The 251,963-nt window shown below is 41.5% G+C and overlaps 5 protein-coding genes and 1 long non-coding RNA gene across 11 annotated transcripts; 3 read left to right on the top strand and 3 right to left on the bottom strand.

The window, feature by feature from the left end:
• Positions 1-43,390: 43,390 nt before the first annotated feature.
• Positions 43,391-59,059, bottom strand: LOC128112215 (uncharacterized). Its single transcript, XR_008218912.1, has 2 exons — positions 58,819-59,059; positions 43,391-58,535 (listed from the first exon to the last, which is right to left on the bottom strand). It is a non-coding gene; the product is annotated as an uncharacterized LOC128112215 (long non-coding RNA).
• A 156-nt stretch (positions 59,060-59,215) lies between these two features.
• Cct8 (chaperonin containing TCP1 subunit 8) lies at positions 59,216-69,641 on the top strand. The gene is made up of 15 exons (XM_052741079.1): positions 59,216-59,348; positions 60,732-60,822; positions 61,413-61,492; positions 63,454-63,603; positions 64,318-64,498; positions 64,604-64,665; positions 65,703-65,840; positions 66,584-66,762; positions 67,310-67,376; positions 67,448-67,535; positions 67,618-67,733; positions 68,066-68,137; positions 68,218-68,382; positions 68,657-68,776; positions 69,304-69,641. The coding sequence occupies exons 1-15, from the start codon at positions 59,289-59,291 to the stop codon at positions 69,379-69,381; spliced, it is 1,647 nt and encodes a 548-aa protein (XP_052597039.1). The 5' UTR covers positions 59,216-59,288; the 3' UTR covers positions 69,382-69,641.
• A 413-nt stretch (positions 69,642-70,054) lies between these two features.
• Positions 70,055-100,311, bottom strand: Usp16 (ubiquitin specific peptidase 16). 4 transcript variants are annotated; one of them, XM_052741075.1, is made up of 18 exons: positions 100,192-100,311; positions 96,323-96,424; positions 92,604-92,779; positions 90,149-90,252; positions 88,709-88,812; positions 85,662-85,846; positions 85,063-85,158; positions 83,418-83,548; positions 83,077-83,164; positions 82,076-82,154; positions 80,276-80,367; positions 79,489-79,545; positions 77,973-78,146; positions 75,870-76,533; positions 74,558-74,652; positions 73,748-73,834; positions 70,534-70,690; positions 70,055-70,442 (listed from the first exon to the last, which is right to left on the bottom strand). In XM_052741075.1, the coding sequence occupies exons 2-18, from the start codon at positions 96,381-96,383 to the stop codon at positions 70,318-70,320; spliced, it is 2,475 nt and encodes an 824-aa protein (XP_052597035.1). In that variant the 5' UTR covers positions 96,384-96,424; positions 100,192-100,311; the 3' UTR covers positions 70,055-70,317. The 4 variants fall into 4 exon arrangements, with proteins under 4 accessions (XP_052597035.1, XP_052597038.1, XP_052597037.1 ...); XM_052741078.1 differs by lacking the exon at positions 100,192-100,311 and adding an exon at positions 100,010-100,084; XM_052741077.1 differs by lacking the exon at positions 100,192-100,311 and adding an exon at positions 99,215-99,343.
• Positions 100,312-100,419: 108 nt separating this feature from the next.
• On the top strand, positions 100,420-116,730 carry Rwdd2b (RWD domain containing 2B). 3 transcript variants are annotated; one of them, XM_052741080.1, is made up of 5 exons: positions 100,420-100,663; positions 113,379-113,605; positions 113,694-113,761; positions 113,884-114,246; positions 115,286-116,730. In XM_052741080.1, the coding sequence occupies exons 1-5, from the start codon at positions 100,543-100,545 to the stop codon at positions 115,518-115,520; spliced, it is 1,014 nt and encodes a 337-aa protein (XP_052597040.1). In that variant the 5' UTR covers positions 100,420-100,542; the 3' UTR covers positions 115,521-116,730. The 3 variants fall into 3 exon arrangements, with proteins under 3 accessions (XP_052597040.1, XP_052597041.1, XP_052597043.1); XM_052741081.1 differs by lacking the exon at positions 100,420-100,663 and adding an exon at positions 108,090-109,171; XM_052741083.1 differs by lacking the exon at positions 100,420-100,663 and adding an exon at positions 109,237-109,532.
• A 3,291-nt stretch (positions 116,731-120,021) lies between these two features.
• Ltn1 (listerin E3 ubiquitin protein ligase 1) lies at positions 120,022-176,196 on the top strand. The gene is made up of 30 exons (XM_052741074.1): positions 120,022-120,153; positions 125,828-126,031; positions 127,332-127,430; positions 127,864-128,094; positions 129,031-129,083; positions 129,809-129,989; positions 134,884-135,057; positions 136,190-136,380; positions 138,048-138,183; positions 139,901-140,710; positions 141,334-141,375; positions 144,054-144,243; positions 144,699-144,935; positions 146,124-146,277; positions 147,197-147,341; positions 148,323-148,509; positions 151,987-152,146; positions 153,338-153,442; positions 156,425-156,567; positions 158,106-158,241; positions 158,412-158,556; positions 159,748-159,961; positions 160,354-160,591; positions 160,944-161,018; positions 163,992-164,178; positions 168,267-168,438; positions 169,836-170,056; positions 170,674-170,868; positions 173,443-173,610; positions 174,406-176,196. Exons 1-30 carry the CDS (start codon positions 120,112-120,114, stop codon positions 174,466-174,468), a joined length of 5,298 nt encoding a protein of 1,765 aa, XP_052597034.1. The 5' UTR covers positions 120,022-120,111; the 3' UTR covers positions 174,469-176,196.
• Positions 176,197-182,478: 6,282 nt separating this feature from the next.
• N6amt1 (N-6 adenine-specific DNA methyltransferase 1) lies at positions 182,479-195,462 on the bottom strand. Its single transcript, XM_052741072.1, is given in 8 exon segments — positions 182,479-182,761; positions 184,183-184,285; positions 184,288-184,329; positions 187,764-187,793; positions 187,795-187,848; positions 192,466-192,556; positions 193,176-193,262; positions 195,078-195,462. Coding segments are annotated over 8 exon segments (648 nt in total). The 5' UTR covers positions 195,212-195,462; the 3' UTR covers positions 182,479-182,654.
• Between the last annotated feature and the right edge of the window lie 56,501 nt (positions 195,463-251,963).

Here is a 251,963-nt window from a genome sequence, read left to right as displayed (position 1 = left end):
GCAAAGGAAGAAAATTCAACAGTCTCCTAAGTGCCCCACCTGAGGATCAAGTCTAGAACATATGGGTCTTTGGAAACATTCTAGGCTTGACCTAAAGCATTGTTATATGGGAAGTTATTTTTAATAAAGATACTTTTGGCTGGGCATAGTGTGCATGCCTTTAATTTCAGTACTTAGGAGGCAGAAACAAGAGGATCCCTGTGAGCTCAAGGCTGGTCTGGTCTACAAGGTATGTTCCAGACCAGCCAGAACTGTATAGTGAGATTCTGTCTCAAAGGTGGGGGGCGGGCAGTAATCATAATAATTTCACATATGAGCTTACTTCTGAATTATGACTTAGGATATGCTTATAGTATAGACTATTATCATAATTTCATGATATAAATCTCTCAGTATAAAACAAGCATTCCTGAACTTGCTTGCTTGTTTGCTCAAGAGGCACAGTCAGGATTGGTAAGGTCATCTGCAGACCAGCCTCTCCTCCTGCCCCTCCCCACAGACAAAGTCCCCAGAGCCTCTTCCTGCTTCTTTCTGGTTTGGCACAGTAACACAGTGAAAATTCAAAACAAAAGCTTTAAGGTTCAAGAGCAAATGCAAGACATTGCCCAGTTAGCTTTGCCTTTATCTTTTTAAATAACATACAAAAATTGCATAGACTCTTTAAATTTTTGTGTGTGTGTGTGTGTGTGTGTGTGTGTGTGTGTGTGTGTGCGTGTGTGTGTGTGCCTGAGTGTATATATGTGCACCACATGTGTGGAGGAGCCTTTGTATGTCAGAAGAGGTATCGGATCTCCCGGAACTGGAACGACAGGCAGTTGTGAGCTGCCATGTAGGTGCTGGGAACCAAACCTGGGTCATCTGTACAAACATGGTCTTAACCATGGAGCACCACCCTCCAGATTGTACAGATTTTTGATGTAAGAATTTCTGATCATATCATGTCACCATCTTTCACTTTGAGGGAGAATAAGAACTGATTTCACTAATCCAAGTTGACTTGAGGTTTAAGTTAGTAGGGTGATCAACTTTAGATGGTTGTTTTCTGGAAGCTCAAGGTTAGAATGAGGGATGAGAACCACTGAACTACCCAGTGGTTTCTCCTTCACGAATCTTACTAGAAAATGATGTTTTTCTATCTACTAAATGTTCTGACTTGGGGGAATTAAGATGGAAGGTGAAAAGCTGTAGCCTATGAGTCCAATCCAGGCTTCTATCTGTGTAAATAAAGCTTCATTGGAACACAGCCCCAACCACCAACATTCACTCCCTATTTTTCTCACTTAAGACAGAGCCAACACACAATACATAAGAATCTAACATATAATACATAAGAATCTAACACACAATACATAAGAATCTAACATACAATATATAAGAATCTAACATATAATATGTAAGAATCTAACAACCTGGCTGTCTAGGTCCTGGTCTGGCTCTTCCCTTAGGGCTTCAGTTAAATCAATCAAATAATCTATGCTTCAGTTTCCCCAGGTACAAAGTGGGGGATAATTTATCATTATTAAGATTAGAGTTAAGCTGGGTAGTGGTGGTGCACACCTTTAATCCCAGTACTCGGGAGGCAGAGCCAGGCAGATCTCTGTGAGTTCAAGGCCAGTCTAGGCTACAAAACTACACAGAGAAGTTCTGTCTCGAAAAAAAACAAAAGATTAGAGTTAATATAAATATATACAATAATGCCAGAAATACAATAAAAATTATCCTAATTAGAAATTATTGTTTTAAGGAGACAAAAAAAAGTTGGAAAAATTCATAAGAAGGACATTTATACTATCATTTTTATGCTCAGGGAACACTGTAGAAGAGAGGTCAGAAAGACTGTAAGAGTAACAGAAACAAATGATACATCTATAACACACACACACACACACACACACACACACACACACACACACACACACACACACACACACACACAAAGCTTAGGAACCATCCAGAAAGAAGGGACAGAAAAATTTCAAGAGCAAGAGGTTTGGGATGATGGGAGCAAAACTGTCTTCTGAACATGATGAGACCAGTGCACTCATGAGCTCAAAGCAGCTGTGATGGCCTGACCAGGGCTTGTAAAGATCAAATCAGCCAACAGTCTAGTGTGGGGCTCCTTATTGAGGAGCTATCAACAACTGATGGCTTCTGGTAGAGGGAGACGTTCTCTTCAAGGGTGCGACCCTTGGCAGGTCAACCATGCTCCAGCTGATGACCCCCAAACCCAGTAACAAATGGACAGCACAAACTGAACTCAATATGTTATTTTAAAAGAAAGGAAGAAGCTTCACAAGGTGGTGCACACCTTTAATCTCAGCACTTGGGAGGCAGAGGCAGGCAGAGGCAGGCAGAGCTCTGTGAGTTTGAAGCCACCCTGGTCTACATAGTGAGTTTCAGGACAGTGGGCTTCATAGTGAGATGTGTGCTTGTGTGTGTGTGTGTGTGTGTGTGTGTGTGTGTGTGTGAGAGAGAGAGAGAGAGAGAGAGAGAGAGAGAGAGAGAGAGAGAGAGAGAGAGAGAGAATGAGCATGAAGTTGAAAGGGGACATGGGAGGTGTGGCGGATCTGGGAGAAATTAGAGGAAAGAATGGGGAGTAGTATGATCAAAATATATTGATATTGTATGGAATTCTCAAAGAACTAATAAAAGTATTTTTAAGAGAAGAAAAACTAACAATGATAAAAAGGGGGATAGAAGAGGCAAAAGGTTGTTACATACTATGTTCTGGGCATGACATAGCTGATGTAATCATGGTCTCATAGCCACTGAGGTTGCCTTCAATGAGCCTGCATAGAACTAGACCCATCAGTAGTCAATCATGTATGAAACAGTCAAGGGTTCACTGGAAGCCCGACCTTCCCTGATGAACTATTGACTGTGATGGGTTCTGGGGCAGGAGTGGCTATTTTGTCCACTGATGAATCCACTGGGCTCCAAATCCATGGTCACACAGATGGCCCTGATTAAACTTAATAGATCACAAACAAGAAAAAAATACATGAATGTAGGAAAAAGACTTGAAGTGGGGATAATAACAGGTCAGCGGAGAAGTAGAGGGGAATGGAGAGTAATCAGAATGTACTATATACATGTATGGAATCGTCTAAGAAAAATATACATTAAAGCCACTTTTAAAAAGCAAAGATTAAAGGACGTACACTCACTGACTAAGGCTAAACCAAGGAATAGTAGATAAATATTTAACACAGGAGCTATGAATATTTATGATCACTGGAACAAAAAAAACTAATAGTACACACACACACACACATACACTCACCAATGTGAGTGTAAATCAGACACTTCACAGCTCCATGCCCTAGTCTGCTTGACTAGGCCAGCAAATTTGCTATAGAGAGTCAGTGAATGATTACATTGAATGAATAAAAAAAATTTTCAGCATCCTTAGCCATCAGGGAAATGCAAATCAAAACTACTTTTGATATTCCATCTTACACCTGTCAGGATGGCTAAGATCAATAACACAGAGGACAGTTCATGCTGGCAAGGATGTGGAGCAAGGAGAACACTCCTCTATTACTGGTGGGAGTGAAAACTTGTACAGCCACCATGGTGATCGATATGGCAGTTCTTCAGAAATTTGGGAATCAATCTACTTCAAGATCCAGCTATACCATTCCATATATACCCAAAGAACATTCTTTCCATCCTACCACAAAGACACTTGCTCAACTATGTTCATCGAGACTTTATTCGTAATAACCAGAAACTGGAAACAACCTAGATGCCTCTCAACAGAAGAATGGATAAAGTAAATGTTATACATTTACACAATGAAGTATTACTCAGCTGTTTAAAAAAAAATGACACCATGAAATTTGCAGGCAAATAGATAGAACTAGAAAAAAAAATCATCCTGAGTGAGGTAACCCAGATCCAGAAAGATAAATATGGTATGTTGTTGTGGGATGTTCTGTATGGCAAATGTGTTGCTCTGATTGGTTAGTAAATAAAACACTGATTGGCCAGTAGTCAGGCAGGAGGAAGTATAGGCGGGACAAGGAGGAGAAGAATTCTGGGAAGTGGAAGGCTGAGTCAGAGACACTGCCAGCCACCGCCATGACAAACAGCATGTGAAGACGCCGGTAAGCCACAAGCCACGTGGCAAGGTATAGATTTATAGAAATGGATTAATTTAAGATATAAGAACAGTTAGCAAGAAGCCTGCCCCGGTCATACAGTTTGTAAGCAATATGTCTCTGTGTTTACTTGGTTCGGTCTGAGTGGCTGTGGGACTGGTGGGTGACAGAGATTTGTCCTGATTGTGGGCCAGGCAGGAAAACTCTAGCTACAGTATGTGTTCACTTATAAGTAGATATTAGCTATTAAGTGAATAATAACCAAGCTACAATCTGTAGACATAGAGAGGTTAGGTAAAGAGGAGGGGTCTAGGGGGACACACAGATCTCCCTGGAAGGGGGGAAATGGGTAGATTTTATAGGCCAACAGAGGGCAGGTAGGGATGGGAGCAGGGAGATCAAGTTGCCGGGAGGAGATGGGGTGGAGGGAGAGAGTGTGGAGAGAAATGGCTGGAATTGGGGGGCATTTAGGAGGTGTGGAAACCTAGTGCAGCAGAAACTTCCTGGAATCTATAAAGGTGACCTTAATGAACCCTCCTAGTAATGGGGGATACTGAGTGTCAACTGACCATTTTTGTAGCCAGGTGAGGCTTCCAGTGGTTGACTGGGGTTGCATTTAATTGAATTCTTAGCCAAGGAAATCCCCAAACAACTCAAGCTGTTGCTAAGACAATGAGCTGCTCTCCCCAAACTGACAGTGGGGCCCCACTTCTGAGGACAACATCCACTCACTGAACATGGAAGAGTTGAGCTGGTGCCTACATGGTAACCTTCATGCCTACCTTCTAGTCTCTTTGGTAAAGGAAGGCACTCTGCAGGCTACTGAAAGAGAAACATGGACACCAACCCAGCCACAAAATCTTTGACCACAATTTGTCCTGCCTGCAAGCTACATTAGGGCAATGGTGGCCCAGAACTTGTGGGAATAGCCAACCAGTGTCTGATTTGACCTCATGAGATGGAACCCACACCTGACATTGCTTGGGCAACCGAGAACCAGAGATTAGATAGCCCAGAGACCAAGGGTAAAACCAAACACTACTGGTTCAAACAACAACAAAAATAAAAAAAAAATCAGTAAAGTAATTCCTAATGATGATATTCTGCTATACTCATAGATCAGTGCCTTGTCCAGTCATCAGAGAGGCTTCCTCCAGCAGCAAATGGGAACAAACGCAGAGACCCACAGCCAGACGTTTTGTAAAGAGAGAGTCTAAATTGGAGGTCTCCATTAAATCCCTCCCCTCAGAGCTCACAGAATCCCACAGAAGAGGAGGCAGAAAGAATGTAAGAACCAGAGGGGATGGAGAACACAGGAGAACAAGGCCCTCTGAATCAACTAAGCAAGGTCACACATGACCTAAAAGAGACTGAAGCAGGAAGCACAGGGACTTCATGGGTCAACACCAGGTCCTCTGCATATATAGTGTAGCTATTATCTTAGTATTTTTATGGGCCTCTTGACTGTGAGAATAAGTGGGTCTCTGACTCATGTGCCTGCTCTTGGGACTTTTTTCCTCCTGTTGGGTTGCCATGTCCAACTTCACTATGATATCTTTTGCTTCGTCTTATTATATTTTATTTTGTTATATTTGGTTGTTATCTCTTAGAAGCCTGTTCTTCTCTAATGAGAGACAGAAAGGGAGTAGATCTGGAGAGGAGAGGAGGAGAGAGAGGGAACCAGGAGGAGTGGAGGGAGGAAAAACTATAATCAGGATATATTGTATGAGAAAAGAATCTATTTTCAAGAAAAGAGGAAAAAAAAGAGTCAGAGAATGACTTTGGGTAACTTTTGCAAGCCACACAACCTTGGCCATAATTTCTCATTCCCATCCTAGACTGAGTAGACACAGACAATAGACAAATTGGAAGGACTCTTATAAAATTTTATTTGGAAAAACAGTAAATAAATTTGCTCAACAGAATGCCAGGAAAACTGCATTTTAGACAATAAAATTAGTATTTCTTACAATTTTCAAATGTCACAATTTTTATTGTCTCCTTAGACTTTTTTCAGTATTTGAAAGTGAAAAAAAATTTTCTAAGTGCTAGGCCATACCAAAACAGATGGTGGAACAAGATTTCATCTGAGGCACTTGATCTAGGAAGAATTAGCCATTTGGCCTACATTAGCTAAATCAGGGTTTTCCTGACTGGAATAAAGTGATACTTTGTCGTCTTTGTCTTTTAAAAAATGGTTTATCTAAAAAAATTAAAAGGCTTTCTATTCTCCAAATTTTTCAGTTGTCATTGATTAAACCTGACATTTGTGTTCCTTTTCTGACAACAGCTTAGACATTGGGCTCTTGGAGAGAAAATGAAATTTCCTCTAATGTTCTTAGCTGATAAGAAAATTATATTTATCTTACATAACCCAATGTCCACATTTCCCAATAATATAACCTAGAAGGAATAGTATAACTAGGTCTTACATTTTATTCTCTTATTACAATATAGATAGATTTACTTTTCTAAATGCTATCCTAAGGATAGTCTAAATTTCTTATCATCTGTAAATATTCCCGTGTATACTCCCAAAAGGCAACAGCATCCTTTTTTTTAACATAACCAAAGAGTAATATTGCACCAAGCAACGATGTTGAAAGCAATAATCCCTAGAATCATTAATTTTATGGTTAATTTATTATCCAGACACTTCAAACATCTACTTTTCTTACACTTTATTTTCTCAATGCATGTTTAATTTTTAATCTAAAATCCAAATGTAAGGTTGCTATGTTTCTTACATTTTTAAACGTCTGCAATTATCCACCGCCTACTTCTTTTTACATTTTTTATCTGTTAAATTTAAAAAAAAACCTACAGTTTGTCACATACAGTCATGTCTTTTTTTTTTAGGTTTTTCGAGACAGGGTTTCTCTGTGCAGCTTTGTGCCTTTCCTGGATCTCGCTCTCTAGACCAGGCTGGCCTCGAACTCACAAAGATCCGCCTGCCTCTGCCTCCCAAGTGCTGGGATTAAAGGCGTGCGCCACCACCGCCCGGCCAGTCATGTCTTTTAATATGCTTCTTTCTACATCTTCATTATAAACTGACAAGCGGACACAGAAAGTTGGGCACATTCTCATATGGATGTATGCACTTATTTTATGTGTATGGGTATTTTGTTTGCATGTATATTTGTATACCAAGTATGCCCTGCTATGTGCCTGGTACCTGTGGAGACTAGAAGAGGTTGTCTGATACCCTGACACTGGAGTTACAGATAGTTGTGAGTTGCCATGTGGGTGTTAGGAATCAAGCCCAGGTCCTCCAGTGTTCTTAACCGCTGAGTCATCTCTCCAGGCCCCTGAATTTTTTTTTTTAAACTACTTTACAGGAAGTAAGCACTATTCCTGTCTCCAGTTTTGATCTAGATTCCAATTTTGATGATAATGTATATTAAACATAAGACTACACCTCCTCCACTGCTGGTGGGAATGCAATCTTGTACAGCCACTCTGTATGGTGGTATCTCAGAAAATTGGGAATCAACCTACCTCAAGACCCAGCAATACCATTCTTGGGCATATACCCAAAAGATGCTCAACCACACCATAAGGACATTTGCTCAGCTATGTTCATAGCAGCATTATTCATAATAGCCAGAACCTGGAAATAACCTAGATGCCCCTCAAACGAAGAATAGATAAAGAAAATGTGGTACATATACACAATGGAGTATTTCTCAGTGGTAAAAAAAAAAAAAAAAAAAAAAAAAAATGTCACCATGAAATTTGTAGGCAAATTGATGGAACTAGAAAAAATCATCTTGAGTGAGGTAGCCCAGACCCAGAAAGACAAACATGGTATGTCCTCACTCATAAGTAGATATTAGACGCAAAGCAAAGGAGAACCAGGCTGCAATCCACAACCCCAGAGAAGTTAGGTAAAGAGGAGGACCCTAAGGGGGACACACATGGACTGCCCTAGGAAGAGGAAAGGGTTAAGATCTCCTGGGTGAACTGGGAGAGGGGAGTAGAGGGAAAGGGATGGGGTGGGAACATAAGGGTTCAAGATGACCGAGTTGGGGAAGGGATGAAGAGGGAGAGCAATGGGAGAGATACCTTGACAGAGTGAACCATTACGGGGTTAGGGAGAAATCTGGAGCTAAGGAAATCACAAGGATGTCCCCAGCTAAGACTCAGCAATGGTGGAGAGGGTGCTTGAACTAGCCTTCCCCTGCACTCAGATCAGTGACTACCCTAATTGTCATCATAGAATCTACATCCAGTGACTGATGGAAGTTGATGCAGAGTCCCACAGCCAAGCACTTGGCCAAGCTCCTGGAGTTCAGTTTAAGAGAGGGAGGAAGGATTATAGGAGAAATAGTTTACCCAGGATTATGATGGGAAAAACCACAGAGATAGCTGACTCAAGCTAGTGGGAGCTCAGGGACACTAGACTGACAACTGGGGAACCTGCATGGGACCGCACTAGGCCCTTTGAATGTGGGTAAAAGTTGTGTGGCTTGATGTGTTTGTGGATCCCCTAGCAATGGGACCAGGATTTATCCCAGATACAGGAACTGGCTTTTTAGAGCCCATTCCCTATGGTGGGAGGGGCTTGGTCCTGTCCTAACTTGGTACGCCAGCCTGTGTTGACTTCCCATGGGAGACCTTACCCCCTATGAGGAGGGGATGGGGTGGGATGTGGGGTTGAGGGAAGCAAAAAAAGGGGAGGAGAGGGAACAGGAGTTGGTATGTAAAATGAAAAAATTTTTAAATAAAAAAAGTAAAACTACACATACTCTTTTAGAGCTCCTAGAAAATCAGGTCTATTATTTAAATACAAACAAGACAACACATTCAAAACACAATTCAACCAAACACACTGCATCCTTGAAATAAAACAAATGTACAAACCATGAACACAGGGCATTCAGAAATGCAGATTCACTGGATTCCCCCTGCCAACACTGCATCCTATATGAAGACTAGGTCCTTACGGGGCTTTCTCATGATGGTCTTTACAGTCCATCTTCGGCTGGTGCCTGTGACATCCTTGCCAGAGCAACACACTATGCGGACAGCACTGAGCACCTCCTGTCCATGAATGCTGTTCATGATCTTTTCTAACCACAGCTAAGCTAACCAATGAAAACAAGCCTCCTAGAACCGAGCCTTAATCAACTACATTCTCTGTGTCTTTGAGACAGTCCTCAAATGAGCCTCATTTTAAGGTCTTATTGTTACTGAGGTTTATTAATGAAAATCATTGAACTGTTCCTTAAAACCCCAAATTGACTGAATCTAGGAACTCCTGTTTCCAAAGTGAATCTAGATTTGTCAAGTTGACAATCAATGTGAATGGTACAATAGTCTGCTGCCTTTTGGGTGTGTGTCTTTTTATGGAAACCTTTCTATTTCAAGAAAAAATAAAAACACAATCCAAACCTTCCAAGTGAGTGATAGGAAGGAAAAAAAAAAAAGAAGGGTAGATCTGAATAGCCCATTTCTCAGTTTCTGAATTGTTGCTAACCAAGTTAACATGACCTTAACTACTAGAGGGCACAGTTGGGCTCAGAAACCTGGGAAATCCAGGAACCTTTTAGTTTTATAAGCAGATTTTATATACACTGATATGAAAATGATATAAACTGACTTTCTTTACCTTTGGGACAGCTTTCGTCTATACTGATTCCACTCCCAGATACAGTTTCCCCATGATGTGGCCACTACCTGCCTGCACATGCCTTCAGACTTATAAGCCCGAAGGGAAGAGAAGAACTCTTTTCCTGAGCCTTTATGCGGAGCTTGAATGCCATGGTCTTCACTGTAGTTAAGAGGGAGAGTACTTCATCAGATGAGACCTGTTGTGGCTTCACCTGTGAGGTTGAGTATGGAAAGAATTATTCTTTCCATTTCTGTTGAAGGAATTTATGTTAGGAAGGGAGGAGGGATAAAGGAAGAAGGGTGAAAGGGAACAGGAAGGAGGGAGAAGGAAGGATGGAAATGGATGAAGAAAGGGGAAATTCAAAAGCTCTAAGCTAATACCTTCATGGAAAGAATGTGTCGGTCTCATGAAATACTGTGGTTTCAAGGTAAGGGTGAGACTCTGTATACATGAGGCAAACATTAGCTGCCAGATATTCAGCTATCTGTTAATTCACATGGTATTTAATGTGCAGGGCTGCCCTTTAACATTCCTATTTTATAAAGGAACAGAGAGAAAGTTTCAGATATTTGCCCAGTGTTCCAGAACTCAGAAATTATACTCAATTTCTTGCCAAAAATAAATCTCTTCAACAACACACCAGGATCTTTTTCAAGGCTAAGACTGCCTTTGAAGGAGATGTTTTCCAATTGCTAGAGTTTCTTGAGACATTCTTTCTTTTTTTCTTTATTTTTATTAGTTCTTTGAGAATTTCATACAATGTATTTTGATGATATTCACCCCACTCCTCCCCTAGTTCCTCCCAGATCTACTTCCCACAACATCCTAACTTCATGTCCCTTTTAAAAAATAATGGCCAGAGTCCAGTTTGTACTCCCCATATGCTTCTGGATCTGGGGCCATTCACTGAGACATGGTTGACCTATCAGAGGCCACACCCTTAAAAAAAACAGACTCACCTTCCCCAGAAAACATCAACTGTTAACACCTTCTCAGCTCGTGGTGGAGACTCGTGAGTCCCTCTCCCCTCTATGCTAGAATATTGACTGTCTTGACCTGGTACAGCTCTTGTGAAAGCTACTATGAGTTCATGAGCACAGTGGTCCTCTCATGTCCCAAAAGCACTGCTGTGGTCACATCCTCTTGGACCTTTGGGGTAAGCAGCTATTTCTTTTTTTTTTTTTTTTTTTTTTTTTTTTTTTGGTTTTTCGAGACAGGGTTTCTCTGTGTAGCTTTGCGCCTTTCCTGGAACTCACTTGGTAGTCCAGGCTGGCCTCGAACTCACAGAGATCCTCCTGGCTCTGCCTCCCGAGTGCTGGGATTAAAGGCGTGCGCCACCACCGCCCGGCAAGCAGCTATTTTTTTTTTTTTTTTTTTTTTGGGGGGGTTTTCGAGACAGGGTTTCTCTGTGTAGCTTTGCGCCTGTCCTGGAACTCACTTGGTAGTCCAGGCTGGCCTCGAACTCACAGAGATCCGCCTGGCTCTGCCTCCCGAGTGCTGGGATTAAAGGCGTGCGCCACCACCGCCCGGCGTAAGCAGCTATTTCTTAATGAAGGAAGAATGCAAAGTCTGAAGGAATACAAAGGGGCTTGTTTATTTCAACAACCAAATACTATGGATACAAACTTGACAGCTTCCTCCAGTGAACTGAATCATGAGTCATTCCTTGTGTAAGAATTTTCTATGATGTCCCTGTAGACCAGTAGTTCTCAACCTTCATAATGCTGTGACCCTTTCATACAGGTCCTCACATTGTGCTGACCCCCAACCATAACATTATTTTTGTTGCTGCTTCACAACTATAATTTTGCTACTGTTATGAATTGTAATGTAATTATCTGATATATGACCCCAAAGGGTCATGACCCACAGGTTGAGAACCACTACTATAGATAAAACAAAATAGAATCTTAGTCAAATACCTTCTTCAGGAAACTGTAAACTAGAGAACAATAGGACAGTGGCTGAGCACTGAATTCCACACTTTGAGGGAGATTTCCAGCAGTGGCCTGGTCCTCATCAATTTTACTTTCTGTAAATGTACATGTACCACCAAACACTACCTTTGAAAGCAAACTACGACCCTGATAAGGACAGGTTACATAACATTTAAATTTTGAAAGGAAGGTAGGAAAATGTTCTAATCTTGTTGAAATTGGGATTTCCTTTCCTTTACCTCTCTACACAGAATCATCAGCTAAATCTCATTACTTCTTCTCTAGAAAGGCTGCAAACATAACACCACACCTGTGATTTTCTTCTAAACCCCACTTTTTTGAGCCTCTTCTGATTCACCTTTGTTGTATGGACAGAAATGGAGTAGTTGGAAGCAATGTTTGAGACTGAACTAAGGAGAAGTAGTGTGTGTTTGCTATCCACATGTTTTTACAATTATCTCAATTTAGAGTTCAGAGCATGTTATTGGGCTTTCCCATGTAGAAATGGCACCTAGAATTAGCCCCATCACTATTCCAAGAGAAAAGACTTAGGATACTAAGAGTCATGGTTGACACTGACTGTCAATTGAAAGAATCTAGGATCTCCATAAGACAAATCTCCAGGCACATATATGAGATTTTCTATATTAGTTTAATTGATGTGGGAAGATACACCCCAAATTTAGAAGGTACCATGAGCAGGAGGAAGTGGGCTGAGCACAGCAGCATTCATCATGGTCTCCTGACTAGGATGCCACGTAACCAGCCAGCATTCTGTTCCTACCACCATGACTTTGCTATCTCCTACCATGTCTTCCCTATGGTGGTGGAATGAGCCCCTTGAACTGTGAGCCAAAATAAAACTTGATCTCCTAAATTACTTCTTGTCAGATATTTGGTCACAGCACTGAAAGAAAGGAACTAATTCTAAGTGGATGTGTTTGTGGTAAGCATGCAGACGTGGTTCTGGGGCCTTTGGGACATTCACAGGAGGGATATGGATGAATTTGGGATCTTGGGATAGAAAGTTTTGATGGCCATTCATTCTGGTGGGAGTTTGGAAGAGAAAACACTAAGAGAAACAGAAATGGTAGAGGCCTGGATCATGAGGTTCAGAGAGGGAAAAGGTCTTGTCTTAGTATTCTGTTACTGTCAAGAGACACCATGACACAGCAACTCTTACAAAAGAAAGCATTTAATTGGGCCTGACTCACAGTTTCAATGGTTTAGTGCATCATCATGATGTCAGGAAGCATGATAGCAGGCAGACATGGTGCTAGAGAGAGAGCTAAGAGTTCTACATCCAGATCCATAGGCAGGAAGATGAAGGGAGATGCTGGGCCAGACTTCAGCATTTGAAACCCTAAAGCCCACCCCCCAGTGACACACTTTCTCCAACAAGGCCACACCTACTCCAAAAGGACACACCTCCTAATCTCTGTCAAGTAGCACCACTCCCTAATGACCAAGTATTCAAATACATGAGCCTGTGGAGGGCATTCCTATTCAGACCACCACAGGGTTCTATCAAGAACAGAGCTACATTCTGGCAAAGAATCTGGTTGTTGTTCTTGGATTGTTGGTTGTTTTTTGTTGTTGTTGTTGTTGGTGGTGGTTTTTTGGGTTTTTTTTAACTCTTTTTGGGTGCTGAAAACTGAACCTGGGTCCTCTGCAAGAGCAACAAGTTTTCTTAACCACTCTCCACCTCTCCAGCCCCTATGGTAATTTAAAAATATATATATCATACTCCATACAATTTTTTTTTCCCAGAAAATCACTGGGTAAACCAGGAAAGAACCAGCCTGAGACACAGGAAACAGAATGTTCCAATGCAAGTGACCCTTGGGATGACATAATAGTGTTCTCGTGAGGCAGGCGAAAAGAGCAGCCTCTCCAGGCCCCACAGAAGTAGGTGTGATGAGACCACAGGAACAGCTTCACTGGGAAGAGGAAGTGTTTGGACTCCTTGACTTCCATCATGCTAAGAACCTGTGACTTGATGTCTTCAGAAGTAAGCTCAAATGTAAAACCACATGGAGGGTGTGGTGGGGAATAAATGCTCTAGCTATTCACCACAGAGTGAAAAAGTCATTAACAGAAAATATAGGGGAGACCAGTTTCATGGGTGGCATCACACAGTGTTCTATTGGTCTTTCATCTCAGTTTGGTCTCTTACTCATTTGGCTATGTTGAGACTGTTACCTAGCATCTCTCGGCCTTGTCTTCTCTTTTGGAAGAGAGAGTTAAAAGCGATAGTTTACGACATTTCTTATAATTCTGGCTTTGTTAATTTTAGGAGACAAAGCTGGCTCTTAATTGAAAATGTGATTATTCACAGAATTCTTCCTTTTGCTTTGGTTCAATATAAAGAGTGAACCGATTTGTAATAAACCAAAAATATATTTTATAGCGGCCATCAAGAAAAGCACAGAATGGAGATAATCCCTTCTTTCCCTGCTGAAGCCAGCTACCAACACAACCTCCAGTTTCGCCGCCAAGCCCACTTAGTCATCAAATATCTGGTCCCCAAGCAATATCCATTCAGTCCCTGATTATACTGTGAAACCTGAGGATGTCCAAAAAAACTGACCAGGAAGTGATGATGCTTTGTCCATCAAAACACTTTTCAAATGAAGCCATCGCATCCTAAAATAGTGTATTAGAATCATCCATCAGGACATCTTCCTGAAGGCGGGGCATCAAGTACTGTGCAGATACAAAAATGACTAATAGCAGAAGCCTAACAAGGCACCTGTCAATCCGCCTTTTTTTAGCTCAGCTCCTTTCCATTCATACGGGTTATCTGACACAAACAGCATTTTGCTGACAGTCCTGTGTGTGCTTGAGCAATGACACCATTCAAACAAAAATGGGGTTTGGGATATTTCCATCCACTTCTTAAAAAGGACATTTTAAGAATTACAGTATTAACCACAAATGAATGGCTGCCCAGCCTTTCAACTGAAACACGGAAATAGCATGTTAAGCCCATCTGTGGAGGACCAGCTCCCCACCGCTGCTGCAGCTAAATGAGGCTGAGGATTTCCTAGAGGAGCCCAGGAATAGAAACTGACATTTTCCTGGAACAGAAAAATCCAGGCAAAGTCAGGAGATTATCTCCTTTAGGGGTTTAAGAGCCTCAGATCTTACAATTTATACGAATATTAGTTATGTTGAGTAGGAGGAAGACACCAGTGGCGAGGATGGGTTTTGTACATGCTTCTCTGTTGAAATGGCAGCATAGTATTCAAGATGAGCAAGACCACAGTTCAAAATCAAAGAGGCATTTTTGCAGGCTGCCAGATTAACCCAAACAATTTCCATTAAGCAAATCTGTCCTGTCCCCTACGGTCTCAGTTCCACGAAAAGGAAGGTTATTTATGTATCAGGAAATCATCCCTGTACATAATAGTGTGCGGCTTGAAAATGTCTCCTGGACTAACTATAGCCAACTCACAGCCCATATGGTGAAATCAGTTACACATTCAAAATGTTCAAAGTGCTTTCTGTAGAGCCTAATTAGCATGATTTTAGAATCTTCCTTCCAAATTTGGATTCTGAAATTCACAATGAGCAAGAATGGCATTCTCTTACAAGAAAAAGTAAACACAGACAAATTAGATTCCCTTTGTGATTTTTAAATGACGGTTTCAAGAAAATTTTATTACCCATTGATCTGAGGTTTTTAAAAATAACTCCTTTAAGGGTATATTAGAGCAAAATACAGTAACAATTCTTTAAATGAAGTCCTCCCCTTGTATCTACATGAGTGATGGGAAGAACTGAGACAATGGGTATAACAGTGTTGCCAGAGCCAGACTTCCTTCAGCATACTTCATCATCCCTTCCTTTAACATGACAAGACTCGCCTGTCACCTATACTTTTCACATATTTACACTTAAAAGTTTTCTCCCGCATTTTGATACTCAAGTCTTAGTGACATTTTCCTCACTCTGGTGCTGGAGAGATGGCTCTGAGGTTAAAACTTGCTGTTGTTGCAAAGGACCGAGGTTTGGGGTCAGCACATACATGGTAGCTCACACCTGCTTGTTACTCCAGTTCTGGGGAATCTGACACCCCTTCTGGCCTCCATGGACATTTGCACACATATGATGCACATACATACACTCAGGCAAACGCAAATATACATTAAATAAATAAATCATTTTTTATAAAAAGAATCATGTGGCTATTAAGTAGCAGAGTGATTATATCATGAGATTTATTCTAACATGCTATAGTAATATAAATAAAGAAAATAAACCACATAAAAATCATGAACTACAAATGACCACTTTTTTTTTGTACATGGAATACAGAAAAGCATTCAAATACGATGTTTGGAAAAATCCCCATGATTGAAGAGAGTAGTGGAATATCCATGAGCAAACTCTGCTGAGAGCCTTCAGGCACAGCCCAAGTCTAACTTTACTGTTACACCCAACTACTCATAATGCTTCTGGTTCCCACACTATTCAACCCTCATCTTCTAGTTAGCTGATATTTAGAGAATGCATAAGTACCAGACACTACTTTAAAGGCTTCCAATACTAATTCACTGAGTTCTTACAACAATTTTGCAAATAGGGGCCATCTTTCTGGGCAGTGACATATGATCTCCCTTCCAGGGGTCCCCCACTTGTGTGGTGCTCTGATGTGGTCATCTTAAAATCTGAGCAGGGGATCCCAATTTCCATTTTATTCCAATGTGAACCAAAGACCCTAAAAATGATGTAAATGATCCTCTCCAGATCGAAAACTTCAGCATTTTACAGCTGTGAATATGAAGGCAAAGAGAAGCTAAGCCACTGCCTGAAGGAGGACCATTATCAGATCCAGGAGGCACCCCCTGTTTTCTATAACTTTGACCACAGCACGTAGGGGAGACAATGGAAGCCATCAACGCTCAATTCCTTAGCAGTTCCATGGAATGTTTGCTTCCCTCCCAGTCCCTCCATCGGTGCTACTCAGAGGGGCAGAACTGTGGTGGATAAAGAAAAGGACACACATTCATCAACAAGTCAGTTTTGGAAGAAGAACTGCTTAGCTGATGAAAGGTGAGAGGGTTTGAAATGGTCGTGGCAGGGGCTTAGCTATTTGAATGACAAGCTCAACAGGATACCTTTGGGGCTATTTCAGACTCTGATCCCCAAATTAGAGCTTTTAGGAGTGGGATCTAGAGCCCTACATGGGAAAGACCAAGTTAGCTAGGAATGGAGAGGCCAAGGCCAAGCAGGTCACATCAAAGCACTCTACACTGTCTTTTATAGTCCTGCAAGCAGCCCAACCACCCTGTTGTCCAATGGGAAAACATAAATCAAAGACTTGCATCAGCTGAGGATCTAAAGAAAAGAGGGCTCTGAGTCAAGGGCCAAGTCCCCTGTGGAGAGCAGCATCCGGCCTCAGAGCAGAGTGTCTGATCCAGCCCTTTCTATCTCACATTCTACCCAAAGTAACTGTGGGTGTCTCACAGTGACTAAAATCTACAACTCAGAGGAATGGAATGTGAACATCTCCACTAATCCGGGTCCTGATCTACCCATCCAAACAGGAAAATTTTTAGGATCATCAGTACTATTGGTTATTTTGGTTTTCTGTCTTCACTGGTTTTGTTTGGCTTTGGTTTTGTTTTTTTTGTTTTTGTTTTTTAAGATGAAGTCTCTATATGTACCTCTGGCTGACCTAGAACTCAGAGATCCACCAGCCTCTGTCTCCCAAGTGCTAGCATTACAGGTGTGTGCCACCACACCCACCCACCCCCTACTGCCTTTTTCATAAACAAAGAAATCTCTCATTTTATTTATTATGTCATAACTTCCAAAGGCCAATGAATCCACCTCCTAGATATGGTCCAAGGAGAAACATAAAAATCCATTATTCTAACCAAACACACTCCATTGCCATACACCTTGCCCAGCACAGACCAGAACCAAATGAGAAATGCTAAACAGACCTAGAAACTAGAAGTAAAATAAGAACTATGTGAAAATGAGTAACATGCACGTCCTCTGTTTGAATTAAGTGAAGCCAGTAGAAACCCAACCCTACTTATGCTATTATGATTTTCCAAAGAGCCAACAAGGACCTCTTTGTATGTTAATATTTAATCCATTAATAATTTAAGCCAACCATAGCCTCCTTATGAGGTTTCCCAACGTATCACTCTGCTCACAGAATCCAAAGATGGGGTGAGAAAAGGGTCTTTCTTGACTTGAAATATATTCTGCTTTTGTCACTTACAAGACAATCTAACATAGAATCCCCTCAATAGCATCCTTGTTTTGTGCATAAACAAAAGTCCTAAAACACTAATCCCAAAAATGCAGTGTAGACAATGCCTGTATGAAGGTCCTAGTTGGCAGCAAAGCCACTTAGAAAAAGGTTGTCTTCTCTGGATTTGTGAATGCTGAAGTCCTCTGCAACAACACGAATTCAGAACGGATTTCAAACCAGGAAAGGCTCTTTGCATGTTCTTACCTGGCCCTTGGATGTGTTGAAGACCTCACTACATGCACTAGCATCACCTTGCTCTTTAAGGAAATTCTTGGTCAGAAAGACGTCGTTGAGAATAATTTGAATGTTCAGGAACTTCCACAAATTATTGTGTCTATATACTGCCTTACTGACAAGAACAATAGGTCCCAAAGCCAGGTTTATCCTAATGGTTTGTTTCATGACTGGTTAGTTACTTCCCTCATCGCTGTGACTAAAGCAACCTGAGGGCTGGGCAGAGTGGCACACTCCATTAATCCCAGCACTCAGGAAGCAGAAGCAGGTTGAGCTCTGTGAGTTGGAGGACACCTGGTGTTGTGGGAATTCCTTCAGCCAATGGCTTTGAGAGTACAAACCCTAGGGTGTGGCTTTCTGTCTGCAAATGTGACCCTTGAAGAGCAGAGGGAGTCATGTGCTCTCTCTGGTGGTGGTCAGAGATCGGTGGGCTGGTCCCATTCACCCCCAGGCAGAATGGAGGACCACGGTGGATGTTTACTTTGTTCTGTATCCGTGAGTGCATTTTCTCTCCATTTTATACCTTAATAAATCCTTGATACCCTTTAACAGACTCTCATGGCTTTGCTTACACCCTTGTCTACAGAGAGAGTTCCAGGCCAGTCAAGTCTACATACATAGTAGGACCCTGTTCCACCCCAGGAAGGCTTTGCTTTGGCTCACAGTTTAAGGGTGTGCTCATCATGGCCAAGAAGGTATAACAGGAAAAGTAGCTCTAGCTGTGGGAGCAAGAGAATGAGGCAGCAGGCCACACTGTGTCTACAGCCGGGAAGAAGAGACATGAGTGCTGGTACCGAACTGGCTTTCTGCTTTTCCCCCTTTTTATTCAGTCCACAACTCCAGCCTGTGGGATGGTGCTGCCTGCATTCAGGGTAAGCCTTTCCTCCTCAGCTAAACTTCTCTGGGATCATCCCTACAATCCTAGCCAGTTAGGAAACTGAGGCAATCACTAGTATAAGGGTTGACTAGACTACAAAGTGTATTCAAGGCTAGCCCGGACAACTTAATGAGACTCTGGCTCAAGATGAATAAAAATATAAAATAATGAAGGATATAGCTTACTGACAGGGGGTTTGCTTAGCCTGTCTGAAGTCTACCAGCATTGAAAAAAAATAGTAAGGTGGGGAGACCTAAGCCATCCTTGAACTTGAGTCTGGAAGAACCTAAGAAAAGCAAAGGGATTTTATTCAAGTGTCTCAGCAGTGAGTCGCCCTTTCTTATCTCTTTTACTTTCTGCCTGCCCGTGAGACAGGGCTGCCAGCACAAATGGAACTATACCACGGTGAAGGTCAGAGGAAAACAATACAGAAGGAGGCCCAGCAGTCAGAGAGAGGGGCGGGGGAGGGGACCACATTCAGTCAGAGTGTTCAGATTTAGCACATAGCAACAGAAACAGAGACAGAAGAGAATGCCTAGGGAAAACAATGAAGGAAGTCCAAACTCAGGTCTAAGAACATCCCAAGGCTAAAAAGACAAAATTATAAACTCCCAACTCACAGTGCATGAAATGAGTTAAAAGAAAAGAAGACAGTACTGTAACCCCAAAATAGTAGTGGAAAATATCTAATGGAATAAATACCTTAAAGCAAAAGAGGAAATATAACTAGGAACAAATTACAAAGGAAAATAATATTGGAGGGAAAATGACTGCAGGCCATAAATCCTAGATTCAAATCACCTGCCATACGCATCACGACAACGGTTCCGAAGCACAGAGGCGAAGAAGAAGAGGAAAAATAAAGGCGGCAGATGATGAGCAATTGACAGATGAGTGTGTGTGTGCGTGTGTGTGCGTGTGTGTGTGCGTGCGTGCGTGTGTGTGTGTGTGTGTGTGTGTGTATGTGTGTGTGTGTGTGTGTGTGTGTGTGTGTGTGTGTGTGTGTGTACAGAATATAGAGTGCCATAAGGTGACTTAGGAGATTATATTGAGACTCACAATGGTAGGGAGAGAGATACATGGAATTGCACATAGAGATGGATCCATGCATACCTTCATAACATTGTAAATGGATAATGATGCACCACCTAAGAATGTGTGTAAAATATTAATGAGCTAATGCTAATTTTCTCACAAAATCTCTGTAAGGATGAAACCAGTAGTAACCCCATGCACCAAGGAGGAAATTGAGGTATGAAGCAATTAATTAGCTGACCCATGAATATTTACATATTCCATCAGAAATGCTATTTTTTTATTTTATTTTATTTTACAATACAATTCAGTTCTACATATCAGCCACGGATTCCCTTGTTCTCCCCCCTCCCGCCCCTCTCCCCTTCCCCCCAGCCCACCCCCCATTCCCACCTCCTTCAGGGCAAAGTCTCCCCTGAGGACTGAGGTCAACCTGGTAGACTCAGTCCAGGCAGGTCCAGTCCCCTCCTCCCAGGCCAAGCCAAGCATCCCTGCATAAGCCCCAGGTTTCAAACAGCCAACTCATGCAATGAGCACAGGACCTGGTCCCACTGCCTGGATGCCTCCCAAACAGATCAAGCCAATCCACTGTCTCACCCATTCAGAGGGCCTGATCCAGTTGGGGGCCCCTCGGCCATTGGTTCATAGTTCATGTGTTTCCATTCATTTGGCTATTTGTCCCTGTGCTTTATCCAACCTTGGTCTCACAATTCTCACTCATATAAAACCTCCTCATTCTCACTAATTGGACTCCCGGAGCTCCACCCGGGGCCTAACTGTGGATCTCTGCATCCAGATCCCTCAGTAGTTGGATGGGGTTTCTAGCATGACAATTAGGGTGTTTGGCCATCCCATCACCAGAGTAGATCAGTTCTGGTTGTCTCTCGACCATTGCCAGCAGTCTGTTGTGTGGGTATCTTTGTGGATTTCTGTGGGCCTCTCTAGCACTTTGCTTCTTCCTATTCTCATGTGGTCTTCATTTACCATGGTCTCCTATTCCTTATTCTCCCTCTCTGTTGTTGATCCAGCTGGGATCTCCCGCTCCCCCAAGCTCTCTTTCCCTTGACCCTCGCCCTTCATTACCCCCACTCATGTCCAGACTGTTCATGTAGATCTCATCCATTTCTCTGTCATTGGGAGATCCCCGTCAGACTCAAAGTTTTTAAACAGTGTCCTTAGGGTATTCTTTATTCTCAAAATAGGGACTCTTATAAGACAAATATAGAACATGAAGAGATTGGAGGGAAACGGGGTACATTTGTGTGATTTGTGTGTGTGTGAGTGCTCATGTGTATGGAGGCCAAAGGTTGATGCCAAGTTCCTCAGTCATTGTTAATGTTTAAATGTTTTATATTTACTCATTTATTTTAGGTTGTACCTGTGTGTGCGTGTGTGTGCGTGTGTGCGTGTGTGTGTGTGTGCGTGTGTGCGTGTGTGTGTGTGTGCGTGTGTGCGTGTGTGCGTGCGTGTGTGCGTGTGTGCGTGTGTGTGTGTGTGTGTGTGTGCGTGTGTGTGTGTGCGTGTGTGTGTGTGTGTGTGTGATGTGCGTGTGTGTTTGCGCATAAGCCCTAATACACATGTGGAAGTCAGAGAACAGCTCTCAAGAGTCAGCTCTCTCCTTCTACCTTTGGGTTCCAGAGATTGAATTCACACCGTCAGCCTTGTCAGTAAGCACTTTTTATCTGCTGGCCCTTAAGAAATTTTTTATTATAATTTATTTAATGTGTGTCTTAGTTAGGGTTTCTAATTCTGTGAAGAGACACCATGACCATGGCAACTTTTATAAGGAAAACTGTAACTCGAATCCTAATTGGACTTACAAGAAAAACCTGGAGCCAGATATCAGTGTAAATGCTGAAAGATCAGAGGAAACAAAGGAACAAGCCACTAGAGAGACTTCTCACCACTACTGAATCCTCAGGACAAATAGAAGGCGAGATCCTATCTCCACGAATCCTCAGACGGCAAGCCTCTGAGTCCTCAGCCGAAAAGGATCTAGTTCCTGTCTCCTCATACCTTTTATGCCTTTCTCCGTCCAGCCATTTCATTTCCTTCCTAGTGCTGGGATTATTGGCATCTATGCTTCCCAAATACTGGTAGCAAAGGCATGAGATCTCAAGTGTGGGGATTAAAGGCATGTGACTCCCAAGTAATGGGATTAAAGGTGTGTGCCACCACTGCCTGGCTCTGTTTCTCTCCTAGACTGAATCAGTCTCATGTAGTCCAGGGTGGCTTTGAACTCACAGAGATCCAGACTGATCTCTGCCTCTCGAGTGCTAGGATTAAAGGTGTGTGTCATGACTGCCTGGCTTCTATGTTTAATCTAGTGGCTGGATCTGTCCTCTGATCTTCAGACAGGCTTTATTTGATACATAATATATCACCATAGAAAACATTTAATTGAGGGGGCTCACTAACAGATTCAGGGATTCAGTCCATCATCATCATGATGGGGAGCACAGCAGTGTGCAAGCAGATATGTTGCTGGACGAGTAGCTGAGAGTCCTACATCTTGCAGGCAATAGGAAGTTGACTGACACACTGGGAGGTATCCTGAGCATAGAAAACCTCAAAGCCCGCCCCCATAGTGACACACTTCCTCCAACAAGGCCATACTTACTCCTACTCCAACAAAACCACACCTCATAATGCCATTCCCTATGAGATTATGGGGACCAATTACATTCAAACTATCACAGTGTGTGTACATGTGTTTGTGTGGAAGTGTCCATGACATGGCATGTAGAAGTGAGAGGCCAACTTGTGGAAGTTAGTTCTCTCCTTCCAGCATGTGGGTCTCAGGGATTGAACTCAGGTTATCAGGCTTGGCAACAAGCACCATTGAGCCATCTCACAGCCCTACACACACACACACACACACACACACACACACACACACACACACACACTTTTTTTTTTTTGAGACAAGGTCTCTCGGTTAACTTGGAGGTCACCAATTCATCTAGGCTGATAGCCGGGATCCCTACGGATTTTTCTGTCTCCACAACAGTGGATTACAGCCACACACCACTGCACCAAGTTCTGAACATGGGTGCTAAGGATCTGAACTCAGGTCTGTGTGCTGGTGTGGTTTCTGCCCAGTGTGGTTTGAAACCATGTGTTGTGATGCCTTAAGCATTACTCTTTGTGTGTAGACTTGCTCTGGTTATCGTGGGGAGGGACTATCTGTCGTGACTCCATATGAATTTTAGGATTGATCTTTTTTAGCTTGGCGAAAAGTATCATTGGGATTTTGACAGAGATTACATCGAACCTGCAGATTGCTCTTAATATTAATTCTGATCATCTGTAAGCACAAGCGGTCTCTCCACCTTCGCGTGCTTCTTCAATTTTTCCCTCCATTATTTTAGTTTTCATTGGAGAGTCTTTTCCCTCTCCTTGGCTAAGTTTACTCCAGAGTCTTTTGTTTTGTTTGGGTCCAAGGTTACTATGAATGGAATTATTATGGGTTTTTTTTCTCTCTGCAAAACTACTGAATTTTTTTTTGTATGTTAATTTTGTGTCCTGATACTTTGCTGAAAGTTTTGACCAGATCTAGCAGTTTTCTGGTAAGGCCTTTAAGATTGCTAGGTACAGGATCCTGTCATCTGATTGTGCCTTCCTATTTTATCCATTTCTTATTTCTCTCACCTTATGGCTCTACCTACAAGCCCATGCACTAAGCTGAAGTGGAGCACGTGCACTCTCGTGCAGTTCCTGCCTTAGAGGAAAGGCTGTAGGTTTTCCCCCATTTAGTATATAATGTTGGCTGTGAGTTTGTCCTGTGTGGGCGTCATTATGGTGGAGTGCATTCCTTCTATGATACAAGCAGCTTCAATACTGTTTCTATTCCTGAGATTCCATCTTCCATTGCAGATCAATTTCCTTTATAAGTCAGACTTGCTACGTCTCAGATCCTGCTAACACTGTCCTCCTCTTAGCAGTCAGCTGGAGAAGGAAGCACACCCTGGCATCTTTCTTCCCCAGTAAATCAGACCTTGGATGAGGCTGGTCAAAGCATCCAGAAAGAGCAAAGCAGGATCTGGGGCTTCAAGGACTGGCAGCAGAGGAGAGAGGTTCTCCACAGGTGGCTGAGAGACACAGTGTAAAGCTGAGTCTGTTTCAAAAGGTCGAGCACTCCGTGGAGTCTGGGGTCCATGAGAGCTTGCGGTCTTAGACAAGCAGAGGCAGGGACTGGCCTGAGACAGTGTGTGTAAATCCGCGTGTGTGTGTGCGTGCGTGTATGCGTGTGTGTGTGTGTGTGTGTGTGTGTGTGTGTGTGTGTGTGTGTGTGTGCAGTCTCAGTTCTGAGTGTCAGGAGCTCAGTGGAGTGCTGTGGGATGGTCTGTAAGTCAAATGTGTTGCTGATTGGTCAATGAATAAATCACTGATTGGCAGTGGCCAGGCAGGAAGTATAGGCGGGACTAACAGAGAGGAGAATTGAGAGAACACGAAGCTGGGTGGGGGAGACACTGCCAGCCGCCATCAGGATAAGGAAGATGTAAAGTACCGGTAAGCCACAAGTCACGTGGCAAGGTATACATTAATAGAAATGGATTAATTTAAGCTGTAAGAACAGTTAGCAAGAAGCCTGCCACGGCCATACAGTTTGTAATCAATATAAGTCTCTGTGTTTACTTGATCGGGTTTGAGCAGCTTGGGACTGGCGGGTGAGAGAGATTTGCCCTGACCGTGGACCAGGCAGGAAAACTCTAGCAACAGTGGAGAGCAGCAGGAAGAATCGTATCTGCTGAAGGCTAATCATCATCATGACAAGGGAGTGAGTGGGGTATCAGAGAAGGCGGACATGAACTTGTAGGTGAATTTTCCAAGGAAGCACAACTTGTAGTGCTGGAGCTACAGAAAGCAGGGGTCAGGACCAGCCCAGGACTCGTCAGCAACTCGGTCTGCTGGAAGTTGTACAGAAGAACAGAACTCACACGGCCCTCAGTGGGGGCAGGAGCTTCCAAAACAGTTTCTTTTCTTCTCCTCAGGAAACACAACCTTCCCAGCATGAGACAGTCCTGCCTATGGCCACCAGGCCTTTGCACAGTGTCTTTCAAAGGGACCTGGAGTTTCCCCCAGGAGAGATGGTGACCTACTAACAACTCTTAAGGAATGTAAGGGAACATGGTATGTATGGGGGAGGTGGTACCTTAGTTCTCTGTGCCCCAGAGAATGGGCCATCGAATGTCCAAGGCATGAGAAGACTGCAGGAAGGATGCTTTTGGAGAAGATGCGCATGCAGAAAGAATCTCACTAGGTGGATGGGGATTAGCTGGAGGACTCATTGCAGGTCATAGCAATGGTACCTTAGGCATGATGCTTCCTGGAGTGCTGTAACAGGAGAGGCTGTGCACACATTCTGTACTCAGACAGGTCAACAAATACCCAGGCCTTTCCTGTGTGTAATTCCAAACACTTCTGGCTCAGGACAGTGTCAAGTTTCCATCCTGGACTTTTCTAATCCAGACAGGCTTTCTCTGTTTGAGAAGGGAAGGAAGTTCTCAGATTCAAAGTGAGTAGGTAAGGCTGTGCAGAGCAGCGTCACAGACAGCCAAGCTGGTCTTCACAAGAATTCTTTGTTCTGTCCACAGTGGAGTGGGAAACGGAACAACTGCGATGCTCATCACCAGGGAAGAAATCAATACATTTAGAATTATGGAATGCGGCTCTTCTCCAGAGACTGCCACAGTTTATATAAACCACAGCTCTTGCTTTGAGGAGATATGAGAGATAACTCTGATAGGAAAACAGAAATAACCTCAAGTTAAAAAGGGGAAAAAATAGAGACACGGGTAAGAACACATGCTATGCTTCTAGAGAATCTGAGTTTCAGTCCCAGCACCCATATCAGGTGGCTCACAATTGCTCTTAACTCCAGTTCTAGAGGCATCTGACACCTCTGCACTGGCATTCATGTATGTGTGCATGCACATTGCATGCGCGTTCACACACACACACACACACACACACACACACACACACACACAAACACACAAGCACACACTTTAAAAAAATAAAAATATTTATAAAGAAAAATATTAGGGTATAGGTGTATCTCAGTTAATACAGCCTTTGCCTAGCATGGGGTCATGGGGTTGAGCCTCAGCTCTGCACAAGCCCGGCATGGCAGTGCATACCTGTAGTTCCAGCTCTTGAAAGGTAGAGGTAAGAAAATCAGAAGGTCATCCTCGACTCGACTTGGGCAACATGAGATTCTTTCTAAGGGATTGTGTGGCAAGCTGCTGATGCCAAGACCATGGACCACTATTTTAGAAGCAGTGCTGGGGAGAAGAACAGGCCTGAATCTGGTTTGTAGGGAAGCATGGATCAAGAAGAAATAAAGAAGAAAACATCGGCAGCATCATAGCAGGAATCTGTGGAGATGGAAACTGTCAACCCAGGTCAAAAGCCCTGGGCAGGCTGCAAGGCTAGAGAATGGATGGTTCTTTTGTTGCTCTACTATAGACACCTAATTAATTCATAAACATCTGATGAATGTTCTTGAGAAACAGAAAATGTTCTATTCACCTTGATTTTGTCACAGGTATCTGTGACCTCTGGGTCAGAGTTAGTCACCAAGAAGGAAATCAAGAGACCACCCTACACAAGCAGAAGAATCTCCAAGTTGATTTATGTGAAGGGGAAAAAAAACTGGTCCAAGCAATAAAGAAAACACAAAATAGAAAGTCCATATAGCCTAATAAATGCCAGGACAATGACAGGCACTGGCCCTGCACCAGCTGAGGTCCTCTCTGCCCCCCTCAGATCTCTCATTAGTCAAAGGGAGGACAGATTCCAAGGTCATCCAGGAAGTACTGAACAGGACCTAAGTGCTCAGGTCTATTCTGTGGACCCCTTTCCAGTTTGCCAGGAGTGTTCTCAGAGGCACTGCAAATCCAGCCCAGCCTGGTCACATGCTTGAGCCTTCTCCTGTGGAACCTGATGCCAAACTGGAGGAAGGAAGGCAGCAGTGATTAGTGGGGAGGGATCTTGAGGTGGAGTCAGTTTGAGGTTTTGCTGTAAAAGCCTTATACTGCACCAAGCTCCACACTTGCCCTCATTTATCAAACTAATATTTTCGAGAGGAGTCTGGCCGGGGAACTTTGTTCAAGATGAGAGTTATACACTCAACACAATGTTTAGCTGTGAATAGCCTAAAGCACAACTCAAAGACTAAAGCATTCCAGGAGTTTTCTGTTGAGTAATAAGGAAAGCTGAGGTAGGAGAGCCGCAGGGTGGCTGAGTCAGTGGCTTGGTAATGTCATCACAGACCCAGGTTCAGTGAGAAAAGCTGTCTCAAAAAAAATGAGAGAAAGAGAGAGAGAGAGAGAGAGAGAGAGAGAGAGAGAGAGAGAGAGGGAGAGAGAGAGAGAAAGAGAGAGAGAGAGAGAGAGAGAGAGAGAGAGAGAGAGAGAGAGAGAGGAGAAGCAATTGAGGAAGACACCCAGCGTCAACCTCTGGCCTCCCTGCACACACACACACACACATACTAGATAAATAGATAAATAAATATCTGTCTTCATAGGTTTCTCTCGGTAATCTTTTCAGATGCCTTTATTAGATATCTTGTGAAGACAGTGAGAGAAACAAAAAAGCAAGAGCCTCTGCTTCCGAGACAAGTTCAGGAGAGACCCCGCCTCAAAGGAATAGGTGAAGAGTGATGTGGAAGACACCTGCACACTAGTGTTCATGCATGAACACAGGCACATGCACCCCACCACACATATATGCATGCACTCACACAGACACACACTAAAATAAAATTTTGAAAAGCTTTTTAAAAGGAAAGCAAAGAACAAAAGCAGGCATCAGGCTGAATGAGGCCTTAGAGCTGTGCTTTGCCAATCAAGAGCAACCATCCATTAGCTCACACAGGTCTGTGGGTTGAGAATCCAGGCAGAGCTCAGATGGTCTGGATCCATTTTCATGAGGCTGCTGTACTCTGAAGGTTTGGTCATGACTGGCCTTTCAAGCTACCGTCAAGCTGGCTTCTTCGTAACTGCCAGCAAGACGCCTCCCTTCCTATTATGTGGACTTCATCACAGGGTTACTCAAGTGTCCTCACAACATGGCAGCCTGTGTCCCCAAAATATGTGATCTGAGAGAAAGGGATGAATGGAAAATCTGTGATGTAGTCATACTCAGTCCGCTATAGCCTATGTTTTGAGAATGCAGTCATTTATCTTGAAAAGAAAAATTAGTCTCTCCGTTCGGAAGGGCTGACCATGAAACCTGCCTTAGTTAGGGTTTCTATTGCTGCAATGAAGGACATGATCATAAGCAAGTTGAAGAGGAAAGGGTTTGTTTGACTTACCCTTCCACAATGCTGTTCATCACTGAAGGAAGTCAGGACAGGAACTCAAATAGGGTAGGATCCTAGATGCAAGAGCTGATGCAGAGGCCATGGAAGGGAGCTGCTTATTGGCTTGCTTCCCATGGCTTGCTCAGCCTGCTTTCTTATAGAACCCAGGACCAGCAGGCCAGGGATGGCTCCACCCACCACAGGCTGGGCCCCATCGATCACTAATTGAGAAAATGCCTTACAGTTGGATCTCATGGAGGCATCTCCTCAGCTGAGGCTCCTTCTCTGATGACTCTAGCTTCTGTCATGTTGACACAAACCAGTCCGAGAAAGTACAATGTCACGTCAGTCATGATGCTGTGGCCAAATGTGGCTCCATTTCTAAAAGAAATTTAGTCGTTTTCCTGAGGCCTGTTTCCACCAGTTATCAACTTCCCTGATCTTTGGACTCAGTTCATCAACTGACATGAAATTGCTAAGAGTCTTTTTGCCACTAGGAAGCCACAGGTCTGCCATGCGTAGTTATACAGTTTATGCCATAATGAGATGCATCAAAAGGAGGCAAATGGTGACTGAAGTCAAGCCTACACCCACGTCCCACAGAGGGAAGAAATGATTCTGTCTTTCTTCTGCCCCGATGGACTGGCCTTGGGATGCTAATTGCTTGCATGATTTACATACACCTTTCTTGGCATAGTGTGCAGTTCCTGACTTTACCATCCATCCACCACATTTTCCATCTCTCAGTCACTTCCTCTGCCAGTGGGTCATACACACACACACACACACACACACACACACACACACACACACACACACATACACACACACACACACACACGGGGGGGGGGAGAAAGGGGAGAGGGAGGGGAGAGAACCTTTGAAGTAAAAAGTAATGGAAGGCATATTTATATATTTTTTAATCTACAGCAAGAAAGAAAATATGCCTTACCATTAGTTAGTAGACTGACACAGATAGTTTGTAAACATATATTAAAATAAGTACTTTGAAGTTTTTATTAGTACATCACACTGAAGAACTAAAACCATTGTTTTTTATGATCATTAAGTCACTGCTAAAAAGGATTACATTTGTTGTGTGTGTATTGTGTGGGGGCATGCACATGCCATAGCTCATGTGTTTTCAGGAGTCAGGTTTCTCCTTTTTCCTACAGGTCATGGGAATAGAACACAGGTCCTCAGGCATGGCAGCAAGTGCTTTTACCTGATTAGGCCATCTTGCCATCCCTGATAAAAATGTTTAAATGAGATCAGGTAGAGAACATAGAGAACAGAGGCTTTGGGTGAGCATAGATCAGATAATCTGATCATGCACTCAGTGTGACCCTGTGTCCTAGCTGGTTTTATGTCAGACTTAAAAACTTGACACAAGCTAAAATCATCTGATAGGAGGAAACCACAACTGAGAAAATGCCTCTGTGAGATTGGGCAAACCTGTAGAGCATTTTCTTAGTGATTGATGAGGGAGGGCCCAGTCCATTGTGGGTGGGGCCACCCTGGGGTGGTAGTTCCAGGTGCTGTAAGAAATCAAGCTGAGCAAGCCATGAGGAGCAAGCCTGTAAGCAGCACTCTTCTATGGCTTCTGCATCAGTTCCTGCCCTGTTTGAGTTCCTGTTCTGACTCCCTTTGACAATGAAGTGGAAGTATGAGCCAAATAAACGCTTTCTTCCCCTGCTTGCTTTTGAACATGATGTTTTATCACAGCAATAAAAACCCTAACTGAGACACCTGGCATCTAATTCCAAATCAACTGTTAAGCAGCAGGAACTCTCCCAAGCATCCCAAAATATGATCACCAATGAACATGAATCACCTCCTCTACTCACACCATGCAAAAGATATTTTGTATGACTTGGTCATAGATCCTGAACCAGAGGTATCCAGCTGAACTGCACTCAGCTTCCTAACCCACAGAAAATGGGAGACGAGAAAGATTTGCTGTTTAAAACTGCTAGACGTAAGGTCATCTGTAATGCAATGATGTGAAACTAACACATTCTTGTAGGTGATGTGCCAACTGTAGCTCCAAACTTGCCACACCAAACGACCTCACCCAGGTCAAACTACCTCCTTTTACAGAGGAGGAAGCAGACTCAGATTATTTCAGTGAGATCCCCTGAATTCAGAGCAGCTTGGAACTTGGAACCAGACTGTCTCCAAAGCAGCTCTTTTCCTTTCTCAATAGACGACCCCCTCCACTTGGGCAAATGATTCCAATCTCTTAGTTTCCACTTACATAACTTTTATAGTAAGGAATGCTGAAGAGGGAGGCAGAGGACTTAAAGATCACATGGTTTAACTGAGGAGCAGCTGAATCCAAAAGCTGTGAGACTTGTGCACCCTGCAGCGGGTGTGGTAGCTCATTGTGCATGCTGATGCTGCCATGTAGAGGATACAGGAGGGAGAGCTTGTCTACAAGGAAAGAAAGCCAGTATGGGGGTGCACACCTGTCACCCTAGCAGTCAGGAGGCTGAGGCAGGAGGATTCTCAGTTCAAAGCCAGACTGGGTTACACTGTGAGACGTTGTCTCAAGAATACTACTACTAGTAGGACTAGTAGTAGTAGGACTAGTAGTAGCAGTAGCAGTAGTAGTAAACTAATAGGACAGACTAGTGGAGGAAGAGATTAACATGCTCAAGAGCAACTGATGTTCACTGAGATCTTCCCAGCTGCAAGGAACATAATGAAAGAAATCAAACTTTCTTCTGCTCTTACTTAGTGTACAGTTCTGAGGACAGAGGGTTGCTACACATGGAACCACAGAAAAGGAAGTAACACTACGTCAAAAAGGAACAGCATGGTCAACAGTGTGGTCACTATCACTAGGTTTACCTGCTCTGAGACATTTTAGGTTATTTTGATTGGTTATCATCATCGGCTTTGTGTATGAGCTGCAGTGGCTCTTTCAATCCCTTTCACTGTGACTTCAAGTCTTCTAACATGTTTAAACTTCATCTCACACTCACAATGAGAAAGCCAGTTCACTGGACCTTAGGTCCGGGTTGTTGGAGGTGGGAATTCTGCCCAGAAGCAATGCCCAAATCCTCCCTGCTGCTTTGGCATCTTTAACCTTTAAAGGATGCTTGAGGTCATGAGGACAGTGTTCGAAACACAGCTGAGGGTGTAAAGTCCCATGAATGCCCAGGTAAGGCAGATATGCAGGAGTCTCTGTCTTCCAAACAAAGGAACCCAGCAACAGACGGCCTTTGCCAGGCAGCCCAAGTGACGCCTTCTAAACTTGGCTGTCACAGCTATCAGGCACTCCTCAACAGCTCTGCCATTTCATGGTGGGAGAATACAGATAAGCTATTTGCTTCCTCTGGAATTTCGTTTCTGTCTTTGGAAAGAGGCCAGAATGATAACATCTTTCTTGTGAGTTGCGAAGAGTAAAGATGACTTATTTTTAAAAGATGGTGCAAATTATAGACTGTGAAAATGGAACAACCTTTTCATTTCCTTATTGCATATTTCTTTTTGCTCTCTTTGAGAAATTTAAACCTAATATACGTTTTTTGAAATTCATTTCAAGTGCATACACACATGGAAATAATAGGAGAATTTTGGAAGTTGTCTAGATTAGAAACTGTATTAGTCCATTTTCTGTTGCTATAGCAAAAGATTTGAGTCTGGGCACTTCACAGATAAAGAGTCTTATTGGCTCACAGATTCAAAGATCCAAGATCATTGCAGCAGCTCAGGTCTCACAAAATCTTCCCGATGACATCTCACCATGGCAGACGGCATCATGTCAAGAACCTGTGCAAGTCAAAGACCTTACAGGATAACACAGGAAGCCAGAGGGACTCGGGGGGCCAGGCTTGGTTTTTCTTTAACAAGCTGTCCTTATGGAAACTAATTAGAGTCTCACAACATATACATTACATCCAAGGGAACACCCCTGTAACAAATCCACCTTGCACCCCACCTCTTCAAGAGTCCACCACTCCCAGCACTTGCCAACAAGATTCCAGCAAATGAAGCTGGAAGCCACACTCAAATCATGTGCAAAGTATAGCAAAAGTCAAAATGGGCAGAGTTGTTACCAGCAAAAGAACGAGAGGGGGCTGATTTGGAACCTGTCATAAAGGGAGATTTGACCTAGCTTACAGTGGGGCACAAGGAAAGCAAAACCCCTACTAAAAGCTTTATTCGGGGTCTAGAAAGATGGCTCAGTGGTTAAGAAACACTTGTTCTTACAAAGGACCCAGGTTCAACTCTCATCTCCCACACAGTGGCTCACAACCATCCATAACTTCAGTTCCAAGAAATCCGATGCCCTCTTCTGACCGCTGCAGGCACCAGGCACACACAGGGTGAACATACATACATTATGCAGGCAGGAAAAAAAAAATAGTATACAAATAAAGTAAAACCAATCTTTTAAATATTGTCTTTAAAAGGAGTTTTGTTCAGTTTCTTTCACTTCAAAGAAAAGGAGTGAGGTATTGATGCTATCAGTCAGCACTGTCGGACAGAACGATGAAGGCAGTGCTCAGTAAGGCGGATGCTGGGTTTGGTTTGGTTTTGGATAGGACCCTCACAGGGACCTGGACCTCACCGATTTGGCTAGGGTGGCTGGCCAACAAGCCTGGGAGATCCTTTGTCTACACCTCTCCAGCACTGGGATTACAAGCTGTGTAGCTTTTTCCTTTGGTTCTGGGGATCAAGCTTGAGTCGTCATGCCTCCGTAGGAAATACTTTACCAAGCCAGCTATCTCCCTAGCCCCAAGAACTAGCCACCATATTGAGTAGTGCAGGTCTAAGTAATATGCAGCCTAGATAGTTTCCTTACGGGTTCCTTAAACTGGGGAAATCGCTCCGTGAGAAAGAGCATTTGCTGCACAAGCATGAGAGACCGAGTTCGGATCCCCACAACTGCACAAAAACAAGCCAGGCGTGACCCTACATGCCTGCAGCCACAGAACTGGGGGAGGCAGAGACGAGAGGATCCCTGGGGCTTGCTGGCCACCAGTTTATCTCCAGGTTAGTGAGAAGACCCTGCCTTAAGGGAGTATGGGATAGAGGCCTAGAGGATACTTTGCATGCTCTTCTGGCCACTGTTTTTACATGTGGTGGGTGGGGTATGCACCTGCATCTACACACGTACACAAACAACCACAAACAAAAACGACACACATACTCTCACAAAAAAATAAAATAAAATAAAACGAATTCCCTAGATATGCAAACACAACAATTCACCAAGTCTACAGTTTGCTTTGATAGATGCTTCCATGATCTTGTCCTATGGTAACTGTTCAGTGCATGATATCTGAGCTAAAATCTGGGGTGGGGGGGGAAAGATCAAGGGTTTTCCTACTTCTACCAGCTCCAATATTATGGCATTAATGGCTAACCCCCTTCAACCCATTGTAAACATGCATAAATTACAGCTTTGCAGGTTTTAATTAAATTGGAATACTGCTCCTCTGCCTAATTTATGAGAAATCAATTACTGTAACTACATATCACCTTATTTGACCATAATGCTTACGGGAGAAATGATTGATTTCAAAAGAACTCAGAAAGAAGGCTATGACCTAAACAAACTCACAATAAATCTGTCTCCTGGCCCAAGGACTGCGTTGCCATCATACTCAGGTGCCAAGGGCAGTTCATGGTAACAATTGTGATGAAAATAAATTTTATTCTTATGCCATCTCTTTATGTTTTCTACATGACAATAACCTGTACAACTTACAAAGGCTTTTTCTCTTCCTTTCCTTTCCAAGCAACTTTCTGTTCCCACTTAGTACAGATACCCTATCAGAACTCAAAATCAAACCTTTCATTTAAGATGCAGTCAGAGAATGTCCAAGGCTGGATGGTGTGATGGCATTTCTAGGAAGTGTAAGGAAGGTGGATTGTTACAAGTTCAAGGCCAACCTGGGCTACAATAGGAGACCCAGCCTCAAACGAATGTAAGTCCAATGTGAAGAGTAAAGAGATGCTCAACGGTTAAGAGCACATACTGCTCTTGAAGAGGACCTGAATTCAGTTCCTAGAGCCCACATCTGGCAGCTCATAGCCACCTATAACTCCAGCTCCAGAGGATCCAGCGCCCTCAACTGGCCTCTGCAGGCACCTGCACTCATGTGCGCAAACACCCTCACACAGACATGCATAATTAAAAATAATAAGTCTAAAAAAGTTAAAATGCAGTGTATGAATATGGTGTGAATACACTCTCCAAATTCCTACCGCATACTTTGTGGAGTCAGTTCTCTCCTTCTACCTTTCCATGGGCTTCAGGGATCAAATTCAAGTTGCCAGGCTTCTTCAGGAAATACCTTTAGTCACTGGGCCATCTCAGTACTCACCCCTACTGCACGCTTGGAGCGTATTCTTATCTATCGGCCCAGCACCACTCTGCAACGTGTTCTCCTGGTAACTGAAATTCTTTTTTCCATAGCATATTACAGCATCCTTGTGATTCTTGTGGGTCAGGCAATACTCCTCTCCCAACCACAGCCATCAGGCTAGGACTGCACATCAAGATCCAGTCAGAATTCTTGGGGATTTTACTAATGTATTCATTCTGGAACAAAGGAGTCCTTACCCTTTTCTTGCAGTAGTGAGAGCAGGAAATTGCATCTGCCATGTTCCCCAATGCCGAGAAGAGGGCTTGTCCCAGAATCAACACCTAACAAATAAACAAACCAATGGATGCTGTTTTCTCTTCTTCTTTCTCATGGGAAACTGACAACAAATCTATGCTTTTGTCAATATATTTCTGAAGCACGGTACATATTTTCCACTCTACTTCTTAACAGAATCAGTTTTATAGATATCAGGTTCTCAAAGCCCGCCATAACTCCCAATCCAGCTCACTTCTCACTATAAACGTCTGCTTCCAAAAGTATTTTTCCATGTAACAAATAATAAGCTCCACTGTGGAGCCAGGGTTAAGTATCACTGTTGTAAAATCAACATATTTATTTCTCTTAGGAACAGCGACCGGTAGAATCACTTGGTTTTGTTTGTTTCTTCGTGGCAGTTATAATTATCCCCCTGAAAATCATCAGTTACTTCAAACTTTAGTCTTGCTGCTCCAAACACAGTTCTTGTTCCAGCAAAGTCAACATCACCTGAAGACTTACTCAGAAATGCAGGCTCACAAACCCCACTCCAGACCTGCAGGATCAGAAACTGCTTTTTCACAAGAACTCCAGATAACACCAGGGAATAGTTTCCAGCCCTTTCTGGAGTGACAGGCCGGACACGATACTTTGAACCATAAAACTGGTACTCACTGTGCACGGGATGGGGCCATAGTGAAAAATGACAAGGATGACAAGGATGGGTCAGGTGACATCAGCATGGATAGCAACTGACTTTTCCTTTTCTTTCTTGCTTTCTTTTTTTGTTTGTTTGTGTTTTTGTTTTTGTTTTTCAAGACAGGGTTTCTTTCTGTAGCCCTGGCTGTACTGGAACTTGCTCCAGGCTGGCCTCCAACAGAAATTCACCTGCCTTTGCCTCCCAAGTGCTAGGATCAAAGGCTCACAACCACCAACACCTGGCTAGGATTTACTTTCAAGTAGAAAGAACCCCTAAAAAGGCTCCTGCCTTTCTATAGACCCTTGGGCTGGGAAGAGAGGAGGCAGGGCCAGGAGTAGAAAATCAAAATGAGTAAAAGTGGGGTCACGTGCTTGGGAGACTAAGGACCCTTGTCCTTGAGTGCATCTTTCTTCAGAAACCTGTAATGCACTGGACAGCCTATTATAGGGAGAGAAGCCTGCGAGGCAGAGCCGTGTTACTGCCCACATTTACAGGAAGGGCTTTGGTCTCCTTGACTTCCTGATGCAAAGTTTTTGCCATCCAGCAACCCACCACTTTGCTCCACTGCCTACCAAAGCAAATCAACCAACATGCTGGGCAGTGGTGGTGCAAGCCTTTAAACCCAGCATTCGGGAGGCAGAGGCAGGCGAATCTCTGTGAGTTCGAGGACAGCCTGGTCTACAGAGTGAGTTCCAGAACAGCCAGGGCTAAAATACCCTGTCTCAAACAAACAAACAAGCAAACAAACAAACAAACAGAGCTCTCAAGGCATCAGTCCCTAGCAAGTGGCACCCTAAAATAAAAAAAAAAACACCTCAAGTCTTTGCCAAGTGTCTCCTGAGGAAACATAATGGCCTCTTTGAGAGCCACTGTCCCTACAGTATTAACTATGGCTTATATTGCCCCTAGGCTAAATCATGGTACATAAGCATATAAAATAAAAATATATATGCACTTAAATATTCAGAGACATGTAACAATTTGGTGTAAAATAGCATTTGAATAATTAATACTTTCCAAAGTCCTTGTGTACAGAGGTCATTCATAATTCTATAAGAAAAGTAATTTTAGGCACTGGTGAAATGGTTCAGCAGATAAGAACACTGACTGCACTTGTTAATCCCACCGGTCAAAAATAAGACCACTGTCACAGTCTTAAGCCAAATTTGAAGCAAGCTGTAATTAAATACTGACCAGGAGGATGGGTTCTTGCCAGGACCACTCCAGGGTTACCAGGAAATGACCACAAGTCACGTTTTGCAGCTTAAAAAGGACAAAACCACAGGGCCACTGTATTTTCACAGGTCCAATCAGGGGCAAGCATATATCCTGATGTATTTCCTGCCTGCATAGCTCCAACCTACATCTAATCAGGGGCAAGCATACATCCTGATGTACCACCCCCCATCTACATAGGACCAAGCACATCTCGTGCAGATGAGTAAAATAAACGCAGGACGAACAGGAACTTATTCTTACCTGCAAACGGAACTCTTAACCTGCAAGTATATTTATCCTGTTTTGGACTCACACTCTTCCAAAGGATAGGGTTTGATTCCCAGCACCCACATGGTAGCCCACAACTCTCTGTAACTTTAGTTTTAGGGGATCTAACACCCTCTGCTGGCCTCTTTTGGCACCAGGCATGCATGTGATGCACAGACAAACATGCAGATAAAACACCCATACACATAAAATAAAAAAGAACCTTAAAAAAAAACAAGAAAGAAAAAGGAAAGTAACCCAACATTCAAGTATTAATATGAGGCAAGTAAGAATCAGCTTACTTGATGTGATCAACAGTCACGGCTGGAACTCAAATTAGGTGCTTGCTTTTCCTCGATAAAGACAATTGTCTTGTTAAATGAGTAATGGGGATAGGGCCTCTAGTCTCATTGCATAGCCCTTGTTATCCTGCAGTCCTGGAACTTGCTTAATAGACTAGGCTGGCCTTGAACTCACAGATAGAAGCCCTGCCTCTGCCTCCCTAGTGCTGGGATTAAAGGCGTGTGCTAACATACTCAGCAGGGTCTCTAGACATAACAAATCTATTAACCAAGAAACAATAGCTGTAGGAAGACTTAAACAGATTGGTCGACAGGATCTATTATATGACTCACAGTCAGTGCAAATCCAGATGATGGCTTGAGTTTGTTTTGTTTTGAGACAGGGTTTCCCTGTGTAGCCTTGTCTGTCCTGGAACACACGCTGTGAACCAGGCTGGCTTTGAACTCACAGAGATCCGCCTGCCTCTGCCTCTGGTGTACTATGATTAAAGGCGTGCGCCACCACCGCTGGAAGATGGTCTGAGTTACACTATGAGCTAACGTTTCAAAAGAAGTCTTTTGATAGTCCCTGATCCTTAAAAGTATCAGAATATTTGTACTCAAATCAAAGAAATAAAAAAAATTTACAAAGTATTTAGGAACAGTCTTTCTCTTTCAAATCGCACCCTTTGATGGGAAAGTGCAATTGGAGTCCTGAAGCATCAAATGACCCACCGAAACGGAAGGACAACTCAGAGCTCCACGGGTTTGATTCTAGCTGACCACTCTCATCCAGGTCCGCACGGTCTTGGGTTCTTACGGAGTAGTGCACAAAAAGCCTGCAAAGCCTGTGACTTTCGCAAAGTCGCAACATCATCCCGAGGCGAGCTGGGGATTTCCACCGGCACAGTAATAGACCCTGGCGTCCGGGTGAGGGCCCAATCACCAGCAGCCAACTCGCTGACCTTTGGATGGTCCTCCAACATGGCCAAACTTGTTGCAGAACATAAAACTAAAACGCTAAATAAAGATCAAGGCCAAGTCAAAGTCGCGATGAGACCAATGACCTCACGCAAACCTTTTCATGGCAGTTCTTTTTTGCTCTGGGAAGAATCTGAAACCTCTTTGGACAGGGTCATTAAATGGTCTTTATAAACTAGGGTTTAAATCTGGAAACATTTCTAATAAAGGGAAAGGGCATCAAGGTTGAGTTAACAGCATGAGCGCCAATCTTGGATGTTCATGGGAGAAGCCACTCAGCCTCCCTCCACCCCGGGCAGAAAAGTGGTTTTTCCCTAAAAAAACAGGAAGGTCTTATTACAGGATTACCCAAGTCTTGCTTTTCTTGCCAGTTAGAACAACCACCACTTACTTGGGAGACACTATTAGTAAAGCTACAAACCTTAGATTTGGAAGTGTCCATATCCAGCCTGAGATCTCAGCTCAGCAATCTTCTAACTGGAGTGTGTTGATCAACACCTCTAAGCCTCCCCTACTTGCCTTCTCCTCTTTAAAACAGAGGGGATAATAAAAATACCTAAAAGGATACTGTAAACAACAAATGGAATTCGATGTGTGAACAGTTAATTAGACACGCGCTCCAGCACATAGGAAAGATCCGACAGATGGCAGGCTGTATGCACTTGCAAATGAGTTCTCAGGAGAATAAAGGGGGCACCTCAAGCTGTGAAAGAGGGGATCTGAGCCCCTGAAAAACTGACTGCCTAAGAAATGCTACTTCTATCCTAGGAAAAAGATTACAGATGTTGGTGACAGTCTCAGAAGAAACTCAGGTGGTTTCTTGTGTTTCCTACACTATCCAAACTGGTGGATACTTCGACATGAGGGGTGTCTGAATGCCCAGCATTTTTTTGTAGGGCCCTGCTTTCCCTTAGCGTGGTTAGGGATGAGGCAATTGAATGAAAGAAGGAAGTTAGAGAGAGAGAGATGTGTTGTCCAATACAGTGGGTGCTTTTCCCATGTGGTTATTGAACAATGGAATGTGATCATTTTAATTTGGAATGGGCTGTAAATGTAACTTACCCACCAAAAATAATATTCATTAATATTTTTGTATTGTCTGTGTGGAGATGATTTAAAAATAAGGTAAAATTAATAAAATATATATCATTAATGTTACCTGTTTCTTTTTGCTGTTTAATGTGACTATGAAGACATTTTAAATTACATATGCAGTTTACATTATATTTCCATTGGATAATACCCATACAGAAAGAAGGACAAATACAAGCAGATTTCAGCATGAAAACAAAGAGGGGGGAGACAGAGAGACAGAGTATGATAAAGGTTGAGTATGGTAGCCCATACCTTCAATCCCAGCTTTCAGGAGGCAGGGGGAAGTAGATTTCTGTGAATTCAAGGCCAGCCTGGTCTACATAGCAAGTACCAGGCCAGCCTGGGCTACACAGTGAGACCCTGTCTCAAGAATAAAAATAAATTAATGAAAAGAACAAGGTAAAACAGGAAATTGCAGGGAGGCGGTGAGTTGGAAAAGAATCAGTCCGTGAATGAGATCACAGTTTTGTTGGGAAGTTCACACTTGAGTACTGTATTTACATCATTTCCACCCTATCCTTCCATCCTTTCAGCTCACATCCTTCCCACTTCTGCTCAAATTCATGACTACTTCAAACTGTATAACCTACTAAGGGTTCTTAGCAAGAGAAGACTGCTTTTCCCTTACTAAGTAGCCATGGTTGTCTGTAACTCTTTCATCTAAGGGTGGAGCCTTTCAGATTTCCCTCATCCGCTCTGGATGTCAACTGCTGTTGTCTCCTTGTTTAGGTGACCTTATTGTTAAGATTTCATGGGTGTAGCTTCCCTACACTATCTTATAGTAGGTAGGCATCCTTGTCCTCTGGCTGCTACAACCCACCTCTTCTGCAGTGTTCCCTGAGCCTTAGGTGTTGGGATTGGATTGTCATGTGTTGTGATATACTGTATTGTGCTGCACTGGACTGTATTGCAATGGACTGTATTGTGCTATATTATATATGTATCCATTGCATTTTGACCAGTTGTGGATTTCTGTGATATAGACTACAGTCTTGAAATTGATTTTTCTGTTACTGAAAAATCTAATAAGAGACTGCCTTCACTGCTATACTTTTTGCATATTTCACTTTCCAACATTTAGTAAAGAGAAAAAAAAGAGAAGTTGAACCTCTCTACTTATTTGCTGGAGAATTTTTTTAATCTTATAAAACTTCCTGTTCTTTTGCTCAAGTATGAGGAGGTGCAAACATAGGGAAAGTGCGCCCTCTGCAGGTTACTTAGGATATTTTAGAGGAAAAACAGGCACAATTGTGTGAACATGTTGCAAATAATGGAGTTGGATTACTGTATTTATCTCTATATACTGATATATATGTGGTATATAGATATATCTATATGGATAGCTATACAGCTTTTACCACTGACTTAATAATGATGCAATGAAGACAAGGGAAGTTCAGTGGGTTGTGCCAACCCTTTCCTTTCTTCCCTCCTCCTTTCCTTCCCGCTCCCCTCCCTTCCTTTTTCCACAGGAAGACACAAAAGAGATGGTAGCACTTGTTTCTCTAGGTAGCCCTGGCTGTCCTGGAACTCATTCTGTAAACTAGGCTGGCCTCGAACTCAGAGACCCACCTGCCACTGTCTACCAAGTGCTGGGATTAAAGGCGTGTGCTGCTGCCACCACCTGAATTGCTCGCTTTTTCTTAAGCTGCTGTTAAACTTTTAAATCATGAATCGTTGACAGTGAAATTGTGTGCCTACTTGAGTTTCACTTCTGCTGGTGAAAACGGTCGTGGCTTCTGCCTTGGTGATAGATGTTAAGTGGGTGTTATGAGAGCATAAGTGAAATGTGTTTGCAGCTCTGCTCTCTCCTGAGTGCACAGACATTTCTCAAGTTCAGCACTAGAGAAATACTGCTGTATTTTTTTTCTGATGTAGAGTCCTTCTGTCAAGCGTTGAGAGGGCTGGGGATGAGCCAAAGTCAGTAGAATGCTTGCTTAAATGCATGAAGCCATGGGCGCAGTCCTCAGTATCACATAAAAGCAGGTGTACATGTGTTTAATGCCAGCACTTGGGAGGTAGGAGAACCAGAGGTTCAAGGTCATCCTCAGATACACAAAGATTTTGAGACCTTATCTCAAAAATTAAAAAAAAAGCAAGACAAAAAAAACTTCAAGTGGATGGGGATGTAGTCAGTTGGCAGAGTATTTGCCTCGAATGATCAAAGTTGTGGGATCTATCCTCAACACCATATAAGTCAGGTCTGTAATTCCAGTACTCAAAGGGTAGAAGCATGAGGATTAGAAATTCAAGGTGGCGCACACCTTTAATCCTAGCACTTGGGAGGCAGAGGCAGGTGGATCTCTGTGAGCTCAAGGCCACCCCGTTCTACAGAGCGAGATCCAGGACAGCCAGGGCTGCACAGAGAAACCATGTCTCAAAAAAACAAAAATGGAGGAGAAGGAGGAGGAGAATGTAATGGGAGGCAGAGTTTCTGTCCCAACAGCCTCTTTCCAAATACCTAGCAGCTGTTTCCCAAATTATCACACAGAGGCTTATATTAATTATAAATGTTTGGCCAATGGCTCAGACTTATTACTAACTAGCTCTTACATTTAAATTAACCAATTTCCATTCATCTATGTATTGCCACATGGCTGTGGCTTTACTGGTCCTCTGACATCTTGCTTCTTGGGTGGCTGGCTCATGTCTCCCTCAACTCCACCCTTCTTTATCCGAGATCTCAGTTTGATTGTTCCACCTAACCTTATCCTGCCTTGCCATAGGACAAACATCTTTATTATTAACCAATGATAGCAACACACATTCACAGTGTAAAGAAGGATCATCCCACAGCAGGAGGGAAAGTAGTAAGAGTAGTAGTTGTTGTTCAAGGTCATCTGCACTTACCTTGCAAGTTCAAGGCCAGCCTGAGCTACATAAGAACTTGTCTGATGAACAACATCAAAACCTTGTCACCTTTGGCAGGAAGTGGTGGGGGACACACTTGCAATCCAAGCATTTGGGAGTCTGAGTAAGAAGCATCTTCTATTTGAGGCCAGCCTTGACTACACAGTGAGACTTCACACACACACACACACACACACGGGGGGGGGGGGGGGGGGGGGGGGAGAGAGAGAGAGAGAGAGAGAGAGAGAGAGAGAGAGAGAGATCTAAATTTAAGTTTTTATCTCTAAACTTTACATATTGCAGGTTTCTTGTCCCCTCTCTCTTGGTGAGTGTTCCTCAAAACTTCAGATTTGTTGTTAAATATTTGCCATGTCTTAGTCACTATTCTAAAAAAAAAAAAAAAAAAAGAACTAGAGTGAGAAACAGAAAGAGAAAGGGGGAGGGAGGGACAGAGGGAGGAAGGAAGTGGAGACAGGAGAGAATTGTTGGAAGACATTGCTGGCTGGTAGAGGTCGCAGTCTACCATAGCCTGGCAGCCATCTCTAAGCTCAGCAAGATGGACACTCCTTCCCTCCCTCCCCAGCAAAGCTTCCTGCTCTCTACCTAGCCTTAACTGGAGGATGTCTCTAGGCCCAGGATGCCTGACTTATCTCAAGGGTGACACTTGACACAGTTCTCTGCAAAGGCTCTTCTCCTGATGGTAACTAGGCAAGTGCTCTAGTCATTTTGATAGGACCCTACTGCCACATACAAAGCCTTGTGATAGGAGCATGCCACTTAATGCAAATTAGGGTTTGTCCCCAGGCTCCCCAATCCTATATATTACTTATACTCTCAAATAAATGTGAGCTGATTCACCGAAGTCTGTGTCCTGAAGGGCTGTCCTCCTTCGTGCTCATGGGCTGCTACAAAGCCTTCTGTCACAGTTACTGCCTCTTGCCCTCTTGACCTGGTGACCAACAGGCCGAGAGGGAAAGAGGACCCCCCACACACAAGGAATAAAAAAGAAAGAAAACACTGTAATAAAGGAAAGATTTTATTCAAATTACCAATAAGATTGAATTCCAACTGGTAGGAATAAAAAGATCTGTTGTTTCTGTTTTAGAGGAGGGGGGATTTATTTTGGTTCATGATTTCAGGAGATATCAGTCCATCAGGATGGGAAAGGCATGGCTACAGGAGCAAGTCAGTCCATGGCAGAGTGTTTTTAAGAAATATGAAATTTTACTGGCAGTTCTGATGAGGTGGCCCAGGAGGCAAAAGCCTAGTGTGGTAATATGCATGTAATTCTAGCTTTCAGAACGTGGAGGCATAAGGATTAGAAACTCAAAGTCATCCTCAGCTACATCCTGATCTTCTAAATTCAACCCAGAGAACCCACATAAGGTGGAAGAGAACTGACTCCCGAATATTATCATCTGACCTCTACATGCACACTGTGCTGAATGCGTATGTGCACATGCATGTGTGCACACACACATACACACACATATAAATAAATAAATAAATAAATAAATAAATAAATAAATAAATAAATAAATAAATAAATATAAAGATAAAAATTTTTTGAAAAGAGGGAAAATTTGCTGGTTTACAATTGTCCTTCCACATCTATGAATTTCCCATTTGTGAGTCCAACCAATTACAGACAGAAACTATTTTTTAAGTTGCATCTGGAGAAAACATGTACAGACTTTCCTAAACAATCCATAGGACAACCATTCACATGACATTAGCAACTATCAGTAATAAAGATGATATAGAGGGTACAAGATGATTGGTGTTACAGCAAACACTGTACTGTCAACTATAAGGGCCTGAACATCCATAACTTTGGGTCTCTGTAGAGAGACCCCAGGGCCCATGCCTGCAGATTCTAAGGATGACATGTTAGGTGTTAGAATGAAAATAAAACAAGGTGATATGAGGGAGATTAATGACATTTTTTTTAGACAGTTTTCAAAGAAATTCTCTGTGGCTCTGAGGTGAGATTTGACCCAGCACCTGAATAACAGGAAAGAGTCATCTATGGTAAGGTCTGAGAGAAGGACAGTCTGGACAAAGGGAAGCCAGGGAAGAGCCCTATGGAGGGAATGAGTTTGAGAGTGGCACATTCCGAGGCTATGAGGTACACACAGCTGTGGTGGGGAGACTGGAGAGCATGGTACAGAAGAAGGCAGGCATGGCTCGTGCTGGGCCCTACAAACCCTCATACAGAGCTTTGGCTTTATTTTAAGTAAAATGGGAATGCGTTGAAAGCTTTTGTCAATGTGCTTTTGAAGATCAAACGAAGTAACTTTCACAAAGCTCTCAGCACAAAAGCACTTGGCATTTAGTGATGTTATACTGTAGGCACCATTACACGATGAAACCCTGAACTGTGTACCATGAAATTCAAAAGCAGTAATTCTTCTATAAAATTCAGGATCCAGTTATTACAAGATAAATGAAGTGAGAACAGAGGCTGGGGAGCAGATAGGCGTCAACTGCTCATTACCATATGGCCAAATTACTGTGAGCATGCTTTACTACGTATCTTACCGTCATTTTCATTTTCACCATCGCCATTATCATCACTGACACTGAAGGCCAGCTCTGTCCATCACTTCAGTGAAACAGTAATTTGCCTGTGGCAAAATGACTCTGAAGGAGCACTCATAATAGTATGTTCATCGAGAAATGAGATCATCTCGCTGGGCATGGTGACACATGCCCTTAATCCCAGTACTTTGGAGGCCAAAGTAGGTAGGTCTCCATGAGTTCAAGGCCAACCTGTTCTATACAGGGAGATCCAGGCCAGCTAAGTCTATATAGCATGTCCCTGTCTCAATAGAAAAGAAAAAAAAAAAAGATACCATGGCTTAATAGCTAAGAGTGATTGTTGCTTATTCAGAGAACCAGGGTTCATTCCTAGCACCTGAATATGGCAATTTACAACCACCTCTAACTACAGCTCCAGTGGATCTGACACCCTCTTCTGGCCTCTAAGAGTACCTAATTCACATGTGCACAAACACACACATATACACATAACTAATATCAATAAACATTTCTTAAAAAGAAAAAAGAAATGACACCATCATGCCCCTAAGAGCATTGTTGGTTGTAGACTATCCATTTTATAAGCTCAGTGAGGATCCTTCTACCCACTCACTGGGCTGCAGACATGGAAATGCCCATTTCAAGCTGGAAATCATGTGGCTGTGGCAAGGTGTTTTTTTTGTTTTGTTGTTTTGTTTTTTCTGGCCTCACTTTATCTACCACGCCTTCTCTCTCTGTAAGAAAACCATATAAAGCTGCCCTTTCCCCATGGATCACCTAGTTTACTAAATCATGGTTTATTTTTTTCCTCAGGATATCACATGCTATTTTAGAGTCAGTTTTCAAAAGGTCTTAAATGACTTGGCTCAAAATTGGTTTTATATTAAGGGAAGGAACCGGTGTCCCAGTGTTTCAATCAGCACCTTAACAAATAGGCTATGACCTCCCTCAATCGCCCAGGGTTGCCAGCAGTTGTTAGCTGAGAGACAGTACAGGTTCATGTCTTCCCAGGATCTTCTACATTTTTCCTACTCTGTTACCAAAAACAAGATTACAGTTGACAATTTGGGGAAGCAGCATGAGGAGGTTAGGTGAGTACACTGTAAAGCCAGCTGCCTCTTCCGAAAGAGCTTTTACAGGTGCAATTCAAGAAACTACCTGGGTGCTCGGATAGTCATAGACAATCACTCGAAGTGACTTAAATGCAATGGCTCCACTAACTGGTGCTGTGTGATATTTTGTTTGTGTCCTGAAAAATAAAGTTTGCCTGGAGATCAGAGGGCTGAGCTAGCCACTAGTCAACCACAGAAGCTGAGCAGTGGTGGCTCACACCTTTAATCTCAGCACTCAGGAGGCAGAGACAGGAAGTGATGAGGTGGGTCAGAGTCAGGATCTCACCCCTTTTCGGTTGGAGGATCTGGAGAGGTAAGAGGTCACTGGTGGCCGCTCCTCTGCTTCTCTGATCTTTCAGGTTATTACCCTAGTATCTGACTCCTGCTTTTTATTGCTAGGACTAATTAGGTTCACACTTCAGTTAAGTTCTTAGTTATGGCCTCAATTAGGTGCTCTAGCTCTGGGGTCTTCTGTACATATGACAAGTCCTTGTCTGAGTATCAATCACTACCTGTCATTTCTTGCTACTATCAATAAATCTGACTCTTCTTAGTTTATGCATGCTCATATCTGTTCTCATTTGTTCTGTGTGAGGAAGGACACTCAAGGCTTATGGAAATTAAAAGTATTTTACGACAATTCTTGATCCAAAAGGCTTTGGTGAAGGGCCAATGATTTATTCCATATTGCAGGTGTGAACGAAGTATATGGGCTTAGAGAAAGACATTTTCCTTATTCGCTTTTTTTTTCTTTTCTTTTCTGTTGGGATTTTTTGACAAAGTTGAGTGTCATCTTAAGTGATTGTGATTAGACCTTCTAAATATATATCGTTGTACCTCTCCTTTCTCACTTACATAAATATTCTTTTCTTCTCGCCAAGTTCACTTCTAATTGTTAGACTTCATTTTCCTATGTCATCATTGTGTAACAGTGTTAAAGAGATGACTATCTTTGGGAAGGTAATTTTGGTAGCCATTACCCTCCATCTGCACAGAAACTGCTAGTGTGACTTAATAGTCTCCTCCGTGATACAGCTGGACATGCGGTCAGAAGAGTGAGGATCTGTTAAGAAACAGGAAGTGGGCTGCCACATAGCAATGAGAAAATGTAATTGCTCTAGCAGACTGCTACATAAATAGACACATGGATCCTTTCTTAATTTTACTCCCTGAGACTAATGACTGACTCCACTGAAAACCCTAGTGGCGATCACTGCAATAAAAATAGCCAAAACATTAATAGGACAAGTGAGAATGACAATGGCTGATAAGCATTTGAACCATCAAGCATCCTCACCAATCCACTCACAAAAATAAGTACTGTCTCATGGGCTAAGTACCTACAAGAAACTATGGACCAGCTGGACATGGGACATAGGCCTACGATCCCAGCATTTGGGAAGTTGAGGCAGGAGAATCACATGTTAGAGATGAGTTTAAGCTACATACTATGACCCTGTCTTCAAAACCCAAGCGCTGGCTGTAGCTCAATGATGATAGAGAGCACTTATTCAGCATGTACAAAGGCCTGGGTTTGCTCTCTAGCAGTGAGGAAAGGACGGAGGGAGGAAGGAAATGAATCAAGAGCTAGCTTACCAACTAGTGAGTAGGGAAATTCTAGAGTGACTTTAATGACATCTATATGTAAAAATGTAAGACCCTCTCAAGTTTTATACTTTGGCATTATAGTACTCACAGTGTAGTTGTGTTTCTTAGTTCAAGCAACAAACTGTAAATTTTCGGCTGGTGAGATGGCTCATCAGGTAAAGGTACTTCCAGCCAAGCTTGATGGCCGGAGTTCAATCCCTGGGACCCATACGGTCAAAGTTAGAATCAACTCCCTCAAGTTCACACACACACACATACAGAGAGAGAGAGAGAGAGAGAGAGAGAGAGAGAGAGAGAGAGAGAGAGAGAGAGAGAATAAATAAATGGAATTAATTTTAAAAAAACCAAATAGTTAATTCGTCCTATATTAAAATTTTAAAGTTCTGAAATGAAGATTCTAATTTTTAAATCATCTGTAAACGTATATACTAGTAACTTTGAAAATATGAATATCTGTAGCTAGAGTTTTCCTGCCTGGCCCACAGTCAGGACAAATCTCTGACACCCACCAGTCCCACAGCTACTCAGACCCAACCAAGTAAACACAGAGACTTATATTGCTTACAAACTGTATGGCCGTGGCAGGATTCTTGCTAACTGTTCTTATATCTTAAATTAATCCATTTCTATAAATCTATACCTTGCCACATGGCTCATGGCTTACCGGCATCTTCATATGCTGCTAGTCATGGCGGCGGCTGGCAGTGTCTCTGACCCAGCCTTCCACTTCCCAGAATTTTTCTCCTCCTTGTCCCGCCTATACTTCCTCCTGCCTGACTACTGGCCAATCAGTGTTTTATTTACTAACCAATCAGAACAACACATTTGCCATGTAAAACATCCCACAGCACTTCCCCGTTTCTTTTTTTCAAAAAGAAAGGTTTTAACCTTAACCTAGTAAAATTACATATAATTTGGGAATTTGGGTGTAGCTTCTCTTACTACTTTCTGCTGGAGGGGGGTGCTGTATCTTATGAGGACATAAAGAAAATTTTAGGATTATGGAGTAGTCCATGAGGCTGTATTGTCTGAGCCAGTTGCCTTGAAACCATTCTGGATGTTGGATCATCTGGGCCATGGTGTCATCGGAGACCTTTCAGGGGGTCTTGGCTGGTCAAACCTGAAGTATCTTAATCTGAAACAAATACATAGCCTCTTGCTTTCTGTGGAAACAAAAGCAGAGCCTGCTTTCCAAAGCAACATATCCTTAGATCCAAATTTTGAAGTCAAGGTATCTTTAAAATATACATATTGGTTTAACTCAACATCTTTTACAATCAAATGTTGTGCTGCAGTTAAAAATCCCAAAGACAACACAATCCAGATTCTCTGTGTAATATTCATCTTTACGTGGCTTATTTTTTATATTAATTTTACTGTCTCGTTAACGACTTTATTTTTTAAAACTATGTATTTGTTTTTATAACTGTATATATCACCTTTTTTGTCTCTTTTAAGCCTACATATATTTTACACACATTGTAAACTATTACATCTGAATCTGTCTTATTGTGAATCTATTGCTTTAAACTGCAGAATTCTAAGACTGAAATGGCGTTGTGGCTGCTGCCTTCTCCCACTTCAGCTTCCCAACATGGCGGTGGTACATTTTCCGCCAGCTCTGGGAGCCATCAATTCTCAGAAATAGTGGGTCTATGCTTCTATCAAAGCAGCGTGTAGCCCAGAAACCTCTTTTTTGTTTTGTACTAGCAAAGGCTAAATCCACCATGCAGCTTAATGTGTCACTTGCAGAGGCCTCATTCCTGCCATACTGCAGGTCGAGCGCGCATGCCAGGAACCCGCCATAGTAGATAGTAGCTCAAACACGCAGGCTGCTGCTACTTGAATGAGACAACTAAGAACTGTTTTTAGCTCCGTTTTAGAATCTTTTTACACTCAGGTTTTAGGTGGAAACTCTTGCCCCACATTGGGCGCCATTTGTAGCTAGAGTTTTCCTGCCTGGCCCACAGTCAGGACAAATCTCTGACACCCACCAGTCCCACAGCTACTCAGACCCAACCAAGTAAACACAGAGACTTATATTGCTTACAAACTGTATGGCCGTGGCAGGATTCTTGCTAACTGTTCTTATATCTTAAATTAATCCATTTCTATAAATCTATACCTTGCCACGTGGCTCGTGGCTTACCAGCATCTTCATATGCTGCTAGTCATGGCGGCGGCTGGCAGTGTCTCTGACCCAGCCTTCCACTTCCCAGAATTCTTCTCCTCCTTGTCCCGCCTATACTTCCTCCTGCCTGACTACTGGCCAATCAGTGTTTTATTTACTAACCAATCAGAACAACACATTTGCCATATAAAACATCCCACAGCAAATATCCCATTGAAATCCACCAAAGATCTAATCTAGCTTATAACAAAATCAGTCAAGATGCTTGGTTTTTGTTATTTTTGAGAAAGGGTGTCTTAGTTACTTCTCTATTGCTGTGACAAAACAACATGACCAAGGCAACTTATAAAAGAATTTCCTTGCTCTTTCACTTTCAGAGGGTTACAGTCCATGATGGCGGGACAAAGCTCAGAGCAGGAATATGGCGGCAGGAATAGCTAAGAGCTCACATCTTGATCCACACATAGGAGACAGGAGAGAGAGCATATCAGGAATAGCATGAGCATTTTATAACCACAAAGCCCACCCCCAGTGACACACCTCCTCCAAGGCCAGACCTCCTAATCCTTCCCAAACCTATGGGCACCATTAGCATTCAAAACACCACATAGGATTTCACTCTGCCAGGTTGGTCTGGGACTTAGCATGCAGCCTAGGCTGGCCTTGAACTCATGACAGTCCTGCCATATCCTTCCAGTGCTAATATTATAGGCATGTATCACTGTGCCTGGCTAGATTGTTTTTAAACTGAGATAGCTGAGGCAAAAAAAGATGGAAAAGCAAGAAACTAAGAACAAATGTTCAGAAGAATACAAAGAAATGTTGCGTCAAAGCCCTAGAGATGGCAAAAGTGGGCTACCCTCAGCTCTAAAACAAAAAGGTAGTTTAAGGCTCATGGAGACCATAGCATTAAATACAATGGTTGAATGACGAAACACATTTTCCTATAGATTATGTAAGAAAGATGCCATGTAATAAAATGATCTACAATCACAAAACCAGGCATACAGAAAAGACAATGGTCCACTTTTCTTTTTTCAGTTGCGTGTGCTTGCTTGTGCGTGCGTGTGTGTGTGTGTGTGTGTGTGTGTGTGTGTGTGTGTGTGTGTGTCAACCTTTGGTACAATTCCTCAGGAGCTGTCCATCTCGTTTTTTGAGATAGGGTCTCTCACTGCCCTAGAACTTGACAATTAAGCAGCAAACCCCAGGGATTCACTGTCTTCATGTCCTCAACACTGAGGTCACATTCATATATACGTGGCCTGTTTGGGAGATGAATCTCAACCCTCAAGCTTCCTTGGACTGAGCAATCTCTCCAGACTCTTTACTGTTTCTCTTCATTTTGCATATTGTAAGATGTGATAGGCCAGGTGGTGGTGGCACACGCCTTTAATCCCAGCACTCGGGTGGAAGAGGCAGAGGCAGGTGGACCTCTGTGAGTTAGAGGCCAGCCTGGTCTACAGAGTTAGTTCTAGGACAGCTAAGGCTACACAGAGAAACCATATTTTGAAAAACAAAAACAAACAAAAAAGAAAAAAGATATGATAGAAAACAAGGCAATTTGTGGCCTGGAGAAACGGCTCAGCAGTTAAGAGCATATGTTGCTCTTGCAGAGAACCTGGGTTCACTTCACAAGCACCCATATGGCCACTGACAACTATTTGTAACTCCAGCTCCAGAGGACCAAATGTCCTCTTCTAGCCTCCATGAATGCTGCAAATACGTAGGGCATAGACAAAAATGCCAGCAAAATGCCCATACACATAAAAAAATTATTTTTAGAAGAACAATTTATCAAATTTAATTCTCCAAAGAACAAGACCTTTGATGCCTGGTTTGACCCAAAGGTAAAGTTACAAATTTATCACCAAATAAGATGTCAGCACACGGCATCCAGAAAATTTCATTTTTAACACAGACTTCTGCAAGTAGACTTCTGGTTTTTGTTTGTTTGTTTGTTTTTTCTTCCAGACTGGGTTTCTCTGTGTAACTGCGCCTTTCCTGGAACTCTCTCTGTAGCCCAGGCTGGCCTCAAACTCACAGAGATCTGCCTGCCTCTGCCTCCCAAGTGCTGGGATTAAAAGCGTTTGCCACCACTGCCCAGCTGCAAGTAGACTTCTAACAGGGAGTGGAGGAAGGATGCTTAAAAGATGTGTTACCAAGTTCAAATCCAGAGTATGGATATTCCATGCAACAAACTAGGGTAGAGAACATTGAGACATGAACAAAGGCGAACAAACAAGTACCTTTAGGAATGGCTGATAGGGTACCCTCCAAAATGTTCTAGATTCATCCCGGAACATAAAGGTAGAAAAAAGACAATACAGCCCACCAATAGTGACTGCACTGGGCTAGGAAAATGTAAGCCTGAGGACCAGAGCTCTGACCCTAGCACCCAGCACCCAGCTGGATCCACATCTGTAACCCTGCACGGACAGGGATAGAGACAAGAGGGTTCCTGAAGTCTGCTGACTGCCGGGTCAGCTTACAGCATACAAGTTCCAGGTTCAGGGAGAACCCTGCCTCAAAGGAATATGGGAGAGAGTGATAGTGTGCACACAGGCACAGGTACCCACCTACACATACACTTGATAACACACACGTTCATTCATGTAAACATGACTATACTAGGGGATGGAGAGATGACTCAGGGGTTAAGAACAACTGCTGCTCTTTCAGAGGACCCTGGTGGCAGCTCACAGCCATCTGTAACTCCAGTTACAGGGGATCTGACGCCCCCTTCTGGCCTCTGTGGGCACTGCACACTCACGATGCACAGACACACATGCAGGCAAACATTCATACACACAAAATAATACAATAATTTTTTAAATTTCTTTTTTAAAATAATGACCATATTTCATTTTGTGGAGTATTTTTTTCAACATAGGTCTCACCCACTGTGACTGAAAAAAGAAGTTCAGTAAAACACCAAAAGGGCATCTTTATTTGCTGATTTATTGAAAATCCTACAAGGTCAATGGCTTACAATATTTCCTGTGATGGCTTGCTGAATGGAATTACTGAAGACAAATTAAAGATAATGCTTGAAATTTCTTAGCAGAAAGGCTGATTGGGGTTATGTAGCTATGGTAACTGACTGAATTACTGTCCTCAACATTCCTATTTCCTTCTATCTATACTCTTTGATTCTCCCCTCTTATAGTAATTCAGGGTCTGATCAGCTGGCCTACTTTGACTAAGGAGACAGCAGCAAATTTGTCCAGGTGAGTTGCACATTTCCTCTTCTCCCTTGGAATCTTCAGTTTCCTTTAGAACAAGCCCCCAAAGCGTGCTCACGCATAAGACACTGTGAGGCAGAGCTGAACAGTCCCAGTAGAGACCTCCTCACTTGTCATCTCCAGCCAGACCACTGACCAGCTGACTGCAGATCCCTTCCCTACTCTGCAAGGCCCTGTTTTATCAACAAAACTGCCCAACCATGATGTCCTGAGACAGGCCCCAGGACAATGGAACCAGCTGACCATGGGCTGAAATTTCTTGAAACCATGAGCCAAAATAAGTATTTCCTCTCTTTATGCTGATCATCTCATGTGTTTTATCATAGAAATGGAAAGGTAACCAAAACATCTCTAATGATAGGTTCTCAATGGCTGCAGTAAAAACAAATTCAGCTTTGTTTTATCTAACATATTATTACCCTTGATCCTTGGCAATGTTTTAGCAGCCAGAATTCTTTAAGAGCTGGGAAACAAGTCCAGGTGGTGGTGGTGCACACCCTTGATCCCAGCACTTGAGAGGCAGAGGTAGGTGGATTTCTGAGTTTGAGACCAGCCTGGTCAACAGAGTGAATTCCAGTACAGCCAGGGTTACATAGAAAAACCCTGTCTCGAAAAACAAAACAAACAAACAAATGAAAAAAAAGGCAACGAAAGAGTTGGGAAACAACTGAGCAGCCAAAGAGGATAAGATGTCATGTAGTATGAAGCTCGAGAAATAGTGCTTCAGAAGAATGAACAAGACAGGAAAGCATCCCAAAGACTTGGCATGGCAAAATGTTCCTCAGTGTGGCCAAGACTCACCACTAAACTGCAAAGAAATGGTTCTGCTCTGAAGTGAGGGTGTCCTTACGTGGACCCACGAAGCCATGCTAATGTGAGTCTCAGGAGAATGCTGTATGATCCTACAAGAGCACAGGATAGAGGCCTGCGAAGAGATGCTCTTCAGCCATCTCTCTCACCTCTGCCACCAGGCAGTTTCTTGTCGCCTCAACGTTTTAATGAGGTGTGTGTCTTCTTGCCCCACTCTTTCCTTTGGTAACAGAATTTAAAGACATCTGGTTTCCATCTTAGAGGTAGCTTGGGAAGAGGTATCATGAGACTTGAATTTCAGGTCCCCTGGTCCCTTTCTTTCAGCATTATTCCTTTCGCTGTGGGAAATCTTGACCTCAAAGAGCCGGCACATTTGGTTAACTGCATCATAATCTGATTATCAAAGTGTCCTGGTGCTAGATGCACACTTGTAGTCCCGGCACTTGGGAGGCAGAGGCCAGACAATCAGGAGTTAAAGGTCATTTTCGGCCACACAGGGAGTTTGAAGTCAGGCTGGGTTACATGAAGCCCTGCGGTAGTTTGAATGAGAACGGCCCCCATAGGCTCATAGATTTGAACATTTGGTCTCCAGTTGGTAGAACTGCTTGAGCAGGATTAGGTGTGGTCCTGTTGGAGCTGTGCCATTGGGGGTGGACTCTGAGGTTTCAAAAGCCCACACCATTCCTGGTCTTTCTCTCTGCTCTTGCTTGTGGATCCAACATAAACTCTCTCTCTCTTTTTTTTTTTTAAGATTTATTTATTTATGTATATAAGAGCTCTACTTGGGTGTAGTGCCTGCATGAGAGTAGAGAGCCTCAGAGAGAAGAGGAGGGCGTCTGATCCCATTGTAGATGGTTGTGAGCCACCATGTGGTTGCTGGGAATTGAACTCAGGATTTCTGGAAGAGCAGCCATCTATGAGCCATCTCTCCAGCTCCCAACACAAACTCTCAGCTACTGCTCCAGTACTGCTCCATGCCTGCCTGTCTGTCTACCTGCCTGTTACCGTGTTCCCCATCACAATGGTCACGGACTCACCCTCTGAAATTTTAAGCCCCAATAAATTCTTCCTCCTATAAGCTGCCTGGGTCATGCTGTCTCTTCACAGCAATGGAAAAGTAACCAAGACAAACCCTGTCTCAAAAAGTAAAACAGGAATCAAGTGTTTTCTCTTTAACCAGGACAGTCCTTTAAGACTTGACTTTGGACTGGCCTTATGACCTGTGTGCTTGACAGAAACTAAGCCAATGAAATGGTGAGGCTAAAATCTCTTCCCTGGGGAGACAGAGAGCAACATCTACTCCTCCTCCCAAGGTCCCAGTGACAAATGGAGGCAAGATTCTACCCAAGTTCACTCTGAGGAACCAATGAGTTTATTAGGCTTCCTTACAGAGCCAAGGTGAGGGGTTACTTACAGGGGTGTGGACACTCCTCCCCCAACCAGCCCCCCTGGAAAGCCTTGCCCAGCAGGGAAGAAGGCACACAGACGGAGCCCTTGCTCTATTCTTCCCTTGCCTTGCCCAGGTCATGTGCAGCATTGCCAGCAGGTAGGGAGCAGCTGGGTACAAGAGAATCTCATGCCCTACTCTAGGCCTCTACTCTTGGGTGTATAAAGGGTCAACCATTCCTGCTGGGGACACAAGTGAACTCCCCAAGATAGCCGTTGCTTGGTCCAGAAGACAACCTCTCAGGACATGTTAATCTGTAGCTCACTGTCCTCCCAACCTCATCCCCAAGCCACAGAGACTGGCCAAGGATGGGGAGGATGGATTACAGGTATATTAAGAAATAAAAGTGAGCCGGGCACAGTGGTGCCCTCCTTTAATCCCATCACTCTGGAGGCAGAGGCAGGCAGATCTCTGTGAGTTCTGGGCCAGCCTGGTCTACAGAGTGAGTTCCAGGACAGGTTCCAAAGCTGCACAGAGAAACCCTGTCTCAAAAAACAAAACAAAACAAAACAAAAAATAGTATTTACTCTTAACCACTGAGCCATCTCTTCAGCCCTAGACCCTGTCTCTTAAATAAATAAAAATAATAATCGAAGCAAACAAAAAAGAGCAAGGAAAAAGTAAACAGTGAACCAGTGCTTATCGATCTTGAGTTGGCTTATACTTACCCAAGTCCATAGTTGTATCCTTCCTGAATGGGGCAGAGGGAGCCAAAAGCCCTGTATTCCAAGACTGTTAGTTTGTTCCTGAAGGCTGGAGGCTGGATTTTCAGTTGTTAATAGGGCAGTTCTTAACCTCCTTAAGGCTGCAACCCTTTAATACAGTTCCTCATGTCGTGGTGGTCCCCACCCCAAAACTATTTTCACGGCTACTTCTTAGCTGTCATTTTGCTACTGTCATGAATCTTACTGTAAATATCTAATATGCAATCCCCAAAGGGGTTGCGACCCTCAGGTTGAGAACCACTGTGTTAATGGCATGAGGCTCTTGGATTTTGATCGCAGAAACCTTGATTTCCTGGGTCTTTTATAAACTGGGCAAGTTTCCTGCTGTGTTCTGTCGTCTGTTTACCTGAGTGATAAGTAGATGAGAATAGAGACCACATCTTCCCTGTACTAGTTTGCTATAACAAAATACCACCCCGGGTAGCTCACAAATGACAGAATTTCATTCCTCAGTCTTGGGGGCTGAGAAACCCAAGATCCAAGTGTGGACAGGTACAGAATCACCTTCTGATTCTTAGGTGCCATCACACGACGGAAGGGCAACAAGTTCCCTTAAGTGTATTTTATAAAGGTGACAAAACCAAAGGGTTTTCTCTTATGAACCAATTACCTACCCAAAGGTTTCACCTTGGTGGTGGTTAGGATCTCAGCGTGTGAATTTTAGGATACTAACATTTCGATTTCCATTTGCTGCACAGTAGTCCACCTGGTAATTAGACATGAAGCTCTTATTCCATTCAATATCCAACTGTAAGTTCAGTTCATGCAGTGCTTACCTTCTGGTTGAGAAAGATTTTTGCTATTGCTTTGCTATTTCAACTATGTGACATGTGATGAAGACAGGCAGAAGCCATCAGAATGATAACCAGGAACATTTAGGGACTAGTCTAAGGCTTGTCGAGGAAAATGTTATGCTAACTTATGTGGCGTTAACTCAGCCAAAGGAGAGGGAAAGATTTGCTAAGTAAAGACATCAGGGACAACTGGCCTCTCGGGCTTTACACATTAGAACCACTGTAATATCACATATCCTGGAGGCCTCCACAGAGCCCTGCTGAAAGAATGAAACAAGGAATGAAGAAAACAGAGTGAGCTCTTTTGACTACCGTGGCTAGACGACACAGAGTAAAACCAAGCAGGAAAAGATACCAGTGTAACAAGCAGGGGCTAGGACCTGGGCTGGAGTCACACCTAACGGTTTGTGTTTGTTTTCCTGTCTGGATGACACATGTCCGACTTAAACCCAGCAGAAATTCTCCCCTTGGTATCTTGACTCTGTAATTATAAATACAGTTTCACCCAAATTACACAGAATTAACAAATCTTCATTTAAAAAGAAGCATTGGCAATTAAAATCTAATTCCTTGACAAAATAACATACAGTAGATTTAAATTGATTGTAAATCTTCCCATTTACTGTTTGTTACAATTAATGCAAGGTCAATTTTTATTATAAACTTTTAATGAAAATTCATCAGTTATCTTGAACCCAAGTTTGGTTTTTCATGATCTAGTCATTAAATTTTGCCAAGATTTAATTCCTCATCATCACTTTTAACGAATCAGGTGTCATTTTAAATCCCCTTTTGCTTTTGTGTCATAAATGCTCATAAATGATATTCTCTGATATATGAGTTTTAATTTTGTTAGCTAATCCATGAGAAAATCTTGGACTGTCCTCCCGTCCAGGTCTCATCTACTCTGCAGTCATAGGACCCCTATATATGCTTTAAAATAGAGAGCCCATCAATGATCTTTTGTTTATTGTATTTATCAATGGTTGTTAGCATTATAAATCAGATAAACTACTAACCATTAATTTAAAAATGTAACAGTGAACATTGCAGGCTAACATAATGTTATTGAAAATAACTTCTTTGAAGAGTGACAGTCACAATTTTTTCCAAATATTTTATATGTGGCTTAATGGAAGACAACTTGCCTTATGCTGTTCTCATTCATACTGTGAAATACTGAACAGCGAGTTGGCTTCAGAAGTCTCCACAAGAAGAGAGGAGACACCTCTGTATTAGTATGAAAATACTTTCAGCCTAATGGACCCTCAAAGAGTCTTGGAGAACCTCAGAGGTGTCTAAACCAAACTTTGAGAACCACCAATTTCTTGCAATGTCTTCCAATATAGATGGTTCACTTACCATGTCATGTTAGATGGCAAGAAATTATTATTTTCATGATTACATATTTTAAATGCTTATTAGAAAAAACTGCAATTGATAGTAATTGCATTTAGAAAAAGCTGCAATTATGTCAAAGGCACAATGAATCTGTCCCAATTTAAAGAAAACCTTAATTTCTACATGTCCAGAAGACTCACAAAAACGTTTCAAATTGTCTGCATTTTCTGTATTTTTCACCATAAGACTGTTTTACTTTTTCTGTGAAAACTATTTTTTTTTTTCTTCCGAGACAGGGTTTCTCTGTGTAGCGTTGGCTGTCCTGGAACTCACTCTGTAGACCAGGCAGGCCTTGAACTGAGATCCGGTTCTCTGACTCCCGGGTGCTGGGATTAAAGGCGCCACCACCGCCTTGGAAAAAAACAAACAAACAAAGCATACAAAGTGCTTAAATATGCACACTCCGCAATCAGCCAGCCAGGGTGGAAGTCCTCACTTTAATATTTGTTTGGCTTGGTGACCCAGAGCATATCACTAAAAAAGTGAACGTCAATTTCCCATCTATAAAAGGGAGATAATATTCATTTGTAAGTGTGACCAATAACGAAGATAACTACCCTTAAGCAAACCACATAGACGTGCCTACACATGGGCACCCACATGTTGCAATCCTTGTTACCCTTTTAATTATCACCTTCAAGCCTTCGGTGCTTCCTACGGTGCCCAACACATAATGGTAGTTTGCAGGGACGGAGGGCAGGTTCGCTTGGAGAGGAAAAGGACAAGGCAAGCCTGTCCTGCTGGATCTGCAGGATTCAGCGCAAACGAAGGTTAAGAAGTAGGATGTCCGCCTCAGACATTGCCACAAGCCAAACGTCCAGACCACAGTTTGCTTAGAACAAGGGGACTGTGGCGCACGCGCGGGGTGCGCGCGCTCGGCGCTCGGCCTCATCGTTCGACCTGATCGGGGATCTGCAGCTTGGGTCTGGCTGCCGGAGTCACTCTAGCGGTCGCCCCACTCTCGTTCTCGCGGTACTTCAGGAGAGCTGGTGCGTCAAGGGGCGGGGCGACCGGAGGTAGGGACGACGCAAGGCCGCGTTCCCAGCAGGCTGTGCGCGCACCTCGCTTCCCCCGAGCGCGTGAGCGGTGGACTGCGGGCTGGCCATGGCGCTCCACGTCCCCAAGGCCCCGGGCTTTGCCCAGATGCTCAAGGATGGAGCAAAAGTAGGTGACAGAGAGGATGCGGCCGCAGAGCGGGGCCTGCGCTTGCGGCGCCCGCGGAAGGGCTGCGGGCGCGAGGCCGCGCCGCGATCCGGGAAAGAGAAGGTTCTGGAAAGGGAGGTGTGCGCTGCGTGCCTGGCCGCTGGGTCCCGTGGGCACGCCTGTGACCTCCCCGATCGGGGTGGACCCCAAGTCGGGCCGGGACAAGGCGGCGGGTTCGCATCCCAGCCCTGCACGCCTGGAGCCGTGGCATGGCGCTCAGGGGCCCCGCCCTTAACGGGAGCTGGCGGTGCAGTTGATGGACCGCGAAGCCGGTTGGTGGGCGTACGGCCCCGGGGACAGGAGCCCGGCCCGGCCTCGCAGCCACTGGGCCTGCTCTTGATTGCTTCCTTCCCAGTGAGAGACATGACTCCCTCCATAGGTACCTGATCCCAACTTAGGTTTTATACCGAAAACCGACCTCTCCGAGTCATGTCTTCTTTATCTTTTCTGAATTCAGGAGACTGGGCCAAAAGATGTTAATATATTCGAATTCCGACTATTCCACATTGTAGCCCACAGGATAGATAAGTGAGGCCGCAGCCCAGATAAAATAGTGTTCCCTCTTGAACCTGATTTCAGAAGTGATTTTTTTTTTTTTTGATAAAGTATCACGCTGCCTGTGGAGTCATTTGCCGAGAGATATATAAGCTGCCAGATAATTTCGTCTTGTTTTCCATATTACTGAGACTTGTACAAATAGATAAGTGAATTGAATTTAAGGTCTTAGGGGAAATCGAGGACCCTTAACAGTTTTAGAGAGCATTTTGGTGGTAACTTGGGCACACGAAATGGATGTCAGAATGTAATGTAAGTTGGTGAGTTCTGGAAAATGATATTGGTGATTCCCTTTGCGGCATGGTGGGGTATCATAGCTTCCCATTTGGGTCTACCTCCCTCACTTAGATTGAGAAAATGGTACATGTAAAGCATTTGTCTCACTCAGAGACTGGTATTTTAACTGAGGTAACGTTATGTAAATTGGTACTGAGAGGACTTGAAGACAACCTGTAAGTCCCCAAAAAGAATTTCGAATTAAAAGCTAGTACTGATTGGCTTGGATTGTAGCTTCATGGTAGATTGATTTTTTGGGTTCAATCCCTGGGTAAGAGTGGGAGGGAAAAATAGTTCTTCAGTAGATGTTTCTAAACAATTTGTCAAGTAGCAAGTGTTAGTTACCTGGGCCTTGTACTAAGTTAGGGGGAAACTTGAGGCTGTTTGGACTCCAGATTCCATGTGCTAAATGCTTGTTTGATCCTGGGACTTTATTAGAAACATGATGAACAGAGATATCCTGTGTTTGAAAGTACTTCATGATCCGATTTAAGCAGATGTTTTCTTTTGCAGCATTTTTCAGGATTAGAAGAGGCTGTGTATAGAAATATACAAGCTTGCAAGGAGCTTGCTCAAACTACTCGTACAGCATATGGACCAAATGGTAATGGCCAAATTCAGGCTATAAAAGACATGGTGGTGTACTTGTGTTAGCTCCTGTCACATGTTTATCCTGAAGGTGTTAAATGCACAGGGTAGTTCTTGCAGGTTTTGTAGTTGATAGCACTGGTGTGCTTCTAACTGTCAATCAGAAATTCAGCTTTCTAGAAAAATCAAAAAATGATACTGTTATCCTATTACATGATAGGAGTATTATAGTACTTTCACTATTGACATAGCTGTTTATAATGGAAAAGGCTGAGCAGTTTCCAAAATTGAGAGTTTAAGGAAACTCTTACCTTTAACCACAAGTTGAATTAGATACAGACTAGAGGATTAAGCATGAGACCAAATGTGGTTCTAAGTATATTAATTTTGTATGTGTTAATTCCTATTTATTGAGCGCTTTCTACATGCTAAGCATGTGGATGTTTAGTCAGGGAAAGCCTGTGGGCTGTGTGGTAGTTCTGAAAATACAGATACTGTGTGCGTAGGGTTCATCAGTACAACTTCTGAGCCATGTTTTTCCTGGGTTACTTAGGAGAATATCTAAATAATGATGGATTTTTTTTTTCATTGCAACTGTGTTTTGAGGAATGAATAAAATGGTCATCAATCGCCTGGAGAAGCTCTTCGTGACAAATGATGCGGCGACTATTTTAAGAGAGCTAGAGGTAAGTTTTTCCAAAACCACCCCCAAAAAAACAGTTCTAACATAGATGAAGCCTTACTTCATTAGGTGATAGAGGGCTGCTGCTTCCTCGAGCTTATTGTGAGGATTTGTAAGTGACCAAAACAGTGCACCATTGTGGCTACTCAGAAAACTGTCCTTGTTGTTATTTTATGGAGGGCTTGTGGAGTATTGCTATGACTAAGTCTTCATTCTGTAGACTGATACTAATGCAAAGTTTCTCATGAAATATTGATGCTTTGTTTAAGAACCCGTTGGAATTTTGCTTTCTTTTGCAGCAGGTTTGATGTTGAAGAGTCTGTAGAACAGATACTTAAAGCAGGGAGGGATAAAAGAGATGTTTGACACCCGTTTCTCATCCTAGTAAACCTTGTAGTTTTATGAGTACATACTCAGACTTGGGAAATTTTCCAAAAGCATAGCTTTATTTAAAAGTATTAGATGAGAACTTAAATCTGTTTTAAAGAAAATGAGAAAAATTAACATTCCTTTAACATCTTAAAGAATGATACGCTAAGGAGAAGTTAACTTTACAGAATATTTGTGGAGGAATTTTTCGTGGTAATTGTTTAGGTTAGGCTATGTTAGCATTCTCAGGAATTAAAAAAGTATTGAGTAGAACTGGAGAGATGACTTGACGGTTAAGAGTGCATACTGCTCAGTTGCCAGCACCCACATCAGGCAGCTCACAACCACGTGTAACCACAGCTCTGAGGGATCTAATACACTTTCAGGCTCCAGGCACCTGCATTCACACAGAGCCACACACAGACACATAATTAAAAAATAAAAATAAACCTTCTTAGAGTTGGCGATACTCCTTGTTCTGTAAAGATCTAAAAGTGGACTAGGGATATAGCTCAGTGATACAGCACTTGCCTAGCAAGCACAAAGCCCCAGGTTCAGTTCCCATTATTACAAATTTAAATTGAAGCGTATCTAATATTAATTAACTCCTAAGAACGTGAGAATTTTGATGCTTTTTAAAATGTACTTTCAGACTTGGGGATGCATTTTAGTAGGGTGTCTGGCCAGGGTTTGATTCCCAACACTGTATAATCTGAGTGTGCTGGCACTGAGGATGTGGAGGCCTTTGATCCTAGCATTCAGGAGAGGCAGGTGGATCTCAGGGAGTTCCAGGACAGCCAGGGCTACACAGAGAAACTGTCTCAAAAAAAAAGGGGGGGTGGGGTGGGGGAGGCAAAGTCATCCTCAGGTACAGAATGAGCTGCATGTACTCTGTCGCCAAAAAAAAAAAAAAAGTTGTTTTATGTTTCTTTTGATTTTTAAACAAGAGCATGTTTAAAAATATGTGATGCTGAGATTCTTAATCTAAGTTGAGTGATGTCTGTCTTAGTTCTTCCAAAGACGTTTTTGAGACAGGGTTTCTCTGTGTAGTCCTGGCTGTCCTGGACCAGACTGGCCTCAAACTCAGAGATCTGCCTGCCTCTGCCTCCCGAGTGCTGAGATTAAAGGTGTTTGCCACCATGCCCAGCTAAGTATTTTTATTTAAACATTAGAAAGTCAACACATGGAGAGAATTGGCGGGACATTGTGTTAGACATAACATGGAGGAGGGATGGGAGTCAGAGATGATCCTAGAGTTTTATGCCAGGTGGATGAGAAGATGACAGTTGAAAAGTGTGTGCCATCACACCCAGCTTCTCTTCTAAAGACTGCTCAAAATTGCTGAGTTTAATAGGTGGAAATACTTTCTTTTCTAATTTAGGTATAAATGTGCTAGGCTTGTGGAACTGTATGTAATGGATGATTGTCAGCTGTGCTTTAAAATTGTTTTCATTTGGGCTGATAGGCAACAGTTGTAACTGATAGGGTGGCATTTACCTGCCCTCCAGGGAAGTTAGTCTATTAAGAAATGGAAATGAATGACTTTATGTTCCTCTAAGTATAAAATGTTTTCACTCGATAATCCCTTTATATCAGGTACAACATCCTGCTGCAAAAATGATTGTGATGGCCTCTCATATGCAAGAGCAAGAGGTTGGAGATGGCACCAACTTTGTTCTGGTATTTGCTGGAGCTCTTCTGGAACTAGCCGAAGAACTTCTAAGGATTGGTCTGTCAGTATCAGAGGCAAGTATTCACTTTATACTTTAATTAGAGTTGATTACTTGTGTGTTGCCACTTAAAATTTAAGGTTCAGGACTAGGGTAAAAGCACTCAAGGGCAAGCACAAGGACCTGAGTTCAAATCCCTAGAACCCATGTATTGCTCAGGGATGCCTGTAATCCCAGCATTGTGGGAGGGACGGAGACAGAAACATCACTGGAACTTGCTGATCGGCTGCTTAACTTCAGATTGAGAGTCTGTCTAAAGGGATTATGTCAGGGAGAGAGCAGGACACCTGAAATCTCCTTCCAGCCACCATGCTTGTATACATCTGGATATTTATATAGGCATACACTGTACACATACTTCACACTTTTCCCATGTGTGTACATTTACCATATACAAATGAATACTTTTAAAATAAACTTGAAATCCACTAGTAATAGCTAACATTGAGTAGCTTCCAGTGTGCTTAGACATGGCCATATGCTTCACATGTGTAATTTTTGTCCTCAGAAGAATCCTATTGCTAAGCCTTCTTAAACTCAGTTCTATTTCATATGAAGAAAGAGATAGAAAATCTTGCCCAAGGTCCTATAACCTGTAAGTGGTAGAATAAGGTTTGAAATTTGTGTTGTCATCTTGCCATTTTATGGTGACTTACTCTGGTAACCCAATGAATATGGGTATTATCAACATAAAATTATGTCTGTTAAACTATTTTTCTTCACGGTTTAGGTAATATCAGGCTATGAAATAGCTTGCAAAAAAGCCCATGAGATTCTTCCGGATTTGGTATGTTGTTCTGCAAAGAACCTTCGAGATGTTGATGAAGTGTCATCTCTGCTTCGAACCTCTGTAATGAGTAAGCAGTATGGCAATGAAGCATTTCTGGCCAAGCTTATTGCTCAGGCATGTGGTAAGTTATACCAGTAAACGAAAAAATCCAAAATACATTATCTTTAATTGTGACTGAGCTATCTTCTTTGTTGTCTAAAAAAAATACGTTTCATTTTCTTGACAGTGTCTATTTTTCCTGATTCTGGCAATTTCAATGTTGATAATATCAGAGTGTGTAAGATTCTGGTAAGTTTCAAAAATGCATTACCATTATCCAAATAGGTCTTAGAAGGGGGTTGTTGTTTTTGCAGTACTAGGGATTGAATCCAGAGCTTTGCACATGCCGGGGAAGCACTCTACAGTGGAGCTGCATTGCCAGTCCAAGATCCCATTTTGCCTATTCCCCTACTCCAAAATTGTTTTGCTCTTTTTTTTTTTTTTAATGTGCAAGTCTCTTGCCAGCCTTTTGTCTGTGTACATGCATGCAATTCCCATGGAGGCCAGAAGAGGGCATCAGATCCCTCTGGGACTGGAGTTACAGATGGTTTTGAGCTACCCTGTGGGTTTTAGTAATCAAATCTGGGTCCTTTGGAAGAGCAACCAGTGCTCTTAACCACTGAGCCATCTCTGTACCCCTAAGTTTTACCCTGTTACAGACTTTGTACTTACTTTACTATCTTTTTAAGGCAGAGGTTCTCAGTCTTCCTAATGCCACGACCCTTTAATACAGTTCCTCATGTTGTGGTGACCTCCAACCTTAAAATTATTTTGTTGCTACTTCATAGGTTTAATTTTGCTACTGTTATGAATCATAATGTAAATATCTGCTATGCGGGCTATCTGATATGTAGCTCCCAAAAGAGTTGTGACCCACAGGTTAAGAACCTCTGTTTTAAGGCATCCTTTTATATCATTTGGTGTTAATAAATTATGTTGCTACCTATTAGAATGTGTTATTTTCCTGTGAAGTCATCATTTCCCCCTGATTCTTAGGGATTGGAATACTGTCATAGGGGCTGGAGAGATGGTTCACCTTTGATAAAATCTTGTTTTTCTATTCTGTTTGTAGTAGCAATTCCACCTGGTACATTAGTGCCAAGTGCTTGGTGATTTTTCCCAATACCCTGAAGTGCCTTCCCTCCATAATAGTGGCTTATTCTGTAGTGCTTCCAACCTTGAGAAGAATTGTTTGTTTATGCCCACCATCTGATCCTGTTAGCCTTAGTGTGCTGCTTTAGTTTAAAACTTGACTCCAGTGACAGTTTCAGTGTTTGACTCCTTAGGGCTCTGGTATCTATTCATCTTCAGTATTGCATGGCATGGTTTTTAAGAAGGAAACCGAAGGTGATGTAACGTCTGTCAAAGATGCAAAAATAGCGGTGTACTCTTGTCCATTTGATGGCATGATAACAGAGACTAAGGTATGTGATTGAAAAGTACGTTTGGGTTGAGGTGGCATTAGCTCTGAAGCCAGTAATAATAAACTGAAAATTGTAGAATTAATTTTTTTCAGAGCATGAATATGTGCTTCAGCTACCAAATACTAAACTAGAAGCACTGTGTGGTGGCAGTATTTGTGTTCATACATAGAGTTCTTCATATTTAAACAGTGTTAATACTGAGCATCTTGTATGTTCTTGGTGAAACCACTTTTTATGAATGTTGACATTCTTTTATTAAAATGCTAATAATGTGAAAATTTTAAATTAGTCTTTAAAACTACATGTTTTGGATTCATAAGTAGCTGGATTTGTGCCAAACATTCTTGGCAGATTCAAGTTGTTGATTTTTGCAGGAATGAGGGGAGAAGAGTTGTGTAGTCAGTGTTTCAAGGAAAATTTGAGGATAAATTGTTTTGGTGATACTAATCAGTATTTGAAAAAAAGATACATATCTGCCTGCCATTTCTAAAGGAGCAGTGTTATCTTTAACTTTGCATCAGTGTGCCTGTCACAGCACAAATGCATTTGCTTTGTGATAAGGAAGTACAGGAACAAGCTAAGGATCTAAATTTAATACATGTTATGTATTTTGTTTTATAATAAAGCATTGGTTTTTACATTTTCTCCCAGGTCTTTAAATTGCCAGGTAAAACATTATCTTACAGTTTAGTAACACCAAAATCATGAAATGGTTTTAAAGAGAGAGCGTGATTGTTTTGCAGGGAACAGTGCTGATAAAGACTGCTGAAGAACTGATGAACTTTAGTAAGGGAGAAGAAAATCTTATGGATGCACAAGTGAAAGCTATTGCTGCCACTGGTGCAAATGTCATAGTGACAGGTGGCAAAGTGGCAGACATGGCTCTCCATTATGCTAACAAGTACAATATCATGTTGGTGAGGTAAGAGCTATATCTGTAAATGATACTAAAAATTCTTGGAGAAATGCTAAGCAAATTATATAAATTTTGAAGATAGGGGGAAATTAGGGTTACTAAGTAATGCTGTAAATGTTTACTTACTTCATCTGAGACAGGTTCTTACTGTGTAGCCCTGGCTAGCCTGGAACTCTGTAAATTCAGTTCCCCCTGCCTCTCTTCCCAATGCTGAGGTTAAAGATGTGCAGTTACACTGGCCCCAGCTTTCATATCCTTAGCTGCCATACACTTCAGATGTGGCATTGCTCGATGGTTTGTTACATTCACAAAGTTGGTAATCAGTATCTTGGCTTCCTAACTTGGTGCAGTACAGATATGTTCAGTTAGAATACAGTAAAGCAATATTTCTTACTGGTGTTTTTGTTGAGACAGCCCTGGCTGACCTTGAAGTCAAAGAGAGCTGCCTGTCTCCTGACTTACAGAATTAAAGGCGTGCAGTTTATTTTTGCTATTCTCTGCATTTTATGTTAATATGATTGAATTAAAATTCCTGTTTTTTTTCCTTTTGAAGGCTGAACTCAAAATGGGATCTCAGAAGACTCTGTAAAACAGTTGGTGCTACAGCTCTTCCTAGATTGGTATGTATTTTGGAAAACAAAAGATAAGTGAACACATTTGAATTTTTACTACAAGGATCATTTTCTTGTAGACTCCTCCTGTTCTTGAAGAAATGGGACATTGTGACAGTGTTTACCTCTCAGAAGTTGGAGACACACAGGTGGTTGTTTTTAAGCATGGTATGTAATAATGGTAAGGTATGATTTGTACAATTATGGGGTGTGTTTTCTTTTATCTAATCTACAAATTATTTATTGGCAGAAAAAGAAGATGGTGCCATTTCTACTATAGTTCTTCGAGGCTCTACAGATAATCTGATGGATGATATAGAAAGGGCAGTAGATGATGGAGTTAATACTTTCAAAGTTCTCACAAGGGTCAGTATTTGCAGTTTCAGAAATTTGTGATTTCTTGAAAACACAGTTGGCAGACTCAAACATGAGAACATCAAGATGTATAATTTAACACAGCGGTTGCTAATGAATATGTTACCTTCAAAAACTAATTGTCCAGTAGTGAAAGCAGCAGACAAAACTATTCCTGAGTGTGGACTGCCTCCCATCGCTTAAGCACTATCAGTGCTGTATTTAGGGGTTCCTAGTATTGTTTTGACAAGTCACTTGATTTCACTTAGTGTATACTTAAATTTTGAGTAGTGGACTATAAAAACTGAAGAAATACTCCATTTTAGTGTTTTACTTTTTTATAGGATAAGCGTCTTGTACCTGGAGGTGGAGCCACAGAAATTGAATTGGCCAAACAAATCACATCATATGGAGAGGTATAACTTTTTCTTCAAAAACTGTCTTTTTGTCTATTTCTTTTCTAATAAAATGCATTGATAAACACATTTTGTTTTAGACATGTCCTGGACTTGAACAGTATGCTATTAAGAAGTTTGCTGAAGCATTTGAAGCTATTCCACGGGCACTGGCAGAAAATTCTGGTGTGAAAGCCAATGAAGTTATCTCTAAACTTTATGCAGTGCACCAAGAAGGAAACAAAAATGTGGGATTGGATATTGAGGTATTTGTTAAAAGTTTAATTTTTGTGACTGTATAGTCTGAACATACAAGTAGCATGTGTAAAAAGGAATTGTTGCAAAATAGCTGTTTGGTTTTACAAGTAATTTATGAATTTTTAAGTTTATCTGATAGAGGAAATTTTAGTTTTATTGACAGCTTTGGGGTGAGGCTGTATAAAATACTTTATAGTGTTTTTTATAGTATTTTTTAAAGTTTTTCATGTTGAGTATAAACATTTTCACATGCAAGAAATTAACATAGCTTTGTGTTGACAGGCTGAAGTTCCGGCTGTAAAGGATATGTTAGAAGCCAATATTTTAGATACTTACTTAGGAAAATACTGGGCTATTAAATTGGCCACTAATGCTGCAGTCACTGTGCTTAGAGTGGATCAGGTGAGTGAAAAATGACAATTGAATCTTTAAAAAGTGGGGTTTTCACTCCTTTAATCTCAGCACTTGGAGGCAAAGGCAAGCAGCTCTGAGTTCCAAGCCAGCCTGCTCTACAGAGCAAGACCTTGTCTCAAAAATGAGTAGGTTTTCAGGTTAGGGAGACAGCTCGCTCAGATAGGAAAGCTTGCCCTGCAAGCATGAGGACCTAAGTAAGAAGGTCATAGTCAGGTGCAGTGAGTGGTGCATCTGTAACCTCACTGCTTGGCCTGCAATGTCAGAAGCAGGCAAATCCCAGAGAGACTCAGCACTGGCTAAACAGGACAGTCTAGCTAAAACTTTCAGGTTCAACAGAAGTTGTATGGAGAGTGACAAGAGGCAGTGGGACACGTGGAAATTTGCATGGGGCTTAATAGTAGGCTTTCATAGTAGATAAATAGAATGGGAATTCTAACAATGGCATTGTTGGCAGGAAATGGTCTTCACTGAAAACCTTGAGTTTATTGTACTTAACTTGGGTTTTTGTTGTTCAGATCATCATGGCAAAACCAGCTGGTGGGCCCAAACCTCCAAGTGGAAAGAAAGACTGGGATGATGACCAAAATGACTGAGCGACTTTTCTTGTAGGTGAAGAGTTTTATTTGTAGAGTGGAACTTCCCTGATCTTTTCTTAGTTTTCTTAAATTAAGTATTTGTGTTTGTACTCTGCTGGGTAGTAAAATAAATGTGTTACTGTTAACCTCTCTGGTCAATTGCTGCTTGTGTCAACCTTTTTAAACACAAACTGTAAGCAGGGAAAGTCACTTACATGACTGTTTTGTTTACCTGGTCTGCTTTTGAAAATAAATTGCTATAAGCACCATACCATGTATCTATGTTGTTGGGAGTTGCTTTCTACAGGGGAGTGATAGTTTAAATGGTTGTTAACTGGAGACCAAAAGAGGCTGAAAACATTTTTTTTTTTAAGAAATGACTAGATTTCCAAAGTTGTTCCCCCCAACCCACAGCTTCGAAAGCCTTTCCACCACATACTGGCTGACTTGACAAGATTTTGCTGGCATATGGAGATAGCACTTAGTCCACAGCACAGCTATGAGATTGCATCATGTCTACCCAGGTCAGCTGAACCATAGTACAGTTTGTGCACACTGGCACTAATCACAACTGCAAACATAACCTAATGTAATTTTTAAAGGCTAGATCTGATGGTGGACAATCCATAATCTCAACACTAGAAAAATGAGACATTAGGGTGTTGCCAGTAGGAATACAGTAATATATAACTTAAGTTTTGGGGATATCAGTTTATTGATGTGTCGAGAACTACCACCCAGTCAGATTAAGCACAGGACTTTAGTAATAAAAATCAGTATGACAATACAAAAACGGTTGTGAATTAAGTATTTTCCCATAGGTATTTAAATAAACATGATTTTTGTCATTTAGGTGAACATAATTTATAGTTAGTTAACTTTTTATTGTTATTTTTATGTTAAATAGCCAGTATAAAAGCCATAGGTGTATTTCCAGAGAAAGCACTTTTGTTATTACAGTATTCTCTCATAAAATAGGAGATATGCTTGTGAGTTGAGTACTTTAGATACAGGCACAGCTTGCACATGTGTGTCACTGATGTGAAACCACTGCCCTTTCGTTGATTCCATTTCACAATCTGTTAGGAAATACAAAAGGAAAGATTCTGGCTAGTTGTTTTTGGCTTTGGCGTAATCTGCAAAATATCTTAGTTGTCCAAGATAACTTACCTTGTGGAATGTCACCATGAAGAACAAGATTAGAGAGATGACTACTTGCAGTTCTTGCCTTGGCATAGGCAGTATAATGCCCTGACCTCATAGTACCACTGTGTTCAACAACTCCATATAAGGAATACAATACTCTTGTACTTTCTTCCACAACATTCTTTAAAAAAAAAAAAAAAAAAAATACAATCCAGTGTTATTCTTACCCCATTTATATAGATGCCCTTGGCAAGACACATTCACAGCATGTCTTTATCACACCTATCTGATCTCAGCCCACAGAGATACTCCCACCTTTATCAGAAAGTTACAGTTGTTGGTTCCATGGTGCAAAAACTAGGTCATGGGGCACATGATGTAATCATCATTAAATGGTACAGATAATAACTGAATTCCACAGTTAAAGGCCTCATGAGAATTCCTTGATACCCTTGGCCATCATCCTGGTTCTGCCACCAATGTAAACCTTGTAAAAGGCTAACATTTAGGTTATGCTATAAAAACTACTTGCATTTTAGTTTCCCACCCAGAGTGGAGGCTGCTTATTAAGACCATAGGCACCATAAGTTTTGATAAATGGAAAATCCCTCAGGCCAGGGCAATCTTTGTGTTCTTGTTGAAAGCGTCACTGTTCCAACAGTCCTACTCAGCATTCTGTACCTGTACCTCCTTTCTTTACCTTGCCAAGTCCTGCATTTCCCCAGAGAGGTACGTACGTACGTGCCCTGGTGACATGCATGGAGATTTCTGTGCCATTCCATTTCAGCCATAATGGACTGGATTTTGGACTAGTTAGTCCAAGGATCTTAACCAGCCCAGTCTCTATAGTGGTCTATTCCCCCAAACTCTCATTTCAACTACCTGTGCTCTTTAACCTTAGTTATCCTTTGGTCTCTGCTGTATAGTCTGAAGTAGCCTATGAGCGAGAACAGCAATGCCTAGTAACAAAAATGACAATTCACTGTACACCCACTCCGAAACCATACCAGAATGAGAAGGCATTCAGTACTTCAGTTTTTACACATCAAGAATTAATGTGCTTACATTAACACAGTGCAAGTACAGCAGCATGGCTTCTGTGATCTTTGAAATCCTTTTCTGAAAGATAAACTGTAGTGTCTTCCCTTCTACCTCTGCATCTCCACTCAAATGCTGTGTAATATCAGCTAGGCTCAATACAAATGACATATTCTAAATCATCTACACACTGATTTCCAATCTGTATCTTAAGCTTTGGCCTCTCTCTTGGGTGTAAGACATGTACATTGGAAATGTTTCCAAGACATAAGTGCTTGGTTATCAAAAGTACCTGAATTCAGTGTATCCAAAGCTGACCTCAATCCTTCCAACCTGTTCTCTGTTGTCTTAAGTTAGGGCTTCTATTGCTGTGAAGAGACACCATGACCATGGCAACTCTTAGAAAAACGTTTGAGGTGGTGGCTGACAGTTCAGAGGTTCAGTCCATTATTATCATGGCAGGGAGCATGTGAGCTGAGAGTATGGTAGTGTGTGCAGGTAGACAGTGCTGGAGAAGGTGCTGAGAATTCTTACATCTTGACTGAAGGCAACAGAGTGGTCTGTCCTACTGGGTGTGGCTTGAACATATGAGTCCTCAAAGACCACCTCCACAGTGACACTTCCTCCAACAAGACAATGCCTCCTCATAGTGCCACTCCACTTGGAGGCCATTTTCTTTCAAACCACCACAACCTGTGACCCCTTTTCACTCAAATTTTTGTGGCTCTTTTTTTTTTTTTTTTTTGGAGACAGGGTTTCTCTATGCAGCCCTGGCTGTCCTATAACTTACTCCATAGACCAGGCTGGCTCACAACTCAAGAGATCCACCTGCCTCTGCCTCCTGAGTGCATGTGCCACCCCTACCTGCCCCTATTTTTATGGCACTCCATGTGTCCAGTCACTCAAACCTAGATCCAGAAATCCTCAGCTCTATGCCACATTCAACATCCATTTAAAGGAATCTGCCTCCCTTTCTAACATCAAACAAGTCTCTAATTTTACTCCTAAAACACTTCACCTTCCCTCCCCTGCCTATCTTCATTCATGGCTTACTAACTGAATTGATTCAGTTCCCTCCTACCTCAAGCCTTTTAAGTCCTCAGATCCAGCTCCACACTAAAGCAAATAACCTAGGTTAACACTCAGATGGGACTGGGTCACCAAACTGCTTTACCATTCTTCTGTGGCTTCCAGTTGCATACCTAATAAGGCCAAGTTCCTTGGCATGAAAGTCCTCATTCTATCTTCTTTGGCTTTTGAATGCCTATGCTTTGTTCTGTGAGCTGTAAAATTTCTGAAGGTCTTTGTTAGGCACCACCCTATTTCATACTGTTACATTCTTGTACCTGCTTTTGTTTCTGTCTGAAAGTTTGATTCGTCATACATCATACATTTACTCCTTTAAGTATCGGCTTAGGCATGCTGTACTTTGGCCTTCTCTGAAATACCAACATGTTGGATCTTGCATACTCTATCAACATTTATATTAAACTGAGACTAGTAATATATCTGCCCACCGTGTGTGTGTGTGTGTGCGCGCGCGCGCGCGCGCTCGCCCTCAGCTATCAGGACAATGTCTGCCATAAAAATAAGCCAAAATAATTTTATGTGCATGGTGGCTTGAATGAGAACGGCCCCCATAGGCTCATGTGTATAAATATTTGTTCCACAGTTGGTGGAACTGTTTGGGAAGGATTAGAATATGTGGCCTTGTTGGAGGTTTGTCACTGAGGGGTGGCTCTGAGGTTTCAAAAGCCCACTTCATTCCCCCAATTAGCTCTCTCTGCCTCATAGTTGTCTCAAGATGTGAGCTCCTCTCTCAGCCATGCCTGCTTGCTGTCATGTTCCTGACCATGACAGTCCTAGACTCTAACCTGAAACTGTAAGCCCCAAATAAACGCTTCTATATGTTGATTTGGTCATGGTGCCTTACCATCAATAGAAAAGTCACTAAGACAATCTGAAATAATCTAATCTTCAAAATGATTCATCACAGATCTTGAAATTATAAAGGTATAATGATCAAAGTCCTATGCTATAAAATAAATCTAAGCAAACTCTCTTATCACTGAGCTACAGGATCCCCAGTCCTCCTTCAAAAACATTATCAGCTGCATACTTAATGTGACATACTGGAGGAATATTTGGTGGGTTATGATTTCTCTTCTAACAGTTTCCTTTAAAAACTATTTTTACCTACCTTACATTTAAGGGTACAAAAAGGAGCCAAATCTAAGATTTCCGGGAACTTTATGTGTTTGTTAACTTTGCGTAGGTTAAAACCAGCCTGAAAAAGGAGGATTACAGATTGAGTTCTTTTCTGGAAAAGCTATACAGATTAAGTAATTGTCCCCTCTAATGCCCAAAGAACTCCTAACACCCAGCCCTAGTCACCTTTCTAAGGAGACTATTTTTCCTCATTGGCTTGTTTCCAACTAGTTTAAGTTTTTCTTTAAGTACTACACACTATCAAAACTACTCTGATGAGATCTCTACCTCAAATGCCAGATAACTGGTTCAGAGATGCTGAGTTCCTAAAATTCAGCAATAAATAGCATACTATTTCCCTGTGAAACAGTTTTTAGCTCATGTTCTAACCATGCTAGTAAGACCCAACCAGTTAGTGAAGCCAATGCTTGACCAGTAAGAGGGAAAATGCCTATAAAATCCTGAAGGATTTGAAAGTCATAGTATTACACCAAATCTTCCAGAAAAGATCCAGTCACAAAACTTATAAAAATCCAATGTATGTCTTTTTATCAAGTCAGTAAAAATCACACAAAACAGAAAAACACTTAAGGAGTAAACCGGTGTTTTTCTTATCTTAAACTGAAGGTAAGGTACTATAAATCTTAATGAGGTCTAGAAATCTAGGACTGTTTGAATTTCTCCACTTTAACAAACCTATATATGTCTTCTAAATTTCCCACTTTTTTGAAGTTAGCATTAAGAAAAGGCAGAGACAAAAACAGAGAGATAAAGCAGGCATTACATATGTAAACGAGGGTACCTGCTGAAATCTCTTCAAATGGAGAGTGAGGACAGGAGGAGCAAGGGAGACCAGCATCTGCTTCTTTGCATTGGTGTAAACATGTTTCCTCTCACCTACAGAGAGGAGAAATGCTAGCACCAAAACACTCAGTTTGCTATAACATCATCTCAAACTCTAAAAGAGAATTAACAAACTTCCACAGAGAGCATGATAATATTTGTGTTTTTAGTAACAAGAGGCAAAATCAAGGATATTTTCTTGGTATAAACAGAAACTTGAAAACAGTAATTGACTCTGAATACACTACCATCAGAAGAATGTCATGTAGTAAGCAACACATTTAATAAGGGTTGGAAGTAAATGTTCCATATCATCAAATCATTTATAAATACCACTAAAAACGTTTTTTGAGGGGGTGGGAACACATGGTGGCACATGCCTGTAATCTCAGTACTTGGGAGGTAGAGGCAAGAGGATGGCAAGTTTGAGGACAGGCAGGGGTTACATAAGAAGACAGTGCCTCAAAAACCATTTTTTTCAAAAGGCTTAAAGTACAACTCACTAGTAAAATGCACAAGGCCCTAGGTTCAATTCCAGACACCAAAAAATTAAGATCTCTGGGGGAACTGGAACATCAGCAAGATGTCTGGAGGTACTTGGCATATCTCCCTCCATAAAAAATGTCTAAAACCAGAAACATTTTAATTCAGAAACTATCAAAAACAGAGTATGAGGCCTACAGATTTTGGCTTGCTTGCCATTGTCTGCTCTAAAAAAAAAATCTCTAAAAGCAACATTACTTATTCTTTGTATGTACATGTAAATAAATGACTAACATACTTAAAATACTTCAACTCTAGTGAAGATCTTTAACAATCTGTGACACCCTGCCCCCTTTCAATCCCACTTATTCAAACATGAAATGGGCAAGGCAAGAGGATATTATCAGTATCTCTGTTCCATATTGGAGAAAAATAAGAAAGCCACATAAGCACACTGAAAACTTCAAGTGTAAGGAGATGAGGGCCATCACAAGGGTTGACAAGGAAATGAGGATGCAGACAATCAGTCACTGTCAGGATGTTAAGACAGCATTCCAGTGGGAAGTTTACCCAGAGACAGAGAAACAAGCTGTTACACTTTACTGCTGCTAGGTCCCAGTGTACTAGCCATGCCAATAATGTTTTTCCTTCTGTTAAAATGTTTACATGCAAGAGGACACTAGTAACTCTGCAAATTCCATTGTGACTGTAATTCACAAGTACTCTACCTACCTACAAAATATGCACTTTTTATCAATTTTTTACAGCAAGAAAAAAAATCTAAATACCTTTTATATTTGCCTTTGGTCCATTACCCTGCCGTCTTGTGCATACTTCACAAAGCAGTTTATTTGCATCTTGAAGTTTCTCATTACGGGTGAACTGATACAAACAATGTTGGATTGAACACTCATCAGTACTGAAAGCTTCCCGGTTCGCAAGGGTACAGAAAGCAGTTTCTGGATCCTCATTCATGACCTCATACACCTTTGCCGCAGGAGAATGATTGTCATTCAGAATCTCTATATTGATTTCATCAGGATGAATAGCAGCATTCAAATTAAGGTTTTTTAAACCATTGGTAATGTCAAGTTCTCCATTGGTCCCTTCCTCCAGGAAGGCATTATTTAAATCCCTAGTACATTCGGTAGCGGATGTCACAATCTCCAGATCACTCTCACCATTGACATTTCTCACACCGAGTGCCTCTAGACATTGACTGTCAGTTGTACTTTCTATCATTTTCTCTTGGCCATTCAAATCTTTCTCATGAACATAAAATTCTGTATGTATAACCTCCTCTTGAGAAACATGGTTGGATTCAATATCTACTTCCACTTCTCCTGGAAGTGACATTTCAGCTTCATGTTCATTGTCTTCAGTATGGTCAGTGGTACAGATATCATTTAAGTGAAGAACCTTCTCTTGAATTTTCTGTTGCCTTCGTTGGTTCTGTGTAAAAAGTATATATATTATATTTATATATATTAAAGAGGGAGGAGAGAGGGAAGGAAGGAAAGTGTACATACCACATCAGGTTTTATTGCTTTTCAAACAAATCATTTCATAAGGAGTGTTCACTCTCAAATTCTGATTTTAAAAATTCCTTTACTATCAGAGTTCAAATAAACTATAACAAAAAGTTCTTTAAATGAAATCAAGAATAATCACTATTCACCAAACATTGGACTACCATGGAAATAACAAGAGATGAGTGAGTCAGACAACGCTCTCTGACTTAGAACTGAGCAGCCAAGTATTAGACAGAGTGGTGGTTTTGACTACATTCTGGTGGTGGTCTGAATGAAGATGGCCTTCACAGGTCCATGTTTCAATATTTGATCCCCTCTTGGAGGAACTGTTTGGAAAGGAAGGATCAGGAGGTGTGTCCTTGTTGGAGGAGGTGTGTTTCTGAGGGCAGGAATTGAGTTCAAAAGCCAACACCATTTCCAGTGCTCTTTCTCTGATTCATGGTTGTAAGATCAAGATGTGAGCTCTGGGCTAGGCCATGGTGGTGAATACCTTTAATCCCAGCACTCAGGAGGCAGAGGCAGGCAGATCTTCTGTGAGTTCAAGATCAGCCCCGTCTACAGAGTGAGTTCCATGACAGCCAGAGCTACACAGAGAAACACAGTCTCAAAAAACAAAAATCAAAACGAAAGATGTGAGCTGAACAATTCCTTTCTCTGTCATCTGGACTCTAACCCTCTGAAACTGTAAGCCAAATTCAACACTTTCTTTTAAGTTGCCTTGTTCGTGGCATATTATCACAGCAACAGAAATGAAACTAAGACAACTCTGCAGGAAGATGTATCTATGAGTTGTAATTACTAATCCAGGTCTCATTAAAAAGACAACAAACTGACAACTTGTTTCGCATACAAGATAGATGAAAATTCTTGAAGGAAAAAAATGGCTAAAATTACCAAAGAAGCAAAGAAGCCACATGCACAAGGCCAGTTAAAAAATTTTTCCCTACTGAATTCGCCTTTCTGTCTGCATAGGGGGACAGGTAGGGAAGAAAGGGGCAAATAAGAACAAAGCAAGATTGGGACTAGAGAAATGGCTTAGTGGTTAACAGCACTGGCTGCTCTTCTGAAAAGCTAGGTTCGATTCCTAGCGTTTTCGGGGCAGCTCACAACCTTCTAGAACTCCAGTCCCAGGGAATCTGATGCCCTCTTCTAGCCTGTATGGGTACCAGGTATACATGTGGTGCACAGACAGACATGTAAACAAAACACCTATTCACATAAGTAAAATTTCAAGAAAACAAAAAACATAGTGCTAGCTGCCACCATTGTACATGCTAACTAAATTTTTTAATTAAAAAGAACAAATCAGTAAATATACAAAAATTTTAAAAAAACATAATTTTCCTTGTAGTTACCCACTTTGGCTTGCTTTTTGGCTTGCTTCTTTGCTTTTTTCTGTATGTGCTTGCTTGTTCCTGAAGGAATATCACTTCTTGTTTTCATATAGCTGTCATCTTTTTCTTCCTCACTGTCTTTATCTTCTTCCTCCATTGTCTTTTTCACATTTTTATCATTTATATTTTTCTTACCACTCTTAAAATATGTAGAAAAAACAAAATATTACCACTACTGTTTGGTGAAGGAAAATTCATGTAGCTTTATGTTTTACCCCCTTACCATCTTTTTAAAGATTTCTTTATTTTTCATGTACATTGGGGTTTTGCCTGCATGTATGCCTGTATAAGGATACCAAATCCCCTGGAACTGGGGTTACAGACAGTTGTGAACTGCCCAGTGGGTGCTGGGATTGAACCTGGGTCCTCTGAAAGAGCTGCCAGTGCTCTTAAACTGCTGAGCCATCACTCTAGCCCCCATTATCATTTTTTATTTCCACAATATATGAAAAGTTATAAAAGACAACAATCATCACATGCTGAGAAAATATGAAACACAACAGCAAACAGGCAATATCAGGGGCTGAAGAGATGGTTCAGCAGTTAAGAACAGCACTCATGTCAGGTGACTCACAATCACCCATTGCTCCAGCTCCAGGGTTTCAAAGGCACCTGCAGTCAGGTGCACATACCCCCCCACACACACCATACACACACAAACAATTGTCTCAAACAAGCAGTAGCATGTGTAAGTTTATTAGTAGAAATGAATATAATGAATTATATTGGATGCATGCCATAGCATGTTGTATAGATGTCCTTTTGTAAATGTACTTTGTTTAAGTGGTTTCTGTATCACACCACAGAATTCCTGTTTGTTTTTTTCTTTTTCTGCATGTAAATGATAATTTTAGAGAAAGTAAATAAAGTTATTTTGGTAAGACTTTTAATTACTCTAAGCAATAGGGCAAAAGGTTCCTAACTCATATGGACTTGAATAATGATTTATTCCACATTCACTTATTTACTTAGAGATAGGGTTCTCAATGTGTCATTCTTGCTAGCCTAGAGCTCCTATATAGAAAAGGCCAGCCTTGAATTCAGAGATATGCTTGTCTCTGAGATTAAAGGCATGGAAAACCATGCCCGGCAATGTTCTTTTATATCATATAACCACTTAAAAGGAACCAAATTAATATGATATAAAACTAAGATAATAATTTCCACACAAGACTAGAAGGTACTTGTGGTTGGCCTCAAATAGTGAAAACAGAGAAAAAAATACTTCCCTATGTGTAACACAATCAAGATAATACCTACATAGAATTCTAGACACAGCTTTTTAATAAAGAATATAGTCCATTTTTTTTTTTCAAATCCTAAAATTCCATCTCTAACAGACCCTGGAAAAGTTCTTCATAGGCTGACTGGTAAAACATACATCCTTAAAAAGTATGAGAGTGTTCCTCATAAAATCTAACAAAGGCAAAATAATAAACACATAAGTAAATAAATTGTTTGATAAAATAAAATATCCTTACCTGATCATCTAAAACTGGGAGAGACAAATCAAGGAAAGATTCATGCACCAAGGAGACCTTAACAAACCAAAGAGGCAATGTAAGGAAAAGGAAAAAAAAAATCATGTTAATCTTACTATTAGATTATCCCCATCCTGGAAAGAAAGACACATTAAATATTACCTATTAGGATTCCTCTCCCACCACCAGTGATGAAGGGTAGAAGGTCAGATTTAATAACCAAAGGATTAAAAAATTTTGAAATTGCCCGGCGGTGGTGGCGCACGCCTTTAATCCCAGCACTCGGGAGGCAGAGGCAGGCGGATCTCTGTGAGTTCGAGGCTAGCCTGGGCTACCAAGTGAGTTCCAGGAAAGGCGCAAAGCTACACAGAGAAACCCTGTCTCGAAAAACCAAAAAAAAAAAAAAAAAGAAATTTTGAAATAAAAAAAAAAAATTACAGAATGTTGAGGACCTTGAGTTGGGAAAAGAAATTAAAGTCACTGTAATTTATATCAAAGGTTTTAGGGGTGCTATGTTTCCAGTGAAGAACCATACACAGCAATAAAGACTATTCTGTAAGGGCTGGACATGCAGGTACACACCTATCATCCCAGTACTCAGAAGGCTGAGGCAGGATGCATCCTGCGGTGTGTTCCTAGCCAGTCTGGGATACACACCAAGACCTCATCTCAAAACAAACCAACCATACCATATTTAATTATATACTTCTGTTTTAGAAAAGAATCGAGATTGACTGTCCTCAGTGAGCATTAATGCCTAAGTCCACTACACATGACATCTACTTACAGTCCTGCATTCATCACACATGATTGTACTAGTTAGTTCGCCACCAAAGATGCGGTCCACAAAACTTGGGATTGTTTTTTTCTTTTCATAATCTATAACAACAAAAAAAATTACAATTATTTCTTAAAATTAATTGAGAAAAGTTTAAATTACTTATCTAAATTTTCATTTTTTTTTTTTTTTTTTTTGGTTTTTCGAGACAGGGTTTCTCTGTGTAGCTTTGCGCCTTTCCTGGAACTCACTTGGTAGCCCAGGCTGGCCTCGAACTCACAGAGATCCTCCTGGCTCTGCCTCCTAAATTTTCATTTTTAATGTCCTGTCACTAAACATTTTTTCCACTATTCATAATTATGTGTTGTATTTGTAAGCTGTGGAAATTAGCAGTTTATATTCTACCACTGAGCAAACAATTAACACAACCACCTTGTTATAAATAATATATATTGTTCTATCTAAAGTCTATTTATTAGTAAGGAACAAACTGGAAGTCAGTGAGACTTTCTTTATATTACCATGTCAGTAAAATGACAAGATCAGGGGGCTGGGGAGATGGCTCAGTGGTTCTGAGCACTCACTGCTCTTCCAAAGGTCCTGAGTTCAATTCCCAGTACCCCTATGGCAATTCACAGCTGCCTGATGCTCTCCCTCTTCTGGTGTGCAGATGTATATACATGCTGACAAAGTACCCATAAACAGAAAATACATAAATATTTTTTAAAAAGTGACAAGACCAGACTCTGCTAGCTGATCCTACTGCTGCCTTGTTCCAGCATGAACACTTGAATACAACAGTACTGATAAAGAGATTGCAGCTTAAAAAAAGAAAAAAATGCATAAGTTGGTTGGTGAGCTCTAAAATTGACTTTTTTGTAATTAAAAATAAAACAAAACAAAAAAACAGAGAACTACCAGCACAATGTTCCCTTTGATTTTCTACAGTCCTAGCAATATTTTTGACATGTTTAAAGTCAGAGTATTTTTAATATCTAATCATTTAATTTTCAAAGTTCATGAAATGTATAAGCATAACTCAAATGGTATGTGCCCATATGCAGAAAACCACTTTTACAACAGCCGGTTCAGTAGGCATTGTTTTGTTACTGGTCAGGCTCTACTGGATGCCAAGGAAGCAGAGTGTTATGAGCTGACTGGAGCCTGAGCTTTACAATACTGTATCCCTTAGTCACCATGGCTACTTACATTTAACAAAAATTAAATAAAAATCAAAATGTAGTTCTTGTGAGTCATGTGTCAAATTCGCGGTAGCTACATATAGGTAGGTAGTTGTGTCTCGGCAGGAAAGCATGCAGGAGAATTCCTATGAACAAAGCCAAGTGTGATGGCTCACACCCATAATTCCAGCACTTAAGAGGCTGAGGTAGAAAGATCTGTGAGTTCTAGACCAGTCTGAGCTAGAGTAAGACCCTGTCCTTAAATCCTTAAATGACACACAAGAGCTAAGCCAGCCTTATGACTAATAATCAGCTATTGATAAGTCAAACTAGTATCATTCATTTACTGTTTGTTAATTATAATTCAATTTCTGAAAAATAAAGTTGTGATGTTATATTAATTCTATCTTTATAGATTTCAATATATTAATGCATAAAAAGAACATTTCACAAGTTAAATTTCTCCAAAATATTGACCACTAGAGGACCAATTAATTTAAAACTCATGGTAACATGGATAAACTGTGTTTAAAATACTTCTGGGTTTCAAATATATGCACCAGTAGTCTTGTCCTAAGGTACAGAAGAATTCAACTATAGTGTTTTAGTTCAAAAAGTCAGACATTACCTTTAACTTTATTTTTTACTTCTTCATCCAATTTTTCAGTAGAATTACCAAATGCTTTAAGAATTCCTTTACTCACTCTCTAAAAGTAATAAAATGAATATATATATACTATTAAATTTTAAAGTTATTTTCCTTAGAAAATATGTAATAAATTCAAGAAAGGATAGAGATGTAGCTCCCCGAATTTACTGAGATAATCACATTTTCAAAATTAATTCAAGGAGCTAAGAAAAGTTATGCCTATTAAGCCTATAAAACAAACTTCTGAATACAGGTATGCTCTTAGCATTTCGAGACCTTCAACCTATTCAACACTGCTTTTCAGAGCATGCTGCCACCTCAAGAAGACACTGAGATGCTTAGTGCTAGCGAGGCCACACCACAGCTACAAGAACCAGCTCTAACACTTACTGTCCTGCTGTGTCATTACTAAGTGACTTGAACTATGCATGGAACATCTCTATACCAACCTATGGGATAAGAAAATAATCTACCTCATAGGATGGTTGCAAGAACTAGGTAAGAAGATTCATATGAAACAGAGATGTGCCTGGGGTAAGTGCAGAATTAAAGGAATTATTACTGCTGTTACTAGTGCAATTAATTAAACTCATACTTCCAAAATGCATCATATAGCCTGGTAATTAACCAAAGTTTGTAACTATAAAAACCATCCCCAGACTCTTGGTAAAGTGACCTGTTTCCCAGATCCAGCACTTGTATTAAACCAAATCAGAGAAAGAATGTGCTGCAACAAGGACTGTTTGGGGAGAAATGCTTTCCAGTGTTGTGCATCTCTCTGGTGGAGTCTAGTGTAAAAGAGCCCTAACGTCGGTATGGCTGCAACATGAAGTAAATAAACACTTATTCTAATGAAGAAGCATATTGGCTGGAAAACCTGGGATAAGTAAGTGTTTTAAAGCACAGTGGCCTCTGTGACTGGCAGGAAAAGGCAGGCGAGCCCATGAGATTACAATACAGGATTCTCAGAGTATGCTAACTTGGTGTTCTTCCGCTCTCATCCCATCCAGTAAGTAGCGAAGTAGCTCCTGGCTGTCTTGTTGCTGGTACCCTTTAAAACGTGTTGCTCTGCAGAAAAAAAAGCAACAATGAGTCTACTACTTTACAAAGTTAACTTTAAAGTCTTAGAATTACATCCAAAGTCACAGTGTCAGAGTTTTCACAAAACGTGTGTCTGCTATAAGAACACCTGAGGCAGATTTAATTAGATCTGCTTTAAACTGGAATGGAGTGTTTGTTCAGTTGGTTCTGATGCTCAGTCTTAAACTCTTTTCTCAGCATATTACTGATGCACTGAAAGCACAATCAAGTGGATACTCACTTTTTACAGACCTGAGAAAAGAGCTCCTTAGGCGTCACAACTCGCTTTTTGTTCTCTTGCATCTCATTAAGAAACTGGCTCATGGCTAAAGTAAGAGGACCCGGAGGCTCAAGGTTCACTTCTAAAGGTTCCTGAAAATAGGCATAAAAACTATTTTACTCCAACGTTAGAATCATTTACTTCCCCAAAATGTAACAAACCAATGATATTGATGGAGCTGCCCAATGTAAATATCTGAAAAACACCAAGAGATCAAAAACTTTCTGTTCAAAAAATTCAGCTCTGGGCCAGGGAAAGGCTCAGTGGTGGAATCACTTGCTGGGCATGCCTGACAACCTGAGCTCAATCCCCAGAACCGGTGTGAAGGTGGAAAGCTGGAGAGATAGCTTAGAGGTTGAGCACTGGCTGATCTTCCAAAGGCCCTGAGTTCAATTCTCAGCAACCACGTGGTGGCTCAGAACCATCTATAATGGGATCTGAAACTCTCTCATACCTAAAAAATACATAAATAAATAAAATTAAAAAAAAAAAAAAGAATCCACTCCATGAAGTTGTCCTCTGACCTCCTCCACATGCATACCATGGCATAACTCACACACACACACACACACACACACACACACACACACACACACACCCCTCATATACACACACACACACACACCACACAAACACACCTCATACAAATGATAATAAACATTCTTTAAAGGAAAATTGAGCTCTATCTTAGTTTTAAATGGATAGGAATTTATTACCTAAGAATTAAGAAAGCAGAGGCAAAATATATCTAACAATAATGGAGAAGGTAAAATGTATTTGACTACATAGCACTTGGGTCACGGTGAAAATGTCAAAAACAACAGTGCAGGCTGGGCTTCACAATGATCAACATTCCCAAGATGGAGGTAGAACACACACACAAAACAAACAAACAAGAAAGCATGGCATGCTCATAGCAAGCAAACATAAGGTCCTTGTAACAGCTATTAGTTCTAAATTGTTTATCTGAAATAAAACCAAAGAAAAAGGGCAGAGATGAGTTTCAATTCCTTAAAACAACTTGGAATATAGAAATTTACCAAGAAGATACTTAGAAAACAATTTTTATTTATTTTTTAACATGTATTTATTTTGTGTATAGAAATAGGTATACATGATGTTTTGTGGCAAGTGCGGAAATCAGGAAAAAAATCTGGGGAGTGAGTTCTCATCTTCCACCATGTCAGTCCCAAGGATTGGCCTCAGATCATCAGGCGTGGCAGCAAGGAACTTTGACCACAGAGACACCTTCCTGGGTCAATTCGTGTAAAAAAAAAAATCTGGCTTAGCATAGTGGCATACAACTCCAATCTCAGAACTTGGAAGGATAACACAGAAAGCCTGCCAAGATTAGAGGTCAGACTGGGATACAGACTGTCAGGCCAGCCAGGGCTATATAGCAAGAACCTTTCTTAAAATGAGTAAGAAATGGGTGTGATGGCGCATGCTTTTAACCCCAGCACTCAGGAGGCAGAGGCAGAGGCAGGTGGATCTCTGTGAGTTCAAGGCCAGCATGGTCTACATAGTGAATTCCAGAACAGAGCTACAAAGGGAGACCCTGCCTCAAAAATAAAAATAATAAAGTTAAATTGGATCAAATACATACTGTTAGTGCCAGATCAGGTGGCTCTATTTTTATAATTGTTCCGGACATTTTCACTTCTTTCAGTAGTTCTCTAAGCACTGGTGTTTGGGACAAATTCTGCAATGCAGGATGGAAACAAAGGGCAGTTAATTACATAATCAAGTCATTCAAACACTTAGGTGTTTCTTCTGCCCAAACAGAAAACCACAACCAACACTGACTCTTCTTTACCTCTCTACCTAGGAGAGGAAACATTACAACACGCTCTTCTCCCCACTCTCCCTGGCTCATGTAATCATGTTTGAGGGCACATATTTCTTCTCCATGACTGGGACGGAAGTACCCGTTCCTACATCCCAACAATAATTCTCACCACCACTTGCTATCATTCCGACTACTTATTTCTTTCTGTTCCGGGCCAACCCATGTTTCCCTGATTCAAACTCTTGCCTCATGAAGGCAGGGGCCATGACTGCTTAAAACTCCAGACTACCAGTGCTTACCAGTGTTTTGGTACATGCAATAAACACTTGCTACTTTGAATATACAGGAATTTACACAGGGAGGATACAACTCAACTCTAAGTTTCAGAGCCTGCGGGAAGAATATAACTTTGTCACCTGCATAACGGCATTGAAGAAACAAGTATTTCCCAAATTACTGAGTCCTTTCACGGTTATCTGGGAAGCAGAGTCCATGGGAATATTTTCTTTAGCCATGTTTTCCGATTTCTCTCTCTCTTGTTCATTTTTACTCTCTTTTTCTAATTTTTTATTTTCAAGTTCAATGTGTTCATTATCTTTCTCTGATTTAAAAAGGAGAAAAAGAAGATTTGGCAAAGTATAGAATATGCCCATGCCAAATGTAACATTTCATTGAGAATATTGTACTAGAATTTTTTTATTTTAACTAGTATCGATTACTGGCATCTATTTGACTGATATTTAATAAGTAGTGGCAAACTCACAGAAGTGACAAACATTCAGAATTGATGATATAAACAAGATTGACAAGTGTAAAAGCAGCTTATACTTTTACATCCCTTTATTACATAAATATTCTTTATACATGAATATATATATTACCATGTAGAATTAGAACACAAAATAAGAATAAAAGCATATGTTTAAATGAATTCCACTAACCAAAATTCAATTCTGACATAAATAAGCAAATCTAGCTTTAAAAAGATATTTGTCAACACAAAAACTTAAAGCAAATGATGTACACCATGCCGATTTATTTACTTCTCAGGAAGTGTCTCAGAATCTGTTAGAAAATGCCACAAAGGGAGCTAGGGACGTAAGTTAGAAGGGTACCTGCTGCCTAGCATACATGAAGCCTAGGGTTTGATTTCTTCTTCTTTTTTTTTTTTCCGGAGCTGAGGACCGAACCCAGGGCCTTGTGCTTGCTAGGCAAGCACTCTATCATTGAGCTAAATCCCCAACCCCCGGGTTTGATTTCTAGCACCTCATAAAACCCAAGAGTGGCGGTGCACGTCTGTAAGCCTAGCACTTGAGAAGAGAAGACAGAAGGATGCAAAGCTCAGTGTCATCCTTGACTACATGTAAGGTCAGTAAGGGCCACAGAAGACCCTACCTCTAGCCCGACATGGTGACGTACACCTTTAATCCCAGCACTTGGGAGGCAGAGGCAGGTGAGCCTAGGTAAGTTCCAGACTAGCCAGGGTACAAGAGACCAGAGTCTTCAAAACAACAAACCACAATCTGTCTAAAAACAAATGTGTGTTTGTGTTTGTTTTACTTAACAAATAGACTGAAATTTTTCTATTACAAAATATACCACTAATTACAGTATAGTTAAGTGTATAGGCATTCCCTGGAAACCTGCTTCCCACACGGGTCAAGAAATGGGGTAGGCAATCTTCACTGTCCTTCCTACCCTCCAATTTCAGTCCCCTAATTTTATCCCGTTTTGTAGCAGACCATCTCTGTGGCCTCTTCCTCTCTTCCCCCATTCCCAGGGCTCTAGGCAGATCTTCTCCTACAGCCTCCCTCCCACACTTCATCCCTCTGTCTCAGGCTCATAACAGCAGGAAGCACTTCCTGGAAAGTGAATGGCCAAGATAGCCAGGGGATCAGGTAGGTGATCTTTACTCTCCCTCCTGTCTTCCAACTCCAGTTCCCCAGTCTTCTCCCCAGCTTTGTAGCAAACAATCTGCTCTAGCCTCTCCTTCCTCTCCATGCCCATTCCCAGAGGACTACACAGACTTCCTAGCACACTCAGCTTTCCTTCCTCCTGTGGACCCCCTCAGCACCACCCCCTTCTAGGCCATCCCTATTCCTTTGTGTCAACTCCCAATACCTAGAAACACTTTCTACCTGGGATCCAAAGTGACCAGACCTGACAGGGTCTCAGAAGCACTCCCTATCAGGCAACCCACAGCCACCACAATCTCCTGAGATTCTGGAGCACAGGGCTAGCAGGGGTCTATGCCAGATGGGGTCCCAGTACTGAGAGTGGAAATAGACGCATGACCCCATCCCTAACCCAGAAGCTATCTCCAATCGATAACCACTCAAAAATGAAAATTTCGCCTCACTAGGCAGGCCAACCACTCTTAGAAGCAAGCCCCATGTCAGCAGTGCATGACCAACACAAAACAAACTCCACAGTACTCGGGAGGTTCTTTGTTTCCTAATGTTTTATTAGGGCTTGTTTTTTCCCCTTACTGGTCCTGTGAGTGTCTATTATGATTTCTAGTTTTGTGGTTTTATGAGATTTCTATGTATGTGAATATGTGTGTTTCTGCAGCTATATGTGCTTCTTGTGATTTTCCTTTGGATGTTTTTCTTATGTTTGTTTTGTCCTTTTCCAATTTTTTTCTTTTACCTTGTTTTATTATAATTATTTAGATTTGTTTGTTTTCTAAAGAGAGAAAGGGTGCAGATTCGGATGGGAGGAGATGTGAAGAGAATCTTAGAGGGGCTAGGGATTAGGAGAGGGGAAACTGTAATCAGAATATATTGGATTAAAAAAAACTACTTTCAGTAGAAGAAAAATAGAAAACAAAAAGAAAATCCTTATGATTCCATCTCTCTCTCTCTCTCTCTCTCTCTCTCTCTCTCTCTCTCTCTCTCTCTCTTACTACATGGTCTGTAGTAAGTTCTGAGCCAGAGTTATGACAGCAGTGCCTACTTCCTTTGACCTTTGATGACCTTAGTCCAGGTCCTTCAATCACATATGACTAGATCGTTTCTCACATACTATTTAATTGTAACATCAAACTCTCAGTTTAAAATGCGTCACAGCTAATATCACCTGCTATATGCAATACTAGAGGTAACAAATTAACTGGGTGTAGGGTCATACACCTGTAAACTCAGTAAAAAGAAGGCTGAGGCAGGTGATTCACAAACTCAAGGCCAGCCTTACCACAGAAAGATGTGATCTCAAAAAGTAAATGAATGGCTGGGTTGCTGGTGTACATCTTTAATTCCACCACTTGAAAGGGCAGAGACAAGAGGATTTCTCTGAGTTCAAGGCCAGCCTAGTCTGCATAGAAAATTCCAGAATAGCCAGGACTACAAAGAGACCCTGTCTTAAAAAAAAAAAAAAAAAAAAAAAAGAGGAATGAATGAGTGCGTAAATAAAAGCAGCTACGCAAATCTCCATTGCTGTATCTATAGGAAACCAACTGTTTTACCTGGCTTTGGAGCTGTAGTACCAGCTTGTCTCCTAACATAATCAACCACTTGGCCCAATCGGTTTGAACTACAGTATTTGACCTCCTCATCACACTTGTAACACCTGTAAGAGGAGACAAAGTCATTTACTCTGGAGAACCAAAGATGTTTAACTGTCAAAGAATTCTACTAAAAATAAGGAAAGTAGGGATGGCAATGGCTCAGTGGATAAAAGTTGTCCTCTGTGCTCCACATGCACTGTGACCAGCCTGGACCTGCACCAGAGTGCTCACACATGTGTACATATGCATATAATACGGATACATCATGAACATAATGATCTAAGAAATGCAGAGAGAGCTGGGCAGTGGTGGCACACACCTTTAGTCCCAGCACTCGGGAGGCAGGGGCAAGCGGATCTCTGTGAGTTCGAGGCCAGCCTGGTCTACAGAGTGAGATCCAGGACAGGTACCAAAACTACACAGAGAAACCCTATCTCAAAAAAAACAAAACAAAACAAAACAAAAAAATCTTAAAATCTTAAAAATGTGTTCTCTCTAATACAACTAGGTGTATATTTAAGACTGATTTATTAATAAAATTCACTATAATTACACTACATGTAACTATCATGGAAATTCCAAATTCAAGGTACATCATTAAAATCAAAGGGTGTTTTTTGTCTTTTCTTTTCTCCATATGAGGTTCTAGGAATGGAGCACAAGGTCTCGTGCATGCGAGGCAAGTGCTCTGCAGCTGAATTACACTCTCAGTCGGTTAAGTCTTTTCTGGTCTGGGGAGATGGCTCAGTGTATAAGAGCACTGCCTACACAGCGTGAGGATCTGAGTTTGACTCCCAGTATGCCTGCATTTGCCTGTAACTCCAGTTACAAACCAACAGGAAAGCCAACAACCTTCCCCTTCAATGAGAAAGACTGTCTCAAGGCTGTAAGGTGGTGAGCGACAGAGAAAGACACCATTACGGCCTCTACATAAGCAGCATGCACACTCATGCATGCACTACACTATACACAGTCTTTTACATGCATTATTTAAACTACAGACTTATGCCAACAAAATCGAATTTTCCAAGTGACAGATGATATTCAGCGAATATATGATGTAAAGATGGTTTTTAATGAAATAAAAATGTTTTAATAATGTCACAATTTAGGAGACACAACATAATGGCCTGACAATGGTTTTGTGGAAATTAATTATCCTTTTACTATATTCTCATTTATTTGAAATTTGTTCTTGCTGCCCCTATCTTTAAACTAAAAACATCACCACAAGAAAAAGAAAGAAGTGTCTTCTATATACTTGTTTTTGTGCTTGTGCAGTACTATAAGACAAATGAATGTGAGTTTACTTTTCTTGCTTTTAAATATTTCCCAACAGTTTCATTCTCTAGTATTTTGAATAATCTCTAGTCAGTCAGCCCAGGAGTTGAAGCTCACCAGACGCTCCAATTGTCCAAACTTAGCACCAGATAGTGAGGCTCCGATCTTGGTGTCGAGTAGTGCTTCAAGGCATGCTGCTCTTGAGAATCTCTGCCACAGCCCTAGGGAGCAATAATCATATGAATCAAAGCCACAGAACTCACCAAATTAATTTATAACCCATAGGGAATAGAGAAGCACTTCAAGAACTTTTGTCATTCTTACAATTTTAAAAATATAGCCGGGCGGTGGTGGCGCACGCCTTTAATCCCAGCACTCGGGAGGCAGAGCCAGGCGGATCTCTGTGAGTTCGAGGCCAGCCTGGTCTCCAAAGCGAGTTCCAGGAAAGGCGCAAAGCTACACAGAGAAACCCTGTCTCGAAAAACCAAAAAAAAAAAAAAAATAAAGTGTTAGGCGCTAGTGAAGACAGTTCAAACCCTGAATGTGATTCCCCAGGACCTACTGGGAGGAGAATACTTACTCCTTCCAGCTGTCTTCTGACCTCCACTTGTACACTGGGACATGATCCATCCTTCACTCACCCCCCCACACACATACATATACAAAATAAATAAACACGTTTAAAAAAAAAAGTAGACGCTATAGAGTCTGATTTTTTTTGAAACTCAAATATCCATAGGCAACTGATGATATTCAAGGAAAAGTACACTTTAGCATTAAAATTACTCTTCCTTTCCAACTTCTTGTACTTTCCTGTCTGCGTTAAACCCCGTGAACACAGTGGTAGTACATTTGCCTTGTGCAACAAGTCTCTGCTTCTGTCCCCACCACACCCACCCACACCCACTCCACTCAAACCCCCATAAATCAGATCTGCTTTGGACTCCATAAGAGCCACTACAAAGGTTCTCTTCAGCTTCTTCCATCACATGCTTATTTTCCAGCTTAATGTTCCTAGAAGAATAGTCTCTTTTATGTACCGTTCAACACGAAAATGAGTTGTTCTCTGAACTCCTGAACAACACCTCCCTCAACCTTCCTTCCCAGTTAACTCCATGTTCTCTTATTTGGCTAAAATATACTCAGTACTTTCATGTTATTCCTTTAGTCTTGGAATCCTTACCATCACTGCCACCTGAACAAACCCCACCCACAGACCCTGCTTCAAAAGCCACCTCCACTAGCCACCTAAGCTCATCCATTTATAAGAAAAAACTATCCTCTCCATACAAAATTTCCAGAACTTTGGGACTCTGAAAAGGCTGCCAGTGGGACTGTGGAAATGACTGGACAAGGGCCATACAACACACACATGAGATACTGAAATTATCTGTACTTTAACTGTGGATATGGAATCTACACCAATGAAAGAATGGCATACTACACAGACACCCACACACACCTAGAACTAAGACTAGAAATCAAAGTTGATGAATTTTATCAATGTCAAAATTTTAGCTATGGTATTACATAAATTTTGTAAAATATTACCACTGGGAAAAATTGGGGAAAATGTGTAAGAGTATTGTGCTAATTTTTACGAGTGTAATTACATTTGAATCTGTATATTTTATTATCTCTGTATAATATTATCTCTGTACAATATAAGATTATCTCTGTATAATTTTCAACTTTTTAATAATTGAGGGTGGGCTTGATATGGCTCAGCCACAAAGAGTGCATATTGCTTCTCCAGTTCAGACCCAGAACATCAGGTGGCTCACAACTGCTGTAATCCTAGTTCCAAGGGTTGTGACAACCTCTTCTGGCCTCCATGAACACCTGCATTCAGGTGCACATACCTACCACAGACACACACAATACACTTAATTAAAAACAAATCTTAGGGGGCTGGAGAGATAGCTCAGAGGTTAAGAGCGTTGGCTGCTCTTTCAGAGTTCCTGAGATCAGTTTCCAGCAATGGCATCTGGTACCCTCTTCTGTCCTGCAGGCATACATGCAGGCAGAACACTATATACATAATAAATAAATCTTTTAAAACATAAAATAAAAATAAATAAATCTTAAAATATTTGGTTTTTATGTTAAAAGTATTTTTATTTTAAAAAATGGAGCAAAAGCCAGGTCTCTGTGTCCTTACTGGGGAGCCAGCGGTCCCGACAAAAAGGTCTGACTACACAGCTGCCTTGTTGAAGATTATAATTTCTCTCCAGGAAAAGGGCCTGTTCTGCATTGGCACAAAGGCCTAGCCCCTTTCCTCTACTCAGGGCACATCCCAAGGACCAGCGTCATTCTGCAGTGGACTATGCTCTGCTGCAACCGTTTCCTCATCTCTCTCTGCCTATTCCTACTCCCTCACTGTTACAGCCATGGTACCTAAAAGAACCCTCCCAAAATACCAACATACAAAAAATTTAGTCTCAGAATCAGCTGGTCAGAGAACATGACCCATACCCGCTGCCAATGGCCAGACGAACTGTTTTTATATAAGACCTACTAAAGCCAACTCAGAGCTTTCTAAAATCTCATGTTTACTAAAATTCAAACATACCTGATGGCCACATTTAAGACACAGCCAAACTGAAGGGTCTTCTGCTTCGTCCTCAGGTTTATCTTTCACTTTATTGTCAGTCTTACAGTCTTGGCAGATATTCCATTCCACATTCACTAAAGCTTTTTTCAAATTACCTTGTTCCAACCCTTTCCTAAGGTGTCTACACATTGGTTCTATTAAAAAAAGGGGGTGGGGTGGGAGGGAAGAACAATACATAAGATCAAACTTGGCTTTTTATTGTTCATATTGAATGTATACAAATTTCAACATTAAATTTACTCTGCAAATGAGCTTTCAGACTATCAGAACATTTATCATCCCGATTGACATTTGCTATTACAAGATTATATGAGAAAGACACCTGTGAGTGGTGCTAGCGGTGCTAAGTCAGGGTAGGGCTCTATCAACTGAGCTATATGCCCTCAAAAACACTGGTCCCAAGGAAACTACCATGTCAGTAGGATGAGCAGCACTATCCTATGTCCTGTTTCCCTTTGTGGTACAGGGGAGAGGTTGGGGCCTCACACATTGGACAAACACTACCACTGAGCTACACTCAAACTCTTCTGACAAAGAGTTTTCACAAATTTGAAATTCATTTTTTTAAGATTTATTTCTGTGTATATGTGTGAATGTGTATGGGAGGGTGTACATGAAGAGCTAGCCCAGAGGCCAGGAGAGTGTTGATCTCTTGGAACATTTGTGGGAGACCTGGCTTGTTATGGAGGTGCTGTAATCCAAACTCCAGTCCTTATGACTGACTGCACAGCACACACTCTTAAGAGCCATCTCTCAAGAACAGAAATTTTGTTGTGATGTCATAAATATAATGACATCTACAAAGTCATTTCCATTTATCTAGCTACTTTCACTAAGTAAGGCCTGCTATCATATATCTATTTTGTTAACCTTTGAAGGAAAGGAAGGATGTTCTTCACTCATTCCGTAACATACCCATTACAGGCCAGACACTATGCTAGTTCCCAGAGAACCTAAATGTAACCAAGCCACACCTCTTCCTTCTTGGGCAGCTCATTCTATCAGGAGCAGAAACCAAGGTAATGCATAAGAATTTCTCAACCAACTATCCGACGCAGAAGAAAAGTCTAATGACACAAAAATTTCAAGAAGCAGATGAGACAAAGTACTAAAAGATATTTACAGTAATCAAAGTCTCTGATATTGATTAAACATATCCTATAAACTGTTATATATATTTTATATAAATATATATATATTCATCTCATTTAATCCTCATAATTACCTAGAGGAACACACTACTATTCCTAATGACAAATGAGAAAACAAGTATGTAAGAGCAAATAACTACTAGATGACTACACCAGAATTTGGAGTCAAGTCTTTTTATCTCATACCTCACACTGAAAACTGTCCTCAAATAGTGAAAGGCAACCAGGCTGATGGTGCATATCTTTTAATTCCAGCATTGAGTTTAGGTCAGCCTAGTCTATACATGGAGTTCCAGGCCAGCAAAAACTATATAAAAAGACCCCATCTCAAATAAATAAATAAATACATAAATAAATAGATGGATGGATGGATGAATAAATAAATAAATGTTAACTGAAAAGACTAACTGGCATGTAAAAGTGCGTAAAAAAAAAAAGTGTGCTAACTCCCTAAATGTCAGAGTCATACACTGTACAAAAATGACAGCCAGATTTGAGACTGGAAATCAGGTTAGGGACAAGTGAATAAAGGGCTTTGGAATGAAGGGTTTGAGTTGTTTGATGGAAACTAGAGCCTCAGAAACAAATCAAGTAGCACAACTGGCTTCCTGTTCAATGAACACACATCAAGAAGTTAACACAAATGCAAATAAGGTCATGGAGAAAAAAAAAACACTGAATCCCAGTAAAGAAGTAGAGATTAGGGGGAGGGGAGAAGAACAATCCTTCAAAGCATCAAATAAGCAAAGAGTTTTTCAATTGATACTGTCCAAAACTGGCAAATGTGCAGGAAAACAGACATTTTATTATGCTATTAGGGACCATTATTGTTCCACTGATAACACCAGAAGTTAAAAAGAGTTCTACATCTATAACAATAAAGGAATAGCTAAATGAATTATAACATATGCAGTCATGGTCTTTTATATCAATAAGACATCATGATGATAACACACATGCCAGCAAAATATCCATTAACAGAATATAATAATTTAAAAAGATGAATAGAGAAGGCAAATGACACATACAACAATTATTAAAATAGGGCCAGCCGGATGTGCAAGACTGATGACCTGAGTTTGATCCTCAAAACCCAGTGGCAGGAGAGAAGCTCTTCCTGAAAGTTGTCCTCTAACCTCCACATCCATACTAGGCAGAGGCACTACCCCTCCACACATACATACCACACACATACAATAATAGTAAAATCTAAGTTGGGTTTGGTTGTGCGTGCATTAATCTTAGCACCTGGGAGGCAGGGGCAGGCAGACCTCGGTGAGTTCAAAACCAGTCAGAGCTACACAGTGAGACTGTGTCTTAAAAGAAAAGGGCTGGAGAGATGGTTCAATGGTTAAGAGCACTGGCTGCTCTTCTAGAAGAACTGTGGTTCCAATCCTAGTACCTACATGGCGGCTCACAAAATGTCTAACTCTAGCTTCCAAGGATCCAATACTTTCTTTTGACCTCCACAGGCACTCTCCAGATGTGGTGCACAAAGCATACATGCAGCAAAAAAACCCATTCACATAAAATTAAATATTTAAAAAAATGAATAAATAAGGCTGGAAAGCAGGCTCAGTGGTTCAGAGTACCAGTTGCTCTTCCAAAGGACCTGTGGTTCCAATCCCAGCCCCCACATGGCAGCCAACAACCACCACTATCTACAATTCCAGAAGCTCTGATACCCTCTTCTGGCCTTTACAAGCACTGCATGTACATGGTGCACAGACATACAAGTGGGAAGTACATATAGTAAAAATAAATAAATATTTAAAAATAAATAATAAAGCCCTGACTACATAACAATAGATACATAACTTACACATCATCGAGGGGGTAGGAGAGACAATTCAGCAGTTAAGAGCAATGGCTACTCTTCTAAGAGGTCTGGGTTTGAGTCCTAGCGCCTACATAGTGGCTCACAACCACCTAATATAGGGAATATGATGCCCTCTTTCAGCCTCTGTGAGCACTGCATACACACATGCAGATATACATACAAGGAAAAGCACCCAGTACTGTGGAATGTTCCTTTACACCCTGTGAATATGTGTCACTGTGACTGGGTTAATAAAGAAGCTGACTGGCCAATAGCTGGACAGGTAGAGTTTAGGAGGGACTGACAGAAAAAAGAGAGTGTGAAGGAGAGGAGGACATAGAGAGGAGATGAACTTGTCATACTGAAAAAATGTTATTGAGTCACATGACAGTGCATAGATAAGAAATATGGGTTAATCTGAAATGTAAGAGTTAGCTAGTAATGGGTTGGGGATTTATTTAGCTTAGTGGTAGAGCGCTTGCTTAGCAAGCGCAAGGCCCTGGGTTCAGTCCTCAGCTAAGAGGTAGCTAGTAACAAGCCTGAGCTATTGGCTGAGCATTTCTACTTAATAAGTCTCTGATTGGTTATTTGAGAGTGGCTGCAGAGACACAGAGAAACTCCACTTACACAGTACACATAAAAATAAATTTAACAGAAAACTCATTTATGTATAGTAACAGGCTTTAACAACAAATGGTAAAATATACCTGCAGATTCAGAAGAAGCCTTAACTGGAATACTTTTCCCCTTTGTTCGTTTCTTTCCCATGTTGGCACTTCATGGATTGCTCACTGACACAAAATTAAAATCTAGAAAACAAGATTAACTCAGCTTGACTAAAAACAAAAAGATTAAATATGAAAGAAAAAAATGACTTATATGGTTTACAAGATAAAATTTAACTAAGCCACACTCAATGCTTTGCATGTCTATTGCACTTTACAACTCAGAAACACCACTGGGATATACCATCAAACTTTTAATAATAACTCTTACGTGCATAGAATATACAGTATCATCTTGTTTTTCAGATGACAAAGTTGAGGGGTTTTTATTTTACAAATGTAAAGGTCAAGGGTCCCAATCTTTTTATACCTATCTTGAAATGCTTCAATGCCTAACATTAAAAGATATTCAAATCCTCACTACATCATTACTGTTCTGAAAATAATCCACTAACCGAGTTTGAGATTTTGCAAGATAATTTAAAAACAAACAAAACTATACAATTCTCTGTACTAGCCTGTCTTCTGGGTATGAATGAGGATTGACTGCCCATTTACACTATGTCACCAACAAACCCAATTTGGAAGTTTATGGCTAATCTAACCACACATTAAATCTTTGCCTTTTTAGTTGAAATTTCAAAATTGGAAAATATTAAGAGTGTTAAAAAGAACTGATAAGTCTATCTTGAAATATTGATTTTTTGAGCTGTATTTTATATGCTTCAGAGTAACTTATTAAGGCTAAAAACTCAATGACAGATGCATACTAAATGTTTGGTTGCACAAAAGGTAAGTAGTGTCTGCAGAAAACACTTCCACTTAATTCTTTCTTATAGGTAGGTGTTCTACCACTAAACTACAACCCAGCCCTACTTCCAGTTAATTCTAATCTTAACTTTCATCACCATCTTGGCATTAAGTCTTAGAAATATTCCTTCAGCTCTTGATGAGATAGTGTTATTAAGGTTATTCAAGACATCTGTATTTTAAAAAAAAAGAGAGAGCCACGTGAAGTAATTATCCTGTTCAAGGAAAATCTTCATCCAGCTTTTTGTCCTTTTCAGTGCTGGATACAAATCCAAGCCTTGTATATGCTGGGCAAAATGTTAGGCAACTACTGGACTAAGCCAGTTACCCTTCCTTTACCAAGAATCATCTAAAATATTGGGGAAAAAAATCTTTTTTGAGTCGGGCGGTGGTGGCGCACGCCTTTAATCCCAGCACTCGGGAGGCAGAGCCAGGCGGATCTCTGTGAGTTCAAGGCCAGCCTGGTCTCCAAAGCGAGTTCCAGGAAAGGCACAAAGCTACACAGAGAAACCCTGTCTCGAAAAAACCAAAAAAAAAAAAAAAAAAAAAAATTAAAAAAAAAAAATCTTTTTTGATGGGAGCTAAAGCTTAGCTCAGTGTGTAGAACGATTGCCTACCACACACAAAGTTCTGGCTCAATCTTCAGCACCACACAAGCCAGGTATAGTGGAGCATACCAGCAATCCTAGCATGCAGAAGGCCCAGGAAGCAGGAGTGTCAAGAATTCAAGGTCAGCCAGGTGGTGGTGGCACACGCCTTTACTCCCAGCACTTGAGAGGCAGAGGCAGGTGAATCTCTGTGAGTTTGTGGTGGTGACACACGCCTTTACTCCCAGCACTTGGGAAGCAGAGGCAGGTGAATCTCTGTGAGTTTGTGGTGGTGACACATGCCTTTACTCCCAGCACTTGGGAAGCAGAGGCAGATGAATCTCTGTGAGTTTGTGGTGGTGACACACGCCTTTACTGCCATCACTTGGGAGCAGAGGCAGGCAAATCTCTAGGAGTTTGAGGCTAGCCTGGTCTACAAAGTGAGTTCCAAGACAGCCAGGACTGTTATACAGAGAAACTCCTGTCTCCAAAAAAAAAAAAAAAAAAGAATTCAAGGTTATAAGGTTATTCTCAACTATTATATACTGAGCTTGATGCCAGCCTGGGATATATTGAGACCCTGCCATAAATATAAATAAATAATAAAGGAACACAAAGTATGCAGTGCTATATAAAATACAGTCCTCTTTAAAAAAAAAAGTATCCAAGTTCTCCTCTCCAATCTAACCCCATCTAATCTGTACTACATTAGTGCAAGCTTCATCTTCAAATAATGTCATTTGTATCACACCACTTTAATAAACTCATTAAATAGCCAAAATGTCCAAGTTTATACTCTGGTACTTGTCCCTTTTAATTTGGCCCCAATACGCTAGCAATTCTGACTCTCATACAATTAATGAATTCTAATTAGACAGTGCCCTTCCAAAACCATCATATCTGATTTTCACAATAATATTTTCAATGAGGATATTCACTAAAGGAAGAAAGTCCAGAAACGAAATGGTGAAGAACCCAAGGTAGTAGAGATGCTACAATTCAGTTCTTTGGGTTCTGAGACCACAACTCCTTTTCCTTTCGACCAAGATCATCTCTTCAGTACTTCCTTGTCCCCATCACTTCAGTAACAGCTTTTAGAAAAGGGGAGGGGGCACACGCCTTTCATCCCAGCACTCGGGAGGCAGAGGCTGATGGATCTCTGCGAGTTTGAGACCAGCCTGGTCTACAGAGCGAGTTCCAGGACATGCTCCAACGCTACACAGAGAAACCCTGTCTCCAAAACAAAACAAAACGTGCATTATCCTTGTTCCTTTATCCGTTTCTCTACTGCAGTTAATTGCTTTTCAAATCTATAATCTGAACATCTCTTTGCAGTCTGAAATTTTAGGAGAAAGAACCGGTTCTGGGCAGCACTTCTATGTTGCCTATAGCATAGGTCAATACATAGTAGGTCCTCAAGAAAAACTTCCTGCGTTAATACATCGTACTATCTAAGCCTGGGCATGATGGCACGCACCTTTAATCACAGCACTCCTAAGGCAAAGCAGGCAGTTAGAAAGTTCCAGGCCAGCCAGAGCTACACAGCAAGGCTATCTCAAAAAACTAACAAAAATAAATAAATAAACAAAACAAACAGACAACAACAAAACACGAATAGAACCTGAGAAGAGAAGGCCCAACTTCCGGTGAAAAGCAAAAAGGTAGACAAATAATTAAGTCATGAGCCTACAGTTGTGAAAGCAGCACCAGAAAATCTGGTTTAAGGACTGCCTTTTCCTTTGAGTCAGCAAAGGAAAACTTGAAAGACAGTTTTTAATGACGGCAAGCAGTGGACCCGAGGAGGAGTCAGTCGATGCTCCTGAAGGAGCGACCGTAAAACTCTGACAGCTACGAAGACGCCTGTTGGGTCGTGGGAAAGGGTGCTAGAAAGCATTAGTCCTCCGTCGGGCTATGATCAGGTGAGTTTTCAGATAAGGACGGGCATCGTGGACCAAGGACTCGCTCGCGACTCCATGCTGAAATCACTGAAATCAGAACTACTCTCGTGCCCTCGCAGAGGGAGCCGACTGCTCTGCTCCTCTGCCCTGCCGGGTCTGCCTCTGCGGCGCCATCACAAACGCGTGGGGAAAACCCTTGTCGGCCGGTCTGCCTAAAAAACGTGGCTTTCAAGGGTGGGCAAACGCTGTCACCCACGGCTGACAGCGCCAGCCGCGCTTACAAACCACCGGGTGTCACCGGGCGCTCGCTCGCTCGCACGCCAGCCCTCCCCACCGCCACCCCCGGCCACCTGCCCGGCGCCCGCCGGCCCTACCAACTGCCCGGTGACCACGGGGCCGGCTGCGGACACAGGGCCCCGGGCGGCGGCCCCGCGAGTCACCGGCCGCCCCCGGGACTGACAGCACTCGCAGCCAATGAGGCGGCGGCGCCGGCGGCCCGGGGAGCCCAGAGCGGCGTGGCGGACGGGCCGGGCGAGCGGCGACGACCAGTCCTCACCCGGGACGACGGCGCCCATCACTGCCTTCCGCGACTGGCCCGGAGCCGGCTGCCAGCTCCGCTTCCTCCTGGTGACGACTAGAGAGCTGCACCGCCGGACCAGTCACCTTTCCGGAGAGGCAACTTCCGGGACGCGCGCGGCATTGTGGGAAATGGCTCGGCCCCGGAGGAGCGTTTCGGACGCCCCGGAGCCGGATCCGCGCGTGCGCGTACGGCTTACCTGTCAAGGTGGTAGGCTGCGGTTGCTATGGAGTTGTTTAAAGCCGCGGGGAGAGTGGGTGCCCGGCGCGGTGGTCTGCGGCTCGGAATGTCCTGCATGGTTACCTCCCTTAAATACGTTACTGCTGCGGGATGGCCAAGAGCAACGTGCAAACGCCTCTCATTTCCCTTCATTCTGTCCCATGCACTTCTAAAGTTGAGCTCGTAAATTGCCTTGAAACCGCCTTTCCGCACCTTGTCCAGATAAAAATAGGTAAGCAGCAACAGTAATTCTCTTTTAAAATTGTATGTGCCGGGCGTAATGGCGCACGCCTTTTATGCCAGCACTCGGGAGGCAAAGGCAAACGGATCTCTGAGTTCGAGGTCAGCCTGGTCCACAGAGAAAGAGGGTTCCAGGACAGGCAGGACTACACAGAGAAACCCTGCCTTGAAAAACCAAAAAATAAAGTAACAATAAGTAAATACTTAAGTTGTATTTATTTTGAGTATGAGTGCCTGTCTGCTAGTCAAAGGACAACTTTCTAGAGTTGGTGCTAGCTACGACCCTACTGTGTAACTCCCAGGGTGACTTTAGGCCTGGTGGCACACACCTTTTCCCTACTAAGCCATCTCTTGAGGCTTAAGACTGAATTTCATCATCATGATTATTGGGTTTTTTTGTTTTGTTTTTTGATACAAGACATTTCTAAGAAGCCAGGACAGTCCTCAAACTTAATGATCCTTCTGAACTCAGCCTTCACCTTGCTGTATCATAAACCAAAACTAAAAGGAATTAAAGGAACGTGTTGCAGTGTAAACTATTCTGAATATTTACTGTTCACGTTGATGAAAAATAGTAAGTTCGCACTTTATGCCAAGCCTCTGTAACACGAATTAAACACACCTCAACAGAGACCATAGTCACTGAGAAAATTACATGTGGACATCAGTAGTAAAACAGGAGAAGTAAGCAATACAATAAAAGAACAGTTGATTGTGTTTGCAAGGGGGTGAGGTAAAGAAACCACTGAAACTGCTGATCCATTAGGGGGAGGGTTTTTACTGTGAATAAAAGAGAAAATATTCAAAGGCATCTGGAAGAGTCTGGGGCAGAGAGAAAAAGGAGTAGGCTGGACATGGACAGGGCTAGGGAATCTGGAGAATAGGAGAGAAGAGTGAAGATAGCTTCTTGAGGTCCTTTTTGTAGGAGAGATAAGATGTTCTCTGGGGCCAGAGAGTTGGCAGTTACACATTGTTAGAAAAATACAATGAAGCGGAATAACAAGGATAAGGATATACATCATGTGAATGTGCTCACAAGATCTAAGAAACAGGAATTTATTCTTTGACTACAAGAAGAAAACTTAACCTGCTCAGGACAAACAGGAACTTATTCTTAACTGTCTTAACTGCAAACAGAATCCTTAACCTGTAAGGTTTATTTTCCTGTTTTGGTCAAATATCATGTCTTATTTTACTTCTCTGCCAATTAACCTTCATTTTGACACATTCTTTGCATGTTTCCATGTATAAGTGGAGGATATATACAGATTAAGAGTGTATATATACATGCACACATATATATATGGGATGTGGGGAAGGATATACATATTTGTTTATAATTCTAGTATCTAGAAGTATTTGTAACATACTAAGTGCTTCTTAAGTATTGAGGACATGTATTCATTAGAACAAAATGCTGTATACGAATGTTCATATAGCCAAAATACTGGAAACCACCCTGTTTCCCTTGAAACAAGAATAGAAAATGAACATAGCTGTGGCTGTGTGGGAAAGCATCTGGTCAGCATGCACACTGTCCTGTATTGGATCTATAAAACCATTTAAAAACAAACAAAAAAAATAGATAGAAAGAAAAAATATAGTCATATCACAGGAACATTACTAAGCAAACCAATAACACTGATACATCTTTACAGTATTATGCTGGGGCCCCCAAGATGACTCAAAGGGTTATAGAATTTGCTGCTAAGCCTGATGACCTGAGTTTAAAATTCAGGAAAGAGCTGGGCAGTGGTGGCGTACTCCTTTAATGCCAGCACTCTGGAGGCAGAGGCAGGCGAATCTCTGTGAGTTTGAGACAGCCTGGTCTACAGAGCGAGATCCAGGACAGGCACCAAAACTACACAGAGAAACCCTGTCTCGAAAAAACAAAACAAAACAAAAAAAAAAATTCAGGAAAGAATCAATTCCCTCAATTTGTCTTCAAAATTCCATACTCAAGCCATGGTACTGGAAGGATTATGTCCTTAATTATGTCACCAGCCTGCGACGGGGATGCCGTCTGTGCGTTCTCTCTTTTCATACTCTCTCCTTCCGTATTCCTCCCTCTGTGTGGTCTTCTCTCTCTCTCTCTCTCTCTCTCTCTCTCTCTCTCTCTCTCTCTCTCTCTCTCCCTCTCCCTCTCCCTCTCCCTCTCTCCCTCTCTCTCCCAATAAAGCTCTAGAAAGGTAACTATGGCTTGTGACTCTCCTCCAGCACTCTCCTCCTCCATCATGGCTGCCGCTGGTGGCGGCCAGCCACGAGCGCTGCTGCTTAACCAACAGGTACCCATCCAAATATACACTCAAAAAATAATAAATAAATAAATGTAAAACATAATACTGAAGAAACAGAAGTGTAAATAGAAATATAAATAAATGTAAAACAATATACTGAAAGAAAAAATTCACTTAGTGTTTGGTTTGAACCATATTAAGTTCTAGATCTCACAAAATACGTGTGTGAGGGGGTGAGCAGTAGTATGAAGCTCAGTCCTAACTAATCTTAACAATAAAATATGGTGATATTTTATTTGTGCTGAAATGTGATTTTATTTGTATGTTAATGAAGTTGCCTGGGGGTCAGAGCTAATAGCAAGCCGGCAGGCAGATCTCTGTGTGTTCAAGGACACCACCAGCATGGAGACACATGCCTTTAATCTCAATACCAACACTGGAGACCTGGAGGTCTATTAGACAGGCAGTGACGAGGAGGTCATGTGGTTGGGTTTACAACCAATGAGAAGACAGAACAGAAAGTCTATATAAAGACAGACACACAGGAAGTAGGTCTCTTTCTGAGGGGAAGGATGACAGCGACAGTGAGGGGTAAAAAGGCAGTCTTGGTCTTAGCTCTTGGCTGCTGCATTTGGCTCTGTGTTTCTTATTTAATAAAACCGTTCAGAATTACATCTACAATAAAAACCTGGAGTCAGATATCAAGGTGAATGCTGAAAGATCAGAGAAGCAGAGGGGCAGCCACAGAGAGACTTCTTACCTCTAATGAAATCTCAGACTGAAATAAGGGAGATACTGTCTCTACAAATCCCCAGACTGAGTAGACCCGGAGATCCTGTCTCCATTCACCTTATATTCCTGTCCCCACCTCCTGAGTGCTGGGATTAAAGGCTTGTGCCACCACTGCCTGGCCTCTATGATTAACTAGTGGCTAACTCTGCCTTCTGATCTCCAGACAAGCTTTATTTGTAGGAACACAAATATCATATAACAGTAGTACCTCTTGGAGAAGTGTGGGAACTAAGAAGGAAAATGTAGGAATTTCCTGGGGTGACCATAATAGATTATGAGTAACACAGATGTGTGCACTTGTCAAAACAAAGCAAATATACATTTAAGATAGACACTTCAATTTTAGCTAAAAAGTAAAAAAAAAAAAAAAAAAACCTGAACTCTATGCTCCTGTATTTTGAGAGAACTGTTCTCATTGTGTAATCTACTTTTCTTATTTAATTAATTTATTTTATTATCATGTGCATTGGTGTCTTGCCTGCATATATATCTATGTGACAGTGTCAGATCCCCTGGAACTGGAGTTACAGTTATGAGCTGCCATGTTAGTGCTGAGAATTGAACCCAGGTCCTCTGGAAGAGCAGCCAGTGCTCTTAACTGCTGAGTCATCTTTCCAGCCCTGCAATTTACTCTTCATAATCTGTGACAAAGCTGGTATGATAAAATATTCGCAATGGTTCCTGGTGTATAAACTGACAGCATGACCACTCCGTGATATAATTAAGGAAAAGATTCTTTTAACTGTAGATTTAAGAGAGGGAACAATCAGAGGCATCTGGAAGAGTCCAGAGCAGAGAGGGAAAGTAGACTGAAAATGGCCAGGGCTATCTTTGAGTTCAGGGAGAATCATGGACTTTGTGGACTTTAAAATGTGTAACTAAGGGAGCCTGAAGGCCAGCATGAACTTTGATATGCTAATAGGCAGCACAGGCAGCCATATGTTCCTTCTGCCAGAGGTGAGGGAAATGACCCCTTTTGTAGAGGGGAACCAGCTTCACAAGTTCCTGAGGAATGCTGACTTTTATCTAACCACCAGAAATAGTCAAAATTAAGCTCATTTCTGAATGAGCTCATTTCTGCCTCTTGGAGTTTGGGGAATTGGAGTTTCCTTTGGAGCTCACATGTAGATCAATTTTTTTATACTATCTGTCCCAAAGATTTGAGGAAAAAGACCACTGACCCAAATCATCATAGCTAACTTAATTAAAGCAAGAATTTTTTATTTATGTATACAGGCTGCCTCCCCCTAAGGTGGGGTTTGAGTCAGCATTGGATGTGAGGAAGACAAAGTTTTTATAGTTCAGGGGTAGGGAGTTTCCAAATGGGGGATCTGGCAGGCAAATTGGTGGGGTTATAGAAGCAGAATGTAAGCATAACAAGTTAGTCATAAAAACTTCCTGAAACAAAGACTTGTTTGCAAGGTGGTCATAACAATAGGCACTCATAACCATTTGGTTAGACCCGCCAGCTTGCCCCTGCATGGTCTGGAAAGCCCCATTTCTCTCTTTCTCTCTCCAAACCCCACCTGCTCAGAGAGTCTCTGGGCAAAGGGAAGGCACCAGAAGGCCCAGTTCCTCATTCCTGGTGGCTGTTGCAGCTTCCTCTCCTGAAGTTGCCCACCATTCAAGTTCCCACCTAAGCACTCAGCTTTGACTGTAATTGGGCATGAACCCCGCTTGTGGCAGACACATCATCACCCCTCACCTACAACCTATAAAGTCTCCCTGCTTTAGTCTGTGTGTGCGTGACTTCTCTGGGACTGGAGAACTCACCCAGGAGTTGCTTTGCTCAATATACCTGTTGTTATGCTTTTTCAATTCAGCTTGATCTGGCTTACTGCATCAGCAGAGAAACTTATTATGGGGTGGGTGAACACCTATTAATAACAAGGTAGTCAGAGGTTATTTGTGGAATAATCTTTTCATACACTGTGAAGATGGGTCACTCAAATTGGTGTAATAAAAAGCTGAACACCAATAGCTAGGCAGGATTTCCAGGCACGGAGGACGCTGGGAAGAAGAAGGGTGCAGATGCCCAGGAGATACAGAAGAAGCAGCATGGGCAGTACAGAGTAAAGGTACCTGTGCCACATAAAAGAACTTCCATTAAAAGGTATGTGTTAATCAAGTTATAAGAGCTAGTAAGAAACATGCCTAAGCTTTCAGCCGAGCTTTCATAATTAATATGTCTCTGTGTCATTATTGGGGAGCTGACAGTCCCAGTGAAAAAGTCTGACTACAACAGGTAGTCAAAATAACCTTTTCAAACAAAGGTAGGTTTGCAAGATGGTTTGAAACAAAGACGTGGTTGCTCTTCCCTGGAACAGGCAGTACAGAACCCTTTGTAGTTAAGGTTACAAGTGGGGCATAGCACAATCCTTGAGAAATAGAAGTTTAATCATAAACAGGAATGGGCCTCGTTTGTCTTTACTGTAAGATATCTTAGTCCTAAGATAGAGGCAGGCTGGTTCATCATATCATTTCAAACTAGCAACTTTTTTGCCATAGAGAAATTTGCTGTGCTTTGCAGGAAGCAGAACAGCATTTCTTACTAGATAGCAGTTGCATCTTTAAACGTGGGACAACCCAAAATACAATCAGACATTGCTAAGTGTGGGGTGGGGTGGGAAGTATACTACTGCAATTCCTCTCTTCACAACTGCTCTACTCCAAAACTTCCACCTGAAAAAGCTGGAGGAAAAAGTCGTTGTCTAACTGAATTGGCAAAAACACAAAACATCCAAGATGGAGCTAGAGAGCTGCTTTGAAGCATTATCTTTGTGGCTTTTTTGTTGTTGTTCTGAAAGGTAGCAGTGACATCTAACATCAATGAATGACAAATGTTTACAAGTCATTTCTAAAATGAAAAAAAGATAAAGTGTGTTGCATATAGTTGAATAATGAAGATTTTTTTTCTTTCTTTCTTTTCTTTTTTTTTTTGGTTTATTGAGATAGGATTTCTCCCTGTAGGTTGGTGCCTGCCCTGGATCTTGCTCTGTAGACCAGGCTGGCCTGGAACTCACAGAAATCCACTTGGCTCTGCCTCCGGAGTGCTGGGATTAAAGATGTGTACCACCACCGTACGGTGGAAGAAAATCTTTTAAAAACTATGTTCACATTGGAGCCCCCTTCACTGTCCTTTTATTAGTAGGGACAAATGCACAGTTCTTCCTGTTAGATCTCAAACCCAGGACAAATGGCTGAGGTGCCCATTAACATATTCAAAGCGGATGCTGGCCACCAGGTTCTTCCAGCATCTCTCAGTCTCTACCAGTTACAGGGCCCTTCTGGCTAGCATACCCTGTTCACTACCCTTAACTCTCCAGCCCAAGTACTGGGCTCGGTTTAATTCTCCACGCACACACCCCCATCTCTGGCCCCTACATAACTCAGCCATTTTGGCTATGCCAGTCTCTTGACCCAGGCTGCTCTTCTTGGTTGGCCTCTCCTGTCCCCTCTTCCCTCCCTCTCCTCTCATGGCCCTGCTCAGAGTCATGTTCACTCTGGACTCTCCCGGATATTTCTGCCTCTGGCTATGCTCTCCCTTTTTTCTTTCTTTCTTTCTCTCTCTCTCTCTCTCTCTCTCTCTCTCTCTCTCTCTCTCTCTCTCTCTCTCTCTTCGCTTGAGACAGGGCTTCTCTGTGAAACAGTTCTGGCTGTCCTGGAACTCACTCTATAGACCAGGCTGGCCTCGAGCTCACAAAGATCCGCCTGCCTCTGCCTCCCGAAGTGCTGGGATTAAAGGCGTGCGCCACCACCGCCCGGCTCCCTTTTTTCTATAATGAACCTTCTCCACCATACCAGTCATGTTCCTCCTTTTTTACTTCTTTTTTTTCATCCACTTCCCAGCTTGGTTACAAGCCAGGGCGGTCAACATCAATCCACATGCAGATGTCTCTAATGCCTTACTGCTCGATGGTTCAGAGACAAAAATCACCACAAATGGGAATTTATAATTATCGACACCACTGCCCAATTCGCCACTAGATACGTGTGCACAGATTAAAAATTGCTCCGGGGTTTGGGGATTTAGCTCAGTGGTAGAGCGCTTGCCTAGAAAGCAGGGCCTGGGTTTGGTCCTCGGCTCTGAAAAAAAAGACAAAAAAAAAAAAAAAGAAAAAGAAAAAGAAAATTGCTCCAGTAGACCTCCGTTGGCTCCATTAAACACAGCCTGTAAAGCTCATGAGGAAAGGACAAAAGCAAGGTTCACATTTTCATATGATTAACCAGTCCACTGGAAGAAACATCAAATGTGTTTCCCAGCAAATACTATAAAACTTGTGTTTAGAACAAGGAATTCAAAACTTTTTAACTCCCCCACTTTGTAGGACTTTTATGCAATGTCTTACACTCCTCCACTCACCCAGTTAAACCTTTGTTTACACAAAAGGCCAACTGCTCTATTCCAGTAATTTGATTACCTGAGAAGTGTGACCCTTTCTCCTCAGAACAGTGACCCCTTTCCCTTCTTACATTTTCTATGTGCCAACTGTTTTCAGACTAGCTGAATTAAGACAATGAAGTAGGACCCCAGTCAATGGGACAGTCATCACCTAAGTTGGAATAAAAACCAAAAGCACTTCTTGTCTGTGTTTCTTCTTCCAAGAGCGCTCTCTTTATCAAGAGTCAAGTTTGCCTTGTCTAGGAACATCATCGGTTGACGTGGTAGTCTCTATTTCCTTGAGGCCCTGAACTGTTTCCTAACACTTACTTGGAAAAGAGTTGTTAAATAAGAAAACAGACTATGTCAGAGTTTTGCTTCTAACATAGTTAAACTTCAACTACTAAACGCTTCTGTTAGCCTGGAATTTCCCTTTTCTGGAAAATCAGACATCTCTTGAGAAGTGACTGCCACCGATATCCCCGTAGTACACACCAAATTCTGTTTGCCAAAGATACAACGTTCTAACTAGAAACCTGCAACCTTGGCTTCTGGAAAATTTGATTAGCTTCAGGGAATACCTCGTTAGAGCAGAGACGGGTGACGTATAGAAAAGAGGATTAACAATACTGCCTACCCTATATAAGCTATTGAATGTTTCTGCTCTTGACTCTTGGGCATTAGCTAAAGTCCTGGCTCCGGCTGATAAAGATGCGTTAATGGAGCTTGCTGGCTGACATTCCTTGCTGGTCCTGTCGCACTCCCACAGCCCCAGCGCCCGGGAGGACAATGGGTCCCGGATGGAGAAGTGTTAAGAATAAAAACCCGGACCAGGAAGCACGTGGAGGGTTAAAGTATCCCTTTGCAGTTCCAGACATCAAGCCGGATCCTAAGCTAGAAGCGATGAACTTCCTGCTTCCGGGACTCGCGTCTTCACGCGCAGGCGCCCGCCCGCAGAGCGCCCGCCCGCTTCCCTCGGGAAGGGTTCAAAGGTCGCACCGTTCTCTTTAGTCTCTCTTCTGCGGGTGAGACCTGAGCTGTGGGTGCATCCAGCCCCGGGGTGTCGGCAGTGCGGTAGTCTCGGCTCTGGGTGAGTGTGGCATTGGATGCTCGCGGTAGGGTATGCGGAACTAAGAGCATCTCCCCACGGAGGGGCTCGAACGGGAGGCCGAGGAAGCGGCACTTCAGTCCCATTGGTCAGACCCGACCTCAGTGGTTCCTGGCCCCGCCCACAGTCCGGCTGCCCAGGCAGTTGTCCCTGAGCCTGTGTGCGCCACCGCTGAGTTAACGCGCGGGGACCCGAGCCTTGGTCCAGCACCTTAAATAATCCACGAGGGGCGTGGCGGCGCTCCCAGCAGTCGGGAGGCAAAGGAGTCGGGGCTCTGATTTCTAGGCTACCCTGGCCTACATACCGAGTTCTAGGCTAGCCAGGGAGACGCTTTCTCGAAAAGGTAGTGTCCCCATTGAGGAAAATCATATTTCCAGCTACCTTTTCACAGCAATCTTAAGTTTTGAGCCAGAAATTTCTTTTAAGGTCGATCTCGTTTTCTCTCTCTGTCTCTGTCTCTCTCTCTCAACGGGGGCGGGGAAGGAAATCTTGGCGAAAATAATTGGTCAAACAACTGATTAACGACTTCGGTCCTGCAGCTGTCCGTGCATGGATTTCTCCATGCTACACCAATTTGTTACTTCTGTTTACTTCCAAAACCCCAGACTGACCGGGGGCCTTTCAGTTACACAAGCTTTAAGGCTTGATGACTTGAAGTGTTTGTCTCCCCATAATCGAATACCTGACTGTCTACTGGATATCGCTACTGAATAGATGTATTAATAGACACTATTACTAAATGTGTAAAAAAACCAAGTGTCACATCCCCATAATTATATCCATCTAAATAAATGATGAATCCATCCTTCCAGAAGCGTAAACTTTGAGGTCATTCTTACATAGCTCTTACGTAATTCATCATCAAGTCCTGTTGGTTCTACTCTAGTATTTCTAGAACCTGACCGTCACTCATGTTGACCACAATTAGCCTAATCCAAGCCCCCATTCGTCTCTCCTAGGTCTCCCCACCCGCTTCTCCACAGGAGTGGGTAGGGAGGCCTTCATGAGCCACAGGCGGCTTTTCCTCATAAGCCTGCAATAATCTTACATCCCTCAGCCCACTATTGCTCATTATTATTGCTGTCTTTATTCTTCACCACAGCTATTCACTGAGCACAACAAAACTTTTCTGTTTTAATGTCAAGAGCTCTTCCCACTAGATTAAAGCTCTGGAACAACAGAGATATTTGTTGTTACTGTTAATTCTATTCATCATTACATTCTTAGTGTCGAGTACAATGCCTGGCACACAGGAGTGTTTGAGAAGCATTTGTCGAATTAATGACGAGTGACCATCACAGCAGGCACTCAAATAACACTTTACTGACAGGAGTTATTTAGTGTGTTTATTCTATTTTACTTTTGACACAGAATCTCACTCTGTAGACCAGGCTGGCCTCAGACCCACTGAGATCATCCTACCTCTGCCTCCTAAGTGCTGGGATTAAAGGCTTGTGCCACTCCACATGGCAATTCACCCATCCTTTTAAGCATTGGCCACACATTCTTACTTATTCTTCACAGCAGCCATGTTGTTCCCATTTTAGACATGGGAACTACATTGTTTGCATGCCTGAAGGTATGTAAGTTAGAAGTGGAAGTCTTCTCTCAAGTTAGATATTCGGTACATTCCTTTTCTGACTTTTCTCCAGCATATGTACCAAAAATAGCATTGCACCAGGCCCTGGTTTTGATCCCAAAACTCTGTAAAACAATAACAACTAATAATTAAAATAATAATACTTTGTTGTTCTCATTACTATTTTAAGGTAGCCATTTCATGAACATTAGTAACAATATATATTTTAATGACTTTGTAACATTTGTTTACATGTATATTTATTAAACTACTTTTTTTCTTGCGTTCCTTCCCTCCTTCTTTCTTTCTTTCCTCCTCCTCCTCCTCTTCTTCTTTTTTTTTAAACTATATAACCCTAGCTGACTTGGTAGACTCTGTGTAGACCAGATTGACCTTGAACTCACAGAGATCCTCCTGCCCTTGACTCCTGAGTCTCTGCCTCCCGGGTGCTGGGATTAGAGGCATACACCGCCATGCCTGGCCAGCATCTTTAGTTTTCTGATATGAAGTATCAAAACTCTGCCATGAATGCAGGAGTTAGATAGATAAGGGAGGAAAGCACTGATAGAGGGTGGTATCTTCATAATTTAACTTTGTGCTACAGTCTCAGGTCTCTAAACTTGTGCTTTTGAAACATTAAAAGGGGTTGCCTGAGCTATGGGAGGATCCACCACCACCACCACTACCCTGTGCCCGCCCCCTCCCCCCCAACATTCTTTCACCCTTTATTGTTTAATTTTTTGACAAAGGGTCTCACTCTGTGGCCCAGGCTGGCTTTGAACGTGCAGTTTTCTAGCTTTCTGAATGCTGGGATTGCAGGCGTGAGCTAACACACCTGACTCTTCTATTTAGAGACCAATAAATGGGGATAGAGAGATGGCTCAGATGTTAAGAACATTGGTCAGTCTTCCAGAGAATCCAGGTTTGATTCCCAGCATCCACATGGTGGCTCCAACTTCAGTTCCAGGGGATCCCATACCCTCTTCTCGCCTTTACAGGCGCCAGTCATGTCCATGGTACTCAGACATACATACAGACAAAATGCCTATATGTATAAAATAAAGAAAAGTTGTAAAGGACGAGTAAACATTAATATTTACTTGAAAGAAAGACAAATAACTCAGTTCATCATGAGTTCCAGAGTAACTGGTCACAGCCACTCCTCTGGCTGTATCATTCTGGCTGTATCCTCTGGCTTTTTGACTACATCGTTTGTTTTCTTCAATGAGACTGGCCAGTGTTGTAATTAGAAATGTGAGGTCTACTGTCTAGATATAGAATGATTTATTGCATATATTTTTATGAATTTCAATGGCTTGTCTCTTACTTAATTAAAAAAAAAATCGTGTATGTGTGTCCCCCTGTCACTGAATGCCATATGTCTGCAGGTACTCATGGAGGGCATAGGATTCCCAGGGGCTGGAGTTACAAAGCCATTGTGAGTCTTGCAACATGGGCACTGGGGACTGAACTCTGGAATAGCAGGAGCACTCCTAACTACTAAGCTATCTCGAGCACTGCCTCATAGTTTTGGTCTTTAGCATATAGTATATTGTTGCACGAATCCTTATAATGGATCATAAATGGTCATATCACTTCCTGTTTCAACCTTCCTAGTGCTTGGATTAAAGGTGTGTGACACCATTGCCTGACCTCTGTGGCTAACTCTGTGGCTAGCTCTGTCCTCTGACCTTCAGGCCAGCTTTATTTCCTAGATTTTTTTTTTAAAGATTTATTTATTTAGTATGCCTGCATGTATGCCAGCAGATCAGAAGAGGGCAGATCTTATTACAGATTGTTGTGAGCCACCATGTGGTTGCTGGGAATTGAACTCAGGACCTCTGGAAGTGCAGCCAGTGCTCTTGACCTCTGAGCTCTGTCTCCAGCCCTATTTCCTAGATTATAAACAATATATCACCACAGTATATGAAAATAGTGTTATGCCCAGATCGCGGGGTCCCCCCAAAAGACATCATGGAGACCGAATCCAGCATGTAAAAGGAAAGAGCCTTTATTTTCAAGCTCTGAGCTTGGTTTCTCTCTCTGTCTGATGCAGCAGTGAGAGCAGAAAGCCCTGAGCCCAGGCAGGGTAGGATTTTTTATCATAGCAGAGGTTGGGGTGAGAGCATTTCCAGGGGTCAGGACCCTGATTGGCTGACAATTGTCTAGAGGTATCTGTAAAACAAAAATAGGTGCCTGCTAGACTCAGGGACATCTGGTCACCTTATCTAATGGTTGGAATATTTGGAATGTTAGGTACTTCCCCATCCCTGGGTGGATCCCTGGATGGTGTCAGCTTAAGGCTTTTCCTGAATCTGGGTGTTGCCTGCCAGTAAGCCTGTCACAGAAGCTGTGTCTAGGCCCCTAAGCCTGTCATGGCAGCTGTGTGGTCAAGCTGTTTTGGGGCCCCTTCACAAGTGGAATAACATACAATATATGGAAGTAGAATTTCATATATTAGAATTTAATATATGGAAGAGGAAAAGACTTTGGCTAATTTTTTTCCCTCTTATGAAAGAATTGAGTATCCTTTAGGAAATGTCCAGTGGCTCTATTGAATTCTCCTAAGCCTGTATATATAAATCCTTTCTCTTACCCATAACTCCTTAGGAACTTACCAATGTCTCAGAATGGTTGAGCTGGAACAGGCGGAGGCCCAGCTCTCCGAGTTAGACCTCCTGGCCAGTATGTTCCCGGGTGAGAATGAGCTCATAGTGAATGACCAGCTGGCATTAGCAGAGCTGAAACACTGTATTGAGAAAAGGACGATGGAGGAGCGGTCATCACAAGTGTACTTTACAATCAACTTGAACCTGGACTTGTCTGAGGAAGCAATGGTAATCCTGTTCTGTTTGGGAAAGAATTAGAGCATGCCAAGACTTAAAAAACAATGCTTATAGCATTTTTTCCCCCTTCTCTTCTCAGGTGATGTTTTCTCTGTCCTGTATTCTCCCCTTTAAGTACCCTACAGTCCTGCCTGAAATTACTGTCAGGTATGTTACAGACCATGTCCACAGTGCATGTCAAAACTAATGTGAGTATCAAAGTCATTCTTGCGTCTGTTTTGTTTTCCAAGAAAAATGACTTATTTTTTCCCCCATGTATCTTCCGTCAGATCAGTATCACTGAGTAGATCCCAGCAGACTCAGCTGAACACAGATCTGGTAGCATACCTACAGAAGAACTGTCTTGGAGATGTCTGTATACTGAATGCCACAGAGTGGGTGAGAGAGCATGCCTCTGACTATGTCAACAGAGATGCCTCGCCTTCCCCCGCCAAGGAAAGCCCAGCCCAGCCCCTGGATCTCACTCTCACGAGGCTCTGGATCTATAGCCATCACATCTACAACAAATGCAAAAGAAAAAGCATCCTAGAGTGGGCAAAGGAACTGTCCCTGTCTGGGTTCAGCATGCCTGGAAAACCTGGTGTGGTTTGTGTAGAAGGCCCCCAGAGTGCTTGTGAAGAGTTCTGGTCAAGGTGTGCTTTCACCTATATTAGATACCATGTCATAATTTGAAAGATGATACTAGAGTTTAGAAATAAGTATGTCCCGAGGGGAAGGATATCTTCATGGGGACTCAGTCTCAAGTGGATGCTAAGGCAGAAGTCACATATAGTTGGCATTATTCCCCTTACCTACCACAATACACACTCTGTAAATACATGTTGAATAAATTAAACCCCTCCCCTGATGCTGTCTAGGACCTATCAGTGTCCATGAATCTGTTCTTTTCTTATCTAATGAATATGATAAACTTTCAACCTATGCAGTGAAGATTCTTCTTGAGGATTAGGATAGACACTAGTCTTGTTTCTCGACTTAGTTTCTGAGAAGTTTCTTAAGAAATTTAAAAGTCAGAAATTCCTACAATTCTAAAATATGTGTAACAGTGGCTGAGTTTGTAGCTCAGTTGGTAGAGCGCTTGCCTGGCGTGCCCAAGGCCTTGGGTTCTATTCTTAGCAACATGTACACCAGGCGCGGAGGCATGGTCACACATCTTGACCCTTTGAAGGTAGAAATGAGAGGACCCAAAGTTCAGTACCACCTGTGGCTGTATATCAAGATAGAGGCCAGCCTGAGAGCCACATGATCCTCTCACAAAATAAATAATTAAATGTTAAAAATCACAATCCATTTCTAATAGACGAACATAATGATGACAGCAAGTGAGTGTTTGGATGGGATCAGAACCAGAACCATTTTGCCCCTGTGAGATTACCTCTTCATTTGCAGGAACAGAAACTGCTTAGCCCTTCTTTATCATTTCGTTGTAGTTTGTTTGGTTTATTTTTCAGACAGGGTCTCACTAAATGGCCTTGGCTAGTGTGGAACACAGTATGTAGACCAGGCTCGTCTTCAGTTCACAGAGCTCTGCGTTCTGCCTCCCAAATGCTGGGTGGGGTTGAATACATGTACCACCACTCCCAACTCCGAGAAGTGTGTCTTATAAATTCTGGTCTCAGTGCTGTAGAAAATATATTTTGAAATTTTGTACTTTGACAACCTATTTTTCAGACTCAGAAAATTAAACTGGAAGAGAATTTTAATTCGCCATCGAGAAGACATTCCTTTTGATAGTACAGAGGATGAAATGGAAAAACAACGGATATTTTCCATTTTTGAAGAAAAGGTCTTCAGTGTCCATGGAGCCAGAGGAAACCACATGGACTTTGGTCAGCTGTATCAGTTCTTAAATGCCAGGGGATGTGGGGATGTTTTCCAGATGTTCTTTGGGGTGGAAGGACAGTGACTGAGCAGAGGGGTGGCTGGATGTTCTTCCTTTGAGTGTTTCCTCCCATTCTTGCCTGGATTTTCATTTTAGTTCCATTCTAGAAAGTTACAGAATTGGGGGCATGAGAAGACAATTAACGTAGTTGAAATGCATCTGTTAAAACATGCCATGACTGAAAAAAGAACTGAGTTTCAAATTATCAACTTTAAATTACCAACAGAGAAGGCTGGAGCAATGGGGCAGAGGTTAAGAGCATATATTGCTGTCACTGAGGACCTAAGTTTAGTGCCCAGCACCCATGGCAGGCAGCTCATAGTCACCTATAACTCAGAACTTCAGGGTATCTGATGGCCTCTGTCCTCTGCAAGGGTGCATGCACAAACGTAGGCACATACAAATACTCAGGGCATCAGATCTCCTGGAGCTGGAGTTACAGGAAGTTGTGAGTTGCCCAGTGTGGGTACTGGGAACCAAACTTGAGTCCTCAACAAGAGCAAGGCATACTTTTAACCACTGAGCCATCTCTCCAACCTGTTGGAAACTTTTGACATGAGCTGGCCATGATGGCACATGCTTGTAGTCCCAGCACTTGGGAAGTAGAGGAAAGAGGACCAGGAGTTCAAGACCACCTTGGGCTACATAAGGCTCTGTCTTAAAAACCAAAACCAAGGGGTTGGGGATTTAGCTCAGTGGTAGAGTGCTTGCCTAGCAAGCGTAAGGCCCTGGGTTCGGTCCTCAGCTCTGAAAAAAAAATTAAAAAGTTTCAAAAAAAAATCCAAAAACCAAAGTTATTCATAGAAACTTGAAAGACAAATTATTTGTGAAGGTAATTTTGGTGGTTCAACTTGCTAGGCATTTCCAACACCCTTCTGCCTTTACTGAGGAACCTGGGAAAGCTGTCCACTCTTGGCCTCTCTTGCAGCTATATCAGGCTGTAGGTTACAGCTGTAGGATTTCTGGGGAGGAATTTGCTTCTCTTTGTGCCATGAATTCTGAAGCGATGGCAGGAGAAGGGAAGAATGGTCCAAGACAACTACAGAGAAGCCAGTCCTACTTGTCATGTGCGGACCCAACACTAATCCTCGGTGATCTTCAGACCTTTGAAGTGATGACTTTTTAAAGTCTCTGTGTTTGTTAGCAGCAGCCAAAAGTTAATCTGTCAGATTTTTTTTCAAAGCTTTGGCTTTGAAACTATAATATACAAGCAATAAAGTTTTCCTCAGCAGTGTTTATGGTTCATTTCTTTTTTTCTTTATTAAGCAATTTTTTATTCATTTTACATACCAAGCACAGACCCCCCTCTCTTCCCTCCTCCTGATCCCTCCCCCAGCCTTCCCCCTGAACCCACTCCCCATTCCTTCCTCCAAAAAGGTAAGTCCCCCCCCCCATGGGGAGTCAGCAAAGCCTGGTACATCACTTGAGGCAGGTCCAAGCCCCTCCCCCTGCATCAAGGCTGTGCAAGGTGTCCCACCATAGGTAGTGGGCTCCAAAAAGCCCTCTCATGCACCAGGGATGGATCCTGATCCTACTGTCAGGGGTCCCTTAAGCAGACCAAGCTGCACAACTGTCTCGATTATGCAGAGGACCTAGTCCAGTCCCATGGAGCTTCCACAGCTGTTGGTCTAAAGTTATGAGTTCCCACTAGTTTGGTTCAATTGTCTCTGTAGATTTCCCCATCATGATCTTGATGCCCCTTGCTCATAGAATCCCTCTTCCCTCTCCTTGACTGGACTCCTGGAGCTCAGCCAGCCTGGTGCTTGGCCGTGGATCTCTGCACCTGTTTCCATCAGTTACTGGATGAAGGCTCTATGATGACAGGGTATTCACCAATCTGATTATATGGTTCATTTCTAATTCTGTGGTCTTAGACTTGGCCCCTACTTGTGCTCGCTTCACTGAAGACTGTGGCGTGAGCAGAGCTCAAACGCTTTTTTTGTTGTCATTTCTTTGGTTTTTTTTTTTTAAGACATGGCCTCAGTGACTGGCTTGGAACTTAGTGTTCTATCAGGCTGTTACCATACAGCAAGACCAGCTGTCTTAGTTAGGGTTTCTGTTGTTGTGAAGAGACACCATGACCATGGCAACTCATAAAGGATAACATTTAACTGGGACTGGCTTACAATTTCAGAGGTTTAGTCCATTTTCATCACGGCAGAACATGACAGTCTGCAGGCAGACATGGTGCTGGAGAAGGAGCTGAGGGTTCTTCTACATCTTGAGGGGCAGGCAGAAGAAGAGACTGACACACTGGGCCATACTGACAGTAGCTTGAGCATATATGAGACCTCAAAACCTGCTTCCACAATGACACACGTCCTCCAACAAGGCCACACTTCTTAATAGTGCCACTCCCTAGGGGCCCAGCTTTCAAACACATGAGTGTATGGGGGCCATACCTATTCGAACCACCACACCAACTCTCTGTTTTGAGAGTTCTGACTCCAGCAACTAACAAAGCTGGATACAATCAGACATCTCTAGAGGCCACTGAAAGGACTCAGATTGTGTGTGTGTGTGTGTGTGTGTGTGTGTGTGTGTGTGTGTGTGTGTGTGTGTGTGTGAATGGTGGGTAGATCATAGACAGCATATTACTTTTCACAGAACTACTAAAACTTTCCCAGTCTTGTTCATTGTAATAAAAACACAGTGATGGTGCAATAGACCAGGAAGAATAGCTTGGATGTAACAGGAAGCAGTGCAGTAAAGCTTTATCTAGTCACCTCCCTAAGACAGACCTGTCACATTTAGACACTTCTAATTGTGAAGACATGATAAGCAAGAGAAGTACAGATTTTTCTGACCTCCTAATTAAAACATTTCTTTAATCCAGGTGTTTTGGTGTATGCCTTTAATTCCAGCACTCTAGAAGCAGAGGCGGGTGGATCTATATAGTGAGTTCCAGGCTAGTCATGGCTACATGGTAAGATCCTGTTCCCCCCAAAAAATATTTCTTTGAAAATTAGCAAAATTGAAAAGATGTGAGCATGGTAGCCTATAATTCCAGCACTTTGGAGGCTGAGGCAAATTTGAAGACATTTTGGGTTACAGAATGAGAATTTGTCTCAAACAGATGAAGTACACACATCCTATTATGGCACAGCATATACAACATTTAACTGGGACTGGCTTACAGTTTCAGAGGTTTAGTTCATTATCATCATCAGGGCAGGACATGTCAGTCTGCAGGCAGACATGGTGCTGGAGAAGGAGCTCATCATTGGGCTCCATCATAAAAAAGTTGAGAAATGGAAAATCAAAATGCTTTAAAATTTTCCTTTGTACCATATAATCACTAGTGCTTATTACTATTTTGCTTGCTTAATACTAGAAAAGCCTACTATGTTAGGTTTTAGAGTATGAGAGAAGAAGAGGGGGCTCAGGAGAGAGGTGCCCAGTGAAATCACTCTTCAGATACTATTAACACCACTCCTCATACCCCACAAATTCTCTGTCTCTGTCTCTCTCTCTCCTTTCTGTCTCTGTCTCTCTCTCTCACACACACACACACAATTTACGATAAAGTAAATCTTTAAAATAGAAAAATTCAATCTAAGTTCATGTTTCTCTAATTGGTATATAATTTGATTCAAACAAGAACCACACATTTTATTTAAATGATGTCTTACATCTTATTAAATACGTTATTTTTCCTCCCCTGCTCCTGTTAAACCATTTCTCTTGTAGAATTTCCCTCATTCTGAATTCTTTGTGCCAATGTCGTTTTATATACTCCTCTGTATTCTGTAAATTATTAGATCTGAAGCTAAGCTAGATTCAGTTTTGACTTTTTTTTGCAAGAATACTTAATAGGTCTCCAATACGTTCTATTGCATTATATCAAGACACATAATAGCTCACTGATAGTCTTTTGATACACATAGAATTCTTAGAGGATTTTGGGTGTGTGATGCTAGTGATTTAACCAGACTCTGGTGCATGCTAGGCAAGTACTCCACTGAGCTTTATCCGAAGTTTGATACGATAAAGATCTGTCAGATATTGTCAGTTTGATCCCTCCAACTTACTATGGGCTCTTTTCCATGAGCTCACTCCTGCCTCACTTTTGTATGGAAAAGAGGAGATCTACAAAGACTATAGCATAAAAACAGTATCCAAATTTTAGCACCAATGGGAATCTTGTTAAAGGCAGAATCTGATTCTCTAGTCGTGAGCCTGAGAATCTGTTTTTCATGCCAATGATCGCATCACTTTCTTTACTTCTAGCACTTTTTAGCACAGTTGCTACCATATCATTCTACTGCTATCTTGTGCAAGAACGTAGCTGAAGTCAAATTCCCACACGCTAGGAAGGGAATCGCTTCACTTCAAGTACCTAGGACAGGATTTGACGCTGCGGGCCCAATCCCGGTTTCTTATTGGTCATCAGTGACGCCACTCAGGCAGGCGTGGCTTTCTCTGTGACGTATCAGACGGCGGATGGTCAAGAGTCCTTGCAGAGGGGCGGGAACGGAAGGGGGAAGCCAGAGAGCCGGGTGGGCGGGGGCAAGTTGCTACAATGAGCCCCCTTCCGGCGCGAGGGACCGGAAGTTGTGGCCCGGCGGTGTCAACCTCGGCTCCGCAGGCTGAGAGCGCGGCGGCCACCGCGACCATGGGCGGGAAGAACAAGCAGCGGACCAAGGGGAACCTGAGGGTGAGGCCCGGCGTGGCAGCCCCGCGGCGCGCAGCTCGGGCGTCTGCAGGGCGGTGAGGGAGGCGTGTGACCTCTCCCCGTGTGCGCGTCCCCGCGGGTGGGCAGGTCCGGGAGTTGGGACCCAAACGACGTTTCACGCCGGAGCCGTGCGGGGCGGAGCGCGCCCTGGGAGGTGTCGCTGGGAAACGGTGTCGGCGTGCACCCGGGTGGTAACCTGCCCGGGTGGCCCGAGGTTGTTGTGTCGGAGCTGTGGGAAAGGAGCGGGCTTCCTTGGCTCGGAAGTGGACAGTGGCTTTTCCCCGTCCCTCCCGGCCAAGGCCGGAGCCGGTGGATGGTGTGCTGCGTGGTTTCAGTCGGTGTCGCCCCATTGGCTCTCTGGCCTCAAGCTCAGCTCGCTCTTCCTGTCTCACCCTGGCCACCCTGACCTCGCCACGTCTTGGCCTGGCAGGTTCCCGATGCCCATCTGTTAGGTGGCGGCTGTAGACACCCCAGTCCTCTCTTCCTCCAGTGTCAGCCCCATCTGAAGGCAGCCGGTCTCCGTGCTAAGGGCACGGCGTGTCACGTGATGGACCTCCTTGCTTTATAAACATTTTGAAGGCAGGTGTTTTCTACTGCCCTTATAGACGCAGACACACGCACACACGTGCTGGTTTTTAGCACAGTTTGGTTTTTATAGAACTGTCCCACCGTTTTTGAGTCAGTTAACTTTAGTGATTTCAGTATCAAAACGACAATCACAATAGGTTAATTCCTATGTTAAATGCTTTTCTTGTATTCTTGTTTAATTGTCACAGCATGCATTTAAAATTTTTATTCACTGTTTTAGGGCAGGAATATTATTAGAGTTACAATCTGCCTATTTTTTTCTTTTTTGAAATCATTCCACTGTATGGCCTGGAACTCAACTATGTAGACTACTGGGAACTCTGAGACCTATTTGCCTCTGCCTGGAGAGTACTGGGATTAAAGGCCTGTGCCAAGCCAGGAAACCTCTATATTCTTGGAGTCACCAGCTGTTAATATTTGTTCACATTTCATTTTTGTTGTTGTTGTTTTGTTTTTCGAGACAGGGTTTCTCTGTGTAGCTTTGGTGCCTGCCCTGGATCTCACTCTGTAGACCAGGCTGGCCTTGAACTCACAGAGATCCGCCTGGCTCTGCCTCCTGAGTGCTGGGATTAAAGGCGGGCACCACCACCACGCGGCTTAATTTATAAATTTTGCTGACTCTTAGTAGGGTTAATGTCAGTATTTAATGCCCCAATTCTCCACCTTAGATACTCTAAAAAACAGTGCCATTCTTCATATACCATGCAAAACTTTAACCGTGGTGGGATACTCAAATATAATGTGCAGACTTACAATTCACATTTCTACTAACCTCTGTAAAAGCATTTGTGACAGAGTCAAGTATCACTTGTTACCTTTGACTACCATTTAAGTCTTTTTTTTTTCAGAGCTGAGGACCTACCACTGAGCTAAATCCCCAACCCACCATTTAAGTCTTTAGATTTAGACAGTTTCCCATTTCTTGCCCTCTTGCGCATGTATTCTATGTCATAATAACCAGGAAGAGTTGTCTATTGCTTTATTTAAACTCATCTACCTGTTTCCTTATATCAATTCAGGTTAAGCCATTTTTGGACAGAATACTTCATACGATGCCATTCTCAATCAATCACACCAGAAGTGCACCATATTTGTTTTTGCTTTTCTTCATCAGTGACATTTGCACTATGTTGACCACTGTAAAGTCATCTTTTTCCATTGGCTCATAGACAATATTTGGTGTTGTAGTTTGAGGTTGAATGTACTAATCTATGAACTTATCTCTAAAGCTCCTAGCACGCTGAGATGATTCTTGCTCCGATCAGTTATTTATTACTATGGTGGTTTAAAAACTTACTTTTGCTATTGAAAATGACTCAAATAGTGAATTAATTATTCTTACCTCATTTTAGAGACGATCTAACTGAAGTTCACGGAAGTTTATTTGCTTAAGTTTACATAGCCTGGAAGCTTTAGAGTTGGGGCTTGAAGGTTTTTTTTTTTTTTTTTTTTTTTTTTTTTTCCTGAGACAGGGTTTCTCTGTGTAGCTTTGAAGCCTGTTCTAGAACTCACTCTGTAGACCAGGCTGGCCTCGAACTCACAGAGATCCTCCTACCTCCGCCTCCCCAGTGCTGGGATTAAAGGCGTGGGCCACCACCGCCTGGTGAAGTTTAGTTTTTATTTTTTTTTTTATTTTTTATTTTTTTTTTGGTTTTTCGAGACAGGGTTTCTCTGTGTAGCTTTGCGCCTTTCCTGGAACTCACTTGGTAGTCCAGGCTGGCCTTGAACTCACAGAGATCCGCCTGGCTCTGCCTCCCGAGTGCTGGGATTAAAGGCGTGCGCCACCACCGCCCGTCGAAGTTTAGTTTTTAAAATGTTATCTATTAGTCTGTGTGTGTGTGTGTGTGTGTGTGTGTGTGTAGGTTAGAGGATGATTTTCAAGGGTCCATTCTCCGTCCCCCTTTAGGTGGTCCCAGGATCGAACTCTGGATTGTCAGGCTTGCATGGAAAGTGCTGGGTGCCACATGTATCTATAGATCATAGATACATGTCTGTTTTTTGTTTTTCAAGACAGGGTTTCTCTGGGTATCCCTGGGGCTGTCCAGAAACTCCTTCTGTAGAACAGGGTGGCCTTTAATTCAGTGATCAGACAGCCTCTGCTTCCTAAGTGCTGAGATTAAAGGTTGGGCCACCACCACCTGGCTCTGGTTTTTTTGAGATTTTTTTTTTTTTTTTTTTTACTGTGTAGTACAGAGACTGGTCTGAAAGAAACTTCTTATTGCAGCTCAGGCTGGCCTCAAACTTGTGATCATCTTGTTGCAGCCTCTTTAGTGGTGAGATTACAGGTCTGTGCCAGTAAGATGGCTAACTGCTGTTCTTTTTGTTTGGTGGTTGTTTTTTGTTTTTTTGTTTTTTTTTTAACTGGGTCTCATATATACCAGGATGGACTCAAACTCATCATATAACTGAGTCTGGCACTAACATCCTGACTCTCCTGCCTCCCTTTCCAAATGTTGGGATTATGGGATTACAGATACGTGTTACCACACCACTTCTGATTGCTGTTCTTGAAGTATTCTTGAAGACACAGATTTGCAAGAAAATGTGATGTATTAAACAATTATGAGACAGGCATGAATGGAAAGAGTGTGAGAGAACAGAAGAGAGTGTTGACTGATCTGAGGGAGAAAAACACTGCACACACTGGTGTCTTGAAGAATAAAGAGAAGTTTGTCAGGCATTGAAAAGGAAGGAAGGAAGGGCCTTTAGATGGAGAGAAAAGATTATGTGACGATTGACTTATGAAAGAGCATACTTAGGGAACCTTGCGTGGAATTCAGGGTATTGAATGACGGGAGAAGGGAAGGATGGAGGGGCAAAGTAGGATAATAGTAGGAGATGAGCCTGAAAAGTTGAAGACAGATGGTGGAAGGTATTGTAAGCCTTCATTTTGGTCTCTAAACCATGGACTCAATCACTGACTCATAGAGCCTTAGAGAAGCCAGGCATAAAGAATGGACAGATAGAGGTATAGTATATGAACTATACCTGCCAAAGATAGAATAAGGTTCTTAATTTGTGTGTGTGCGTGTGCTTCTGCACATGTGTGCTCTATTCTTGCATCCCTCGTCTGCCTGTTTATGTAGGTGTATGAGTGTGGGTGCATGTGCACCTGTTTGCATGTTGAGGCCAGCAGTCAGCCTTGGACTTATACACCTTGTTGTTTGAGCCGGGGTTTCCCTTGGCCTGAGGCGCACTGAGAATGCTGACTTGGAGACCCGGGGATCCTCTTGTTTTGACCTCCTTAGCACTAGTGTTTCAAGTGTGTGTAACTGTACCAGGCTTCTTTGTATGGGTTCTAGGGATTAGACTCAGGACCTCATGCTTGGGAGGTGGGGGCAAGTCCTTTAAAGACTAGGTTATCACTCTTGTCCAAGGTTCTTACTTTTAAAAAAGTGCTTATTATATTGATTTGTGTATGTGCACGAGCATGCCTGCCTACATGCATTTGTGTGTGGGTCAGAGGACAATCAGTTTTCTCCTTTCACCATATGGGTCCAAGGATATAACTTGGGTCCTCAGGTCTGGCATAAAGTGCCTTTACCTCCTGAGTCATTTTGCTTGGCTCTTAGCTTTGTAATTCTTATTTAACTATGGGTATAAGTATCTAACCTGCAAAGATCAGAACAGTATCTGTATTTTATATCACAGTAGACATTGAATAAAAGATACTGTTAGTACATTTAAGGAAATAGTTTTAAGTGGGAAGCTGGGATTTTGATACCTTTTCTGTTGCTTCTGGTTATCATTGCCAACTTGATACAGCTTTTAATGCAGCCTTCATTGGTTTAGTAGTGGGAATTTGTGTTTTATGGCTTGTTTGCTTTTGTTTTTTTGAGACAGGGTTTCTCTTTGTAGCCCTGGCTGTCCTGGAACTCCCTGTATACACCAGGTTGGCCTTGAACTCATAGAGATCCGTCTGCCTCTTAGTTGATAGTGACAGATTTCTTTGAATAGTTTAAATATTTGTTTTCTCATTAGCTACAAATCTCCTAACTTTTAGAATAGGGGGTTAGTGTATTATATACCAGTCAAAACATTGTGATTCAAAACAAAGGAATGCTTTTTAAAAAAGATTTAATTATATGTGTATGCATGGTAGTGCAGGTGCTCTCAAAGTCCGGAAGAGGGCAGGGCTTCAGATCAGTTATGAGCAGCCCTGTGTAGGTGCTGGGACCTGAGCTCAGATGTTTTGCAATAATCCAAACTGCTCTTGACTGCTGAGCCATCTCTGTAGGCTAAGAGTGTGTTTTTTGTTTTGATCATTAAACTGATTTTTTTTGTGGATTATAGTAATTTTTGGTTTCTGATGCGTGGAAATGAGCTTATCTGCTCTCAAGGGATTCAGTCTAGCATCATATGGCATTAGATCTCTCTCAGTCTGATAACATTTGTTGGATTAAAAAGATTGGACCTATTAGTTTATATCATTGTAAGATATATGTGTATGCAAATACTGTCTATATGGTATTTGGAAATTAAAATAAATATATATTGTAGGCTTTGGGCTTTCATTCCTTTTCTTTAAAATGTTCTCAGTGCCAATTATATTGATATCATCAGCCACTAATGGGTTATAACTATAGCTTTCAAAACCTTGTTTTGACCCAATATGATGGCATATGTCTATAATCCTAGCACTTGGGAGACTGAAGCGGAGAGTCAGGAGTTCAAGACCAGTGTGTCTACATGAGACTGTCTAATGTCAAGAGTTGTCTAATGTTTAGGAAACTGGAATTGTTTGTGAGAGCTTTTTTGATAGGCTCTTATGACAGAATAATTCATCTCCAGGGAACATTGCAGGCTACGGCAAGAAGCGGTCCACAGTTGTAAATATACCTGTGAAGGAGTTAAAGAAGGAAATAAATTTCTTTGTATAGTTCACATATTTGTTTCCTCTTTAGCAGCAGATCCCCTAACTTTTAGAACTAGTGGAATTGTATATATCCGTCAACCCACCGACTGTGTTTCAAAACAGGCTATTATCTTTTTTTAAAAAAAGTATTTTAAATTAATGTATATGTGGAAATGTGCTCTGACTTTCTTTCCTGCTTTTTCTTCTTATCAGCCTTCAAACAGCGGCCGAGCTGCAGAACTCCTTGCCAAAGAACAGGGAACAGTGCCTGGATTTATTGGTTTTGGAACATCTCACAGTGACCTTGGCTATGTTCCTGCTATTCAAGGAGCTGAAGATATAGACAGCCTCGTAGATTCTGATTTCCGAATGGTGCTGAGGAAACTTTCCAAGAAAGATGTCACAACAAAATTAAAGGCAAGTTTTTACACACACACACACACACACACACACACACACACACACACGATTAAGAATGTAGTTTTAGAGCCGGGCGGTGGTGGCGCACGCCTTTAATCCCAGCACTCGGGAGGCAGAGCCAGGCGGATCTCTGTGAGTTTGAGGCCAGCCTGGGCTACCAAGTGAGTTCCAGGAAAAGGCGCAAAGCTACACAGAGAAACCCTGTCTCGAAAAAACCAAAAAAAAAATAAAATAAAATAATGTAGTTTTAGACAGGTAGTGGTGGTGGTAGCACACACCTTTAATCCCACCACTTGAGAGACAGAGGCAGGTTGATCTCTGTGAGTTTAAGGCCAGCCTGGTCTACAAAGCAAGTTCCAGGACAGCCAGGGTTGGTTCAAAACCCTGTCTCGAAAAACCAAGAAAAAAATAATGTAGTTTTGTTAGAATAAGTGTTAGGTATAGTTGTTATATAATTTATCATTATTGCAATAATGTGTAATAATTTATCATTAGTTCTTTTACAGTTGTAATTTTTTTGTCACATAAGTTTAGTTGACACTTGTTTTTTGGGTTATAAATTAGCTTGCTTCTCTGAAACATTTTGAACCACATTCTGGAATCCTAGCTGTGTAGTTATTCATGGTAGAGGAATAAAAGTTTTTAAAATTTTAGGGTTGTGCTGTGTAACCCTTGCTGGCCTGGAACTTGCTGTGTAGGTCAGGCTGTCCTTAAATTTGTGGCAGTATTCCTGCCTCCACCTCCTGAGTGCTGGAATTAAAGATGGGAGCCACCATGCCTGGCTATTGTTATTTAATTACGTATTTGAGTGTTTTGCCTGAATGTATGGGCACCGTGTCATGTGTGTGCCCAAGAGGCCAAGAGAAGTTGTTGGAGCTTCTGGAACTGTGGTTATGGCTGTGAGTCACCATGTGGTTCTGGAACTGACCTTGGGTTTCTTGACGAAAACCAGTGCTCTTAACTGCTGAGGTGTTTGTTCACACTATCTTTATTGTTTTGAGATGCAGTATTGTGATATTGCTGAGCTCATCTGAGATTTCTGGATTTAGGTGGTCTTCCTCAGCCTCTGGGTAGCTGATGCCATTCCTGGCTCAGCTCTATCCTTCTCATTTGTTTATGGTAAAGTCTAAAAGTCAGTGGTTAGGTTTGTGCTATAGTGGATAGTGAAAGAATTTTTCATGTTTCCTTGTGGCACAGACAGAAATAATATAATCTCCTTTTAAATAAAGTAGATTAAGCTTCCAGAGCAAAAGAAAGAAAATATTTGTTAATCCTTGATGATGTTAATTCTTTTCAGGCAATGCAAGAGTTTGGAACCATGTGCACAGAAAGAGACACAGAAGCTGTCAAAGGGGTTCTTCCATACTGGCCGAGAATCTTCTGCAAAATTTCCCTTGTAAGCATTAGAGTTTATGAGCCTGTTTTTGCTTAAGTGATTCGTTTCTGGAAAGTTTTTCTTATATATTTGCAACAGAAGGTTGAGAATAAGTTCTTTATAGTTACTCAGCCTTTGAATGTATCTTTGATACAATCTCATTGGAAAGGGGGAGAAAGGAAAAATTATTTCGTATGATTGCCAGTAAAGAAACCCTAAATCCTCAATGTTTCAAAGCAAGTTTTTTCTTTTTTTTTTTTTTCTTTGCTTGCTTTTTCTTTTTTTATGGCTTGTAATTGAATCCAGGGCATTGTTATTGTAAAACACACGCTTCACTACTGAGTTATTTCCCTAGCCTGTCAAAAGTTAATATTAGTTTGATTAAATACATAGTTGAATTCCTACTGTGAGTCATCGTAGAATATTTATAGATATTCATATTTGTTTTTAACAGGATCATGATCGCCGGGTTCGAGAGGCTACACAGCAAGCTTTTGAAAAACTTATCCTTAAAGTCAAGAAGCACTTGGCTCCGTATTTAAAAAGTGTAATGGGGTATTGGCTGATGGCTCAGTGTGACACATACCCACCAGCTGCAACTGCAGCAAAAGATGCCTTTGAAGCCGCATTCCCTCCAAGCAAGCAACCTGAAGCCATAGCCTTTTGTAAGGAAGAAATTACAAGTGTGAGTTTTTAGAGTCACTTTGTGTTTCTCAAGTGTCTAAGGGCGCTCAGGCATATAGTGGTAGCGCTTTTACCTGCCCTTGATTTCTGTTACCTCAAAAGGTATGGGGGCCAGCAGGATGGGGCAGCGGGTGAAAGCGCTCACCCTGTCAGCCTGAGTGCCTGAGTGTTCCTATAGCCCTCATACAGGCGCAGAGGAGCTGACTCCACTGCTGTTCCCTGCCCTGCACGCATGCACGGTGTGTGTTCTCTGCGGGCCAGGGAAGGGAAAGGAGAGCAGATCCTAGTCTCTCTCAGTAAGAAGAAGGAGGAGTAACAAGTAGCACAGGTGTCTAGTGGGAAATTTCTCCTGTTGGGAATCGGAGCTGTCAGAGTACCTTGTCCTTCCCACAGTAGCAGCCAGTGTAGGGAATAGATAGGAAGAGAAAAATGGGCAAAATTCACACCTGTTAGTTTTGCTGTCTGATTTGGCTAGTAGGTGGGTTGAGGGTATGGGAATTTTTACTTTATTACTATTATTATTTGTTTTTTTGAGACAGGGTTTCTGTGTGTAGTTTTGGTGCCTGTCCTTTATCTTGTTCTGTAGACCAGGCTGGCCTGGAACTCACAGAGATCCGTCTGGCTCTTCCTCCCGAGTGCTGGGATTAAAGGCATGCGCCACCACTGCCCGGCTTTATTTTTTATTTATTTATTTATAGTTTTTTTGAGACAGGTTTTTCTGTGTAGCTCTGGCTGTCCTGGAACTCACTCTGTAGACCAGGCTGGCCTCGAACTCAGATCTGCCTGCCTCTGCCTCCCAAGTAAGTGCTGGGATTAAAGGAGTGCGCTACCACTGCCCAGAGTGTACAGTAATTTTTAAAAAATAGATTTTCCTTATATCTGATCATCATTGACAGTTCCATAAAATCTCAAGGTTTTGGTGGGTTTTCTCCTTCAGGTACTACAGGATCACCTTCTAAAAGAAACTCCCGATACACTCAGTGACCCTCAGTAAGTACGTTGTTTCTAAGTAACTCACAGGAGTCATTTACTTTGTTGGTATCTGTGTGTAATTTCAGTATGCCATGTTCTACGAAGGAATTCCAAATACATGTGAAATTATTTCAGAGAATGCTACACGGTGCCTGATGTGTGCTTTTACTTGAACTTTAGTTGGTTGTTAAATTTGAATTTTCTGAGCTACATATGTAGTTCTATTAGAAAGACTTTTATTTTTTCTCACATTTACCTTTTGGCAGTCACAACAGCAGGAACTATTTTAAGGTTTGGCATTCTTGAAGAAGTTATTAAGTAGTTCTGTTAAAGAAGTAGTAAAGTGCTTTATTTCCCTTTATGTTATGTTGTAATTCAACTTTTAAGACTGCATCAAGTGGTCAGGTGCCTCACCAGCATTCCTAGAATCACTCAGCACATGCTGCTGAGAGAGCGTTGTGCGTGTGTTCACGTCCTCCATGTGTGGGGACGAAGCATTTGCTTTCACTTGTATTAGTTGCAAAGTGTGTGATTACAATTCTCCCTGTGGGCAGCCAGATGGCTCCTCAGGTAAGTGCACTTGCAATCAACCCTAAGAACCCGAGTTCAAGCCCTAGGACCTACCTGTGCTGTGGAAGAGAAACCACTCCCCAGGTTATCCTTAGACTTACATATGTGAACGTGCATAAAATAAACCCAACAAAGAACCCCAAAACCAAAACCTATTTATTTTTCAAATCCAGAACTGTTCCCGAGGAAGAGAGAGAGGCTAAATTCCATCGAGTTGTAACGTGCTCCTTGTTGGCCCTAAAGAAACTGCTTTGCTTCTTACCTAACAATGAACTTGATTCTCTGGAAGAGAAATTTAAATCACTGTTATCACAGAATAAGTTTTGGAAGTATGGAAAACACAATGTACCTCAGGTATCGTAATAGTTTTTAAGACTTCTTTTCTATAACTTCTTCCTCATTTTACTGCATTTATGCTCGTTTATTGTTTATGTTTAAAATTATGCAAGCACGTCTTTGTAGTTGGTCATTCAGGACTTAATTGCCTCTTTTACTAAACTATTACTCTATTTTCACCTCTTTTGTTGTTGTTGGGTTGAACTGATACATGCTTTACTGGGTCTATATTTTCACTTTGTAAATTTAGGTTGGCCCTTGAATTAAAATTAAATCATGCCACTTAATTCATGGCACCTTAAAATTATTGCTGTATGCGAGACTCTTATTTAATATATTTTACCCCTTTGGTCCATTCTCCTTTTCTCCACCTTAAAATGTTTTTAATATATATATTTTGGTTGTGTAGGCCAGTTTCATTATCTATAGTAGTATAACATACTATATATAAGCCGGGCGTGGTGACGCATGCCTTTAATCCCAGCACTCTGCAGAGGCAGAGGCAGGTGGATCTTTGTGAGTTCAGGCCAGCCTGGTCTACAGAGCGATTTCCAGGAAAGGCGCAAAGCTGCACAGAGAAACTCTGTCTCTAAAAACCAAAAAACCAAAAAAACATACTATATATATAAAACAATGTTTTCAAGAGAAAACTTTAAAGTTTGCTGTCTTTTAAAATGACGCCGGGCGGTGGTGGCGCATGCCTTTAAACCAGCACTCGGGAGGCAGAGCCAGGCGGATCTCTGTGAGTTCGAGGCCAGCCTGGGCTACCAAGTGAGTTCCAGGAGAGGCGCAAAGCTACACAGAGAAACCCTGTCTCGAAAAACCAAAAAAAAAAAAAAAAATGTTATGTATAGTTAATTCTTTGCTGACTTTGATTTGATAATATTTTTTAAGAATATACATAAATATTTTGTAGGGTCAAAAATTTATATTTTTATTATAGTTTTTTATTTTTTGAGATTATAATATAATTGCATCATTTTCCCATTCTCTCTTTCAAATTCATAGTCTCTTTTTCTTTGATCCACACATTTAAACACACACATGTTTAATGATTAATATATTTCTAAATACATATATACAACCTGCTCAGTCTGTAAGTTACTGGTATGTGTATGATTTCAGGCCTGACAAGTGGTATTGGATAATCTGTTGGTGTGTTTGTTTTTGGGGAAGACTGTTGCCTGTAGTTTTTTTGTCTAGGGCTGAGGCCTCATGAGCTTTGCCCCTTTCATGTGTGTTGGTATTTCCTTGTTCAGGTGGGTGAGACACCAACAATGGAGCCTCTCTGACCTCTAGGTGACAAATCTCACAGCAAAGTTCTCGTTCTGGCTCTTGCAGTCTTCCTGCCCCTCTGGTGTTGTAGATGCATCATTTAGGACCAGGCTCTACAACTCTATTTTGATTAGTTGTAATTTTCTGTAATGGTCTCCTGTTTCAGAGATGTTACTTTGATGAGGGGGTGAGAAGCACACTTATCTGTGGGTATAAGGACAAATATTTAGAATATAGTTAGGGACTTTGCTGGTTTAGTAAAGTGACAGTTGTAGGTTCTTCAGGATCCATGACTTTGGTGTTCTGGGGTAATTGACTGGGTTTCCAGTACCAAGCATTATTTCCTCCTTGTTGAGCAGGCCTAGAGGTTAGAGATGGCTTAGATGGAATGAAGTCAGATGGGTGCAGGGACGGAATGGCGTGAAGTGTATCCTGGTCCAAGCTTGGAGTTTGCGGTAGATCTCTGGAGGTTGGGGTGGGATCGAGGAGAGGAGGATCAGGCGGATTCATCTGGCTAGAACCTGGAGAAGGCTGTGCATGATCTGGCTGGGTGGAGGGGTTGGGTGTGATGTGGAGGGGCCTGTAGGTTTGGGAGTGGGTGTAGGAAGAGGCCTCAAGGAAGCCTAGAGATTGATAGGGGAGCCCTGGATGTGGGACCCAGGCTAGATCTGGGGTAGGGGATTGTGCATGAAGGGAGGATCAGGTGGTCTCACCAGGCTTAGTTGAGAAGGTTGTGCAGGATCTCCATTCATGTCTTTTTTTTTTTTTTTTTTTTTTTGGTTTTTTCGAGACAGGGTTTCTCTGTGTAGCTTTGCGCCTTTCCTGGAACTCGCTTTGGAGACCAGGCTGGCCTCGAACTCACAGAGATCCGCCTGGCTCTGCCTCCCAAGTGCTGGGATTAAAGGCGTGCGCCACCACCGCCCGGCTCCATTCATGTCTTTTTAAATCTGGAAATGCATCGTTTTATATTCTACATCTTCATTATAGGCTTGTCTGGTACAGTCTTGTATGATAGCAATAACTTTGTTTTGGACATATTATTCCACTGTCTGTGATTTTAATTATTGTGGCTGAAGTCAATTATCATTCTTGTGGCCCTTCCTTGTGAGGTAGTTTGTCTTTTTCTCTGGCTATTTTAAAATTTTACTCTTTATGTTTTCTTTTTTTTTTTTTGGTTTTTCGAGACAGGGTTTCTCTGTGTAGCTTTGCGCCTTTCCTGGGACTCGCTTGGTAGCCCAGGCTGGCCTCGAACTCACAGAGATCCACCTGGCTCTGCCTCCCGAGTGCTGGGATTAAAGGCGTGCGCCACCACCGCCCGGCCTCTTTATGTTTTCTTTTACTTTGTTTGTTTGTTCTTTTTTGTGTTTTTGTTTTTTTTTTTTCCGAGACAGGGTTTCTCTGTGTAATTTTGGTGCCTGTCCTGGATCTTGCTCTGTAGATCTGCCTGGCTCTGCCTCCCAAGTGCTGGGATTAAAGGCGTGTGCCACCACCGCCGGGCAATATTTTTTTATGTATATGAGCACTCTATCTATCGACTTTATGACAGAAGGAGGCATTAGATTCCACTTAGAGATGGTTGTGAGCCACCATGTGGTTGCTGAGAATTGAACTCAGGACCTCTGAAAGAGCAACCAGCACTCTTAACCGCTGAGCCATCTCTCCCACCCTCTTAGAATTTTTTTTTTGTTTTGAGACAGACAGAGTCTATTTATATAGTCTTGGCAGGCCTGGAACTCACTGTGTAGATAAAGCTGGCCTTGAATTAGTAGAGATCCTCTTGCCTCTGTCTCCTGAGGGTTGGGATTAAAGGCTTGTACCTTGCACTCAGCTCTCTTTGCATTTCCTTAATTGCAGTCTGAAATGTCCTGGTGTGGATTTTCTTCTGTGTGTTCATGTGTCCTGCTTATGATTTATTGGGATTCTTGAATCAATGGATTGGGGTATTTAATTGACTCTAAAATTCTCAGATATTTCCTTTCTTTCTTTCTTTCTTTCTTTCTTTCTTTTTCTTTCTTTCTTTCTTTCTTTCTTTCTTTCTTTTTCTTTGGTGTTGTAATTAATTATAGATTAAATTGCATGTTATCTTGTATGTCTCATGTGTTTTTTCAGTTTTCTCTTTGTGTGATGCTTGTGGATTTTTTTTTTTTTTTTTGGTTTTTCGAGACGGGGTTTCTCTGTAGTTTTGTGCCTTTCCTGGAACTCACTTTGTAGACCAGGCTGGCCTCGAACTCACAGAGATCCGCCTGGCTCTGCCTCCCGAGTGCTGGTTTAAAGGCGTGCGCCACCACCGCCCGGCGTGGATTTTTTTAATTCGGTCTTCCACTTTACTGATTGTGTTTAATTTGCTTATTTCAGCCCATCCGTACTGCCCAAACAAAATAACTTAAACTGGGTAATTTGTAAAAAGTAGAAATATATATCTCATGGGTATAGAGGCTGGTTAGAACTAGACATAGGGGCTAAAGATGGCTGAGTGGGTTAGAGCTCTTGCAGAGGGTCTGGGTTCAATTTCCAGCACCCACATAGGAGCATATAGCCATGGGCAACTCCATTTCTGGGGTATCTAACACGCTCTTAGGGCCTCCCCTCTTAGCTTGTGGTCTTTTGCAGGCATCAGGCACGAATGTGATACACATAAATGTAGGCAAAACACTCACACATGTAAAATAAAATAACTCTCAAAATAGTTTTTATAGGACTGATGAATATTCTAGCAGTTTAAGAGATTTTGCCTCTAAGATGGATCTTCTCACAGTATCCTTATATGCTGGAAGACATGGGGAGCCGAAGGGCAAACTTGCTCCTAAGCCCTGTCGTTCAGTTATTGTCTCACTGCTTTGTTTGGGGTTTCCGTTTGTTTTTTGTTTTGAGACAGCCTCACCATGGAACTCCTGCTATCCTGGAACTAGCTTTGTAGACCAGGCTGGCCTTGAACTCACGGAGATCCACCTGCCTCTGCTTCCTGAGTGCTGGGATTAAAGGCATTTGCCACTCTGCTGCGCTTTCTTTTGTTAATTATTAATTGTGTTTATGAAGGTAACGTGCTCAAGACACTTGTACCCAGCAGTTAAGTTTCAGCACATGAACTGAGTTTGTGGGAACATTAGATGTAACACTGCTCTCGAGCTTTAAATTTAAATTTATTAGATTAATAAATTTTGTTTTAGGAAATATGCTTCTGTTTCAGATCTATGGTCTGCTATCCTGGAAAAGGATGGAACCCTTTTTTTTCTCTGCAGTTTTTTAAAAATTTAGTTTCTTTAGATAAGCACTGTTATGAAATTTGTGCCTGATTAATTTGACGTTATGTATTGCTATGCTTGCTTCTCTTTCTGTTCATTGTGGCTAATGTTGCCCTATTTTATATTTGATTGGCTATATAAGAGACCCCAAATGAAGAGTTCTGCTATTAAAGGATTTGTGTCAAAAATTATATTCTTTCTGCCTTTATTTTGCCTTGGTAATTCCCAATCTCTCTTCAGATTGTTACTCTTTAAGATTTTAAAAATTATTTTTACAGTTTATGTTATATAAACTTTTAGTTGTGTGAACAGGAAAATATTGCTGCTACCATAGTTAATTGTATCAAACATCATCAGTAGGCTTCAATTTAATTCCACTTTGTTTTTTCTTTTAGATCCGTTCAGCGTATTTCGAGTTAGTTTCTGCTTTGTGCCAACACATTCCCCAGGTGATGAAAGAGGAAGCCTCTAAAGTGAGCCCATCTGTCCTGCTTAGTATTGATGACAGTGACCCTGTAGTCTGCCAAGCTCTCTGGGAAGCTGTGCTCTACACACTGACAACTATTGAGGTATGTAAGGGAGGCACGTTTAGCACGTTGGGGACTGCTTGCCTTCACACTTGTGTTTACATCCCAAATGCCTTTTGAGAGAATGCTAAACAAATCCAATCAACATGTTAAACTGGTCATAAAATGGCATAAATGTTATATGTTATATTTACTTCCCTACTCCTTTTTTCCCTTCCTTGTCTGCCTCTCCCTTTTTTTTTTTTTTTTAAAAAAGACAGAGTCTTTGTACACAGTACTGGCTGTCCTGGAACTGGCTCTGTAAACCAGGCTGGCCTTTAACTCACAGTGATCCTCTGCCTCCTGAGTGCTGGGATTAAAGGCATGCACCCCCATATCTGGCTTCTTTTGTTTTAAGCTTTGAAACATTTATTTAATTTCCCACATCACCAGTTTTAAGTCTCAGGGAAGCAGAGCAGTGTTGAGTAGCTGGGGCACCATGAGCAGGAGGACTTGAGTCTTTGGTCACAGTGTTTATGACCTTTAACTTTACCCTGTGGCTTAGTAACTTTACAGTTCAGTCTCAACACTGCAGAAGTGTTTCTGTATGAGTTCCACTTGCTCAGTGGTTGTGCCGCTGGAGCTCTCACAGGAAGGTTTCTGAACCAGAGATATGCTTTTATAAGAGTGTCTTAAATCATCTTCCTGTTAGCATAGCAAATACACGATTATTAAATGTAACACATTTAATTTTTCAGAGTTTTAATTGTGGTAAGAGATTTTAATGCCTTACTAGTTAAAATACTTAATTTTAAATTTAAATTGTTTTTGAGTCAGGGTTTCCCTACATCACTCACTCTGGCTGGCTTGGAACTCATATTTAGACCAGGTTGGCCTTGTACTCACAGAGACCCTCTTCGTTCTGCTGGAGTTAAAGATGTGTCCCACCACACCTGGACTTATTTTTAGTTCTTACTTATTTTTCTTTGGAGGCAAGGTCTTGATATACACACACGCACACACATGCACACACACACACACACAGAGCTGTATATCCTCACAAGTGCTGGGCATACAGGTGTGCTCTACCATTCCCAGCTTAATTTTCATTTTTGAAATTTGTTTTCTCTTAGTTGGGAAATACAATTTCTAATTACTATTGTAATTTTTATTTTATTCTATTTTATTTGGTTAGGACTGTTGGCTTCATGTAAATGCAAAAAAAAGTGTGTTTCCCAAGCTGACAGCTGTGGTTCGTGAAGGTGGCCGGGGCCTAGCTACTGTCATATATCCTTATCTTTTACCATTTATCAGCAAACTCCCTCAGTCCATTACAGAGCCAAAGCTGGATTTCTTCAAAAATTTTCTCAACTCTCTAATTACTGGGTAAGCAACTAACATTTTTTAAGTTAAAAAATGACATTTGTTTCTTTAGTGTGTGTGCATGTGCGTGCACATGTGTCGTGGTGAATGTGTGAGGTTCAGAATACAGCTTGCAGGAATCTCTTCTGTCTTTCATCGTGTAGGTCCTAGGGATTGAACTCAGTAGTCAGGCTCAGTGACAAGTGCTGTTACCCTGAGCCATCTTGCTAGCCTAAATTCTGTTTTTAGAAGCAAAAGGAATTTTTCTTGTTTTTATTCTCATAGCTTTCCTTCTTATTTGAACTTTACCATTTTTTTTCCCTTCTTCTGTTTATTAAACACTTAAAAGCTTTCAGAGAAACAGGAATGACAGAGCAGGATAGAGTATTGCCGTGTTGTCCAGGCTGGACCTGGGCTCAGATGAGCCTCACGCCTCAGCCTCAGCTTTACCCTCTTAGATGGCTGGGATTATAGGACATGGAATTGTAACCAACTCACTTCTTTCTTTGAAAACCATCAGAGCTTCTGTAAAAAGGTAAATACAGTTAAGCGCCTAAATAGAAACAGACCATATTCTAAATGAGTCATGGTAATTTTGGGCAAATACAGATGCCCAAATTCAGAAAATGAGCTGATGAAGTTTTTAAATGTTCCCTATAATGAAATATCAGAGCTGTTTAGGACCTAGGATGTGGCTCACCTGCCTGATAGCATGTGCTAGGTCTCAGGTTCAGTGCCCAAGAACCAAAACAATATATTTCTGTTTAAAAAGTTCACCTTGATCCCTGTGGTGGTGGCGCATGCCTTTAATCCCAGCACTTAGGAGGTAGAGTCAGAGGATCTCTGTGAGTTCAAGGCCAGCCTGGTCTACAAGTGAGTTCCAGGACAGCCAAGGCTCCACAGAAACCCTGTCTTGAAAAAAACCAAAAAAAAACCAAAAAAAAAAAAAAAAAAAAAAAAGAAAGAAAGAAAGAAAGAAAGTGCACCTTGGGCTGGAGAGGTGGCTCAGTGGTTAAGAGCACTGACTGCTCTTCCAGAGGACCCGGGTTCAATTTCCAGCACCCGCACGGCAGCTCATACCTATCTATCTAGGGCTTCTGACACTCTCACACAGACATACATGCAGGTAAAACACGAAGGAACATAAAATAAAAAATTATAAAAAAGAAAAATGGAGAAAGTTCACCTCATTTGTTGAATTTAATAAAATGCATATTTTTACTATTATCACATTTTAAATGTAATCTCTGGTTATGCCTCCTCTTTCATATTTACAGATGGATTGACACATAGGCAGGAATTCTGTCTCTCAGTTTTGAAAATAAGATTTTTTTTTTCTTTTCTTAATTCTTGACATTTACATTCTCATTAGCTGTATATTTTGGTTGCTGTTAGTTCTTATTTTCTTTTTTTTTTTTTTTTTTCCAGGAGATGGTTTCTCTGTGTAGCCCTGGCTGTCCTGGAACTTGCTCTGTAGGCCAGGCTGTCCTTGAATTCACAGAGATCTACCTTACTCTGCCTCCTGAATATTGAGAGTAAAGGTGTGGGCCACCACTGCCTGGCTAGTTCTTAGTTTTAATAATTTGATTTTAAAGTCTTTCTTCAGTATGATACCCTTTAAATATCTTTAGTGATTGCGAGTTTTTATTTTCCTTTTCTTGTAAGAATAATTCTCAGTTACTATTTCTTAGGCTGTCAACAGAGAGAACCAAAGCGAGCTCTTCCGAGTGCTCAGCCGTCATCTCTGCGTTTTTTGAATGCTTACGGTTTATAATGCAGCAGAACTTAGGTGAGGAGGAGATGGAACAGATGCTTGTCAATGAGCAGGTACGTTCACAAGAAAGACTCAAGCTCACTGTGTCCTGTTGACATTTTTTGTAGTTAGCCTTCACTGTAAGGATTTCAGTTTTATAATTTACAAATTGAATAGTGTATTTCTGTCTGGATAAGTGAAAATTCTGTATTGTCAGTTGCTAGTGTAATATCCGTAGACTATCCATATCCAGTCTCTAGATTTAAATCCCTGACTGCTTTAGACGGAGACAGTGCAAAACAGATTTTGGATGGTGCTCTTGGTGATATTTAGTGTACGTTTCATTTATTCAGTAATAATCTTGTTATTTCTAAAATGCTTAGGTGCAGTTGTATTTGATCTTGAGATCCAGGATAAAGAGCAGGTTCTGCAATTATAGAAGCCTGGATGTTTGTTAATATCTTAGGTACTGTCTCTCTTTTAAAGATTTATTTTATGTGTATCTCTGCATGTGTGAGAGTAGGCAGCTGCCAAGTCTAGATGAAGGATTCAGATCCACTGGAGCTAGAGTGAAAGTTGGTTGTGAGCCCTCTGTTAGGGGTGCTGGGAACCCACTCCAGTCATCTACAGAAGCAGTGCGTGCTCTTAACTATTGAGCCATCTCCCCAGCCCCGTTGTTACCATCTCTTACCTTTAGCTTGCTTTCTTTTTGGTTTTTTGAGACAGAGTTTTTCTGTGTAGCCCTGGCTGTCCTGGAAATCATGCTATAGTGCTGTAGACCAGGCTGGCCTCAAACTTAAAGATCCACCTGCCCATTTCTTAGCTTTATAATTCAGGAAAGCTATTCTGAATTTGTTCCTCCCCCCAGACAAGTTTCTCTGTAGCTTTGGAGCCTGTCCTGGAACTCACAGAGATCCACATGCCTCTGCTTCCCAAGTGCTGGGATTAAAGGTGTGGTGTGCACCACCACCGCCTGGCTATTCTGAATTGTTGGTGTTTGTTTGCTTGTTTATTTAATTAATTAATTTATTTGACAATGTCTTATGTAGCCCAACCTTGGCATCAGCTTCCTATGTAGCCCAGGATGACTCTGGACTTCTGATTCTTTGCTTCTACTTTCTAGGGGCTAGAATTATAGGCACACACCACCTCACCTGGCAGGCTTCTTCTAGTCTTCTGTGTTTCTTGTATCTTTTAATTAAGTGGAAAAAAATCTAAAAGCTGAGCTTAGAAGATACAAAAAAAAACTGGATTATGAATTATGGTTGATTACATTATAAAATTAATTGAGGTGGAATAGAGTGAAATTGTCAAACTTTTTGACTGATTGGAAAATATTTGAGTTAACTTTTTTCAGAGATCTGAGGGAAAAAACAGTCATTTAACAAATAGGAGTGTGTGTGAGTGTGTGTGTGTGTGTGTGTGTGTGTGTGTGTGTGTGTGTGTGTAGTGCATATATGTTTAAGTGTGTGTGAATGCCAAAAGACAACTTTGTGTGTCATTTCTCAGGAATCCACTCTTCTTGCTTTTTGAAGCAGGCTTTGAAATGCACAGATTTGGGTAGGCTGTCTGGCCAGTTAACACCAGGGACCTGCCTGGCTTTTTAAATTTAAAATTTTTTGTTCTTTAATATGGATTTTGGCGATTGAAGTAAAGTCCTCATGCTTGTATGGCAAGCATTTCCGAGACTGAGCTGTCTCCCGGGCCCTCAGATAGGAGGCTTTATTGTGTGTTAGCCTTGTTTAAACTCCCTTGGAAACTGAAGTTTGACGTTTCTACCTTCTCTCTCAGTTGATTCCATTTATTGACACCATTCTCAAAGACCCAGGATTGCAACACGTGCCGCTCTCCAGCCACTTAGCAGAAACATTAAATTCTTGGGAAGCCAAAGCAGATGTAGAAAAAGATGCTGAAACCGTTTACAACTTGGAGAATGTGCTGCTCAATTTCTGGGAAAGACTATCAGAGATCTGTGTTGAGAAAATCAGTGAGCCGGAAGCGGATGTGAGGTGTGTTTTGGGTGTGTCTAACCTTGTAGGAGTCCTTCAGAAGCCGAAGAGTTCACTGAAGTCAAAGAGGAAGAAAAATGGTAAGGTCAGGTTTGCCGATGAAGTACCTGAAGCTAAAAAGGAGAATGAGAAGTGCGCATCTTCCGAAGGAGAGAACAGTGAAGGCTCCGAAGGGGTGACCGAACCTTCTCTCATTCATGAGTCTGCAGACCTTGTGTCTCCTTTAAGGAAAAAACCTCTGGAGGACTTAGTGTGTAAACTTGCAGAGGTGAGCATTAACTTTGTCAACGAGCAGAAATCAGAGCAGCACCTGCAGTTCCTCTCCACGCTGCTGGACTCCTTCTCCTCAGGCCGCGTGTTTAAAGTTCTCCTCGGGGATGAGCAGAAGGATATTGTCAAAGCCAAACCTCTGGAAATAGTCAAACTTGTAGAAAAAAGTCCTGCGGTGCAGTTCTTGTATCATAAGCTGGTAGGCTGGCTAAATGAGAGTCAGAAGAAGGACGGGGACTTCCTGGTGGACATCCTGTACAGTGCCCTCCGATGCTGTGACAGTGACGCCGAAAGGAAGGATGTCATGGATGATCTAACCAAGGTATCACTGTTACGTACCTCTTATACACGTTTTTATGATGCATGATGAGAAGAAGTCTGCGTGGGTGCTAATTTTGGATCGCTTGCTTGCCTCTGAATGTCAGTTTGAGGACAAGCAATATGCTCTTCACTGTTTTGAGAAGTACTGATCAGTTCCTTGATGATAAATGGTTGGTAACAAAAGAGAGTTCTTTTAGTCTCTGCCTAGTGTTGTCCTTTTCTTTTTTTTCTTTCTTTCTTTTTTTTTTGGTTTCTCGAGACAGGGTTTCTCTGTGTAGCTTTGCGCCTTTTCTGGATCTTGCTCCGTAGACTAGGCTGGCCTTGAACTCACAAAGATCCGCCTGCCTCTGCTCCTGAGTGCTGGGATTAAAGGTGTGCGCCACCACCGGCCGGCCTTGTCCTTTTCTTTTGGATGTGTGAATTATGTTTATTATTTTATATTATTATTATATTGTTATATAATTATATAGAATTATTTATAAATATATTTATATATTATATATAAATTAACATTTATATATTAATGTTTATATAAATATAAATATATAATAATTATAACAATAATATTATTATTATAAATTAAACTTTCCCATTTGTCCTGCAACTCTCTGTTTCTCCTTTCAGGAGGACCTGAAGTGCAGTTCTCTTCTTCAGATCATTGAAAAGGTATTTTAAGCCCCCCTTCCTTTTTTTTTTTTCCTTTTTCTGTTTTTTCGTATGGGTATCAACAAAACCACAGTCTTAATCTCACACTGACTGTAGTCAGGTGTCTGATAGAGCACATCCTTATTATTGGAAATTATGACAAGCTGGCTCTGAGGAACCAGTTTGTTTCCTAGCAGGTGATACAACATTGTGCTGGATTCTAATTGAGGTACAAGGCTTCTGCCCTCTGTGTTCTGTAGAAGTGAATGAGGGGTGCTAGCTCTGACTAGAACGTGTCTGGAAATTCTTTTCCTATGTGGAGAACTGTTCAGGATTTGAAAATGTTCCAGCATTGTACCGTTTGCCATTTGATTAAACAAGAAAACTAATGATAAAAGTAAGGACATTGAATCAAAGGATGCAATTTAGCAATTTTTTAAATGGCTCTAGTCTTCTTTCCTAATGATTTAAATGACATAACTAAATGTGTATAATCAACTACTGAAGAGACTTCCTCTTACAGCATATTTTACTGATTTTTCTATTTTATGTGAATTTATGTTTTTCTCCTTTAAAATAGTAAAAAATACAAAACAAAATTAGCAATCTTAGTAATTTCTTTTCTTTTTCCCTTTCTGCTATGTTGGGAATTGAACCCAAAGCCTCCCTCATGCTAAGTGAGCACTCTGTCTCTGAGCTGTGCTTCAGTCCCTTCCGTTTTTATGGCAGTTCAATGATAATAAGTGTAGTCACATGTTGTTTAATTCCTCTAACTTTATTTTGTGAAACTACATTGTAGTCGTTAGTGTAGCTCAGAGGTAGAGCACTTGCTAAGTATGTTTGAGGCCCTAGGTTTGATTCTTAGCACTACAAAAAATAAAAAATTAAATAGACAAAAACTCTTTCAATTATGTTCATTTAACAATAATTCCCAATTTCACCAATTGGTTTACCTTTTACAAAATATAAGTGCAGAAATTTTTTACTGTTTACTGAGAATTATAATAATAGAATTACTATTTACTATGATTTACTGTTACTGAGAAGTATAACTTACTAAGCACACCATTTGCACTGGTTTATTTAGTATCCTGTAAGCAAGCTACGTGAAGAGCCAAATTAGCTGCTTGATAAGCCTTGAATCAAAACAGGGAGAGTCAGTAATTTGATAAAAGTAAACTGATACAGGTTCAGTGGGTAAATGTGTTTGCTGAGCCATATGACCTGAGTTTGACCTGAGGGACCCACATGGCAGAAGGAGAGAGCCAGTTCTGCAGTTTGTCCTGTAGCTCCACACTTGTGCATAGGTTGTGTGCCCACACACATACAGTAAGTAAACATGTCACACACGCACACACACACACACACACACACACACACACACACACACACACACACACACGCACGCATGCACGCACCACAAGTGTAATTTTTAAAAACTAAGAAAAGAAAGAGTAAGTGTCTGTCCACCCATTTGACTCCAGCTGTATCTGCCAGGTCGGCAGGGGTTTGGAAGACCTGTGCAGTGTTTGTAAGGGTCCAGTTGTCTGGGTGTCTGTGACCCCTAGCTATCTTGGCTTCTTACAGTTGCATAGTCTTTCACTAGCTATTATAATACATTGAGACCCCTAACCCTCAGGTCTTGGTAACAGACTTCACAAACATTTTATTCAGAAATTTCTCTACCAGGAGAGAAGCTTAGTTTCCTAGATAAAACCTATTGGTTTACAAATTAAGAAGTAGGCCCTGGTTGGTTGAAAGATTTGTCAAAGATCATAAGGCTAACTTAATGATAAGGCTTAGATTGAATTATAAGCTCTGATTAGCTATACTTTTTTAACATAAGAGATAAGCAGTTTTTAGTCACTACCCAACGTGCACTTGGGTTTTCTTTTTTTCCAGATTGCTTTGAAATGAACCAAGTTGCAAATTCCTTTCTTCTCAGCCTTTAAAGCAAAAGAAGCTCTGGGAACATGGATCAGCGTGGTTTTGGGGGGGGATTTACAAGTTTTTCTCTCACTTCCCCACTCAAATGAAAATAAAAAAGTTACCATTAGATGCTTGGACCTAGGCACTCTTTTTCAGAGACTGGGGAAATAATTTACCCCATTGTTAATTGAAGTAATTGACTATTATATATCAAATGTTCTTTAATTTTAGAAAAAATAATGAACAAAAGTGTACTGTTAGGCCATTTATAAACCTATCTTCAGAGTTCATTCATTGTTCATTGAACATATCTTCAGGGTTGTTAGCAGGTATCAAAGAAGTTTAAAACAGTGTCTTCTGGCAGGGAACTCACAGTCTCATTGGAAAAACAAGACACACAGAGATGAAACATTTATGTAATAATACCTTCTAGTAAGTGCTTTAGAAAGTCAGAAATAGTGATCATCTTGGGCTAGAATAGATGGGGAGATTTTTGAAAAGCAGGTGGGTTTGTACTAATTTTCAGAGAATCAATGGGATTTTGATACGTGGGAATACATGTAGTTGGAGGATAGCATAACAACACAGGAATGATTGTCACCTGTCACTGGGAGGCAGGGAAGACAGTAGTCTTCCTAGAACCTGGGAAGGAGGAAGAGTAGAGGGGAGAGTTGGGACCACAAGATGGAGGGAGCCAGTAGGAGCCACATAATAATAATCTGGACACACCTTTTGATCTTGCTACTAATCTTTAATTTTATGGTTTCTAGGCATGTTCTAGTTCAGATAAACATGCTTTAGTAACTCCTTGGCTAAAAGGCAGTATTCTTGGAGAGAAATTGGTTACCTTGGCAGACTGTCTCTGTGGTCAGGATTCGGAGTCCACAACATCTTCAGAACCTCACTCCTCAGAACAGTGGACTCTGCTAAGACTGGCATTGTCACAACATGTTAACAATGGTAGGGACACACTTCTGTTTTATAGCAGGGTTGATAATTCTTTCTGCCACCTGGGGGTTCCATGCTTTTAACTTGAATACTGTTGCTTAAGAGATGTTTTTTCAAATACATTTGTTATAAATAATGTGTTTGTTACATGGTATGACTTGAATGATATATAGTATTATTAATTTTGATTTAAAGTCCTTTAATATAACATAGTTGCCCACTCTTGAATTTTGTAGGCCATTGTTGGGTTTTACTTTAAAGTTGCTTTTTAAAACTTGAGGGCTTTTAGGTATTAGAGGGCAGATTGACTTTTTAAATGTTTTTTGTTGTTTAATATATACATGTATGGCTTTAAAAAAAGTACAAAACATCAGAAAGAGCTAAGTGATTGCTAGTCCAAGGTAAGATATTTCAAAATGCATTGTTAATACTCTTTATATTTGTCTGTTTTGATTTTTTTCCTGTAGATTACTTGATTGGAGAAGTATATGTTGGAAGAATTATTGTTAAACTTCATGAAACTTTATCCAAAACAAAGGGCTTGTCAGAAGCTGAAAATAGTGACTCTTCAATGTCTTTTGTTTGTGATGTGGCCCATAGCTACTTCAGCTCAGCAAGAGGCTTGCTAATGCCATCATCTGAAGATTTGTTACTAACTCTCTTTCAGTTATGCGCTCAGAGCAAAGAACGAACACACTTGCCAGGTAATAGCCTACTGCTCAAATGTTTTGTTGGGAATCTCCAGCTCTGACCTTCACAGTGACTGTAAGTGTACAGGCTTTATTAATTGAACTGTAATGTGTTTATTAGTTTTAAAAATTTTGAGAAAATAGCACTGTCATGTTTTTGGTTCTAAAAACCAAGCTAAAAATAAACATATAGGTTATGTTTCTAAGGTGCATGATTGATATCAAGGAAACAATGTGGAAGGGGCCATACTGGATGATTTAGAATCTTAGCCTCTTTACTCAGTAGCACTAATAGGGTACTTCATTTCCTTTAAAATTACATTCATTTATTTTGTGTGTGGATACAGGCATGTGTAAGCATTTGTGGTTCACGAGTATGTGCCACTGTGTATGTGTGGAAGTCAGAGAGCAACTTGTAGGAATTGGTTCTTTCCTTTCCTCCCTCCCTCCCTCTCTCCCTCTCTTTTTTCCTTCCTTCCTTTCGGTTTTTTTTTGTGTTTTTGTGGGTTTTTTTTTCTTTCTTTCTTTTTTTTTTTTCCCGAGACAGAGTTTCTCCATGTAGTTTTGGAGCCTGTCCTGGATATCACTCTGTAGACCAGGCTGGCCTCGAACTCACAGAGATCCGCCTGGCTCTGCCTCCCGAGTGCTGGGATTAAAGGCGTAAGCCACCACCTCATGGCTCCTTCCTTCCTTCCTTCCTTCCTTCCTTCCTTCCTTCCTTTCTTCTCTTCCTCCTCCTCCTCCTTTTTTGAGACAGAGTTTTAGTATATAGTTGTGGCTGTCCCTAGAGCTCACTCTGTAGACCAAACTGGCTTTGAACTCACAGAGATCCTGCTGTCTCAGCCTTCCAAGTGCTGGGATTAATGGCGTGGGCCACCACTTCCCAGCCCCTATAATCTTTTTTTAATACTTATTTTTCTGTTGGAAAAGATAAGTTGTTATTGTACTCCTCAAAGGACAACGCATTTTGGTAAAGTAGGTCAGGATAGGGAAAATAGCTGGCTATCTTATCACTTCATATTATTATGGTACAAGATGGCGTATTGTGTGAATATGACAGTTACTTTTGGTAATGACAGTTTTTGTATTTTGTTTTAAAATAACATTTTAAGATCTCAGTTCTGCAGCAAATTTGTTTCAGATGTTTTGTACTGATAAGAATTCATTCAGTGAGATTACAAATTATTGCTAATTTCTTTTTAGATTTTCTGATCTGTAAACTGAAAAGTACTTTGCTCTCTGGCATAAATCTGTTGGTCCGTCAGACTGCAAGCACACCCAAGCAGAGCACTTTCCTACGCTTGTCAGTTCTGTGGCTGAAAGACCAGGTTCAGTCTTCAGCTCTGGATAACACGAGGTAACCTTTTTGTGCACACTTCACTGTCCCTTATATAAGATCTCATTCTGGCTGTGATAGTGCATGCCCAACTATATGAGAACCTGGTCTTAAAAAGAAAAAGAAGTTCGTGATTAGTGTGAGTTCCAATCTGTTTAAGAATTTCCAAAAGTGGTGGTGCACGCCTTTAATCCCAGTGGGCATTGGGAGGCAGAGCCAGGTGGATCTCTGTAAGTTCGAGGCCAGCCTGGGCTACAGAGTGAGTTCCATGATAAACTCCAAAGCTACACAGAGAAAACCTGTCTTGAAAAAACAAAAAAAAAGAAAAAAAGAAAAAAGAAAAAAAAAGTATTTCCAAAACTAGATAGTCCAGATTTTTCAAAAAACATTTTGTCTTAACATTATTCATTTAAACTTTCAGTTGAACAATTGTTCATCTGCTAAACTGTCGTCTGTGGTTAGTGGCGTGATTGTGGTATTATTCTTCATTAAAGATTTTTGGACTGATAACTGTGATTTTTCATGGCTACCATACATACTAATTATTCTTGGTGGTTCATTTTTAAGATTCTGGATTACAAGAGTATTTTATATAGCTGCCCATATGATGAACTTCAGGCAATGCATATAGTATCTTTGGGGTTGGTTCAAATAACAATGCTTTGATTTGGTAAGGTAGTTGTATTTCAAACATTTCACATCTAAAAATGATCATCCACTACATCCTGAGATAGAAGCATCACTCAGTTTCACATTACAAATGTTTGATTTTACCTGAAGTTTTGATTCTATGTGTCTTAGGTGTGGTGAGGGTAGGAAGGACCGTCTTCTCTGTCTGTCTGTCTGCTCAGGTGTGCTGTTCCTATAACTGGATGTTTAATGTGCACTAGATTGTTGAACCTAGTTGTCCCATAACTATAGTTCTTTGCACTATTCTTAGTCTTCAGGTCCTCTTGTCTGCTGTTGGTGATTTGCTGAATACTCTTGTAGAGAGTGGGAATACTTCTCTTCTTGGAGTCTATATTGGGAGTGTAATGCCCACTGACAGCGAGTGGGAGAAGATGAGGCGGTCTCTTCCTGTTCAGGTATGCTTAACATCACAGAGTGCCTTTCTCATTCTGAAGTTTTTATTTCATGCATGCTTCAGTGTTTTTTCCTGGAGAATCAAAAATAGTTAAAATCTGTTATAGGATTTCTATTGCTGTGAAAAGACACCATGACTACGGCTACTCTTATAAGGAAATTTTAATTGAGGGGGCTCACTTATAGTTCAGAGGTTCAGTCCATTATCCTCATGGTGGGCAGCATGGCGCCATGCAGGCAGACATGGTGCTGGAGTAGTAGCTGAGAGTCCTACATCTTGCAGGCAACAGGAAGTCGACTGAGACACTCGATGGTAACCTGAGCATAAGAAACCTCATAGTCCACCCCCACAGTCACACACTTCTTCCAACAAGGCCATACCACTCCAACAAAGCCACACCTCCTAGTAGTGCCACTCCATATGAGATTAATAGGGGCCAATTACATTCAAATTACCACAAAAGCATTTCTTTTCTATCTTTTTTTTGTTGTTGTTGTTGTTTTGTTTTTTTTGTTTTTCAAGACATGGTTTCTCTGTGTTCTGAAAGTCGCTTTGTAGACCAAATCACCAACAGCAGACAAGAGGATCTGCCTGCCTCTGCCTCCCAAGTGCTGGGATTTAAAGGCATGTGTCAACACTCCCCGGCTTAAAAGCATTTCTTGCATTGCTCTTATGTCTCTAAACATTACAAACAGGTGTTATTAATGCAGATATACCATTTGACAATGGTATAGCCTCATGTAAAGAGGAATAAGGTCTGACTCTGTCTTAGGGGAGCTTAAAGAAATGTGCATGTTGATGACCGCTCTGATAGAAACCAAAGTTCTGGGCTACTGAGGATTTACAAAAACTACCCTTTCTAATAGTTTCTTTTGAACAAGGAACTGGATGAATACATGAATAAACATTGGAAATCTCTAAATAATAAGTAATTTAGAATATGTAATGAATTTGCATATAATTTAGTGTGTTCTGTTTACAGTGGTTATACAGACCTCTTTTAGAGGGAAGATTGAGTTTAAATTATGAATGCTTCAAGACTGACTTTAAGGAACAAGATACACAGACTCTTCCCAGTCATCTGTGTACGTCATCGTTACTGAGCAAAATGATCTTGACTGCTCAGAAAAAGAAAATAGTCCTAGAAAACAGTGTCCTTGAGAAAATAAGTGAGTATTTATGAAGATTCTGATAGACAAAACGTATAAATGAACAGAACTCATCATTTGGTTTAGGCTTGCTGTAATATTGTAAGCTGTCCAGCATAGTTTGGTATAAAATCTGTTATTTTATTCAAGCTGGCATAACGTCAGAGTAAGGAGATCCTATGTCACATGCCCTGAAGAAAACAGGTGTGATGCTTAGTGTTTTGTCAGGATTCTGAAAGCTCTCTTGGTGTTTGAACATGCATACTTTCATACACAGGGCTCTAATTATTTTACTAGCAGATAGAGGCTCAAATGTTGAATCTCAAGATTTAGAACCCCAGCCAAATGTTCCCCTTAGTAGTATTCTAGGTATGTCCTTATAGTATTCCAGATGGACAGTTGGCATACATGTGAGGGAGTCATGCTCTGTGGAGAAAAGGTGACACTTCATTTGGCTGTTGAGTGCCATGTTTAATTTACATTGCTCAGAGTCTGTCCAAATGTAAGACTAGAGGTTGATGATTTATTCTTGTTGCATTCTTTTAGTTTATGTGTGTGCACATGCCAGTACTCCTGGAAGCCAGAAGACCACTTCAGATCACCACTGAAGCTAGTGTTACAGGCAGTTTTGAGTGGGCCAGCATGGGTGCTGGGAACTGAACTCAGTCTTCTGGAAGTGTAGCAACCGCTTTTAACCAGTGAGCCACACCTTCTAGCCCCTTATCCCCACCTTTTTTTTCTTTGGAGGCAAAAATCTCAGCCTGCCTCATGAGACCTACTAAATATGAAGACACTTAATCATTGTCATCTTTCTCTATTGATTGATGTTTTTTGAGATAGGGTCTCAGCATATAGCTCTAGCTGGCCTGGAACTTGATCTGTAAACCAGGATGGACTCAAACTCAGAAAGATGGACTTGCCTCTGTCTCCCCAGTTGCTGGGATTACAAGTCTGAAGCCATTATGTCCAGATAAGGGACATCCCTTAGTCTTCCTCTCGGTTAAATACTGTAATTGTTTTTGCTAACTTAAATGAGTACTTGTTAAGGTAGGATCAGAGTTCAAGACTCCTGATTCCATGACCCACATGATTTGTAAGAGCTTTGGCTATCTCTGTGCTGGAAACCTGTGATCGTGAAGTTTTCTGCTGGACTCTTGGTCCTTTTATTCTTACAACAGTCCTGAGAGATTTTACTGCAGAGCAGTCTTTTACTGAGACGTAATGCTTACTTTGTTTGTTGTTTGAGACAGGGTCATACTATGGAGCCCTGGCTGGTCTCACAGAGATCTTCCTTTGTTTACCTCTTAAGTACTGGGATTAAAGGCATGTGTGTCCCCCCCCACCCCCCCCCCCCCCCCACACTCCTATGTTACTTTGGTAGTTTTCACTGGATCCTGTTTTTGCCTAATTGGCATGAAGTTCTCTTCTAAGGTCTCAGAGCCTCTTAGGTTTTCTTTTTTTTTCTGTTGTTTTTGTTTTTTAAGATTTATTTTATTTTGTTTTATTTTTTCATTTATTTATTTATTTTTCTATTATCAGCTTGATACAGTATAAATTCTTATCCTAATAGTGAAATGTTTGATTGAGGCTTGCCCAGTAATTGAGTAAAACCAAAACTTATTATAAGCCACAGTCATCCTAGGGTCCCCCCTGCTATGTAGTCTCCCTGGTTCTGTGGGTTGCAGTCTGATTGTTCTTTGCTTTATATCTGGAATCCACTTATGAGTGAGTACATACCATGTTTGTTCTTCTGGGTTTGGGTTACCTCACTCAGATATTTTCTAGTTCCATCCATTTGCCTGCAAATTTCATGCTGTCATGTTTTTCTCTGCTGAGTAGTACTCCATTGTGTATATGTACCACATTTTCTTAATCCATTCTTCAGTTGACGGGCACCTAGGTTGTTTCCAGGTTCTGGCTATTACAAATAGTGCTGCTATGAACATAGTTGAGCATGTATCTTTGTTGTATGAATCAGTGTTCCTTGGGTATATGCCCAAGAGTGGTATGGCTGGGTCTTGAGGTAGATCAATTCCCAATTTTCTGAGAAACCGCCATACTGATTTCCACAGTGGTTGTACAAGTTTGCATTCCCACCAACAGTGGAGGAGTGTTCCCTTTGCTCCACATCCTCTCCAACATTGACTGTCATTAGTGTTTTTGATCATAGCCATTCTGACAGGTGTAAGGTGGTGTCTCAGAGTCGTTTTGATTTGCATTTCTCTGATGATTAAGGATGTTGAGGAGCTCTTTAAATGTCTTTCAGCCATGTGAGATTCTTCTTTTGAGAATTCCCTGTTTGGCTCTTTAGCCCATTTTTTAATTGGATTGTTCAGTATTGTGATGTCTGGTTTCTTGCGTTCTTTATATACTGTGGAGATGAGTCCTCTGTCAGACGTGGGGTTCGTCGATCTTTTGGAGTTGGAGCTGTGGATGGCTGGGAGCCGTGTGCCCTGGTGCTGAGAGACAGACTTGGCAAGGGCTCTCTGCTGACGAGCCTTCTCTCCAGCCTTTGCCTGTGTGTAGACCAGGCTGACCTTGAACTCCGAGGTCGGCCTGCCTCTTCTAGCACTAAAGGTGTGAACTACCACCCTTGGCCGTTTTTTTCACCTTTGTGTAACTTACTAGTTTTACTGTAGTCCTAGCTAGCACTTTTCAGTGTCTGGTAAATGAGGGCTCTGTTTGGAAGGGGACATGGGGCCTCACTGAGTTGCCCTACTGGTCTCTAACGTCTCCCACCTCAGCCTCTTGGGTGCCTGGGACTGTAGGTACGTGCCACTGCACTGACAGAGGTGCTGCTGTTTTATGACTGACAGCTTTTGTCGCTTTCATATCTCAAAGCCGTTTGAAAACTAGCTGACAGTGCCTAGCAAGGAAAGGTGATAGAAGAAATAGCAAGTACCTGATAGAAGTAGCAGATAGTTAGCAAAGCGTCATCAAGTTGAGCAGTCAAAGCGTCTAGCAGACATGACTGGAGTCTCTCAATAGAGAGAGCAAACAAAAGGTAACATCTTCAAATTAACTTTACAGATCTCCAGCAGAAATCAACTGGGGAAACACAGTTGAGTGTTAACTGGAGTTCCTGTTGACTGTGGTCAGAGCAGTGTTGCCCCTAGTAAGGCTTGCATGTAAAAGAATAAACAGCAGCAAATAACATCATTGGAGCGGGCACTTAAAGTCCTCTAGTGGATATCAACTCAAGGAGAGACCCAGGTGGAGGTCTCTTGGCCCTCTCCATGGATAAGCTTCTAGTGCCTTTTTTCCATTGCAGGTGTTTAGACTGTGGGATAAACAATAGTTACGTTGGTGGAAACAGATTGCTTTCTCCTTGTTTTACAGAGTTAGGAAGCCAGCTTGCTCCAGAACAAGGAGTTTTGGAGGACAAGGGAGAGCCCCAGACTCAGCTTTCCGCAAGCTTAGCTAGTATATGACAGTCCAGTCAGCACGGGGTCCTCTGTACCGTGTGCCTTTGCTAACTGGCTCTGCCCATTCTGTTAGTTGCAGAGCTGCTGTATTCACTGCAGTGGTGTGAAGAACTCGACAATCCACCACCTATTGTGACTGGATTTTCTGTAATGCTTCAAAACATGAATATAACATATGGCAGCTTATCTGTACTTGGTAATACTTCCAGCCTCTTGCAGCTGTTATTTGACAGGTGAGACTCCCTTTCAATTTGTTGTAAAGTCCTTATTTGTATATGGCTTTCCCTTCTATAAAATGTAAGCCAGTTCGTGCTTTTGTTTCAATCAGAGCATTGATCTAAACCCCTTTTAATAGTAAGCACTTACAGATTTTAAATATTTAATCTTCTAGGGGAAGTATTTGGATTTGCCTCTTATTTAATTCATAAATACACTGAGGTAGCAGAAGATGAAAGAATTAGAAGCCTGTAGACATTGTTTTAATTTGCTATATGTGACTGGTCCTCACATAGCTTTCAAATTCAACATATACTTTTTTTTTTCCCCCTGAGACAGGGTTTCTTTGTGTAGCTTTGGCGCCTTTCCTAGAACTCACTCTGTAGCCCAGGCTGGCCTCGAACTCGCAGAGATCTGCCTCCCGAGTGCTGGGATTAAAGGCGTGCACCACCACCACCACCCGGCTTCAACCTGTACTTTAACTGTGCCTGCAATTTAGATGTTTCTTAATGTTGTAGCCATGAGTTTCTCTTCCCTAGATGAGGAAAATGGATTATGAAAACAATTCTTGTAGCGTAGTTAGATGTTTAACTGTTTGAAATGAAATTTTTCTTGTTTTAGTTTACCAGTATTTTGAATATGCTTTACAGTGTGAGGATGCCAGACTTCCTCTCTAACACTGGTCCATACTAACACTTTCATATTGCTGGATGTGGTGATGCAGGCATTTAATCCCAGCACTCGGGAGAGATCTCTGTGAGTTGGAGACAGTCTGGTCTACATGGCAAGATCCAGGTAGCCAAAAAGGCCAACTCCTTCCCTCAGGGTTTTATTGGTGCTTCTTTGCCCTTCACTGAGAGACTCAGTTACTGTCTGGGAGACAGCCCTTTCTCAGCTGTGGCTTCTGATCTGCAAGTAGGATGTTTAAGGTCATCTCTCCTCAAGGATCTTGAGGTACTTTGATATTGCCTGGGAGTGAGCACTCAGTTCCTGTTGTGTGAAGAACTACCTCAACTCCCAGTCCTTGGGTGATTAGTGGCAGTTGTGTACAAAGTTATGTATAACTTAGTGATCCAAATTTGTTTAATTCTGAAAAAGGAATCCTGATAATCAATCAGTGTTTTAAAATCCTAATACTTTTCAGAATGATTGATGCATGCCTATATCTATGTATCTATTTATCATCTGTGTTTTTGCATCTTTTTTAGATCTAGAAAAAATGGCACACTTTGGTCTCTTATTATTGCTAAGTTGATCCTTTCCCGAAGTATTTCATCCGATGAAGTAAAACCATATTATAAAAGAAAAGAAAGGTATTCTTATTAACATGCTTCCACTTTGCTATTTACTATTATACTTGGTTACTTACTTTGGCCATCTGTGATGTAGTGAACAGTGTAGTGAATCAGGAAAACAAGGTTTGGGAAGAGAGGAAATTGAATGAAAGGAAATGAGAACTGAAGACTGACAGGCTTGAATGAGTTTTGGTTGGAGTTATGGTTGTTTTCTGAGACAGGGTCTCACTGTGCAGCTCTAGTTCACCTGGAACTCACTCTGTAGACCAGGCTGGTCTTCAGCTCAGAGGTCTGCCTGCCTCTGCTACTTGAGTGCTGGGATTAACAGATTTTTTTGTTTTGAATGCAACTTCTAACTTGACACTTCATAAAATTTTATGATTATTTCAGAAAAAGAACATTTTATAAAGCTGATTTCCTCAGAAATTCTTTGATAGGGAGCTAGAGAGGTGACTCATTAGTTAAGAGCACTTGTTGTTCTTGCAGAGGACCTGGGTTCAGTTCCTAGCTCCCACCTAGCAGCCAGCAGCCATCTGTAACTCAGTTCCAGAGGATCTGTCACTCTCTTCTGGTCTCTGAAGGCACCATGCTTGCAAGTGGTACACAGAGACATTTGGGCACAACATCAGTACACATGAAATAAAATAAAATGAAATGAAATCTTCTGATAACAGTACTTTTTGTTTTCAACATACCACCATATTTGTTTTGTGGAATTGGGAGGGAAAAAAATTGCTTGCTTCTTCCTTTCTTTCTTTCTTTCTTTCTTTCTTTCTTTCTTTCTTTCTTTCTTTCTTTCTTTCTTCCTTCCTTCCTTCCTTCCTTCCTTCCTTCCTTCCTTCCTTCCTTCCTTCCTTTCCCTTCCTTTCCCTTCCTTTCCCTTCCTTCCTTCCTTCCTTCCTTCCTTCCTTCCTTCCTTCCTTCCTTCCTTTCTTTCATGGCTCCTTTTCTTGGCTTCCCTTCCTTGGCCTCCTGGTCTCACAGCCTCTTACTTTTTTTCCCCCAGACTCATTTAGTTTTTATTTTATGTGTTTGCTTACATGGATATATGTGTTCCATGTGTGTGCTTGGTGCCCATGGAGTGCAGAAGAGGGCATTGGATCCCTTGGAACTAGACTTACAGGTGATTGTAGCCAGCCATGTGGGTGCTGGGAACTGAATTGGGGTCTTTTGTATGAGCAGCAACTGCTCTTAACCACTGAGCCATCTCTGTAGCCTGTGGTGATATTTTGTTGTACTGTAATAAAACTTGCCTGAAGATCAGAGGACAGAGCCAGCCACACAGCCACAGAGGTCAGGCAGTGGTGGCACACACCTTTAATCCTACCACTTGGGAGGCAGAGATCCATCTGAATCTCTGTGAGTTCAGAGCCACCCTGGACTACGTGAGATTAATCCAGTCTAAAAGAGAAACAGCCAGGCAGTGGTGGCAGACATTTTTAATTCCAGCACTTGGGGTCACACACCTTTAATCCCAGCACTAGGAAGGTTGAGACAGGAAGTGATATGGCTGGGCAGAGAAAGGAATATAAGGTGGGAGGAGACAGGAATTAGGCCCTTTCGACTGAGGACTCAGAGGCATTCAGTCTGAGGATTCATGGAGACAGGATCTTCTCTTTTGGGCTGAGGAGTTGGCAAGGAGAGAGGTGGCTTTCACCCTGATCTCTGGCTCCAGGTTTTTATTACAAGACCATTTAGGATTTGTGCAACAGTAGCCCCTCCTCTTTTCTTACATAAAGACCATTGTATGAAAGTACATGCCAGAATGCAGTAAATATGTAAGACAAGCAGATTGTGGTGGCTTTCCTGTTGAACTCAACTTTTGGATTAATGTTTAGCTGAGGTTTACTAACAAACGTTTCGAGTTTACTGACTTAAGTAGAATTCTCTGTGTGTTCTGGCACTATAGAATTGTTAACTAAATTTTAGGTTTGTTTTGTTTGTTTTTTTGAGATAAGGTATCCCTGTGTAGATCTGGCTATCCTGGAACTTGCGCTATAGACCAGGCTGGCCTCAAACTCACAGAAATCCTCTTGCCTCTGCCTCCTGAGTTCTGGGATTAAAGACCACCACCCACCTTAAATCTCAGTTCTTTAAATCTTATAAAAAATGAAGAAATTTTATTTGAGGTAACTTGATTGACTTACAGGAAGTACTACAAAGAATAAAAATAACAACGAATAAGCCTTAATAGTATGTATGCCCCGTTTCACCCATTGGTACCATTCTGCGTAGTAAGTTTTGGGTTTTTATTTGTTTTTTGTTTTTTTTTTTTCTCTTGATGCTAGACATTGATCCCAGGGCTTTGTGAATGCTGGGCAAACACAGTACTAGGCTGTATGCAGTCCAGCTCACTGGCACAATAATAATAAAAGATAGAAATCATCAGACCCTGGAAAAGTTACATATGATCATTTCAAAAATGAGAAATAAGCAGAAAAGATAAAAAGCAACAAAATAAAAATAGCCATTTGGAATTACCAATCTAATGGCTTCTTTTATCTGGAGAATTTATGTAGTAGATGTGGGAGTCCAGCTACACCTTTTGAAGGGTTCTTAGGTGGAGGAGAGAGGAAATAAGAAATGATAGATAGAAAGAGACTGAGATGAGAAGACAGACAGAAACATAGGATAGCTAGCTTGAAGAGGGGGGGTCTGGATCAATGTCCAACAGCCTCGTCCTTTATTGTAAAGGGCTTTCTATAATATGCCAAGGGGAGAGGCAAAAGACCTCCCCTTTGCAAGATCAAAGCACACCGTACAGCCAAGTGTAGCCCCTTCCAAACACCTGGTAAACACGGTTGTGGCCGATTCATCCATTATGCAGCCCTGCTGGGTAAGCAAGCTCAGATTCTCTGACCCTGAGTAAGTTCTCACTAGATAACCTCTGTGGATTCCCACAAGTAGACTTATTTCCCTTTTGATTAGTCTGAATAACAGAATTTTGTAAAATAACTGTAATTATTGAATGACTATAATTAATATTTTCTCTCTAAACAGTTTCTTCCCTCTAACAGAAGGTAATTTGCATACCATTCAGAGTCTCTGTCCATTTTTGTCTAAAGAAGAAAAGAAAGAATTTAGTGCTCAATGTATACCTGCTTTTTTGGGCTGGACTAAAGAAGACCTTTGCAGTATTAATGGTTAGTTGCTGGGTAATATTTTCATCATTTTAATCTTTCCTTGAGTTTGAAGAAGAGTTTCTTAATTAATATGTAAAACCAAAGATGCACGTGGCAAAGTATATTTGAGCTCATTGTCTCCACCTTATCTTTTTGTTACTTGTCGAGTTGGTAGTTGTTAGGCTGCATACCAGGATGAGTGACTGTGGCCTCCTTTCTGAACAGAAGTGCTAGAGCCTTGAGAGAAAACTGATATCCAGAAGTGCCCTATAACCATTTATTTTCCGTCTGTGGTTGTTTTTCATGTACTGGGGTATCTAGAGCTTTCTGCATGATAGAGAAGCACTCTACTACTGAGCAGTTATATCCTGAATCTTCCACCTGTATAGCTTTTTAAAACTACGTCTCGTTTCTTCCTAGTCAACCAGCGACTGAACATAGAACGGTACAGGAATAGCTTTTGTATTATTTGACCGTTCTTGAACTCTGCACTGTTAGTTCATGTATTTATTGATTTAATAAGCATCTCCTCCATGCAGTTCCTGTTGTAGAGAAAACAGAGATCATGTTACATCGTGCTGGTTGTAATGGAGCCTGTATACTGCAATGGAAATAGCAGGAAGGAGGGACTTTACACTGCTCCCCAGTGCCAAGGCAGTTTCATAAAACGGTGTTGAAGGTTCTTGTTTGAACATGTATGGTTATTGGAAAGAGCATTCCTGGACACAGGACCAGAGTGCAGATAGTTCAGTTTAGCTGACATTGAAGGTAAAATTGGGAACAAAAGATGTTGGATAAATCAGAAGGTGGATTTTGAAATGATAGGGTTCCTTAGGAGTGAAGTTAATGAGCTGATTGGTGTAACCTCACTCACATAACCCTTTTTAGAAGTGCTAAGCTGGGTACTGCTCAAGACAGATACTGGCTTTCAAAATAGACCTGTGTTTTTTGTTATAATTTAAAATGTAAAATTTTCGTTTTGAATTTTGCTTCTTGAGGTTTGGACAACCTGTAATGTAAAAGCTTACCAGAAGGCATATCTGATTTTTGAGTAAATATTAATTGTAGAATTATAGAATCCTGTATGTTCTATTGCCTGCTTTGTTTAACTTTGCACTCGATAGCTTTGCCTTTTTTGTTTTTGTTTTTGAAAGTTAAGTACAGAAGGCTCCTATATACAAAAATAGAAAAGGCCAGTGTAAAGTTCAGAACCATGCCTTTCCTGTCCTCTTTCGAGTCCCTGTTCTGGACTCCATGCTGGGTGGGCATGGAGACACACTTCTGCCCATAACACCTTTCAAATACATGCATTTATTCTGTTAATTTGCTTGTTTATAGACAAAGTGTGTTGTATAGCCCAGGCTTGTCTGGGTGTCAGCATCCTCCTGCCTCCACCTCTGAAGTACTGGATTGCAGGAGTGTGTCTCATGCCAGGCTCAAGCTCTTTTTTAGAAGAGTTAGCAGCTTGTGTGATACATTTTCAGCTTTCCAAAGTAGACTTTTCTTTATAGAAGTCGTTTAAAAATATATTTTCCTTCTCACTCTGAATTTTACTTTAGGAGCTTTTGGACATCTTGCCATTTTCAATTCTTGCCTGCAAACTAGAAGTGTAGATGACAAACAGCTATTGCATGGTATATTAAAAATTATAATAAGCTGGAAGAAACAGCATGAAGACATTTTTCTTTTCAGTTGGTAGGTAATACTTTGTTTTCCCCTATATAAAATGTGGACCCAGATTCTGTATTTTATATTTACAATTTTTTTGAGTGAACAGAATTTTAGTGGTTATTTAAGGCATCATTTATGCATACCTGGTTTAAAATGGACTATTTTCTAATTGAATGTCTTTACCTTTATCACAGTAATCTGTCAGAAGCAAGTCCAGAGGTACTTGGTGTAAACATAGAAATCATGCGGTTCCTTTCCTTGTTTCTCAAGTACTGCTCATACCCTCTGGCGGAGAGTGAATGGGACTTCGTCATGTGTTCCATGTTGTCGTGGCTGGAGGTAAATCAACCTGTGTGTCATCACCTCTGGTGGGTCTTTGTGCACCCCTGTAGATCCTTAAGTCATGACTGTTAGTAGTTCTTTTGTGAAGAAAACATTGAAAATACTTTGTAGCTCTTCCTGAACTAGGCACTGCTGGGCAGGCCAGAAAAAGGATAGCGTTTCCTGTTTCCCAGGTGTTCGTTCTCCAATTTGCATTTAAAATTTTCAATTAACTTGTTTTCATTTAGTATTTGCAACACAGCCTTTTCAGGTTCAGTTTCATCATGGCAAGTTTTCTGGTTGGTTGGTTTTTTTTTTTTTTTTGGAGACAAGGTTTCTCTGTGTATCCCTAGCTGTCCTAGAACTCACTCTGTAGACCAGCCTGGCCTGGAACTCAGAGATTGGCCTGTCTCTGACTCCTAAGTGCTGAGATTAAAGGCATGTGCCAGCACCACACAACTGGATGTGATTATTTTTAAAGGATGCTATGAAATATGAGCAAAGTAATTTATGAAAAATAAACATTTATAAATTGTATAAAATTGTTTTAATATTTTATAAATTTAAAATAATGTTTTATATTTTATAAATTATTTATCGTTATAATTTTATAATTTATAAATAATTTTACATTTTATAAATTTTATAAAATTTATGAAAGATAAAAAATTGAGCAACGAATTAGTGTTCCTTTCATGACCCAAAACAACTAGAAAAATAGTAACTTGTGACGTCTGAGACAGCAAGTCAGTCAGGGCTGATGTGGTCTGAGTCTGCTTTGTCTGGTTACCAGCTGTGTGAGTTAGGGTTTTAGCCCCCATTTCACCCTGCATGTCTTTATTTTACGGTAGCTGGTGTTCGACTTGTCGAGCTCCAAAGCATGTGTACGTAATGTATACTTGGCAAACGCAAACATTGTTTTCTTACATACTTTACAAATCTGAAAGTTTATTTCAGAATAAATTATTCACTGATAATTATTAATTTCCTGGTATTTAATTTTGAAAGCTGTTTTGATATTAGCATACATAAATTTCTTTTGAACTATGTACTTCAACAACTGCCTTCTCTTCCTCCTCCTCCTCCTCTCCCTCCTCTTCTTTGTTCTCTTCCTCTGATTCAGAATGATGAAGATGTTCTCCATCCTGTCTTGTTTGTGGTATTCTGGTAGCAGCCTGCTTATCTATTTCATTTCTGTTGTTTCCTTAGACAACCAGTGAGAATCAGGCATTGTATTCTGTTCCACTCGTGCAACTGTTTGCCTGTGTCAGCTTTGATCTGGCCTGTGATCTCAGTGCCTTTTTTGATTCAATAACTCCAGATACTGTTGGCAATCTTCCTGTGAATCTAATCAGTGAGTGGAAAGAATTTTTTTCTAAAGGCATCCACAGTTTGCTGTTACCTCTTTTGGTGACTGCTATAGGTAAGTACAAAGGGGCTAATGACTCACTCAAAGTGACTGTTGAGTTTAAATAAGCTTCATTTCTTAGAGGCAGTTTCCATGCTGTTGCTTCATGGTGCAGACACAGGGAAAGATGACTTGGTATCCGGAGACCATTGCAAGTTACGATATATAACCGAACAGAGTGCAAGACTAGAACCCCCCTAGAGAACTGTTGCTTTTTAAAAAGCATGCAGTTGAGGCCATTATAACAGTTGAGGGTAACGAAAACACATAATCAGTTTGTTTCCAGTCAGGGCGTTATTAAAGGTTATATCTAGTTTTCATTTGGTTTTCTTAAATGACGTTTGATTTGATCAGCGCACTTATGTTACTTTCTTTGAGATGTATGTGTTTCTTCATTTTGATATCAGGAGAAAACAAAGACCTGTCTGAAACATCCTTTCAGAACGCAATGCTGAAGCCCATGTGTGAAACGTTAACATACATGTCAAAGGACCAGCTGCTGAGTCACAAGCTGCCTGTGAGATTGGTCGCCGGCCAGAGAACAAACTTGCCAGAGCACCTCCAGACTCTGTTAAACACTCTGACCCCACTGCTTCTGTTCAGAGCCAGACCTGTGCAAATTGCTGCTTATCACCTGCTCTACAAGTAAGGCAGCTTCAACTGAAGGAGTGCTTCAGTCTCTAAAGCATGATGCCTGTTGAATTTGTTTGTCTTAGTCACTGAGCCACCGGCCCAGCCCCTTGTTTGTCTTCAGTCTTTAAAACAATTCAACGAGAAATGAAAGGAGACGGGATAGTAATAGGGAGGACAGGTTTTTCCTTGATCATTTTTGTCCCTGTGTAATTCATGTCTAGATAATCTTGGCCATAAGTAGTTAGTTTGGAAAAGAATTATTAAAAGATAAACTCACTACTAAGTATGTCTTGTTGGCCTAAAGCACAAGTTAACACTAGACAGCTTGTTATAAAGTGTTTAAAAATGGTCTTTTGCTTCTCAGACTGATGCCTGAATTCCCGAAGTATGATCAGGATAATCTGAAGTCGTATGGAGATGAAGAGGAAGAACCTGCCTTGTAAGGCTTTTGGGCTTGGTTGCTTTCCTTTCACTTTTTTTTGAGTATGTGTTTGCTGTGTGCTGGGTTTTGTGTGTGTGTGTGTGTGTGTGTGTGTGGTGCGTTACAGGGCAAGGTCGGTGATGGTCCTCCCTTTCCTCTTGTCTGTGATGGTCTTGTTTGCTGCCGCAGTTTGCCCAGCTGGCCACCAGCCACTGGGGACTCTCATGTCTCTACCTCCTATCTTGCCCTATGAGGGCTGGGACTAAAGAAATGTGCTGCCACCTCAAGCTTTTCATGAACTTTGGGGATCCAAATTCAGGCCCCTAAGCTTGTACAGTAAGTGCTTTACCCACTAAATCACCCCAATCCCACTTTCCTTTTATAATCTGGCTTGCCAGATTCTTAGAAAGAAATGCAAAAAAACTCATACTTCAGCCTGGCGGTGGTGGTACACACGTTTAATCCCAGCACTCAGAAGGCAGAGGCAGGCAGATCTCTGTGAGTTCGAGGCCAGCCTGGTCTACAGAGTGAGTTCCAGGACAGGCTCCAAAGCTACACAAAGAAATCCTGTCTCGAAAAACTAAAACCCAAACGAAAAACAAACCTCTGACTTTAGAATTTGTACTAATTTTGTACTGTATGCATTCCCTTTGGAAGTTCCATAAGGCAAATGAAGTCCAAAGTTCATGTTAACTATTTCTCTTTTTATTTTTAAAATAATTTTACATGTATGGGTGTTTTGTATATCAGTGCACCACATGTGTGCCTGCTGCCCTTGGAGGCCAGAAGAGTGCAGCATATCCCTTGGAACTGAAGTTAATAGAAGATTGTGAGTTGCCGTGTGGATACTAGGAATCAAACCTCAGTCTTCTGCAATAGCATACAGTGCTCTTAACTATTGAGCCACCTCCTCAGGCCCCATATTTTCTTGTTTAATTGCTCCTGAATCATATTTCAGTGTGCTACTGTCTATAACAACTTTCTTTGGGCATGTGGTAGCTGTGGAAATAGTGAGGTAGTTTAGGTATCCACTGAGCCCTACTTTGTACACAGAATATAAGTGCAGAAGGATAAGTACAGTTTATAGAAAGCACCTTGTTTTTGCTAAGGGGAACTACAGAATATTTCTTTACACTGTGAAGATGTGTTGTTACTGAATGACCAATAGCTAGGCAGGAGAGAAGAGGCGGGACTTTTGGGAGAGAGGAACTCTGGGAAGAAGAAAGGTAGGGAGACACCAGCGAGACACTGAAGAAGTCAGACCTACAGTACCGAGGAGAGGTAACTGAGCCATGTGGCAGAATGTAGATTAATAGAAACAGGTTTATTTAATATATAAGAAAAGTTGGGAAAAAGCCTAAGCTATAGGCCACGTTTTCATAATTAATAATAAGTCTCCGTGTCGTTATTTGTGAGCTGGTGGCCCAAAGGAAAGTCTGACTCCGACGGGGCTTATAATTAGTGGATGCGGCTGCTCTGTAGTAGACTGTGTAACGTGTGACAGGTGCTAAGAAACAGGACAGACAGCTTGCTAGTGTTGCAGTAGGACACAGAAGAAACACTGGGCAGACACCGAGGTGACTGTTGAAGATGTCCATGGGAAATGTTGAGTGTGCGTCAGTCACCATTGTATTCAGTTATTCAGCAAGCCCTGTGAGAGAAAACGTCTTCCGTTCCCTATTCACTTCCGGCTTCACTCAGAATGTTTCCCGGATTATAGCAAACTCACAGTTAGATCTCATTTGTTCAGTGAGAGTTGAACTACTGTGTACAAAGCAGGAGAGGATATAGTGGAAGAAACTAGAATAATAGCTGAGGAGCAGGTTAAGAGATGGCCTTAGAAATGGTATTATTCGGCTAGGGAACTGGATCAGTTAACTCTATGAAGCCTGAGCACCCCAGTTGGAATCCCCAGTACCTATGTAAGAGACAGGCATGGCCAGATGAGCCTGTTACCCCAGGATTGGGGCAGGGGATCAGAGACAGGCAGGTGCCCAGGGCTTACTGCCAGCCAGAGTAGCCTAAATAGTGAGTGTTGAGTGTTGGGTTCAGTGAGAAGACCTTGTCTGAAGGGATAAGCTGAAAAGTGATAAAGAAAGAAACCTGATGTCCTCTTCTGGCCTCTGCATGCATATGATCTGGGCAAACACATACGTGCATACGCCACACCCAGCCTGTGCAGATGAAATCATTAAGGATTTAGGACATCATTTGCTAGGACACGGCATGGCACCAGCTGATCTGACATGAGGTAAATTGCAGAAAGAAGCAAGCTGAGGTGGAACCGTTCTGGAAGTTAGATAACAGTATTGGGTGGCAGTATGGAAAGTGATTTCAGACCTGATGTTTGCAAGATAGCAGTGACAAGGATAGCAAGGCTTGGTCTGTGATACGGCAGAAGCTCAGAGAAAGCCTCACTCATGAGTGAGCAGCAGGAAGCCAGCAGGGAAAATAGCACAAAGATGAAAGAACCAGGCTGGAGTGCTGTGATAGAGCAGGGTCTGAAAGCCAGTGAGGATTTCACTTTTTAAGACTCCCAAGTACTGAGTTAGGTGATCCAGTAAAGAAAACGAACTACACTGTGAATTAATGTGAATGTGAAGCTTCTCAGAAGAGAGATGCTCTGATTAAAATGAAAAGGGTTGGATAAATTGTGATGATCTTTTTGACATGGTCTGATTGCAAAGTGAGCAGACCGTAAGAACCGCAGTGGGCAGTAAGGCGAAGCTCAGTGCCTCCTCCTTCCCTTGGTAAGACACGAAGCCTAGATTCCCTGGTCCATTTCTCCCTGAACCACATGCTTCTCTGACCATGTGACTTCTTTTCTTATACAACAGAAAGTTGGGTAGGAGTTTTCTACAACTGTGTTCAGGTGTTGACATCTTTCTGGAAAATAGGGGAAATTTTCTTTTTTTAATGCTTGAAGTTCTTTAAGTACTTTTAATTTGTTGAGAGACAAGTAAACGGTACTGTGTGATCGTTGTCTCCCAGGTCACCACCGGCAGCACTGATGTCTCTTCTTAGCACTCAAGAGGAACTGCTAGAGAGCGTCCTGGGCTGTGTTCCTGTCGGGCAGATAGTTTCCATTAAGCCACTGAGCGAGGATTTCTGCTATGTTCTGGGATACCTCCTCACTTGGAAATTAATACTTACTTTCTTCAAAGCTGCTTCATCTCAGGTAAATAAACACAGGTCATCTTGGGGGTGGTGGGGGCGCTATGGAATAAACAAGTGACAACTTTGGACTGTTGTGCTGTAATTTGTTCCTCAAAGGACCTTCCTTCCTATCTTTTTGATTCAGTGTGGGGATGCCCTCCATTTTAATCTTAACCACTCTAGTTAAGGTTCATATACCAGCTGTCAAGATTGTTGCTACTTTTTTTTTAATATTTATTTTTATTTTATGTGTGTACGTGTTTTGCCTGTATGTATGTCTGTAAGGGTGTAAAGGTATGTATTCCCTGGAGTTGGAGTTACAGGCAGTTGTGAGCTGCCATGTGGGTGCTGGGAATTGAATCTGGGTCCTTTGGAAGAGCAGTCAGTGCTCTTAACTCCTCAGCCCCCTGTTGCTACTTTCTTACTCTTCCAAATGCATGCCTTTTCCCCCAGAGTGAATCTTGGAAATGGGTCTGGGCCGTTTTTCCCTCTAACAGAATGTAATCAACTAATTTCTGTACTTTAGGGAAAGATCTTACCATGATTTGACTTCGTGCTAGCAGTGATTTTAGAGAATTGGAACTAGGTCTTGCTGTTTTTGGAAGCCGCCATCTTTTTTGTTTTGTTTTTCAAGACAGGGTTTCTCTGTGTAGCCCTGGCTGTCCTAGAACTCACTACTTTGTAGACCAGGCTGGCCTCTAACTCACAGAGCTCTGTTTGCCTCTGCCTCCTGAGTGCTGGGATTAAAATGTGTGCAACCGCCATCCGACTTGGAAGCCACCATTCAGTTGCTACATCACTGAAAACCAGTGTTCTGAGGACGGGCTTCCAAAGACGACCCAGTGTCATGAGCTGTGTTGCCTCTGTGTCCAAACTTTAACCCCGTGAAATAGCCTAATAACAGCCAGTTACTGCGATGGCCACTAGATGTCTCTGTTATTTCACATTTCAGAAGAAGGAGCTCAGTCTTTCACACTCCCCCTCCTGCCCCTCTGCCTGTGTCATACTTTCCTTCTTTCATTTTTCAGATGGAATCTTGTTGTGTAATCCAGACTGAACTTCAACTCATATCTGCTGCCTCAGCCTCCCCAATTCTAGCATTATAGGTGTGTGCTATCCTGTACGATTTTACATTTTTTTAAACATAATTTATTTATTTTTTATTTTCTGTGCATTGGTGTTTTGCCTGCATATATGTCTGTGTAAAGGTGTCAGATCCCCTGGAACTGGAGTTACAGACAGTTGTGAACTGCCATGTGGGTGCTGGGAATTGAACCCAGGTCCCCTGAAAGAGCAGCGAGTGCTCTTAACCACTGAGCCATCTCTCCAGCCCGCGATTTTACCTTTTATTTATTTAAAGATAAGCAAACAACAACAACCCCCCCCCCTTGTCAGTTTTGAGACATGGCCTGTATTCTGCCTCATCCTCCGGAGTGCTGGGATTACAGGTGTCCACTCTCATCCAGTGTCAGACTGTGTAATCACCTTGGGGAGTGTCTTCTGCCACAGTCAGAATAGTTGAAGACTTCTTGTCTAAAGTGGATGTAACTGTTTCTGACATTCTTTTATGAATTCTTAAATTATACTTTGTTGTTACTTATACCCATGCCTTGGTACAAATATATTAGTGTGTACACTTTTTTTTTTCCCTTTTTTTGTTTTGTTTTGTCTTTTGAGACAGGGTTTCTCTGTGTAGCTCTGGCTGTCCTGGAACTCGTTTTGTAGACCAGGCTGGCCTCAGACTCAGAGATTTGCCTGTCTCCACCTCCAGAGTGCTGGGATTAAAAGTGTGCACCACTGCAGCCCGGCCAAGTTTGTACATTCTTATGTTTGTGTATTTTAGGGGAGATCACACCAGGGCCAACATTGATCTAATTGCTAAACAGAATATTTTATTTCCCATCAGGCCTGTTTTTAGGTTTAGTACTTATGCTGATGCTGTATTTTAAGAGTCTCTTGTGGAGCTTTTAGATTTGTTCCTAAAGTAAGTATTATTGATGTCCAAAAACATGACAGCAAATTTGGAGTTTGGTGTATATGAAATTTGTCCCCCTCCCCCCCCCCCACCATCCCCCAGACAGGGCTTCTTTGTGTATCCCTGGAGGCTGTCCTCACTCTGAAGACCAGGCAGGCCTCTAACTCACAGAAATCTGCGTGCCTCTGTCTGCCGAGTGCTGGGATTGAAGGCTGCGCCACCACTGCCTGGGGAAATTTGTCATCTTAAAGTCACCGTGTTCCTTGTATCAGGAAGGTGGACATGAGCCATAGTTTTGATTCTCAAGATAGAGGCAGGAACTTGAGATTGTACAGAAGCTTATCTTGTTAAGACAAGGTCTTCTTTGCTGCTGTGGCCTAGAACTCACAAGATCTGCCTGCCTAGCCGGGCGGGTGGTGGCGAACACCTTTAATCCCAGCACTCGGGAGGCAGAGCCAGGCGGATCTTTGTGAGTTCAAGGCCAGCCTGGTCTACGGATCGAGATCCAGGAAAGGCACAAAGCTACACAGAGAAACCCTGTCTCAAAAAAAAAAAAAAAAAAAGGCGGGGGGGGGGGGGGGGGGGGGGGGGGGGGGGGCCAGGCGGCGCTGGAGAAATGGCTCAGAGGTTAAGAGCACAGACTATTCTTCCAGAGGTCCTGAGTTCAATTCCCAGCAACCATCTGTAATGAGATCTGGCACTCTCTTCTGTGTATATAATAAATAAGTAAATCTTAAAAAAAAAAGATCTGCCTGCCTGTCTTGAAAATGCTGGGATTAAAGGCATGCACCATGGGCCCAGAAACAGCAGCATTTTTTTTTCTTTTCTTGAAAATAATTTTTTTCCATACAATATATTCTGATTATGGTTTCCCCTCCCCTACTACTTCCAATTCTTCCCCACATCCCCTCCCATCCAGTCCACACCCTTTCTGTTTTTCCTTAGAAAACAAACTGGCATCTAAGGAATAATAAATAAAATAAGACATCAAAATAAGAATTGGACAAAACAACCAAGAAAGAAAAAGCACAAGACACACACACACACACACACACACACACACACACACACACACACGTTCACACATAAAAACTGAAATCTGGAATTCATAATATATACACAAAGGACCTGTAAGGTAAAAAAACAGACAGCAACATAGTGTCCTGACTTAACATTATGAGACAAAAAACAAAAACAAAAACAAAAAACCAGAAGCTCCAAAGATGCCATTGAATTCGTTGGTCATCTCCTGCTGTCATGGGACCTCCCCTGAAGAATAGTTTGTTTCCTCAGTGGGACTATGCTGTGAAGTGTGTGGCACAAAGAAAGGCATCATGATGGAACTGTTAGAGAGACCAAAGCAGTAAAGATGTGGAAAGCACAGGCTGGGTTATTGAGAGACAAGTAGTTACGAAACATGAGTATCACACAGAGTTCTGGGGGTACTCCCAGGGTGCCAGATTTTCCTAATTTTAAGAGGGACTAGAAATCCACATTTTTTTTTTTAATAGAATTTCCTGTTTGGTGGTGAAACAATGGTAAAGACATTTTGGATTACTCATTCGTGTGTTCTGTTCTAAAAGAATGCTATATTATTTGGTATAAAGTTAACCTTGAGAATGAGATTAGTTTTACTCAGGAATTTGCAAGATTAAAGACTGTGGTGTGGAAGGAATGTGTGGGAGGGTGTAGTTGGTCATCTGTGGGGAATAGCAACTACATATTCTTGGCTCAAATAGAGCCTGCAAACCAATTTGGCTGTATTATTGATGGGGAGATGACTTGAGAAAAACATTAGAAACATGTATCTGTTATAAGGAGGGGCACTGCTAGTTGCTGAGTCAAAGTGCAGTGCCATGTCCTGTAGGCATTTGGGAAGTAAAGATGCACGTATCGCGTATAGGAGTCTTCCTGTACCGGAGCTGTCAGGCACTCCCTCCGACACTCTCCGCCCTGTCAGTGTTGGAGATGAGTCTGCCGTCTCAGTGCACTGAACTGTATCACTAGCTCTTCTTCCTTCTAATTCCAAGTGTGGAAATACCTTGTATGCTATCATTGCATAGTCTATTATAGTTTGATTTGTCTCTTGTCTTGGCTCAGTTGAGTTTACTAATACATTCTTTGCTTTCCTCCAGCTTCGTGCTCTCTATTCAATGTATCTTCGGAAAACTAAGAGTTTGAATAAATTACTCTATCATCTGTTCAGACTTATGCCAGAAAACCCTACTTATGGAGAGACAGCTATTGAGGTATCCAGTAAGGACCCCAAAACATTCTTCACCGAGGAGCTGCAGCTGAGTATTAGAGGTCAGTGGTCTACACGGCTGCATGCTTCTTAGCTACTTGACTGAGACCACATTGTACTAAACTTCCTAGAGGTATGGAGGCTAAACCCCAAATGGAAGTCTTACCTATGGGGGTGCTGAAATGCAGGATTTTCTAAAATTTATCTGATAGGACAAATTGCTGGATCTTATGAATACGTTAATAAAGAATTTTATTTGTTTTTGAAGCTTAGTATTCTATATGAGTTTTGTTTTTTTTTTTTTTTTATATATAATTTTGGTTTTTGAGACAGGGTCTCACTGTGACCCTTGCTAGCCTGGAATTCTGTAGGTCAGGATGGCATCGAACTCATAGAGATCTGTCTACCTCTTCTGGGATTAAAAATAAGTTTGAAGCCGGGCAGTGGTGGCGCACACCTTTAATCCCAGCACTTGGGAGGCAGAGCCAGGCAGATCTCTGTAAGTTCGAGGCCAGCAAGGTGCTCAGAGTGAATTCCAGGAAAGGTGCAAAGCTACACAGAGAAACCCTGTCTCAAAAAACAAAACAAAAAAACAAAAAAAAGTTTGAAGTTTGTGTTCTTCACCTGGAAACTCACGTTTTAGTTGAGACAGAAATGGAGTGCACCTGGCTGATATTATAAACTTATCTGAGGATGCATCATGTGGTGTGAAGTTTGGGGTGCTCCTTTTTTTAAAAAAAAAAAAAAACTTTTTTAGGTTTATTTTTATTTTATATATATGAGTGTTTTGTATCTGCACTACATTTCTGCTCACAGAGGCCAGAAGAGGGTGTCTGTTCCCTAGAATTAGAATTACAGACAGTTGTGTGCTGCCATGTGCATGCTGGGAATCTAGTTCCTCTGTAAGTACAACATTATCCATTAAGCCATCTGTTCAGATCCTGGGATCTTTTTGTTTATTTGTTTGTTTTGCTTTTGTTTTTGAAGACAGGGTTTCTCTGTGTAGCCCTGGCTGTTCTGTAACTTGCTCTGTAGACCAGACTGGCCTCGAACTCAGAGATCTGCCTGTCTCTGCCTCCTGAGTGCTTGGAGTAAAGATGTGCACCACCACTGCCCAGCTGCAACTTTTATAATAAAAACAAAAAACAACAACAACCTTAAATGTTCCTTTTTTTGAAAAATACTTGTCCCATTTCATTTATGGTCTTTTGTGTGAAACATAGGATATTATTTCTAGACTTTTCTGTGTCAGTGGGATTTTCACTCCTATGTCTTGTTGTGGTTCCATTTGAGTGTGTAGGAGGATGCTGATACTGTGAGTTGGGGTCGTTCTCTGTTTTATGAGCTACTACTACACTGTTGTTGAGTAAGGATGGTGGCTTTCTAAGGACTATATTGTTAGTCTGCTCTTCTGCGTGAGAAGTACATATCACTGACTTGGAATTTGTTTTTTCCTCAGAAACAGCAACTCTTCCCTACCATATTCCGCACTTAGCCTGTTCAGTCTATCACATGACTTTAAAAGACTTGCCTGCCATGGTTCGGCTGTGGTGGAATAGCAGTGAGAAGCGCGTTTTCAATATTGTAGATAGGTTTACAAGCAAGTACGTCAGCAGTGTTCTTTCTTTTCAAGAAATATCTTCTGTACAAACAAGTACACAGCTGTTCAGTGGCATGACGGTCAGTATTGTCTTAACTTTTTTCAGAAAACAAATACCTTTGATACCTTTGATTGCTTATGTCATCACAAATGGTAACCTTTTGATTCAGAATTTATAGAAAACTGTCTACCTTATTTTCTGATTCCTCTGTGCCAAGAAAGATATAGTGGGCATTCAGCTGATACGTAATACTCTGGGTGCCTTTTGACTGTTCAACAGTGCTTTGTTGTGTTAAAACCTACAAAAGTTAGGTACTTTCTATGAGTAGTCAATTGTAAGACAGACTATACATGTCATAAAGTGACTCTAAAGCATGCTAAAGTCTTTTATTTTTGAGAGAGGGTCTCACTGGTAGCCTTGGTTCACCAGAAACACACTGTGTATATGAGTCTAGATCACAGACATCCATCTGCCTCTGCCTTCAGGGTGATGGGATTAACAGCATGAGCCATCACACTCTGCCACATGCCAGGCTCTTAGAACTACTTTCCAAATGCCTGGTATCAGATAAATGATGTGTTGATCTCCTTTACCCTCCTAGGTAGTCTTCAGCTATTAGTTGATCTAACAAATGTTTGGATTTTTGAATAACAGGAAGCTATTTGGTAAAGAAAAAATACCTTTCTTGTATTGTAGGTTAAAGCGCGAGCTACCACCCGAGAAGTGATGGCTACTTACACCATCGAAGACATAGTCATTGAACTTATAATCCAGTTGCCTTCCAATTATCCGCTGGGTTCAATAACGGTGGAGAGCGGGAAAAGAATCGGGGTGGCTGTGCAGCAGTGGCGCAACTGGATGCTGCAGCTAAGCACGTACCTCACCCACCAGGTTTGTCTCTGCGCACACGCTCCCTTCCGGACCCGAGGGGTGGTCTGTTTCAAAGAGCAGTGGAGCACAAAGTGTAACCTCTGCTTACGTGACAAATTACCGATGCTTGGCTAAATACACACACGTTCCTAACTGACTTGAAGCTCCCTCCATCCCTGCTTGAAGTTTCAAAGCTCTGATGAATGTTCTGTTGTTCGGCAGGGACAGGCTTTATTCCCCTGACACTGACTGCAGAAGGTGGAGAATTGAGGGACTCCTGAGAGGGACTAGGTTGATGCGTGCTGCTTTCTCAGTAGCTTTTACCCCTGCACTTCAACTTGCCTTTGAGCTTAAACAATCAAATCTCCGGTGTTGTTTGTTTGTTGTAAAGTATATATTTTAAGTACTTTACAATAAAGGAAATTATTTTAAAGCAGATTTACATTCCATTATTGTGAGTCAGCTGAGGTCAGATGATGTCATCACTGTCAGTTGAAAATTAGAAAAGCTGTTCTGAATGACCTAATTTCACTAGAGAAGTTGAGAACATATCACTTAGAGGATTGGTTCAGAAGGCTTTAAAGTCTTTTTCTTTTTTTTTTTAAGAATATCTTTTATCTTTTCCAGTTTCCTACATATATACACTGTATGTTGAGCATACCTACTCTCCGTCTCCCTCCCCGACTCCCTGCCCCAGCCACCCTCAGCTCATCTCCCTTCATCTTCCCTCTTTCCTGTCATAGTGGTCCCATCCCCACAGAGTCCAGTTAACGCTGCCTGCTGTCCTTCCTGTGGACTGGTCTTGTTGGCTTGGCCTTGTGCAGGTGGCCACAGCTGCAGTACAGAGTTCCTGAGTGCAGAAGCCCTGCCTGTCCCGAAGACAGCATCCTCACAGCCTCTGGGGCGTATACTCTTTCCACTCCCTCTTCGAGATGGTTCCTACTCTCTGAGTGGTTGATTCCGATGCCTCATTTGGGGTTTAGCGGTCAAATGTCATCTATCCTCTAGCATTTGACCACTCAGGAGCCTCTATATTGCTGCCCACTTGAGAGAGAGCATCACTTATCTATGGGTTTGAAGCTTAAGTGTTTAGAAGGAAATTTAAAAACATGCTTGTCATTTAGCAAAACAAAAGTAATAGGGCTGTGGGCTTTTGATGAGGGAATTCGCTCCTGTGCAGCAGGTCACAGAGCCAGGGAGAAAGCTGCTGTTACCCCAACAGTCTCGTCACTATTGCACCAGTAGACAGGCACATCCTGCCTGGAAAGTCCGCATTGTAGCAGAGTTCAGTCTGGGTAAGACAGTTGATGTCCTTTCTCCCTCAGTGGTCTACATAGCACCTTCTGGCACTGGGAAGTTCTAGTTTGATTTCTCTATGTTCGACCACCAGAGTGTGTTATGTCTTATTACCTAGTTCTGGTGGGCAGCTGGGGTAATGATAATAGCCTTTGTTGTTTGGGGGCCTCTGGTACCTTACTAACGAACCATTCATGCAAAGGTAGCATTACGTTAAGATTTTTTTAAAATTACTTTTATTTTTTTAAAGAGAATACAGTGTTTGGGTGGGGGTATAGGTAGGTGGATAAAGAGAATACAATGTTTGCGTGGGGGTATAGGTAGGTGGATAAAGAGAATACAGTGTTTGGGTGGGGGTATAGGTAGGTGGATAAAGAGAATATACAGTGTTTGGGTGGGGGTATAGGTAGGTGGATAAAGAGAATACAGTGTTTGGGTGGGGGTATAGGTAGGTGGATAAAGGGAATACAGTGTTTGGGTGGGGGGTATAGGTAGGTGGATAAAGGGAATACAGTGTTTGGGTGGGGGTATAGGTAGGTGGATAAAGGGAATACAGTGTTTGGGTGGGGGTATAGGTAGGTGGATAAAGGGAATACAGTGTTTGGGTGGGGGTATAGGTAGGTGGATAAAGGGAATACAGTGTTTGGGTGGGGGTATAGGTAGGTGGATAAAGAGAATACAGTGTTTGGGTGGGGGTATAGGTAGGTGGATAAAGAGAATACAGTGTTTGGGTGGGGGTATAGGTAGGTGGATAAAGGGAATACAGTGTTTGGGTGGGGGTATAGGTAGGTGGATAAAGGGAATACAGTGTTTGGGTGGGGGTATAGGTAGGTGGAGGTAGATCTGAGTGGAAATGGGGAGGAGCTGGTAGATATGGTAGATATGTTCAAAATATATTGTATGAAATTCTCAGAGATTAATAAAAAGCCTAAATAAATAATATATATAGATTTATATAAATATATATTTAAATGATTTTATAAGATACGGGTTTCTATAAGGGTTTCTCATACTCCCTTAGCTCACTCACTTCCAAACTTTCCCTTTTCTTCTGTGTCCCTGCCTGAATCTCACTTAAACCTTTAACCACCAGTATTTCCTGTAAAAACTGTGAAAAATTACATTTTTTCCTAAAAATTGAGATTATTTCAGACAACATTTAGGAAAGTTAGGAGATAATATAACCAACCAGATTCTCCTTTCAGAATTAAATTTCAGCTTTGGAATTTGTGGGATTGAATAAAAGTAACATTTGGAGGCCTTCAGTGTGTAGTGACTTTCTTTCCTCTTTACTTACAGAATGGAAGTATTATGGAAGGCTTAGCATTATGGAAGAATAATGTAGACAAACGTTTTGAGGGTGTTGAAGATTGTATGATCTGCTTCTCAGTTATTCATGGTTTCAACTATTCTCTTCCCAAAAAAGCCTGTAGAACATGCAAGAAAAAGTTCCACTCAGCCTGCTTGGTAAGGCAAAGAGAAATTTCTTCCATGCTTTGTGCTCTGTATAGATGTGATATTTATTTGGAAGATGGTGTGTCGGGATGGTAAGATGGTTCAGCAGGTAAAGGAAAGGCACTTGCTGCCCAAGACTGGCAACCATGTAAAGGAGGGAACCAACAAGAGTTGTTCTCTGACCTCAAGCCCTCGGCACTGCACATTCCTGTCATGTAGACACCCACAGTTTAAAGAAAGACACTATGTGTTTATAGAAGACATTAAGAAGGGAAGTTTCAAAATCTGGAGTAAAAGAGCAGTGACTTACTGAGGTGGAATATGAAAGCACTTTAATGAGTGGGTACTCTCATAGACCTCTTGGCACTCGGTGAATTGATGGTCTTTGAGATCTAGACCAGGACAGGAGGCTCTAAGACTTGACTCGGACCATCCATCCTCAGAGCCTTTTGCTCTTTGTAAACATCATATTGAAAAGGACACTGATTGAGTCATTTCTTCGTAGATCTTCTACCTTAGTTTTCTGCATGAGCCTAAGTATGCAGGGCCAAGGGATCATAGTGCAGCCTCTAGAAAGAACATTTAGTTATGTTAATTGTGGAGATGGGAAGGCAACAGTTTTCATTTTATCATTTAGATTACCATATATATGTGGTAATTTATAAATTATATTCATGACGTTACTCTTTTGCTTGTGAAAGAATTATTTCCATACGTTAATGAGTTTTGAATTGTAGTCTGTGGTATATATAGTAATCTAATAAACTTTAAAACTTTATTCTAACATTAAATCCTTTTCTTTTTCAGTACAAATGGTTTACATCTAGCAACAAATCCACCTGTCCACTCTGTCGTGAGACCTTTTTCTGAGGGTTTTGGTTTTTTTATTGTACGTTGTCCCTGCAGTAGGTCAAGCCAGAGGCAACGGATTTGGCTCCATCTTGAAGTGCTGATGTGAGGAAGCCAGTGAGCATGACAGAAATGGCATCTCTGTTGATGTGACCCTGACATCAGGCTCACTTCTCTTTAGATCGCTTTGTAAATCTTTGGAAATTCTTTTCTTTTACAAGAGAATATTACATATTTGAGAGAAAATATTTATATTAATGGTTTAATCTCTTTGTATATTTAAAAATAAATATATCTCTTCTCAAAAATACCCTAAATTATAGAACTGAAATTTGTGAAAGCATTAGCTCTATTGTAACTTATAACTCATCAAGTCTGGTGGTGTGTGTTGTAGAGCAGTCCAGGTGTCAAAGCAGAATGAACCGAGAGCTGATTGACATCTGTAGGTAAAACTGAAGATGTTTGTTTGTTAGTGATGCCGGGAAATTAAAAGTATCTCTGATTTTCATAGATTGTTCTCATGATAAAGTGACACTAAGCTCTTTACATCCATATCCAGAGGTGTTTGAAGTGCACTCTGAAATCTCACATGGAAGAATGAACTGAACTCCAAGAGGCTCTGTTGAGAATTATGAAATTTATAAATTATACTCATGACATTAATCTTTTGCTTGTGAAAGAATTATTTCCATATGTTAATGAGTTTTGAATTGTAAATTTGTGAATGAATTTGTTACTCAGTTTAGTGAGTCTCCAAAGAGTAGAAATTTGAGGTAAGCAGTTATTTGATTATTTGTAGAGTAAAATGGTAGTTGTCTATCAAGAAAGGAACAGATAAGTATGCTTACTAAAGCATGATGATGTGTGGAAAAACCAGTACTTAAAAATACTGTAGGAGACTTTAAATGTTGTAAGCAGTTTGCTGTCCGTACTGGCCATGGTTACAGATCAGGAATTGGGGGAGCTAATTACTTAAAACCTTCAGAAATGAAGGCTTTAGTACTAAGTAAAATTAAGTCTTTAGTATTTTGTTTTTGTTTTGAGACAGGATTTCACTGTGTAGTTCTGGGCAGGTCTGGAATTCATTATGTAGACCAGACTAGCCTGGAACTCAAGAGATCTGCCTGCCTCTGCCTCCCAAATGCTGGGATGGATGAAAGGTACGTGCCACCAAGCCTGGTGAAGTCTGAATAGACTGAAGTGTTTAAACAAGTAAAAAAACCTGCCTTTGCTACAGTACCATTGCCTTTAAAAACTGTATCCAAAGTATGAGGTATAGAAGTTTGGATCTTAGGCCAAGTTTATCACAGTCTTTCCATTTCCTATCTAGTAGTTAGGACACCTAGAAGGTCAGTTCATCTCTGCAAATGTTTAATTAGAAGGGTGCAACTCATGTCAAATAAAATTACTGCTTACCATGAACTGCTCAACATGACTGTTATTGAAATAGTATGAATTTGGTCAGGATTACAGTCCAGAGTGAGAACTATGTGGGTTACAGATGCAGCATTGGTTTGCCTGTCTTCTGATTTGTTTGTGTGTAGTATTTAATTATCTTACAGTCTTGAGGTTCAGGGACAGAGTGAAGTGTAGATATCAAAATTCTACTACCTCTTCTTAACCCCTTAAGACATTCTCTTACCTTTCCTATGTCTGCCTCTGACACAGTAATCTCAAGGATTGTGTAATACCCCTGTGAAAATTTTTCTTTTAAAGTGGTTTTACAATAAAATTTTGTTTATAACCCTTCCAGTATTGGTTCTTCTTGACTCCTTACCCAAAGTCCAAGTAGAAGAGAGAGTAGCAGAGCTTAGGCTTCCTGCAGCTGGAGAGGGCAGCAGGTTAGGAGGGAGGAACGTCATACTCGGGACTCTGAATACATTCGTGGAAGACTTGTGTGCATAGTTGTCAGCTCACTTCTTTGCTGTGCTAAAGAAAGCTTTCTAGAAGGAAGACTGAAATCCAGAATTCCACGTTCAGATTTCATTTATTTAGTTTTAATGACACTCACATACAGGATACCAGCCTTGAAAATTTTAGCATGAAAGATCTTAAATTTGCCAGAGAATCAAGGCCCCATTATAAATTTACTTAAAAACCCAAACTAAATATAGCAATTGTTTAAAATTTATTTTTACTTATTTCTCTCGTGATTTAATATATTTATATGCATTTCTATAGTTTAAATGTTAACACGATAAATTTTTATGATGTGAATAATTATTATTTGATTATGCCATTAAGTTCTTTCAAATTACAACATATTTCAAATATATAGAAAATAATAATAAATCCTTGTACTCTTCCCATACTATTTTGCCTATTGTGATTCTGATTTTTATAGAAATAGAATGTTCCTCTTTGGTATTCTCTGACCCATCCTCCTTCCTTCTCCAGAGCCAGTTCACTGTTTGGGAAGTGTGTGCGCGTCCTTCCGACTTGGGGGTTTACACTTCCTGCTCTATGTTTGTGTCCATAGAGAATGTGTGGCGGGCTTCTGTTTTGAAGTTGAAGGTGCTTTCCTCCTTGGCATCCTTGGCCGCCTGCTTCTTCACTTACCTGCTGTTTAACATCCCCCCCTGCCAGTCTTCCTAACAGCTATTTGGGCAGTTTTTGCTATTTTGAGCAAATACGTTGCTCTGCACCTTCCCCCAGCAAATGTGGTAGGTGCTCTGGAGGCATGAGTTACAGTGGAATTCCAGGTAACAGGATGTGTAAACTGTTGGTTTACATGAATGTCAAATTGCTCTCTAACTTGGCTGCACGTTGGCACATCTCACAGTACGGTAAGAGGGTTCCGGTTCGTACTTGCCACTCATGCTTAGTCCTTATTGACACTTTCCAGTTTCTAGTTGGAGAGCTGTGAGCTAGGAAAGCATTGTATACCTGGTCTGTATCTCCTGTTATCTTTGTTATATGATTCATATTTTCCTAACTGTGGAGAGACCCAGTTTCATTCATTCTTGATGGTCATTATTTTACAAACATGCCCACAATTTATGCTTATTTTTCTACTAGGTTACTTGTATTTTTAAATATATAGTCACATAATGCTTTACTATCTAGTTAAGCATATAGCTTGTCCTCAACATGGGTGTGTTGTGTAATCACCATACATTATATGTGTGTATGAAATTGAAGACAGCAATGTTCTAAAATTAAAAAAAAAAACCACGGTATGTTGTAAGATGAATTGCTAAAGTCATAAACAAAGAACCTGGAGCCAGATACTGGAGTTAAAACTGAGAGATTGGAGGAACAGGACAAGCCACAGCCAACCTTACCTCACGGACACCTGTCTCCAAAGAGACCTACTTCCTGTATACCCATGCCTATATGCCTTTCTGTTCTGCCAGCTCACTTCCTCTCTCCACACAGCTACAGCACTTCCTGTCTGTCTGTACAAACCTCCAGACCTCTATGGTTAGTGCTGGGTTAACCCATGTGCTACCATGCCTGGCTTTGTTCCCAGTGTGGCCTTGAACTCAAGAGATCCACATGGATCTTTGCCTCCAGAGTGATAGGATTAAAGGTGTGTGCTACCGTTGCCTGACTTCTATGTTTAATATAGTGACTTTTTTCCTCTGATCCTCAGGTAAGCTTTATTGGGGTGCACAAAGAAAACATCCCCACAGTATGTGACTTTAATTTCAGTTTTTCCATTTAATTAAATTGATCATTCTTTTCCATTTTGATTCAGCCATATTTTATGTCTTAAACGGTTTTATTAGGGTTCTCTAGAGGAACAGAACTTACAGAATGAATGTATATATTAGAATGGCATACAGATTGTGGTCCAACAATGGCTGTCTACCAGCGGAAGGTCCAATAGTTGTTCAGTCCATGAGGCTGGATGTCTCAGCTGGTCTTCAGCACATCCCAGAAGCCAAAAGTAGGCTCTAAATGCTAGTGAAGGAATGGACTTGCCAGCAAGAACAAGCAGGCAAAGAGCAAAAACTTCCTTCTTCCATGTCCTTTTACAGGCTGCCAGCAGGAGTTGTGGCCCAGATTAAAGGTGGATCTTCCCACCTCAAAAGATCCAGATTTAAAGTGGGTCTTCCTACCTCAAATGATTTAATTAAAATCCCTCACAGATGTGCTCATCACTTGGGTTTTAGTTAAACTCCAGATACAGCCAGGTTGACAGTAGGCATCACAACATTCTAAAGCTCTCCTGTCCTCACCAATTTTTACTTTATAGGTCTTACAACCCAACTCTTTTTCTGCTCCAAATTAGAGGTAGTAGAAATGTTATGTATCTGTGATGGAATCCTCCAGTGTCTGTATAGATTTGTCTTTCCATTTTGCAGATATTCCTTATAAAAGGTCTTATTCAGGGTGTTCACCTGTCTCTGGTATCTTTGACTTACTGTGAACTTTAAGAATAAGGACTCCTGGTTTCAAACAGCCAACTCATGCACTGAGCACAGGACCCGGTCTCACTGCCTGGATGCCTCCCAAACAGATCAAGCCAATCAACTGTCTCACTTATCCAGAGGGCCTGATCCAGTTGGGGGCCCCTCAGCCATTGGTTCATAGTTCATGTGTTTCCATTCTTTGGCTATTTGTCCCTGTGTTTTATCCAACCTTGCTCAGCCTGGGAGGAGGGTTTTACTCCAGAATCCAGAAGGCCTGCAACTGCAGAGGCCCTGGATGGATTCCCTGTCTGCCATTACAAACCTCAGACACCATGGGTTTGCTGGACCACATGGCCAGAGTGCCAGAGCAGCTCACACGCAGCCTGGACTTGGAAGTCTACCAGGTTGATCTCAATCCTCCGGGGGGGGTGGGGGGGTGGGGGGGGTGGAGGGTTGTCTTTGCCCTGGAGATGGGAAATGGGGGGTGGGCTGGGGGAAAGGGGAGGGGGGGGGGAGGAAGGGGGAGAACAAGGGAATCCATGGCTGATATGTAGAATTAAATTATATTGTAAAATAAAATTAAATTAAAAAAAAAAAAGAAAGAATAAGGACTCCTTTCAGTAACACCAAGGCATCCTGTAATTTGTGGTTTTGATTACCCAGATTCTATAGGGTACTTGGGGGGTAGGAAACAACTTAGTTTCACTGAATTGGCCTATGAAGTAATGGGCTTAACTATGGCATTTTCATGTGTCACTACACTATTCCATTTTCATCTCTTCTCAGCATCAGCTGGAGGCATGGATACCGTTTCTCTCCATTGCAGTCTGGTAAACCTCATGTACACTAAGGCAGGGCAGGCCAGGGCCTTCTCAGAGTTCTCCCTTGAACACAGCATACATGTGGTGTAACTGATGAAGACACACCCGTGTTCATACTAACTGCTGTGCTGTAATAATGTGTGCTGCTCTTGTGCCTGCCAGCAGTGAAACTAGCTGACGTAGGCTGCAGGCAGGGTACAAATCAGCCATCCTGTACGTTCTTGGACAGTTCAGTGTGGTGGACTTTCCCCTTTGGAGTTGCCATTAGTGCAGCTTGCTAAAGCCAACAGGTTTTCACCTACCTGTCCACTCCCCAAATGTGGCACATTGGCAGCAAGACCACAGGTTGGAAACAAGTGTTCCTGAGTACCTGAGGTCTCACCTACAGCCTGCTCCCTTCCCACTCTTCCAAGTCCAGGCTGGCGTGTGAGCTGCTCTGGCACTCTGGCCATGTGGTCCAGAAACCCATGGTGTCTGAGCTTGTAATGGGAAGACAGGGGAATCCATCCAGGGCCTCTGCAGTTGCAGGCCTTCTGGATTCTGGAGTAAAACCCTGCTAGTAAAACAGCTGCTTTTGCTTTAAGTGACAGCCCCTGGCCTGACACTGTCTTTATCTTGGCCGATATGAATAGAGAATATTGACCACCAAGTTATCCTGACCCTAGTTACCCTATCATGAACTGGGAATTATCATTTTTATTTGAAAATTTCATACATGTATATAATGTATATTGATCATAATCACCCCTCACCCACCCTCATATCTCCTCAACTTCATGCCCTACTTTTTGAGTTACATATACAGGGCTGGAGAGGTGGCTTACTGACTAAAAGCACTTACTGCTCTATGGTGATATTTTATTTGTATTAAAATGTTATTTGTATGTTAATAAATAAAGTTGCCTGGGGGTCCAGAGCTATTAGCAAGCCATAGGAAAGCCGGGCAGTGGTGGCGTACACTTGTAATCCCAGCACTTGGTAGGCAGAGCTAGGTAAGTCTCTGTGTGTTCAGGGGATACAGCCAGCATTGGATACACATGCCTTTAATCTCAAAACCAACCATAGAAGACCTGAAGTCTATACAGACAGGCAGTGACGAGGCGGTCATGTGGTTGGGTTTACAACCAATGAGAAGGCAAAACAGAAAGTCTATATAAAGACCTTTAACACAGGAAGTAGCTCTCTTTCGGAGAGGTAGGACCACCGCAGGAGGAAGGGTAAGGTTTTAGCTCTTAGCTCCTGACCTCTTGGCTTTTTCTTCTTTGCATTGGTTCTGTGTTTCTTATTTAATAAGACGGTTGGTTACAACTACACTGCTCTCTTCGAGGGGACCCAAGTTTGGTTCCAAAGCCTGTGCTGGGTGGTTTAAAAACCATGTGTAATTCTAGTTCTAGGTCACCTGGCACTGTCTTCTGGCTCACATGCGGCACATATTCACACACACATACACCTTTAAAAGATTGTATCTGGCCAGGTGGTGGGTGGTGCATACCTTTTATCTCAGCACTCGGGAGGCAAAGGCAGGCGGATCTCTGGAGTTTGAGGGTAGTCTACAAATCGAGTTTCAGGACAGCCAAAGCTGTAACAGAGAAAACCCTGTCTCAGACAACAAAACAAAACAAAAGCTTACCTGTGTATATTTTTTTTAACTCACTGAGTCCAGGCAGTGCTCCTATATCCATATGGGGTACAGGGTTGTTCACTGAGCATAGGTAGGCAATGTACCATTAGCCACCCCTAAAAGAAATAAGAGAGGGAACGTGGCCACAATCCCTGCAAATTATCATCTAAGGTTACCTCCATAGGAGGTATATGGCTGGACTTTTTGGATGACATCACTGGCCTCTGGTGGGTCTTTATGAATAACTATAGAGAAAAAAGTACCTTCCTGATGAATGCCTGGTAGCAGTCATTGAGTGGTGTTATTTTGTTCAAAAAAATGAATCAACGCCCCCATTTGAGTTTTTAATCATGTTGTTTATGATAATCCACTGTAAACTGTTTAATATTACCATTGTGTAAAAACACATGCCACCACAAAAGAGTGAAGTTCTTTTATTCCTGCAGTTTTACCTCCGCCTCTGTCATGGACACACATCAATACAATGCCTCAGCTGGATTTTTAAAATAGCATGTGTGGGATAAAATTCATCTGCAGCTTCTTTGCACGAGTTGTAACGAGTTGCCATGGAGCCTCTGGTTCAGGGTCTACACAGAGACTCGTTTCAAAGGCTATATGTTCAGTGGAATGGATAGCTGGCATTTATTTTAACCAGTGTCCTTTCTGATGGACATTTAGGGTGATCATATTACTTTGCTTTTATATATAGCTAATGCTTTATCAAACATAATTTCATATATAAATATAACATAAAATGTAAATTATAAAGAGTATACACATTTACTTGCACACGTACAGAAATACCCATATACTTGAGTCCCTGAAAACAAAATGCTCCAGCTTAACATCTTTTTGGTTTTTTAGGTTTATGTTGTTTTCTGTGTATGGGTGTGTTGCTTTATGTGTATCACCTGTGTGTCTGGTATCCAGAGGTCAGAAAAGGGTAGGATCCCTTGGAACTAAGGTTATGGGTGGCTGTGAGCCACCATGTGGGTGCTCAAAACTGGACCCTACACCTCTGTGTTAGCAGCCAGTGCTCTTAACCTCTTAGCCATTTATCCAGCCCTCACCTCTTCTTCTTTTTTTTCTTTGAGACAGGGTTTCTCTGTTCACCAGTCCTAGCTGTCCTGGAACTCGCTCTGCAGACCAGGCTGGCCTTGAACTCAGGTCCATCAGCCTGTCGTGTCCCGTCCCGTCCCCCCCCCCCCCCCCCCCCCCCCCCCCCCCCCCCCCCCGCCCAGTGCTGGGATTAAAGGTGTGTGCACCACCACTGCCCCGACTCCACCTTTTTCTTTATGACAAATTTCTGATAAAATTTCTTGGCCAGGGAATGGCATCAGTCTCAAACCTACTGAGTGCATTCAGCTTCAGGCAGGTCTTGCGTACTTTGGTGGCTTTCTCAGGACACTAGGACTTGCTGAACCTGAGGATGGACAGGATTTCTTGGCCTGCTTGCCTGCAAAGTGCTGTGGTCCCTTGCAGACCTTTTGTCTTCAGTGTTTTAACAATTTCTTCTAAAATGAAAAAACAACAAAAACCAAAAGGTAAAATTCATCCAAATCATTTGGTGATACGCATGATCACTGATCAATTTAGTAAGATGATAAACATATTAAATTCCTCTGATTAAACAATGTATCCCAAATAAATGTTTGTTAACTCAAGCTTGAACTGGAGAGAAGTGGACATACATTGTTAAGATGTTCTGAGGAGTCTGATCAGACTTAGGCCCAGTTTGTAGTGGTAGCCCACTTGAGATGACACAGGATCATTAGTTAACCTTGTTATTAGAGCAAGCAATCACATTTTTAGCCAGTTGGTGCCAATCTCTGCCATATATCCTGGGAAACGTCAATGGGAATATGGACAAAGTGAATCCTGACAGTGCCCAGAGAGTGTAAATAAGTTTACTTCTTTTGGGAATAAATCCTAGAGCTCAAAAGATGGCTCAGTAGTTAAGACCACTTATGGCTCTGGCAGAGGATCTGGGTTCAAGTCCCAGCACTCACATGAGAGCTCACAACCATCTATAACTATAGTTCCAGGGGATCCAATGCTTTCTTCTGGCTGCCTTAGGCTCCTGCACACATATGGTGCACTTATATACACTTAGGTACACACACACACACACACACACACACACACACACACACACACACACACACACACACACGACCAAACAAACAAAAAACAAATCTTCATCTTAAAAAAAAAAAAAAAACTGAACTAAAAAAACCAGTATCAAGTAATCCCTTCACACACAACAAATGGGTTATGTCTTTATCAGTTAGCCAAAAGGATCCATAGATCAACTCCCCCACAAACATTACAGGCCATTGCCAAAGCAACTGTTTACCGTATACAGTCTTGAGGGTTTAGACCATATTGGTGAAGACCCCCACACTCAAGAAACCTAACTGGTACTTACCTGGAAACTTCATCTCTACTGGCTAGTGTTCATGATGCTGGAAAGTCTGCACACTACTGGGGATAAAGTAATCATCAGTCTCATCAAGCTACGAAGCCTGTGAACTATACCAGTGGTCTGTCTGCAAGGTACCCTACTGGTACACATTTTATGGGAGTCACTATCTTCTTTCTATTATTATTATTGCTGGAATGTAAGACCTGCCCCATGAGAAAGAACCCACACTGAGGGTGAAGTGTTAGAAGCCAGAGTTTATATTTGAATATTAGTTTATGAATAAGGGGAAAACTGCCTGTCCCCAAGACAACAGTTTTTAAAACATGAACATTTTACCTCTCAAGTCTCCTCTTTCAACATGAACTTCTGGCTGTGTTAGATGCTGTCAGTGATTAAATTGCTCAACAGTCCAGGCTACTTTATAAGTTACAGTTTTCAACACTTTTGTTGTCAGCAAAGTAAACAGTTAACAAGAAGCTGTTTTGTTTTGTTTTTTTTTTTTTTAATTACCTGGATTGTTTTCTTTTATGGTAACTAAGTAGAACAGCCCTCTTGGGGAGAGGAGTTCTGAAGCCATCGGGAAGAATCTGTCCATGACTTCCCGGCCCGTTTCTTCTGGCCACCAGCCCAAGCTGCTTCTATTCCGTGACTTCCTACCTGTCAGCAATCAGAGAGACTTGATTCAAGTTTCATTGAGATTACGATCCTTTTGACAAAACATCACAAAACAAGTATGTATTTCCAATGAATGCACCTTGCCTCCTGAATGTCACTGTTAAACTCCTAAAGTCCTTATGCTACAAGAGAGCATGTAATCACCCATCAAATACAACAGCACACTAAGTGTGCTAGGCACACCTGCAATCTCCATGCTGAGCACTGGAGTGAGAAGACTGAATTTCAATGCCAGCCTGAGCTACATGGTGAGACCCTGCCTCAAAACCCCAAGGGGTGTGGGATTTTGTCCATGGGGCCCTGGGTTCAGTCAGGACCACAGGAATATTTGGAAGAAATCAATGAAAATTAAGTCCAATGTTGACAACTGTTTTCTTCTTTCTTGCTGTGGCCTTTACCTAAATTTGATTTTAGTTTTTATAAACAATCATGTTTTCTGTTCTTAGTCACCTAATATGGTATATGTTTCCCAATTTAAAATAACTCCTTTATAATCACACACATAAATTTTACAAAACAAAAAAGTACATGAACTGCTGCTGCTAAGGGCAGGTTTTCCAAGTTTGTTTGTCTGCCCCTCCCCCCACTCCTATCTTCAACAATTTTGTTTTTAACTATGTTTCAGAATGCAGGATTGCTCCACATTCTTTCCTGCATCTTTATTTCAGTGCATGTGATGATGTCATGTGTAGCATGTATGTATGTGTGTGGGTGGGCATGTGAAGGTCAGACAATTCTTGCCTTCCACCTTGTCAGAGACAGGGTCCTCTCCTGCATACTATTGCACAGACCAGGCCAACACCTTGTGGGCTTCTAGGGACTCCTCTTTCTGCTTCCCATCATGCCACAGGTCTGCTGGGTTACGGACGTGCACTCCCATATAGTTCAGAGCACACCAATTCGGAGCCTCGCTCTTTCAGAAGCATCTCATCCACTAGCCCATCTCCACAGCCCCGTGACAACATCTCAAGGATCTCTCATTTCCTCCCTTTCCTGCTGCCTCTGCTTTTCTTCTGGGCAAGCTCCTCCTGTTCAGAACTCTCATCTGTTTACTCCATTGTTTTGTAGGAACTTGTCTGGCTGTTCAATAGGTCTGACGGTTTGGGCCAGTCCCCATCTGGCCCCTTTCTTTAGTCACTGCTCCAGAATGTAGTAGGGCTTCCTGTTTTAAGATTCCAGGTTATTAAGCCCCATTTATCTGCTTACAGCCGAGATGACTCTTGAGGAATTTCTGGCACCAGCCCAATCCTGAGGCCAAAAAGGAGAGGGTTTTACTTCAGCAGGCAGCAGGCATGTGTTACCTCTGCTTGCTCGCTCCTCGGCCATCCAGCGGGCCCACTCTCGGTTCCTTAGAGACCACGGTGTAACCCACGACACTTTATTTCACGTTTCTGAATGTGATAGTGAGTACAGCCACAGATTTTTCAAACACCAACTCTTACTTGTATGTCTTCCGGATACCACCTCGAAATCATTTATTTTTAACCTTTGTGATTTCATTTACTTTGTCTTTATACTTTATGGGCTGAAATCACTGTTTCATTTAGTGTCCAGACCACTGCTTTTTTATTTTGCTGGGTTTAAAAAAAAAAAAAATCAGCGTGTGCTTGTGTGCGCTCATGGAAATAAGAGAACTTTTGGGAGTCAGTTTTTTCCCACCATGGGAGTTCTGGTCATTAGTCTTGGTGGCAAGCACCCTTTACCCGCTGAGTCACCTAGCTGGGCCTGTGCTGTCCTGACCCTATCTAATCGTTCAGCTCTGGGAATGAAGGCACCAGATGTGCTGGGGTTGCAGAAGAGCCCAGGGCATTGCCTGGACATGGTCCTCCGTGATGTCTCGGCAGATGGAAGGGCCAGGAGACTTACTCAGCTTACTGCTGTAACTGGAAGTACACTGAACCCCAGGCAGGCCACCATGTTCTCTGAACTGTTTCTTCACTGACTGGGTTTCTCAGTGTTCACTGAGACCATGACCATGAATTAACCACCTTTGCTGCGCACACAGGCTCACGTCGTCATAAACAGAGTGTAATAAACTTTTGTCCATTTTAGTTTTCATGCTAGTATTGAATGATTTGTGTTTGTTTGGAGACAGGGTCTCACTGTGTAGATCGATCTGCCTTTGCCTTCTCAGGCATGCACCACCCTATGCAGCTACTGAGTGGTTTTTAAAATTAGAGCTTAAGGGCTGAAACATTATAAAAAATTCATTTACTGATTTATTGTGTGTACATGTGGGCAGAGGTCCATCTTTTGGGAGTTTCTTTACCATGTGGGTCCTGGAGATTCGTTGGGTTCAGGGGCAAGCATCTTTACCCACTAAGCTACCTCTGATCGAACCATTTTTACCACAAGGTTCGTTTCCATAGACCTTTCTTGAGCATTAAGCTCATGTCAGAAACTGAATCCTCTATTGATATGCCGACCGCATTTGGAGCTGGGCCGACTAGGAGCAGGAGATTATGAGGGTCATGAGGGATTAGGAGCCATATTAGAAAGGAGAGGGGAGCCACGTGTTTAGGAATGTTCCTTCATTCTCAGCATGTGATGTCTCTGTCATAAGGCAGCAGGAAGGCCTTGGCTAGAGCCACACACCCTGAGACTGGTCTCCTCAGCCTCCACACACCCTGGGACAGGTCTCCTCAGCCTCCACACACCCTGGGACAGGTCTCCTCAGCCTCCAGACTGTGAGAAATACATTCATTAATCACACAACCTGTGGTACTTCATGACAGGGCAGGAGACAGACTATAAGACAGCGTCGTGCTGTTCCCGCTGTGACTGTGACTTCCTTCCTGCTCCTCAGTTCATGTGAGCACAGCCAGAGCAGCTGGAGTAGAAGTGAGCATGTTTACCAGCTGTGCCAGAGAATAATCACCAAAGAATACAACAGGCACAATGAAAGAGAAGCAGGTGCTCGTTCATCTACTGTTGAACTATGTGCCTGCACCTTCTGGGAGAATGCCGATACATACGGCTCACCTCCTCGCCATGGAGATTCTTAAATACATGATGTCTGTATGTCTTTCCTTTCCCTATGAAAGATCAGGACTGGTCCCACACTTTTACTTTCTGATAATGTGAAGGGATGAAGCCCAAGACTTTGAGAAGGACATTATTGGTGAATTTATAGATGATTAGAAGTATTTTAAAAATTTGCTTTATAAATTTATTTATGGTAAAGGGTCAGTTTAAACAGCATGGCCGATCTGGGTGAGAATTCTGACTAGATGGGTCATGCTTTGTACTTCCGTCTGTATTCATTTCCTTCTGGGTCACTCACAGTACCTGGTACTGACCACCTCTCTGCAGTCAGAGGAGTGTTGGTGGCAGCAGTGACTGAAGTCACACCAAGTTCATCTTGTCTCACGCACAGAACAGCGGAAACCATGACTGCATTCTGCTGGGGGCCTTACCTCTTCAGGCGGAGTCACAACATAGGGGGGGGTTAAACACCAGCAGGTCAACTTTTCCCTTCAATCGGGGCAGCAAGCCTTGGACCTGAAGGCGGCAACAATACAGTTTAAGCTGGATTCTGACTTAAATAAATCAGTTTTAAAAATATTTTCTCATGTTTTCCAGAGGGGAGGGAGTACTTATAGACAGATATTTTAATTTTTTTCATGCAGATGCAGTTTATATGAACTAAAAACGAGTAAGGCAGTGAGAGTGAACAGCTACTGAATATGCATCTCTTCAACAGCATATTCTTCAACAGCATATTGATACGTTCACACTCTGGGTTCACTTTTACAAGACATGAGGACATGAGGATGAGGCAAGCTCTGATTCTATGAAGCACGCCCTGTGGGTCTGTGACGAGCCTGACAGCTCGCTCTAACTTACACTATGTGTGTGTGTGTGTGTGTGTGTGTGTGTGTGTGTGTGTGTGTGTGTGTGCGCGCGTGTGTGTGATTCAAAGCTACCCCATTTCCAGTCACACCGTCTAAGCACTGGACATATACTGGACTGGGTTATGAAGATTGAACATACATTATGAAGTAATATCTGAGAATTTCCGGATCCAGATTCTATAATCCCATTTTAATTATCCCAATAAGCCTGGTAACTTGTAATTCAAAGAGAACTCCTATGACCTATTTTTGAGGATATGCTCACGGAAGTAATTCTTTTTCAGCTTCTTTAATGGGGGAAACAATCTATTCTTTGAAATAATTTGGGTACAACTTTGCTTGCAAACTGAAAGATGATTCATCTGCTCCTCCATCAGTGCAAGAATGAGGGAATAACTCTGTTTGTGTGAACAATGTTTTGTTTTCAATTCCATAATGAAATTAAGTTTCTTAAAATAACTCTGAAATATAATTTTCCAGAAATGCTGGATAAGGAAACTAGAGAAGATTTTGCTTTGTAACTCACAGTGGTTCCTGAAGAACTATTCATCTATCCATTAACAACTGCAGGCTGGATATTACATAAAGGAAAAGGACAAAATCTTAAAACAAATTGTTGTGGGATATATGACCACACTGTGAACCCTGAGTTTGCATTTGTGTTAATTAAATAAAAATCAAACTTGGGTCAGGAGGCGGAGCTAGCAACTAGTTGACAGAAAGTAATCACAGAGAGTCAGAGGGCATCCGGAAGACAGAGAGGTGCACAGGAAGTAGTTGGGAGGGACTTTTTTTTTTTGGTTTGGCAGAGTAGAAGGATGCTCCCTTTCGGAGACACCTGTGAGGAGGGAAGGTCAGCTAGTTGCTCACCAACCTCTCAGAGCTGGCAGGTTTTCACCCCAGCCTCTGACTCCTGAGTCTTATTGATAAACAGAACGACAGAGATTTAGTTAAAATAACATTTGGTGATGGGGCAGGAGGCTCCTGCTGGGCAGCGACCGGACAAACAGGTCACTAACTGTGGAGCCGAAATTATTGGCTGAAACAGCATTAGATTCAGGCACAGAAATTCTTGAAATCAAAATATATTTAAATAAAACTGAATGTCTGGTACAGGCATCTCTAGCCAGGCCTAGTCAGTTGTGAGCCTTAATATCTCCAAGAGTTGAAAAATAAGTGAAAGAGGCCCTGGCAAGGGTTAAATGCACACAGCAAAACACACAGATGTTATTTCCTATAGCGACACTTATGGAGGGCCCTTAGGTTAAACACGAGTCAAAACTGTCTGGTTTTCTTGCAGAAAGCACGTGAAAAAGGAGAATGGATGTTCTGCCAACAGAAGACAGTGACACAGGACAGTACGATGCCAGCGAAGACAGAGGAGGACGATCAGCCACTTCACACGGCAGACAACTGAGGAGGCCTCGGTACCATACAGCTCAGAATAACTGATACGGAGGGGTTCACCGTAAGAGGTCAAGCGTGTTTGGGATGTGGTAACAGTGGGAAGAAATACATAATATGCATTTTTAAAGACCGTATTCTAAAACTAAAAATGAACAATTCTACCTTTTTGATTTTGAGAAAGGGGTCAGTCACACTATGTAGCCCAGGGTAGCCTTCAACTTGAAATCGGTCTTCCACTCTTGAGTACTGGAGATCACAGGAGTGAGCCACCGTGCCCAGTTGGTTGCTACTTTTTAAACATGTAATCTCCGCTAAAGAATGGGTTTGTTTTATATGACAGCTGTAACCACATCTATATTTTGAATGTTAGAGTTGATAAGTTGACTGTAACCGTTCTGTTGAAGCCTGCCTCTTGTTTCTTGCTTTGCCAAGTCAAAGTTTAGTTCAGGATCAATTTTAACTACTAAGGAATTAACTCCAGCGTGGAGAACCTCCAGTCATGCCCCTGGGTTGCTGTGTGGAGCCGGACAGGAAAGCCAGGCTATACCCCTAGAGAAATTTTTATTATCATCAAAGCTTTCAAAGACACTTCAGTTTCCGTATCTGTTTCAAAAATAGTCTGGGTTTGCTCCGTCTGAAGTTTTACTGTTCTATCAAAAACCAGACACACTAAGGAAACAAAGTTCTACATCACCATGCTGGTTTAATGTGAGCAACCTGAGCACCTTTCTGGACACTAGTTTTTGCTGATACGAAAAGAATTCCTTGTCTCTTGAGGTTCATTCTAAGATGCAACATCTTTTGTACGTGTGAAACGGCAGTAGGAAAGCTGCCTGTCCTCACCAGGGTAGGAACAACACTGGCCAAGAAACACACAAAGCTGAGTGTGATGGCACACATTAGTAAAGCCAGAACTTGGGAGATGGAGGTAGAAGGATCAGTAGTTCAAAGTCATCCTGAAACAGAAGACAGATCAAAGCCACCCTGGACTTCTTGAGACTTTGATTTCTCTCCAACCTCGGAAAAGCAGCACAGAAGGCATTTTGTTTCTTGCGTCCACCTGCTGCATTCTACTATGAGTTTTGCTTATGAACAGCATTTCCCTGTGGTCACTAAAAATATTCTGCAAATCTGAAATTACCCAATCCTACTAATACCCTTAAAAAATTTTAATAACTGAAACTTAAAAGGTATAACCTGAACTTCTTAACATAAAACAATGGAGGGCTGGAGCAATGGCTCAGAAGTTAAGAGCACTGGCTGCTCTTGCAGAGGACCAAGGTTCAATTTCCAGTACTGACACGGTGACTCACAAACATCTATAACTCTAGTCCCAGGGGATCCAAAGCACTCTCCTGACCTTTGTGAACACTGGAGGAATGTGGTGTCAGAGACATACATGCAGGCAAAACACACACACACACACACACACACACACACACACACACATACACTAAAATGTTTAAAAAGATAAAAAAAAATTGGAGCAGGGGGGTATAGTGGTCTACTGGGGAGGCAGAATCAGGAGAAACTAGAATTAAAGGTTGTCTACAACTACACACAAAGTTCAAAGACAGACTGAGACAACAGTGAGAACAGGTTTGGAAGCTGTCTTGATTTTTACTTGTCCGCAGGACCATGTTCCCTTATTTCTGCTTACGTCTCCTATGCTTTTGATGGGACCGTGGTGGTTTGAGTAAGACTGGCATCATAGGCTCATATGGCCTTTTTGGAGGAGGTGTGTCACTAGAGGTGGTCTTTGAAACTTAGAGGTTTCTAAAGGCCAAGCCAGTCCCAGTCTCTCTTTCTCTCTCTGTCTGTCTCTCTGTTTCTCTCCTCTTCCCTCCTCTCTTCTCTGCCTTGCCCCCCCACCCCTCACTTCTTCACAACAATACAGAAGTAAAAATAACTAAGACAGGGATATTATATCTCCTCTCATTCTCAACTCAAGTCTGGGTAGGATCTATGTGGAGTGGAGTTAGGGGACTGTGACCCAGGTCAAAGCCACTCTTCAAATGCCAGTCCTTAGACACAGAACCCAAGCTGACCCAAACAACTCTCATTCCAAGTATACTATTGAGAGACTTCTTTTCATGGGGAGCTGTTAATAAGTAAGACACAGAAATGCAAACATCTGGTTACCATGAGGGTGTGAGATTGCCTAAGAGACAACAGAGAGAAACACAGAGCTAAGAAAAAAAATGTGCTATATCATCTGAATTCCTGTGTTAGCTGTGTCTAAAGCTTTTAAAATTTAAGCCAGCATGAAATGGATAGAGTGTCACATTTAGTCATGTTTACGGTCAGAAGTTAATTACTTGCTGGATGCATATCTACAACTCCAGCATTTACCCAATACCAAATGGTTAGGTTTAAAATCATAAACACAAGTTAACATTACACAGACTGAGCAGGATTTAGGAATATATGCACACACACACACACACACACACACACACACACACACATACACATATATGTATATGCACCTGTGTGTGTATATAGATGTGTGTGTGTATGCATGTAACAACAATTAATGAAAAAAAAAAGGTCATGAATTTGAAAGAGAGCAAAGAGGGATATATGGGAGGGTTTGGAGGAAGGAAAGGGAAGGGGGAAACGATGTAATTATAATCTCAAAAATAAAATAAAAATTTTAATTAAAAATAAAAACAAGCAAAAAAGAGTACAAGGTCATCTTTGGCTATATAGTAAGTTTGAGGCTACCCTGGGCTATATGAGACTTTGTCTCATAAAAACAAAAAAAGTTAATTACTAAAGTTTACTTGCACTAAAACACTGATTTTCAATTAATTGAGAGGAAACTGATTACTACTGAACAAGAATTACAGCTCACCAAATCTGTAATTACTGGCTGAATGTGAACTCTGTTACAGCGTGCTGTCTCCAGGGTGCATGCAGCTGCCTGGGGGTTGATATCAGTGCATCTATAAACAGGGTAATGTACAGAAGCAAATCGGTTAGATATTTTAGGAATGTTTTGTTAATTCAACGTGGTATCAAAAAAAAACAACCAGGATTTTTCATAATGGCAAAGCAAAAGAGAACAAAGTCTTGTTATACTGATGACAAACACTGCTAAAAAATCTGTTCACACTCACCTGAAGGAATTTATTAAAGTATGGCTTCAGCACCCAGCAAAATGGAAGCCAAGAGAAATAGAATAGGAAACTGCTACACAAAATACATAGGAAATTACAAACGGAAAGAAAAACATTTGTTCTGTGTATGGCAAAATTTTCTGATGGCCATTTCTTGGCTTTTGTATTCTCAAGTTCTCAGCAAAGAAATTTAACTTTCCAGCTATTTTCTAACAGTCAAACTATTTACCTGAAAACAATTCAAAGTAGAGATAACTTAAAATTATGTTGCTTCTAAAAATCACACGGCATGAAGGCGTGAACATGAAATCATAACTGGGGGTGAGCATAGTTAGTGACTCACGTCCTTACTCAAACACTATCAGAGACACAGTTTCTCCTTAAAATATTCACCAAGCTGCCACAGTCATGGTAAACCAGATGTGGATGGACATCGCATACTCACATGTACAAGGCCTGAGGACCTATCATGGAGGCCAGGAATGCAGACACCACACCAGACCCTGCTCCTACTTCGAGGCATATTTCCACTCTAATAACAAAAACCAAAATATTTAGTTCATTCTTATGAAGATATTCTTCATGGGAGATAGCTCTCATGCTATATATTTCTCCAGCATCACCATTCACTTGCAAATACATGGGGATATAAGGGAAATTTACAATTTCTGGCAACCATTTGGTGCTTATTGTTGTATAGCTAAACCTAATAGTTTATGTGTGTAATAGATTGTCAGTCACCTTGAAGTACTTAAATACACCCAGCAGCATGTCCTAGGAGCAAAAGTCCTCCACCCACCTAGACAGATGTGGAACAGACACTCTCTACTAAATTGTGAAGTGCCTCAGTGTTTGGTCTTAAAATGTCAATAATCTTAGCTTTCTAAACTTAAAAAAATCTTTACATTATTTTCCAAAAAATGTATTTCCCCGATCACTGTACGTGCATCAAAAGCACTACTTAATTTCCATGACTGATGACATTTATGGGAATTCCTGGCACTTAACTTTTCAAACAATACTCAAGAAGCAGTTACACAGTTCTTAGCTTTAGAACCAGCCACATAGCTGAGAAGCCATTAGTGGGTCGGTCATTCTAAAGTTTGTGAATCTTACCAGGTGGCTTCTTCTTAGAAAGAACCATTACAGTTCCATAAATAATTAGCATTCCAAGCCTTTGTAACAAGGTCAGCTCCATTTAAAGCATAGTCTGCAATCCAATTTGTAGTTGTACATCTTTCTGGGCTATTCTGAGCACACAAGTTACAGTCCTGTGTTCCGTAAGATATTCCAGTAAGCTGAAATGCTCCACCGTCTATGATGAAACACTTTTTAAAAGAGCATTTTATAGACGGAAAAAATATGACGAAGCTTAAGAGGAGTAAACATGTTGGCTATTTGTTTCTGGAGAAACCCAGTTCAAATCTTGACCATTAAAGTTAATGACCCGACTTCTTGTAGCAAAATGTTTTATTACGTTTATTTTGTGTGTGTGTGGGTGGGTGGATGGGTGGGTGGGTGGGAGCACACATGGCGTTCAGCACTGAAACTGAATGCCCAAGAACAACCTGCATGAGTCATTTCTCTCCTTATGTCTTGTGGGTCCTATGGGTCCAGAGGCTTGGCAGCAAGCGCATTTACCGTCTTACCCGCTCTCAACTCAAATTCTTTTCACTGACAAATTAACATGTAGGCATTTGTTACTTTTGTCATTAAAGTTATGGCCAATACTTCAACAAATCAGGCTAGTGAAGTTCCTACAAGCGGATGCATGTAATATCAATTTAAATCTTTGATCATGGTTCCAACTACATTTCTAACAGTTCAATTGTAAATTCGGTTTCTCGGTTGCAGTAATATTCCAAGTGCTCAGTAGTAACAGAATGGGTGGCTAATGACTGTCCCTTGAGAAGGGTGAATGGGTTTAACATGTCACTACTTCATCATTTGTGTCCTTCCGTTGCCAGAGGATGCGATTTATGCATTAAGTAGGTCAAATAACTCTACGCGAGTTTTACGTAGTCACTAAAAAACGTAATATTGGAAAGCAGCAATATTTCCGGAACATCTTGTATCTGGTCGTTACACTACGGCTGCTCTCAGGGGCCCTTACGTTCTTCAGATTAACAGCGGAAAGGCAGGGCAGGGAGACTGACCATTGACCCCCGAGGAACACCTGAGCAGAGCACAAAATCCCAGCACGCGGGAAACTGCTCTTTCACCCCGCTCTGCTGTCAATCACCAGGAAAGTGGGCCGACCCACCACTTCCGGAGGAGGCAAGGCTTCCGGCTGCCGCCTCTGAGGGCACCCCGCTCTCTCCCGCTGTGGCGCGCACCCTCCTCGCACCCTGCTAGCTCGGCCGCCGCCGCCTCCAGCGCGTCCAGGAGCAGGAACGTGTCCTCCGAGGGCTCGTACACGTCGCTGAAGGCTCCGCGACCCACGTGCCCGTACAACGGCGTGGGGAGGCTCGGCGCCGCCATCTTGCTCTTCCGCGTCTTACGGGCCTGCGTTAAGAGTGCGCACGCGTCAGGCTGCGCATGCGCTCTGGCCTGACACTGGGGTGGAGTGTGGGGCGAAATGTTTGGGTTTTATGTGAGGTCTGACAGCCTGCCGGACTGTCTAGGAACTTTTAAATAGTTATATATTCTGCAACCACTAATATCAGTGTTCGTCTTCTGAACATTTTGTGTTTACTTTTTAAACTACTCTAATCTTGAGCATCCTGTTATTTTATTTTATTTTTTTTACTATTTTTTTTACTGCTTTATTCTAATGGCATTTGGAAATTTTCTTCCATTTTTTTAACTTGTAAGGACTTGCAAAAATAGTGATCACTAAGTTATACTGTTTGTTTTTAAACAGATGAACTGTAAATTTTAATCTCTAAGATTATGACTACTTTTATATGCTTTATTTGGTTATTCAGTCCTCACTATGGAGCCCCGACTGTCTTGGAACTCATTATGTAGACCAGGCTGACCTGGAACTCACAGTGATCCGCCTGCCTCTGTCTCCCGAGTGCTGGGACTAAAAGTTTGTGCCACCATGCCCAGCTTAGATTATGATTTTGAAAACTGATTTCTTATTTGATTATTTCATAGATGTATAAAGTTTGTTTTGGTCATTTTCGTTCATTGAGATATTTTGAAAGCCTGTCTTAAAAAAACAAAAAAAAGACTATAGTTTGGAGAGCTGGAGAAGTGATGAGTGGTTGAGACCTTGTACTGCACTTGTGGACGACCCAAGTTTGGTTTCCTGCACCCTTGTCTGGTGGTTCACAGCCGCCTGTAACTCCAGCTCCAGAGGATGGGTGTGCTTCCCACCTCAATGGCACGGAACTGTTGTGTCTACACATTCATGCAGGCAAACATTCATGAAATAATAATAAATCTTCAAAAAAAAAAAAAAAAAGTGGGGCCCCGGAGAGGCGGTTCTGCAATTCAGAGTGTTAGGTGCTATTCCAGGAGACCAGAGTTTGGTTCCCAGTACCCACATCAGGTGGCTCAGGAGATCCAACATCTTCTGTCCTCTGCCAGCACCCCCATACATGTGCATAAACACACAGATACACATGAGTACACATGAATAAAAATTAAATATTTAAAAATTGTGTTCATTAATATTTTAATGTATTTTATTACAAAAATTGCCATCCTAATTTTGAGTCACTTGTCACTTGCATTGGCTGGTTTTGTGTCAACTTGACAAAAGCTAGAGTCATCAGAAAGGAAGGAGCCTCACTTGAGGAAAGGCCTCCGGTGAGTCCCAGCTGTAAGCATTTTCTCAATTAGTAATCAATGGGGGAGAGCCAGCCCATGGTGGGTGGTACCATCCCTGGGATGATGGTCCTGGGTTCGACCGGCTGAGCAAGCCATGGGAAGCAAGCCAGTAAGCAGCACCCCTCCACGGCCTCTGCATCAGTGCCTGCCTCCTGGATCCTGCCCTGTTTGAGTTCCTGTCCTGGCTTCCTTCAATAATGAACATCAATATGGAAGTGTAAACCAAATAAACCCATGCCTCCCCAGCTTGTTTTTTTTTGTTATGGTGTCTCTTCACAGCTAGAGAAACCATAACTAAGACATACTCATAAGTTTTTTTCCAGCAAGGTGGTGTAATTTTCCTTTGAAACAGTCAGGGCTGAAATGCCAGTAACCTACCTCTGCTTTCTTCTGGTTTATGCAGTCCCCATAGGCACAGATTGGATGTTTTCTGAAACATTTGCTGGAACTCACCCCAAACTGGCTTCCCTTAATGCCTTTTTTTTTTTTTTTTTTTTTTTTTTTTTTTTTGGTTTTTCGAGACAGGGTTTCTCTGTGTAGCTTTGCGCCTTTCCTGGGACTCACTTGGTAGCCCGGGCTGGCCTCGAACTCACAGAGATCTGCCTGGCTCTGCCTCCCGAGTGCTGGGATTAAAGGCGTGCGCCACCACCGCCCGGCCCCCTTAATGCCTTTTATGTATTGCTGGCTTTTGGGACATTTTTTTCTAGGTTACATGCTTGAAGTGTTTTGCACTTTTTTGAAGTCAATTTCTGAAATTTGTTTAAAATTAAACATTATAATCTAGTTTTTTTAAATTTATACTTGAAAAATAAAAATACAGAAATGAGGATGGCAAGATGTTCCAGCAGGTAAAAGATGGGCACTGCCAAGCCGAGCATCTGTCTTGGGTCCCTGGAACTCACATAGGAGAAGGAGAGAACCTATTCCTACAAGTTGTCCTCTGACCTCTGCGGGGATGGTGGCACACACATGCACAAACAAGCCTAAAAAATACAGAAATATTTTTAAAAGTGCCATGTGCCACTGGGATTGACTATTAGTATTTTCACATACATCCTTCAAATACCTTTTAAATACAAGAAATAAAATGAGATGGCTGTTCTTTCTGTACTCAACTTACTATATTTTGTGACCTGGACTTTTCTTAAAGATTTATTTATTTTTATGTATAGGAGGCTTTTAACCTGCATGTGTACCTGTATGTGTGCAGTTCCTGCAGAGGCCAGAAAGCATCCAATTCTTAGGAACTAGAGTTACAGACGATGGTGAACTGTTGTATGGGTGCTTAGAATCAAACCTGGGTCCTCTGGAAGAGCAACAGGTGCTCTTAATTGCTGAGCCATCTTTCTGGACTGAATTTTTTTTAAGGTTTCAGGTTTTGTTTAACTAATTTATTATATTTTTATGTGTATTATTATTTTGCCTGTGTGTATGTATGTGAACCATGTGAGTGCTGGGTGCTTTGAATCCCATGGAACTGAAGTTGTGGATCATTGTGAACCATCATGTGTGTGCTGGAAATCAAAACTGGGTCCTTTGCAAGAGCAATAAGTGTGCTTAACCACTGAGACATCTCTCCAACACCCTGAATTAAAACACACACACACACACACACACACACACACACACACACACACACACACACACACATTTTATGTGAATGGGTGTTTTGCCTGTATGTATGTCTGTGCATTTGTGTGTGCAGTGCCCAAGGAGGGTAGAAAAAGGTGTTGGATCCTCTGGAACTGCAATTACAGGCAGCTGTTAGCCTCATTGAGTAGTGGGAGCTGAACTTGGTTACTTTGCAGGAACAGCAAGTGCTCTTAACTGCTGAGCCATCTTTCCCATCCCTGACCTGAATTTCTTAGAAACTTCTTAGGGATATTGGTGATATTTTATTTGTATTAAAATGTTATTTGTATGTTAATAAATAAAGTTGCCCGGGGGTCAGAGCTATTAGCAAGCCATAGGAAAGCAGGGCAGTGGTGGCGTACATTTGTAATTCCAGCACTTGGTAGGCAGAGCTGGGTAAGTCTCTGTGTGTTCAGGGATACAGCCATTATTGGATACACATGCCTTTAATCTTAATATCAATCATGGAAAACCTGGAGGCCTATACAGACAGGCCGTGAGGAGGCGGTCATGTGGTTGGGTTTACAACCAATGAGAAGGCAGGACAGGAACTCTATATAAAGACTTTAACACAGGAGTAGCTCTGGTTCGGAGAGGTAGGACCACCGCAGGAGGAAGGGTAAGGTTTTAGCTCTTAGCTCTGACCTCTTGGCTTTCTTCTTTGCAAAAAAAAAAAAAAAAAAAAGGAAGTGCTGTGGGATGTTCTGTATGGCAAATGTGTTGCTCTGATTGGTCAATAAATAAAACACTGATTGGCCGTTGGCTAGGCAGGAAGTGTAGGCGGGACAAGGAGGAGAATAAAGCTGGGAAGTGGAAGGCTGAGTCAGAGAGGCACTGCCAGCCACCACGATGACAAACAGCATGTGAAGATGCTGGTAAGCCATGAGCCATGTGGCAAGGTATAGATTAATGGAAATGGATTAATTTAAGCTATAAGAACAGTTAGCAAGAAGCCTGCCACGGCCATACAGTTTGTAAGCAATATAAGTCTCTGTGTTTACTTGGTTGGGTCTGAGCAGCTGTGGGACTGACAGGTGAGAGACATTTGTCCTGACTGTGGGTCAGGCAGGAAAACTCTAGCTACAGGATATAGTGTGTAATCATTTAACCCATTCTTTTGTACTTTTGCACTTTTGCATTCATATATTAATAAGTAAAAAGTTTAGATAAAGTGTATTTTTTTTTTTTTTTGGTTTTTCGAGACAGGGTTTCTCTGTGTAGCTTTGCGCCTTTCCTGGAACTCGCTTTGGAGACCAGGCTGGCCTCGAACTCACAGAGTTCCGCCTGGCTCTGCCTCCCGAGTGCTGGGATTAAAGGCATGCGCCACCACCGTCCGGCGATAAAGTGTATTTTAAAAGTTGTATAACTGGTAAGAGATTGCATATATATATATAATTTTAAATGTGCATTGGTGTTTTGCCTGCATGTATGTCTGTGTAACGATGTTGGATCTTATATCTCCAGCCCTACATATATTGTTTTTCAATTTATTTTTCACTCAAAATTTATAAAACTTGGGGGTTTTAATTGTTTTGTCTGTTCATTTGTTTATGTACATATGTATGTGTTTGTGTGAATGTATATGTATGTGTGTATGGATGCACAAGGAGGCCAGAAAACCCCTGAACTGGAATTTCAGGAGGTTGTGATCTGCCCCATGTGGGTGCTGGGAGCTGAATGTGGCTTTTCTGGAAAAGCAAGAAGTGCTCTTACGTTGAGCATATCTGCAGCCTCAAGGCTGATGTTTTAATCTGTGTGTAATGCCGACTCACTGCTTTTAGCCATCATGCAGCGTTTTACTATATACAGTACTTCTATCTGTAATGGATAAACGCTTGTTGACAAGCATCGACTTTCCCCCAGGTTTGTCTGTTAGAATTCTCACGAATAACTTCATTAATTTTCTTCTGCTATGATACACACAATTCCTGGTGTGAGATCAGTCAGTTTACATACATTTTTAGTTTTTCTGGGCATTGCCCCATTTCTCTACAAACTAATCATACTTGTTTATACTCTTGTCCTCTCTTGGTGGCAGATTTATTATTTGATTTGATATTGTTAGATATTTGTTTTAGATGGAATCGATCTGATCACTGATTGAGGTTAAGCATAAGTTCATGTGTCCATCATGGGAATTTCTTCCTTTGTGACATGTCTGGACTTTTGTGCTTACTTGCCCTTTTTGGTGGTGGTGGGGAGGATTGAGACAGGGTATCACTCTATAGTCTTGGCTGGCCTGGAACTTACTATGTAGACCAGGCTGGCCTCTAACTCTTTGAAATCTCCCTACCTCTCCCTCCCAAATGCTGGGATTAAAGGCGTGCATTATTATGACTGACTTTCTTGTTCTTTTTTTTTTTTTATGTTCTTGGTGCTGGGCATTGAGCCTCCCTACAAACTATATTTCCAGCCCCTATTTTTTTTTATTATTTTTATTTCTTTTTGAGACAAGGTCTCATGTAGCCCAGGATGGCCTCAAGCTTGCTATGCAGCTGAGGATGACCTTGAACTTCTCATTTTCCTGACGTCACCTGCTGGACACCAGGATTACAGGTATATCCCACCATGCCCTGTTTTTTTTTTCAGTGCTGGGGATCAAACTCAGGGCCTTGTGAATGCTAGGTAAGTACCCTGTAGCACTGAGCTACATCCCTGCACAGCTCTTACGATTTTAGAAGATGGAGTCTTGTCCTGCCCTACAAGCTTTTCAGAGTATATAGTACCTATCTGAGCATGGTGCTTGTTCTCAGTTTTCTAGTCGGGGGAGTTGGGAGTCAAGCTTCTGACGAATTTGGTGCTGATGGGATCAGTCACTCTGGTGATTGCTCTGGTTTCTTTGGGACCCTCTCCAACTGCTATGTCCTCAGGGTCCACATGTGGAGTTCTGAAATCATGTCCAAGTTCTCCTCTGACAGCCCATCCTCACTTCTCTCTTCCTCGCGTGGGTGTGACAGTCTCGCTTCATTTGGTATTTTTTTTTTTAATCTTCTCTTTATCCTGCCTTCTGAAAGTACTGAGGCTGGAGATGTTAAAACCATTATTTTATATTTCCCCGAGGCTCTGGTTTTAGAAGTGACTTAGGTCTCACCAGTCCTTTACAGCTGCATGAGTGGAACATCGAGATACAGGCTGACTTCTATTTACTCTGCTATTTTTACTGGCAAGGAGAGTTGGTTTTCCTGCAAGGACTGTGTGGAATGTTCAGCTCCTCCAGTGTGTGGACAAGGCACAGCTCCTGCCTTTTGTGGCTGTAAAAGTGGTGGCTTGGATGGCCTGGGTCTGGAGCCATCAACCATAGCAGTGGGTTCTTGATGCCACAGTTTTCTGACCATGACAGGGCCAGAAGCTCAGTTGTGCAATGTGGCTTTAGGAGGTGCTCTTGGAAGTTCAGCCCAAAGCTGGTCTTTGGGCCTCTCAAAGCTGGCTGCCTTACCCCCTGGCTATCTTGTAATGAATTCCTGTTAGCTTAAACTAACTAGAAATGGATTCCATGAGTACAGTAAAACTGCCACCGATGCTGTTGACTTCTGCATTTTCTGGTGTGTTGCAGTCATGCCATATTTCCAAGAGGTTTAAAATTGATTATTGTAAGGGTATTTGGTTCCATCACTGGTCATGGTTTTGGGTGATACGGTGTTAAGATCATGTACCAGTCATCCATTAACTATGGTTAAGGGTTGTACTCTTCACAGTCAGAATTAAGTTTTCTCAGAGGCATCAGAGTCCAACAGCAAGGTATGATAAAGTTGATTTCTAATCTGAGGAGGGCTTTGGTCCACATAATACCTCTTCCCCTTTTCTGGTAAAAAATAGTTCTCCCACCTTAGCTTGGCTTATATTTTAGTAGAAATCACAAGTTGCATTCAGCTCTATTCATAATATCAAGGAGTTGCACCAACCCTAACAAAATTCCATCTCTTAATATAAAGGGTCTGTAGGTACTCCAGTTAACTCTGGAGTTAAGTTTAGTACTGAAATAATATAAGAAGTAAAATCAGGATATTTTTCTGTGCTCCTTGAAATTTGGTTCCAAACATTTACAATCATAAGATTCTTTCACAGTGGTTTTTGCCTCTGTAAAGTCGTATCTCAACACCTCCTTAAGGTTGATCATAATGCTCCAAACACTGTGACACAGACTGAAAGAAAAGACTTTCAAAGACATGTCTGATAGAGGACTGCTAGCCAAAATGGACAAAAGAACTCAAAGTCAACACTAAAGACCAACATGATTGAAAAATGTGCATATTTGTTAACCCCAAGGATGAAGTAGTGGCACCCATACCTTGATGGTAGCCAACAGCTCTCTAGTTAGACTTAAGACCTGTTCAATAAGAGGGAAATAATGCCTGCTACTACCTACCAAACCACTCAGTGCTAATGATGCCGTGGATATTGGAGAAGAGTCTACAACCTCTAGTTTACTAACCCATATAATCTCTAACAACAATCTATAAACATTTGCCCTTATACCCACAGATAAGTGTAGCCTTTACCCCTCGTCAAGGAAATTTCTGTTTGCAACAGATGGAGACCACTACAGAAATACACAACCAATCAGAATGCAGAGTTGTGGAACCCAGTCCCAAAAGATAACAGCTACAAAACACTCTTGCATCTAATGTTCAGGGACCATTTCAGAAGAGGGGCTAGAAAGATTGTAACAGCTTGAGGATCAGGGCGTTTGTGTGTGATTGCATCTCCTAGTAACATCAGAAGCTACACCCATAAAGTCTTACCAACACGACTGCCCAAATGTGAGCTGAACAAGGATGACACCAACGGACATGTGAAAATAGACCTGGAAAGCCCATGAAGCCTCCACTCTAAACAAAGACCTAAAGATAACTAAGGGAAGCTAGGAGTAGGAGAGATGGTCTTTCCCGGGACAACAGGTTGCTCAGTGCCAAATGGTCAGCCCTGAAAAAATACATACAGGCAGGATTATACTGACTAAACAATTATAGTTAGGAATGTATATGTATATACATATGTGTATGCAATAACAATGAAAAAAGAGGCCATGAATGAAAGACAGTGGTGGTGGTGGTGGTGGTGGGGTACATGAGAGAGTTTGGAAGGAGGAAAGGGAAGGGAGCAATATAATTATATTATAATCTCTGTTGTGGAATAGTCCTTTTCTACACATGAATATGGATTCTCTCATTGGTTAATAAAAATCTGACAGGCTGGTAGCTGAGCAGGAAGTTAGGCAGGAAAGCCAAACTGAGAATGCTGGGAAGGAGAAGGGTGGAGTCAGGATGCAGAGGAAGCAAGATGAGAAAGTTGTACCAAGCCATGTGGCTAAACATAGATAAGAATTATGGGTTAACTTAAGTGTAAGAGCTAGTCAGTAATAAGCCTGAGCTAATGGCCAAGTATTTATAAGTAACATTAAGCTTCCGAATCAATTATTTGGGAAGTGTTGCTGGGTATTTGAGAGTTACTGGTGGGACAGAAACTTCTGCCTTCAAATTTCAAATATTGAAAAAATATTTAAAAACTGCTACAATACCCTCCAAAAGAAAAATGTACAAATGACCTAAAGAGATTGCATATTAAGGAAAAATATACAGATGACATGCATATGAAAAACATTTTCATATGTCATTAAAAATGCAAATTAAGTCAACCACAAGACACTATCAGTCAGGGTTCTTTAGAGCAAAGAACTAATAGAATGAATCTATATTAAAATCCTTATTAGATTGGCTGACACAGTACAGTCAGGTTAGTCTAATATCTTTCTTCACACCTGAAAGACCGAGAACCCAGTAGCTGCTTGGTCCGAGAGACTGGATTCCTCAGCAGTCCTAACCTGGAAGCTGGGTTCTGATATCAGTGAAGGAATGTAGGAGCAGCAGAGGCAACAGGGTAGGACTTGCTAGTGACACATAGTGGGCAATGGGGCAAACACAAAGCTTTTTATCACTCCTACTGTCTGGGCTGCTACCAGAAAGTTCCACCCACATTTTGGGTGACTCTTCCCACTTCAGATAACCTGACCAAGAAAATCCCATACAGGTGTGCTTAGCAGTTATCTCTTAGTTTTTTTCAGATCTTGTCAAGTTGACAAGCAAGATTAACCATCATAGATACCATTACACATTTAATGATGAAGAAAATGAGAACAATGGCAACGGTGAGGATGCAAAATGGCATAGCCATTTGTAATACCGCTCTGCAGTTTCTTACAAAACTGAATTTTACTGTGACCCAGTAATAACGTTCCTTACTATTTACTTAAATGCATTAAAAACATGCCTACACCACACATGTGCACAGATGATGTAGTACCTCTATTCACAATTCCCAGAGCAAGGAGCCAGCAACATCATTAAAAATAATGCTGTAATATGCACTGAACTTCTATCCCCTCATACATCAAGAGGGATGTACCTGGTGTACTGTTTTTTTGTTTTTGTTTTTGTTATTTTTGTATCATCCCCTGGGATTGTCAAGATGGATTCTCATCCACTGCATCATTTTAGAGTTCCATCTTGAATATGTTGCTTTGTACATATTCCATCTTAGAACTCAAATCTGGGCTTCTTCTTCTTCTTCTTCTTCTTTTTTTTTTTTGGTCAGAGCTGAGGCCTGAACCCAGGGCCTTGTGCTTGTTAGGCAAGCGCTCTACCACTGAGCTAAATCCCCAACCCCCTTGGGCTTCTTAATATATTCAGAAATAATGGACCCGCAGATGGTACCTGCAGGGACACATTGGCTTCTGCTCTGAAGGAGCAGCTGCCTACAAAGCTGAAGCATGCATTCAGCTCCCATTGGCACCATAGAAAGTCACATAAAAGCAAGAAACTCTCAGTGGTCCATACTTGGAAAATTAATTCTTTAAACGAATTCTAAAGATCTCTGCAGGTGGTCAGACCTTAGGAACGTAGGACCAGATGACGTCACGTTTGGCCGGCCTAAAATGTTGTCTTTGGCTCCTGCACCCTGCATGAAGTCTTGTTAATTATGATTGTTTTTCCTAGTTAGAACTTCTTTTGGAGATTTTTTTTAAAATAAAACATTTATTTTTATCACTTACATAACTACATAAAATATTTTCATTGGTGTCAAGATGTCCAGTTATTGCCAAGCAGATTTCATTTCAATTTCTTGACATTATTGGAAGGTTAGTACGCTTCAATGGTGCTTGTGCTGTAATGTTAAATCACTAAAATTCACAGTAATTTTCATAATTACATTGTTTTTGTCAGAACAAAGCATCAGCAGGCCCTGTGACTGACCTTTAATCACCACGGTTAATGACCTCACCTACTCTTTAGAAAAATGATGTGTGGAATTCATCATTTTTCTGAAATTGACTTTTCATGAAAATGATTTCGATGAGTACCCATCATCTTCTTTTTAGCACAGGGATATTTTAGTTCGTGATTCATTAGATGAATCTTTACCTGCTTATAAAACTATTTTGTTTTTAAGAAAACGAGAAATGTCTTCAAAAGTAAAACTAGGCAAGAAAGTTATCTTATTACTTAGTCATTTAGTTTATCCTTACAGATATCATTCAAGAAAACACAATCTGACAGCCAGGCACAGTGGCTCATGTCCATAATCCCAGAATTCAGGAGGCTGAGGAGAAAGGTCACCAAAAATTTTGTGTTGAGCCTGGGCTACAAAATGAGTTCTATGCCAGCTTGCTGTAGGAAGGCCCTATCTGAAAACAATTGAACAGGCCACACATAATCTCTCTAGACATTGTCTTAAGGTTATAATTGTTTAGCTTCACAGCTACATGTTGAATCCTCCTGTCTCTGTCTTCTTTGGAGCTGTGGGTTATCACTATGTGTTGGGTACCAAATGCCCTTTGGATGTTGCACGTGGAGACCACATTCAGAGAACTGGAGGAGTAAGCTGTAGCCAGAAGCTTTTCTCTGTCCCACCTGGCCCCACAGCAGCTTATACAATAATTATTCAGAGGTTTAATATTAATTACAAACTGTTTGGTCTATGGCTCAGGCTTTTTGCTAGCTAGCCATTACATCTTAAACTAGCCCATTTCTATTAATCTGTGTATCACCACACCACATGTCTCATGGCTTTACCTGTGTTCTATTACATCTTGCTCCTCCAGCAGATCCCATCATTTACCATGACTCTGCCTTCCTTCTCCCTGTATCTTTGCTTGGATTTTCCACCTGGCTATAACCTGTCTTGCCATAGGCCAAAGCAGCTTCTTTATTAACCAATGATAGCCACACATATTCATAGCATACAGAAAGACCATCCCACAGCACTCTCCTTCTCTAAACGCAAGCATGCTTATTAAAGTAAAAACCAAAATCTCTGTCTCAGATCAGAAGAGCCACCTGATATGGGACAAAAGAAAAACAAAAAATTAGGGACTATTTTATTGCCACTAATCTCTAATACTTTGGTTTTATTTTGACTCTTTGAAACTTTTTCATAAGGTATAAATATTATCTCAAAATGTATAAGATTTATATATATATACATATTTAAAACTTTTTGTCATGATATTAGTGGTCATATAGAGTACTATTTCTAGAACAAGGCTTCACCCAACTTCTTATACATGATTTCAGGTTTGAGTCTCTATCAGATAACTAGGAATTAAGTTTTTGTACTCTGGATGTACATAACAAATACTGATCCTTTAACCTTTTTGAGATCTGCTGCATATGACATTTAAAATGTTTAAGTTTTCTGCAATGAACTATGACCATGCCTTACAGCGACCTTTGAAATCTCCAAAAGGATGATGGGACCCCACAACGATGATTCCACATGGATTATGACTAAACTGACAAACGCCACCCAAAGATCGGATTTGGACTACAAACTGCACAGGATTTTTGAGGTGGCCAGCTGAGATCCAGCCTCACAGACTAGCCAGAACTTGAGATAAGCCCTGCACTTTCCCATTATGCAGAGACTGCACAACAAATGATACAGCTACCTCTCCCAGGACTTGACAATTAACCCAAATTTTTCTTTTCAGGATCCCCTAAAGATGCCTTTGCCCCCAGACATCAGGAAGTAAATTTAAGAACACCACGCCCACATTCCCAAGAGGTGGGGTGGGTGGTTTTTGGTTGTTCAGTGGGTTATGGATATTTGTCATTGTTTAGGGTGGTTGGTTACAAGTTGTTATTGGTAATGATCAGGAAAAAAGCTGAACAAAGGAGATTAGATTCAGGGTTCTTGTTTCGAAAAGAAAAAAGGGTGATATAGAAATGATAGGATAAAAGGGTAGATTATTGAATCTACTCTGAAAAGAGAAAAGGGGATATAGATATGATAAGATAAAAAGATAAATTATTGAATCTACTTTTAAAAAGCAACTACTAGTAAATATTTTACATTGGATTGGACTTTTGTATATTGTATACAAATTTTGTATATTGATACAAATTTGAGATTATTTTTGTTAGAGCATACTGTACATACATTTCTAATCTTGTTCAAGGAATTGTACCTATAGATCTCATTTAACAATTTAATGCAAATTGCTAGTCCTTGAAAGTTATTATAACAAACTATTTAGGATAATAAAGAAATGCAGGCTAGTAGTTAGTCACCTATTACAATCGAACTTGTAGTCATATTTGGTATGTTTTCAAGGTCAAACAGAGATATATTTTAGATAGACAAGTTCTCTTCAAGCACTTCAGAGATCTACAGAATATGGCATTTAAGATGTTTTAATAACATAAGGTGTTTTTTGTTTGCTTGTTTTTTTTTTTTTGGACAATGAGATGTCTGCTCCTGGCAGTACCAATCTACTTCAGAGAAGATGAGGGGCATTGAAAACTCCATATGGAGTTTACCTTCTTTGTGGCAAAAGTTAGCCACTGGGCAGGAAATTACCTTTGCCTTGACTGCTGACAATATGCTGTCCAAATTGGGCAAGTAGGACACAAAAGGGAGTGACTGCCAAAGAGGGATGCCCCAACATTGCAGAGGAACCTTGGGTGACTGTCCAGGCAGCTAGCTGTTTCTGTCATTTCTCACATTTTTTGGAAGTTGCTTGCTTGCACTTCCTGCTTACTCAGTTAATATTATTTCCTTCTCAGGTCTCTGAAGGAGTTGAAGACTTAGATAGTTATATAGTTATAGTTCTCCTTGATTACCAGACTAAAGAAGTGTAAAGTGTATAAAGTTGAGAGACATCAAAAGATAGTTTTGGATGGTAATTCAAGTTAGGATAGAAAGCTATACGAATTTGGACTCACCAAGATAGGATAGATAATGGGGTATTTTCTCTGAATTTGTCAAATACAAATGGACTAGATATTGTTGATGTATTTATTGCCTGTATATATTTGTATATAGTTATTGTACTTATTATATATAGTTTTCTCATATTAGTTATAACTTTTTTTAAATTTTAGACAAAAAAGGGGGAAATGTGGTGATATTTTGTTTATGATCTAACAAATAAAGCTTGCCTGAAAGTCAGAGGGCAAAGCCAGGAACTTGGCCCAGTGTTTGGCTGTGGATCTCTGCATCTGGGAAGCACACACTTTCAAATACACCTTCCCAAATATCAGAAACAGAAACTTGAACACTCATGACAGGGCAGTGGGGTTTCAAATGACAGTCCAGGTAAGTCAGAAAAGCATGCTTTAGAATTAGAATTATTGCTATAGTCATCTCTCTCTGAATACACAGACCCTCAGCCTAACAGACAGTTAATTAAAAAGCAATAATCCAATGGAGCCACTTACTTTGGAAGCCAAACTAATAGTTGTTCATCTTGATGTGATAATGAAGAGAAATATTAGAAATAGCTGTTTTTTTTTTTTTTTTTTTTTTGTTTTTTTGAGACAGGGTTTCTCTGTGTAGCTTTGTGCCTCTCCTGGAACTCACTCTGTAGCCCAGGCTGGCCTTGAACTCACAGAGATCCGCCTACCTCTGCCTCCCGAGTGCTGGGATTAAAGGCGTGCCCCACCACCGCCCAGCAGCTGTTGTTTTAATATGGAGTTAGCTTTAAAAAAAAAGAACTACCACATGGTCTAGCAATTTTACACTGGGTTTATGTCCACAGTAGATGAAATTATTATCCTGTCAAGATGCTTGCAGACTCAAATTCATTGCAGCAATATTCATACCAGATATAATATGGACTCACCCCAGATCCAGTGAATGAGTAAATAAAGAAAAAGATATCCATACAATAGAATACTACTAGGTCATACAGATAATGAAACTGTCATTTTTAGCAGGGTGGACGGGTCTGGAGGTAATTATATTAATTGAAATACACCAGGTACAGAAAAACAGCACGTGTTCTCACTCACTCGCACTCTAATCTCCTTCCAGTTGTGGTGGCAATCTCAGAGGAGGAAGGGTTTATATTAGCACATAGTTCCTGGCTGCAGCACATCAGAGCAGGAAATTCAAGGCAGCAGCAACTCGAAGCAGCCCGTCACACGCACAGTCAAGAGCAGTTGAAGAAAATGGAATAGTACTCATGAAGATCCAAGAAGGGAACGGATATGGGTGTGTAAGGGCGCCAAAACCCAGAGTGAGGACTTCCGGTTACTGTTCTCTCTAAATCTTTCCATTGTAAGAGTGTTCACACACTCATCCCCCCTTGAGGCAGGATCTTTCCCTGAAGCTAGGGCTCATGTTTTCTCAGCTAGGCTGGAAGCCTATCAGCCCCGGTGGTCCTCCGGTCTCTGACCTCCTTGGAGCCAGGGGTTACAGGTATGTATGTGTTAGATACCTACATTGTTGCGTGGGTGCTGGGATCCAAACTTCGGCCCTCATGACTGTACAGCAAGTGCTCTAACCACTGAGCAGTCTCTTCACTCCGGCTGCTTCTTCAGCGCAGCAGAACTGTCAGCAGAAAACACATATTTAAGAATGACTAACATGGCGGGAAATTCCCAGCACGTAAAAATGACTAACAGTTGAAGAGATTGAAATAGTTATTACATTGAACGACACTCCTTGCATACTTGTATTGAATCACCATAGAATAGTCCATAAGCTAACTATCATGTTTCAGTAAAAAAAAAAAAAAAAAAAAAAAAAGTGGATTTACAGTTTAAGGTATGAATAATCTAAGCTGAGCACTGCTTTTCTCATAATAGTGAATATTTGTTGAGTTGTTTGTTGTTTTTAAATTTTTTGTTGTTGTTTTTGCCGAGACAGGCTTTCTCTATGTAACAGCCCTGGCTGTCCTGGAACTGGCTTTATTGACCAGACTGGCCTTGAATTCACAGAGATCTGCCTGTCCCTGCCTCCAGAGAGCTGGTATTAAGGGCATGCATCACCACACCCAGCATAAGATTTTTTTTTTTTTAAATTTATGTGTATATGTCTCTCTGTGTGAACGTCACATGTATGCAGGTACCTGAGGTGGCCAGGAGAGGGCATCAGATCACCTGGCACTGGAGTTAAAGGTGGTTGGTTGTAAGCTGCACCAATCATATGGATGCTGGAAACTGAACTTGGGTCCTCTGAAAAAGGAGTCCTCTCTCCAGCCACTCTTGTTGATTTTATTTGAAACAGTTTCTACTTTGACACAGAACCCCCCAGGTGTACTCGGTTTTTTCTGCCTGGCTCTTCTGAGTGCAAGACAAGCTGATGGAAAGTCATGGGATATGCCGTAAGGATGAGATTTTTGTGAAGAATGCAAAAATATTTCATTAGTAATACTGAAATATTGAGAACATGTTGAAATAATATTGGTTTGAGTTAAATAAGATATTATTTTCCATTTCTTTTTACTTTTTAATGTGGTTATGAGAGAATATAAATATGCATGCTATGTTCCTACTGGACAGGGTTACTTTGAATACATGATTCTGTGTATGATATAATTAATATATATATAAATTCCATACCAGTTATCATCAACTAATAATTGACGAGTGTGCTGTGGGATGTTCTCTATGGCAAATGTGTTGCTGATTGGTCAATAAATAAAACACTGATTGGCCATTGGCTAGGCAGGAAGTGTAGGCGGGACAAGGAGGAGAATAAAGCTGGGAAGTGGAAGGCTGAGTCAGAGAGACACTGCCAGCCACCACGATGACAAACAGCATGTGAAGATGCCGGTAAGCCACGAGCCATGTGGCAAGGTATAGATTAATGGAAATGGATTAATTGAAGCTGTAAGAACAGTTAGCAAGAAGCCTGCCACGGCCATACAGTTTGTAAGCAATATAAGTCTCTGTGTTTACTTGGTCGGGTTTGAGCAGCTGTGGAGCTGGCAGGTGAGAGAGATTTATCCTGACTGTGGGCCGGGCAGGAAAACTTTAGCTACACTAGTGGCCTTATCAGTGAAATTAATGGATGTATTTAAGAACATTGTATGGATTTTAAAATGAGTGTCTCCATTTTAAAACTTTCATATCCTCTTAGAGTCTGATCTCCACAAATCTCAAGTTAAACTGTGGCTGTTAAGCTAGAATTTGAGAATTAAAGACCCAGAGGGAAAGCCTAAGGGATTGTGAGAAATGCTTTTGGCAGTGGAGAGGTGGCAGTTTTGGATGAGAGGAAGGCAAGGCTTTCTGTGGTAGAGGAAGGTCATCTCTGCACGTGTTTTGTTGCTCTCTTTTTTTCCCCCAAGGATGGAAAGGTGGTCTGTAAAATGAAGACATTGTTACTAAGAAAACATTAATTTAGGTAATGTTTCTTTGCAAAATCAAAAACATATTTTTCCTCTGGCATAGGAATTCTCACAGGCAAGGCATAGAATTAAAAAACAGAGGAAGATTGCTGGATAAAATATCCCAACTGAGGTCATTAGTGAAAGCCAGGGACTTCTGGATTCATTAACACAAGTGTATCTGGATGGGGACAGTGTATGCTGTCAGACAGGTGATCAAATCAGAACTGCCCAGACGGTACTTCTCTGTATGGTTCAGGAGTACAACCGGTGGGCTGGCTTGGGCATTTGCCCTTGTATTCACAGGCTGCCAGGGTAGTTTTGAATCAGTTTAGATGCCTTTGTCTTCTCACAAAGGCTTCTGGGTATCACATCTTTCCATCCTGAGGAAATACATGTCTTTTGAAATCCAGTTATTATTTCAGGCCAGTGTCCATTGTTAGACATAAAGTAGTACCTGTTTATATGATCAAGAAATTTTAGGACTATAAAGAGGATTTGAAGGAATTATATTTTGGATGGGGATTATCTTAACATTTAGTGTGGAAAAAGAATAAATGTATATATCACTCTCACACACATATGCTCAAACAAAATATATATCCATATCTATTTGAATGGTTTGAATCTGAACTGTCCTACAGGCTTGAATTTTGGGTGCTGGTACTCTGGCTGCTGGTTCTGTTTTGGGGAGGCTATGGATCCTGTAGGAGGTGAGCCTGGATGGCAGAAGTAGGGCACTGGGGAGCAGGCCTATGAAGGTTAAAGGCAGGTCCTGGTTTGGTCCTCCCTGTCTGCTTCCTGGACCACAGTGATCTCAACGGTTGCTGTAGCTCATTGCTGCTGTAGCTCATTGCCACTGTAGCTCAGTGGACGGAACACTCTACCTTGCCTTCCCAGCCACAGTGGACCTGCAACTGTCTGAAACAGTGAGGCCAGATGAACCCTTCCTCCCTGAAGTTGTTTCTGTGGGATTTTGTCATAGCAATAAGAAAAGTAACTATCATAATACAATGCACAAACAAATGATGAATGTTTAATAAAAACCTCAGACAGAGGCTCACAGTTTGGTAGTGTACACACACACATACACGGGGGGGGCGGGGATTGTACAAACTTCATACCTTCAGTGAGTATATGCTATAAATGATCCTTTTAGTGGCAATAATTCCCCCCCTCTTCCTCCTCCACTGCATTCTTTTCCATATTGTGGGTGCTGCACACATAACATCTAATTGGTGTCAGTGTTGACCTCCTGGGCTGGTCTGTAATGAAAGGGCAATCTCTGAAAAGATTCCCACTTCCTGACAAGGCCCTGTGCACATTTGTCATTGTGGTACACATACAGGGAAGCACACGTGCCTTTTCAAAGGGCACTGTCACTGGATGGAAGTCAGCTGTCAGCCACAAACATCCTGATTTATTTATTATGTATATAGTGTTCTGCCTGCATATATGCCTGTAGGCCAGAAGAGGGCACCAAACCTCATTATGGATGGTTGTGAGCCACCATGTGGTTGCTGGGAATTGAACTCAGGACCTTTAGAAGAGCAGCCAGAGCTCTTAGCCTCTGAGCCATCTCTCCAGCCCGTCTATTTCTTAACAAATGGGCAGTAGAATGTACATTTTTTTTTGGCTTTTCAAGGCTAAAGAACCATGCTGTCCATTAAATTCATTTAGCCTTTGTGCTTCAAAACAACTACCCTGATTTCTCAGAAAACCTGAATGTGCTTGTCTCAAATCTAGGATTGTTTTGAAGTCTGCAGGCCAGGCACTGTACATCTGGTCTCCTGAAGCTGCTAAGGCATGAGGCTATGTGAGGACACACCAGTTTACCTGCCTCAGGCACTTCTGGGACTTGTTGGCTTCCCCAGGGCTATAAAAGTTTTTTTTTATTGTTCTTCTACATATATCATGCCATGAACTGTGTGGCCTTCTGGGACCTCAGCTGCTTGTAAAAAGGCACAACGTTTTTGTTGGCTGAGGTGCAGGGTGCGAATTGCTCATCACTCTTATATAGCAACTGGAGACCTCTTTGGGGGCATTGGTTAACCTGTACCAAGGGCAGTTAATGAGCCAATGAAGGAAATGCTAACATTACATTTAAATATGTGAACAAGGATTTCTGAAAGCCACTGACAACCTAACCGGTGTGAGATTACCGAGAGCCAGTCTAGGAAACAGCAAGTGCTTTCTTCTTTTGAGGCACACAGAACTCATTACCATCCATGGAAACAAAATAATCCCAATCAAGCACCTTGAGTAAGGCAGAGGTTAGAAACCCTTGGCTCAACTTTTCCTAGCAGTCTTCACTGGGTAGGCAAAGAAGTCTCTCCGAAGAGAGGCTTGCTGGCTGCACTGTGAGCACATTCATTGCCTGTACTCATAACTGACACCATGTATTTCTGTCATTGTATTACATTAAAAAATTGAACTTAAGCCGGGTGGTGGCGGCATACGCCTTTAATCCCAGCACTCAGGAGGCAGAGCCAGGTGAATCTCTGTGAGTTCGAGGCCAGCCTGGGCTACCAAGTGAGTTCCAGGAAAGGCACAAAGCTACACAGAGAAACCCTGTCTTGAAAAACCAAAAAAAAAAAAAAAAAAATTGAACTTAATAGTGTTATAAGAATTATGAATTTATTAAAGTAAAATACTTAAGACTCAGTGCTAGAATATATGGATCACGGTCTTTTCTGTGAGGTAAGTTATGATATGTGCTGGCTAGTTTTTGACACTAGCTAGAATCATCTGAGAGGAGGGAACCTCAACTGAGAAAAATCCATAAGGTCAGTCTGTAGGTAAGCTCGTGGGGTATTTTCTTGATTAATGACTGTTGAGGATGGCCCAGCCTATTGTGAGTGGTACAGTCCCTGGACAGGTGGTCCTGGGGCGTGTAAGAAAACAAATTGAGCAAGCCAGGAGCAGCAAACCATAAGCAGCATTCCTCCAGGGCTTCTACTTCAGTTCCCGCCTTGAGTTCCTCCCTTGACTTCCCTCAATGACCTGAGAGTTGCAGGCTGAAATAACCCTTTCCTTCCATCCAAAGTTGCTTCCGGTCATGGTATTTATCACATGGAGCCAGGGTGCTAGATTCTTTTCTCGGTAAGTCTCACTGAATCCTAATGGCTACACTTACACCCACTGGCCCAGCCAAAAGAACAATGGGCAGTGGCATGCGACACCTTTGATCCGGCCTTGGAATCAGCAGGTCAAATATCCAGTCCCCACTCTTTTAAGCATCATCTGACAGACAGGAATCACAGTATAGAAACTAACACTTGTTCAGGACTTCGTTCTGCTCATTTGGTTGTATAGAAGAGGCATTTATTGCAATAATTACATCAGATAACATATCAACACAGTCATATCACTTTGCAAGAAATCCAGGATTCCTAGCTGAACAATATAAAAAGTGAAACAGGAAATGGAAGTGATTTTGAATCCAAGACTTGTCTTGGATCTCTTAGAGTTTTAGAATGTATCCTACATTGAAAGCTTGGTGCAGCCAAGTATCTTCTCTATTTTTCACTGGCTACCAGCTGTCTTGCTTATTTTTTGCATTTGCGGATTTTAAAAATAGTCATTCTGTCTTGATGAGTAGAGATTTGTTGATTTTACTATGTCCCAATAACTAGTCTATGGGTGGGCTAGCCATGGGACAGGTCTTTACCCGTAAGTCAATCAGAAGTAGTTATGAAGGGGGCTGCCTTCCTTTTGTGTGTGTTAGATGTGACTGGTGTAATGACTGATTTGTCTAACAGTCCTCGGGAATTTAATGTGGTAGGTCAGATCTACAACACCCTATGTTTTGATTGTATTTCTCCACCATTAATGGGGGATGGGTTGAGAAGACAAACTATTCTTATGAACAAATCTGGTCTGTAGAATGAAATTCAGATACCTTCTCCATGTAAAACTCAATGCTTTTAAACCACTGCTCCGAGAACTGTATAAATAGAGGAGTTATTGTATACATAAATGACAAAATATAATCCATCATAGTCCAGGGTTCAAGTAGGCAATAGACTTTTACTGTAAGACTTATCTTTCTCAGACACAGAGGTGCTCTCATTCTAGCAAATTAAAGGTGGTGGGGTTTGGTAGGAAGAAGAGGTGACAGCATCAGGAGACCCTCCTAGATCACACCTTGTCCTGTAGCTTAGCCACTGGGGGAAACAAAAGGGCTCCCTTCACCTTATTTCCTCACTATCCTGTGTTAATATCTGCAGTGATCTGAACATGTCCTGTCTCCAACTCAGGTGTTGGGAACTTAATCCCCACTGCAAAAGTTTTGGGAGGGGGCCACTCTGGGAGGTGTTTGGGACACCAGGGTTCTGCCCTCGTAAATGAATGGTACTGGTGTAGATGGGCTTGAAGGAAGCCATTTTCCCTCTGCACCTTCTGACTTCTGACATGAGGACAGGGAAGAAGACCATCACCAGGCACCACATACAAACCTTAGACTCTTCAGTGCAAACCCATGAGAAATATCTTTTCTTCATAAATTACTCAGCTTCAAGCACTTGTCATGGCACCAGATGGACTAACACAGCATCTCACTAGGCTGTTCTGTGAAACAGTCTATGAAGGAGGTAGGCATATGATGGATGATTTTTTTTAAATAAAAAATAAAACTAATAGAGGGCACCTTTATTTAAACACACTCAATTTATATACCCAATTTACAGATACATAAATTGGGGCCCAAAGAAATTAGTTCCTTTGTTGAAGTTCAATAAGCTACTTAATCAAAGTTGAAACCAAGCCTCCTGCAAGCTCCCTCCAAATTTCTCCACACTTCTCAAATCTTGGCAGTTACCTCAACTCTGTGAAGTTATAGCTTCCACTTGTTTCTAGCGAATTAAATACATCTTTTTTTTTTTTCGGGGGTGGGGGGATTTTTTTTTTTTAAGATTTATTTATTATGTATACAATGTTCTGCCTGCATGTCAGAAGAGGGCACCAGATCTCATTACAGATGATTGTGAGCCACCCTGTGGTTGCTGGGAATTGAACTTAGGACCTCTGGAAGAGCAGCCAGTGCTCTTAACCTCTGAGCCATCTCTCCAGCCCGAATTAAATACATCTTTATAATTAGAATGAAAACTAATGGGGAACTTTTTGAAAAAGTCATTTATTGGAAAGTGGACACATCCTGAATTGCTGGGTGTGCTGGTGGAACTTGTGTTCCAGCTGTAGCTCAAGTCTTAGAGGAGTGAGACTCAGCCAGGAGGCCTAGAGCTCCCTGGCCTCCTGCAGGCACTCTGGCCAGTGGTTACCCTCTGGGCATCTAAGGCCGAGGAGTAGAGCCAAGGCTTCCAACTGGCAGTCAGACAATCTGGACCGAAAGGCCCATAACTCAAGGTGGTCTGGACTCACCTGGCTGAGCATCACACTCCAGACATGAGCTGCTTGCCTTACATTCCTGCATCACACAAGCAAAGTGTGGTGCATTCGGGTGGAAACTCTGTGGAATCTGTTCTATTTTAAACTACTCAAGAGCTGACTTTTAAGAAATGTTAAATGACTAGGTTCCAAAAAATCGTCTTAGCAGAATATAATAGGCCTTTTCACATAATTGTTGTTTTCTTTGTCTAGGAGTACAAGATTTTCCAAGCATGCCTTTCTTCCTCTACTTTTTATAGTTTCCTCACAAATTCCTAGGATCTGTTTTGTACAAGGTACCGTAGACATGCAAATGATGTTTAGTTTCTGGTTGAGAAGAGGAGGCTCCATGAAGTCTAAAACTTTGTGTTTAGAAAAAAATCGAATAGAAAATTTATTTGACATGTGATATTTGTACAAACCTATGGGTGTTGTTTCTTGCTCAGTTCATGACTGGGGTCTAGTACCAGAGTGGTGTCTGACAGAGAGCAGGAATTTAGGAACCCCCTGTCTCAGTGTCTCACTTACTGTGACAACCTTTACAGTCAACCTGACTGGAACTAGACTCTCCTAGGGAACACACCTCTGGGTACGTTGTGGGGGGGGGGCGTTCATTAAGGATTAAATGAAGAGAGAAGACACACCCTGAATGTGGGCTACAGCGTACTATGGGGTGGGGTCCTGGGCTGAATAAGAGGGAGGGAGAAAAGGAGGAAGCCATTTAAGCACTAGAATTCATCTTTCTCTGCTTCCTGACTATGGATGAAACAGCACAAGCCACCAGAAGCTCCTGCTCAAGCTGTCGCTCCTCTGTACCTCTCCAGCCACGACAGACCAGGCTCAGATCATGAGCCCAAATAGACCCTTCCTCCGTAAGCTGATTCTGTCAGGGTTCTGCCATGTGAAACGTTACTAATACACATATAGGCAAGGCTGGTCATATGCTGGTCATCTGTGCCCTTCTGTCCTAAGTTCAGTTGTTTGTCTCATTTGATTCCTACAGTTCTACAAGGTAGACTACTAGTAGTCTCAATTTACATATGGAGAAACTGAGGGTTAAAATCGTCCAGTGATGGGATCCTGGATTTATCCCAGAGTCCTCTGGCTCTGAAATCTGTTATCTTAGTTGTTATGTTCTTCTGTCTCTGGTTGCTAGGTTGCCTTCTTAAGGGCAAGTACATTGCTTACATGTTTCTAGAACATATTGTGTACAGAGAGGTGTTTGTAACAGTGTCTCACTGGAGGTATGAGTGACTATGGACTAGAAAGCTTTGTGGATTCTGAACTAGCTGTAGAACTAAGACGACTCTCAGAGATAGGAAGGCTTTGAACAAGAGTAGAGTTTATCTCCCTATGACTTGAAAATTTTTATAGTCTGTGTTTCAGCAGGATTTTTCACCTTTTACCTAGTTTCATCACCTAAAGTAGCTCATATAGGCTAGAATCCTATATGAGCTATATATATATATATATATATATATATATATATATATATATATATATATATATCCTGGTTCAGATATATTTCCTTCCTCCCTTCCTTCCTTCCTCTCCCTTTTCTTCCTTCCTCTTCTTCCCCTCTTCCCCCTTCTCTTTATTTTCTTTCTTTGTTGAGACATGGTCTCACGTTCCCTAGGTTGTCCATGAACTTGCTATATAGCTAAAGATGATCTTGAACTGCCCATCCTCCAGCCTCTACCCACCAAGTCCCAGCATTACAGGCATGCACACCACACAGGGTTCTCCTCACTTCTCTCTCCCTCGACCACATCCCCTTTCTCCATATTCCCTTTTTCTTGACCTATCTCTATTTCCATAGAGTCCCGCTATGGAGCCCCAGGTCTATAGCTGAGGTTGGCCTTGACTTCAAGACCCTTTTGCCTCAGCTTCCCCAGGGTTGGGATGATAGGCCTGTGTCACCCATGCCACCTTGCTCATGCTTCTTTACAAGCTCAGCTCCTCGCATGGTCACTTTCTCCTTGATTGACATGGGATTGCTTTACCATTGGATGGTGAACTTGTTGACAGTCCAGGAAGGCTCGCTGCACTGGGGTATTCTTGCTGAACACTGAATTTTGGTAACATTTCTTTTTTCATGCTTTCCTACAACCCTTCTTCTCCTTTGGAAGAAACACACAATGATTCATATAAAATTATTTTTTTGACATCTTCAGAGTTTTCTCTAGATTCTTGCCTGAGTTTGACTGTTGTTTTCTTCCACCTACATTCTTCCTGTACTTGAGGGATTTCAAAACATGCACTCAGTCATTGGGGCTTGTTTTAATTTTCTCCAACCCATCTATTTTTTTTCCTCAGAGGTTAAGAACATTTTGTAAATTCATAAATACCGAAAGTATCTTTCACAGTGAAATAACTTTAAAGACATCAGATCAAACTCAGAACATTTCCCTAAGGAAAGGAAGGTCACAAAGGGGTCAAATGATTAACTGAAACAATAAAGCAGGAGAACTAAATATCTCTCTGAACCACTTCCTAAGGTATGCTCCTTCCCACTGTGAAGCATTGACTAATTTGTGCTATTTTCTTTTTGAAGTAAACTAGGATGGGAAAATGTAGAACTGGGTCTTCTGTATAGTCACACTAGTATTCTTTTCCCCAAACATATTGCAATGAATTCAGGCATTTTAAGCCCCAGTACATTTCTAGACTTTTTAGTGACCAAAAAGACCACTGTATCTTTGTAGAGAATGGTTACAAAGCCAGTTTCCTTCTGGTTTAAAGTTCACTCTGTTAAGCAAGAGCTTTCATAGTCTCAGGATCATGTTCATAAGCAAGTCCACTTGGAAAGGTCTGAAATCTGAGGAAGAGTGACAAGCCACCAATGACTTAATCAATGAGTGATTGAAACTCTGAAACTGAGAAATCTGATAAATAAATATTTCGTGCACACTAACTATGTACAAAACTGAACCTCCCATTGGGATTTTCTCTAAGTAATGGCAAGGGTATAGGTGCTTTGCCTGGGCAACTAGTTAGGGACACTTCCCGTAAATCCCTGACAGGCATGAGCTCCTGCCAGCTTGTAATTCTTTCCAATGTATTCTAACTGGATAAGAATTTAACTTACACTCAAATCTGTCATGTTTTGTAGTTAATGCAGCATGATCTATCAATGAGATTGTTCATTTAACTTAACAATCAATTACATTACACTTTTGTTCCTGCAATCATTATTTAAGACAGAGTCTCACGTAGCCCAGGATGTACACAAACTCACTGTACACTGAGGATGACTTTGAATTCCTGATCCTCCTGCCTCCACCTCCCTCGTGCTGGCTTACAGGCATTTACCACCATGCCTGGTTTTATGCAGTGCTGGGGATGGAGCCCAGGGCTTTGTCAGCTCTAGGGCAAGCACTGTATCATATATCATACTGAGTCATATTCCTAGCTCTAATTCAAACATCTTATGATGGGTTTCGTTTTCCTAAGAAACTTTCTCCCTGCTTTTAAGACTTCTTTTATGTATTTGCCTAAGTCAATTTAAAAATACCGATCGACTTATCCTTGTCCCCACATTAGGTGGAGTGAGGGACTCAGGATACTATAAACATACATGAGTACTAGTAGTTGGAGCAACAATAACATACTAGTTTAAGTAGTTGGAATAGAAGACTAGCAGATGGTGTATATTAAATCCTTTCTACCCAGGTAGGCACCTTGTTTACAATAACAACTGCACTGTTCAGAGAAGAAACCAAGGCTTAGAATGACAAAGCAGCTTGTTAAAATCTTACACAGTGCCAGGGATGATGATGGGAAAGAAGCAATTTCTTGGAAATTCAGCAGAAATGGTGAGGGGAGCCATCTGGGTATTGTTTGGTTCTGTTTGTAAGCAGGGACATTTCTCACTACTGTTTCCATTTCCCATTTTTATTGTTTTATTTGATGTGTTTTGCCTACATGTGTATCTGTGCACCTCTTGCATGCCTGTGGAGAAGCAAAGAGGGTGTTGGACACCTCTTTGTTGTCCAACTTCCCATTTTTATTGTTTTATTTGATGTGTTTTGCCTACATGTGTATCTGTGCACCTCTTGCATGCCTGTGGGTGGGAGGTGTTGGACACCTCGACACTGGAGTTACAGCTGGTTGTTAGACACTGCTATAGGTTCTTGTGGTGGTTTGAGTAAGAAATGTCTAAGCTCAGGTATTCAAACACCTTGTCTACAATTAGTGGCCCTGTTTGAGGTACAAGTTGCTAGCGGGTACTGGGAATCAAACCCAAGTCCTCTGGAAGTGTAGCCAGTGCTCCTAAAGGCTGAATCATCTTTCCAACTCCAGTTTCCTGCTTTTAGTTGGATAAATTTTCTTCTCTAGGCTTAAAAGCTATATATTTTCTGTAGTTTGCATATGAAATGTTTCTTAAAGGCTTGTATTAGAAGGTTGGTCTCCAGGGATGTTGGAAGTTGGAATCTTTAAGAATTGGGACCGTGTGATGGCATTTAGGTTGCTGGGGGCTTGTCTCTGAAAGAAGAATATGGTCTGTCCACCTATCCTCACTGTCTTTTTCTTCTTGGCCATGAGGTGAAGAATTTTTCTCCACCACACCCTCCAGTTATGGTGTGCTGTCTTGATATAGAGCCAAAAGCAAGGATCAGCTGACCATGAACTTGAACTGGTAAAACCATGAGCCAAAATAAAGCACTGCTCTATGTAAGTTGTTTAACTCATGTATTGGTTATAGTGCCGAAAAGCTGATTAATATAACATTCCATTTTTAAACTTGTAGTCATCATAATTTACTTTTGTGATTGTTTTATTTTCGTCTATTTAATATTTATGCTCTTCAGTGCCCATATTTCTCCTCTTACAGACAAATGATTTAGGATACCTCAACTTATTTTGTTGTCTTTCCCCAACCACTACTTCGCATCCTATTTCTTGGAATAAGTTTGGGTCAGCATGGACATGCATTACCTTTTATTTGCATTGGTTGTGGTCTTGTTCAATCCTCTGGGCCCTTACTGATTGTTCTCTTTTTCTATTTATTCCATTAGATACTGAGAGAGGTTTGGTAAGGTCTCCCATTATGATCGTGGATTCCCCACTCCCTTCTCCCCTCCCTTTACCTTTTGTTTTATAGATTTTGAACCTATGATAATAGATGACCAAATTTAATATGATTTATTTGCATGGTGAATTGTCTGGTTACTGTAAAATGTTGATTTTAATTTTGTAAAGCTTCTGAACTAAAAGTGTGTGTGTGTGTGTGTGTGTGTGTGTGTGTGTATTTGTTTTTTGAGATGTTTCTCTGTGTAGCCAAGCTGGTCTCAAACTTAACAGAGATCTGCCTGCCTCTGCCTTCTGAGTGCTGGGATTAAAGGTGTGTGCCAGTTTAAGAGGCCTTCCTATATGATATTATTTTTAACACAAGTCTTTTCTTTATGTGGCTTCAGTAGATGTCTCAGGCAATTCAGGTTGCTCTACCAAGGAACTATAAACTGTGGGGGGTGCATACATGACAGGAATTTGGTTTCCAGTTCTAGTAAAGTTTGAGATCATGGCCCCAGGATGGTTGGGTTTGGTGAGGGCCCTTTTATACATAGTCTCCCCTCTAGGTGGAAAGAGGAATAGAAAACTATAGGTCTTTGTGGTAATTTGAATGAGAAATGTTACCATAGGCTCAGTTTTCAAACACTTGGTCCATGGTTGGTGGCTCTGTTTGTGGGGGAGGTTAGGAGGGTGCAAGTTGCTAGAGGAAGTGTGTCACATGACCAATTGCTTCACACCCCTACTGCCATGCCTTTCACAACAAGATGGACTCTACCTCAAGCTGTGAGCCAGAATAAACCCTTCCTTTAAAAAAACTTATTTACTTTTTAATTATGTGTATGTGTGTGTATTTGCATGTGGGCATTGTGCATATGAGTTCAGGTGCACATGAATCCAGGCCAGAGGCATTAAATCCCCCTAGAGCTAGAGTTATGGGAGATTGTGAGCCACCAAACATGAGAGCTAGGAACCAAACTCAGGTCTCTAGAAGAGAACTTTGTACTCAACACTCAAGCCATCTCTCTAGTCACTATGCCTTTTTAAAGTTGCTTTTGTGAAGGATTTTGTCACAGCAGCAAGAAAAGCAACTGCATAAAATTGGGGGTTGGGGTAAAATCCTTTCCTGTTGCTCATGGAGACATTTTGCCTGTGTCTCATCATTCATAACCACTAGGTCATATGACACTTTGAAGTCAATTGTTTGCAAAAGGAAAAGAAACCACCATGGCACTGGCTTAGTCCAATTAAGACTCATCTAGAACCTGGAACATTATTGCTGAGCAAGCCAGATTCTGCAAGCAGATAGATATAGGTCAATACTTGTCAGATACCATCATGTTGCATCCTCTTGAGACACTAGGAAGGCAAGGCAGGAGACACAAATGCTCTTGTGTTGATGGCTAGTGAAAATTCAGTCATTTCAATGCATCTATTGATACTCTTGGAAGTTGGGATTTCAGTTCATGCGTTTGGTGGAAGGTAGCTAGATATACAAAGGACAAGGGAGGTAAATAAATGTTTAAGGAAGAACAAGGAAAAAAAGAATCATCTCAACTACTTATTAATAATGTAAATAGTCTGTGTAGTACTTTTTATAATAGTCTGTTGTGGGGAGTGAATGTACTGTACTTGTGTATGAATGAGCATTTGTGACAAGAGCATAGCCATATCAAGGACCACGAAGCCTCAGACCCATAGAAATAGTTAGGTCAGTCTCACAGGAATAGCAAGGCCTTCCCCTTGATAAGGATGTTGACAATATGTGCAGAAAGTATCAATTACAACTTCCTCCTTTGACTGTCTGAGATTGCTCTCCTACAGAGATCTATCAAGATTGTATAGCCCACCCATGTTTTTGTTCAGCTGTATATAATGAACATGCTGAGTTTCTGGACTGCTAGAGTGTCTTCATCAGGGTGCATAGCCCAGCCAACCTCAGCTTGTCTGTACATGTGCCTGTCATTTCTTCAATCCCCATCAACCCAGTCTGGTCAATCCTAAGGCCATTCAGGTTACTGCCAATTGTGATATTAATAACTCTTGGCTCAGACATTGTGTTGAGCATTTTGTACACCAACAGAAATAGTTTGCTTGGCCAAATATCAGTCAGGCTTTTGAAATTTCTAGGTCCACCTGGCATTTTCTTATAAAATTTGGCTATAGCCAAGGATACTTACTAAGTGAGTTTAACAAAACTCCTCTATTAAAACTCCTTTATATCTAGTCACCCTTCATATCTGACTGCTCCTCATCCTCCACCATCCCACAAGTGATGTCAGATCACCCTAGTTTGTTTCAGCAAGGATTCTGTTAGGGCAGTTCGGACAGAATATCCTTTACCACGATGAGTCTTCTCAGGAGTTTTCCATCACTGACCACCATTCTGTACCTTAACCATTAACTTACACTTGTTTATTATGTATTCAGAGTGAGCCTAGTTTCTTCCTCTGCCAAACCTCTGTATCTGTGACTCCTCACCTCGCATCAAGTTCTGAAGAAAGTCTGCTTGTCTTAGGAAGTGTCATCAAATGGTTGTTTCCCTCAACACTGTCATTTGCTCTTCAGTCACCCTTTGAAACAGCCTGTCAGTCATCTCTCAGGCTACCCCCAGGCTTAGGGATTCCCTATAAAGGCTGACGTGACTCAGGAGCAATTCAGTTTTAGTTCAGGACAGTAAAAAGATACACTACAGAATCATTGAAGGAAAAGGCACATGTCTACATGAATTCCAGTGCTGAAGTCTTCCCTCTGTGGGATTGCACAATGTGCAATTGCTCATTCCCTTAACAATGAGCTGAGATGACCACACACACACACACACACACACACACACACACACACACACACACACACACACACACTATTGTTTGCAGGAAGCTCACCTGAACCTACCAGTCCATGTTTGCTCACTGAAGGCCTTTCACATAGACTGACCGTAGCCATCAAAGCTCCAGACTTCTCCAGGCAAGTACGTATTTACTATCAATCACATTGTTTGTGGAACTGTCCAGACAAACCAGTACAGTTTGGCTCAAGGCTCCCAGTGTGCAAAACACCCTTAGTTCTCAGGACATTCCAACAGATCAGTGTTCAGGAACTGGCCACAGGCCACGAACACAAGCCCATCTTGGGGATGTGCTAGATTTGAGTAATTAAGGCCTGTGGAGTTAACTCTTTCCTGTGCAGTAAGATGTTGTTGATATGCTCATTAGATAGTTGAAGCATAACAGAAGTTCAGTGATTCTCCTCATCACTCTTTAGTTGTTGGGATGAAATACCCCAACAAAAGCAACTTGAGGGAGAAAGAGTTTATTTTGACACACGGTTCCAGGGTACAGTCCATTGTGATAGGGAGGTCATGGTCACAGGAACAGGAGGGGACAAGTCACATGGTGTCTACATTCAAGAAGCAGGGAATAAAGGGTTGTGCTCAACTTACTTCCTCTTTTTAACACAGTCTAGATTTCTCAGCCTAGAGAATGTGGCTACTCATAGTGGGTGGCTTTTTTTTTTTTAAAAAAAAATCTCAATTAACCTAATCAAATAATTCCCCCCCCAGGAATGCACAGAGGTTTATCTCTGAGGTGGTTCTAGACCTCATCAGTTGACAACTGAGATTAACATTCACAGTCATCTACTTAAAAATAATGAGAAAATGACAAAAATTCAGACCTTACATCTGTGGGCCAATGCCCAAGCTAGCAACTGTTATGGAATAATGTAATTTACAAAGATAGTCATCTCAATATATGCAGTCACTTGTCAATAGCAGAATAGCCAATCTGAATTTTTCTTTGTTTTGCAGTAGGATGATTGATGAGAAGAGACTCATACTCCACATTTATGGTGGTCCAAGAAAAATTATCCAAGGAAATTATTTGGAATCCATGTAAATAGCATCACTGCCTTATATTCTAGATAGAAGGCAATGAACGAGTTAAGCAAATAGTGAAGAGGCAATGGCAGCTCCAATCCTCCATGCCTGTCTCTGTGACAAACATATGTCATTTGGGTTGTAGTTAAATAATTCATGGTATATCCACATAATGGAATACTATGAATCATTTATAGAGGACTGTGACAAATTTGTACAGGCCAATATAGAACTATTCAAAACATTTTGAACAGAGGAATGTTGTGAAGTGTGCTTGTATTTGTGAAAAAAGAGAAACATTCATTCATGCTCAATTTGTGATGAAGTGACATGTATATACATATCTGTGCAAACATAGAACATCTAATACATGGATGCTAATGGTTATAAAACCAAGAAAATTGGGGGAAACACATGGATTCATATTTGTTCATATAGTTGGATCTTTTTTGAAAAATCAGATATTTATTTGGCATTTAGAATGTTGTCATTTTTTTCCCCCTAACCACTTTCTGCTCATATGAAGGGTGAAGTAAATGAAGTCCATTGTGACAGTAATCTTTAATTTTCACCTTTGCACAACTTAGAGAATCAACACAGGTTGTTCACATTGGGTTAGTGGGGGACATGTGGACATGTCTGTAGGGAATTGTCTTAATTAAGTTAACTGATGTGGGAAGACCCAGCCCACAATGGGTGGCACAATTCCCTAGGCAAGGCATCCTGTACTATATGAGTAGAAAAGTTAAGCTGAGCACAAGCAATCAAATAAGCAAGCAAGCAAGTAAGCATTCATTTCTTTCTGCCTTTGCTTGTGGATGTGATCTGAACAGCTGTCTCAGGTTCCTGTCTTCACTTCCTCACAAGGATAGACTGGAGCTGAAATAAAACCATTCTCCTCTAAATTGCTTTTATATGGATATTTTATCATGGCCACAAAAATGAAACTAGAATACTCAGTGGAGTCTTGCTTACATTTCTGTTGCTGGAAGCAACGGAGTCGGCATATGAACACTGATGGTCAAGCCCCAGAACATGTGCTGCTACTTAATTTGTGTGTAGTTACTACTTCCCCAAAATTAAGTAAAATGAAGTTAAAAATTTCACCAAGTTGGGCTGAAAAGATGCTCCCTGGGTTAATAGCATTGGATGCTCTTCCAGAAGGCCTGGGTTCATTCCCCTCACCCACATTGATGACTCACAGCTGTCTGTAAGTTCAGTCCCAGGGGATCTAACACCCTCTTCTGGGCGTCCTCAGGCACCAAGCATGTATGTGGTGCACAGACATACAGTCAAAACACCCATACACGTTTAATAAATAGAGCATGAACTAAAAAACTTATCAAGTGAAAAATTTTTAAATTTTAGATCCAAGGAAGGTATAGTTTGATTCATACTGGTTCAGCTGGGAAATCATTGATTTCCTTTATAGTTAAAATTCTGGGCTGCACTTGGTAAATCACGCATGGACTTTTTATTGGTTAGTTTTAATGATCAACCTGATACAATGCAGAGTCACCTGGGAAGAGTCTTAATGATGAATTATATAGATCTGTTTGACCTGTGGGCATGTCTATGCAGGACAGTCTTGATTGTTAATTGATGTAGGAAGACGCAGTTCATGGTGGCACCCCTAGGCTGGACCCTGAACTACAGAACAGTGAAGCAAGCGAATAAGCATCCATGTATTTATTCTCTCTCTGTTCTTGACTGTGAATGTAATGTGGCAAACTGCTTGAGTTCCTGAAATGATGAACTATATCTTGGAATTGTAAGTCAAATAAACTGTTTCTTCCATAATCCGCCTTTTGGTAATAGGCTTTTATCATAGCAAGAGAATGAAAATAGAACAGTCTTAGATATGTTCTAAGAGTTGGTTCAAAAGATATTGAAAATATTCATATACCCCTGCTAGGATCTATCACACCTTTCTGTGTAGGTCACTGCTCTCAGATCATAGTGGTTGTCTTTGGCCACCATTCTACCGGGCTTGAAAAGATGTGATGCTGTTCATGGCTGTGTGACATGGGATAAGTTGAGCTCTTGGCCCATGGGCAAAGTTAGCTCAAACTCTATTTTTCCCCCCTTTATATCTTCCCAACCAAAACCTGCTTTTTATATCCCTTACAGAGCAGAACTAAGGTGTGAACTTAAGACAGAAAACTTCACATATTAGAAATAGCCTGGAACTGCAGCTCGAAGGCCAATATTAAAGCTTGGCATATAGTGTAACTTTGGATGAATTACGTACGTTTTCTGAGTCTCTATTTCCTATGTGTCAAATCCAAATGTATATTGATGAAGTTGTCATGAATATCAGAATAGAAAACCTATCAAAGGAACCAGTCCAATACCCACTGCATGGCAAACACCTTCATGAATTAAACTACCTTTAGCTCAATACCTCACATGTGGTTGTCACTCAGAAAACAGGAGCAGAACCTTAGCATGAGTTCCTTGAAACCAGCCTCGAATTCATAGCTGCTGCTTAATTTTGTGGATCAGTAAATGAATAGTTATTCTTGGCATAGCCATCTATAGGTAGTTCAATACTTATATGTTTCATCTTCTAATGATGTGTAAGTGAGACAGGCTAAGAATCCAGGGTATTAATATTGTCACGCAGATCACGAGACTAGGTAAGTTAATGGTTTCTATGGGAACATGGTGTTTTAGAAGAGTTTTAATTCCTGCAATGTATTGAGTTCAGAACAGTTTTTTTCCCATTTTATATCACAATATAAATTCCTTGTAATAGAGTGTGTCCTCAACTCAATGATTCATTTATTTTATTACTGCCATAAAATTTGTGTCCAAGAATGCACTCCAGTGATTTTCCTTCTGGCTTTCATTACTAATTATTTACATCAGTGGTAACTGATACACTTGGTGAGTCAGAGACAGGACAGAGAGAACAGGAAAGGGAGACCCCAGGTGGCATGGGCACACACAAGACAAATCCTGATTGTCATTTCCCCTGTCAGTCTCATCTTGTGATCCTATCACCATCACCACATCCTGAAGCTTGACTGTGCTTCTTTGTAAGACTCCAGAGTGTTTGTCCTACAATGTGAGATCTTGCATCTTTGCCAGGGAAGGATACTGAAGTCTAGCTCTGATAATTAGGCAATGACTCCAGGGAAAAATGCCCAGTGTCTGCACCCTCTGCTGGGTTATGATGAAAAACTGTAACCCAAAAGCCTTACCCGTAGGAATGGTTGTTTTACAGTGTGAGAGTACTATATAAATATATGGTCCATAAAGCAAAACGAAATAAAACATAATAAGTTCTCTTTAGCAGTTTGTTTTTAAATTAAGTCTGCTCCCTTGTAAATAAGATGTTCTAAAAGTAAACAACTTTAGTATACACATTACATTAGAAAAAAAAAAGAGTCTGGACTAAGCAGCATTTCCTCAGTTCCCTGTCTTCTTCACAGATAGGGAAAGTGACATTTAGTATAGGCATCTGTGGGACATGAGTCTAACCATTCTTGGCATGGAGAGGTCAGTGGCCAACCACCATCTGAAAGGTGATACTGTTCTGTTTTCTAACTTTTAATCTCCAAGCATCTGGGGTTTACAAAGTCATGACTTCATGTTGTATTCTCTCCTGTCCCCACAAATTGAATTATGCCCATTTACTGAATATCAGTGCTCATCAATTTATAAATACTTAAAGCTAAGTCTTTAAAAATAAGATTAGGACACTATACAGATAACTTTCGAAAAGGACACCTTGAAAGGCTGCCTTAATTAATTATTAATAGTAGCCTGCATGCACTCCTTTCTGTTGCATAATAACTGATATTTGTCCATGGAAGAAACTTGAGATGCTTCTGGCATGCTGTCCTATGGCACTAAACATCTTATGGGATCCCCATTCCAAGAGAAGACTTCTCACATTCAAGCACTCCTTAATTTTTTTAATCATTTTGAAATGTATGTTCATTCTATATAGCTTATTATTATTTTTTATGGGGAAACCAAAAGACTATGGGATATTCTGCTAATATTTACAAATATTATTTCCCCCCTGGCTGGGATGTGTGTATCAGGGCCCTTTAAGGCTACACTTAATGAGATCTTAAGTGTGTGTGATGATTGTCAAAAGGCAGTGAGGGCGACTTCCATTTACGGGGTGTCTGGCTTGCTCTGTTTGTACTGAACTATTCCACTTTGGGGAGTTTAGAAAAACTGCAGGCCTGGAGAGTAGTTTAACATGTTTTGACCATTTAAAGCAAATACACTTTGTATTACAGGCCATATTTCTGGGCACCCTGTTCCTTTCTCTCGAAGGCCATATGTTATAACAAGTGCCCTGTCTCTCCATCTCTCTTTAGCTGGATCCTTCTCTTCCCATTCAGACTCTCCCCCTTTATGGTGGAGCCACAAGACCAGACGATGAAGGTGGATATAGGTTCCAGTCTCCCAAGACCATGTTTGAGGTGAATAGATGGCTAGAACTGAATTTCCCCGGCACTTAAAAAATATATATGTATGTATATATAATTCATTTTTATTTTTTGTTCATTGGTGTTTTGTCTGCATGATGTCTGGGTGAGGGTATCAGAAGCCCTGGAACTGGAGTTACAGACAGTTGTGAGCTGCCATGTGGCTGCTGGGAATTGAACTCAGGTCTTCTGGAAGAGCAGCCAGTGCTTTTTTTTTTTTTCATTTTTCTTTATTAAGAAATTTTCTACTCATTCCACATACCACCCACAGATCCTCCCTCCTCCCTCCTCCCACATCCCAGTTCTCCCTCCCAAGCTACTCCACATCCCCACACTCCCCCAAATCAAGGTCTCCCATGAAGAGTCAGCATTGCCTAGGCAGGTCCAAGCCACTTCCCACTTCACCAAGGCTGCTCAGGGTGTCACACCACAGGCATGGATTTCCAAAAAGCCTACCCTGTACCAGAGATGGATCCTGATCCCCCTGCCTGGGTGCCCCCTAAACAGTTTAAGACAAACAACCATCTTCCATATCTAGAGGGCCTAGTCCAGTCCCATGGGGGCTCCACAGTCACCAGTCCACAGTTCATGGGCTTCCACTAGTGTGGCCAGTCATCTCTGCACGTCCTCCCATCATGATCTCGATATTCCCCACCTGCAGAATCCCTCCTCTCTCTCATTGATTGGATTCCCGGAGCTCAGTCTGGTGCCTGGCCATGGATCTCTGCATCTGCCTCCATCAGTCACTGGACAAAGGCTCTATGATGACAGCTAGGTTATTTGCTAGACTGGTCACCAGAGTAGACCAGTCCAGGCATCCTCTGGACCACTGCCAGCAGACCAAGGTGGTGTCATCCTTGTGGGTTCCTGAGAGCCTCCCCAGCACCCTGCCTCTTCCTAATCCCATGATGTCCTCGTCTACCATCAGCCAGTGCTCTTAACCATTGAGTCATTTCTCCAGCCCCTAAATTTCCCAGGCTCTTGATTAACAGTGCCACAGTTAGGAAAGTTTGGGAAAATCAGTATGGCTGAGTATGCTCCTTTTATCCTTGCCTGGGGATCTTGAAGTTGATTCAGTAGCTCTCCAGTGGATATTTGTTCAAATACGAAATTTTACTTTGTTTCTAAGGTTAAGACATACCTTTCACCTACATCTAATGGAAAGGTTTTAGCCATGCATCTTTCTGATTAAAATTGTTTTCTGTTTTTCTCTGTCATATTCCAGCTCTTCCTAGCTGGAGTTCTATGTTAGTTCAGATTCACTCTGAGCCTTGAATTCTGTATTTGGGCCTCATCTTGAATCTTCACCTAATGTAGCTTGCTTCAAGCTATCTGGTACGGAGATAATACCCTCCAGTTGCTTCCTGTGCTCAAATGCAAGTCTGCCTAGCATCTGCCCAGGACCTAAGTGTGATCCTGAGATCAACCGCATCAGTATATGAGAATGTGCTGGAAACACAAATTCTCAAGCCCCTCTCCAGACTTACTAATCAGAATCTGTTGTCGGGGCAGTGATCTGTGCTTTAATATGTCCTCTGGGTGGTTCTGATGCCCATGCAGATAGAGAACCACGGGCCTAGATCCTGCGTCATGCCTTCTCAGTCTCACTCTGAAGCCTAAAGCCGAGTCTACTGATTTTGATGGTGGTCATCTTACTTCCTGTTCATTTTGGCAGTTCCCCCTCAACCTTGAACTCTGCCTGTGCAGCTCTTCAAAGGGCAGTTTTGCTTCCATTTCTAATAAAGCTTTTTTAGCAGGGCACCGAACAAAGGAGTTTACCAGGCAATGGTCTTAAATCTCAGCAAATGGATGGATGAAGATCCTCGTTGAGCATGCCCATTAATGTGCTCAGCATTGCTGCCTTACAAAGAAGTGGGGAAATAGGCCCTTCATATATCTCCCTTACAACCCAAAGAAAAAGACTCCAAAGAACACTGCAGCTATGAGAGATAGTGGTGTCAATGGTACAACGAATAATTTTCAGCATCCAGGAGTGCACATTTCAACCAGGACTGTCCAAATATTCTCTTCTTGCTCTGGGAAGAAACTCAGTGGAGTTTGATTTGTAGAATGAACTTGCCATGTATCCTCAGGAAAAATGCTGTTTGTTTGCCCTGCAACTCGGGTTGTAATAAAATTTTCTTCTAATTACATTTCAGGGGATGAATTGATGATAAATGAGATTAAGAGATATCCATAAAAATATTCTACATCTTGGATGGATGCTGTGTAAATATGCCATTTTATTAGTAATAACACCCACACTCAGGCTTTCCAAAGAGAACATAATGTCTTCTTCAAGGTACAAGAGGACAGCAAATGTAGGCTCTGACCACTGCAGATCTTCTTCTTTCTTGAACGCCTTCGGTATTTATAGCCCAAGACTGTGGTTCTCAGTCTTGGATGTGTCTTAGGGTCACCTAAAGTTCTTAAAACAAAAACTAACCAACCAACAAAACCCACACGCGGCGAGCAACAAGAACTCACCAGGCCTTCTCTTCTTGAGGGTCTGAGGCAGTTGGTCTGCTGTGGTGCCAGACCACTGGAGCTTTTAAATTTCCTGGATGGTTCAAACATGAAGCCAGTTTGAGATTAGAACTAGCTTTCAAACACTAGCTGAAAGTGGTATCGGGGGCATCGTAAGAAATGCAGCTACTTGCCACCCTTCCATCCGGTTAACTAGATCTGGGGTGAGGAATCTACTTAATGCACAAGCTTTCTTGAGGGCTCCAACAGTTATTTGGCAGTTCCAACCACCTTTAGAAATTTTCAATTCTGCTATTTATTTATTTTGCATTGTGTTATTTTTTAGATTGATTTACTTTATTATTTTATGAATATGAATGGTTTGCTTTTGTGTATGCATGTACACCACGTTCATGTCTGGTGCCTGAGAAGGTCAGAAGAGGGCATTGGATCCCCTAGGACTGGATGGTTGGATCATCATTACAGATGGTTGTGACTCACCATGTTGGTGCTGGGAATCAAACCTGGATCCTTTGCAAGAATAGACAGTGCTCTCAACCACTGGGCCATCTCTACAGCCCAGTTTCTTTTCTTATGACTGTGACAGAACACGTCACAAGCGTCTCAAGGAAAGCTGGGGTTGGTTTTGGCTCACAGTTTGAGGGTTCATTATGGCAGAGCAGGGACGTCAGGGCAGCGGGAATGTGCAGCAGGTGGTCACATTGCATATGCAGCCAGAAAGCAGAGGAGGATGAGTACCGATGCTCACTTCATTCTCTTCTTTTCGTTCAGTCCAGAACCCCAGCCCATGGGATGCTTCTACCCACAGTTCTGTTGAGTCGACTCTGGAAGCTCCCCCATAGACTCACCTAGAGTTTTTTTTTTCCCCTCGATGAATCTAAATCCTGTAAACTTGACAAGACTAACTATGACATGTAGTTTGCCTTGGTAGAGGGCCTGGCATAAGAGAGGTACTTAATAAATGTGTGTGGACAGAGCTTACTGATGTTTTTCCTATCAATTTATAGTGGTATTAGCACTTAGAGTACCAGGCACTAAGTTCCTGGATTTGGTGGGTGGGTGGGTGGGAGCAACTTTTAAATTGATCTGTGCTTCAGTGAAGCCTGACTCAGATGAGGTAATAGAAGAGCTGTTGATACCTTTCTACAGAGCCTGGATGCTTCTTCTCTCAGGGAATGTCCCAACAGAAGGTAGATAACACCACATTTCCAGTTCACTTGTAATGTAGTTTTCAGATTTCAGTTTCTACAGTGGGTCAATGGAGACAGACTTAGCTCAAACTTGAAAAGAGCCAGTCAGAAGAAGTTAGCAGAGTGCCCTGAGATAACCAAATCAATGATCTTAATGTGTGTGTGTATGTGTGTGTGTGTGTGTGTGTGTGTGTGTGTGTGTGTGTGTGTGTGTGTTTTCTCCTAGAGCCTAATTTCTAGATTTCAAGTCTGCAGACAATGATCCATTGAGCTTGCTAAGTGTTATCACGGCCCCAGAAATGAGAGCTCAGGGGCACTGCTGAACTTCCCTGCTGAAAAAGTCACTTCAGAAAAGCAAGCCTTTGGAGACAAAACCAACACGTTGGCATTTTAACAAGGCCCACCCTGTTTGCAGACAAAGGCTGGAAGTCCAAGACACTGAGAGTCCTTTAGCAGTCGCTTAGTGGAGTCAGCATCATTGCCCCGTGTATTCGTCAGGCCCCACAGCCATCTTTTTTGGAGGAACTAACTTTTTTTTTTTTGTTGTTAAGTTGACTTTTGTTTTCTGAGCCATGCCAACATTCCAGCCACATGAGAGAGCCTGAACCGACTTAAACCCTAATTCAGAGTACTCTCTGTACTACATGTTGTTACAGTTGTCAGCCAGCAGTACCCAAACACGTTAGGGGGTGAGGGCCATGGAAACGGGGCGGATGTTATTTCCTGGGGTTGGCTGCCAGGTGTAATGGCATAGCTGAGGAAATTTGCCCAAACTGTAATCGGCTTCCCCAAAGTCAGCTATGTTGAATCCCTGTGGGACCAAGTTTTGTGGATGCAAATTACAGCAGCCCAGCTTAGATGACTAAGTCAGACCTTCGGGAACAACTGAGGACAGGAAAGGTTCCAGCTGGAATTCCTGGGCTGTTTCACAGGAAAGCCAGTCTAACAACCCAACAATTATGAGGGCTCAGGGACATTCGTATGTATATAAAGTGCACTGGAACCACTTTTACGGTGTGGTTCATTTTAGGGAAATAAACTAGAGAAATTCCTCACATATTTTATTCCACAAACCTATAAAATTCCTGCTGCACTTGGTCCCTTATAATATCTTTTTATAACGTGAGCCAAGAAAATCTGGCATTTTAAAGCAAATTACTAGTTCCCATGATTTCTGATTTAAATTCTGCTTCTTTTAATATAAGCCTCAGAAGACAATTGCCAAATAATCAAAACAGTATTACCTTGTTTTCTGCTTAATTTGGGCTGATGCCATTAGGTAAATTTGTAAGGGCCAAGGAAATGAAGGAAAAAAAAAAAAAGAAAACTTTCTCACACATGAGGCATGTGATACGTCCCCCAGGCTTCTAAACCCACTGGTTACACTAGGATCAAGTAGAAAAAGGACTTTTCCAAGTGTGGCCAATCTGATGACTGGAGTGCAGCTGCCGGAAGAAAAGCCTGGGAAAAGGAACAGATAATTGCATAAAAGAGCTCTCTGTTGGTACAGTTGCTCTTCCATGTCCCCCTTTCAGTTATTGTAATATTTGTGCTAGTCTCTCTCTCTCTCTCTCTGTAAACTAGTATCCAACTCCAAAGAAGTAGATATTAAAAATAACTAAATTATTAATCTATGTTCCACATATCCAATGGAGATGGACAATGTCTTAAAAAAACTTGGCAATCTGTGAAAAACCCTTCTCAGACTTGAACTTGAATACATTGATCATATTGAAATTCATTGAAGATTGAGCCACTAGTAATGTTTCAGCAGCGAGCAAATGCCAGGGCTGTGGGTATTACCATTAGAGACTGAAGGGCACACAGTGGAAACTCTTTTGAGATTTTAGAGTCTGTGGAAACTTGGAAGAGAATTTTTAGTGTTTCCCAGCCCCTCAGGCAGATGTTTTAGCCTTTTCAGGATTCTGCCACTAATCTTTACATTGTTAAGAAAAATGCTTGTGATGGTCAAGTGGTATTACAGACATAATCTTATTATTCTTTCTAAATCGTTGTTTTTTGTTTTTGTTCCTTTTTGATGTGTGTGTGTGTGTACACACATTCATGTGTGTTTAAGTGTGTGCATGTGTGTATAGAAGACACAGAATGAACAGCATCTAGTGCTTTCCTCACTCATTCTTCACTGTTATTTTTCAAGACAGGGTTGCTGTCAAGACTGAACCTGGAATCAGAAGAGTCAGTGTGGTTGTTTGAATGAGGATGTCTCTCAGAGGCTCAGCTGCTTCTGTACTTGTTTCCCAGTTGGTGGTATAGCTGGGTAGGTTTAGGAGGTGTGGCCTTGCTGGAGGAAGAATGTCCCTGGGGCTTGCTTGGTTTCTGAGGTTGCAAAGCTCATCTTTGTGCTTACAGTTCAAGGCATGAGCCCTCAGCTCCTGCTGAAGCAGCTCTACCTGCTGCCTGCTGCTTCCCCATCATGGACTACATTTAACCCACTGGAACCAAAAGCCCAGATAAACTCTTTCCTCCTTAAGTTGTCGGGATCATGGTGTATTACTCCAGCAATAGTAACTAATGCAATCAGGGACCTGCCATGGCTTTTTAAAATAAACCATTGGTGGGCTGGGCGTTTAGCCCAGTGGAAGAGCGATTGCCTAGCAAGTATGAGGTCCTGGGTTGTGTTCCCAGCACAAGGAAAAAGAAAAAAAAATTATTAGAGACCATGGAAGGCTAAAAAGCCTCTATTTGGTTTCTTTAATATCCACTAACTAAAAGGAAATTCTATAATATAATGACTGAACAAATATTCTCATGTGTGAATTATATTTTGGTTATGTGACTTTTACTGTATTTAAAATTTAAGAACCATATACCAAGCATACAAAATACTTTTCAGCATATGAATGGCATGGATCTAAATGACTGGAGCTGTTTTTTTTTTTTTCTTTTTCCCCTTAGCTAAATAGTTGCTATTTAGCTCAAATGACACATTTGACTCTGCAACACAAAAGACTTTGTGTATCCTTATGTCATGGGTACCGACAATTCCCATATAGTTTTACTTGAGGCTTTTCTACACCCTGCTATTTTCTGGCTTTTTTTTTTTTTTTTGAGTGACTACCAGAGCTTTGAGAATTCCCAGTTTCTTCAAGTATTCACTTACTGAGGGTAACTAAAACATTAATAACTGATTATAGAGAATCCACAGTACTTAGGCTTGGAAGTAGTAATGAGGGGACATGTAGAAGGAAAATTTAAAACAATACAACAAATACGGATGGCAGGTTAACATACCAAAAATCAACTTTTTCAAAAAAAATTTTATTTATTTTTATTTTATGAGCATTGGTGTTTTGCCTGCCTGCATGTGTGCTTGAGGGTGCCATCTCCCTACAACTATCACAGAATTTGGATTGGCTGAGAATTCTTAAGGAGAGAGTGCAGGAACTGAGAGAAGATGGAAACATCAACGATAGTAAAACAGAAGGGGTTTGGGCATGGAGGGCACCTCTTGACTTGACTCTACCTCTATCCATAGCCATAGATGGATAGTTTCCAAGAGAGATTTATCTTATTAAATAGTTAGCTACACAGTGATTTTACAAGGAGGCATTACACTGTAGCAGTGGACAAACCATTGCTCCTACCATGTAAGTACCATGGCTAACACTGTACATCCAGGCCATGGGCATCTGGGATTTGAACCCCATCTACGTGTTTAATCACCGTCTTGTGGGTCTCTGAACACAAAAGTCCAAGGGATGAAAGAGAAAGTTGAGAAAGATCCCTGCTCCCTTATGCTTTCAGCAGTTTACTTCCTCAGTCTGCCAAACATCTATTAGCAGCTACTTGGTATAATTACTAATTTTAATAAGATTACTTATTTCCTTTCTTTAATGACTTTTGCAAAATATGTATTTCTTACAATTGAATGTTTAAGTTTGTTTTTCAATTTTAAGTCTAGTTATTGAATAAACATTACTTCTAAGCAAGAGCAGTATGCTCTTATTTTAGATATAACCTGTCATATTGAATGAATTTGTGATTTTGATTATAGATGATTACTAAAACTATGAAGCATGGGCTAAAGAGATGGTTTAATGGTTAAGTGCATGTGCTGATCTTTCAGAGGACTTGAGTTTGGTTCCCAGAACCAACACTGGGAGGCTCACAATCACCTGTAACTCCAGCTCCAGGAGATCTTCTGGCCTCTTCTGGCCTCCATGGGCCCTTCCACTGAAACACACACACACACATTAAGTAAATAATAAAATCTATCTTAGAAAATATGTGCCTGAGGAGATCACTCACTTGGAAAAGTGTTTGTGTGAAACCCTGAGTTTGAGTCTTCGTACCAATAAAACAGACATGGTAGTGCATACCTGGAATCCCAGCACTTTAGAGGTAGATGTAAGGAGTTGAGGGTCATTTACTACATTGTAAGTTTGAGGTCAGTGGGATTACATGAGCTCCAGTCTCAAAAAACAAGCAAACAATAAAAAGTTTATTGACTTTTGATAGAGCCACTTTTTTCTTTCCATTTCACAATTTACTGTGTTCTACCTCTTTTCATTGACATTAGTTTTGTGTTTTTGGAAGCATCCTTGACAAATTATTTTAGAAAAGGTGAAGATCTGCATCCTTGCTATCTGAAAATGTCTTTATTTTGTGTTTGAAATTTAAATGAGAATAAAGTTCTTGGTTCAATGCTGTTTTTTTTTTTTTTTTTTTTAGGATATTAAATATGGCATTCCAACATCTTCTGGCACTCCGAGCTGCTGTCGAGATTATATATTTTTATTAAATTCCCAATATTAGTACATACCCTCTCACACTCACTCCCTGTAAATATGTGGGGTTTTCTTTTTCATTGAACAGCATAATGTGGACATATTTGCTATGCCTCTTTTATTCGCTCTACTTGCAATTTGATCATTCTTTTTTAAATTTTTGTTTGCATATGTGTATGTGGATGCTTGCATTGGTTTTAATGCATTAATAATAAACTCAAAGTTGCCAATAATGCATCCATGTTGTATAAAGGAACAAAATCAAAGCACTTTCTCTTGGTGTCATTTAACGGAGAGCAATCCCAGACTTGGATTCTTTACTTTGCTCTCCCTGTGTCTTCTATCGGTCCTAACAGAGGGCTTCTGCTGTTCCTCATTGAGCAGCATAGAAAGCATGACGTGGGAAAAAATGAGTGACACTTTGTAGAAACCCCTAACAGAGTTTTACAAGGGCTTAACTTACTGACTCCCACAGACCCTAACTGACCCAGATAACAAAGATCAAACACTGCAATATCTGAATGGTGTTTTTGGCATTTATGGTGGATACTCATTTTATAAGGCTGCTTTCAGCTTATTTTCTGTTTTCAGAAAATGATTATCATAGCACACATAAAAAACACACATACGTTACTCTGGGACAGGGGCATGGAAGAGTGCATAATTAAAGATTACAGCTGTGTATCAGCTAAGGCTGTAAAAGCTGGCTATGTGGGAAATCTGAAACAGGTAAAGAAAGAGCTCTCCTGCCCTGTTGTTCATTCAATCGTTTTCTCAGATGCCGGTTGTTCAGCTGGGTGGACTTGGTGCCATTCTTTCATGGTGTTGCTTTTCAGATGTTTGATAGTTTTTGGCTGTGACAAATTGTCACCAGCCTGAGGATGCTGATGATGGCCATTGCAGTTGACCTGCTGTGGTTTTTGGAGGGAAGGAAGGCTTTGCTAGGCGAGAGGAGCTATGGAAGGAGGATTCCTCCTTCTTTTTGGGTCAGGTTTTTTTCTATGACTCATTGCCATTTTCCAGAACGTTTTCTATTTTTTTCCAGTATTTTAAGTGTACAAATTGATAGGGTATAGTGCAATATCTTTATACACATAAACAATTCATAGCAGTCAAATCAGAGTAATTAACATTTCATCTTCCTAAACATCTTTCTAAAAATGTTAATGGACATAAAATAATTGCACATTTGTGGGGCCCAGTGTGATAGCTCAACCCATGTAGTTCACACTTCCTTTTTCTTGTACCATCATGGTCAGAGACTTGAAACGCCCTTCTTCTGGTTATTTATAAATAATAGTTAGATTTTAAAAGCTCATGGTGCCCCCACTGTCCTGTAGACTCTAGAACTTGCTATGCACTGTGTTTGAGTGTCTTCCTCCACCTCCTACTGTACTCTCTCCATGTTTCCCACCCTATTGTAATTCATCACTGTCCAACATGTTCTACTTAAAAAAATTCACACATGACAGAGAACGTGTGGTAGTCGTCTTTCTGTGTCTGACTTTGCTTAACGTAATGTTCACAAATTCCATCCATTTTCCACTCAATGTCCTGTAAAGGATGTATGTATTATCTACTTTTCTCATTGCTGCGACCAAATACCTGACCAGAAGCAGCTTAACAGAGGAAGGGTCTGTTTGATCAGTCCATCATGGTATGAAAGGCAAGGCTGCAGGGGTGGCTTAAATCTGATGGGAGGGGGAGCTTATTACCATCTGGATAGATTAGGAAACAAAGGGGAATGCTAGCACTCAGCTGATACCTTCTCTTTCCCCTTTTTATCTAACCCCTGCCTCCAACCCACAGGATGATGCACCTACGTTTAGGGCAGATGTCCCCTCATCAGTTAATCTTCTCAAAACATCCTCAACAGACATATACAAAGTGTGCTTCATTAATGCTTTAGGCGTCTTTTAATCCAGCCAAGTTGGCAGTCAAATTGACCACCGTAGCAAAAATGTTCTTCTTTATGCATATATGTATATATGTATGCATATATGTATATAATGTCATTTTCTCTCTTTTACATTGTTCCACTAGCACAACCCGTTGTTAGTGATGAGTCAATGAGTCTTCAGCAAAAGCTCCCTGTGAACTTTTAAAACGGGATTTGATCCATTTCAAAGATACTCAAGTATCTTCTGTGTCCTGGGCCCTAGAACTGATATTGACTTAGCTCCATTGCCAGCATCTCTCCTGGAAGATGTCTGGTAGATTTGGAAGAGACCAATCAATACATGTTCAAAGCTGCCTTCAGACTCTTCCTCATTCTATTGATTCCAGAACACCCAGAGTTGCATGTAGCCTTCTGCTGGGTTTATTTTATACTTTTTTTTTCAGAACTGAAGAGATAGGATTCTGTCTGCTTATTGTCTTTCAAAAATTCCTCCAAATGTTTTCGGTGGGTGTAGGAAGCACAGCTTAGAGTAAGCACTGGAGAAACCAGGACTGTCAATCATGTGGAACGGAAGGAAATGAATGACGCCTGGTCACCTGGAATGCTGGAGTGAAAGTATTTAGACAATCTGGTGATCCTTTGCTAGTCCATTAGGAGCCAACCTCCACCTGAATCCCTCCAATATCCTGAACATTGTGTAGGCCCTAATCTTGAGCGTTGTCTCTCAACGAATAGAACGTATCCTATGAAAGAGGTCCCATGTACTTTGCATTCTCCACCTTATGCTTATCACTGATCTTTCCTCTAGGCCCTAGGCCCTGAGCCCTGTTTATCAGCCAATAGAACTCATTCTTAGTGTAAAGGTCATAGGTGCTTTGCTACCTTGTGAGAGGATTTCAGTGCAGCCAGCCCTGAAGCTTTGTTACGAGAATTGTCCTGTGGAAACGCCTTCCCAAAGTTTTACTATGCTTACATGTGTAAGAAGAGTGAACCATATGGTCAGTCTCTGGAATACTTGACGCAGTGCTTGTAAAGATGGTACTTTCATTTTTCACCTCTTGTGGATCATCTCCACTGTGAGGCTTTTCTTTTCTTTTCTTTTTTCCTCCTCAACACGCTGATGAAGTCTTCTTTTGTTCATTCTCTTAGTGCACTTTTTCTTTTTGTGAAATTTGAGCCAGAACTGATAGTATGTATAGACACATGTACGTAAATATGAGATAAACCTGGGATTTCCCTTATATTATCATTCAGTAACATCAAGTGTTTACAAGCTTTATTATCTACAGCGATCCAATACCATTAATATCTTTAGCTAGACCATAAATACTTGTGGACTAATTTCCCCAAATCTCCAGTTCTATCTTCCTAGCAAATTTTTATTTCTGCTGTTTTTATCTCCACAGAATTTCTTCCTAAATAAGATATGTGGTGTTTGAAGTAACCGAACAGTGTATACATGAGAACATTAAGTAGCCAGCGAGAGATGTGAAAGATACTTTTCAGTCTTCATCTTAGCTTTCTATTTGTTCATGGAAATCCTACTGTGTAGTTGATCTCATATTACATACCAGAGAATCAAAGATTCACCAAACAATGGCACTAACTCCCAAGCAATTCTCATGGGGGAGTCAGCACACAGAGTCAGGCACATGTAGTAGAGTACATCTATAGAAGAGATGTACTTGCATGGTCTGGAGTAAAGTTCCTCCAGAGAACCCTTTTTCAAATCTCTGCCCACTCCGTGGATTCCCCTTGAGTTGGAATTTCATGAAGTACTGTACACACGTCTGGATGTTTTGTTTGTTCTTGGCTTGTTCACTGGAACACTCTTTGGTATGTATTGTGTAACCTATTCTTTTCATGTAAGGGGATTAATCTTGGGTTTAGTGAAAATGTCTCCACATGAGTACTCTTCCACCTTTCCACCCACAACGGCTTACACAATGTTATTTGGACTCTGGACAAGTGGCTCTTCAGAAGATGAGCTGTGGGCCTTACTGGTTTCCATGAGGCAGCAGATATGATTAAAAGAAGGACCAGCAGAATGTAAAACATAGAAGGGGGCTAAAAAAGAGTTTTTGAAAGGAGAATATCACAACACTGTTCCTCTATGTTCTGTCCAGCCTTGTAGGGCAGAAACATTAACACTTTGCATTATTCACTTGAGTCTCCTTAGCAAACTCCAGGCTGATTCTCTTAGTGTGAGGCATGAGTATGAATTTGAGAAAATAGTGGAGAAGACTCATGTGTCTCCACTTGCAGTGATAGGCAGCTGAATGGGCATCAGCAGATGAAAGAAGTGAGGTTTTGCAAATGGCTACTCAGTGGCTTCCCAAGAGTCTGCTAATGGGAGCTAGAACAAAGTTTCTTGGGATACTTGCCTTTCCTGATTTATTGAATTTAAATAGAAGCTCACATGACTATTGGTTTCTCAGTCTATGCAACAGCTTTATAGATCTGAATCTCTCCATTAAATTATTTCTTGGTTGAAAAACCTAGGATGGTTTCAGTTTCCCTGTGGGCTTGACTGAGCAGACAGAAATGGCTGTTGTTTGGACAGTCAGGAATGATGTGTAAATTACTGGGGTCCTAACCAAGCACCCACCCTTCTAGAGACAGCTTCAGCAAGAATGAGTGAAGATATTGCAAAATGAGGGGACATGTATTTCTGGCAGCATGGCTTTGACACTGTACTAAGGACATCTTTGCTCCAAGGCCACAGCCAACATGACTCCAGGCATCCAGACTCAGATGTTATGGCAGTGGTCTTTAGACTATGACATTATGTGAAAGACCAAGGCAATGAGAAGATTCAAGGCAGCATAACCAGATTATTGTTAATCCTATAAGGCTTGGATCTAACACCACTCATTCTTTGAAAGCATTCTCAGAGTATTTTTTTTTTTAGTTCCCAACACCCCAGAGTATTTTAAAGCGGAAACTCCCTTTTAGTAGCACTCATGGTAGATCCAACCTCTCGTGTATTATATGCTTTAACAGCTTCATGATGAGTTTGCAGCAAAAATATACCGAATCATCAGACTATTAGAATTCAAGTTCTTTTCTGTTTTTGCTATTCAATAACAATTTAATTCATACAGCAAGAATTACACTGAGTTAAGAATATTAAATGTGTATTTGACATGTATTAAGTAATTTTTGTAACATATGATATGATGAGGTCTTGCAGTTGTGGCCTTTAAATGAAATTATCAGTATGACTTCAAGGACATCTCTTTGGCTATGTAAACAAGCTCAATCACACAAAACCACAAAGTGTTCATAGGTGGGAAAACTGTCCAGCCTTTACATGCACCCACCAGTGGTAGTGGTATTTGTTTGGGCTAGCTCCTTTCAGAGGTCACGGACTCTTTGTGATCTTGGAATGTTTTTTCTTGTGACACTTGACTATGTGAAAACCTTAAAGCAGAGCATGAAGCCAGTAGTCCGCTGTTTGGGACACTGTGCTATTAGCTGTCAGTATTCCTCATGAAACATTTGTCTGTGTACACTTGTAACAAGCTTTATTCATCTCTACCTTTGTGCCTGTCCTTGCTCTAGTCCTGTATCTCTCCTACCTTTACAACATCAAACTTTCTTCAAAGGCTAGTTTAGACATTTTATATCCAAAAAGATTTTCTTCAACAATTCTACCCATCCATTAAAGACACATTGTGTAGGTTGAGTCCAAAATGTGACTGTGAATTCCTCTAGCACAATTCTTCGAAAATAAAATCTTATTCTGTTCTACCGCCACTCTTTAAACAAAATCTAGCAAGAGAATGAGATAGAATTTGCTGAATGCAAAGCATGTTTTAATTGTAGCTGGGCATGGTGACTCACATCTGTGATCCTAGCAATTCTGAGGTAAGAGGATTGCCTCAGAGTTCAAGGGTAGTTTGGGGTACACGATGATACCCTGTCTTGAAAGTGTGTTTTATATACATGGTAGAATTTAAATTTAATTAATTAGTTGCTTATGTATGTGTGCTTGTGTATACGTACATGCCACAGCACCTATATAGAGGTTAGAGGACAATTTGAAGGAGTCAAATTGCTCCTTCTATTATGTGAGTTCTGAGGATTGAACTCAGGTCAGTTAGGCTTGGAGGCAAGCATCATCCGGTGAAGCCATGTTGCTGACCCACACAATGAAATTTGATTTTATGTAAATATGTATAGAACATGAAAATGGATGGATTTGAAAAGCATTATATTAAGTAAAGTAACAGACTCAGACAAATATTACATGTTTTCTCTAACTTGTGGATCTTAACTCTTAATGGATATATGTATGTATGTGTGTGTGTGTGTGTGTGTGTGTGTGTGTGTGTGTGTGTGTGTGTGTGTAGAGGTTATGAAAAGGAATTGTGAGAGGAAAAAGATATTGTAGAATGGGTGAAGAGAGCAATACAACCCAAGTGCCATGGAGACAGAAGAGGCTGCTCAGAGTAGAAGGGTAAAATGAGGTCAGGGAACGAGGAAGTAGACAGTGGAAGAGAACACAAACAAATCATGTATGAAAGTCTTGTAATGAAACCCAATCCTCTACACATTAATTTGTAAAATTCAAAAAGTTTTAATTTGGTGTTCTTGAGTGTATTGAAAAAATGAGTTATCTCGCATGAAAAGTAATAAACCATTCTCTTAGTTAAAAATATTTTAATTTGAATCATTAAAAATGCTTTTTGTTAAAATATCAAGATCAGAACGGAAGATATAAAGTTGCCTCAATCATGAACACTGTGGTTATCTATATTCCTAAAGCATCTTTTGTACAATCACAAAAGCGCATAGCAAGTTTGGCAAGGTCATAGGACGTAAGTCTAATTAAAAATCATCTTACTTCATGTTAATAGCAGTAAACTACATTTCTGCCTGTTTTCACCTACTGTCTTCTGTGCTTGTCCATGTCTGTTTCTAAATTTCCCCCAATTATTTTGAAATTTTATTAAATTAAAAAAGTTTTTGTAGTGCTGAGGACTGAAGCCAGGGCCCCGATTGTGTCAGACAAGCAGTCTACCATTGAGCAACATCCCTCAATATCTCTCCCCTTTTTATATGAACACCAGTCATATTATTCAAGGGCCCACCCACTCCAGAAAAACCTCATCTTAAGTATGAATAGTTGGACCCAACACTTTAAAATAAGCTTGTATTGTGAGTTAATGGAGGTTAGGACTTAAGTATATAGTTTTTGAGGTACATAATTTTTAATCTGTGACAGTCTCCTGCATCATTTCCCCATCAAGTTCCCTGAGTTAAAAGGATATTGTCATTTGACTGCAAAGATGTTTCTAACCATCTTCTTACATTTTAGTATAAAGCTATAAACTTCATAGCTTTGTGCAGTGAGATATAAAACAAGTACAGAGGGAGATAAAGTACCTTTATTAACTAAGCAAGGATATTGTTAAGTTACAGTCCTGTTCCATATGGCATTTAACATTTTATATTAACTATCGTACTACATTCATCAAGCTGTGGCTTTGCACCTCCACACTGAGTAAATGATCGCATAGGATCCCTGACATTTCCCCAGAAAGTCAGTGTGGAGAACTTCAGGGACTTGTACTTGGCTCTGGCTGTGACCGTGAGTCTGGGGGCCCTGGAGAAGTGATTCCTGGAAATGGGCCTTGGATTCCATGACACAGTACTTTACCAAATTTGTAGATCATAGTTGAATAGCTGACTCATGCTTCTGGATTTTGGGAAAACAGACACGACGCCTCAGTACATAGTGATGTGTACACTCAGAAACAACCAGAGGCAAGAGCTCACCAAACCGCTGAAGAGTGGGCTGAAACACTATGTACTGGTGAGTTCTTGGACAACCTCAATTTCAACTTTCTGTCAAAATTTTGCTTAAGTGCCACTTCATTCCTCACAGTGGCATGCCTCAGAAGCACGCAGCACCTATAAATACATGCGCTTCAGAGATAAGGAAGCAGAACTTCTAAACAAGAGAATGTAAAGCCAAGCAGAAGTATCTGTGATGATATTACCCAGCTGAGAGATTCCTGTCCCCAGACTCTTTGTTTTGTTTGAGAACAGTTCAGCCAGCAGCAGCCTTCAAGCTCTTGACAAGTTGCCTCGATGAGTTATGCCTAATTACGGTTCCCAAATATTTTGGTTTGAAACAACTCTGTGTACTTTAACAAGATATGGCTGAAAGCAGCTAGCAAATAGAATATGGCATCCATTAGCTCACTGCTGCGCTGGAGCTACTGAAAAAATTATAATATACTGTGACAATTTTAATTGTCAACTCAATCTAATGCCACTAGGGAAGAGTCTCAAAGAAGGAATTCCTAGACCAGGTTGGCCTGAGGGCCTCTCTGTGAGGGATTTTCCTTAGCTGGATTAAATGAGGTGAGAAGAGTCACTCAGAATGTGAGCCTCATTATTTCATAGATGGGGTCTTGAGCAGTATATGACTGAGAAAAGCAGCTGAACACAAGCATGCATGCATTCTTTTCGTTCTGTTCTTGACAGTATGTGACTAATTGTTTCAAGTTCCTGCCTTGACTTCTCTAAAATGTCACCTGGAACTGTAAGCCAAGCACACCCCTTTCCACTCAAAGTTGTTTTGTTAAGGTGCTTTACCACAGTAATAGCCATGGAACTAGACACTAACCAGTAAAGTAATTGAAGAGGCCATGTTGGTTTGGGGGAACACGATGCAGGAAGGGAACAAGCATACAGGAGAGCTAGTGTGCTATGAACTGGGGATTGAAACTTTTTTCTCCCCTCCTTCTCTTCTGCTTCTTTTTTTTTTTTTTTTTTTTTTTTGGTTTTTCGAGACAGGGTTTCTCTGTGTAGCTTTGCGCCTTTCCTGGTACTCGCTTTGGAGACCAGGCTGGCCTCGAACTCACAGAGATCCACCTGGCTCTGCCTCCCGAGTGCTGGGATTAAAGGCGTGTGCCACCACCGCCCGGCTTTCTGCTTCTTTTTTAAAGACATGATCTCTTTGTGTAGTCCAGGTTAGCTTGGTACTAGTTATGTAGATCATACTGGCCTCAAACTTGCAGTGATCTTCCCTGCCTCTGCTTCCTGAGTGCTGGGATTACAGGTGTGACACGTGATAGAAGTACATGCCAACATGCCCAGCTGAAGCTCTTATTGTTCGTAGAGAAATATTGAAATGTGAAAGGTGTCTTACTAAGTTGTAGCCTGGCTCAGTGATAACATTAGCTTTGGAGTCAATGTCAATAGACTTGACATTGAACATCCAGCTTGGCTATGCGTCTTTGGAAGTGCCCTGACAAATTGATTAAATTTTAGTGCTTCTGTAAGGCAGAGACAATGAGAAAGTATTTTATAGTATTGCAATGAGAACAATATTTTGTTAAAACAGATAATTGGGTCTCAATCTAGCCCAACTCTGTAAGGGGTTTCACAGACAAGGCCAGAGATTCTGTATAAGGAACAACCCAGCTCTCTGTGTATCTAAGCTGTCAAGGTTCTCTGAGAAACATGAGCTACAAATGGTAAATCAGTGCCAGATTGGGTGTTTGTGTACTTGGTGTTCAGTGAATTTTGGCTTAATGCTGACCCTTTTCCTATTAAATGTACGAGGATGGAGGGCATGTGCCTCTGTCATGTGTCACACTTGAACAAGGAAGCAGGGTCATTATTCCCATGTTTCCAAGTATTCTGAGTAATACAACATTTGGATTGGATTGCTTGCTTGTGACCCATTGGCCTACTAAGCACCCTGGTCTTTTCACCACAGGATGATAGATCATCGTAATGGAGCATGTGTTACCTTTAAAAATAGTGTTAGCATTTCATTGCATGATATACTCAGGCTGATTACTGGAATTACTCTGCTGACAGATTAAAAAAAAGTATCTGGCTGTTCTTTATTTTGAGTTACAAAATGTTCAAGCCTTGTTTTGTGCTTTTTGTTTTTTAACAGTGTATCTCTAGTTAAACTTAAATGCTGTTGTCAGTGACAACTGAGATGCAGCTCAATGCTGTAGCAGTGTGGAGAAACCCATCTGCAGGACCTATTTCCCTGCAGAGAAGAATTTCCGTACAAGTCAGTATGGGTAGAGGTGGAACTAATTATGAAAGTATTTTAATATAGATTTAAGTACTGAGGGAAGGGATGAGGGGAAAGATAATAGTCCATGCCCTAGAGTAGCATGGGTTCAAGGTGTAACAGGTCCCCAGACCTTAGCACAACTGACTCCATGATGGAAGTACCATTCAGGCCATAAAACTCAGCACGTAGATAGCACCACCTGCCAAAATAAAACAAGACTTAATCCATCAAAGCCCATAGTTCTGGGAAAGTCTCTAAATGTACTAACTTTGGTTTTTGGCTTCTGTAGTTCTGCTTCTGACTAACTGTCCTTGTTAACTGAAGTATGTCAACCCAGAACATAGCTTTTGTGCTTGAAAACTTACCTTGAGAAAGGCTCAGTGCTACACTGGGATCCTGAACACCCACTGTAGTTGCTAATTGGTTAATAAAGACTTTCTATTGGCTTAAATCCATGTCTAAGCAGTCTTCTCTCATGGACACCCCACAACAAGGGCAGGCAGTCAATTTGTGTCTGCATAATAATAATGATAACAATAGCATACATACATGTATAATTTGTGACTTAAATTTTTATTTATTTGCTTGGTGTGTGTGTGTGTGTGTGTGTGTGTCTATGTGGGTGAGCCTGTGGAGGGAAACTTGCATGTCGAAGTGTTACTATGGAAGTCAGAGATTATTTAGTACTTTTCCTCAACTTTTAGAGGTCTCACAATCCTCTACTATTGAGCTGGGGGTGTAGCCCAGGTGGTATAGTGCTGCCTTAGCATGCACCAAAGGTTTGGACTTAAATTCCAGCACCATATAAAACTCAGCACGGAGGCCCATGCCTGTAATCTTGCACTTGGGAGGTGGAGTCAGGAAGGTCAGAAGTTCAAGTATATATATATATATATATACACACACACACACACACACACACATAAATATGTATACATATACATATTTACACTTATGATAAATACATATGCATATTATACATAGAAAACATACTATATTGTTGGCCAAAGGGACCCCATGGAAACTCCAAAACAACTCATGCTATTGCCAAGGCTGTTGGTTGTTCTCCGTAAACTGATGTTTGGGCCCTATGGCTGAAGAGAACATTGACAGAAGCTCATTGAACACAGAGAAGTCTATCTGGTGCCTACCGAGAGCCTTCATCCCTACTGATTAGTGTTCCTGGTACCGGGAAGGACTGTGGACACTTCCAGAGGAGAAAGGTAACTACCAACCCTGCTGCAAACTTTTCAACTTACCAGGATGACCCGTGTATGACTCCCTGGAACAGCAGTGACACAAAGGTTGTGGGAGTCACCGACTACTATTTAGTTGGATTTAAGGCCCACTCTGTGAAATGGAATCCATGCCTGACACTGCTTGGGTGGCCAAGAACCTGAGGCCAGATAGGCCATGGGCCTAAGAGAAACCAAATACTACTGTTATGCTAACTGAACACAGTAATAAAATAACTCCCAGTGACATTCTGGTATAGCAATAGATCAGTGTCTTAATCAGCCATCATCAGAGAAGCTTCCTTATTCGGTAGATGGGAACAAATACAAAGACCCACAACTAGACACTATACAGAGAGTGAGAGACCTTGGAGCACTCAGCCCCAAAGGAGATGTCTTCACCAAATACCTCCCCTCAGGGGTGAGGGAACTATGCAGAAGAGGGAGAAAGATTCTGAAATCCAGAGGGGATGGATGGTACTAAAGAAAGAGTGTTTTCCAGACAGGACTGACGGACAGATGAACTAACACAGACTGTGACAGCATGCACAGGACCTACATAGGCCCAAACCAGATAGGGGTCCCAGTGCTGAGATGGAGAAAGTTGACATGAGCATCGATCCCCAACCAAGAAGCTATCTCCAACTGATAACCACCCAAAAAGAAAAAAAAATAGTGTTCTAAGGGAGTCTCCCTTGGTATATAAGCCATACTTAAGGGCAGGGCCCATGCCCTGTGTAGATGGCCAATACAAAATGAAACCAGAGTATTTTGGAGATTTTTTTTGGTCCCATTTTGCCAAAGCATTTTTTTTAAACATTGCTCGTCTTTTGCTTATATATTACAGTTTCTGATATTTTTTTTTGTGTGTGTGCCTGCATTTCTCATGTTCTTCCTTTGTTTAGTTTTTTCTTTCTTTTCTTTTTTGTTAATTTGTTCATTTTGTTTTATCCTTGTTCATATTTTTTATCTACCTCTGTTTTCTTGAGAGAGAAAGAAGGCATGAAATTGGAAGGATGGGAAGTTGGGAGGATCTGGGAGGAGATGAGGGAGGGGAAACTGTGATCAGAGATACTGTATGAAAATAAGTTTTTTTCAATAAAAAATAAAGAAATCATATTACACATTACATATAACATATATAAGACATGTCACATATAAACACCTATTCCATATATAACATAAATCACATTACAATATGTAAACAAACATTACATATATAAACTTATTATCTATGTAGATACATTCATACATGTATGGTATGTAGGTATCTATAGGTAAATGTATGCACACAGGTTTATGATACATATATAGAGTCCATTCACTGTATCCACATATTTTTATTCTGTATCTGCAGATTAAACCAAATGCAGATGGAAATTCTTTGCATAAAATTGCATCTGATTCAATGTGTACAGACATGGTTTTGAATAGGTATGAAGTTTTATTCATGAACACTGAATTTCAACTTTTATGTTATTTTCTCTGTTAAAATTATTATTCTTTTTTTTTTTTTTTTTTGGTTTTTCGAGACAGGGTTTCTCTGTGTAGCTTTGCACCTTTCCTGGAACTCACTTGGTAGCCCAGGCTGGCCTCGAACTCACAGAGATCCGCCTGGCTCTGCCTCCCGAGTGCTGGGATTAAAGGCGTGCGCCACCACCGCCCGGCAAATTATTATTCTTAGTCAGGTGTGGTGGCACAATAATCTCAGCACTCAGGAGGCAGAGACTGGCAGATCTCTGTGAGTTCAAGGCCAAGCTGGTCTATATAATGAGTTCTAGGCCAGCTAGGGGTTCATAATGAGACCTACATAGAAAATCAAAACAAAACAAGACAAAATTATTATTCTATTGGTTTGTTTTTATACAGGTTCTTG

Source organism: Peromyscus californicus, unplaced genomic scaffold (assembly GCF_007827085.1).
Source record: "Peromyscus californicus insignis strain IS unplaced genomic scaffold, ASM782708v3 Scaffold_16__1_contigs__length_79575227, whole genome shotgun sequence".
In the NCBI taxonomy this organism is placed as follows: Eukaryota; Metazoa; Chordata; class Mammalia; order Rodentia; family Cricetidae; genus Peromyscus; species Peromyscus californicus.
This window is presented reverse-complemented; position numbering and strand designations above follow the sequence as displayed.

Excerpts from the sequence above, each read along its gene's own strand:
- Usp16 (XM_052741075.1), bottom strand. The coding sequence starts at position 96,383 with ATGGGAAAGAAACGAACAAAGGGGAAAAGTATTCCAGTTAAGGCTTCT. Across the intron at positions 88,813-90,148 it reads TTGGACAATTGGAGCGTCTG|GTGTTACAAGTGTGATGAGG; the intron begins GTGAGCTTCAAC and ends CTCCTCTTACAG. Across the intron at positions 70,443-70,533 it reads TCATGGTGACATTCCACAAG|ATTGTGAAATGGAATCAACG; the intron begins GTAAGTTATCTT and ends ATTTCCTAACAG.
- Cct8 (XM_052741079.1), top strand. The coding sequence starts at position 59,289 with ATGGCGCTCCACGTCCCCAAGGCCCCGGGCTTTGCCCAGATGCTCAAG. Across the intron at positions 61,493-63,453 it reads CTATTTTAAGAGAGCTAGAG|GTACAACATCCTGCTGCAAA; the intron begins GTAAGTTTTTCC and ends CCTTTATATCAG. Across the intron at positions 66,763-67,309 it reads TACAATATCATGTTGGTGAG|GCTGAACTCAAAATGGGATC; the intron begins GTAAGAGCTATA and ends TTCCTTTTGAAG.
- Rwdd2b (XM_052741080.1), top strand. The coding sequence starts at position 100,543 with ATGGCCAAGAGCAACGTGCAAACGCCTCTCATTTCCCTTCATTCTGTC. Across the intron at positions 100,664-113,378 it reads CCTTGTCCAGATAAAAATAG|GAACTTACCAATGTCTCAGA; the intron begins GTAAGCAGCAAC and ends ATAACTCCTTAG. Across the intron at positions 113,606-113,693 it reads ACTTGTCTGAGGAAGCAATG|GTGATGTTTTCTCTGTCCTG; the intron begins GTAATCCTGTTC and ends TTCTCTTCTCAG.
- Ltn1 (XM_052741074.1), top strand. The coding sequence starts at position 120,112 with ATGGGCGGGAAGAACAAGCAGCGGACCAAGGGGAACCTGAGG. Across the intron at positions 128,095-129,030 it reads GTAAGGAAGAAATTACAAGT|GTACTACAGGATCACCTTCT; the intron begins GTGAGTTTTTAG and ends TTTCTCCTTCAG. Across the intron at positions 173,611-174,405 it reads AGTTCCACTCAGCCTGCTTG|TACAAATGGTTTACATCTAG; the intron begins GTAAGGCAAAGA and ends TTTCTTTTTCAG.